Raw genomic sequence first — 284425 nt, 5'->3', positions numbered from 1 at the left:
GCTTGGCAGAAATAAGTAGTGAGTAAATATTGTCAGAAGAGAAAGGGGAAAAAAAAACTTTGATGCAATACCAGCCTTACTATATCACAACATTGACAAAGCAAAACATTCCGATGCACTCACCAAACAAACTTGGATGCCAGACCATTTGAGGAGATCTTACTGCAGATGGCCAAAAATGTGGCGAAGGAGGGAGTGTCTTTAAGGAGGCAAGAATGGGTAGAAAGGCAGAGGAGAGTAAGAAAAGAAGTTCCTAGAACCATTCAGGGATGAAGGCACAGCGAACACGGGCCAGGATTGGAAAAACATCGAGTTTTCAGAGGTTTCTAGGGCCAGAGAGATTTTAGAGCAAGCAAACAGCATCCATCAAGAAATATGTAAATACAGATGAATATTTTGAACATAATTTTTTTTAAATCAGTTTCCACCCTTCTCTCACTTTCACCTCTCCCTCACTCATCATCTCGATCTCATTTCAGAGGGAGAAAACAAGAGCACAAGCAATTAGAAGCAGCACTCATCCACTTAGACCCACAAGCTGGACCCATCATTTAATATGATCATGGCAGATCTATCTTGGAGCTCTTCATCGCTGTACATCTTCCTGTGTAATTGCTGGAGATGCAACATTGATCCTAATGCCTTCTTGCCATCCGGTGCCTCAAAACCAGTGGGGTTTTACAAGTACTGATTTACAAATACTGCTGAAAGTTAACGGACCTTTAGACCCTGCTCACAATACACTCTGGTCTACAGAAGTAGATTTTGTGAAAGCTTTGTGGAATGCACCCATTTAATCCAAAAGCATGACCTTGACTTCCAATTGTAACTGTTTATTTCCCTCCATAGAACTAAAAAACCAGAAAGCATTACAGCATTGAAAGCAGGCCCTTCAGCCCTTCTAGATTGCACCAAACTATTATTTTGCCTAGTCCCACTGACTTCCACCCATTCCATATCCTTCCATACCCCTGTATTTTCTGCGCCTGTCCAATTTTTCCTTAGATGTTAAAATGAAGCCACAACTCCATCAGGCAGCTCATTCATACTCCCACCTCTCTAGTGTGAGGAAATTCCTGCTATTGTTTCTCTTAAACCTTTTCCCCTTTCACCTTTATGGTAAACCATTGTTGTATGTATTTGTCTGATTGGGAACACCCATTGGCCAGTTGTACCTGTGCCAGCCCCTCCCCCCCACAGGCTCCTGTATAAAGGTGATTCTTCCACAGCCCCCTCTTCAGGGCAGGACAGTCGAGCAGTATGGATGTGCCTTTGTTCTTTAGTGAATAAAAGCCTATTGGTTTCTCAACCTCAGTCTTTAAGTAATTGATGGTGCATCAACCCTTAACCCATGTCCTCTGGTTTGTATCTCACTTACCCTCAGTTGGAAAAGCCTACTTGCATTTATTTCATCTAAACCCATAATTTTGTATCGCATTTTCCATTCTCCCCTCATTCTTCTATGCTCCAGGGAATAGAGCACTAACTTATTTATCTATCCCTCTAATTCAGTTCCTCAAGTCCCAACAACATCCTTGTAATTTTTCTCTGCAATCTTTCAATTTTATTGATATCTTTCCTGTAGTTAGGTTACTAAATCTGCACCCAATACTCCAAATTTTTCCTATATAAATCATGCTACATAAGAGTTATAATTTGCAGCAGAGCTTGTTTGCAGACATGTACAAGTTATATAAAGTCCTAGAGGAAATATCTTTAAGAAATGTGTGCACACTGGGGCTTTGTGGCAAGTTTTGGATCTTGAGTGTTGCAATGGTGCCCTGAAGATCACTGGGATATTATTCAGGATGAACATTTTCCTTGCTTTTTCAAGCTAAGCAGTTTAACCTCTTGAAGAATAATGGGCCTGTAGAACACTACAGCACAGAAACAGGCCCTTCAGCCTATCTAGTCAGTGCCAAACTATTATTCTGCCTCATCCCGATGACTCCACCCTGATCATAGCCCTCCATTCTTCTTCTATCCATATACCTATCTAAAATGTTCTTAAATGTCAAAATTGAGCCCAGTGGTAGCTCGTTTCACACTCTCTCCACTCTCCCTAATGTTCCAATTAAACATTTCCCCTCTCACCCTTAACCCATATCTACTTCTTATTTTACCTAACCTCAGTGGAAAAAGCCTGCTTGCATTCACTCCATTTATACCCCTCATAATTTTGCATACCTCTATCAAATCTCCCTTCATTCATCTGCAGTCCAGGGAATAAAGATATAATTTGTTTAACTTTTCCCTGTAACCTAATTCCTCAAGTCCCAGCAAAATCCTGGTAAATCTTCTCTGCACTCTTTCAATTTTATTGATATTCAAAACTCCACACAATACTCCAAATTTAGCCTTACCAATCTCATATACAAATTTACCATTACATCCCAACTCCTGTACCCAATACTTTGATTTATGAAGGCCAAAATGCCAAAAGCTCTCAGATGCACCATCAATCACTCAGAAGACTATTGTGGAGAAACCAATAGGCTTTCATTCACTTCAGAACATAGCATACCTCTATTGTTCGGTTGTCCTGCACTGAGTTGCAGGGGCCTGTGGAACATTCACCTTTGTACAGGAGCCTGTCGGGAGGGGCCACAGGTACAACTGGCCAATAGGTATGCTTGACCAGATTTAGCTCATGCAGAGCTCAAGAAACACTGCTTACCAGAGAAGAGTCAATTACCAACTGTTTTTTATTTTAAACAATTGTGCACCTCATAATGGGGAGTGATGTCAACACGCTTCATAAAGGGGAATGAAGTTAGCGCGCTGCAGAGTCATTGTCTCTCTGGCAACCTGCCAGCACGGAAGCAACACGCTCAGTCAACCCACAGCGGTCTGCCAATGTGGGCTTCTCCTGGGCAAAGAAGGGGAGCCTGCACCATTCTGTGCTGACCACTCAGTGCGGCGATTCTGCCTGTCTAGCTGTGGGTCGCTCAGTCAGCCACACAGATAATTATACATTACAGTGGTCTTCTTTCTTTGGCTTGGCTTCGCGGACGAAGATTTATGGAGGGGGTAAATGTCCACGTCAGCTGCAGGCTCGTTTGTGGCTGACAAGTCCGATGCGGGACAGGCAGACACGGTTGCAGTGGTTGCAGGGGAAAATTGGTTGGTTGGGGTTGGGTGTTGGGTTTTTCCTCCTTTGTCTTTTGTCAGTGAGGTGGGCTCTGCGGTCTTCTTCAAAGGAGGTTGCTGCCCGCCGAACTGTGAGGCGCCAAGATGTATGGTTTGAGTCTACCACACTGTTTACAACCCTTTCTAACTGTGATGCCATTTTCAGGGAATTATGTGTCTGCATTTCCAGATCTCTGTTCTACCACACTCTTCAGTGCCCTACCATTTACTGTGTACGTCCTACCTTGGTTTGTACTTCCAAAATCCAACACCTCCCACTTATCTGTATTAAATTCCATCTGCCATTTTCAGTCCATTTTTCGAGCTGGTCCAGATCCCTCTGCAAGCCTTGAAAGCCTTCCTCGCTGTTCACTCCACCTCCAATCTCTGTGTCATCTACAAATTTGCTGATCCAATTTACTACATGATTATGTAGATCATTGATATAGATGACAACAATGGACTCAGCACCAATCCTTGAGGTACACCACTAGTCACAAGGCTTCAGTCAGAGAGGTGATCATCCACTATCACTCTCTGGCTTCTCCTATAAAGCCAAAGTAGAATCCAGTTTATTACATTACCATGAATACTGAGTGACTGAACCTTTCTGACTAATCTCCCAGGTGGGAACTTGTCAAAGGCCTTACTTTTTTTTTTAATTTTTATTTTTCACACCATAAACCACATTAACCATGATACATACTTTTTCCTTTTCAAATATATACAGTGCCATTTTCTCCCCCCCACTCCCCCCTCCCATCCCACCCTCCCTACCTCCCCCCTCCCATCCATTTAAAGTACAAAATCTAGGATACATTAAACCAGTCAAACAATGTTGTCATTCAATAAAAATAAACAAGAAATTCCACTGAGTCAATTCTTCTCATTTCCTTCTCCTTTCGTTAATTTAGGTAGTGAATGTCCCCGGTAGGTTTTTGCTATTGTGTTTCATGTAAGGCTCCCATATTTGTTCAAATATTTCAATATTATTTCTTAAACTATATGTTATTTTTTCTAATGGAATACATTTATTCATTTCTATATACCATTGTTGTATTTTCAAATTATCTTCCGATTTCCAGGTTGACATAATACATTTTTTTGCTACGGCTAGAGCTATCTTAACAAATCTTTTTTGTGCATCCTCCAAATCAATTCCAAATTCTTTGTTTTTTATGTTACTTAGGAGGAAGATCTCTGGATTCTTTGGTATATTGTTTTCTGTAATTTTATTTAATATTTGGTTTAGATCTTCCCAAAATTTTTCTACTTTCTCACATGTCCAGATTGCATGAATTGTTGTTCCCCTTTCTTTTTTACATCGAAAACATCTATCAGATACTGTTGGGTCCCATTTATTTAACTTTTGAGGTGTAATGTATAGCCTGTGTATCCAGTTATATTGTATCATACGTAACCTCGTATTTATTGTATTTCTCATCGTTCCAGAACATAACTTCTCCCATGTTTCCTTTTTTATCTTTATATATAAATCTTGTTCCCATTTTTGTTTAGTTTTACCATTTGTTTCCTCATTCTCTTTTTCTTGCAGTTTAATATACATATTTGTTATAAATCTTTTGATTATCATTGTATCTGTAATCACATATTCAAAGTTACTTCCCTCTGGTAAACTCAGACTGCTTCCTAATTTGTCCTTCAAGTAGGATCTCAATTGGTAATATGCCAGCACTGTATCTTGAGTTATATTGTATTTATCTTTCATTTGTTCAAAGGATAATAATCTATTTCCTGAAAAACAATTTTCTATTCTTTTGATCCCTTTTTTCTCCCATTCTCTAAAGGAAAGGTTATCTATTGTAAAAGGGAGTAACTTATTTTGTGTCAATATTAGTTTTGGTAATTGATAATTTGTTTTATTTCTTTCTACATGAATCTTCATCCAAATATTGAGTAGATGATGTAATACTGGAGAACTTCTATGTTGTACCAATATTTCATCCCATTTATATAATATGTGTTCAGGTATCTTTTCCCCTATTTTATCTAATTCTAATCTAGTCCAATCTGGCTTTTCCCTTGTTTGATAAAAATCTGATAGGTATCTTAATTGTGCGGCTCAATAATAATTTTTAAAGTTTGGCAGTTGTAAGCCTGCTTGTTTATACCATTCTGTTAATTTATCGAGTGCTATCCTCGGTTTCCCCCCTTTCCATAAAAATTTCCTTATTATTTTCTTTAACTCCTTGAAGAATTTCTCTGACAGGTGTATTGGCAATGCCTGAAATAGGTATAATATCCTTGGAAAAATGTTCATTTTAATACAGTTTATCCTTCCTATTAGTGTTAGTGGTAAATCTTTCCAATGCTCTAAATCGTCCTGTAATTTTTTCATTAGTGGATAATAATTGAGTTTATATAGTTGGCCGAGATTTTTATTTATTTGTATACCTAGGTATCTTATTGCTTGCATTTGCCGTCTGAATGGTGATTCTTTCTTAAATTTTGAGAAATCCGCATTATTCATAGGCATTGCTTCACTTTTATTTACGTTAATCTTGTAACCCGACACTTCTCCATATTCCTTCAATTTCTTATATAATTCTTTTATTGATAGTTCTGGTTCTGTTAAGTATACTATAACATCATCCGCAAATAAACTGATTTTATATTCCTTGTCTTTTATTTTTATCCCTTTTATATTATTTTCTGTTCTTATCAATTCTGCTAGTGGTTCTATAGCTAACGCGAACAATAAAAGTGATAGTGGGCATCCCTGCCGTGTTGACCTGCTTAAGTTAAATTGCTTTGATATATATCCATTTACTGTCACTTTCGCCAATGGTCCCTTATATAATGCTTTAATCCAATTAATATACTTCTCTGGTAAACTAAATTTTTGCAATACTTTGAATAAATAATTCCATTCTACTCTGTCAAAGGCCTTCTCTGCGTCTAAAGCAACTGCTACTGTTGGCGCTTTACTCCCTTCTACTGCATGAATTAAGTTAATAAATTTACAAATATTGTCTGTTTTGCGTCTTTTTTTAATAAATCCAGTTTGGTCTAGATTTACCATTTTCGGTACATACTCTGCTAATCTGTTTGCTAATAGTTTAGCTATTAGTAAAGATATTGGTCTATATGACGCTGGTGCGATTGGATCTTTCCCTTGCTTTAGTATTACTGTAATTATTGCTGTTTTACATGAATCTGGTAAGCTTTGTGTTTTATCAGTCTGGTTGATTACTTCCAGGAGGGGTGGAATTAATAAATCTTTAAATGTTTTATAGAATTCTATTGGGAATCCATCCTCTCCTGGTGTCTTATTATTTGGTAATTTTTTTATTATCTCTTGTATTTCTACTATTCCAAATGGTTCTGTTAATTTTATTTTGTTCCTCTATTTGTAGTTTTGGTAGTTTGATTTTAGTTAGAAATTCATCTATTTTCCCTTCTTTCCCTTCGTTTTCAGTTTGGTATAATTGTTCATAGAATTCTCTAAAGTTTTCCTTGATCTCCTTTGGATTATATGTTTTGTTTGTCTTGTTTCCTTGATGCCAATACCATTTTCTTAGCTTGTTCTGTCTTAAGCTGCCATGCAAGAATTTTGTGCGTTTTTTCCCCTAGTTCATAATATTTCTGTTTTGTCTTCATTATATTCTTCTCCACCTTATATGTTTGTAGTGTTTCATATTTTATTTTTTTATCTGCCAATTCTCTTCTTTTAATTGTATCTTCCTTCATTGCTAATTCTTTTTCTATATTTACTATTTCCCTTTCCAACTGCTCTGTTTCCTGATTATAGTCCTTCTTCATCTTGGTTACATAACTTATTATTTGCCCTCTAATGAACGCTTTCATTGCATCCCATAGTATAAACTTATCTTTCACTGATTCCGTGTTTATTTCAAAATACATTTTAATTTGTCTTTCAATGAATTCTCTAAAATCCTGCCTTTTGAGTAACATGGAGTTTAATCTCCATCTATACATTCTTGGAGGGATGTCCTCTAACTTTACTGTCAATATTAAGGGTGAATGGTCCGATAGTATTCTAGCTTTATATTCTGTTTTTCTTACTCTATCCTGCATACTAGCTGATAACAAGAATAGGTCTATTCTTGAGTATGTTTTATGTCTAGCCGAGTAATATGAATATTCCTTTTCCTTTGGGTGTTGTTTCCTCCATATATCCAAAAGTTGCATTTCTTCCATCGATTTAATTATAAATTTGGTTACTTTGTTCTTTCTGTTAATTTTTTTCCCAGTTTTGTCCATATTCGAATCCAAATTCAGGTTGAAATCCCCTCCTATTAATATGTTCCCTTGCGTATCTGCTATCTTCAAAAAAATATCTTGCATAAACTTTTGATCTTCTTCATTAGGTGAATATACATTGAGTAGATTCCAAAACTCCGAATATATCTGACATTTTATCATTACATATCTCCCTGCTGGATCTATTATTTCCTCTTCTATTTTAATTGGCACATTTTTACTAATTAATATAGCTACTCCTCTTGCTTTTGAATTATACGATGCTGCTGTTACGTGTCCTACCCAATCTCTCTTTAATTTCTTGTGCTCCAATTCAGTTAAATGTGTTTCTTGCACAAATGCTATATCAATTTTTTCTTTTTTCAGTAAATTTAGCAGTTTCTTCCTTTTAATTTGGTTATGTATTCCGTTAATATTTAAAGTCATATAGTTCAGCGTAGCCATTTTATACTTTGTTTATCTTCCCTTTCCGTTTCTCCATCATTACCTTTCCTTCTTATCCATTTCTGCTTTCTTGTTTTGAACACTTTATAAGACAACATTTCTAAAACATCAAACATTTTTCCTATTCTCCTATTTAAAACTTCTTTAACCCCATTCTCCCCTCCCCCTCCTGAGTTGTCCTTTATCCCTTGTCAGACAACCACATCTCCCCTCTCCATTTGGATTTGCGAATTCACTCGCAAACGTCAGCTGATTTTGCAGTGACCGTAACTCCTCCCCATCCAGCCCCCCGCAGAAAAGATTTCAATTTTCATATGTAACAAAGGTCACTCTTTTAATTCCCTCCTTATTCCCTCTATTCCATTTCCCTCCCTTATTAATTCTTGTCTATACTCTATATATTTTCCTCTAAATACGGATACATTCATGTATGCACACTATATATATATATATATATATACACATATACCCCTTTACACACATACATATAGATCGTGGTCATTTTTACTCTTATTACATGTCTTCATCTCTCTGCTTGTTTTGTAGTTGTTCTGCAAATTTCCTTGCTTCCTCTGGATCCGAGAATAGTCTGTTTTGTTGCCCTGGAATAATTATTTTAAGTACCGCTGGGTACCTTAACATAAATTTATATCCTTTTTTTCCATAAGATCGTTTTCGCTGTATTGAACTCCTTCTTCTTCTTTAGGAGTTCAAAACTTATGTCTGGATAGAAAAAAAATTTTTGACCTTTATATTCTGGTGGCTTTTTCTCCTCTCTTACTTTCTTCATTGCTTTCTCCAATATATTTTCTCTTGTTGTATATCTTAAGAATTTTACTAAAATGGATCTTGGTTTTTGCTGCGGTTGTGGTTTCGGGGCTAAAGTTCTATGTGCCCTCTCTATTTCCATTTCTTCCTGTAATTCTGGTCTTCCCAGGACCCTGGGGATCCAATCTTTTATAAATTCTCTCATATTCTTGCCTTCTTCATCTTCCTTAAGGCCCACTATATTTATATTATTTCTTCTATTATAGTTTTCTATTATATCTATCTTCTGAGCTAATAGCTCCTGTGCTTCTTTAGCTTTTTTATTAGATTCTTCTAATTTCTCTTTTAAGTCTTTTACTTCCATATCTACAAATGTTTCTCGTTTTTCCATATTTTCCACTCTTTTTGCCAATTCTGATATGGCCACTTCCATTTTATTCATTCTTTCTTCTGCATTCTTAATTCTTCTTTTTATCTCATCAAATTCTTGTAATTGCCATTCTTTCACTGATTCCATATATTCTTTAAAAAAAGATACATCCATTGTCTTGCTTTTCTCTTCTTCTTCCACTTCTTTCTGTTCTGCTTCTTCTTCCTCTGGGTTGACCATCTGTTGTTTCCTTGTTTTCTTTTTACCCTCTCCTTTCTTGTTGTCGTTATTGTCTGTGTTCTGCACCTGCTGCTGTGCTGCAGGTGTCTCTCTCAGCTGTGGAGATCGACTCCGCAGCTGTTCCCCCCTCCCGTCAGTGTGTTTTTTTTTCATGCGCAGTTGTGCACTTTTACTCGGCTCTGCGAGCCAGTTTTGTAGTCCCAAGCCCGGGACCTCCACTGACCTGTGGGAGCGGGCCTCTCTCTCCGCGGCGGGCCTCTTCGGACAGGTAAGGCCTTCACCTTCTTCTTCCGACATCTTTCCTTCTTCTTTTCTTCCCGTTGTTTTTGGTTTTTCTTTCTTCGCTGCCATTTTCTTCACACTTTTACTTTCACTTTGCTTTGGTTTTTAAGTTTGTGCCTTTGCTTTTTCTCTATCTTTTTTTAACTTTTCTGGAGAGGGCTGGAGTTCCCCTACCGGCCACTACTCCATCACGTGACTCCTCCCCTCAAAGGCCTTACTAAAGTCCATGTAGACAACATTCACAGCCTATCCATCATCAACTTCCTGGTAACCTCCTCAAAAAGCTCTATAAATTTTGTTAAACACGACCTCCATTGTACATTGCCATGTTGACTATACCTAATCAGTTCATGACTATCTAAATACTTGTATATATGTTCTCTTAGAACACATTCCAATAACTTACCTGCTGCACTTGTCAGCCTCACAGTGCTCTAATTTCCTGAAATATTTCAGAGCCATCTGGTAGAAGATACCGTAGAACTTGGGTCCTTACGTCCAGATTGGGGAACAGTTTTTTCCTCACAAGCCATCAGGCTCCTGAATTCCTAGAACATATGTGGATAGTATACCATAGACGTTTACTGTATACGTTTTAATACTTTAATATTTCAATGTGTTTAACTTCTATTCTAACTTATATTTATGTAAATATGCTCCATGGTCCTGGAGAAACGCCATCTCGTCTTTTACGTGCAAGCATGGTATGAACAATAAATAAAGGTGACGGCTTAAACAATAAAACATTATGAGCTAGCCTCCAATCTTCATGAACCACACATTTTAAATATATCTGCCAGGGCCCCTACTATTTTTGCCCCAACTTCCCTCAAGGTCCAAGGAGATTTGATAGAGATATTTAAAATTATTTCTAATTCAGGTTTATTCGCTTTAAGACTGCAAGCACCTCCTAGAACTATAGAACATTACAGCATAGAAAAGACCCTTTAGTCCTGTTATGCTACCTAGTCCCACTGACCTGCACCCTGATCATAACAATCCATACCTCCCCCATCCATGTACCTGTCCAAATTCTTCTTAAACATTAAAATTGAGCCCCCATTCACCACTTCAGCTGACAACTCGCTCCACACTCCCACCACTCTCTGTTTGAAAAAGTTCCCCCTCATATTCCCCCTAAACTTTCCCCCTTTCACCCTTAACCCATGTCCTCTGGTTTGTATTCTCACCTACCCTCAGTTGTAAAAGCTGACATACATTTACTCTGTCTATCCCCCTCATAATTTTAAATACCTCCATCAAATCTCCCCTCATTCTTCTATGCCGCAGGGAATAAAGTCATAACCTATTTTACCTTTCCCTATAACCAATTTCCTGAAGACCGGGCAACATCCTAGTAAATCTTCTTTGCACTCTTTCTATCTTATTGATATCTTTCCTGTTGTTAGATGACCAAAATTGCACACAATACTCCAAACTTGGCCTCATCAACATCTTATTCAACTTTAACGTAACATCCTAACTCCTGAACTCATTACTTTCATTTATGAAGGCCTATATGCCAAAAGTTCTCTTTACAACCCTATCCACCTGTGTTGCCAATTTCAGGGAATTATGTATCTGTATTCCCAGATCCCTCTGTTCTACCTCACTCCTCAGTGCCCTACCATTTACCATATATGTCCTACCTTGATTATTCCTCTAAAGTGCAACACCTCACACTTGTCTGCATTAAATTTCATCTGCCATTTTTCAGCCCATTTTTCAGCTGGTCCAGATCCTTCTGAAGCTTTGAAAGCATTCCAGTTTACCACATTATCATCCATATCATTGATATAGATAACAAACAACAGTGGTCCCAGCTCCAATCCCTGAGGCACACCAATAGTCACAGGCCTCCAGTCTGAGAAGCAATCATCCATCACTACACTCTGGCTTCTCCCATGTAGCCAATATCGAATCCAGTTGACTACCTCCCCATGAATGCCGAGCGTCTGAACCTTTCTGACTGATCTCCCATGTGGGACCTTGTCAAAGGCCTTACTAAAGTCCATATAGACAACATCCACAGCTTTTCCTTCCTCAACTTTCTTGGTAACCTCCTTGAAAAACTAAAAGATTGGTTAAATATGACCTACCATGCACAAAGCCATGTTGACTACCTTTAATCATACCCTAGTTATCCAAATACTTGTATACGCGATCCCTAAGAACACCTTCTAATAACTTACCTACCACTGACATCAGACTCTCCATGGTTACCTTTGGAGCCTTTTTTAAACAATAGAACAACATGAGGTATCCTCGAATCCAGCGCCTCACCTGTGAATAAAGACATTTGAAATATTCCAGCCAGAGCCCCTACAATTTCAGCACCAGCTTCCCTCAAGGTTCAAGGAATATCTTGTTCTGGGGATTTATCCACCCTTATTTGCTTTAAGGCAGCAAACACTTCTTCCTCTTTAATTTGTATAGGTTCCATGACCTCCCTGCTTGTTTTCCTTACTTCCTTTGTGTTACGAACCCAGAGGACCCCAAAACCCAGCAGCAATAGATATTCACCAAGACAAATGGTTACTTAAACAAAAGATGCTTTTAATTATCTTTAAACATTAAAACAGGGTCACACTTTAACTTATCACTATTGACTTAACTAACCTAACTTAACCCCCTTCTAATTCTAAGTGCACATGTATGTAATGTTTGTGTGTAAGTTCAGCAAAGTTCTTTGATTCACAGTCCAATCTCACTTCTCATTCCTCCAAGTTCACTGGTTGCAGGCAATTCTTATACTGTGGACAGAATTTAACATTTATAAAGTTCACCAGGCTTTTGTGCTTGAAAGGTAAATGGTTACCACCAGGAAGGTTCTTGTTAGAGAGATATTTGTTGCTTGTTGGACACCCACAACTGATTCCTTTTTAATCAGCCACTTCAGTGTCTTGATGAAGAAACTTATCCCCTCAGGGTTCTCCAGATGATAACCTCTTTCTTCAGGTCACCGCTGAGTTCCTTTTTTTTCTCTTATTTCAAGTGAAATATGAGACAGCCAGTCCTCTCCTCTTGCATGAACCACAAGGGCTTTGACCAGGCTGAACTAAGCACTCACAACCCATCTTCCAAAATGGGGGTTTCCACAAGCTTGCCAGATTGTCCTGTTCCAGACCCAGCTGGTGCTGACTGTAAAACTGCAGAACTGATCTGTTTGTCTCTCTCTCTCTGTCTCTCTCTGTCTCTGTCTCTGTCTCTGTCTCTCTCTCTCTCTCTCTGTGTGTGTGTGTGTGTGTGTGTGTGTGTGTGTGTGTGTGTGTGTGTGTGTGTGTGTGTGTGTGTGTGTGTGTGTGTGTGTGTGAGAGAGAAAGCCTGTTTGCAAAACAACATGACCCCCTTAGAACAGCAAGATCCACTCCAGACAGTCTGTGGCTCCGACAAATTCTTTCTTCTGTTGCCTTTTTGTAAACAACAATCCATTCCATTAGTGAAGTCTCTTGGACACTCACCAAATCTTTTGCAAAGGCTCTGAGGCCGACATGTCTAGCATGAGCAGAGCTCCAGTATTTTAAATAAGATCAGTTTTAAAGTGTTTGTATGTGACCTACACTAAAATACCTGCCCCAATTTATTTCCCAAAAACATATCTATATACAATACAAACACAACATAATCTGAGTGAATACTGATGGAAAAAAGACATTTTAGATTTTAGATCTCCCCCGTCTCTTCTGGCTACATACAAAGCTGACCACTCCCTAGGAACCCTTAGGATTTTCCTTCACATTGTCTACCAAAGCAACCTCATGTCTCCTTTTAGCCTTCCTCATTTCTTTCTTGAGATGTTTCTTGGATTTTTTAATATTGCGTAAGTACCTAATTTGCTTCGTGTTGCCTATACCTGTTGTACACTTCTCTCTCTTCTTCTTAACCAAATCCTAAATATCCTTTGAAAACCAAGGTATCTTTTAACTTTGCCTTTAATCCTTAAATGAACAAACAAACTCTGTACTTTCAAAAGTTGAACTTTGAAGGGCTTCCACTTACTGAGTACGTCTTTGGCAGAAAACAACACAGCCTAGTTCATGTTTTCTAGATCCTTTCTCATTTCCTCAAAATTGGCCTTTCTCCAATTTAAAATCTCAACCCAAGGACCAGACCTATCCCTCTCCATAATTATCTTGAAGCTAAAGACATTATGATCACTTGACCCAAAGTATTCCCCTACAAATACTTCTGTCACTTGCCTTGCCTCATTCCCTAATTAGAGATCCAGTATTGCACTCTCACTAGTTGGTACCTCTATAGATTGATTTTGAAAGCCTCCCTGAACACATTTGACAAACTCTAAGACATCCAGCCCTATTACAGTATGGGAGTTCCAGTAATATATTAAAAGTTAAAATCATCTACTCACACAATTTTATGTTCCCTGCAGCTGCCTGCTATCTCCCTACAGGTTTGCTCCTCCTAATTCTCACTGGCCATTGAGCGATCTATAATACAACACCATGAATGTGATCATACCTTTCCTGTTCTTCAGCTCCACCCTTATAGCCTCAGTAGACGAGCCCTTTGGTCTATCCTGCCTGGCACAGCTGTAACAATTTCCCTGACGAGCAATGCTACTCCTCCCCATTTTATTCCTCTGGTCCATCACGTCTGAAACTATGGAACCTTGGAACATTGAGCTCCCAGTCCTGCCCCTCCTGCAACCAAGTTTTACTGATGATCAAAATGCCTTTCTACAATACTCCTTGCATAGAAATAAATGCACCTGAGAACATTATTTGTACCACGCACAATCCTTTAATTTCTGTTTCTATATACAATCGTAACATTATCTTTTTCCTCCTCACTCCACTATCTGCTCTGGCACCATGGTTCCTATTCCCTTGCAAATCTAGTTTAAACCTCTGGAGCACCACTAGCAAACCTTCCCACAAGAATATTAGTCCCCTCCAGTTCAGATGCAAAGAGATTGCTGGAACAGGTCCCACCTTCCCTGAAAGAGAGCCCAGCAATCCAGAAATCTGAAGCCCTCCCTCCTGTACCATCTCATTAGCCACATATGAAGCTGCATTATCCTCCTATTTTAACCTCACTAGCACGTGGCACGGGTAGCAATCCTGAGATCACAACCCTGGAGGTCCTGTCCTTCAACTTCAGAACTAACTCCCTGAACTCTCTTTGCATAACCCTTCCTACCCACGTAATTGGTCCCTACATGGACCACGACATCCGGCTGCTTGCCCTAACTCTTGTGAATACCGTAAACTCAATCTGAGATATCCCGAACCCTAGCACTAGGGAGGGAACATACTATTCAGGATTCTCAATCTCTTCCACAGAACCTGTTGTCGGACTCTGACTTTACCCTACCCTCAATTTAGTCTATGTGTCGTCTGAGTCCAGCGTGCTCGTTGAATGAAGTGATAGGAGAAGGTATTCGGTTCAACAATCAGTTTATTACACAGCACAAGAATAAAGCTTAACAGAGCTCTGGTTCAGTCGTTAGTTCATAGGTCACCTGCACAGTGAGCTATTCCCCAAGACTGAACCCTATTGTCCAGTCTGCTCAGTTTATATAGATCCAAATTACCATACAGAACAAAAGTTGGTTTCCTTTGCTAGATTTTTTACATAAAGTATATCACCAGCAATTTCCTATTCTACAGTTTATCTCGGGTGTAGACCTCTTATCTTAAATCCTCAAGATCAGACCATCCTATTGTTTTGAACAGAAATCAATTCCTACCCCAGATATTTCCAATTATCGTTCTGTTCCTGTCTGGCCAATTTCTTCTGTTCTCCTTAACACCTCCTCATGCCTTAATCTTCTTCCTAGACTGGCTTTCCATTCCCTTTGTTTCTTACAGGATGTTCTTTGTTCTGGTCTGCCCTGTGTCTCCTGTGCTACTCAACACCTCCTTCAGTTTGAGCATTCCTCCTAAATCGTTTCATACATTTCCTCTCCCTTGTATTTTGGCCAACTTTGCTCCATGCTGTGATTGCCACTTAATTACATTACTCTTTTCCCTTATCCATGAAGTAAATATAAAATTGTTACATAGTCATATATTCTGTGATATTTTAACCCCTATATTCCACCAGTAAACATGAAGTAAATATAATATTGTTACATAGTCATATATATTGTAAACATGAAGTAAAAATAAGATTGTTAAATAGTCATATATTGCATGATGATTTAACCCCTAGATTCCAACAGTCCCCCTTTTGGTCTCATGAAAATGAGACCAACCACCTGTTACCTTATTAGACCGAGACCTCAGGAGTTATTGCAAGGAGCGGCGTCTCCGACCCCTTGGTGTGATTATACTCTTGGGAGGGCAGTAGGGACAAATATATGCCTTGGGATCTGGGGATGGCTCTCTTGTTGAACCAGGCACTGGAGGCAGGGAAGGATGCACGGGATCAAGATCAAAGCCAACACCACCACTCCAGCAACTAGCACTGCAGTCTGTATCCATCCCCAGCCTCCAGAAAACAAATTTCCTAGCCATGCGCTGCCCAAGGGTCGCCAGGTCTGAACCGGGAATTTTGCGAATGCCTGAAGAAATATCCTTTACTGCTTGCCCATTGTCATCGATTTTTAAACAACAATTAGTGAGATTCAATTTCCCACACACTCCCCCCTCCGTGGCTAACAAATAGTCTAATGCTAAGCGGTTTTGAAACACCGTGGCCCTAATCTGTTGCTGCTCTTCTGCCAACAGATCAAGGCCCGTGGCTGTGTTATTGGTGATAATTTCCAAAATAGCTTGTAAACGAATCAGACGGTTTAACATGTAAATTGGGGTTCAATACCCCCAGGACCCATCCTGGGCCCAGGTGGCAGGTCCATAATAAGAAATAATGCGCTCTGGAGGCCAGTCCTCTCCCCACTCACCAATCTTTAAATCCCTCTTCTGACAGAGCCCCTGATATACACGTTCAGCTAACTGATGGGAGTCGTTCTGGGGTAAAAGCACAAATTGTGGTTGAATGATACCTATACAACATGTTCCCCTCCAGTCTGGCTCCAAAAAAGTGTATGCCATATTCCCACAAATCCAATATAGTCCCTCTGGAGCAAATTCGTGTGGAGAGGAATGAGCCCACAATTGTCTGAGTGAGGGAACCCCCTTATATGGATTATCCCCCGTGCAATTCCATACTACTTTACCACGGGAGTTATCTGTTATAGGTCTGCAATCTGCTTCATTCTGTGGGTCCAGGAACCACCGTGGTTGCTGAGGATGCCATTGAGGGAACTTCCCCAAGATTTTAACCCTTGTGCACCTCGAATCCCCTTTATACTGATTGCCTTGCTCCTTCCTGATACATTCCTCCCCTAATGGGTGATTTTCTAAGTGCCATGTCTGGTGGGGGCGCATCTCATCTGCCGATCCGTGAAAACCCATCAACTCCCACACCTCCAGGGGCTCCCCACTCCATGGCCATGACCCATCTCTTGTGGGTCCCCCACATACCCAACAGTTTTTTACCCCCAAGAGTTCTGCCGTAGTTTGGCTAAGGTCTACCCATCTATTGTTGCCTACTCTGTGAGTTGCTACCTGGCGTTTAGCGTTGGCATAGATATCCCCCTTTTCGCTGTCCCATACGTATGGTTGTTTTCCATTTTGCCACGAGTTCCCACTGTGTCCTCTGAATTGGTATTGAGCCCCCTTTCTCCTTATCTCTGTCTCCCTCCGGGGAACAAAACCATGTTATTCCTTGTGGACAGCGGTCTCGATTTGGCGTGAACTGTAACGATCCCCTATTGAACTTAACATCATACATTTGTCCATTATGAACACACTAACGTCCCATGTGAGTCCCCACACAGTGTTCAGGAAAGTCAGTCCAATCAGCAAAGTACTGTTCTTTTTCGTTATGCGACCCCCAGGCTGAATGCAAACACTTCATACAGTGATTTTCTTCCCCAGATCCTTCAAGGGCTCAGAACACCAGCACCCATAATCCCCACATAGTATTCATCCCAGCTCCCTTAATTGTTTTGACGTCAATATATTGATTATAACGTCAAACACTGATATACAGTCACCATAGTCCAATAGTCTCTTTAAAAAGGGACACATTAAATATTCTTAGTCCGTAGTTTCTTCACAGAGTCCCAGTCACTTCTGTTCGAATCTGTTCTAGTGTCCGTGTCGGTGGGTCCGTTGCTGTTCACTGACTCCATGATACCACGTCTCGCCTTTTCCCTGTAGTCGAACCGCGTGGGACATTCTCTCCACCACTCTGTAGGGTCCTGTCCACCTGGGCTCCGACCCCTTTCTCTTGATCACCTTTAGCAGAACCCACTCCGCGACTGATGGTATTGGTGTTTCCCCTTTTCTGTCGGTACTTGTGACCTGTTGTGAAAAATCTGACACCAGAGCCGTTAGTTTATCATAATAAAGCTTGCATCTCATTGAACTTACCTCATTCTTCATGGTCTGAATTCCGGCTCCAGGTCCCGGAAACTGGTGCCCCGTTTGTAGTTCATACGGAGTAAATCCTGTCACAGAACTTACCGAACTCCTTATTGACATTAACACCAGGGGCAACGCATCCACCCAATTTAGTTTGGTCCGTGCCTGTACTTTCCCGATCTTACCTTTTATTGTTTGATTCATCCTCTCCACTTTCCCTTGGGATTGTGGATGGTACACCGTTCTAAAGGCATGTTTCAACCCCAACATCGCTTCTACCTCCTGTAGATCTTTATTCCTAAAATGACTTCCATTATCTGACCTAATTTTTCTAGGGAATCCATGTCTTGGAATATACTGGTTGATCAGGAACGTACTTACCATCCTTGCCTCTTCTCTTTTGGCAGGGATTGCCTCTGGCCACCCTGTGAACACATCTACTGCTACTAAGAGGTATCGATAGCCACTTGCCCTCTCAATCATGTCCGTGTAATCAATTACAATTTCCTGCCCTGGTAACTTAGGCAACGGAAACTGTCCTTCATGCAGCTTCACAGTCGCCTTGACATTGAAAGTTATACATATCGCACACTCTCTGATATAGTTCTCCACCATCGCCGGCAGGAAGGGGTGCCACCAATGTATCAAATACCTTATCATCTGCTTCTTTCCACAGTGTGTTAACCCATGCGCCTCCTCTAGGAGGGGTTTCATGAGTCCAGATGGTAAAACTGGCCTACCGTCTATCGATCTCCACAGTCCTTGATCCTCGGTTGCCCCCCTTTCCTCCCACACCATCCTTTCCTGAGGTGATGCCTTTGCTTGTTCCTGAATTATTACTTCTACCTCACATGGTGGCAATAAGTCATGTGCCATTCTGTCTGCCTGTGTCATAATAAACTGAGGGCCGTATCCTGCTGCCCTTTTTGCGGCCATGTCCGCTTCCTGATTTCCCCGAGCTACTATCGTATCTGTTCTATCATGTCCTTTACATTTAATAACTGCTAATGCCCTTGGTTTCAGGAGGGCCTCAGCCAATTTCCTAACATCCTTCTCGTGTTTAATTGGGGTCCTTGCTGCTGTTAAAAACCCACTTCTAATCCATTGACTAAGCTCAACCTGTATTGTCCCTACCACATATGCCGAATCTGTATATATATTGACCTCCTTTCCTTCTGCCCATTCTAATGCTGCTATCATTCCCTGTAGTTCTGCCACTTGTGCTGACTCCTTTCCTCTCACTGCCCCTGTAATGATTTCTTCAAATCCTCCTGTAGTTTTTCGTACCACCGCATAGGCGGCTTTCAATCCATCCGTGGGGTGTCTGTAACAACAACCATCTGTAAGACCTGTAAGTCAGGTCTTATTTTAATATCCTTTACTACCCTCTTTTCACAACAGTGTGGCTCTCCCTCTCCCATATTGTCTGCCATGTTAATGCCTTCATGGGTAAACGTAACATTTGGAGCATTCAGGATCTTTTCTAGTCTCGTCTGCCTTAGCGAAGTCATTGTAAATGCTGTCGAGCTCACAAATGCTACAATACTATGTGTTGTTAATACCGTCAGGCCATGTCCCATCACTAAGTGTGCCACCTTTTGTAGAATCTTTGCTACCCCCGCTGCATGTCTCGTACATGGTGGGTGTCTGTCTTCCGTCGGATCCAGTGTGATACTCACATACATGAGCACACATCTTCCACCCACTTTTTTCTGAAAAAAGAACACCATTAATTGTGTGTGCTTTTTCAAAAACATCCAAAAAGAAAGGTTGTTTATAATTTGGAATCGCCAAATCTATAGCTGTTGTAAGAGCTTGCTTCAGTAGAATAAAACTCATCTCAGCCTGTGCAGTCCAATCAAGTGTAGCTCCCAGATTCCTCATCCCCTGCTCATTCACTAAAGTTCGCAGTGGATGTGTCAACTCACCATACGATGGGATAAACTGCCTACTATAACCTGACAAACCCAAAAACGAAAGCATTTCCTTAACTGTCTTTGGTTTTGGATGATGTAGTATCGCCGTTCGATGTTCAGGGGAAATCCCTGTACCTTTCGCTGAGACCATTCTACCTAAAAAGGAGACCACCTGTCTGCAGCATTGCAGCTTTGAGCGAGAGACTTTAAAGCCTGCCTTGAACAGCTGCATCAGCAGGAGACGTGTGGCCTCCAAACAGGAAGCATGATCAGGTGCTGCCAATAGGATGTCATCTACGTACTGGATCAGAACTACCCCACCTGGCAGTACTAAACTCCCCAGCTGTTCCTTCAAAACCTGATTGAAAATCCCTGGAGATAAGATAAAGCCCTGCGGAAGTCTAGTATAGCATAACTTTCCACCTCTATACGTGAAAGAAAACACATCTCTTAATTGTTCTGGCAGCGGCAAACAAAAAAAGCATTCGCTAAATCTATGCAAGAGAACCACTTGTGGTCAGGGGTTAAAGCAGTCATGGCAGTATATGGGTTCGGTACTGGAACTGTGGGTGTTTGCACAATACAATTGATGCGTCTTAAATCATGGGCCATCCGATATTTGCCCGTCTCCTGTTTCGGAACAGGTAAGATGGGTGTATTCCAACTTGAGCACGAATGCTCCAACACCCCTCCATTAAGCCCTCAATGGCATTTGCCAGATCCACCTCAGCTTCAGGTTTGTGGGGATACTGTGTCTGCCAAATTGGAATATAATCTGACAGTTCGAAGGTTATGGGATCAGCCTGCTGACAAAAACCCACATCTGCTGATCCCACTGACCACAGGTTCTCAGGGAGAGAATCTAGCATAGGGGCCGAGTCGGGATGATCCATCTTCTCTCTACCATGAAAGCGTTCAATCTGTCTATGCTCAAGGAGGACTCGATCATTTGTCGGGTACAAAATCCTGTACGCCTGACCAGATGAGGAGAACTGCACTGTCGGTATTTGGGTATCGGACCAATCCCTTAAGGACATCAAGTTCCGACACATCGGTCCCAAATCTTTTGCCTGGTGAGTAGTGCCAATTGCAAGGGTGACATGCGGAATGGCCTCACCTGCCATCACATACCACTCCAGCTGTTCAGATGTCAGTGCTACCGTAGCGGCCACTCCCTCCTTTCCTACCACTATGTAGACCGAATTAATCTCTCATTGCATGCCCTCTACCTCTTCATAAAAGGCATGCTGATAAATTTCATCCCCATCCCTATCGTAAAAGAAGATCACATGGAGGGTGTCCGAGGGAGGGGTATACGGGTGTAACGTCTGGATCCACGGCTTCCATTGATTATAAAGCTTTAGCAGCCCTCCCTTCTGTGGGTCCTCCGGTTCCAACAGCCCCCAGTAAATGTCAGCCCATAGTCTGCCCTTCTCTGTTCCTTCACTTCTTTCTGCAGTTTAAGCCTTCTTCTATTCCATATAGATCCTTGTCCCTTTGCCTCATGTTCCTGTACCTCCTTTGCTGCTTCCCTCTCGGCTTCTCCTAAGTACATTACCAGCCGGATTTTTTCAAACCCTCGCGGTACCTTCCCCTGACTCTGCAGCTCTTTCCATATCTGTTCGTACCGTGCCATAGCCTGTACCTCCTCTCGCTTCGGTAATCCTCCCAGTAATTGATTCCTTGTTCTTTCTCACTGTCTTCCCCGAACTTTTGCCCTACATCCCTAATTACTCCTTCCATCTTATGCTCCGATTTTTAACCCTTTAGACTTCGTACTTCACTGGGTCTCTCCCCTGGTAGGATTTTGCCACCCTGCAATCTACTTCGACCCTTCACACGTTATTATAAACACCAGCGGCACACTGTACACAATACTTAAACAAATAACTATTACCCAAGATATACAATCCTTAAACAAATACTTTTTATACACTACTATGATACACGATCCTTAAACAAATACTTATTACACACTACTAAAACAAATAACTATAACACAATGTACCTTATTCTATTTGGCCAAGTGTCTAAACTTATATCTCGAGATCTCTACTAGGGGCCTCTAACCCTATTCTTCCAGGGGGCCTCTAACCCCCGTTTTCTACAGGGGACTCTAACCTCCGTCCCTTACAGGGGACTCTAACCCCCGTTACCTACAGGGGCCTCTAAGCCCTGAAGCTTTATTCCTTGGCTTCTACTAGGACTTTTGCAGAGTAGTGACAACACACAATTTTATCCTGGCCACTAGCAGAACTTCGTTCACACAGGCGTCTGCTTACCTCTTTTTGTTGAGTGGCCACTTGTTGTTACCACCACACCACAATCGACCGTTGTGTCGTCTTTTTCTCTTCTGTCACTTCTCCATCTTCATGATGTCGTGGTCACCAAATTGTCAGACTCTGGCTTTACCCTACCCTCAATTTAGTCTATGTGTCGTCTGAGTCCAGCGTGCTGGTTGAATGAAGTGATAGGAGAAGGTATTTGGTTCAACAATCAGTTTATTACACAGCACAAGAATAAAGCTTAACAGAGCTCTGATTCAGTCGTTAGTTCATAGGTCACCTGCACAGTGAGCTATTCCCCAAGACTGAACCCTATTGTCCAGTCTGCTCAGTTTATATAGATCCAAATTACCATACAGAACAAAAGTTGGCTTCCTTTTTACATAAAGTATATCACCAGCAATTTCCTATTCTACAGTTTATCTCGGGTGTAGACCTCTTATCTTAAATCCTCAAGATCAGACCATCCTATTGTTTTGAACAATTCCTACCCCAGATATTTCCAATCATCGTTCTGTTCCTGTCTGGCCAATTTCTGCTGTTCTCTTTAACACCTCCTCATGCCTTAATCTTCCTCCTAGACTGGTTTTCCATTCCCTTTGTTTCTTGCAGGACATTCTTTGTTCTGGTCTGACCTCCTTCAGTTTGAGCATTCCTCCTAACTAAATCGTTTCATACATTTCCTCTCCATTGTATTTTGGGACAATTCTACCCCTACTGTACTCAGCCAACTTTGATCCATGCTGTGATTGCCACTTAATTACATTACTCTTTTCCCTTATCCATGAAGTAAATATAAAATTGTTACATAGTCATATATTCCGTGATATTTTAACCCCTAGATTCCACCAGTAAACATGAAGTAAATATAATATTGTTACATAGTCATATATATTGTAAACATGAAGTAAATATAAGATTGTAACATAGTCATATATATTGTAAACATGAAGTAAATATAAGATTGTTAAATAGTCATATATTCCATGATGTTTTAACCCCTAGATTCCAACACTGTTTACTTGTTCCCCTTATTATTGAATCCCCTGTCACTGCAGCTCACCTCTTTTTCTTTCACCCTATCGTAGTCACAGGGCCAGACTCTGTGCCAGAGACCTGATTGCTTGACCCTGTTAGGACAAAGAGGTATTCCAATCTCTTTGCCTCCAATACTGTTCAAACAAAATATAACACAAGCTGCTTGAGGAATTCAGCAGGTCAAATAGCATTAATGGGAGAAAAAAAATGATCGACGTTTCAGGCTAAAACCCACCATCAAGGTATTTAGCTTCAGACTCCCACATCTGCAATCTCCTGTGTGTCTGAAGTACAATGTAAGATCAAAGAACAGCACCTTGACTACTTAATGAATGTATTACATTGCCCAGACATCAAGTTCAATCATTTTAAAATTAGGCATACAACACAGTAACAGGCCCTTTTGTCCCAAGAGCCCATGCCGCCCTATTACACCCAATTGACCTACACTCCCACTATGTCTTGAATAGTGGGAGGAATCCAGAGCACCCAGAGGAAACCCACCAGACACCAGGGAGAATGTACAAACTCCTTACAGGCAGCACTGGATTTGAACTCCGGTCCCTGGCACAGTAACAGTCTTGTGCTGACCTCTATGCTAACTGTGCCACCCACAGATTTTAGAAAATCTCTTTTTTAATTTCAGTCTTCTGGCATTTACTCCATCTTGGCCTCGCCTTCCCTGTCCCTTTCTGGCAACATAATACTGAATGTTGATCGACTTTTCCAATGGAAGCAACAACTTCTTTTTGTCTTAACACAGATACTGCCCAACCTGCTGAGTATTTCCAGCCTTTTCTGTGTATTTTTAATAAAAGCCCTGTTGTAGGAAGTGAAGGATATATGGGTGAAAAGGACTTTTAGGAACAGTTCAATCAGTGGAATAGGAATCAAGATCGAAAGGAATGAAATGCTTGTATTCACAACAGTCTGGGAGAGTTCAAAGCTTTAATAACTATCGAAACATGTAACAGCAAGCTGCCTGTACAGATGAAAGAAAGATTGTGTTTAACCATTGGAGTGAGATTATTGTGAGGTGGGGGGGGGGGGGGTAGAGATTAATGAAGGAATTTATTAAATATAGTTTAAATTGCTGCTCAAGAGACCAATAATTATTTACAAAACTTGTTAGAAAATGGTTTAAAAAGAAGTAGATAGAAATGAGAAGGTAGGGTCTCTGAGTGTCTTTCAAACTGGGGAAGCTTGGTCCTGAACCTGCTGTTGATTTCTTTTCATGGGCCCTTTTCATTTGCCCATGGCATAGGTCATTAGTTCAGGTTTGTACAGCCTGCAAATTTGCTTAGAACACAAAAATTCTAAAATATAACCTATATTTGACTTTTGGATTATTTGGTGTCATGAAAAATAATTCCAAGAGTAAAATCTGTTCTTTTCTAATTTAAAGACTTTACAACCATTAAGTTAAGACAACAACAGGAAATGTTCTGGCATAAGGCAGGACAGTCAGCATGATAAGAATTTGGGTCCAACCTCAAAGTTGAATTAGCCTGATCATCTAAATTGCGGGTCATTTTTTTAGGTTCCACATGCATTCTTAGTCTGATCAATAGTGTATCTAAACTTGTGGTTTTAACTTCATATTTCCATTAACATGGGGTCTTTTCTCCCACTTTTATGTATAGCCTATTAAAAAGAGGTCATTGAGTGACATGACCTTACAGTCTGGATATTGTAACCCAGAAGAGAAGCCACGTGCGTGCGCACACACAAACACTTCATTTAAATTCTTCAAACCATTGTCTGAGAATGAGCCAGTTAAGCTGAAAAGACACCATAAACTAGTGATGCTTCCAGTAGTGGGAGAGTCTGGGGCCAGAGGGCACAGCGTCAGAATAAAAGGACGACACTTTAGGACAGAGACAAGGAGAAATTATTTCAGTCAGTTGGTGGTGAATCTGTGGAGGCCAAGTCATTGGTATGTCATATTTAAGGCAGAGGTTCATAGGTTTCTTGATTAGTGTCAAAGGTTACGGAAAGAAGGAAGAGAATGGGGCTGAGGGGAAATATACATCAGCCTTGATTCAAATGGCAGAGCAGACTCAATGAGCTGAATGGCCTAATTCTGATCCTAAGTCTTATGGGCTTATAAACATCATCTGACTGCTGGGCTTTGCAGCCACAAGTTTGAGATCTTCTCTCCAATTCACAAACCAACAAAATCCTCAGCAATGAGGGAATATTTCAACAGGATGCTGAAATTGCCATCATTCACTCATCTGCTGTCCTCTTTTAAATGATGTGCAATTACTCATGATTGATGGCAACTAAAGGTCACACAGCTGCCTTTTCAGTACCAATTTATAAAGAGCTGAGATGTCTGTAAACCTTAAGTTTTACTGGAGACCTGGTCCTTAATAGTGCAGCTTGGAGACAAATGTCTGGCCCCTTTATTAACAAACACAAGATCTCAGTCACAGTGCAGCAGTTAAACTAGATCAAAGTTAATAAATGCTTGCTTCGTATTATTCAAAGTGATTTTTTTTAAAAAATGCACAACGACCCAGTGATGTGTTTTGTAAATATTTGACTGCCTTGAAATGCTCCGCTGCTGTCTCTAAGATTCTGGTTTTGGTGTCAGCTGCCCCATGGGAGCTTGCAATTAGCCATTCTGTGCCCATCCTGAGAGTGTCTGTCTCTATTTATCTTACACACAAAAAAGTATTTCCTTCCTTCCTTCACGCTCTCCAGGGGGTTCCTGTGATATGCTGGCTACCAGTGCCGATTTCTTGCCAGGATAGAAGAGATAAGCTGTAATTGAGTGGGGTTTTAGACAGGAGAAAGATTTAGTAGCTCAAATGCAGTCCTGAAGAACACTGGTGCTCATTGTTGAAAGACTAGAGGACGGTTGTTTGTCTAAAGGAGCTTAGCAAAGAATAAATTGAAGTGAAAGATTCGCATTTCAATATGAGAGGAACCTACACTGATGGGGCCACAACATAAAAGGTTCGCACTTGGATACCTGGCTGCATGCTGGTTATTTGCTATGGTGGGTCATATTTTCTAAAGAAAGCTGCAGTAAATGTGGAAACTGGCAAAATGACCATTCAGTATTTCAACTATTTCAAACACTTCACATCTGATCTCTCTGAAGTGTAACGTGCTAGTCTTGTCAACGTCGTTCAACAGTTGGCAACCTTAAGCTTAGTACAGTGGTTCTCAACCATTTTCTTTCCACTCACATACCACTTTAAGTAATCCCTACACCATCGGTGCTCTGTGATTAGAAAGGGATTGCTTAAGGTGGGATGTGACTGGGAAGGGAAGGTTGAGAATCACTGCTCTAGACCCAATTGTTACTGAAATATTTTGCTTGAGAAAAATTGTCATTGGCCCATTTCCTTTGGAGTTAGGAAACCCTGCACATAACGAGTCAATGAGGTACAATTAAAACAGTGGTTTTCAAACTTTTTCTTTCCACCCACATCCCATCTTAAGCAATGTGAGTGGAAAGAAACAGGTTGAGAACCATTGGTTAATATTTGTTTCCATGCTTGTTCTGATTTCTCCTATTTCTGCATCATTTTATTTTATTCATTTAAGGGACATAGGCTGCATTGAGTTATTCATCTCTAATAGCCTGTGAAGAGGTTGTGGTGAGCTGCTTCATAAACTGTTGCAGTGCTTGAGGTGTGGCTACACCTTCAATATTGTTGGGGTTAGAGTTCTGGGGTTTTGACCCAGCAATGGAGAAGGAATGGCAATATATTTCCAAGTCAGGATGGCGGGTGACTTGGAGGGCAACTTCCTTACGTTTTTGCTGATCATGTCCTTCTAACTGTGTGGAAGATGCTACCTAAGATGTATGGTAAAAACAAGCTGAGTACCAAGCAGACAGTGGTGAAGATGACCAAATTACTAAAGAAGGAACAGAGAAATTACATTCTCTCTATACGTCCTCAACTCCCCCAGTGTCCATTACTTACCGACACGCTAGGGCAATTTACAGTGGCCAATTAACCTCCTAACCACCATGTCTTGTGATGTGAGAGAAACCCCACTCTATCACAGAGAGGACATGCAAACTTCACATAGGCAGTACTGGAGATTAGCATCAAACCCAGGTCTCCAGAACTGTGACGTTGCAGCTCAATTAGCTGCATTTCTTAGGAGTCGACCTTGACATCTGTAAAGTCTCATGTGCTCAAATCTCCCAAGTGGATTAGAATCCAAAAGCATCAAAGGTCTCGAAGAAATTCAGCTAGCGACTAACCCATGGCTAATTCAACAAGAGAGGGGTTGGAAGGGTTGGCCGGAGGACTCGAGAGACAAATGACTGCAGATGCTAGCATCTTGAGCAAACCTTGGGGGGCACTCAGCAAATCAGACAGCATTCTTGGAGAGAAATAAGCATGCTTGCAGATAAAGGGTTTCCGACAGAAACAGTGACTTCCCATTCCTCTCCCTGGGTGCTGCCTGATTTGCTGAGTCTGTGATAGTAAGAGGACATTGGGATGAATACTGTAATGGATTTAGAGAAAGACAGGGAAATACAAGGAGAAAGAAATAGAGGATTGTACAAATTTACAAAACCTTCGGCGGTCAATCGTCCCATTTTGTACATGGAACACAAATGCCTTTTAAATTCATTCCACTTCCTAGCTTTTGCTTCCTAGCTTTAAAAGTTATCATCTTCAAATAATCATCTAGCTGATTTTGAGATGGCAGGGTTTTTTTCCTTCACTTCAGGCAATGATTTTCAGATCCCTTCATTTACTGGGAGAGAATTGAAGTCATCAGCTCCCCTCTTCATACTATTCACCTTGTCAGGGAAATCAAAACTTCCAGTTCACCTTGCCAAGGCCTTTTAAGGTTTAAAGCAGGCAGAAGGTAATTTTATGCAATATGGCAACAAATAAATCTTGATTTTATACAGCTCAAGAAAACAATCCCAGCCTGGAAAATCTTCCCCATCACCAGAATTTCCCAGTCCTGCTGCACCCACGTTCATCACCATTGGTCTCTCCAATGTTGTTCCTGACCTGAACAGTCTGCACTCCTCCTGCTGTGATCTCTTTGGTGTTTTATCCAATCCTCGGATGCGTCTGCGATCATGTGTTCTAAATCTCTTAAAGAGACCTTTCTCATTGCCTCAAAGTGCATAACCAAAACATAGGAAGAGGCTTTGCAGAGATCATGGCGGATTTGTGCTTTAGTTTGTTTCTCACAGAGATCAGCAAATCTGTGGAACCCTTTGTCCAATGAAGCATTAGAGGCACTTTCATTAAATCTACTTAAGACACAGTAGATGAATTTGGAGTTATGGAGAACAGCCAGGTCAATAGAGCTGAGTTGCCGGTCATATTAGCCATGATCTTATGAAATGATGGGCCAGATGGCTAATTCCTGCTTCTCATGTTCTTTATGCTTTTTTTAAACGATGACTCCATTTTGCTGTGTAGCAAAAGCTTATTTCTCTTCAATGTTAAGCAATTAACTGAACAAGCCATTACGAGAAAGAGGGCAGCAAACTGCTTGTGAAGAAGTGCTTACGAATTCGCATCACAAAATGGTCTTACTTAGGTTGAATTACCCTTATCCTAAATTTTCCCCACCCTGGGAAAAGTTTCCTCTTCACTCATTTCATCCTCTTAAATCCATCAAATCCTCAAACAAATTGCCTCTTAACCTCTTCTGTGTGATCTAACAGATGGAGTTCCAAGGAGCAGGAAGTTGCAGGTTTAATCTCATGCATATACTGAATAGATATGATATATCACAGCACAGCAGAGACAGAGAAGGGAGACACCAATGTATTCATCCACCTGGAGACACACAGGAGACGGCAACTGCTGGAATCTGAAGCTAGACGAACACCACTGGAGGAACTCAACAGATCAAGCAGCATCAGTGGGAGAAAAAGAACGATCAACGTTTCAGGCAGAAACGAAGGACTTGTGCCCAAAATGAGTGTAGTAAAAACACAGAAATGCTGGAGGAACTTAGCAGTTCTCGTAGCGTCCATAGGAGGTGAAGATAAATAACTGATGTTTCAGGCCTAAGCCCCTCTTCATGGTATGAGTAACAAGGCAGGCACCTGAATTAAAAGGCTGAGGAGAAGGGAAGAATGGACAGGGGAGGAGCACAGACAAAACATGTTAATCGGGATATATGTAGATAGGAGGACGAGAGAGAGAGAGGAAAGGTGAGAATTGATTTGGGGAGGCGATTTGGCTTTTTGAATGCAGAGCTGTGGTAAAGGAGAAGCAGGGAAAAGGGAAGAGAGAGGGAGCAAGAGTGAGACAGAGCACAATTACTGTAGCGGTTAGCGTAATGCTGTTATGGCGCCAGTGATCAGGACCAGGATTCGAATATTGGCTGTATGTATGTTCTTCATGTGTCTGCAAGGGTTTTCCCTGGGGGCTTCTGTTTCCTCCCGGTGTAGCCCCACGCATACAGCAGAATTGCGCACAGCCACAACAGTTAAGCAAGCGCATTACCAGAGCGCATCGCCTCCAATGACATCCCAGTCCTCCAGCTGCAGGTCAGGCACCAGCAATTAGGAAAAGTGCGCGAATAAGAACCCGTGCTTTTTATGGCACCCGACACCCAAGGCTGGAAAGTAACGTCACTACCGCATCCCAGAAGGCTTAGCGTAAAACATGCAGTGGGAACTATAAAAGCTGTGGTTAAGCACAATAAAGTTACTGATTCCTGACTCCAGTGTCATTTATTGCCATTTGCATAAGGTAGTGTCGTCAGATAGGCCACTACATATTTTGGTGATCCCGATGGGCCTCAGCTTCACTGAGTCCCACCTCACTGACATGAACAAGCAACCGACGACTTCAAAGGTGGAGGTCGACGCAGCCTCACTGGCGGCAGCACCAGTGGTGGTTAATGCAGTAGCAGTTCACCTGCCTCCATTCTTGTTGGATCAGCCACGTAGCTGGCCAAAGTGCAATTTGTGCTTCGGAACATTACATCTGAGGACACAAGATATTGGCACGTTGTAAGTGCATTAGATACTATGACCGCAGCAAGGGTGAGTTCGTTCATCAATAACCCGCCAGTGGACCAGAAGTACACTAGATTCTGGGACTTTCTGTTGAAAATGTTTGAGCTCTCTCGTCATGAACAGGCTATAAGAATTTTGAATACGCAAGAACTGGGGGACCGTAGTCCATCCCAGTTAATGCAAGAGCTGGTATCACTAGCCGCAGGCCATACAGATTTTTTTCTTTTCGAGGCACTGTTTTTATCGAATTTACCAGTGCATGAGGCGGGTGTGGCGCACATGAGTTTTGCAGAGCCGCATTTGGTAGCAACAGAGGCTGATCGACTTTATAGCCTTCCACAGGCCTACAGATTGCAGATACAACCCATCTGTGCGGCTGAATTGTCCGAGCCCCCTGAAATGCCAAGACCACTGGCATGTGCTGCAGTACAGCGACCATGTCTTGATCAAGGAAACAAAAGTTCCAGATACTGTTTTTATCATTGCCGAAGGGATCGCTCTGCCTATAGATGTAAGAGTCCTTGCACTTACCCAGTTCCACCACCACGTCCGGGAAACGAGACTTCTGTGGAAGTAAATTACACCACACAGCCGCCTATCATCCTCAATTAAATGGACTTGTGGAACGGTTCCATAGGCATTTAAAGTTGGCTCTTAAGGCAAGGCTGCAGGGGCCAAACTGGATGGACAAATTACCAGGGGTGTTATTAGGAATACCTATGGCACCAAAGGAAGGAATGCCTGTTTCATCTGCTGAAATGATCTCTGGAACTCCACTATCCACTCCAGGTGACATACATTTCAATAGTGACATCAATCAGCCAAATGACTTGGATATTTTACATCTTGTGAGAGATAACAATGGGGCAAAACAACCCTATCCCACGCTTTTTCATGGGAGTTACAAACATCAGGTGCTGCACGACCTACTGACTGTGGAATTCGTGATGGTTAGGAAAGGTCAGAAATGATCAGCATTTCAATGCCCATATGAGGGGCCCTTTAGGGTAATCAGGAGAGAAGTAGTATTTACATTGGACATAGGGGGCCAAGGGTATATGTTCACAATTGAACAACTGAAATCGGCACACACTGACCTTTCAAGACTGATCACGACATCTCTAAAAACATCCCAAAGGACGCCCCAGCCACGATTCTGGGGGGGGGGGGGGGGGGTGGAGGTATAGTGGGAGCCCCACGCAAACAGCAGAATTGCGCACAGCCACAACAGTTAAGCAAGCGCATTACCATAGCACATAGCCTCCAACGACGTCCCAGTCCTCCAGCTGCAGGTCAGGCACCAACAATTAGGAAAAGCACGTGAATAAGAGCCCATGCTTTTTATGGCACCCAACACACGATAAATGAGGTTGGAAAGTGACGTCACTACAGCATCCCAGAAGTGTGAAATGTGCAATGGGAACTATAAAAGCAGTGGTTAAGCTCAATAAAGTTACTGATTCCTGACTCTACTGATTCCAGTGTCATTTATTGCCACTTGCGTAAGTGTTGTCAGATAGGCCACTACACCACTGTTCAAAACATATAAAGGGATATTGTCCTCACCTACCACGCCACCAGCCTCTGCACCCAACATATCATCCTCCGTCATTTCCAAGCACATCTTCTCTGCTCCTCCCCTTTCCACCTTCCATAGAGACAGCTTCTTCCTTGACTCTCTTGTCCACTCCTCCTTTCCCACCAATTGTCCTCTTGGCACCTACCTCTATGACTGCAGGAGGTGCTCCACTTGCACCCATACCTCCTCCCTCACCACCTCCAAGTGAAGCAATATTTCACTTGTGAATCCGCAGGGATGATTTACTGCATCGGGTGTCCCGTTTTGGCCTCATCTACATCAGAGAGACTGGACGCAGCCTGGGAGATCATTTTGTTGAGATCTCCCACTGGCCACCCATTTCAATTCCCCACCCCATTCCCTTACTAATATGTCTGTCCATGGTCTCTTGCACTGTCAGACTGAGACCACTTTTAGATTAGAGGAACAACAACTCATCTTCCATCTGCACACCCTCCAATGTCAACGTCCATGATTCCCATTAGCCCCTCCTCATCCATCCCTCTGTGTCCTTTCCCCCAGCTCTCTCCTGGCTTCCTCTCCATATCTTTTGTCTGTTACTGTGTGATCCTCCCCCTGCCCTTTATTTTAATTCAGACACCTGGCTGGTTTTTTTTATAAACTCATACCTTGAAGAAGAGCTCAGACTCAAAATGTTGGTCTGTACCTTTACCTCCTCTGGTCACTGTGAGACCTGCTAAGTTCCTCCAGCATTTCTATGTTTTTTGCCGCAATCACAATGTTAGCTATCTATCCACCTTGTGTTTTATCTTCCTTGACCTACCTTGCCTATCCCCCACCCCACCTGGTTCCATCTGGCCATCATCCCCCACCTCACCTGATTCCTCCTGTCACCTACCAGTCCATCTCATCCCATCCTCTCTGTCTGAACTGGCTAACTCCCCTCCATATTCTCACTCCTGATGCAGGCTCTCAACCTGAAATGTCAACCATCATTTTGTATTTCTTGTATGTCATTACTATCCCTCGAGGTTGAAGATGATGGCCTTCTCCCCATTGATCCACAGAGTGAAGACGCCCTTGCGTGTATTTGTATAACGTGTACTTGATGTCGCTCTCCAAGAAACACACGATACTTCACAAATGAGCCAACTAATTCCAATGGCATGGAAACCACGGCGATTGGAGCTGATGGAGTTGTTGCAGCCTTCATCCGCCTTCTCAGCCATTGAGTTCAGAGTAACATCATCCGCCTGTTCCACCATGGAGGACTTGGTTGGATTGATCTTCGTCAGGGACCTCACCCTTGACCTTACCTCCATGGGTGGTCCTACCAGGAGCATAGCTCCAGACAGCATTGCTCTCGGGATCTCAGGGCCACACAAGTTTCTCCACCACAATGAGGTGACAATCTATGGAGAAGATCCACCTTGCATGTACTTTTGAATGAATGAAGTTTATTTTTGAAATAAATCAATTCTTTTGCCTCCACAGACGCAGCCTGGCCCGTTGAGTTCGGAATCAGTGTTTCCTCTAGATTCCAGCACATTCGCTTTCTTGTGTCTCAGGAAACATAGAACACAAAGCAGAGGACTCATGCAGGAATATAATGTATTGAATTGGGAGGGCGAATGAAGGCCAACCTTGCCTGAACCTGAATGTACACCAGATCTGTTCCAGCCTGACACATATTGTTGGGTCCCATTGGCTCAGGTCAGGTATCAGGCTCTCTGTGTCAGTTGTCCTTCATCTGAAATATTAATTCTATTCCTGTTCGGCATCACTGATAGATGCTGCCCGACCTGCTGAGGACTCAATATCTACTGTTTCTACTGCTTTTACTCTTCAACCCCAACAGCAACGTCTCATTTTTTTTTCTTGCTTTGCAAGGGTACATTTTCCTTCCTTCTGATTATTTATTTTCCCTAACTCTCCAGTCATTGATAAATTAATCCATTTATTACAAAGACTGTCTCAAAGCATCCTTCAAAGGCCTGGGTGTCAACATTAACACTTGGGAGACCCTTGCCCTCGAGCGTCCACTGGAGCCTGTGCAGCTGAAGTCAGGCACATCATCGAGGCGCAACAAAAGCGCAAGGCTCGAGCAGCATCCACTGCCATGACAGCACCCACCCACTTGTATCCCACATGTGGGCGAGCCTTCAGGACCCGGATTGGCCTCACCAGTCACTTTCAGAACCTCAGCCATCAATCTTCCATTTGACTTTGAAGCCATGGTCATCTTCAACTACAAAGGACAAACAACAACAATCCATTTATTAACTTGGAGTGATAAGCTATTCTTGCACTTGAACTGTAAGAAGGGGTCCAGAACTCTGATCCCAATATGTTACTCCCTTGTGGAATAGGAACACTTTGAAACACACACTGAAGGCCTGAGGAGGTAAGCCTCCCTAATCAGGTAGAAAGGCCCCAAACCAACTCAGCCACAGCCAAACCCAATCTGAACCAAGTTCAAGTACTTTGAATTTATTGCACACTGACTTGGCCCAACCTCACCCAACCAGAAAGTCTGCAGAGAATCTGCTGTGGTCGAGTGCAATAAACAAACATGCATGACTGGAGACAAAGACCCCAGGCCTGAAATGTTGGCTACACTTTTACTACTTCCTATGCATCCTGCACGACCTGCTGAGTTTCTTCAGCTCATTTGTGCATTGTACTAACCCAACCATCAGCGCCCTAAAAGACTCAAACATCCTGTTGATCTGTTTGAGGACAAAACATCAAGCCCTGTACAACGACAGAAGACCCATGCAGTAATAATCCGTAAATAATGCTAATCTTGCAAAAAGTCCAGAACAGCATGATCTGATCTGCATCCAAATGTTCGACTTAAATGTACATCCGATCTGATACCTGTGGTCAGGACTGGGGGAGACACAAAGTAAATGAAAGAGCAGATGTTGGAAATCTGAATTAAAAACAGAAGATGCAAGGATAACTCAACCAATCAGGACCAGCAATAGAAAGAGTTACTGTTTCAATGCAGTAGAAACAGCAGATGTCCACAGAAATAAGTAAACTCTGACCCAAGAGGTGCATGCCCATTTCTGAATTTTATTTTTATTTACAATACGATAGGAGCCGATTCTAGCCATTTAAAACCGTGCCACCCAATTATCCTGCAAATCTCCAGTAGGTTCTGAAGGCTGGGAGGAAACTGGAGCACCTGGAGGAAAAGCACACAGTCAGGGGGAGAACATACAAACTCCTTGCAGGCAACACCGGATACAAGTCAAGTTTCAAATCCCGCTGTAGAGCGTGTCAAAAGAACCAAAGACTTGTTGATCCAAACCAAGGCTTTTATTAACCAAAAGACTGGAGCATATCACAAGTAGGTCGACCAGTCCAGAATGACCTGGTCTGGCTAGGAGCAATCCTTTAAGATCTGCCAGTAGGTGTGGCTACGCTCTCAGCCAATCACAGTCATCCTACACTACAATACTTGCATATACACATTGGTGATAGAATCTGTACTATGACATTCACCCATTCTTTGAGAACTGACTCCGGGGTGGATGGAGGTTAGGGGCTGTACCGGTCAGGGGGCCTGACCATCCGGCGTGACCGTCATGGTGCCATGATTGGGGTCGCCAGGTCCGTAGGTTGCGGCCACTGCTTCGCTCAATTCCCCATTAGCGTTGTCAAAAGTCTGGCCTGAGCTGGTGGAGTTGTGCTGGTCCCTCCGTTCAAGCACATGACCTGGGGGAGAAGGAATAGGGGAAGGTTGGGTTAAAGATCCGGCTTGGGCTAGGTCCCTTACCGAGACTGTGTCCTCCCGCCCGTCCGGGTACTCAACGTAGGCATAATGCGGGTTCGCATGGAGCAGAGTCACTCGGTCAACCAAGGGGTCGTTCTTTGAGTACCGGACGTGGTGTCGTAAGAGGACCGGACTGGGAACTGTGAGCCATGCCAGTATGGTCGTTCCCGATTCAGATTTCCTTGGGAAAGAGAACATCCTTTCATGAGGGGTGGCATTGGTCGCGGTGCATAGGAGGAAGCGAATGGAGTGTAGGGCACTAGTGAGCACATCCTGCCAGCGAGAGGTGGGGAGACCTTTGGACTGGAGGGCAAGTGTAACCACTTTCCAAACGATGGCATTCACTCTTTCGACTTGCCCATTACCACGTGGGTTATAGCTGGTGGTCCTGCTTGAAGCAATACCAGCTCCAGAAGGTACTGCCGCAAATCTGCGCTCATAAACAAAGACCCCCTGTCACTGTGGATGTAACTGGGATACCCGAAGATGGCAAAGATGCTGTGCAGGGCCTCTATGACTGAGGAGGCAGTCATGTCCAAGCAGGGCACAGCGAATGAGAAACAGGAGTATTCGTCGATGGCTGTAAGGATGTAGGTGTTACGGTTGGTCGAAGGTCGGGGCGCCTTGAAGTCTACGCTGAGATGCTCAAAGGGGCAAGTGGCTTTGATGACATGGGTGTTCTCCGGACGGAAGAAGTGGGGCTTGCACTCAGCACATACCGGGCAGGCTCGGGTCATGGAGCAAATCTCCTCAACCGTGTAGGGCAGGTTGCGAGGCTTAACAAAGTGCGCGAACCTAATGACCCCTGGATGACAGAGCTCCTCGTGGAGTCTCTGCAGCCTGTCCAGTTGAATGTTGGCGCAAGTCCCCCGGAGAGCACTTCTGGCAGGTCGTTGAGTTTACCAGGCCGATACAGTATGTCATAATTAAAGGTGGAGAGCTTGATTCTCCACCTGGCAATTTTGTCATTCTTGATCTTACCTCGCTGGGTATTGCTAAACATGAAGGAAACCGCGCGTTGATCGGTCAACAGTGTAAAGCACCTGCCAGTGAGGTAGTGTCTCCAACGACGTACTCCTTCGACTATGGCCTGGGCCTCCTTCTCGACAGAGGAGTGTCAGCTCTCAAGACCCTGGAGGGTTCTGGAGAAAGCGGCTACCGGCTGGCTGGCCTGGTTTAAAGTGGCTGCCAGTGAAAACTCGGACACATCGCTTTCGACTTGAATCGGAATGGACTCGTCGATGGCGTGCAGCATTGCAGCAGCAATGTCCGATTTGATGCAGTTGAAGGCCACTCTGGCTTCAGTTGACAGGGGGAAGGAGGTGGTCTTGATGAGTGGCCGTGCCTTGTCGGTATAGTGTGGAACCCATTGGTCGTAGTAAGAGTAAAATCCCAGGCAGCGTCTGAGTGCCTTCTGGGTGTGGGGGGATGGGGTGGGTGCAAGTCCATGAGGGGACGCATGCGGTCAGGGTCCGGCATGACTACCCCGTTCTCCACCACACAACCCAGAATTGAGAGCCAAGTGGTCCGGAAGACACACTTGTCGAAATTGTAGGTCAAGTGCAGTCGAGTTGCAGTCTGAAAAAATTTCTCAAGGTTAGCATCATGATCCTCCGTGTCATGGCCACAGATGGTGACATTGTCCAGATAAGGGAAAGTAGCAGTCAGCCTGTTCTGGTCCACTATCCGCTCCATTTCCCGCTGGAAGACCGCGACGCCATTTCTGACCCCAAAGGGTACCCTGAGGAATTGATACAGCTGCCCATTTGCTTTGAAGGCCGTAAAAGGTCGGTCTTCTCGGCAGATCGGGAGCTGATGATAGGCTGAACATAAGTCAATGGTGGAAAATACATGGTATTGGGTGATCTGATTCACGACATCCGTGATCCGTGGAAGGGGGTATGCATCCAGAAGCGTGAAGCGGTTGATTGTCTGGCTGTAGTCAACCACCATCTGCAGCTTCTCCCTGCTTTTAACAACCACCACCTGGGCCCTCCAGGGACTCGAGCTAGGTTCGATAATGCCATCGTCAAGCAGTCTGCGCACCTCGCTTGTGATAAATTTCCTGTGTTCAGAACTATATTGCCAGCTTTTGATGGCCACAGGCTTCCAGCCAGGGGTGAGGTTTGCAAAAAGCAGTGGCGGAGCAACTCGGAGGGTGGAGAGACTACAGGTGAGGCCCTGGGGCGTGGGGGCGGGTGGCTTGGGCTGCCGCTGGCAGGAGGCTTCCAGGGTGGAGTGGTTACAGACAGAGAGTGGAGTGTGAGGCCCCACAAAGTGCAGGGAAATGGTTTGAAACTGGGACTGAAAATCCAGTCCCAGCAGTGCAGGGGCGCACAATTGGGGAAGGACTAATAGTTTGAAGTCTGTGAACGTGATGCCCTGGACTTTCAGGATCACCACACAGTACCCCTTTACCCCAATTGAGTGTGATCTGGTCACCAATGAAATTCTCTGTGCAGTGGGGAAAATAGCTAGTCCGCAACAGTGGGCCAGCCCTGGGCAGATAAAACTGTCAGTTGACCCCGAGTCAAATAATCAATTGGTATAGTGTCCATGCACTTTAATCAGTTCCATTGCTTTTGAGAGGGGTTGGGGGGAAGTCCTGGTCGAGGGTTATTGAAGCAGAGACTTGTAATGGGGACAGTGGAGTCCTGTGTGACGACATCACGCAAACAGTTGGGCCTGAAGAGACAGCGTCGAGGAGTTGGTGTTGCTGTGTGGTTTGGATCATTTCGACACACTCTACAATTTTATTAACTAAAAGACTGGAGCATATCACAAGTAGGTCGACCAGTCCAGAATGACCTGGTCTGGCTAGAAGCAATCCTAGAAGCAAGACCTTTTACGGCCTTCAAAGCAAATGGGCAGCTGTATCAATTCCTCAGGGTACCCTTTGGGGTCAAAAATGGTGTCGCGGTCTAGAAGCACACCTACCTGCCAGTAGGTGTGGCTACACTTTCAGCCAATCACAGTCGTCCTACAGTAAAATCTGTACATATACACATTGGTGATAGAATCTGTACTATCACACCCACGCTGTCTGTAAAGTGCTTGTACATTCTCCCCGTGTCTGTGTGGGCTTTCCCTGGGGGCTCCAGTTTCCTCCCACCATTCGAAACGTTCACAGCGTGTCCGTCAATTGGGTGTAAATTTTGAGGCATGGACTCTTGAGCCAAAATGGCCTGTATGTCTATAAATTTTTTAAAAATCAAGTTTATTGTTATTTGATTGTACAAGTACAACCCAACGAAACAGTTCTGGTCTTCATATGAGGAAGGACAGGACATACTGGCCTTGGAGACAGACAAGGTTGACCCTGGAGATGAGGGGGTTGACCTACAAGGAGAGACTAAAATGTCTGGGATTATACTCACTCAAATTCAGAAGAATAAGAGGAGATCTTAGAAACATATAAAATTAAGATAGAGGCAGAAAAATTGTTTTCACTGGTAGGCGAGACTAGAACTAGGGGACACAGCCTCAAGATTCAAGGGAGTAGATTCAAGACGGAGATGAGGAAAAGCTGTTTTTCCCAGAGAGTAGTGAATCTGTGGAATTCTTTACCCAGGGAAGCGGACAAGGCTACTTCATTAAACATATTTAAGGTTCAGTCAGATTTTTACCTAAAAAAGGAATTAAGGGATATGGGGAAAAGGCAGGAAGGTCAATGATCAGATCAGCCATGATCTTATTGAATGATGGAGAAGGCTCATCAGGCTCTTATTCTCTGGTCCTCGGTGCAAAACATACAGACACACAACCAGACATAATGCACATACAGAGAAATAATACAAAGGCAGGTCAAGTATTTTATCCATAAAAATAAACAAATAAATAAATATTGCTTTGTGCAAATGAGAGTCTTGGATGGATATGTGAGCAGTTTCTTCGATCATTCAGCATTCTCACTGCCCGTGGGAAGAAGCTGTTCCTCAGCCTGGTGGCGCCTACTCTGATATTCCTGTATCTCTTCCCCAATGACTACAATCAGGCCTGTCTCATGCAGCCACGATGTGCTTGTCAACTTCATCCACTTTGTAGCCAACTTTCACCCTAATCTCAAACTCACCTGGTCTATCTCTGACAACACTCTCCCCTTCCTGGATTTCTCGGTCTCCATCTCAGGAAACAAGCTTTCCACCAACATACATTACAAACCCACCAACTCCCACAGCTACATGGACTACACTTCCTCACACCCTGTCCCCTACAAGGATTCCATCCTCTTCTCTCAATTTCTCCATCCCCGCCACATCTTTTCCCAAGTTGAGGACTTCCAGTCCAGATCTTCTGAATTGTCTGTCTTCTTCCACAAACGTGGCTTCCCCTCCACCACTATCAACTCAGCCCTCACCTGCACCCCTCCCTTCCCTCTCTATTCACCCAGCCATCCCTCTTTCCCCAATTGCTGCTGTCCCCTCTCTCCCTCTCCACCTATCACCTCCTCCCCCCACTCTCTTGTTCGGATGTCTACCGACGTTATAACAACTTTGATGAAAGGCTCAAGCCCAAAACGTCAGTTATATATTTTTACCTTTGCTATATAAAGGACACTCTTTGACCTGCTGAGTTTCTCCAGCTTTGTGTTTTTACTTCAACCACGGTGTCTGCAGATTTTCATGTTTTACTAGCAGCTGAAAGATGCTGAGTGCATACATACCTGGGGCACTGGCACTGTTTTAGCATCAATGAGTGATTTCATCTGATTTTTTTTGCAAATTATGTATAAATAATTAGAAATATCTGGGCTGTGTCTGCAGTGCATCCCTGAGAACTGGGCCCAGCTCACTCTGGTTGTATTTAATTATTCAGGCCTCAGTAAGGATTCTAGAACCACAGCAGGGATGAGAAAGAGGTAAAAAGCAGCCATGCTTCCTCTGTGGCGATATCTTTACTCTGATGTGGACAGTTCAATACTGACTGTCCATGTTGGCACACACAGAATATCTCAGACACTGTCTGAACCAGGTTCCATTATACGTCACAATAATCAGCTGGAAACAAGATATTGAATTTAAATTGTGAAAATAAAAATCCATCAGGTGGAGACATATGCTGCAGCACAGGAAATAGGAGCTGCAGTAGTCTCGTCTCAGAGCACCGAACAGATCCTCCAGTCCAACCTATCCACCGAACAGATCCTCCAGTCCAACCTATCCACTGAACAGATCCTCCAGTCCAACCTATCCACTGAACAGATCCTCCAGTCCAACCCGTCCACTGAACAGATCCTCCAGTCCAACCTATCCACTGAACAGATCCTCCAGTCCAACCTATCCACCGATCAGATCCTCCAGTCCAACCTATCCACCGAACAGATCCACCAATCTAACCTATCCACCGAACAGATCCACCAGTCCAATCTATCACTGAACAGATCCTCCAGACCAACCTATCCACCAAACAGATCCTCCAGTCCAACCTAACCATGTTGACAAATTGCAGTCTATCTTGTCCCATCCACCTACATTTGGTCCATATTTATCTAACCCAGTGGTTCTCAACCATTTTTCCCCACTCGCATATCACCTTAAGTAATCCTTTACTAACCACAGAGCACATAGAACCATAAGAACATTACAGCACAAAAACAGGCCCCTTTAGCCCTCTAGTCTGCCCCAAACCATTTTTCTGCCAAGTCCCAATGACCTGCACCCAGTCCACAGCCCTCCATATCTCTCTCATCCATGTATCTGTCCAAATTCTTCTTAAATTTTAAAATTGAGTCCACATTCACCACTTCAGCTGGCAGCTTGTTCCACATCCCCACCACTCTCTATGTAAAGATGTACCCCCTCATGTTCCTCTTAAACATTTCCCCTTTCACTCTTAACCGATGTCCTCTGGTTTGTATCTCACCTACCCTCAGTGGAAAAAAGCCTATCTACATTTACTCTGTCTATCCCCCTCATAAATTTAAATACCTCCATCAAATCTCCCCTCATTCTTCTGCATCCCAGGAAATAAGATCATAACCTGTTCAACCTTTCCCTGTAACTCAGTTCCTGAAGTCTGGGCAACATCCTAGTAAATCTTCTCTGCACTCTTTCTATCTTTTGATATCTTTCATGTAGTTAGGTGACCAAAACTGCACGTGATACTCCAAATTTGGCCTCACCGATGCTGTGCCATAGGTCCTCTTTGGTTAGTAAGGGATTACTTAAGTGGAATATGAGTGGAAATAAAAGGTTGAAAATCACTGTTCTAGCCCCTTTCTATCCATATACTTGTCCAAATGTCTTCTGAAATTTGTCATTGTGCCCATTTCTACAGCTTTCTCTGGCAGCTCATTCCAGATACTGACCACCGTCTGAAAGAAAATATTGCCCCTCCGGTCCCTCTTGAATCTCTCCCCTCACAACCTGAACCTGTGCCCTCTGGTTCTGAAAATACGTACCCCAGGAAGCAAACAGTAAAGCAGGTCAGCAGACGCTTTGAGCCCATGGCTGAAACTTGGAACCAACTTATTTTCCATATTCTATCCCTGCCTCCCTTGATTCGCCATTACAAAACTCCACTGTCAGGCCTGACCATAATCAACAATGGAACATTCTTTTCTCAATCCTAAGAGGCAAACCCCAATAGGTGAGGTGATGTCTTCTACATTGCTTTGGTTCCTTGTTCCTGGACTATCCAGACAGAGAAACAGTTTGTGAGCTTCCTCTGTATCAACGCCCCTAAGGTATTGCTACTGAGTGCTAACTTGAAGAGGTGATGAGGGAGAGGCAGGATCAGGCATCAGTCTCAGAGCGATCCTGTTTGACAGCAGTCAAGTGAAGACTGTTGGAATACAGGAGAAATATTAACTGTCACAATATTATTCTTGCCCCAAAATCAGTTACGAGCAACATTAAAAATGTACACAGCAGCAAGCATTGCATCCTCCAGCAGATGCCAATAGGAAGGATTAAAAACATCTCAGTTTGCTTTTCATAAGCAATTGCTGGAAAGTGCAACAGGGTAAACATAACTGCCTTGTGTGATGGGCCCAGAGGACCCCAAAACCCAGCAGCAATAGAAATTCACCAAGACAAATGGTTACTTAAAAAAAGTTACTTTTAATGATCTTTAAACATAAAAACAGGATCAAACTTTAACTTATTACTATTAACTTAACCCCCTCCTAATTCTAAGTGCATGTGTATGTAATGTGTGTACAAGTTCAGAAAAGTTCTTTGATTCACAGTTCAATCTCATTTCTCACTCCTCCAAGTTCACCAGTATCAGGCAATTCTTATACAGTGCACAGAATTTAACATTTATGAATCTTCAATGGGCTTTGGTGCTTGAGGTGAATGGTTAACCCTTAGGAAGGCTCTTGTCAGTTTTCAGAGAGAGATTTGTTGCTTGTTGGACACCCTCAACTGATTCCTTTAGATCAGCCACTTCAGTGTCTTGCTAAAGAAACTTTCCCCATCAGAGTTCTCCAGATGATAACCTCTTTCTTCAGGTCACCACAGAATTCCTTTTTGTTTTTCTTATTTCTAGTGAAATATTCTGCAGCCAGCCCTCTCCTCTTGTATGGACCACAAGGGCTTTGAACAGGGTGAACTCAGAACCCATAACCCATCTTCAAAATGGGGTTTCAAACAAGCTTCCAAAGGTCACTGCAGAAAACCAGCAGTATCTCTCTCTCTATCACACGTAGAGAAAAACCTGTTTGACTCTCCCTGCTGGCAAAACCACATGACCATCCTAAAACAGCACACTCCACCAAAACAGCTTGCTGACTCCCAAAATAAATAGATGAGAGATCTTATCAGTTTCCTGAGATGGGCCCTTTCATTTGCACTTTGTTCTGAAAAGATCCAGCACAGGAGTCTATTGTCTTTGCAGACTTGTAGGCACCACCTTATGCATAGCTCTTGCATTTTAAAGTGAGATCTGTTTTGAAGTGTATCTGTTTGTGACCTAACCAAAACCCCACAATCTATCTTCCAAAAACATATCTATACATAACATAAAATATAACATAATCTGTCACACTTATATCACTGGAAACTTGGGATCAAGCTGAAAGCAGCCTAGTGTAAGGGAAAACTGCTCCATCACTTTCAGCTGCTCATGGAGCTAGTGCAGTGGCTCTCAACTATTTCCCGTCTAAAATCAACCTGACTTCTGGTCTAATGTGTGAGACTAATGTCAATGACTAAGCTGTATTTTAAAGTCAAAGGCAGCTATAAGAAACACATCTTTATCAAACTTAATATTTTAAAAGAACAAAAAAATTGCAAGCTTACACTTAATATAAAGACTCCCAACCAAAACTAAACCTCAAGCCACTTTAATGAGACTCCTGTTCCTGAAGCTTCACTTGTTTCTACATCCTTGGGATTGTTGTAGATAATGCACACTGGAGATCTGCCTCCACTTCAATGCCATTTTGTGCCTTTGTCTTCAACTGCAGCAACAGTGAAAAGCCTGATTCACAAAGATCAGTGGTCGTGAAGGACAGGATCTTCTGAAGACACTCCTTTGCAATGTTGGGGTAACTACCAATTATTTTTGGCCAAATCTCGGAGATAGGGAGAGTCTCAAACACATCTCTGCATCCAGAATCAATTTGAATATCACTGAGTTCATCTTGCAGATCATTGGGGACTTTGGTGCAGTCCTTCTTGGCTGATTTCTGCAAAGTAGTGCAGGATTTCTTCTCCAAGGCAGCTGAGATGTGAGTCTCCTTCCTTTGCAACATCAGCATCCATTCCATTAACAGCTATTGCCGAAAGAGATTCAAAATGGCAAAGCTCCCTGCCTCAGCCTTGTGTTTTCAGTTTTCAAGTTTTTGTTTAAATGCAATGAGAACATCACTAAACTGAATGATCGTTTCGTCCTTGCCTCACAGCCGAAGATTCAATTTGTTCAATTGATTAAAAATACCCACAAGGTAGTCAAGGGGAAATAACCACAGCTTTTCATTGAAGCAGGTTTCCCATTCATACTTTTTATTGCATCTTCAAGAACAATTGCAACTCTTCTCATAGTTCAAACATTTGCGCCACAACATTTCCTGTTGATAGCCAGGAATTGGTGAGAATTGGCATCCAGAATGAACCATCACTCCCAAGCAGATATAGGGTCATTAGTGCACACATGTGCTTTGTACAGTCAGTGTTATTTTTTAATGTCAACATCCCCTCCATGAATGATAAAACTACCATCATAATCATTTACAACTACAGACACACACGAGCACGCACATATGCTCACACAATCATATACACACACGTACTGTGACAGATTACGTTATATTTTATATTGTATATAGACGTGTTTTAAAGGAGATAAATTGTGGGGTTTTTTTTAGTTAGGTCCTCTGGATGGCTTTGCAAAAACTTTGAAGAATGCCTATAAGGACTTCACAAGTAGGTGTTAATTGGACATGCTGTAGAGTAATGAATTATTGTTTTGGAAAGCAACAGATGAACAGACTCAGATTGGGTCCAGTTCAGCAGCTGGGACTGGAAGATGACAAACTGGCAAACTTGTGGAAAAACCCCATTTTGAAGACAGGTTGTGAGTTCTTAGTTCAGCCTGGTCAAAACCCTTGAGGTCCATACAAGAGGAGATGGATGGCTGCAGAATGTTTCACGTGAAATAAGGGAAACAAAAAGGAACTCTGTGATGACCTGGAGGAAAGAGGTTATCATCTGAAAAACCCTGATGGGGCAAGTTTCTTCACCAAGACACTGAAGTAGCTGATCAGAAGGAATCAGTTTGTGTCCAACGAGCAACAAATCTCTCTCTGAAACCAACAAGACCCTTCCAGAGCAGTAACTATTTACCTTTCAAGCACCAAAGCCTGGTGAAGATTCATAAATGTTAAATTCTGTGCACAATGTAAGAATTTCCTGATACCAGTGAACTTGGAGGAGTGAGAAGAGAGATTGAACTATGAATCAAATAACTTTTCTGAACTTACACACACATTACATACAAGTGCGCTTAAAATTAAAAAGGGGTTAAGTTAGGTTAAGTTAAGAGTAATAAGTTAAAGTTTGATCATAAAGTTTTTATGTTTAAAGAAAATAAGAAGTAACTTTTGTTTAAGTAACCATTTGTCTTTGTGAATTTCTATTGCTGCTGGGTTTTGGGATCCTCTAGGCCCATCACATTACGCACACATGCACACACAAATAAACAGTTCCATTTCGTAGAAGGATAAAGCAGCGTCCATTACTGTGTTGTTAGGTAGACACTTGCTACATTAAAGAATTTGTCATTTTGCAGTTATTTGTTTATTCAAAATTGTGAACAGTCTTTATGAAGAGAGGTGGCAAAGGTGCATAAAGTTACAGCTGCTGTCTGATGTAGGACCAAGATTAGACTTTTTTCCCCAAAGCCTTCCAAAATTTGGAATTAAAAAAAAATTCTATAAAGCTCCAACTACTCAGAATATGGTCAAAAATGAGACTGACAAATTACAGGACAACAAGGGAAGGTGAGGCTGCAGTCAGAATTGCATTGGACAGAAAGACAGAAAGGACAAAGAAATAAACAGTAAACTATTTTCTAAATGGGGAGAAAATTCCCAGATGCAAAGGGATCTGGAAGTCTTCATGCAGGATACCCTGAAGGCAAATCTAATGCTGGCATTTATTTCAAGAGGAATACAATATAAGAGCAGGGATGTGATGCTGAGGCTTTATAAGGAGTATTGTGAGCAGTTTTGGGCTCCTCATTTAAGAAAGGATGAACTGACATTGGAGAGGATTCAGAGGATGATTCTGAGAATGAAAGGGTTATCATATGAGGAGCATTTGTCAGCTCTTGTCCTGTACTTGTTTGAATTTAAGAGAATGAGGGGGTATCTCATTAAGACATCTCCAATGTTGAAAGGCATGGATAGAGAAGATGTAGAAAGGTTGTTTCCCATGATGAGAGAGGACAGTGGTTCTCAAACTTTTTGTTTCACACACATACCACCTTAAGTAATCCCTTACTAACTACAGAGCATCTATGGCATAGGTGCTCTGTGATTAGTAAGGGATTATTTTTTAAGGTGGTATGTGAGTGGATGAAAAAGATTGAGAACTAATGGTCTATAACAAGAAGGCGCAACTTCAGGATTGAAGTCCAATTAGAACAAAAATGTGGAAGAATTTATTTAGTCAGAGGTTGGTTGTCACAGGATGTTGTGGAGGCCAAGTCATTGAGGGTACTTAAGGCAGAGATTGATAGGTTCTTGATTAGCCAGGGCATCAAAGGTTACGAGGAGAAGGCCAGTCAGTAGCGCTGAGTGGGAAAATGGATCAGCTCATAACTGGCAGGGGGAGACTCAATGGGCTGAGTACTGCATTTCTGCTGAAATGCAGGGAGCAACATGCCCTTTTCCTGCTCATTCCCACTTCTAGAGTTCATATCATTCACCTTCAATTTGCTAATGCCTTGTTTAAGTAAACTATGTGAAGGTGCAAAGAAAGCTTTGCCTGGTGTGAAGCTGTCAGTCCAGCTGATAAACACACTGTTCACGTTCATTTCACTCATACAAGGCAACAACGTGCTCCAGTTTTAGAGCCTGGCTTTAGGTGCTTCTGAACCTCTAGGGTCCAATACTAGCCTTCCCATATTCCCCTCAAAGGGAATTATGATTCATGATCCGATCTCTGTAGAGTGCAGGTGTGAATCACACATGCGAGGACAAGATAAATTGCAAATTGGTACCCACTGTCAAAGGCACACACAGAAATGTTCCAGTAGAAAGGGCAGGGCTCTAGCACAGGGCAGAGGGATTGGAAAGGAGATGGGAGGAAAATTTTCCTCAACTTTCTTTGGATTAGACCAGTCGTTCTCAACCTCCCCCCCACCCCCCACTCACATACAACCTTAAGTAATCCCTTCCATTGGTGCTCTGTGATCATTAAGGGATTACTTAAGGTGGAATCTGAGTGGGAAAAATGGTTGAGAACCACAAGATTAGATCAAGTTAAGCATTCATTTGAGTTAGAGTGAGAAAACATTTAACCTGATCATGGCTGCTTCCTGGAAGGCCTTGCCAACAGGCAGGGATGTGGCATTGGGAAAGGGAGGAGAACGAAAGGTGGCAATTCGTGCTGGGTCTTTGAGGATCAGAATTAACAATAACATAGAAAACTACAAAGCCTAGCCACTATCTGCTGCCCTGGCAAAGAATGTTCAATCAAAGTTCAATAGATCCACTCTTTACAACAAATTTGTAATTTGGAGTCAGTGGGCCAGTCTTACTGTAATGTTCTGTATTAGTGCAATGACCTCAGTCAAGGGTTTTAATTGTTGGATTTTGGAAGGACATGAGAGCACACCCTTAACATTATGGGACAGTGACATATTCAGATGATTATTGCTGCTACTTGAATTCTCCAAGCCAACACCCCAGTTTCAATTTAAAATACCTTCATCCCTTAGGAAGAAATTCTCGTAGATATCCCTGATATACAAGAAACAAAAGCTTATACTATCCATAGTTACAGAAGGACATGACATATTTGCTGCAGCACTTTAAATAATGATAAATAAAATGATAATATACTGTCATTTCCATTCTATAATATACAGGAGCACCAAAATTCTTACTTGCTGCAGCTGAACAGGTACTTTATATATGAAAAAAACCAAAACAACTACAATAATGAAGGTAGAATTTAAAAGACACATTAAAAATAGAAAAAACTTGATAATAAATATTCACCTTAGTCCAAGTACGGAGTGAAATTCAAAAGTCTGCAGATGTTGTGACTGTAGTAAAAATACTAAAATTCTCAGCTGGTCTCGCAGTGTCCATAAGAGACAAAGATATTTAATCAAAGTTTTGGGCCTGAGCCCTTCTTCAAGGTACGAGTGAAAAGCAGGCATGCGCCCAAATTAAAAGGGAAGAATGGACAGGGGAGGAGCACAGACCAACAAACAAAAATTGATCATTGGACAGTTAAAAGAACAGGAGAGGAAAGGTGATAATTGATTGGGGAATGGCATAGCTGTGTGAATCCCTTGGAAGGATTGTTTGAGGCCTGGAATGGTAATGAGGGAGGGGGTGTCAGCAAAAGTGTAGCACTTCCTGTGGTCACAGGGGTAGGTGCCAAAGGGGCAATTGGTGGGAAAGGAGGAGTGGACAGGGGAGTCACACTTGCAGAAACTGGGAGATTACTTCATTATGCACATCCGCTCTGATGATTTCTCAGTGAAAGGTCATTTCAATTTCCAGCCCCATGCTGACATGTCCTGTGTACTGCCAAATTGAGACCCCCCACAATATTCCCTATGGGTACCCTCCAACCAGATGGCATTAACTGCTCTAGTTTCTGTCACACCACCCCATCTCTCCCCTTCCACTATCCCTATTTCTCCTTTCCTCTAGCTCTCTCTCTCTCTTTTTCCTACATCTTCTTCCCTCCAGCTTTGCATAACAGAGCCACTCAACCCCTGATCAATTCTCACAGATCAACACTCAGAGCAACATGGTTGGCATCGCAGTTAATGCAATGCCTTTACAGCGCCAGTGATCGGAACTGGGGTTTGAACCCCACACTGTCTGTGAGGAATCTGTACCTTCTCCCCGTGTCTATGTGAGTTTTCCTCAGGGGCTCTGGTTTCCTCCCACCATTCAAAACATATCGGGGTGTAGGTTAATTGGGTATAAATTGGGCGGCATGGACTCATGGGCTTAAATGGCCTGTTACAATGCTGTACGTCTAAATTTAAATTTTAAAAAATTAGATTTCTTTTCCTGTCCTCCTATCCATGCCCAATTATCTCCATTTTCCTGTTGGCCCATGCTCCTCCCCCTGCCCTTTCTTCCCTTCTCCGCCAGCCTTCTTATTCAGACGCCTTCCTGCCTTTTGCCCCAGTGTTGAAGAAGGGCTCAGGCTCCAAACATCTTCACCGCCTAAAGATGCTGAGACCTAGCGAGTTCCTCCATCACTTTTGTGTTTTAACTCATCGAAATATAAGTGACTTTATTCTTTTTTTTTCCAAACCAAGGCTTTTATTAACTAGAAGACTGGAGCGTATCACATGTAGGTCAACCAGTCCAGAATCATCTGGTCTGGCTAGGAACAATCCTTTAAGACCTGCCACTAGGCATGGCTAGACTCTCAGCCAATCACAATCATCCTACACTACAATATATACATATACACATTGGTGATAGAATCTGTACTATCACATAGGGTCATGACCTTTAATCATAAAAGCTGAAAGCTGGCCCAGAGCAAGTTTACCAGAGTGATTCCAGGAATGAAAGGGCTAACATATGAGGAACACTTGGACTCTATTCATTAGAATATAGAAGAATGAGAGGGTATCTCATAGAAACATTTCCAATAATGAATGGATTGGACAGAGTGGATGTAAATGAGACGTTTCCCCTGTTGGGTGAGTCCAGGACAAGAGGGCACAGTTATAGTATTAAAAAGTACCAATTTACATCAGAGATGAGGAGAAATTTCTTTAGCCAGAGGGTCGTGGATTTGTGAAATTGGTTGCCACGTGCAGCTGTGGAGGCCAGATCGTTGGGGGAGTTTAAAGAGGAAATTGACAGGTATCCAATTAGTCAGGGTATCAAGGGATATAGGGACAATGACAGAACTTGGAACTAGATGCGAGAACAGTTTAGCTCCAGGAGGTTTCATGGAGCAGACCCAATGGGCCAAATGGCCTGCTTCTGTTCCTTGTGATCTTGTGATTTTTAAAAAAATTTTTATTGAGTTTAACATATAAATCCTATAATACAAAGTCTTAAATAAAACAAATAACAGGTCATATGAAAATAAGTAAAACTACATTAGACCATCCCTTCATCTTGTTCTGCCTAATTTAATATAGTCTATGACAACCATATTAAACCCATATTTAACGTTAATCTAAAATAAAGAATGAAAAGAAAAAAAAAGCCCCTAAAATGTGATCTGAATATATCATTTTCAGATGAAGATTGCTACTCTGCTCTTAGTTTGATTATGATTCTTCATTTTGTGCAAGGCATTGTTTATCACAATTCAAGGTGGTACATAGAACTGATATGTCCAAACTTAAATTATCTCGATTTTATGCAGGTGTTGATCCACTATGTGAGAAGTGTGACATTTTTGAAGTTTCATAGATTCATAGGTTTTTGGGAGTGCCCCAGTTTAGAAAGATTTGGGGGAAAATATTTTCCAAACTTCATCAACAATTTTTAAGATCAAAACAGAACCGTGCCCTTTAATTGCCTTGTTTGGCTTTTCTCGTGAACCGGATATTCCTCTGTCTGCAACCCACAGAATGCTACAGCACAGAAAGCAGGCCGTTCATCCCCTCTAGTCTGTGGCGACCCAGGAGAAAGTTTAGCTTTTACCATGTTGATAGCCAGGCGAGCAATTTTAATGAAATGGGAAGAGGGCTCTTCACCTACCCGTTCACAGGGGTTACATGATGTTATATCCTATTTAAGCTTGGAGAAAATTAGATACAACATTATAGATAGAAAGTTTCAAGTTGAAAAGATGTGGGGCCCATTCATAGAATACTCTCATGAGAAGTCTGGATGCCCGGTGATTCTCGGTCTAGTGTCTGAAGGTCACTATTCGATCCATATCTTTACATCTTTTTCTACAAGGTAACCTTGATTAGAGGGAGAGGATAAATTAAAGCTGGTGATCCTAAGTGCATAAAACACTGGACTCTCTGCATACAAATATTTCAAGAATCTCTCCCTGAGATGGTTTGCTGCCTTCCTTGGTTAAATCCAACATACATTGAAAAGCCCATTTATTAGATTTCACTTCTATTGATAAGTACAATTGTTTGCGCCTGAAGTAAAAGGGACGCATGCATGAAAAATTTGTTGGTGTTGACATAAAAGGACTGTGGCCACTCTGTTTGGGACAAGCGACTGCCATTTTAACCCACGCAGACATGGGGAGAGCATACCAACTCCTTACAGATGGCGCAGGATCCGAAAGCCAGTCCCAATGGCTGGCACTGTAACAGCTTTTGCCCTAACTGCTACGCAAACCGTGCCGCTCAAAGAGCCTCCATTTTTTTATTATTTTTTATTTTTAACACTATAGATCACATTATTCAAGATATACACATTTCTCCTTTCAAATATATTCAGGGTCGTTTTCTTCCCCCCTCCCTCCTCCCCTCCCCCCCCACCTCCCCCTCCATCCATTCAAAATTCTGAGTCCAAAATACATCAAACCCATCAAACAATGTTGTCACTCAACATTAACGAACAAAAACTTCCACTGAGTCAATTCTTTCCATTCTCTTTTCCTTTTGTCATTTTAGGTGATAGATGTCCCGGTAGGTTTTCTCTATTATATTCCATGTACGGCTCCCATATTTGTTCAAATAATGTTATATTATTTCTTAAACTATATGTTATTTTTTCTAATGGAATACATTTATTCATTTCTATATACCATTGCTGTATTTTCAAATGATCTTCTAATTTCCAGTTTGACATAATACATTTTTTTGCTACAGCTAGGGCTATCTTAACAAATCTTTTTTGTACACCCTCCAAATCAAGTCCAAATTCTTTATTTTTTATGTTACTTAGGAGGAAGATCTCTGGGTTTTTTGGTATATTGCTTTCTGTAATTTTATTTAATATCTGGTTTAGATCTTCCCAAAATTTTTTCACCTTTTCACAAGTCCAGATTGCATGAATTGTTGTTCCTATTTCTTTTTTACAATGAAAACATCTGTCAGATACTGTTGGATCCCATTTATTTAACTTTTGAGGAGTGATATATAACCTATGTATCCAATTATATTGTATCATACGTAATCTCGTATTTATTGTATTTCTCATAGTTCCTAAACATAACCTCTCCCATGTTTCCTTTTTTATCTTTATGTTTAGATCTTGTTCCCACTTTTGTTTAGTTTTATCATTTTTTTCCTCATTCTCCTTTTCTTGTAATTTGATATACATGTTTGTTATAAATTTTGTAATTACCATTGTGTCTGTAATCAGATATTCAAAATTGCTTCCTTCTGGTAACTTCAGACTACTTCCCAATTTATCCTTTAAATAGGATTTCAATTGGTAATATGCCAGCACTGTATCTTGAGTTATATTATATTTATCCTTCATTTGTTCAAAGGATAATAATTTATTCCCTGAAAAACAATTTTCTATTCTTTTAATCCCTTTTTTCTCCCATTCTCTAAAAGACAGGTTATCTACCGTAAAAGGGATTAGCTGATTTTGCGTCAGTATTAGTTTTGATAATTGGTAGTTTGTTTTATTTCTTTCTACATGAATCTTCTTCCAAATATTAAGCAAATGGTGCAATACTGGAGAATTCCTATGTTTTACCAATTTTTCATCCCATTTATATAATATATGTTCAGGTATCCTCTCCCCTATTTTGTCTAGCTCTAATCTAGTCCAATCTGGCTTTTCTTTTGTTTGGTAAAAATCTGATAGATATCTTAATTGTGCGGCTCTATAATAATTTTTAAAATTTGGCAGTTGTAAGCCTCCTTGACTATACCATTCTGTTAATTTATCTAGTGCTATCCTCGGTTTCCCCCCTTTCCATAAAAATTTCCTTATTATTTTCTTTAACTCCTTAAAGAATTTTTCTGTCAAGTGTATTGGCAGTGCCTGAAATAGGTATTGTATCCTTGGAAAAATGTTCATTTTAATACAGTTTATCCTTCCTATTAGTGTTAATGGTAAGTCTTTCCAATGCTCTAAATCTTCCTGTATTTTTTTCATTAGTGGATAATAATTAAGTTTATATAAATGGCTGAGGTTTTTATTTATTTGTATACCTAGGTATCGTATTGTTTGCATTTGCCATCTAAACGGTGATTCTTTCTTGAATTTTGAGAAATCCGCATTATTCATTAGCATTGCTTCACTTTTATTTGCATTAATCTTGTATCCCGACACTTCTCCATACTCCTTCAATTTCTTATGTAATTCTTTTATTGATGTTTATGGTTCCGTTAGGTATACTATAACATCATCTGCAAATAAACTGATTTTGTATTCCTTGCCTTTTATTTTTATCCCTTTTATTTTATTTTCTGTTCTTATCAGTTCTGCAAGTGGTTCTATGGCTAACGCGAACAATAAGGGCGATAATGGGCATCCCTGTCTTGTTGATCTGCTTAAGTTAAAATGTTTTGATACATATCCATTTACTGTCACTCTTGCCAATGGCCCCTTATATAATGCTTTAATCCAATTAATATATTTCTCTGGTAAACTAAATTTTTGTAGTACCTTGAATAAATAATTCCATTCTACTCTGTCGAAGGCCTTCTCTGCATCTAAAGCAACCGCTACTGTTGGAGTTTTATTTCCTTCTACTGCATGAATTAAGTTAATAAACTTACAAATATTATCTGTTGTTCGTCTTTTTTTAATGAATCCAGTTTGGTCTAGACTAACTATTCTTGGTACATAATCAGCTAATCTGTTTGCTAATAATTTAGCTATTATCTTGTAATCTGTGATATTGGTCGATATGATGCTGGTGCAAGTGGATCTTTTCCTGCCTTTGGTATTACTGTAATTATTGCTGTTTTGCACGAATCTGGTAAGCTTTGTGTTTTATCAATCTGGTTGATTACTTCCAGGAGGGGAGGAATTAATAAATCTTTAAATGTTTTATAGAATTCTATTGGGAGACCATCCTCTCCTGGTGTTTTATTATTCGGCAGATTTTTTATTGTCTCTTGTATTTCTACTATTTCAAATGGTTCTATTAATTTTTTTTGTTCCTCTGTTTGTAATTTCGGTAGTTCAATTTTAGTTAAGAATTCATCTATTTTGCCTTCTTTCCCTTCGTTTTCAGTTTGGTATAATTGTTCGTAGAATTCTCTGAAATTTTCATTAATTTCCGTTGGATTATATGTGATCTGTTTGTCTTTTTTCCTTGATGCCAATACCATTCTTTTAGTTTGTTCTGTCTTAAGCTGCCACGCTAGAATTTTGTGCGTTTTTTCTCCTACTTCGTAATATTTCTGCTTTGTCTTCATTATATTTTTCTCCACCTTATATGTTTGAAATGTTTCATATTTTATTTTTTTTATCTACCAATTCCCTTCTTTTAGTAGTGTCTTCCTTCCTTGCTAATTCTTTCTCTATATCTGCTATTTCCTTTTCCAACTGTTCTGTTTCCTGATTGTAATCCTTCTTCATCTAAGTTACATAACTTATTATTTGCCCTCTGATGAACGCTTTCATTGCGTCCCATAATATAAACTTATCCTTCACTCATTCCGTATTTATTTCAAAATACATTTTAATTTGTCTTTCTATGAATTCTCTAAAATCCTGTCTTTTAAGTAGCATGGGGTTTAATCTCCATCTATACATTTTTGAAGGGATATCCTCTAACTATTGTCAATATCAAGGGTGAATGGTCCGATAATATTCTAGCTTTATATTCTGTTTTCCTAACTCTATCTTGTATACAAGCTGATAACAGGAATAAATCTATTCTTGAATATGTTTTATGTCTATCCGAATAATATGAATATTCCTTTTCCTTTGGGTGTTGTTTCCTCCATATATCCAAAAGTTGCATTTCTTGCATCGATTTAATTATAAATTTGGTTACTTTATTCTTTCTGTTAATTTTTTTCCTGGTTTTATCTATGTTTGAATCCAAATTGAGATTGAAATCCCCTCCTATTAATATATTCCCTTGCGTATCTGCTATCTTCAGAAAAATATCCTGCATAAATTTTTGATCTTCTTCATTATGCGAATATATATTAAGTAAATTCCAAAACTCCAAATATATCTGACATTTTATCATCACATATCTTCCTGCTGGATCTATTATTTCCTCTTCTATTTTAATTGGTACATTTTTACTGATTAATATAGCCACTCCTCTAGCTTTTGAGTTATATGACGCTGCCGTTACATGTCCTATCCAATCTCTCTTTAATTTCTTGTGCTCCACTTCATTTAAGTGTGTTTCTTGCACAAATGCAATATCAATTTTTTCTTTTCTCAGTAAATTTAGCAGTTTCTTCCTTTTGATTTGGTTATGTATTCCATTAATATTTAAAGTCATATAGTTTAATGTAGCCATTTTATACTTTGTTTATCTTTCCCTTCCGTTTCCTCATCATCACCTTTCCTTCTCATCTATTTCTGCTTTCTTTCTTTGAACAGTTTATAAGACAACATTTTTAAACACATCAAACATTCCCCTTATTCTCCTACCTAATATTTCTTTAATCCCATTGTCCCCTCCCCTTCCTGAGTTGCCCATTATCCCTTGTCGGGCAACCACATCTCCCCTCTCCATTTGGATTTGCGAATTCACTCGCAAGCATCAACTGATTTTGCAGTGACCGTAATTTCTCCCTACCCAGCCCCCCCAGAAAAGATTTCAATTTTTATATACAACAAAGGTCATTCTCTAAATTCCCTCTTTACTCCTCTCTTCCCCTTTTTTCCTTCATTAATTCTTCTCTATACGCTATATATTTTCTTTTAAATGCACATACACTTATGTAATATATGTATTATATATGTATATAGTCCTATACACACGTCTTTTTAGTTCGCAGTCTTTTGTACTCTCGTTACACGTCTTCATCTCTCAGTCTATTTTGTAATTGTTCTGCAAATTTTCGTGCTTCCTCTGGATCCGAGAATAGTCTGTTTTGCTGTCCTGGAATAAATATTTTCAATACCGCTGGATGCTTTAGTATAAATTTATACCCTTTCTTCCATAAAATCGCCTTTGCTGTATTGAACTCCTTTCTCTTCTTCAAGAGTTCAAAACTTATATCTGGATAAATAATTTTTTTTGCCCTTTGTACTCCAGTGGCTTGTTGTCCTCTCTTACTTTCTCCATTGTTTTCTCCAGTACCTTTTGTCTTGTAGTATATCTTAGGAATTTTACTAAAATGGATCTTGGCTTTTGTTGTGGTTGTGGTTTAAAGGCTAATGCTCTATGTGCCCTTTCTATTTCCATTTCTTGCTGTAGTTCTGGACATCCTAAGATCCTGGGGATCCAATCTTTTATAAACTCTCTTATATTCTTGCCTTTTTCATCTTCCTTAAGGCCCACTATCTTTATATTATTTCTTCTGTTATAATTTTCCATTATATCTATTTTCTGAGCTAACAGCTCTTGTGTCTCTTTAACTTTTTTATTAGATTCCTCTAATTTCTTTTTTAAGTCCTCTACCTCCATTTCTACTGCTGCTTCTCGTTCTTCCACCTTGTCCATTCTTTTTCCTATTTCTGATATAGTCATATCTATTTTATTCACTTTCTCTTCTGTACTGTTTATTCTTCTTCTTAAATCACTAAATTCTTGTGCTTGCCATTCTTTAAATGAATCCATGTATTCTTTAATAAGAGAAAATATATCCATTGTCTTGCCTTTCCCTTCTTCTTCCATTTCAATGTACTCTTCCTCTTCTTCTTCCTCTAGGTTGGCCATCTGTTGTTTCTTTGTTTTCTTTTTCTTCTCTTCTTTCTTGTTTTCGTTGTCTTCTATGTTCTCCTCTTGCTGCTGCTGTTCTGTAGCTGTCATTGCCGGCTGTGGAGATCGACTCCCCAGCTGGTCGCCCCTCCCGTCGGTGAGGAGTCGCACATGCGCGGTTGCGCACTTTTACTCGGCTCAGTGAGCCATTCTTGTAGTCCGCTTTCTACCGACCTAAGGGAGCGGGCTTCTCTCTCCACCGCGGGCCTCTTCGAACAGGTAAGGCCTTCTCCTTCTTCTTCCGTTGTCATCTCTTCCTCTCTTCTTACCGTTGGTTTCGACTTTTCTTTTTTCGTTGCCATCTTCTTTCCACCTTTATATTCACTTTACTTTAATTTTTATTTTTGTGCCTTTGTGCTTTCCTTTATTTTTTTCCAACTTTTCTGGAGAGGGCTGGAGTTCACCGTCCGGCCACTACTCCATCACGTGACTTCTCCCAAGTGACTTTATTCTTCAAGTAACTTGATTCCTGTTCAGTCTTCGGTGCAGTTTGGGCATACAATGAATTGGCCATAAGCAAGCCCACACAAAAATGTATTTGAAGTGATTAGTATTTAACCCACATCATAAAGAAAAATGAGACACAAGAGGACATTGTGAACAAGTTAAAGATACTGAAAAAAAGGTATGTTCATGACAAATTCTGATATACATTTGTCTCTGCATATCATTGATAAATTAACTCAACACCAATAAATAACAACAAGTTGTTCACCATAAACAAATGTATTCCTTATTAACTTCCAACAAACATCGCTTGATGTGGTCATAAAAGATACTTTACAAGTGGTTTCCTTGAAAATTAAAAGTTGTCCCCAAGTTGGAGTCATAGCTTCTGTGAAATCATCTGCTCAGGATTGAACAAAATGCTGTTTAACAGTGACCTGAAATATATACATTCAAGGGGACTGGAGTTTGGGGAGAAAGTGGAAATGTCAAATACTAGAGGGCATGGATTTAAGTTTGAAGGTGATTTGCAAGATGAGTTTTTATTTTGATACCCAGCAAGTGCCAGGTATCTAGAATGCACTGCCAGGGAAGGTGGCAGAAGCAGATTGCTCTGGTATGCTTTGGATCTTGGGCAGATTCTTTACAGCTTCCACACTTTGCTCTTGCCATCACTCTGATGCAGGTCTCATCTATCCTCCTTTTTCCAGAATTAAATTTAGACATACAGCATGTTGACAGGCCATTTCAGCCTATGAGCCCAATTACACCTAACTGACCTACAATACTGGTACATTTCGTATGGTGGGAGGAAACCCAGTCACGGGGAGAATGTACAAACTCCTTTCAAACTTTGCTGGCACTGTAACAGTGTTGGGCTAACTGCTACACTAAATTCTGCAGGCTCTTTTAAATACTTCTTGGCAAACTCTAATCTGGCCATCCTGCTTGTGAGGCAAACTAGTAATTTGCATCTTGCCATGTAGCCTCTGTATTTGTGTTCATGAAGTCTTCATTAGACAGTAGTTATGACATATCCACACCTGCCTCCTGAAGAGTGTTTTAAATCTGTTGGACATACAATTGGGAATTTTTCTTCATTATGATGAGAATTCTGTAATCAGCAGTGGAGGTCTTCATTGGAAGACCAGTCCCTTTGCAATTATTCAGCTCACCAGTACGCTCTTTTTCTAAATGATGTTCCAAACGGTTGATGTTGGTAATCCTAAAGTTTGGGTGATGCCTCTTGATGTTTTATTCTTTATTTTTCAGCCTCATTATGGCATCTTTAACTTTCATTGGGCACAACTCTGGTCCTCATGCTGATAAATGGCAACTACAGGCTCTAAAGGTGATAAAAGCCTAGAAGCATGCCTCGCTCTCTTAAAGCAATTAAACATACCTGAGTACTCACAAACACCCGTGGAGCCAAATATCCCAAGCATTATGGTGCTCTCAAATGAGGCAATTATGTATAAAAAGTGTTGTATTTCTACATGGTCAAACCAAAATATATACAAAAAAACAATGAATAAAATCTGGAATGTGCCCTTTAATTTGATGTGAATTTTTGATTACAAATTTAAAACTGGAGTACAGGGGCAAATAAAGGATAAAAGTGTCTTTGTCCCATACATTATGGAGGACACTGTATGTGTCATCATCCATCACTCAGCTTGTCCCAGTATGGTAGGCCCACACAGGCCAGTGATTCCCTTCAGGGAACCATTACACCGACTGGGTTCTGTCCTCAAGATGACATTTCTAATAATAACAGATCTTTAAATATAACTAAAAAAAAACAATCTAAAAATGTCCAGGACAATTTATTCTTGACTGCTAATATCTACATTCTTTTAATTCTTTGAATTGTTATTTGCTAAAAATAAAGAATTATAAGAATCTTTCACGTTTATTTTCACACCAAGCTCTGTGTAAGTTAAGCCCAAGATTAACTTTAGTTCTGAATACTAGGACATTCAACATTGACCTTCTTCATAAGCTAACTGCATGCTGAAATACTTTTTATAAACTTCAATCCGTTTCTGCCTCAAAAGAGAATCCATCACACCCTGATGCTAAGGGTCAATTCTGCTGCAATTCCCAACCATCTAGCACTCATTAATCATTTTGGGGAACAAGTGTTGCTTTTGACTAGTTTGAAGGGATGGGATTCTGAAAGAATGTTTAGTTTTGCATGGATCCTACAAAAATGACCAAATCTACCAATTGAAGATTTTGGTAATGAGTGACCAAAGATTCAAAGAGTAATACTGGTGAATGGTACAAAATTATTACAATTGTTGCTGTAATTGGCTAGTCCATACATAGCTCTGGGTGGCCAGCAAAAGGTAGGATGTCATTTCGCTGGAAAGAGTGCAGAAAAGATTCACAAGGATATTGCGGGAACAGGGGGATGCGAGTTATGAGTGACTAGATTGGCTGGGACATCTTTTTCCTGGAATGTGCAGAGGCTGAGGGATGGCCTCATTAAGGTATACAAAATCATGAGGGGTGTAGATAAGGTGAAAGGCCACATTCTTTTCCCCAGGATAAGACAGTCTAAAGCTAGATGAAATAGGTTTAAGGTGAGAGAGGATTTAAAAAAAAACACACCTGAGGAGCAACTTTTTCCACACAGAGTGGGGATGGGAATAAGGAACATGCTACCAAAGGAAATGGTAGATTCAGGACCAATTACAATGTTTTAACAGACAGCTTCATGAAATGGATAGGTTAAGAGGGATATGTGTGAAGCACGGGCAAATGGGACCTCTGGCACGGAGAAGATAGGCCAAAGGGCCTGTTTTCGTGTGTATGTTGTTATGACTCCAGTAAAAAGGGTTGACTAGCCATTTTTTTTTTAAATGCACAAGATTTTCTACTTCAAGGGTTGTTCTCACATCATTTCCTGGTAAATCCATGTTTTCATCTTTTGAAAATGTTAGTGTGAACAGTTTCAGTAACCACCTGGAGTACCTTTAAGCGAGTTTAACTGGTTAAGTTTGATAGAGAAAGCAGCGTAATATCTGAGTCTCAACATCAAAGGCAATTTATGACTGGTATGTGTGAGCAAGCAGTACTTCTACTACAGACACAATGTTTATCCAATTCAATATGGGGGGAAAAAAGAGAGAGGGAAATTAGGCCTGTTCATAAAGAACATTATTAGTTGTAAAGAAGAACGCCCAAGACTAATTGTATCTTGAAGTCATACAGACTGATATTCAAAATGCAGTGATGGCCAGATTTCAATTAAAACTGGTTTGGCCCTCATTAAACGCAAAGAATTGCCAGGTGATGTGAGCAGGTAATGACCTTGCTGCAAGGAGGAAGGAAAAACAGCATGGACATGCATTTATCATCACAAGACCTCTTCTGCACCATTCATTAACAAAGCCAAGGTGGTATTTAAAGAGTGTCTTCAGGATGAAGGGACAAGACAAAGGTTTAAAGGAGGGAATTGTCAGAGGGCAACACACCTGAAGATGGCCCTTGCAATGGTGAAAATACACAAGGATGGACAAAGGGAAAGATTGTGTGGGACAGCAGGAAAGATGCTGTAACAATGAAGATGAGGGAGAAGCAGCCAATTAGCACATCAACAGAAGTCCTTGAAGTTTAGGAGTACAAGGACTTAATCAGATTGATCAAGTGGGTTCAAACAATGATACAGGGGAGGCATTGCTTGGGATGAAAAGTATCCAAAATCATTCAGATTGCAAGATCATTGAGTCAGTCAACAAAGTCGCACTGATGTAGGTTTTGCATCCCACGCTGATTTTCTTTGCAAATCCAATGGAAATAGATTTTAAAAACATTAACTTTTCTATTCAAACAACATGGAAACCCCATTGGGCAACCCAGTTCACATCAACTTTCAAGCAGCCACTGACATTAATTTTACCCCAATTCTTTTATTCTCCCTAGCCCCATTCCACCTTTCCCATCCTCCTTCCCTTCGATTCCACTAGTCACCTACACACAAGGGGACACTTACAATGGCCAATTAACCTGTCAAACTGGACATCTTTGGGTAATGGGAGGGAACCAGTCGCTGGGGAAACAAATACCCACAGGGAGAGCATGCAAATTCCAAATGTTAAGAGGAAGAGATTGAACTGGGGTCAATGGAGTCATAACCCAGCAACTATGTTCTGCAGCCCTATTTCGGGAAAATAGAACTCCATCCCAGTAAAATGAATGTAGTGTGCAGATGGGGACAAATGAGCAGGTGCATTTGTCAAGTGTATGGCTTTGTTCCATTGCAGACTGAACACTATCGAGCTGGAGCTGATGCATAGTCCCAGTTGCCATTCATGTATGTTGATTTTGCTTTTGGAAGCAGGATTGTGGCTTGACCAACCTTGATATTACAGTGTAAATAAGGCATTCACCATGTAAATAATGTGCTGGTTTTCACTTGAGGATTAGATAATCTTTTCGTAATACAATACAGCATTGTTACTGTGCCTGAAACAGATGAAAAAAACCCACTAGCAGACATTCCTACACTGCCCTCTTCCAAGCAAAGGCAAAGAGGGAATGAAAGAAGCTCTTGTGCCTACATTTGTACTGCAAAGCCACACTGGAAAGTTGTGCGAGTGTTTGCAGTCTCCTGCTAGTGAAACAGCCTCTTTTTATGCACCAAAGTGAATCTATCCATTGGGAAACGAGAAATAATGTCAAAAATAAAATTCAGCCTCTCTATTTCGGCTGTTACGCCTGTTCTCTCCCATTGTTCAACACGAAGATTCAACTTCTTGTGTTCGATGTAGAAAAGTTTTTAAAAACTGCACTCAATGTTGTTCTCTGCAGTTAATATAAATTACAGAAGCGTCCTCATACACGAGCACGACAGCTGAATGCTAAAAAGCTTTCAATATATGCCTTAATAATACAGGCTGTGCTGTACATTCAAGCCAAGGATCTGGTTTTACTGGTTCAGCAAGTCCAGGGGAAATACTTTTGTGAAATATTTCATTGATACATAAGAATGGAGTTTATTTTCTCCACATTCAAGATCATGGGTCTTCTCAAACAAGTTGTTCCAAACTTCAGCAGCACGTTGCATTGTAAAAATGCAGAGGTTTAATTGCCCATTTAAACATTTTCCAGCCTGCAAGAAATACACTATAGTTACTTCAACAAACAGCCCAACAAAATGATTAAAATGCCCTGGAAATAACAGTTGTAATCATTGCTAAAATAGGTTAATATGAACTTCTAGTGCCTTACACCACTGTAACAGGGGAAATGATGGCCAATTTGTACCCAACCACCTTTACCAACCAACAACATAATACAAATTAGGGAAACATTTGTTAAATAAATCACATTATTTTTTTCAATTTTCATGATTAAGACATCCAAGGCAAAGCCAACACATGTTGCCCATTGCAAAGCAATCTTAAGGTGTTGGTGAGGTGTCTCCATGAGCAATTGAGTCCTTCAAGTGAAGGTATCTATCCCGCCCCCCCCATTGTCCAGCTGAGGTGTGAGCTCAATTCAGCAAGACATGCAATAACGTAATCTAAAGTAACCTAATAAATTGAATGCCCATGTTTGCCATGGATAGCTCAGTAATGACTGAAATGTGAAAGTCTACCGATGCTATGATTATAGTAACACACAGAAATGCTGGAGGAACTCGGGTCTCGCAGCATCTATAGGAGGTAAAGATACATTACTGACGTTTTGGGCCTGAACCTTTCTACAATGTATGAAGAAGTTTTGCAGATCTACAGTGCCCTCCATAATATTGGGGACAAAGACATTTTTTCTTTCATTTACCCCTGTACTCCATCCAGTTTTAACTTTGTAAACAATTCACATGATTAAAATGCACATTCCAGATTTTATTCAAGGTTATTTGTAGACATTTTGGCTTGACCATGTAGAAATTACAGCACTTTTTAAACATAGACCCCCCCCCCCCCTTTCAGGGCACCATAATGTTTGGGACATTTGGCTTCACAGGTATGTTTAATTGCTTCATTGGTCCAGGTATAAAAGACTTCTAAGCTTTTGAGTCTACAGTTGCCATTTTTTTTAAAAATAGAAGGACCAGAGTTGTGCCATTGAAAGTCAAAGAAGCCATTATAAGGCTGCAAAACAAGAATAAAAGAGCGAGAGACATCACCCAAACCTTAGGATTACCAACACCAACTGTTTGAAACATCATTAAGAAAAAAGAGCATACTGGTAAGCTGAGTAATCACAAAGGGACTGGTATTCCAAGGAAAACCTCCATTCCTGATGACAGAAGAATTCTCAACATATAAAGAAAAATCCCAAACTCCCAAATACTTCAGGAGGCCGTGTCAATTATGACTGTTCACAGAAGACTTCATGAACAGAAATAGAGGCTACTGTGCAAGATGCAAACTAGCTAGCCATAGAAACAGGATGGCTAGATTACAGTTTCCCAAGAAGCATTTAAAAGAGCCTGCAGAAATCTGAAAAAAAGTCTTGTGGACAGATGAGACCAAGATTAACCTGTGATAGCAAGAGCAAAGTGTAGAGACACAAAGGAACTGGCCAAGATTTAAAGCATATCACCTCATTTGTGAAACATTTGAGGGGAGAGGGGGTGTTATGGCTTGGGTGTGTATGGCTGCCATAGGAATTGGCACACTTACCTTCATTGATGACGAAACTGCTGAAGGCAGTAGAAAAATGAATTCTGAAGTGTAGAGAAACATATCTGCTTAAGTTCGAAAATGTCTCCCAACTCATTGGATGGTGCTTCACCCTACAGCAAGACAATGATCCTAAACATAGTGCTAAAGCAACAAAGGAGGTAGCCTGAAAAAAAGAGGTTATCATCTGGAGAACCCTGATGGGGCAAGTTTCATCAGCAAGACATTGAGGTGAGGTGACTAATGGTAGTACCTCAGTTGTGGACATCCTGGAACAACACATCTGACTGCAAACCTACAAAGAACTTTCTTGAGTGGTAAACATTTACCTTTCGAGCACCAAAGCCTGGTGATCTTAATACATGTTAAATTCTGTGCACAGTATAAGAATTGCCTACAACCAGTGAACTTGGAAGAATGAGAAGTGAGATTGAACTGTGAACCAAAGAACTTTTCTTTAATTTACACACACATGCACTTAGAATTAGAAGGGGGTTAAGTTGGGTTAGTTAATAGAGAAGTTAAAGATTGATTCTGTTTTCATGTTTAAAGATAATTAAAAACAACTTTTGCTTAAGTAACTAGTTGTCACGGTGAATATCTATTGCTGCTGGGTTTTGGGGTCCTTTGGGCTCATAACAATGGTCAAACCAAAATGTATGCAAATACCCTTTAATAAAATCAGGAATGTGGTCTTTAATTTAAAAATGTGGAGCACAGGAGCAAATAAAGTCTTTCTCCTAAACATTATGGAGGGTACTGAAGTTTCAGGATACTCGATATTTGGGTGGACCAAATTTTTGTACTTAACTGAATTTCCTCCAAAATTTACACAGGTGAGCAGCCTTGATTTAAAGCAGTTAGAAGAATATATCCAACAGAAAGAACCAAGTTTAGTGAGAAACCCAAGAAGTGCCTTAGAGACTATTACAGAAACTGATTGCATTTGTCAAGGAATCACTCTTTTTCTGGATGCTTCTAGTGGAACAGGAAATCTTCCCTTATTCAGTTACTTTTGTCTAACGCTTGAAGACAAAACATGATTGCCTAGCATCATCAGGCATTGCTTCGCTTTTCTTTTTTGGGGGAGGGGGTGATGTGTGAAGCCACACCTTCAGCTTTTAAACTCCCTTAATTTGACAGAGATTCTAACATGCAACATTGGCAAGGGGAACAGTAAAGGCAAAAAAAAATTCAAGAAGATTGTAAGCTTAATGGATGGGTTGAATGTGTAATGCCTCACAAGGCAGCCACTGAAGCATTAGGTTGAATGTTGCAAGATCTTTGACAATTTTTTTTTGACAATAATAGAAGGGGGTGTGACTTGAATGCGAGCTGGAGAGTTTAATCAAATGCTGAAAGCAATACCACAAGGTATAAAGCAGATGATTTGAAAATCTGGAGTGAACCATCAGATTATTGGGAAAATGTTAAACAACTACACTTGAAAGCTAATATGCATTTGACAGGCAATTCATTAAAAAGTTTGCTTAAATTTACACCAATTAGTAAATGGGAAAATTAAACAAATACCCAAGATAATGATTTTAATGAAAAATATGGAGTGAATTTTCACATTGCTTCATCTGCCCGATGCATTGCCTTCTTTCCCAAGGCAACAGGACCTGGAGCTCTAATACTTGGTAAAGGTTCTGGGTTCATGCGATACTGATGGGAGAAATCAAGCCAAGTACAGTCAGGACGCTGGAGCCAAAATCAAGAGCTTAAAGCAGGGGTGGTCACACTTTTTTTGTGGTGACCCGCATACAGAAAAATATAGGGAGCCACAAGTCAAACAAAATGAAGGGTGGCTCCTTTAACAGGACTCTTAAAGCCCATAGAGAAGGACTGGACTGTTCGACCCCGCATGGGAAATGCTGAGACTTCGCTCCCCGCTCTCAGCAGGTCCACACCAGCAGCAGCGATGTCAGTACAGCAGCGCCACCATTTAGTTCTTCTCATGGGTCACTTTAAAAATGGATAACCGGCCACAGGGGCCATAGTTTGGCCACCCCTGTCTTAAAGGAAAGTATCTGGAGATTTAAGTCAAGAAAGTTGTATTGCTTTAGTCCTTGACATTATGGAAATTTTAAAATACTGCCTTCACTGAAGTGAACATTTCCTGAAGCAAATAATTCAAAGTGTGTTAATTTCCAGCCTATTTGCTTCAGATTATAGTGATTGATTACAGGTGGCAAGGTTGCATTACAGGAGGTGGGGAGGCTATTGCCTTGACAAAGTACCCCTGTCCTGTAAAGAGCTCAAAGAACACAAATCTAAGATGCACTTGAGATTCCCACAAGAATATATCCAACAGAAAGAACCAACTGATTATCTGGAGCTCACACCTCAACACCACTGTGGGAATACTGAGACAATTCTGAGGCACACACTCATATCTTTATAGATAAAAAAAAGTTAGTTCATTATACAGGAGGCAGGAAAAACCAACATTGTCAATTACCCTTGAAAATGTGGCAATGAACTGCTTTCTTTAACTGCTTTTGTCCTTAAAGTTAGGAAATGCTGGCAAGAATTTCTAGAATCCTGACTCAGTGAAGCAGTAACACAATTCGAAGTCAGGATGGTGTGGAATTTGCTGGTAGTGGCTGTCCAATGTACCTTACTGCCCTTGTCATTCTGGGGATTAAGGCTTGCATGTCTGAGACTTCGAGCTGAAGCAGCTTAGCAAGTTGACACAGGGTGCTAGTATGATGTAAAATATGAAAGTCTACAGACATCGTGACTGAAGTAAAAACAATGTTGGAGAAACTCAGCAGGTCAAACAGTGTACTTTATGTAGCAAAGATAAAGATACAGAACCAACATTTCAGGCTTGAACCCTTCATCAAGGTATGAATAAGATGTGGGCAGGTGCCACCATTTGAGCTGGGTAAAGGTGCCAATCAAGTAGACTGTTGTCATGCATGGATCAAACTTCTTGAATGCTCCAACAGAACTGCACCCATCCAGTTAAGTGGAAAAAAATCAGTTGCAAGTCAGCATGGTGATTAATCAAAGCCTTTTGCACTGTATAACGTCCAGTCTCCACTGCTTTCTGAACTGGCATTTGTATAGCTGGTTAAATTAAGCTTCTTATGGTTCATTGTTGTTGTTGGTGTGAGATGTGACATCGAATATCAAGGAGAATGAGTTGGCATTGGTGGTCAATATCTGGCACTACTTATCTCTCTATCAGGCCACAGTTGATGACCACATAGAAACCATTTCATATTGGGAAAAGTGCATGTACCTGATGCATCCCTGTCGAGTAACTTCATTGAATATTTAAGTGTTACTTATTAGAAAATTTGATTTGTTTTATTTCAACTAAAACCAATTTTGGATTTTTAAATGTCCTGACAATCCCCTTTAATCTGATTTATGAAACTTCAAATATATGTGCTCATGAGTTAGTGGTCACAATTTCTGTAAACATTAACAGATACAGCCCCCAACAGCTAAGTAAAAATAAAGTGATCAAAAATCTTTGGTCCTGCATGCATCTTGTGCAGTAAGTCATACAGCACAGTCTAGACCTTTCAGCCCAACTCATCCTGCTAACCCATTTGGCATGCTGGGCTAGTCCACTTGGCCTAAACATTGGAATTGTATCCACTTCTATATCTACTGACAGCATGTTTCAGATACCATTTGGATCAAAAAGTTGCCTCTTGGGAGGGGGTCACTTGATACTGAGAGGCTGAAAAGTCATGCCCAGAAAGCTCCCATCTAAAAGCCTCTAAAGCAAGGAAAATATTGTTTATAAAAAGAAATAACACTTACCCACACTGAAACAAGATGGGTAGGAAGAGCACAAAGCAGGCGACAGATTGGATTCAGCTGGAAGCAGCTCAAACAATAGAGTGATAACTCACTCGATGCTGGCGACCTGCAGGCTCCTGCACTACCAGCTGGGCCTAGTCCAGAAGGCACGAGAACGAACCCTGCGATGTCCGACTCTCCCAACCAAGGTGTTCTGGCAGCTGTGCAGTTGATGGTGACGCAGATCGGAAGTCTGGAACAACTGGACGCCAGACTAAAAGAGGTCTCAGAGAACCTGCTTAACCTGTAAACTTCAATTGGGACTCTGACAAATTGTGTCAGAGCTCGTGAAGACAAGATGGAGGACATTCAGGACAGAGAAGAAAGAATGGAAAATACAGCCAACGAATAGGTCGTCGAAAAAGAAAAACAGCTGATAACTGGAAAATTACAATCGACATAAAAATATTGGAATACTGGGCCTGAAAGAGGGGGAGGAAGGGAAGGACTCGGTGGAGTTCTTTGAACATTGGATCCCCAAAGTGTTGGGAAGGGAGCGGTTCCGAGGACGTTGAGACATAGAAAGGGCCCATCAGACACTCGGCCCCACCACCAAAACAACGACCGAAGGCAATTCTGATCCGGTTTATTAGTAGCCAGGTCCGGGAAACAGTGCTAAGGGCAGCAATGACCCAATCAAGGGAGACAGGGAGTTGGTGGAATTCTGGGGGTGGGAGAAAGATTGATGTTCTTCCCCAACCCAAGTCCTGCACTGCTAATACAAATAAAAAAATTTGACCAGGTCAAGAAAATACTGATGCTGTACCTGGCCACCCTAAAAAAATCACCCTACCTCAAGGGGAGAGGAAACATTTGAAGGAACCTCGGAATGTTATGTACCCAGGAGCTATGAGAAAGTATGTAAGCTTGGAAAAACAGGTTGAATCGAACCCCCTGAAAGAGCCATGGATGGAATGCCTGAGAAACTATGAGACACAAAGGGGGAGTCATTATAGTCCTACAATTATTGACTCACAAAAAGTGATTCAGGATATTGTTGGACAAAATAGCCAGGGTTTTGACAAAGTTTTACAATGCTTGGAGGGAATGGAGGGTTATATAGTTTTCCTTGTTTTTTTTTCTTAAAAAAAAAATGTATAAATGGGGAAAATAATGGGAGCTCAAGGAAAGGCTCCAGTGCAGACTGGGTGTGAGAGATGGTACACAAGGAGTGTGTAGGAGGGGAAATGGTGCAGAAACAAATTAGATAGGTGCCACAACAGAAAGTTTTGCTTGTTAACTTTGACATATTGGGGTTTTTTTTTTAAGGTTTACTTTATTTTATCTTGGCTTGTTTATGGGAGGGGGGGAATTTCATTTTTCTCATGTTTATCTTTATTCTTTTTTCTCTGTGGCTTGTGTGGAGATTGGCATGGAGAGACCATAAATGATGGTAAGGCGTGATGAAGGCAAAAAGATATAGAAACAAATAAATTTAAGAATATCAAATTTATTAGTATTAATGTAAATGGCTTAAACAGCCTCATAAAAAGGAGGCGAGTCCTGGCTCACCTTATAAAACTGAAAGCAGATATAATATTCCTACAGGAAATGCACTTGATGAAAAGGGAACATGATAAACTCAAAAGGGACTGATGTAGCAGGTATTCTCCACGTCCTTCAGTTCCAAGGCTAGGGGGGGTAGCCACTTTAATACACTAAAGGGTCCTGGTGATGGTGAGTGGTGAAGCTAGGTGCACTGCCAAATATATTCAGAACCATAGACACTACTAAACCTCTATGCACCTAACTTTGATGACAAGCAGTTCATGCAAAATACTTTCCAAAGGGCTCCAGAGGGAAGAGAGAACATATTAATTGGAGGAGATCTAAACTTCTGCCTGGACCCTATTCTAGATAAGACAACATTGGCAAGGTCCAAGGTGGTGAAAACAACTCTGGCCTTTATGAAAGAATTAAATTTGATAGACATATGAAAACAAAGGAACCTGCAGGCAAGGGACTACTCCTTTTACTTGTAACCCCATGACTCCCACACCAGAATTAATTATATTTTGATGTCTGCCCGATGGAAAGCAGAGTGCTTGCGTCAGAATATTTAGCAAGGCCAGTATCAGATCCACTCATCGCTGACCTTGCCGATAACAATGCCTGAAAAACAGGAAAATGCACTTAGGTGGCACGTTAATGCTACGCTGTTGAGAAACCCAGACTTCTTTTTAAGGGGTCAAATTGCTCTGTTTTGTGAAATAAATTGTCCCTCAATAATAAATTCTTAATCTGGGACACACTAAAGGCCTACCTAAGGGTGCAAATAATTTCATACACCAGAAGTGTTTAAAAAAAAACACCCGAGATGGAGACATTGAAACAGGAGATCAAAAAATTGGAAAAATAATATCAAAATCTGGGATCGAATGAGAAATATCAGGAATTGGAAAACAAGAAACTCAAATACAATACTCTGTAAACATAGAGTGGGGAAAAAAAAACGCTCTTGCAATCCAAGCAAAGATATTATAAACTAGGTGAAAAAACACAAAATACTGGCATGGCAAATTGAGAGCAGTAGAAATTTTAAGGACAATTAATGCAGTTCATTCTGGGCTGGACTTAACACACAATCCAAGAGAAATTAATTATACCTTATTAAAACTTATTAAAACTTATGAGAAATTGTATAAATCCAAGGTGCAAAGAGACATTAATAAAATTGAAGAGTTCTTGGCGGGGATTGAGCTGCCTTGATTGGCCCAGGAGGATCAGACTGAATTAGATGCTCCACTTTCTAATGAGGAAATCAAATGGGTCTTGGGAACCTTGCAAACAAATAAGTATCTGGGAGAGGATGGCTCCTGCCCTCACCTCTCACCCCTCCCCCCACCCCCCCGCCGAGTTCTATAAGGAATTCAAAACCCTATTGATAACGTTAATAGTGAACCAGGTGGCGGAGATGCAGATTCTCCCAGAATCCTTTGGAACAGCCATCATTGTGGTGATACCTAAAAAGAACAGGGATGCAATGAAGCCATCCCCGTATAGATCTATTAAACACAGATTATAATAATAGCCAAAGCATTGGCCAACAGGCTAGGTCGATACCTTCCCAAACCAAGTGGGCTTCATCAGAAAGAGGCACTCTGCCAACAACTTGACCAGACTATTTAATATTATATATTTGGCACAGGCAAAGCATGATCCAAGTATAATAGTCTTGCTAGATGCAGAAAAGGCCTTTGATCGGCTAGAATGGCCTTCCTCTTGAAAGTTCTGGAAAAATTTGTAATGGGACAAACGTTTGTTAACTGAATAAAAAACACTGTGACAAACCATGGGCAAAAGTCAGTGCAAACATCACCAATTTTCCCCTTTAGAAGGTCCAGCAGGCAGGGCCTGTCTCCAGGGCTGTTTATCTTAGCAACTGAACCATTGGCAGAGGCTATCAGGAAAGATTCTTGATAAAGGGATTCAAAGTGGGTCAATGTGAGCACATGATAAATCTAATGGCAGATGATGGGTACCTAACAGACCCAGCTGGGTCTTTGCCAAAGTTGCTCACCACACTGGATGACTATGGCACATTATCGGGCTACAATGCCAACATAGAAAAAAGTCACTGAATAAATCTGACCACGAAGAATACCAAAGAAACAGCAATTTCAATTGGCAGGCAGGAGCTATAAAATACATCGGAATCAAGATTGATAGTATCCTGGAAAACTTATACAAACTCAACTACCCTGCTATGCTTGAGAAAATTGAAGGTGACTAAATGGGATCTACCTTAATGGGAAGGGTTAACTTCATAAAGATTAAAGTGATGCAGGGACTCCAATACCTCTTTCAATCTTTGCCAATTCCATTGCCACAATTTTTTTTTATATAAAGGCATTGAATGACAATATAAGAACATTTATTTGGAATAGGAAAATAGCCTTGAAAAAAATTGACATGGGACTACAGATTGGGGGGTGGGGGGGGGGGGGAATCTAAAGTCGCCTGATTTTAAGAAATATTATCTAGCAGCTCAGTTGAGATTCCTTCCATCCTTCTTTGAGGAAGGGGAACCACTCACTTGGTTGCAAATGGGATTGTATACAATGGTGGAAGAGGACGCCAAATTAGTAACAAAAAAAATTGATAACCCCATACTGAAACATCTGATTAAAATCAGGCACAAGACTAATGAATGAATTGGACAGGAAGTGGAAATATTGCCTAAGGCACCACTGATTCAAAATGAATTGATGCCCATGAACAAGGGCAATAAAATCTTGAAGATTTAGCACTGGCAGGGGATCCGACATATTGAGGACTGCTAAGGGACAGGTGGGCTCCTACAATGACTTCACATACACCTAGTGAGGTTGAAGGGTTACTTCAACGAGGAAACGCACCCAAATTTGTATCAAGAATGTACTCTGTACTCCAAGGTGAAAGCCACATACAGGGCTACACAGGTCAAGAGATATGGGAGTCAGACCTGGGCATCACAATTGATGAAAGATGTTGGTCAGACTGGTGCAAAGACAGTGTTACTACAGTTATCAACTCTAGATACAGACTGGCCCAATACAACTTTCTGCACCAGCTCTACCTCACACCACAAAAAATCTACAAGGAAAAACCATAGGTGCCAGAAACATGCTTTAGGTATTGAGTGGAGCAGGGAACATTTGTTCATACAACCTGGTCCTGCGCAATGTAGCCCCATTTTGGCAGGATTTGGCCGACATACTAACTAGAATAATGAAAGGAATCTTCCTGCCAGAACCAACATTGTATCTACGAGGGAACCTCATGAATATAAGCTGCAAATAAACCGAATTCAATTCATATTTATATCTTTGAGCATAGCAAAAAAAGTGACCTGGAAGTCGGACTCCCATCTTCATATCAGCAAATGGATTGCCGAGATGCATAGCTGTTTTCCCATGGAAAAAATTATGTATGATCTTAGAAACCAACACAACACCTTTGTTAAAATATGGCAGCCATATCTGAAGTACACGGGAGCACCACTGTAGCTACTGTGATATAGAGAATTTAGGTTAAAAAGACTTAAGTTAAAATGTGATGATTAATCATAAACAGGGAAGCCAGAACGGACAGAGAGTTTACTAGCAGTCAAGGACAGAAGGAGCTGCTGAATATGTTTTTTTAAACCTATCTTTTCATGGTCATAGTGAGAGACATGCAGGAGACAAAGGATTGATAAGTGTGAGAAACAGAATTCAGTGAATGTAGAGTTCACAGCGTACGTAACGAACGTGATAATTAATAATGCAGTTATACTTAGAATGTTTTTGTAATACTAACCAATTAAAACAGTATTAATAAGAAGGGGAAGGGCAAATAATAAAGGTATAAAAATCAATGCACTGTATGTATCGGGGCTTAACTGGTGAGAAACCAGTTGAGTCCAACTCTGCAGACTTGTAAATAAAGCTTGTCGTGTCATCAGTTTTAAAGAGACTCATGTGTGAGAAGTTTTATTTCTGACAAATGGGGGCTCGTCCGGGATCTACACTCCGGCCGTGAGGGGAGGCGAGAAGAGGGACATCGGAGGCGGTGCACCCCGCTGAGTTCAGCGGCTCCTAGTCCCTTGCTCGTCGCTTCGGGCGGCTTGAGCGAGTGGTATCCGGACAGGGTGACACGACAAGACGGAGAGGAGAAGGGTGACGGTTCAATCCCCGGGAAGACACCGGTAAGTGACGACTTACGATTGTGGTGTGGGGATTGGGTAACAGGTGTAACGGGATACACCTGTTTGGATAAAAACCTAACGGAATAGATTAAGTATAGATCTTTTGTCGTTGTGTGAGAACCCTGTCGCGGGACTCTAGGATAGACCCCAGGGAAACCTCGGCGGTAACCGAAGGAGGGACAGCACCTCCGACGAAGTGCCGAGAAGAGAGGGGTCAACCCCAGGAAAACCTCAGCGGTAACCGAAGGAGGGACAGCACCTCCGACGAGGCGTCTGAGAGGAAGGGAGTAGGGTCCAGAGCGAGAGGGTCCTCAGCAACGATAAACAGATCTAGGTGGGAAAATGGGAGGATCAAAATCTAAGGGCTCGTCTGAAAATTCAGGACAATTCCTGGGAGTACCCCTTGACAGCCCTTTGGGGAGAATGTTTGAAAATTGGGATAGTAAAAGATATCGGGACAAAAACAAGAAAAAGATGGTCCAATATTGTCTCCTTTGGTCAAAACAACCTATTAAAGGTTCCTCGGTCTGGTGGCCGAAATTTGGATCTGATGAGGATTGGGTTAGACAAGCATTAAACATATATGTAAATTCGAGACCAAAGGTGAATCAAGAAGAGTCAGCATATGCATTTTGTTGGGTTCCCTGGCCAGGATCCTTAACAGAATGTTTTAAATTGAGAGTGGCAGGAGAAAAGAAATGGGAACCTCTGGACAACCTTCCCCCTCCTTATATTCCCCCGGTGCCTACTGCGCCCGAGGAAAGCTTATTACCGGAGGGGAAAGGTGATGAATCTGATTGCCCCGAAGGGGGCCGGGATAAAAAGGATGAATTAAGGGAGTCGGACCCTAAACTTCCACCGGTAAACCGACCCTGGACAAGATCCCAGACTGGTCCAGGACCATCAAAGTTTTCAATAAACCTAAATCCCCTGAGAGAAGTTCCTATGGGAGGACCGGGAGGGGGAACGGGATATGTGAATGTTCCCCTAACTAGTACAGAGGTGCGGGGATTTAAGAAAGAAATGAAAAAGTTATTGGAAGATCCTATAGGACTGGCTGAACAGCTTGACCAATTCTTGGGACCAAACACATATACGTGGGAAGAGATGCAGGCAATAATGGGAACATTATTTTCACCCCAGGAGAGGCAGATGATTCGACGGGCTGCCCTCCTCATGTGGGAATATGAACAACCTGGGGACCCTAGACCCCATGAACAAAAATATCCCCTAAATGAACCCAGGTGGGACAAACGAACACCCGAGGGATTGGCAAGTATGAGACAATATAGAGAGTGGACAATTAAAGGGATACGGGAGGCTGTGCCAAAGGGTCACAATTTTACCAAGGCATTTGGGAACCACCAGGGGAAAGACGAGTCCCCTACTGATTTTTTGGAGAGGGTGAGAAAGAATGTCCAACAGTATGCTGGTGTGGACCCTAGTACACCAATGGGTGAACAGCTTATTCGAATTGAATTTGTTTCCAAATCATGGCAAGACATTAGAAAGAAACTAGAAAAGGAGGAGGACTGGAGTGAAAAACCCCTAAGTGAACTGTTAAAAAAGGCACAAAAAGTATATGTGCAGAGAGAAGAAGAAGATCAAAAGAAGGCGACAAAGGTTATGGTACAGACTATCCAACAGATGAATGCTGAATCCAGAGGGGAAAGAAAACAAAACCTTCCTCTAAACAATCCAAAATATCCAAGAGAGGGAAGACCCCGGAGATTCGTTAAGTGCTATTACTGCAATGAGGAAGGACACTTTAAGAGGGAATGCCCCCGATACAAGAGGGAATTGCGTGCCCTCGAACTTATGGAAGAAGATTAGGGGTGTCAGGGGTTCCAAATGTTAGGGACCAAATATAAGAGGGAACCCCTGGTAAAACTAAAAATTGGTCCCAAGGGAGAAGAGGTGGTGTTTATGGTGGACACAGGAGCAGAACGAAGTAGTGTAATAACTGTGCCAATCGGAACTGAGCCTATAAAAAGTAATTTGACAATTTCTGGGATAGAAGGAGCTCCCAGAATGGTATCAATAATTCCCCAAGTAACAGTGAAACTGGAAGAAAGAGAAGGGGTACAAGACCTCTTGTTATTACCTTCGGCTGGATTTAACCTCCTAGGAAGGGACTTACAGGCTCTCCTAGGTTTGGGTGCTCTCCCTGTGGACGGAGAAGTGCGAGTCCACCTCTGCGCTTTAAAGGAAGAGGATGAACGGCAGATTGACGAGAGAGTCTGGTATAAGGAGGGAAATCGAGGAGGTCTGGACATCCCACCTTTACATGTCACATTAATACCAGGTCATCAGCCGGTAAGGAAACGTCAGTATCCTATTTCTTTGGAAGGGAGAAAAGGGCTACAGCCGGTAATTGAGACTTTAATACGAGACGGACTATTAGAAGAATGCATGTCACCTTATAACACCCCTATACTCCCAGTAAAAAAGTCAGATGGATCCTATCGCCTAGTTCAGGATCTAAGAAGTTTGAATGCTATTGTTCAGACCCGCCACCCAGTGGTGCCTAATCCCTATACTATTATGAGTCGGATTCCCCCAGACCATGAGTGGTTTAGTGTTATCGACTTGAAGGATGCCTTCTGGACTTGTCCGTTAGAAGAGGAAAGTAGAGATATGTTTGCGTTTGAATGGGAAAATCCATGGACAGGTAGACGGAGACAGTTTCGGTGGACTGTATTGCCCCAAGGGTTCACTGAATCTCCAAACCTGTTTGGACAAATGCTAGAACAAATCCTGATGGACTATCCACAATCTGATGATTCCCAACTAATGCAGTATGTGGATGATTTACTATTATCAGGACCCAAGGAACAAGAAATGAGGAGAGAGACCATTAGACTCTTGAATTATCTGGGGAAAAAGGGTCTACGAGTGTCCAGAAACAAGTTACAGTTTGTTGAGAAAACTGTGATATATCTGGGACACCAGATAAGTAAAGGACAGAAACGAATTACCCCTGAACGAATTGCGGGAATCACTAGAATGCCTTTACCCCGTAATAAGAAGGAAATAAGACAATTCCTGGGACTCTTAGGATACTGTAGGTTATGGATAGAGGACTACTCAGCTTTGGTGAAGTTTATGTATGATAAACTGACAAATGAAAATGACTATCCATTGAAATGGACCCAGGAGGAGGAGGGATGGTTCGAGGACTTGAAACATCGCCTAACACGAGCCCCAGTGCTCACTCTGCCCTCTTTAAAACAGCCCTTCCAGCTATTTGTCACTCATAACCAAGGAACAGCTGTGGGAGTTTTAACACAGGAAAAAGGTGGTCAGCGACACCCAGTGGCTTTCCTTTCCAAAATGATGGACCCAGTGTCTCGCGGATGGCCGACGTGTATCCAGGGAGTAGCGGCTGCTGCTCTGTTGGTAGAGGAAGCACGTAAACTTACTTTTGGAGGAAAGATGACTGTGTACACCTCCCATTCTGTGAGTGTTTTATTAACACAAACTGCCCATCGATGGCTGACTGATTCTCGTATATTAAAGTATGAAACCATTTTAATGGTTGGAGAAGATTTACAGTTTGCAAAAATTAATAGCTGCAACCCAGCTCAGTTTTTATACGGCAGTGAAACAGAGAAAGAGGTGGAGCATGACTGTGTCGAGTTGACAGATCTTCAGACCAAGACCCGAGAAGACCTTTGCGATACTCCGCTGGGAGAAGGATATGAATTCTACATTGATGGCTCCGCCAGATGTGTTGACGGAATGAGAAGAAATGGGTATGCTATAATAGAAGGAAATACTTGGAAAGTAGTAGAATCCACGAGACTACCCGGAAGCTGGTCAGCACAATCCTGTGAACTATATGCCTTGCAGAGAGCCCTCAAAATACTGGCAAAGAAAATTGGAACGATTTACACAGATTCCAAATACGCATACGGAGTAGTGCATACCTTTGGTAAGATCTGGAAGGAGCGTGGTCTAATTACATCAAGAGGAAAGGAATTGGCACACGAACAGATGATTACTCTGACTCTAGAAGCCTTAACATTACCCCAAGAAATAGCAGTGGTCTACATACCAAGCCATCAAAGGGGAGATAACCCGACAGCAATTGGAAACAGACTGGCTGATGAAGGAGCCAAAAGAGCAGCCATGCAACAAGAAGTCCGTTTGCTGACTTTAATCCCAATAAGGCAAGGCATAAAGACAGCTCCCATTTTCACTGCTAAGGAAGAAAAGAACATGGATCAGCTGGGTGCAAGCCAATTACCTGATGGAACATGGAAAACACCAGATGGAAGAACTGTTCTAAATAAAGAAATAACTCGCAACATTTTAAAACACCTGCATCAACAGAGCCACTGGGGCACTCAAGCCTTATGTGACACAGTGCTTCGAGAATATGTGTGTAAGGGAATCTACACCTTGGCCCAACAAGAGGTGCAAAATTGTTACCTATGCACAAAAATTAATAAGAAGATAATGAGGACAGGGACCATGGGAGGTCAACCATTAGCCATACGCCCTTTTGAACGTATCCAGATCGACTTCACAGAGTTACCTCAAGTTCAAAGATGGAAATATCTGTTGGTGATAATAGATCACTTTACCCGATGGGTAGAAGCCTTCCCAACAATAAATACTACAGCCTCTACAGTAGCTCGCCTCCTCCTAGAGCAGATAATCCCCAGATATGGTATAATGGATTCTATAGACTCAGACAGGGGTCCACATTTTTCTTCAAAAATCCAGCAATTGATTTGTGATGCATTACAGGTCTCTTGGAAATTACATACCCCTTGGCATCCACAAAGCTCAGGGAAGGTCGAGCGTATGAATGGAACACTAAAAATCCAATTGACAAAGTTAATGGTGGAAACTAAAATGCCTTGGATAAAGTGTCTGCCCCTAGCCTTATTGAGAATTCGTACTGCCCCACGAAAAGATGTAGGGCTGTCCCCTTATGAAATGATGTTTGGGCTTCCCTTCTGGAGTACAGTTGAGGGGTGTCCCACCTTGGGGGAAGGGGATATATTTGTTAGGAACTATTTACAGGCACTGTCACGCTCTCTTACAGATTTACGAAAGAGAGGACTATTGGCACAAACACCGCCTCTAGACTTTTCTTTACACAAAGTGGAACCAGGAGACTGGATTCTTATCAAGACCTGGAAGACTGAAAAACTCCAGCCCCAGTGGGAAGGTCCATACCAAGTTCTCTTAACTACAGAAGCTGCAGCACGAACAAGAGAGAAGGGGTGGACACACGCATCCAGATTTAAGGGACCTGTAGAGGCGCCACAGGACCCTGATACGAACTCAGATTGGACTTGTATTCCTGGAGAAAAACCTCTTACCTTACGATTTCGCAAAAAATTCACAATGTTATTGTTATGTTCTTTGATTTTTCTTAGTTTGCCTATGTCTTTATCAGGTGTGAAATGTAAGAAATGCAGAGATACAGTGGTCCTGTTTCAGGACCACATTTGGGGAAGAAAGGAAGGTAATTTCATTTCCCATACCTCAGTTCCTGAGAAATGTTGGGCAGAAAATACCACCCAACATCCATATACCCCTTGTGTGGAAAAAGAAGGAAATAATATGGGTCATTATATACAGATTCCTAATACCACTCCTTTCCCTCTTAATGGTTGGAAAGGTGACTCAAGCCCACCATGCCCTGATGGACTCTGGTTTTGCATACACCAACGTACTGTTCCAATGAAAAGTTACACTCCACACTTGAAATTGCCTGTCCCTTTAAGACAGCCGGACTTAGTTCGAGTCCATCCAAATAACCATGTAAGTTTCGGTAATGCAATTGGGGGAGATAACCTTTTTGTAGATCTGGCAACTAAAATTGCAGGAACTTTTAATGTAACTAATTGTTGGGTCTGCGGGGGTCCACGGATGTCAGAACAATGGCCTTGGTGGGGAGAACCTCTCAATTCATTGACCATGATTTCCCGCATTTGGACAACTAACCGAACGAGATCAAGAGAAACCTGGTCTCTCTCTAACGTCCCCTCTGGTTTTTATTGTCTCTCACGAGCTGGCAAATACCCAGTAGGAGAAAGTCCCTGCAAGGCTGTATGGATTCGCATTTCACCTGGTGTTTTCACTTGGTTTCCTAAACCTCAGACTTGGTTCTTATCCACTGTTTTTAAAACTAATTGCCTACCCCTATCTAATAGCAGTATTCAGTTTTGGAATTGTACCACTTCCACCATCACAGGACCATACCAATCAAATCCTGTTCTTAAAAGAGTTTGGGAAAGGGGGTATGGAGTATCCCCAAATGGATTATTCTGGGTATGTGGTAATAAAGCTTATACTCGTCTTCCCTCACAGTGGAGTGGAACTTGTTTCCTAGGAATAATCCGCCCAGAATTTTTCCTTCTACCCCACGATCACGGTCATAAATTAGGCGTGAAGGTCTTTGATACATTACATCGTGAACCCCGCTCTACCACGGTACATTTGGGAGAATAGAGAGATGATTGGCCTCCAGAGCGCATAATTCAATATTATGGTCCCGCTACATGGGCTCAAGATGGATCTTGGGGTTATCGTACTCCTATATATATGTTAAATCGCATAATTCGCTTACAAGCAGTGCTTGAAATTGTTACAAATCAAACAGCTATAGCCCTGCAATTACTTGCATCCCAGCAAGGTCAAATGCGCTCTGCTATATATCAGAACCGTCTAGCCCTAGACTATCTCCTAGCCACGGAAGGAGGTGTATGTGGCAAACTTAATTTGACTAACTGCTGCTTACAGATTGATGATAATGGAAAAGCCATTCGTAAAATCGCTGATAATATTCGTACATTGTCCCATGTACCGGTTCAAACCTGGCATCCTTTCCCACAATTTAATTGGATGGACAAATGGTTTGGAGGAACCTGGTGGCGTACCTTCTTGTGGGTCATCGGAGGTATTTTATTCCTCCTACTTATTTTGCCCTGTATTATTCCCTGTCTACGCAGCCTGGTGATTTCCATGGTCGAACAAGCTATGCAACCAGGGGGGATGGGAGACCCTGTAAGACTTTTATTTCAGCGTGAGATTAATGTATCATAAAACATTTCTCTTCCCTAGCTTAGAATCCCCATTCATATCTATACATATATTCAACACATTTTAAAGAGAGAAAGGGGTGGATTGTGATATAGAGAATTTAGGTTAAAAAGACTTAAGTTAAAATGTGATGATTAATCATAAACAGGGAAGCCAGAATGGACAGAGAGTTTACTAGCAGTCAAGGACAGAAGGAGCTGCTGAATATGTTTTTTTAAACCTATCTTTTCATGGTCATAGTGAGAGACATGCAGGAGACAAAGGATTGATAAGAAGTGTGAGAAACAGAATTCAGTGAATGTAGAGTTCACAGCGTACGTAACGAACGTGATAATTAATAATGCAGTTATACTTAGAATGTTTTTGTAATACTAACCAATTAAAACAGTAATAATAAGAAGGGGAAGGGCAAATAATAAAGGTATAAAAATCAATGCACTGTATGTATCGGGGCTTAACTGGTGAGAAACCAGTTGAGTCCAACTCTGCAGACTTGTAAATAAAGCTTGTCGTGTCATCAGTTTTAAAGAGACTCATGTGTGAGAAGTTTTATTTCTGACAGCTACACCCCGACAAAAAAAACGTAGAGATTCACCAATAGATGGGATCAAGAAAAGTAGCTGTACAAAGGGGTGGCTCCACAGCTTCTAAGGATAAGTATTGGAAGCGCAGACACCACACCCAGCCTCTCTTTCCTTTGTTTTCCTTTTCTTCTCTCATTATCTCTACTTTGCTCTCGGTAGGGGGTGGGGTGTTGGAATGGGAGGGGAGAAACATCATATGTATGTAGATTGGTGGAAGATATTGATATGCTCTGTAACAGTCAATGATGTGTTCTCCTGGTTTAATAATGGAAAATCAAAAATAAAATATATATTTTTTTAAAAAGTTGCCTCTTGGGTCATTCTTAAATCTTACCCCTCTCACCTTAAACCTATGACCTCTAGTTCGAGAATCATTTTCCCTACGAAATAGATTGAGCATTCACTTTATCCATGCCCCTCATTTTATAAACCTCAACAAGATCATCTCTTCCTTGCTCTCTCCCTAGATCTCATGCTCCAGTTCCAGCAACATCCTGGTGAATCTTCCCTGCACCCCTTCCTCTATCTGGGTGCCCAGAACTGCACACCATACTCCAAGTGTGTCTAACCAAAGATAAGTGCCACTATATCATGAGCTTTTAATGAAAGTGAACATGCCAATCATCTTCACCATCCTGTCCACCCGAGTCAATACTTTCACACCCATGTCTTACATTCTCCAGGGCCTTCCCATTTACTATGCAAGTCCCATCCTGTGATGACTTTACAAAAGTACAGTATCTCAAACTTCAAGAAGTAAATTCCATTTGAAACTCCTTAGCCCACTTAACCAAATGATTCTCCTTCCTCCCTGTCAACACTAACAATTTTGATGTCAGATACAAATGTACTAAGTGTGTTAACTACATTTACATCCAAAATCATTAACATGGAGTATCATGTGCAAATTTCACGTGTTAAACCAATACAAAATAAATAGAGTTCCAGTGTCACCTAGTTATTTATAATAAAAGAAATGCACAAGCATCAAACATCTATTAACCCCAGTCATGGCATTAGATATACTGGAAAGCTTCACAGAACCATCAGCCCAGAAAATAGGGCAAGTCAGAGGCGCAGGGTCAAATTTATCCTACACAGGGAAAAAAATTCAATTCAACTGAGAAACAAGAATACACAAACAGATTTACTGAATATCTACTTGGATAGTTAATATAGTAATTACAGGTAGGTCATTAAAGAAAGTTTCTCCAAGATGTTGCAGGAGTACATTTCATTTGATACTTGGTTCAAACCTTATTACTAAATATTCAGAAGTAACCTCATGCACAAAAACATATTTATGATCAACTTTACATTTTAATAGAAATGATCTACACAAGTTGTCTGCACAATATTGCTTTAAAAGTTTCAGAATACAGCTTTTAAAAAAACCCCAGAGCAACCATTTAAAAGGTTTATACTTCCACCAGTTTTGCTCATTCTTAAACACAATGCTGATTCAAGCAGAGGATAATAAAGGCAACCCATCATTAAATTCCATTAAAGATCAAAGACAACTGAAGAATGTTATGCAGGTACTGGACCTTGTTAGTTCAGATATTTTGTACTGCCAGGTCAGATAACATCTCTGAAATAAACTGAAGGAGACTGAACTCACAAATCAAATAGCCTGAATGCTATTTATCCACATTTGTTAAAGCGACAATGCTTATCAAAGATAAAACTTTTGAATCTAGTTTAAGTTTGACTAAATTTGGCAGAATCAGATCAAGTTAATAACTCAATCTTCAGATAATTCTTTTGATATGGCAGATGTATGATGATTTTTCTCCCAAACCCTATCCCACAAACAATGTTGATAGAAGATGGAATGCATTTCAGCTAGTTAGTCAAGCCAATTCAATTGCATTTAAGCAGTTGGATAAGAAAAGCAAACTGAAGGATTGCAAGTAAAGTGCAATGGTTAGTTTAAGTTAGCAAGCTGGCACCAGAGGTGCGATGGGTTGTGTGGCCTGTAGCTGCACACAATTCTATGACCGTTCTAAAATATTAAACAACTCCTTCACACTTGTCCCTTCCCCCCCCCCCTCCCCCAATAGACCACAATACCAACTTCAACGTGAATGCACAATTATCTATAAATCATGGCTTTATTTTTGCTTTATGGAGTTTATGATATGAAATGAGATCCAGTTGTCACTCTTCAGGCATTGGGTAATCACACATGCTGCAATCATTTTTAATATTTGGCGATTTCCCACATGACACTTAAATATCAGATGTATCATGAGCTAATTCTAGCTTTTCATATTTAATATATATATTTATATAATATAGGTTTCATTTCAGTTAACATAGCTACAAACTTAATTTATAAACATCAGAGAACCCAGTCCCTTTTGATTAGTTTTTTTTCTGCTGTAGCTTTGTGCCATATGAAGAGTATTCTGTACATACAGACAATCTCTTTACATCATCGAATGTGCATTACTGCATTCCACTATTTCAAGAGGAAACACTGGACAGAACAAGTTAGTTAACTTTTACCATTTAAATACCCCACCAAGAATCTGAGCTGAGTTAATAATTCACTTGATGATGCTTCAGATTTTTTTTTTTAAAAGTGACACTGGCACAACTTATTCTGGCCCCATTCCTAAAAATGCATCTACATTAAAATCCATTTGTCAACAGTGATAAACCACTGCAATAGTATGAATTAAAGCTGTTTCTTTATAATAATTGAAAGTGGTGGTTGCTTATTAGCAGAACAAACCACCAGTTTGTCTCCAGTCACAGCCAGCAGTACACTACGGATGTAAATAAAGAAGCTTAGGAGTTATCCAAGCGCCTAGAGGGCAGTAATAATGCAGCAGACAGACCCTTTTGCCTTGACTTTTATTTGCTGGGAAATGGTCAAATTAAATGGTTTTAAATTTAGAGAAGTTGACAAACATTAAACAAAGCTCTCCCAGGAAACCAGTAGAAACAGTGAATACAACTTGACCCCAGGAGTCAAAGGGCAGATGCGTATCCATGTCAGGTATCCAAATGATTAAAAGATGAGCGAGGGGGAAAAAAAAAGCAGCAAGAACCAATGTTGGTTTATCGAACAGTCACTCCAAGTTTCTCTAGCACACGCACACCCTTTTCTTCATACTCCTGCCTGGTCATCCAGAAGTTATCCTTGTCCTTCATGATGTCTGCTAGCACAGCACCACCCAGAAACACCATATGTTTACGTCGTGGTGGATCTTCTATGCGAATCTTGAATTTCTACATGGGGATAAACATTGAGCACCAAGTCAAAAATTTAATCCTGCATATTCTCCTTCAGCTTTATTTTTTTTTAAACTTTCATTTTGACAGCTTCTTTAAACACAAGTACAGATGGCCCACACAGTTTCATCAACAATTGTGTCTTTTCTCCAAAACCAGCACATATTACCAGTGGCAATATTAGTGTATGGTAGTAGTGTCATTTATTTTCCAGACATTTAACACCAGCCTCATTTTATCAAGCTCCAGTACACCCCACTGTCATTCTGCTCAGCATTTCTATATGTTAACTTGCCCCAAAATCATGTAAAAAGTTGACCCCCTTAGTTTTGGTCCCGATTGCCCACCCAGGACCCTTATCCCAGGCCCCCTGACTACGAACCCTTGTCCTTGCCCCTGCCCTCCCATCCCCCCCCCCCCCCCCCACTGGAGCTCCTGATGTCCCGGCCACCCACCCACCAAAGCTCCTGAAACCCCGGCCACTGACTCCCTCCTAGGTCCCAGCTGCCCACCCATCTGCGCTGTCGACACCCTGAACGCAGGCCATCAATGTCTTGAACGACACAGGTACTTACCACGGTCTAAAATAGTATCTGTGTAAAAGTCAACCTCCCCCCAAATTTGACCCAAAAAATTGGTCCCCAAAAACATGACTACTACACGAGTAAATACAGTACTGAACCATGCAGCTTAGGATGAGAGAGGAGCATACTCCCAGCTTCAGTCTGCTGAAACAGTCAGTAGAACTCACTTACAATGTTCCCCTTTGGAAGTGCATAATCATGTTAGATAGGAGAGAGTCAGGGTTAGCCACAAACAGCTCAACACTCATCGTCAAGGGTCACTGATTTAACAGGCAAAGTACATCGCAAAGTAGATGACCAACAAGGTTGGTTGGGGGATGGGGGGGGGGGATGTAAGAGATAGAAAAAAGAGTGATGATGGTCAATGGAGAAATGCTCTCCAGGTGGTGGGAAGAGATGGATCATTTGGCTCCACCTACAGTTTTCTTGGCAATGCTTTATGTTCAGACTCCAGTAACACAGATCAATACCATCCAGAGAGCATCTTTGCACAATCAGCAGATGCTGATAAAGACTTACAAATGTTTAAACAAGGATCTGAAGGTGTGTAGAGTCGCAATTTTTCTTTCTGTTAACCCTCATGGAGGCAAGTAATTTTAACATTCTCATTTCGGAGCGTTGAAAATGATTGACATAATAATGCAATCAGGGGCAATCCCAGATAAGATAGGCAATGGATTGCCCGAATGTTAGTGAAACAAATATGTTTTAATAAAATCCAAATTACCATCAGGCGAATTCATTTAAAAATAAATAAAATTCACTGACATTTAAGGACAGAGCAGGGAAAAATGAAAAGGAAGAGAGAAAAGACGAAAATGGAGGGGTTGAAGCAAGAGGGAAAACAAAAGGGAGAGAAGAAAAGGGACATTAGAAGGATAAGAAAAATAGGGAATGACAAACCAGTTAGCCTGACTTCAGTTGCATAGAAAACCCGAGAACCAATAAATAAAATGGTAATTAGGACACTTAGAAAACAAGATCAGTAAAATCATTGTGGATTTATGAAACAGAAATCATGTTTGATAAATTTTGTAAAACTGGAGGTTGTAGCTTAAAGATGAGAGAACAAGAGGATATATAGGGACTTAATCCTATATGCTATAATGTAGTTTATAAATCTTGAGCTTTGATTAAGAGTAAGATTGGCACGTACTGGTGATATGGGACTAGACAAAAAACATGGGGAATAAAATTTTGGGATGTTGGAAAACTGACTTAAGGTGAAAAGCTGAATACATCTTAGAGAGCATGAGATAAAAAAATGTGGCTGTTCGGAGGGATCTAGATGTTTTTGTGCATAAATGAAAGTTAACATTTAGGCACAGCAAGTAGTTTAAAAGAGAAACAATATGTTGAACTTTCTTTCAAGAGAATTTGTGTACACGAATAAAAATGTCTTACTGAAGTTATACAGAACCCTTGTAAGATCACCTTTGGAATATGCTGATGTCTGGATTCCCCACCCAAACTTTGATAGACAAACTATTTACATTTGGATAGATTCAGTGCACAGCACCCACAATCACCATCGACAAGTTCCCTCTCATCAATCCTGCAGGTCACAACCTTAATTCTCAAATGATTTCCTTTTCGATAATCCACATCAACTCCATTCAATCCTGCAATCTAGGTACTCCAGACTAATCTCAAAGGAATGTCCTGGAAATCAAGCAGACTGTGCCTAAAAAGTGATGAGATTGGAAGATTGAACAGGTGACCCTACTGAAATTTCTGATAGGGTAGATGCAGAGCCAATGTTTCCATGAGAACAAGGTGCCAGTTTCTAAATGAGTCAGGCATTCAAAATTGAGTTTTTTTTTCTTTTTAAAAACTTTATTCATTCGTTCAAAAGACAAAAAATATGACATATACATCAATTAAACATGAATATGAACATTTTATTTTTATATATATATTAAAAAAAGAAAAAAGAGAGAAAACACCCCCCACCCTTTCAGCCAACTCTAAGGAGAGCCATAAAAAAAGAAAAAAGGATATTAAAAATTGAGTTGAGAAGAAACTTCACTCAATGGACAGTCCTTGCAATTCTCTACCAATGTGACAAGAGTATTTTCAAAGAAATAAATTTTTAGTTATTGAAATGGAATACGTCTCAGAAAGTGCCATCCTCACACATGACGTTATCGAATGGCAGATCAGACAAAGTCAAATGGATTTTTTCTCCTTTGACTTTTACAATTTCAGTCTTGCAATTGTGATATTCACCTAACTATGGCACAAAATGCACCACTGGATACAGAAAATTAATGTATCAATCTGACTTAATATTTCCTCCACTTCACAACTCTCACGATTTTTCTTCAGTGTGTTCCAGTTAGCACAATGCCTTTACAGCACCAGCGATGGGGACCAGGGTTCGAATCCTGTGCTAACTGTAAAGAGTTTGTACATTCTCCCTATCTGTGTGGGTTTTCCCTCACCGTTCAAAAATACTGGGGGTGCACATTAATTGAGTGTAAAAGTTGGGCAGCATGAAATCGTGGGCCAAAATGGCCTGTTACCATGCTATTTGCCTAAATTTAAATTTTAAAAATTTAAATCTAAAAATCACATTCCACAAAGCTGTGGTGGGAAGACCTAGCGCCCTCTGCTGTCAAGAGTTTTTTGTAGAATGAAATCCATAGCAAAATATGAAAACGAAGGCAGTAAGGGCACGAGGGATGATTTGAGCCTTTCCATTACTCTGACAAATTAATGTTTGTAGACATATCAAATATAGATTCAGTGCACAGGACATCACTTTCAAGTTGCATTTTAGTACAAAAGCACAGTGTTTTGCTTTGGAGCCACTTCTGTATTTGTCCTTTGACCTGAGTTACATTTTTAGTCACATCTATAAATTACTTCTGCATGGTATGTTACAATAGACAAGGCAGTACACGTCAGCAAATGTGGGAGAAAAAAGGGTAGTTTGAAGGAGAAAATAAAAGGTAGGGTCAAAAGGAGAGTATTGAGAATGCACATGAAAATGAGGAATGAGGTGCAAAATGAAGGTTTTGCAGGGAATGCAGAAGCCAGAGCCTCGGTCATAAGAAAGGAAGCAGAGTGGGGGACAGAAAAGCACTAGAGCAAAATGATAGTGCATCCTACATGCAGCAAAGTGCCGCATGGAAACCTGGGCCAAATATGGGAATAAATCATAAGTTCAATCAAAGATTTTGATTAAAATGGGAGAATCCCTGGGCTGAAGGTATGAATGAAGAAGTCATTAAATTAAGGATTATTACAACTTTGCCTGCAGGGCAGAGGGGGCCTTTTCTGGAGAATCAAAGGTACACAGTAGACTATACAAATGGGGAAAATTGGACACGAACAGTTCTCCAACTTAAATTCAAAGACTGAGGAATATTGGGAGGAGTCACGTGATGGAGTAGTGGCCGGTAGGGGAAAACAAAGTTCAGGAAATACAAAATATAACAAATAAAAGATAAAGTTGTAGAGAAAAGAAAGAAAATGGCACCCAAGAAGGAAAAAGTAAAAACAGGGGAAAAAAAGAAGACGCCAGAAGAGAAAGGAGAAGGCCTTACCTGCATGAAGAAACAGGGAGCCATCGTGGAGAAGAGAGCCCGTTCTCCAAGGTTGGTGATGACCCCACAGAGTCGCAACCCCCCAACCGCTGGACTACAAAAATGGCACTCTGAGCCAACAAAAGTGCGCAGTGCGCTTACTAAGGAGAAGGAGAACACCAATGGGAGAGGGGCTCAGCAGAGGAGCGGGCAAACACAATGCGACCAGCTGAGAGATGCCTGACACCAGGGCTCTCAGCTGGAAGAGGAAAGTGACAGGAAAGGAAGTGAAAGGAAAGATGAGGCAGCCCAGCAGATGAGGCAGCCCAGCAGATGAGGCAGCCCAGCAGATGAGGCAGCCCAGCAGATGAGGCAGCCCAGCAGATGAGGCAGCCCAGCAGATGAGGCAGCCCAGCAGATGAGGCAGCCCAGCAGATGAGGCAGCCCAGCAGATGAGGCAGCCCAGCAGATGAGGCAGCCCAGCAGATGAGGCAGCCCAGCAGATGAGGCAGCCCAGCAGATGAGGCAGCCCAGCAGGAGGCAGCCCAGCAAGAGGCAGCCCAGCAAGAGGCAGCCCAGCAAGAGGCAGCCCAGCAAGAGGCAGCCCAGCAAGAGGCAGCCCAGCAAGAGGCAGCCCAGCAAGAGGCAGCCCAGCAAGAGGCAGCCCAGCAAAGTGAGACAAGCAACTCATCAGGAAAGTCGGAAGAGACACAGATACAAGGAAGAGAAGACGACACAAACACAGGTAAAGACACAGAAGAAGAAGACGACAACCAAGATCTGCACAGAGAAATAGAAGGTAAAACAGATGGACAGAAAATAGATAGTTTTTTTTCAAGAACAAATGAGAGCATTAAAATAGTTGATATTAGAATTTAGTGAAATGAAAAGAAAAATGAAAAGTACAAAAGAAAAAGTGAATAGAATAGAGCTGGTCCTGACAGAAATAGGGAAAAGATCAAAAAATGTGGAAGAACGAGAAATGCCTGTAGAAATGGAAGTGAATGACTTAAGAAGAAAACTGGAAGAAAGTGATAAAAAAAGTTAAAGAGACACAAGAGTTGTTAGCTCAGAAAACTGATACGTTGGAAAATTATAGTGGGCGAAACAACATAAAAATAGTGGGCCTAAAGGAAGATGAAGAAGGGACAGATATGAAGGAATTTATAAAAGAATGGATCCCAAAGGTCCTGGGTATGACAGAAATACAGGAAGGAATGGAAATAGAAAGGGCACACAGAACACTAGCTCCGAAATCACAGACACAGCAAAATCATAGACCCATTTTAGTAAAATTTTTGAGATATACAACAAGAGAAAATATTCTGAAGCAGGCAAGGAATAAAATTAGAGAAGACAGTAAACCATTGGAATACAAGGGTCAAAAAATATTTTTTTACCCAGACATAAGTTTTGAACTCTTAAAGAAGAGGAAGGAGTTTAATACAGCAAAATCGATCCTATGGAAAAAAGGTTATAAATTTATGTTAAGACATCCAGCTGTGCTTAAAATATTTATCCCTGGGGAGCAAAGCAGACTGTTCTCGGATATAGAGGAAGCACAAGAATTTGCAGAATGCCTGCAGGACAGAAGGAGAGATGAAGAGATGTAACAAGAATGAAGAATGGCGATAAAATATATATAAAGATGTAAAAATAATGTATATGTAAGAACTAAAGAAGGGAAAGAGAAGGGAAGAAAGGAAGTAAGGGAAAAAAAGGGTGAACTTTGTTATATGTGTAAAAAAAGTCTTCTGGGGGAGTTGGGTGGGAGACAATAACTGTCACTGCGAAATCAGTTGACGCTTGCGAGCGGGTTCGCAATCCAAAAGGAGAGGGATAAGGGGCAACTCAGAGGGGGGGGAAGGGACATTTGGAGCCAAGGGAATATTGGATGTGGGAGTTGTTGAAGTATTTTATGTTTTAAATGTGTTATCATACATTGAGTTTAAAAAGGGAAAACAGATGAAAATGGGGAAAAGGGTGGTGAGGAAGTGGAAATGAGGTGTAAACAGGATATGAGATGGCCATGTTGAATTATATGACTATGAATATTAATGGAATACACAACCAAATTAAACAGAAGAGGTTATTAAATTTACTGAAAAAAGAAAAAACAGACATAGCATTTGTGCAGGAAGCACATCTAACTGAAATGGAACATAATAAATTAAAGAGAGACTGGGTAGGGCACGTAACAGCAGCATCATATTATTCAAAAGCTAGAGGTGTAGCTATATTAATTAATAAAAATGTACCAATCAAAATAGAGGAGGAAATAATAAATCCAGCAGGGAGGTATGTAATGATAAAGTGTCAGATATATTCAGAATTTTGGAATTTGTTCAATATATATGCACCCAATAAAGAGGATCAAAAGTTTAGGCAAGATATTTTTTTTGAAGATTGTAGATACGCAAGGAAATATATCGGTAGGAGGGGATTTTAAGCTTAATTTGGATCCAATGTTGGATGAAACTGGACAAAAGACTAGCAAAAAGAATAAAGTGGCCAAATTTATGGTTAAATCAATGCAGGAAATGAAACTTATGGATATATGGAGGAGGCAGCGCCCAAGAGAAGGAATACTCATTCGAGTAGGCATAAAACATACTCAAGGATTGATATGTTTTTGTTGTTGGCCCATATTCAAGGGAGAGTTAGGAAAACTGAATATAAAGCTAGATTGCTACCTGATCATTCACCCCTGTTATTAGCAATAGAACTGGAGGACATACCACCAAGAACATATAGATAGAGGTTAAACTCCATGCTACTTAAAAGGGAGGAATTTAGAGAGTTTATTGAATGTCAAATTAAAACATATTTTGTAATAGACACAGGATCAGTGAAAGACAAATTTATACTATGGGACACAATGAATGCCTTCATTAGAGGGCAGATAATAAGTTATGTAACTAAGATGAAAAAGGACTACAATCAGGAAATAGAACAGTTGGAAAGGGAGATAGTAAGTACAGAAAAGGAACTAGCAAAAAGGGATGATATAACAAAAAGAGAATTGGCGGACAAAAAAATAAAATACGAAACATTACAAACATACAAGGTGGAGAAGAACATAATGAAAATAAAGCAAAAGTATTATGAACTAGGAGAAAAAACACAAAATATTAGCCTGGCAACTTAAAACAGAACAAGCTAAAAGAACTGTATTGGCATCAAGGAAAAAGGACAAACAAATTACATATAATCCAATGGAGATTAATGAGAACTTTAAGGAATTTTATGAACAATTATACCAAACTGAGAAAGAAGGGGAAAGATGATAAAATAGAAGAGTTTTTAGCTAAAATTGAACTGCCGAAATTGCAAGAAGAGGAACAGAACAAACTGATAAAACCATTTGAAATAGAGGAAGTACAGGATATATTAAAAAAGCTGCAGAACAATAAAACGCCTGGAGAGGATGGATTCCCAATAGAATTCTATAAAACATTTAAAGAGTTATTAATTCCTCCTCTCCTGGAAGTAATGAACCAAATAGAAGAAACACAAAACTTTCCAGATTCATGCAAGACAGCAATAACTACAGTGATACCAAAGACGGGGAAGGATCCACTAACACCAGCATCATATAGACCAATATCTCTATTTAATTCAGATTATAAGATAATAGCAAAATTATTAGCAAACAGATTGGCCGATTGTGTACCAAAAATAGTAAAACAAGATCAAACTGGATTTATTAAGACGAACAGCAGATAATGTCTGTAAATTTAATTTAATTCATGCGGTTCAAGGAAATAAGATGCCAACAGTGGCTGTTGCTTTAGACGCAGAAAAAGCCTTTGACAGGGTAGAAAGGAATTATTTATTCAAAGTATTACAGAGGCTCAATCTACCAGAAAAATATATTAATTGGATTAAAGCATTATATAATAGACCATTGGCGAAGGTATCAGTAAATGGATATGTATCGAACCAATTTAAATTAAGGAGATCAACTAGGCAGGGATATCCATTATCTCCCTCACTGTTCGCTTTAGCAATAGAACCATTGGCAGAACTGATAAGAACAGAAAATAAAATAAAAGGGATAAAAATAAAGGAGAAGGCGTATAAAATCAGTTTATTTGCAAATGACATCATAGTATACTTAAAAGAACCAGAAATATCAATAAAAGAACTACATAAGAAATTGGAGTATGGAGAAATATCAGGGTACAAGATCAACGCAAATAAAAGTGAAGTGATCCCAATGAGTAATGCAGATTATACAGAATTTTAAAAAGTATCACCATTTAAATGGCAAACACAAGCAATCCGATACCTAGCTATTAGGTTAGATAATAATTTAAGCCACTTGTACAAATTAAATTATCAGCCACTAATAAAGAAATTGCAGGAAGACTTAGAACAATGGAAAGAATTACCACTAACGTTGATAGGGAGGGTAAATTGTATTAAAATAAATGTCTTCCCAAGGATACAATACTTATTTCAATGTTTACCAATTCCCTTAACAGAGAAATTCTTTAATGAACTAAAAATAAGGAAATTTTTGTGGAAAGGGGGGAAACCGCAGATAGCGTTAGATAAATTAACAAAGAGATAAAACCAAGATGGTTTGCAGTTACCAAACTTTAAAAATTATTATAAAGCAACACAATTAAGGCATTTATCAGATTTTTATCAGACAAGGGAAAAAACAGATTGGACTAAGAGCTTGAGGGGAGAAGGTACCGGAACATATACTTTATAAGTGGGATGAAAAGCTGGTACAATATAAAAGCTCACCAGTATTGCATCATTTACTCAATATATGGAAGAAGATTCACTTAAGAAAGGATAAAACAAATTACCAAATACCAAAATTATTATTGACGCAATGAAGAGGATCAAAAGTTTATGCAAGATACTTTTATCAGCTAATCCCTTTTACAATAGATAACCTTTCCTTTAGAGAATGGGAGAGAAAAGGAATTAAAAGAATAGAAAATTGTTTTTTGGGAAATAATTTATTAACATTTGAAGAAATGAAGTACAAATATGGAATAACTCATGGGGTACAGTGTTTGCATATCATCAACTGAAAGCTTACTTAAAGGATAAAATGGGAAACAGACTGAGATTACCAGAAGGAAGCAGCTTTGAATGTGATTACAGACACAATGATAATTAAAAGATTTATAACGAACATATACATCAAGCTGCAAGATAAGGAAAATGATGAAATAAGCTATAAACCCAAACAAAAGTGGGAAAAGGATTTAAACATAAAGATAAAAAATGAAACATGGGAAAAGTTATGTTTTGGAACTATGAAGAATAAACACAAGGATATGCATGATACAGTATAATTGGTTACACAGGTTATATATCACACTCCAAAAGTTTAAGAAAATGGGATCCAACATCATCAGATAGATATTTTCGCTGTAAGAAGGAAATGGGAACAGTACATGCAATTTGGGCATGTGAGAAAGTGAAAAAGTTTTGGGAAGATCTAAATCAGATATTAAATAAAATCACAAAAAAAATAACAAAAAATCCAGAGATCTTTCTTCTAAGTCAGTGGCTCCCAACCTTTTTCTTTCAACTCACATACCATTTTAAGTATTCTCTATGTCATTGGTGCTCTGTGATTAGTAAAGGATTGCTTAAGGTGGTATGTGAGTGGGAAGGGAAGGTTGAGAATCACTGCTCAAGACCCAATTGTTACTGAAATATTTTGCCTGGGAAAAATTGTCATTGGCCCATTTTCTTTGGAATTATGAAACCGTGCACATAACAAGTCAATTATGCACGATTAAAATAGTGGTTTTCAAATTTATTTCTTTCCACCACATCCCACCTTATGCAATCCCTTACTAGTCACAAAGCACCTATGGCATAGGGAATACTTAAAGTGGTATGTGAGTTGGAAGAAAAAGGTTGGGAACCACTGTTCTAAGTAATACAAGTAGTAAGGAATTAGGCCTCAAATTGGAGGAAGTGCAAAAAAGATTTATTATGATAGCCTTAGCTGTAGCAGAAAAATGTATAATGTCAACTTGGAAATCAGAAGAGAGCCTGAGAATACAGCAATGGTACATGGAAATGAATAAATGTATTCCATTGGAAAAAATAACATATAATTTAAAAAATAAAGTCACATTATTTGAACAAATTTGGGAACTGCACATGGAACAGAGAGGGCTTGCCTCGGACCTCCATCCCCTAAAATGAAAAGACAAAATGGGAGGGAAGGGAGGGGGGAGGGAAGGGAGGGGGGAGGGAAGGGAGGGGGGAAAAAAAGGGGAGAAAATGCCATTGTGTATATTTAAGAGGGAAATGTTTGTATGTATTTTGATTGATATGGTTCACAGTGTGAAAAATAAAAAAAATACTAAAAAAGACAGGAATATTAAAGGACATCAAGGCATCCTCCTTCTCTAAACTTAGTGAAATTTGTAGCAGTTAGAAACTTACAGAAAGCTTCTCAACGTCTCCTTTCAATACACGCTCAAGGTAGAGTTGTTTCAGCTCACGTTCCAGGCGAGAAGGTAAACCAGGGTACATGGTGGATCCACCTGAGAGGACAATGTGCTTATAGAATTCTGATCTGGGAAAGAATTGCACAGGCCAATGAATTAGAACTGGGAATATTTTCTTGCTCTGAACCAATAGCTTTGGTAGCTAGAGTTATAATATTACACAAAATATATAGCAGATAGCAGGTGCAACATAATGTACTCAAGAGAAAATACAGGGCACTAACAGATGCATGTATCTGGAAATTAATAATTGTGACACAGATTCAATGGACCTAAATGCACCTTGCCCACATACCTGGTATCAATATCTGCAGCCTGGATGGTATTGAAAAGCAACTCAGCAACACCAACACCCTCCACATTTATGAGGTGAGGCTGAAATAGGGCCTCTGCTGCTTCAAAACGCTCCCCTCCGACTTTTATAACTCTGCCATCTGGAAGCTGAAGAATTGTTGCTTTAAAATTTTAAATCCAGCAATAGAGTACACACAGACATCTAAAAAGATGAACCAACTACTCTTCAGATACAGCCGGATACAAGATCTGAGTATTATCACATTTCAATAGATCAAAAACTCGTGCTGAATAGGTCAAGTAGGGAGTTTCCCTTTACCCATACAAGTTCAGAACCCAAATGGCAAGGTAACAGGATAGTAAAAATTGAAGGTACTGGTAGAAAACAGGTTGAATCAGGCCTAGGCACATTGCCACCCACCCCAAGTTTGCACAAGGTGCTTTACAGTCTCCATATCAATGAGCTCTTTACTTGGGTAACAACTGGATCACCTACTCATCCATATCCTCATCCAAATCAATGCTTACAAGAGTGGGGATGGAGTTAGAAAACTGTGGGCATCTCTACTCAAAGGTAGCAAACACCGTCAACCAAATTAGATCAAAGAACTCTCGATCTGTACAACAAAGTAACTACCGTGCAAGAAATCAAACAATTTATTGAAAAAAAGTTAGTATGGTGGTTTGTTAACTTGGCAATGCCACAGGACAAAGTCCTGCTCCTGTCTTCAAATTAAATTGATGAACTATACTGGCTTTGCTGCCTTTAATAATCCAGAGGGATGTGATACCACACAGGAGGGACAGGATATGCAAATAATATATCCGTGGGCACAAAAAAGATATTTGCTACATCGCAGTGAGCAGCTTAGCTCCTGCCTCTGGTTCATTCTGAACTGGACATGAAAAACATAAGATCTATTAAAAAAAAAAGATGATCTGTAGAAATAAAGAAAGTCAAATGTGGACAAAAAATTCCAGAGTGGAGAAAGAGCAAGGTGAAATAGAAGGAGAAATATTAAATACAAAATGTAGGAAAAAGGAGCTTTTGGATAAATATCCCAGGTGAAAGAAGAGTCTGATGTGGATGGATGGGTTAAGTATTCAGTCACAGGTGTCACAGTCATCAACTATGGTACAGACTCTCGGAGACAGATACATTATATAGAAATTCCATAGCTGAAGCAAGTGGACTACACACCGTGTAAGATTCCACTAAAACAGTGGTTTCCAGTGCTAGTTTCTGTTCCTGCTCAATGTTGTATCCCACATAACACAGCTTTTCCTTCATCATGCGGACAGTTTCAAAGTCAGCCGAGTGGTTGAAGGCATATCCCCGCAGCAGGAGTAACTGAAAAATTACAAATACATTAATGGAGACACAAGACTGATGATCAAATGTAGCAACTCCAAAACCAAGTTATAACGGACTCACCAAACAAGAGATCCTACACTCAACATGAAGGAACTGTAATCAAATACTAACCATACTTTACATTTAGAATGGGATTAAGATGGTAAACAAAAGTGTCCATCAGGAAGACCAACAAAACTGGAAACCTGGCCCCATTTCAATTTCCAATTTTGAGAAAATTTCACAATTCAGTAAAATCCACATTATCTGGAAATTTAGCCAAGTGGCAAAAAAAATTGTAGAAAATAGTAGGTTAAAAAAAGTACAGAAGTTTACAAATGGTGCCCCCTCGATGCCACTTCACCGATCAGGGAATATGCAATCTCAAGCAAATGGAAAATTAATTTATCCAACGTCTACCAATCCCCATAGGTGCCAGATACCACAGGGTTTTACTGTTATTAATAGCACAAGGTGAATTGTAATGAAATTAGGATAGCTATCAACCAAAATTTTCCCAATGAAAGGAGTGCCTTTGCTCAACCATTTACAATACCATTCAATGATTTTAATACTGATTATTTGAGATTTATTAATCTCAAGTGAACGCGGGATGAGTGTGCCATTCTTGTTTGTGATGGAGATGACCAAGGGGGCAAACATTGATCAAAAATAATAGAAAACACCTTCTGTTCTTCTTCCAAAAAGCAAAATTGCCTTTGAACCAAGGGATTTAAGCATTTACTTCATATCAAGATAACCTTTTCCAATTCCAACATTAGGCTTGAATCCATAATCTCAGACGTCAAAAATAGTCAGGCGACTATAAAGTGGTTGAACACAGTCACACCTATTACTAACATAAGGAATATATCCTGAAGTATTCTAATGCCCATTCTTTTCTTAAATCAATTCCTTTTCCTTTGTCATTTGTTGCCAAATTCAGCATAAAACAGGCCCTTCAGCCCAAGCATTTGTATCAAACATATCCCAGTCAAACTAAATCTCTGCTGCTTGTACTTGATAGATATCCCTCCATTTCCAATGCTATTATTGTATCTCCTGGCAGACTCTTCCAGTCACCACCATTTCTGTGTAAAATATTTGTTATGCACATTTCCTTTAAACTTCTTTCCCCTCACCTTAAATGTGACACTTTTACCCCAGCAGAATTATTTAATTGTCCACCCTACCAATATCTCATTACCAATATCTCATTAACAATACCATATACACATCTATCAGGCCACTCTTCAGCCTCCTACACTCCAAAGAACACAATTCTGGTTTGTACAATCTCTCTCTATAACTCATACCCTCTAACCCAAGCAACATCCTGTCAAAATTAGGCAACGATTACAATTTATTGTTATGTTGAGATCAGGAACTTAAGCCACAACATGATTTCTGGTACAGCAAAATCCCCAGTATTCGGCACCTACAGGGATTGCAGATGCCGCATGTGAATTTTCCGATTGCCTGAGAGACGCTCACAAAAATCTAACTAATATACCTGTATTAAGAATAGAGTTTAAAAGACAAAATATAGTGCAAAATGTAAAGTAATTTGAAAAAAAATCAGTCCGTATTTATGTAAAGTTCACTTTAATCAGTTATTTCCCATAACTCACAAAATTTAAATTCAAACCCCGGTCGCTCGCACTGTAACAGCACAGCGCTAACCATGCTGCCATCATAATTAACTCCCCCCCCCCCCCCACCCCCTCCAAGTTTACAGATAAAGCTTTACTAATAAATCTAATACAAATATACATAAAGACTCTTACTAGGCAGGGATAGGGAGACACTTTGAGAGAGTTGCCCAAGTGGTGAGCAGCACCAGCTGGGTCTTGATTCTGGTTGCCACCATTTTACTCAAACGAAACTCTTCAAACTTTGTTCAAATGATTGCTGCAGGCGGGGCATGATCAGGGAACTCTACTTGTTTAATGTTTGCATTGATCTTCACCAAGAGATTGTGTGTTGCTTCGGAGAAATTTAAACTTTAATTTTTTTTAAATTCTTATTTTAATTTTATTTATGTCCTCAATTTTTATTGCCAGTTGCATGAATTCTGGATACTGGGGATTTTTTTTTAAACTGTACTTTGATTCAGCCAACAAGAACATTATCCATTTTCGTACTTCGGTTGAACACAGAATGTGGATGAATGGAAAAAGACATAGCAACGGGATCCTCTGCTCTCTGAAGCTCATTTCCCATATTCATCTGAAAGCAGTCTGTGGGTTGATCATTTAATAGAGATAATGCAATTGAGGAACAACTGTGCTAAAATGTCTTTTTTTTTTAAAAAAGGCATTGTTTCCTATTTACTAGTGTCTTTTCAGCTGAGATCTCTTTGTGGATGGTTACAATACATGCTTAAACAGGAAATGGTTTTTGAAGTTTCATTATTACAGCAATGCCACTTGACCAAACCAAACACATTGATCCTAAAATATTACAACAGCTCAGCAATGCTCGACAATTGAAGTTGCATTTGAAGTCAATTACACAGTTGATAGGTTTCCAAGGTCATTGCTTTTAAGTAGTATCAATGCAACAAAATGTAGGGTAGTTAATGATGGCAATAATAACAAGGTTTTTAAAGCAGTTCTTTTTTTCTCCCATACCCTCTGCCAAGGCACTGGTCCCCAGAAAAGCAGAATCTTCAAGAAGTAAATGTGGCATTGCTGCAATCCCATTGGTTGTCACCAGGTGGCGCTGCAGCATCACCTGGTGGTGGAACCTGCAAGTACAGATGCTGCTGCTCAAAGAAACCAATGCCAAACACCAGAATGTAAAGTGGAATTTTAAACATGTGTGACTTTATGCCTAGGTGAAGAAATTACGACAGCAACCAGTTGTTGGGAACTACACTCTACACCAAACTAAAAATGGGCCTAGATCTACTTGCAACCATAACCATCCGGAAATGTTTCAGAGATTTTAGATTAGGAGAGGTTGAAAGCACTGCAAAAGGCAAGAGAAAGTTAAGATTTCCATAGTGGAGCTCACCAACACAGGATATGTATGGCCCAGGTGAGAATCAGCTCAAGGTCTCAGACAAATAACACAAATGTTCATGCTTTCCTTCATTGCTTGGGGCATTGAATTTAAACGTCGGCAACTAATGTTGCTAAGTGAGACTTAATTTAGGTTAGGCTTTAGTTTTGTGGCAACAAACTTGCAAATGTGGTCTGCTCTTTTGCATTTGCAAATCTAAAAAGCTGAATACTTAAATCACCAAGTCATTGTTATCTGGTTACACGGCCTTTACCAGTGCTTATCAGTAAAAAAAAAATGCGGTCCTGGTTGCCACAGTTTAAGAAGGATGTAGAGGCTCTGAAGATGCTCACCAGGATGTTGTCTAGATGGGAAGGTATTAGACAGTAGGAGCAGTTGGACTTTTATGGTTAAATCAGTTTTAAAAGGGAAGGAAAGTAATCTGCAGGGGTTAAGGGAAATTCAGGGAACAACACTGCCTAAACTGGTTGACAAAGATCTGACACAGAATAGTTGGGGCAAATGGTTTTCTTCTATGCAGTGCTTTCCCCAATGTGAAAATGGCTTGGAGAGAGTTTAAAGGGTGGTATTTGATTGTGACAGGGTTATTGCTGCACATTTCATGCACACAACGTCACCCAAGCGGAGAAATCAATTTAACTGTTCGAGAAATCTGCCATTTAGTTTTAACTGACAATTTCCTTGAAGCACCTGGTAAAGGTCCTTCTCATCCAGTGTCAATGATTTGGTGATTTGAGCATCTCACATAAATTTGCAAATGAGCAGACGACATTTCCAAGTTTGTTACAATAAGTACCCAAGATATAAAATGCAGAAGAAACCTTCCATCCTGAAAGCAAGGAATATGGAACTAGTTTCCACAGTCACTTGGGTAGAAACGAGGACAAGCTCAAGAAATATGAAAGAAAGGAGGTAATGTAATAGCGTCAAGTTTATCGTCATCTGATTGTACAAGTTGATGAAACAGCGTTCTCTGACACATGCAGACACAAACAGAAATACACACATACAAACAAATAACAAGTATTATATCTATAAAAATAAATAAGTAAAATGTTTTGTACAAATAAGAGTCTTGGATGGTTAGTGCGAGCAGTTCCTTTGGTCGTTCAGCATTCTCACTGCCCGTGGCAAGAAGCCGTTGCTCAACCTGGTGGTGCTGGATCTTTTCCCTGACGGAAGCAGCTGAAAGATGCTGTGTGCAGTTGGAAGGGGTCCTCAATGATTTTGTGCACTCTCTTCAGACAACAATCCTGGGAGGTCATGTCAATGGGGTGGGGGGGGGGGGGGGGGGTCCACAACCATCTTCATCTTGTACACATTCAGATTCAGGTTCAGGTTTTTACTCACACCATTTTCACCTCTTCTCTGTAGTGCGACTCATTATTGCCGCTAATGAGGTCAATTGATGATAACGTTGCAATGGAGGCTTAAATGGAGTGTGAACATTGTTAAACCAAAAGATTGATTTATCTCTGTTGCCAATTTTATGCAACTTCTAGTGATAAACTCACCATATAAACCAACTCCCAGCTGTTTCATACAAGATTTGAAACTTCATGCAGGCAAAATTGAAAGAGCCTTCAAATGTTTACAGCAACTAAAAAGCAAAACCTCTCACAATTTAACACTTGCATTGAATAGAATGGACTGTTAATTCTCTTAATAAAGAGAGAATGAACATGTCGGCATTACTCATCTCAAACATTTCAGAATCCCCAAGCACCTTTTTCAACTCAGGCATACAAGCTTCATGAAGACATTCTGGCTGTTAGGTTAAATGACCAATAAATCACACTTATCAGATGGATTTGTGGATATCAAAGTGGAGTTCACAGGCATGGAAGAGAGAAGGGGTTACTGAGAAAAAAAGTGAGGCAAGAGGACTGAAGGGACTGCTCAGACAGTCGGCACAAACAAATCTCACTTTTGTTATTTAACCAGAATTATATCAGAAGCATTGGGCTCGGATCATCAACTTCTATTTGAAACCATAATCTTCAGAGATGTGATAGACATTTGATATACATTTAAGACTGAGTGATGGTCAATTTCTTCTGTATTAATCCTAGAGAGCTTGCAAAAAGGACAAATAAGGATAGAATACAAGGCTATTTAACTTTCATCAAACAATGCAACCAAACTCTATTACCTTAATGAGGTATCGGGTGATGTCCCTGCCAGCAATATCAAGTCTTCGCGTTAGATGTGGCAATGAAAATCCTTCATAGACAGGGCAAATATGTGTCACACCATCACCCGAGTCCACAACCACACCAGTTAGCAAACCTGGAAGAAAGAAGGAGCCTGAGAATGACTGAGAAAGACATTACATTAATACAAATAAATGCTTCAGGAAGTGCATGAGTTTATTTAAGAATTTATAAAGAGGGATAAACTCGAGTTGTGAGTTACTAATCAGCCATGATCCCAATTAGACAAATTAGTGGATGAAATGATTTACCATTCTCTTGTTTTTAATCTCTTATTTTGGTATGTTAGGCTAACAATCTGGTAGAAGCTTAAAATTGCCATTGGTACCCACAGAATAGGGTGTGCAGATATGGCTATTGAAAAACATGCCCCATTCATGTGCAAGAGCTTTTGTGCAATTGCTTCTTTGATCAACTAAACATCCTGCAAATGGAACTCCTACCCAAGAATCCAAAGTCGCTCACTCTCCAATAGATTTCACTTGCTTCAGAATTTAAACAACATTGCCATCGGTTTTTTTTAGAAACCAACGACTACAACGCTCTCATCTTCTACTGCATCCCAACCAAACTCAAGCCAGTTGTAGAACATTAATTCACTTTGCACCCAAGCTGCTCCAATTTCACAACTCCAAATAACTTTTGCTTTTGGGGCAGGGCAGATGGCGTACAAGTTAGCACAATGCCTTCACAGCGCCAACAATCGGGACTGGGGTTCGAATCCTGTGCTGTAAGGAGTTGATACATCCTCCCCTTGTCTGCTTGGGTTTTTTCTGGGAGCTCCAGTTTCCTCCCACCATTCGAAATGTACCAGAGGCGTAGGATAATTGGATGTGCATTGGGTGACATGGACTTGAGGGGCAAAATGGTTTGCTACCATGGTGCCTGTACAAATTACTTTTTTAAAATTAATTTTAAATTTAAACCTGATCATTTGAAACAATAATATCCAGTGACCCATCTCCAAGCTGATTAGTCCCCTCGATTAAGATTAATTCGCAGCAAAAGTCTCACCCCACTTTTGCCGCAGCAGGACTATTTACTTGTTAGTAGATTCATACTCTAGTTCTCATTTAAGAGTTGATAAATTTATTCTTTTCCAAATCTTAGATCTTTTTGCTAATGTACTCTTCCTCCACATCACCCTGTAATACGTGCAATTATTACCCAAACCTCTCATCCAGTCTGGTGGCCCCTCCTGATCCAGAGCCCGATTCGCATTTTGCTTCCACATGCCTGTAGCATGAGGAATTTTTACATCATTGAGTTCTTTTATTTGCCAATGTTAAATTTAATTTCATTTCTGTGCAAACTGAAAACCATTCATCCAGTTTATCTTGTAGTCTGTCAGACAGCCAATCATGAAGAGATCAGAAGCAACACAAAAGGCTGCCAACTCAGGGTTCTCGAAAGGGCAATAGAGCCTGATCTCTGTTGGCTCTGTTTTCCTGAAAGTTTCTCATCCTGTCAAACTCAATTGACCACGTCTCAAATATTAGCCATTCTCCACATACTCCGCTAGATTTTGTCAATAATTAAAAATATTTGATTATCCAAGGGAGCCCTTTTCCTTTTATCAAATTCTTGAAAAATAGAAATCTACATTAGAACATTTCTTAACCCCCCCCCCCCCATTCCAAGGACTTAAGTTTTCCAAGCTCAATCCAATGCCATTTTTCAACAATAGTTAGACCTTTATTATACATTAATATGTCCTTCTTTCACACTGTACATGATTCCAAGTTAAACTTAAAGGATGTCACACTCCCACTGTCACATTTACCAAGGAATACCAAAGCAAACCTACAAATCTCCCACAAAAGAAATCCAGAATACAACTTTTCAAATAGCAATTTGATGATATGAGACTAAATTCTGGACAGATAATTCAGAAGTTAGATCTTCTATCATGCTAGTTTTCAATTTACAAATTTAATTTTAGAATTTTAAGCTATAATCAGAGGAGTACATACCTTGCGCATACAATGTCAGCACAGCCTGAATGGCAATGTACACACCATTAAATTGGTACGTTTCAAACATTACCTGAAACAAATATAAAAAATCTATACGTGAGCTTGTTTGATCTTTATATGTTAAACAAAATCATTATTTTATACCCACATGCAGGTAGATCCTTTTATTCTATTTGCTCAATTTTAACTGTCTCAAGTCGTACAGGTTGAATGAATGATAAAGGATTGATTTCAGAGCAAGGTTGGAAAAATGGAAAATTAGTTCCAGACGAGTTACTCCAACTACAGAGATGAAGTGAAAGGTGCAAGATTCAATAAATGGTCAACAATACAAAGATTTCAGAACAAGGCAACAAGAATTCTAAATAAAGAATATCACTAAACTCTTGCGCACGGCCCTCATCTACAAACAGGGTTTTCAACTAAGATGCTTCGCTGCCTTGGACAAAAGCCCTATCACTATTTGGATCATTCAGCAGAGAATCAGTCCATTTGTCTCAAACATGTCCATCAGGCAAGTTCCCTCTCATCCAGCCTTGCAGTCTTCACATCAAGGACAACTTCCATGTTGTACAATTCTATCATCCTACCCAAAGGGACATCCTTAGATGTCCAGTAGTTCAAACATGGGCAGTGATGAGGCTCAGAGTCACAGACTTATCCCATTACAATCTGAACTCATGACCATGCATATCCCTCACTCAAACCATATCCAAAAGTCCTGGGGATTAACCACATTTCAGCAAGGAATGCAAAAGAGCACACAAGGAGTTAACACCTTATAAAAAAAATAAGTTGCCACATGAATCGGACTGTTGAAACACTAGTCTATAAGTAAGATACACAGCAAAAGCAAGGTGCATACAGCCAAGTGATCCCACAACTAATGGCTCAGATCAGTTTTGAGCCTTCCCATATTCGGTTGTGAAAAATTCAATGGTTACTGGAAAAAGGCTTTCAGACCATTTCCTTCCCACAAATTTCCCAAAGGACAAAGCCCAAATAAAACAAATGGATTCACGGCAACCATCTTATTTAAAATCATCTTGATTTTCTCCTGGCATCCCTAACAAAGCCAATTCAATGCATTTCACACAATATCCAAAAACAGGTGCAAACACAGACATAGTTAATTCTGGCCATGACCAACCTCTTGAAGCATTTAATCAAAGCAGATGCAAGTGCTACCGGGCGATTGTCGAGGTACTATCTTGGCTGTGGTCCTGAGGACTGTGATCCAGAATCAATCCTGGCTCAAGCAAATGCACGGTTGGGTCAGAACAGGGAAAGAAATTGCTGCCAACGACTGCATCGTATTAAACCACATTGCCATTAAAATAAACCACCCCATGACGAAGTGAAGCAAGATTAAGTCAAAAGGTTAATAGTTGCCGCACACAAGATCCAACAATAATGTTTCAATATCTATTTATCATGTAGTTCTATCTTTTCTCTCTCTTCTAATTTTAGAAGTTCAACAAATATTCTTCCATTTCATTCTCATCTCCTAGTAATTCTGATTTCTATAATTTCATGCAATAATGTCTAAAGATGTCAATGATTTCCTTTTGATTATACGCTCGAGTCTGTTTTTAAAATCGAGTTTATCATTCTTAATGATTACTCTGCTTTAATTTGCCAAGACTTTATGTGCCCATTCACCTAACTCATATTATTTAGTTTTATTTAGCTTTTTTTCTGTTCTATATGTTTGTATTGTATATCTTAGCTTTTTATTCACTAGTCTATATTCTTCTCATAGTCCTGTTTTTCAATTTTTTTTCTAATTCTATAATATCTTTCTCCAAACTGTTTAGTTCTACCATATATTCTCTCTTAATGTTCTTTATTAGGATATAATTTGTCTGCTCAAATATGCTTTTGTACACTGTGTATATTCAAGAGGGAAATGTTTGTGTGTATTTTGGTCAGTATGGTTCATAGTGTAAAAAATTTAAAAAAATTTTTTTTTTTTTTTTTTAAATATGCTTTTGTAGCAGCTCACTGGAGGCTTAATTGAACCGGCTTGGGAGGTTTGATTAAGGAACGACCTCACGATGTCACAATTCGATGACGTAATTTGGAACACGCGGGGTTATAAAAAGCTTCGTGTGTCTGAGTAACGACTTTTACTGAACTCCAACTCAACCACATCTGATCATTTTCTCATTCTTCATTTCACACTGCGACACAGTGGCTACATTTGTGACTCCAACAGGCCCAAATGGATTTAGGACCCAACATGGACAGCGCAGCGGTTTCACTCAAACTGCCTGTCTTTTGGACCTGAAGTTTGGTTTGGGCAGGCTGAGGCACAGTTCCAAATTCACAAGATAGAAGTGGACACGGCTAGTTGAGTAGTGGATTTCCTTCAGGACCCACCAGCTCTTGGCAAGTACGAAGCCCTAAAAGCCCTCCTTTGCCAGATTTACAGTCTCTCACGACACAAGTGAGCTACATGGCTCCTCCATAATCGATGGCCTAGGGGACCATGCCCCTTCGGAGTTAATGAACTAAATGTTGGCACTGGCAGATGACCATAGGCCTTGTTTGCTCTTTGAGCAGTTGTTCTTAAGAGTATATGCCAGAAAACATCCACCTCACGTTGAGTGAGGAGGATTTTAATAAGCCTTGAACAGTAGCTGCCTATGCAGATATTCTGTAGCACGAAACAGCAAGATGCAAGGCCCACAGAAATTAATGCTGTGTCACACCCAAAGGCTCAGGTTCCACGAGTGCCGGTGATGAGTGCGCACGTTTCCCCAGATAAGCATGATTCTGTAACAACCACCTGGTGTGTTTTTCTTTTAAACCATCAACGCTGTGATTCTGGAGCTCACCGCCGCTGACCCGCTTGCACTTTTCCAGGAAAATGCCATGGCCAGTCATCACTAATGGCTTCGGCAGCTAGCCACAGTAACAGCCTAGTTTACACAATCTGAAGAACTCTCCCAGTGTAAATTTCTGGTCGACAAAGATGTGAAGGTTAGTGTCCTTTCTCCTTTGACACCCATACCAGGAGCAAGGGTATGGCACTCACTGGTTAATAACAGTTTGATTCATACATATGGTATAAGAACTATACCCCTGAAATTCGGTGACAATAAGTTCACATGGAAGTTCATTCTTGCTGCTGTGTCCACCCATTGCTGGGTTTCAACTTCCTCAACAAGGTACCAGTTGGTGAATACCACAACACTCCAGACTTTCTACCTTGGAAAAGCCAAACTATCTGCCCCGCACCTAGATGGTGTGGAGTACTTGAACAATGAATTTGCCAAACTTTTTGCGGAGTTTCCAGATATTGTCATTCCCCAGTTCTTCACTGCCTCACCCAAACATGGTTGTACACCACATCCTCACCAAGGACCTCTTCTACACTCCGGAGGCAGACGCCTGCTGCCTGACAAGTTGCAGCTTGCAAAACAAGAGTTCCACAAAATGAAGGAACTTGGAATCATACACAGGACTGATAGCCCTTGGGCTTCCTCGCTACATATGGTGCCCAACGTCACAGGAGGCTGGAGACCTTGCAGGAATTACAGGCGCCTCAACGATGCTACCACTGCAGACGGCTATACTGTCTCATACGTAGGACTTTACAGCTAATCGTCATGGGGCCAGGGTATTTACTTGTTGCGTGGGTACCACCAAATACCTGTAAACGCAGAGGATGTGCCCATGACTGCCATCATAGCACCATTCGGACTCTCGAAAATTTTGAGAACGCCTTTTGATGGTAAATGATGCACAAATATTCCAGCAACTAATGGACGCAGTGGGACGGAGTTCCTTTTCGTGTACTTGGATGATGTATTCATTACCAGTCACTCCCACAAAGAGCACCTGCAGCATGTGCATTTACTCTGTGTTCGGGCTAAATGTGAACCCTGCCAAATGCCCTCTATCAAGTTCTTGGGACATCAGATCAACAGCCGGGATGTCGTTCCATTGCCTAGCAAGGTGGAAACCATCTTCAAATTCACGAGGTCCAATACCATCAAAAGACTGCAGGAATTTGTGGGGGTGGTCAATTTTTATCATTGCTTTCTATCCTCTGCAGCTCATATTATGAAACCTCTCTTTGACCTCATGTCCAGCGATGCCAAAGAATTCAAGTGGACAGAGGAGACGATGGTAGCATTCCAGCAGACCAAAGATGCTCTAGCGAAGGCAACATTGCTGGTCCATCCACAAATGGATGTACCAACTGTCATGATGATAGATGCGTCCAACATAACAGTAGGTAGGGTCTTGGAACAGTACACCAATGGACAATTAAAACTTCTATCGTTTTTTAGTAGGCACCTCCGCTCTCTGGAAACAAAACAAAATATAGCACATTTGATAGGGAACTGCTGGTGCTATACCTCGCGGTCAGACACTACCACTTTTTTTTTTATATATAAAATGTAAGGCCACAAACCGCTAACGTTTGCCTTCGTGAAGGCATCAGATACCTGGTCAGCCTGCCAGGAATCTTACATATCCAAGTTTTCAACCAGGATTAAACACATCTGTTAAGAGTCTGTGAATGGCTGATGCCCTGTCCTGCTCCTTTGTTCATGCAGTACTTGCCCTCTCTCCAGGTGTAGACTATATGGCACTCGCCAAAGCTCAGCACCAGGATGACAAACTACCAGCTTACAAAACTGCTGTCATGAGCCTGCAACCCAAGGACGAGGCCTTAAGGCTGCAATGTACCACTCTCCTGTGTGACGTTTCCATGGGCCAGCCTTTCCCTATCGTCCCTGCTGTGTGGAAATCTCACATTTTCGATGCCATTCAAGGACTGTCCCACCCTTCCATTCGAGCGATGGTCCGCCTGATAGCCAACAAGTTTGTATGGCACAGATTCAAAACGCAGGTCACGTTCTGGGCAAAGACGAGCACGGACTGCCGATCTGCAGAAGTGCAAAGGCACGTGAAGTTGCTGCTTCAGCCTTTCCAGCCACTGCAGTACAGATTCGACCGCGTGAATGTCAACATTGTCTGCCTGCTTCCGGTGTCACAAGGGTCTAGATACTTGTTAATGGTCATCGACAGATTCACTAGTTGACGGACTCATCGACCAATTCATGCCCAGAGCTTTTATTTCTGCCTGGGTATCTTGGGTCAGCCTACCCACACACGTCACCTCTGACAGAGGCCCATAGTTTACCTCCACACTCCGGGACATTTTGTCGCAACTGCTGGGAATGCAGCTCCACTAAATGACAGCCTACCAACCATAGTTGAATGGCCTGGTGGAGCGATTCCATAGGCACATGAAGGCTGCACTGATGGCCCCCCTCCATGGACCTGATTGGGTGGACGAGATGCCCTGGATCCTCCTGGGAATAAAAACAGCACCCGAGGAAATTCTCAATTCCTCATTAGCCAAGTTGGCTTATAGAGCCCCGCTCATTATGCCTGGGGAATTTATGCCTGCAGCATGTGGAAAGGATGTGTCACCGACTGAAGTCTTAGACTGTGGGAGCGACTTGGAAAATTGGCCCCAGTACTCACGTCAAGGCACGGAACAATGACAACCTTCATCCCAAAGGAAATTTGGGACTGTGAGTTTGTGCATAGAGGCGCACACAAATCACTCTTACAGAGGCATATGAGGGCACCTTCAGAGTGCTACGAAACAATCCAGAGACATTTACGATTGACTGACTAAAGCCTGCTAATTTCGACCTTGATCGGCCCTTGTCACGACCCCTGCTGCGAAGAAACGGATGACCGCCCAAGATCAGTGGACAATAAGAGCACCAGAGGTTTTCCCCCTATCACTGGTTCTTGGGGGGTTGGGGGTGGGCTCATATTCCAGCTCACCAGAGGCTTAAAACGAACTGGCTCAGTAAGTTCCACATGACGTCATGTCACAATGCGATGACATCATATGGAGAAAGTGGAGTTTGAAAAGCTTTTACTGAACTTTGACTCGACTACGTCTGATCATTTTCTCATTCTTCATTTTGCACTGCAACACAGTTGCTACAGTTTGAGCATCCCCATATAAAAAAAACTATTATTAGTAGACAGCCGATTTGCTTCACAAAATATTCCTATTTGTCTCTTTATAAGTCTGTTCTTTTAAGTAGCGTGGTATTATGACACCATCTGTATATATTTTCTTGCTTTCCTATTATTGCAGTAGTTAACGTTAGTGGTGAGTAATCTGATAGAAACCTCACTAAGTACTCTGTTTTTAATCACACTACTTTTTAAACTGGGCAGACATTAAAAATAAATCAATCCTTTTTTGTGAATCATACACCTGCGAATGAAAGGAATAGTCTCATTCTCTGGAATTTAATTGCCTCCATATATTGGTAAGATTTAGGTCCTTCATATACAGATTGTTTTTTTTTCCCCCCCGCTTTTGCCCTCGTTACTATTCTTGCAGATTTATATTGTATTAGGTCCAAGCAAAAATTAAAATCTCCTTCGACCAATATATTTTGTGTTCCCTCTGCTCTTTTTTTAAAGATATCCTTCATGAAGGCTTCATCGTTAGAATTTCGGGCATAAATATTCATAAATGTCCATATTTCTCCATAAATTTTACAATGTGCCATTACATACCTGCAGGCTTGGTTAATCAATGCATCTTATATTAAATATGAGTGTATTTTTATTAATTAGAATTGCTACTCCTCTTGCCTTCGAATAAAAGGAAAATGAAACTTTATGTCCTACTCATCCTCTTTTTAATTTATCATGTTCCAATTTGGTAAGATGCGTTTCCTGCAGAAAGATTATATCCACATTAAAATTTTGTTAGGTATGCCAAGATACTTTTCCCCATCCCATTTAACCTGTAAATATTAAGACCAATAAACTTTAGTGTGTTATCCATACCATTTTTCAAACAAATGTTGTATAACAATAAAATCTTCCCAATTTTTATAATATTGCAACATTTACCTTTCAAGAAACATGCACAATTTCTCTTTAAGAAACAAACACATCCTTAGCTATGATGGTGACAAACAATAGAACCCAGAAGCCCACGGAATCTTCCAAAGAACCACCCGTCCCTTTAGCGCCACCTTTTAAAACCACTCCTCTCCCAGCACCATTTCCCCCCTTAAGTCGGGGTCCCCACCCTGCCACTATCCTCACCACCATCCTTTCTTTCCAGCTCTCCATGTACATTACAATTATTTTTCTTTTATCAGTTAAAACAAAGCTTAGTACTACAAAATAGAAAAAATGCTTCTTTTAGTTAGCCCCATTCCAAAACTGTCTTTTCAATCTTCTTATCTGGCAGCTCAAATTTCTTCACAACTTTCATAAAAATTCTTCCACTTCTTTATTCTTGAAAATTCGCCAATTACCTTCTGGAGCATCAATCCTCAGCATCGCTGGGTAAATCATTGAATATTTTAAATTTTTGGATCACAATTGTCTCTTTTGGCACTTTCAGGTGGCCAATGCCCCAGATGTAAAGCCACATGTTTAGGCAATATGCGGCTGTTTTGAGGCCACCTAATGTGCAGGAGGCGCTCTTGAGGCGAGCTACGTAACCCTCCTCCGAGAGGGATAATCAGCTCAGTGGCTCCCCCAGGCACCTGAATGCAGCTGGCTGAAAGTGGATGTTAAAGGGTCAGGCTGCTGATCACAGCTGACACTGAGCAGGAGCCGGAGTGTGCTCAGAGCTGCATCCTGTGCAGGTGTGTCCTTCAGGTGGCCAGCTTTGCGCTTTAAACGCTGTCACCTGAACGGCAATTTAAAGGGCCACTTCTGCTTCTTCAGGTGCATTCTACGCTAAGAATGCAGCTGAAAAACCCTTTTACCTCCTCAAATTATTTTCTTTGTTTGACCAAGGAAGGGCCAAAGTCCTAAAAAGAACATTACTTTTTCACTGTCCACCACTAATGGGCCATTACTATTTTTTGAATATTTATATGCTGCAACCAAGATTGTAACGCACTCTCAGTCTTATCAAGATTGATTGTGATTTGCCAGTTTTTCTGAGTCCAAGGGTCCAATGAACCCTTTCAATTTGCAGCTTTGCATTTTAACTTGTTTTGTCCCTGCATTTGTGGATCCATGTTTCAAAGAAGCTCATCAGGTCTTTCCCCTCGATTCCTTCGCTCAGTCCAATGATTCATATTGTTGCATCTGCAGAAATTTACCATATGATCGATCTTCTCCATCATTCCTTTTCGGTGTGTCCCATGGTTTTGCTTTTTCTTCTACTCCCAATAACTTCACATAATATCAACTAGCAAGTTGCTCAATTTTGGAAAAAATGTTTTTGAACAATGAAATCTAACATTCAAAATGTAATTTTTAAAATCTTGATTGAATATCTAGAATTTCTAATATTAACATACTCAAAAATGTGTATGTGGACAAAAGCCACACCCTTTCATCTAGCAAAATCTCCAAGATTTAGATTGCCTAGAACACGCTGTAAGTATTTGAAAAAGGAGTGACAATACTTACATTCCCGTTGTTTGTGAAAAACATTGTTGAATTTGCACCAGTGTGTACAATGTGGTCTGAGAACGAAGCACTTGACTGCCCCCCAATCCAAGGAAGGCATTCAACCAAACTATCTACCACTAAAAGCATGTAGAACAGAAGAGGAAAGATAACCAGGCCCACAGGAGTGGGTAAGATGACCTGAGATTTTATACAGGTTTGCTCCAGGAAAATAATGGGCAAATGTTAGTACACATCTATGCAGGATACTGTTAATACAAGAATTTTAAAACTCCATTATCGTTTATAAGCAGTTCTATACTGTAAATTTGCAAACCTAACAGCAGCATGAAATCAAGGCCACTCAAATGTAGATAGATAATAATTGATATGTATACTATCTTGATATGTCATATTCTTCATCTAGCACCAAGTTTGTTCATCCACAAAATTACTAAAGAAAAATATCTTCAAGCTGGCGAGAGATATTGCTGAGAAAGCACATCTGCAGGAGTGGAGCCCAACCATCAGCACAAAAGAATGCTGTACAACACACTGGAACAAGTCACGAGGAAATAGATTTGGCAAAGAATTTACTCAAGCATAATCTAAATGAGCAGCATAAACTTTTCAAGAGTAGAAGGGTTTGGTGAGGGGTGGGGGTGAGAAAGATGAACAAAAAAAAACACTTCACTAACGTGCATATCCATGATTGGCAATGCACTGTGTTAGGTCTGCTTTGTTCATGAATGAGTGAGACAAACACCAGGCTGAGTCGAAATCAGGGTTCTTTGTTCTTTATTACCGGATTGTAACACTTGCGACTAACCATGTTAGTCGGAGAATGCATTCTGCCGTTATCAGCAAAATGGTGATTTTTTATACCCTTGGATACATGCTTAGAACATCATCATATCATTACTTGTCCAATGACTAAAACTGTTGCTATCCTTTCCCTGCTAGCTTCCTGCCTCTCAATCCATCAATGTCTCTCTTATCTTGTAAGTACAAGGATGCATTTACATCTTGTTACAGCCCTGTACATTCCCATCTCATGATGTTTTACCTAACAACTGCCAGAGCTAATATGTGGAAATCCCAAGGCAAAGCAGATTGTCTAACCTGCTGAGTGTTTCAAACACTTTGTTTCTATTAAAGCAACCGTCTATTCAGAGATCTCTGTGCAACACTAATTATGACAATCAGCAGCCCAGACTGCCCAAACACATTGGATTTTCATTGCTTCATTACTGGTAGTTTATGCTTTTCGTTGCCTAGATCCCATGCTCTGGAATTTGAAAGTCTCCGAAACCCTGTACCATTTGTTTTGCTTTCGGATTCTCTCTAAACTTTAAAATCTAAAAGCTTGTTGTCAAATTTTGTTTTATAATCACTTCGATGATATTGTTGGCATTTTACTATCACATATGCCAGAGGTGGCCCAACTTGCTCAATTGAAGAGCCGCATACCATAAACTTCAGATGTTTGAGAGCCGCAAGGCATGAAAGGATATTACAGGTTGAGTACTTATCTGAAAATCCAAAACTTTTTGAGCATAACCCCGCAAGTATAAAAATTTTCAGATGTTCACTTCATTTTGAAAGATGGAACTAAAACTGGGACAAGCACAACTGACCAGACAACAAAATAAATGGAAGTCCAGAAAACAGAAGATGTTATCACACAAGCCAGTAACAAGTGGATCATCCTCCCCTCCCTTTGCAGGTTTCCCTTTGTGTCTCCCCTAGCTCACCCTTCCATTTTCATGAACATTCCCTTTCTAACAAAATCATCCCATGCAATCACAGATTCACTGTATACTTGTACCCTTTTCACCATCCTGACCCAAACAATTTTTTGAGAAAAGGAACAATTCCCTTGGTCTTCCAATCTACTGCACTACACTCTGCAGTCATGCAAAATCCTCTATATTGGAGAAACCAAATGCAGAATGGATGACCATTTTCAGAACATCTGTTCAGTCCACAAAGGCAGCTTCTAGTTGCCCATCCTTTTAATGCTCTATCCACCTTCTCTGCAGGTCCTTTGTACAAATCCAATGAAGCCAAATTCATGCTTGATGAACAGCACATCTTCTGTCAAAGCATATTATAGCCCTCACACCAGCTGTTTGATAATGTCTTCACTAGCTCTTCCTCTCTACACACATGCTATCCAACCTGCTGGGCATCTCTCATCATACTCCTTCAGATGTGCAAAAATTAATGCTTTCCAACCCCAGCATTTTCTGTTTACATACAAATCATTATAGAGAAGATAGGCAACTAGGCTTTAGGAGTCAACATCATGCCATGAAACATTTTATCCACTCTCCAAGACTGACTTTCATGGAACTCAATATCTAACCACAATTGCACTTTTCATCCCCCAGCATGGGAAAAACAAGATGCACACAATGTTCTGCAGGCTTCATGCAACAAAAAGAATCTTTGGCAGGTAACTGAACTAAACAACTCAACATTCCAAATAACATGAATGTAATGCTAAATTCTGATCTTCAACATCATTAAATGATAGAATGTTTGAATAGTTTACAATCAAATACCTGCCACATTTCTTTTCATTAAAGCTTTTTTGATGCACACAAGTTATGAAACAAATCTGACAGGATTTTGACTCAAGTATTGTGATAAATCATGAAAATAATTCAGATATAAAAAGAAATACTGACTACTGATTTGCCACCTGGATTGTGATGGCTTCAAACCAGGAAATGAGTAATGAACTCTAGTGAGAACTGCATCAAAATGACCAAAGTTAGTCATCTTACAGCTGCAGCTAATTCCTGGCAAAAAAATTGCCCTTTTTCCCCCTTATATAAAAATTACCACTCAGGGACAACAAAAAAATTTAATTTTCAAAGAAACATAACAGAACATTTTTTTTTCTTAACACAATATATCCAATTGATCAACCTCTCTCATATACTTTCTTTATTTTAGATGTATAGCTTATTATTTGTCCTCTTACAAAGGCCTTCATAGAATCCCATATAATAAACTTATTTGTTACTTTATCTGCTGTTTCATAAATTCACAAGTCTTTCCTCTTTAAAAGTGCCATATTAAATCTCCATCTGTAACCTATATTTTGTTCTTCTTCCAATGTAATTGACATAACTAAAGGTGAATGGACTGATAATATTCTTGCTTGATATTCAATCTTTTGAACTCTAGCTTGCAATTGTGTGGAGATTATGAACATATCTATATGTGAATACGTCTTGTCTAAAAGAATGAAATGAGTAACTCTATCATTAAAATAAATCTTCCTCCAAATAATTCTCATCTCCTTCATAATAAATGGGATAAATGGCTCGTTTTCTGAGTGGCAGGCGGTGACCAGTGGGGTGACACTAAGCTAGGAGGGGTTGTGTGCACGGAAGAGGGGGTCAGGAAGCTCCAGTGTGATTTGGATAAATTGAGGAACTGGGCAGATACACGGCAAATGCACTACAATGTGGATAAATGTGAGGTTATCCACTTTGGTAATACAAACTGGAGGGCAGATTACTATTTGAATGGCAATAGATTAAGAGATGGGGAAATGCAGAGAGACCTAGGGGTACTTGTACACCAGTCTCTGAAGGCGAGCATGCAGGTACAGCAGGCGGTTAAAAAGGCAAATGGTATGTTGGCCTTCATATCAAGAGGGTTTGAGTAAAGAAACAAGGATACCTTACTCCACCTGGAGTATTGTGTGCAGTTTTGGTCACCTTATCTAAGGAAGGATTTTCTTGCAATGGAGGGAGTGCAGAGGCAATTCACCAGGCTGATACCTGGAATGGCAGGAATGACTTATGAGGAAAGATTGCGCAAATTGGGATTGTACTCGCTGGAGTTTAGAAGATTGAGAGGGGATCTCATAGAGACATATAAAATTCTGGCAGGACTGGACAGAATGGATGCAGATGGGATGTTTCCAATGATGGGAAAATAGGCAAACCATTTAGGACTGAGATGAGGAGGAATTTCTTTACCCAGAGGGTGGTGAATCTGTGGAATTCATTGCCACAGAGGGCAGTAGAGGCAGGTTCATTAAATATATTTAAGAGGGAATTAGATATATTTATTCAGTATAAGGGTATTAAAGGTTACGGAGAGAAGGCGGTGACGGGGTACTGAATTTTAAGATCAGCCATGATCTAATTGAATGGCGGAGCAGGCTCGAAGGGTCGAATGACCTACTCCTGCTCCTATCTTCTATGTTTCTATAAAATTTGTTACAGTTTTAACTACTTTATTTAACAATAGTTCCACCTAATCTATCTAATATGGAGTCAAAAATTAAAATTTCCACAAATTATTATTTTCTCCGGTGCATTTGATAATTGCATAAATTGCTAGTGGCAGCCCCTCACAGCGCCTCACAAAATGAAGGACGAACGTGACGATCCAGCAGGCTGTATGAGGCCCGCAGTGGTGCCCTCCAATTGGCCACAATTAAAGGAGCCTAAATGGAAAGTAGATTGCAAATGTACCAATCAGCACTGGGTGGGGGGGGGGGGGGGCTTTGACCACACCCCTCATCTTGAAAATAAAAGCAGGGCTGTGAGTCCAGTAAAGCTCAGTGTTAACTACACTTAACTGGGGTTCGTGTTGTTCTTTCTGGAACAGCGTGTTCTTAGCTAACCAGCATACAGCTCTAACTCCCCTGCGCTATAGGCTCCGCAGAGCCATAGCTTGTAGCAGCTAGCTACACTGCATAAATTTCCCATCATCTATATTCGGAGCATATATGTTCATTAATGTCCAATATACTGAATAAATTTGACAATTAATCATTATACATCTTCCTGCTTTATCTATTGTCGTATCCAATATTTTAATTGGTAAATTTTTAGCTACTCCTCTGCCCTTAGAATTAAACGAATAAGACAATACCATTCCAACCCAAACTCTTTTTTAACTTCCCATGGTCTATTTCAGTCAAATGAGAAGGTGATGAAGGTCAAAACAAAGTTTTTGCAACTTTTAGTATGCTGGCCTTTATCAATCATTGCATGGAATATAGGAGTTGGGAGGTGATGTTGAGATTGTATAAAACGTTGGTGCGGCCTAATTTGGAGTTCTGTGTGCAGTTCAGTTCGCCTAATTATAGGAAAGATATAAACAGAGTGGAGAGAGTGCAGAGAAGGTTTACCAGAATGTTACCTGGGTTTAAGCATCTAGAGTATAGGGAGAGATTGGACAGATTAGGTCTTTATTCTTTGGAGCTTAGGAGGTTGAGAGGGGATTTGATCGAAGTATTTAAGATTATGAAAGGGATAGACAGAGTGGATGTGGATAGACTATTTCTGTTAAGAGGAGGAAAGATTAAAACAAGAGGAAATGAGTTAAGAATTAAGGGGCAGAGGTTTAGAGGTAACATGAGGGGGAACTTCTTTACTCAGAGAGTGGTAGCCGTGTGGAATGAGCTTCCGGGAGAAATAGTAGTGGCGGAGTCAATTGTATTATTTAAGAAAAGGTTGGACAGGTATTTGGATGAGAAGAAGATGGAGGGTTATGGGCATTGTGCAGGGAGGTGGGACTAGAAAGGGGTGTTTGGTTCGGTGCGGACTCGAAGGGCCTAATGGCATGTTTCCGTGCTGTAATTGTTATGTTAACTTGGAGACCAGAATCTTTAGGACAGGCTGAATTTCAAGGAGACCTGCAGATTGAGAGCCCATCGAGCACCAAGACCAAAGCCACAACCTGATCAAAGGTCTCATCCAATACTTCTTAAATTCCTTCGCTATGAAGATATTGGAATTGGCAGCAAAGCAAGCTAAAGGAAAGACAATCACCTCTGATTTATAATGAAAATAAGATTTTCTTTTATCCAGACACAAGTTTTGAGTTGTTGAGAAAGCGGAAAGAGTTTAATCCAGTTAAAAATGTTTTGTGGAAGAAAGGCTATGCCTTTGTCTTGAGGTATCCAGCTGTATTGAAAGTTTTTGTCCGAAATGGGAGAAATAGATGTTTTACCGAGCCTAATGAGGCAAAGGTGTTTACCGATTCATTGCCTGAAAGAGAAAGACAGGTGGATGCTGATACTTGAATGGTTTATATTACAGAAGATGTCTTGCTGAAAGTGAAACAAAAAATCAACAAATAAGTTTCAAGTTCAAATGGGGAAGAGGGTTAAACCTAGAGGTCATCTATATGTATTTTAAAAGTTCCATGAAAGAATTGAATTGATGATAAGAATATAACAGAGGATATTGAGTGGTATATTGAGTGTTAGTGGGGAACATGAAGCTGACTACTGCAAAGTCACATGCACTAGTGTGATTATAATTATATCCCGTATACATCAGGGGAATAGAGATGGAATATTATCACATGCCTTGGGGGGGTTTATTCCTTTTCTTTCTTAGTTTTTCCTTCTATCTTTTCTTTTTTAAACCTGAATCAATTAAGAATATTGTAACATTAATATCATGGGAGTGAGAGGAGTGGGTCGTAGGATGGACAGAGGATTGAAAATTGAATTTTATTAGTATTAATATTAACGGAATTCAGAATGTAATAAAACAAAAAAAGCATTAAGCTATAGGAAAAAGATAAAAGTAGATATAGCTTTTTTTGCAGGAAACAACAAAACTACTCTTGAAACAATATAAACAGTAATCCTACAATCAGGTTATCTGGTAAATATGTTTTGCAGAGACCTCCTAATGCTCAGACTATCTTGGGTAATTACACTGCAAATATACAACTTTTAGGATAATTCCAAATAATTATCAGTATTTCACTACCTTACCCCCACCGCCCAACAAATTCCAAAATATCAGAACCTAATCAAAACAATTTACAATCCCGATTCTCAAGCATAATTTGGATTACCTCTGCATACAATATCATTCACCATATTTATCATGAAGTTTTAATGAATATATGCACTGCCAATTACTCAAATTTCACTTTGTGAAATAATTATACAATGATATTGACCCATAATTAGAACATTAACTGTTCTAAATAGACATCATAAACAAACCTGTCGTAGATGTTTGAAAATGGCCTTACCATTGGTCTTGGATATTTAACTGTCCCTGAACTAATCGTATTGCATTTCTCAGGTTGAATGTGCAACACACTTGCCCCGCCATAACTCTCCTTGCAAAGCTTCTTTTGACAAAAAAAACCTCATTTTCCCATAGAGTACATAAAAAGTATGCAAACTTCCAAATATAATTTTATGGAGATTCAATCCACTGAAATTGTAAGAAACCTTAGAAATGTGATATGTTTTTTTTTGTCATTCCATTCCCTCCACCATATCACCCCACCCCCACCCCAAGTCCTCATCTACACCAAAACATATTTCTTTGAAATACAAGGAGAGAGCATCTTAGATAGTGTGTAGACAAACATCTTTGGAACAAACCAGGCTGTCCCCATCTCAGAACCTCAGACCACATTTGCATTCTGCTAATCCCTGCATTTCTCACTGGTGAGAAATGTCAAACCAATTTGCTGGGAGATCAGAACTTGACTGGGAGAAGTCACAGCAGAGCTGCAGACAGACTGGAGTAGATTCAAGGAGGTGACCACCTACAACAAACACATCAACATCGATGAGCATACACACAGAGTGAATAACTACATCAGCAAGTGTATAGAGGATGTCACAGTGACCAAATACAACAAACCCAGGGTAGAACCAGAAACCATTGCTAGATGCTGTTTCAGGTTAGGCAATAGGATGGCACTAAGGACAGCAAGGACTGAACTCTCCCAGGGAATCAAGATAGGCAAAGCAGGGTCTAAATACAGAAGATGCATAGATAACTGTGCAACATGAGGCACATATGGCACAGTATTAAAACTAACAGACAAGTCAGCATTGCAGGTTAATGATAATAATGCCTCTCTTCCACAGAATCATAGAACAGTAAAAAGGCCGAACCATTTTTTTCTGCCTAAACCAACTGACCCGCACCTAGTCCATTGCCCTCCATACCTCTCCTATCCATGTCCAAATTCTTCTTAAATGGTAAAATTGAGCCCGCATTCACCATCTCAGTTGGAAGCTTGTTCCACATCCCCACCACTCTGTGTGAAGAGGTTCCACCTAAAGTTCCCCCTAAACTTTTCCCCTGTCACCCTTAACCCATGTCCTCTGAATTGTATCTCACCTACCCTTTTTGGAAAAATGTCTATCTATATTTACTCTGTTTATCCCCCTTATAACTTTAAATATCTCTATCAAATCTCCCCTCATTTTTCTACACTGCAGGAAATAAAGTCCTAACCTGTTTAACCTTTCCCTGTAACTCTGTTCCTGCTATCCGGGCAACATCCTAGCAAATCTTCTTTGAACTCTATTTTATTGATATCTTTCCTGTAGTTAGGTGACCAAAAATGCACACAATACTCCAAATTTGGCCTCACCGATGTCTTAGACAAATTTACCATAAGATCCCAACTGCTATACACAATACTTTAATTTATGAAAGCCAATATGCCAAAAGCTCTCTTTATAGCCCCATCCACCTGTGATGCAACTTTCAGGGAATTGTGCATCTGTATTCTCAGATCCCTCTGTTTTACCGCACTCCTCAGTGCCCTACTATTTACTGTGCATTTCCTTTCTTGGTTGGACCTTCCAAAATGCAACATCTCACACTTGTCTGCATTAAATTCCATCTGCCATTTCTCAGTCCACTTTTCCAACTTACCCAGATCCCTCTGCAAGCTTTGAAAACCCTTTTCACTATCCATAATGCCTCCAATCCTAGTGTCTAGCACTGATCCCTGAGGCGCACCAGTAGACATAGGCCTCCAGTCTAAGAAGCAATCATCCACCACTACTCTCTGGCTTCTCCTATCCTGCCATTGTCAAATCCAGTTCATTACTTTACCATGAATACCTAATGTCTGAACCTTCCTAACTTATCTCCCATGCGGGACCTTGTCAAAGGCCTTACTAAAGTCCATGTAGACAATATCCACAGCCTTTGTCAACTTTCCTGGTAACCTCCTCGAAAAACTCTACAATATTGGTTAAACATGACCTACCATGCACAAAGCCACACTGACTATTCCTAATCAGTCTATCACTATCCAAATAATTGAATATCCGTTCTCTTAGAACACCTTCCAATAATTTAACTGCTACTGACATCAGGCTCACTGGGCTATAATTTCCAGGGTTATTTTTGGAGCCTTTTTAAACAACAGAACAATGTGAGCTACCCACAAATCCTCTGGCTCCTGTGACTAAGTATATTTTAAATATTTCTGCCAGAGCCCCTGCAATTTCTACACTAGCATCCTTCAAGGTCTAAGGGACTATCTTGTCAGGTCTTGGGGATTTGTCAAACCTTGTGTGCTTTAAGACAGCAAGCACCTCCTTGATCTGTATAGGTTCCATGTCCTCACTGCTCATTTTCCTTACTTCCCATGACTGTGCCCTTTTCCTTAGTGAACACTGATGAAAAAAATCATTCAAGATCTCCCTATCTCTTTTGGCTCCATACAAAACTGGCCACTCTGATCTTCAAGGGGAACAATTTTGCCCCTTACTATCCTTTTGCTCTTAATATGCCTGTAGAAGCCCTTAGGATTTACATTGTCTGCCAAAGCAACCTCTTTTTTGAGGTTTTTCTTGCAATTTTTTTTAATATATACTCAAGTACCTCAATTGTTCCATGTTGCCTATACCTGCTATACACCTCTCTTTTCCTCCAAACCAGATCCTTAATATCTCTCGAAAACCAAGGTTTCCTATGCCTGTTAATCTTGCCCTTAATCCTGACAGGAACATACAAAATCTGTACTCTCAAAATTTCACCTTCCTGATAGGCTGAACACTTTCTACACATGGCTTGATTGGGGAAACAACACGGCACCAAATCAAGCCCCATTTCCCGCCCCCCCCCCCACCCCCCCCCCCCCCAACCGCCACGCCGAGGAACAGGAATCTTGTATAGTCGCAGCTGAGGTGAGGAAGTTCCTATCCAGGGTGTAACCACGTAAAGCAGTAAGACCAGATAACACACCTGATGGACTGCGCAGACCAACTTACCAAGTCATAACGTACGTGTTCAATATCTCACTCCAGCAATTCATTATCCCCACAGCAGTCATAGCAGCCATCATCATCGCTGTGCCCAAGAGAGTGACAGTAGCTGAACTAAATGACTACCACCCAGTGGCACAGACGTCCATGATTATGAAGCACTTTGAGCGACTGGTAATGGAGAGCATCAAAGCATAGCTACTAGTGACAATGGACCTTTTCCAGTTTGCCTATCGACCAAACTGATGCAATGGCCCTGACCCTCCGCTCCATCTTGATCCATCTATAGAATGATGATTCATACGCCAGGCTGTTGTTCAGTGACTTCAGCTCGCCATTCAACACAATCATACCTCAAAAGCTAGTGGATAAACTGTCTTTGTTAGGACTCAGTACCTTTTTGCAACTGGATCCTAGACTTCTTGATTAAAAGATCAGTCTGTTCGGTTTGGCAGCAAAACCTCAAGTCCCATCACACGGCTCATTGTCACACTTCAGGGCTAAGAGCTCAGCTTGCTACTGTTCATGATGCTGACTCACAACCTGACAAGTTTAGCTCAAACAGAAACATCAAGTTTGTGGATGACACAATGATCAGTCACAGGATGGTGATAAGCTTGTAGAGTTGTGGAAGAGCAACAACCTGAGCCTTAATGTAGACAAAGGAGACGATTTTGGACTTCAGGAGGACAAAGGAACACTCCTCACTAAATATCAATGGTTCCAGTTTAGAGAAAATGGGAGCATAAAGTTCCTTGGCATCCATTTAAAGGAAGACCTATCCTGGTCCCACTAACACCATCTCATTTGTCAGGTAGGTACAGCAGTGCCTACATTTCCCAAGGAGGCTGAGGAGGGCAAGGCTACTGGCCACCATCCTAACAACATTCTACAGGAGCACATAGCGAATGCTGTGACTGGCTGCATCATAAAGTGGTATGGTAGCTGCAAAGCATCAGATTGGAGGCAAGCATGGAAGGTAATTAAAACTGCTGAGATCACTGGGATCTCCCCTCTATCAATCATATCTACTGAGCGGTGCCACTCCAGAGAATCATTGAGAACCCTTTCTATACAGCCCGCATTATCCTTGAGACAGTACCTTCAAGGAAGTGGTACATAAAAACCAAGACTGTCAGGCTGGGAAACAGCTTCTTCCCACAGGTGGTGAGAATGTTGAAACATCTTAGAAGCCTGTAAATTATTTTTATATATATTTATTTTGGATCACTATGTATATTTTATTTGCGTGTAGGGTCTACTGTGTGGCTGTGGGTATGGACTATGGTCTGGAGATGTGCTGTTTTGTTATGTGCAAGAAGATGACAATGAACTTTCAGTACACGACGAGCATCCCAAGCTGTTCAAAAGTTCTGTCCCACACTAAATTTTGGGGAAACTTACCAAATATTAGCCAGAGGAACATTAAAGGGTTTCTTAAAGAACATTATGAGGCAAGATGGGATTTTCTCTCTAAACCCAAAACTATGCTCAAACAGTCTTACTTCTATTATCTTTTCTCTGTTCTTTGTAGGGTTCATTGGTGGTTCTGTCAGAAGAATCTTGCAATTCCTGGAGTCCACATCTAGCTTCTCTGGACCAAACGTATAATCCCAAAGATGCTTCATGTCATCCCAGTTTCGCACTATGCCATTTTCCATGGGATAGTTAACCTCTAACATAGAACGTAATTCACTGGCTTCATCGCCCACCATGAGATCCTGTGAAAGGAAGCAAAGTCAAAAATAAGACTGCTCTGACATTGTCCAGTTATAAAGATGAATCAGTTCAAATTAAGAATGTTACTGTTAAGTCATAATATTTACTATCTTATTCTAAAGTCAAGGAAACCAAAGAACACTACATTAAGATTACTGAGCCAATGGCTTGCTTGAAGTTTAATTCACAATTTAAAATGAAAGCCAATAAAATCACATTCAAGAACTGAGAGAAAAGAGACTTTGGGTACAAGAGCAGCTTGCAAGTTGCAATATCAAGATAGCAGATTTTTGTGAAAAAAAGTTGATCGGTTTTTGTCTAACAAAAAAAAACATTCAGGCAAATCCATGTACATGCATTTTCAGCAGAAACAGGAGCCCAAAGTGGTAATGGCATCAGAATAGGAAGAAATGGATCAAACTGTTGCAAATACACAACAGGGAGAAAAAAAAAGACAATGGGGAAAATTTGACCATGAAAGGAGGATGCTGAGCAAAGTCTATAATCTCTTAGCACTTGGTTGGGGAGTGCAGGAATCGGGGAGACAGGATAGGTAAGAGACTGTGGTAGAGGGAAAAAATAACAATTAACAGTTTAGCAGTACAATCCAAGATAACAATAGAAAAGTAGGGAGCTTGAGCAAGGCAGACTAGGTGAACTATGATGTGGTCCAGCTAACATTAGCAATAAACGCTCAAAATTGCATGCACATCAGAAATCCCTACAACTTAAAATTAAATATGCAATTCCAGACACTAACCATGATTAGAAAATGTGAAGGAATAATGGGGCCAAAGGAATCAAAAGGTGGATTCGAGGGGACAGCCAAACACACTAAAAGCTTCAGAAATCCTGTGTCAAGTGAGGAATGTCAATGGGATTTAGAAGTGCATGCAAGCAACTTAGCCAACATGAGGAAGAAAATAGAGAACGTGTGGTTATGAATTGCTCCAAAACATTTTTACAAATGGAGATGTAGAAGACAGACAGCAAACCCAAAGGGTTGTAACAGCATTAAAAAATATTAGAAATAAAAATCAAACCTATAATCAAGTGATCAAAATATATCCAGTATATACAAATAACAACCAGATTCTAAAAGCTCAAAACTATTTATCCACCCCTATCTCCTTGCATGCAAGTTATGTTCAGATTCTTTGATTTCTTAAGACAATTAAATGCCCTTTTAGCCACTTCATCCAGGGATCATACCCACAAGAAGCCCTTTTGGATCATGTTCAAAAAAAGTCAGAATTTATGGATACCCTCACTCATCAGAACTATGCAGAAAGTAGATTGCTTGATGGCAACAGATGGGTAAACCAAGCCCACATGTTGTCTTCCCAGTCTAAGAAGTCACAAGATAACTTTAATTCCAAGAATACAAGTGGTCCATAATCCTACACCTCAACAGCCACTGCAATATAAAGTACTACATGCCATTTCCTGTAGATTATTAAACAATTGATTTTGCATTGGACTGGCCAAAAAACGAGCTCAATACTCAAGATCTCTCAACTGAAACATATATGAAAGAAAAATAGAGAGTTACGAATTAGGAAGGGGTTAGTATTTTTTGGTAGGAATATGTGGGTTGGCACAACATCGAGGGCCGAAGGGCCTGTACTGTGCTGTGATGATCTATGTTACATTTGTTCACAATTTATTTGGCCTGTCACAGGAAGCTACTACCAATTTATTTTTCTGTTTCTGTTTTGGAGCACAACTGTTTGGTGTTTGAGGAGGAAGTCAATATTTTCTACTAAAACATTATGATCTTTTGGTGCACTTAATCAGCGGTACTGCCTAACTGGTCTGAAGAAAATCAGACCTATTGTTCAAAAGATCCACATCACAACAGGGCACATCAAACAGACAAAAAAGCAAATAAAAGTGTACAGATGCTGGAAATTTCATATAGACAATTCTATTGAAAATCTTGCATTATAAACAAATTTCTCTTTTCAGCAAATTGTCCAATGGGTGGACAATTTTGTAGATCTAAAATTAAACTGTGCATTTAACCACTTGTAGATACTAAATTGCTGATACAGAGTTGCTCAAGGAAGCTCAAAGGACTTCAGTTTAAAATGTTCTCTGCATGAGAACAAAGCACAGACCAGAAAGCATAATTTAACGATGACTTATCTCACAGTTCACTAGACACGGAGATTGAAATGTTGATTAGTGCGAATTAGAAAGCATATCATGCACAAAAAGCTACAATCAAAAAATTTAACTATTTTTTTAATAAAACTGACAAAGTAAATTCTGTGATTCTGCAAAGTTAATTGTGAAATTATGCATTTAATACACACATTTGGTTTAGGCCAAATTGTACACAAATTCTGCCAATGTGATAGAACTGTTCAAGCAAGAGCATTCAAGTACTTGGTACAAGATACACTGTACATTGTGTACAAGTGCATAGCATAGGTATTGTGTGGAATACACATGAACTTCTTGTGAATGTCCATTTATCTAGGAATGCATCAAGTGATCCACCTGAGCAGCCACATTCCAATGCCACTGAATGAATGGTAGAAGTCATTTCATCTGACAATATGGTATTAATTTCGAGCCCCAATCAAAAACAGTAATATCAGTTCAAATACATGCTTCAAAGCAAAACATTCATGCTGCAACACGAAACACTGAACCTAATAGGGGATTAGAAATTAAAGACAGCAAATATTTTAATTATTCCCATTCTAAAACTGAAAAATTTTTAGAATTCTGGGGTCTAATGTCTTTTTAGCCAGACAAAAGTATCTGTTATAGAAATACTTACTTACCTCCCATCTTCGTTTTTAGCCCTACATCTATGCAATGACAACTATTACATGAATAACTAATATTCTTGTCTTCCCTGTTTGAACAGGTTTCCTGACAAGTACTATCCTGCATTTACCATAAACACATGTGCTGCCTCCAGCTATTAAATTCAAAAATGTTACCTCATCTGCAATTCCTCAACTGACTGCCTCAAGAGATTTCAATAATCCTTTAATTTAATATTTTGATTATACTGCTGCGAGTTTGAAAAAAACTGTTTACAATCCCTGAAAGGATGATAATTTTCTGAATTCCTATCCCTGATCAATAGCAAGACAACATTCCATATTAATGACTAGCCAGTCTCCTTTTTCAGTTCTGATCAATAACCAATGCGAGGATGATGTGAAACAGCAATTGGATAACACAGCCTTATTTTTCTTGCCAGCTTCCAACCTTTACTTCCCACTATCATTATAATTCAATGCACAACTCAACCAACATTCTGCCTAAAAAATGTCTACCAAATTTACACTTTTAAAGTTTAAACAGAATAGGGAACAAAGATCATTGAAATGCTGTCTTATTTTAGAGAAATAATTGCAAATGTTAACTGAAAGTAAATTTCAATGCAAACTCTGGACAAATTGATTGCAACCAAAATAAAATTAAATGAACACACCACACTTCAACTTACTTACCATTTTTTTGTTATTCTACTTCAACAGGTGAAAAGAGAGAGAGAGAAGGTAAAACAGAAAGGTCAGAAAAGATAGAGTGAAAACATCACTCCTGGAACTCTAAAAGATTCAGTGACTTCCAAAATTAAAAAAAAGACAGATCGTCGAGAATCCTTCCTATCCATTGTGCAAAAGAATTTAAAGTACAACAATAAACAACTCATGTTTACAATGCAATAACAAATTAAATAGCAAATTGCAATGGTACAAAATCTACACTAATTGATGAGTTTCTCTATTTCTCTCAAACCACTTTTGTGTGTGTGTGTGTGTGTGTGTGTGTGTTTGTGTGTGTGTGTATTTTGTTTAATTTTTTTAAATGTGCAGGCATTCTAAGCAGGCAAGGTCAGTGTGATTCCCAAATTAATTACAAGAGGTTTTCAAACATGTCCACGTTGAAAATAATAATTGTGGATCAATTCAACTGTTTAGCTCTGGATTTTAAATTTTTTTTAATCCAACTCATGGTATTACAAAAGCTGTGAATGTAAGCATTTTCAAAAACTATGTCACACCCTTTACTTTATTCCTACACCAAATAAATATTCCCTTGTTCATCTCACCTTTTATTGATTCTATCCATGAATAGACTATACTATTTTGATTTATCTCTCAGAATTAAAATATTGCACATTTTTCCTCATATGTTTCTCATGGCCTGGGAAATCTAATAAAATGTTATTTCATTTGCTGTGTTACAAAAGGCCAATTCTCAGCCAGATAAGAAACAGAACACTGAAATTTGCCTAAGCCATAGGATTAAAAATCAATTTTTGATTTGAACTCAGGGCATCAAATTAAATTGAATCCCATATTGCATCAAGTGTCGCTGATTTCTTATATTACATTTACAAGGAGTAAACCATAATCTGGCATTTGCGAAATGAATATTTAAAATTGGCAAAATTTCAACAGTTGTCCCCTCTTCATTGAGCCAATCAGAAATCAGTTCCTTTTGCAAAAATGCTTGCAAAATGTTTTATTGGCATGCACCTTTGATAATATTTTGAAAACTGATTTAATCCACCACAGTATTTGTCACAACACTCCTTCCATTTTACCCCAAAAACTAAGATTTACAAAAGATAGCATAAATAGATGTAACTGAAACATAAACAATGGTTGATAGTATAAATCAAGTATTCCCTCAACGACTTTAATGCATTCCTAACAAATAACTTCAGTGACAAAGATGAGAGAACAGCTGGGTGCTTAAATTTCAAATGAAGTGAGTTCATTACCAAGGACAGGAAACTATCAGGTGATGGGAGCAGAATGAAGGGAGGTGATAAGAACATTTCAGCTTTCTCCCCTCCCAAAAAAAAGTAATTAAATTGAGCTTCTGGTCACTAATCTTTTCACAACACAAATTTTACGATGATAGCTATGAGTCTTCTGTAGTTTGTACATGATAGTTTTTAAATCTGTGAATGCTGGACTTGAACCAAGGAATTTAATTTAAAAATATATACATCTATAAAATATGTAGCAATCTCAAATATTTTAAATATTTTCAATAAGATGTTTTTGAAAATTATTACAATTAAATGAAGGAAAAGTTGCCTTTCAATCTGCTATACAAACAAAAATCTAAATACATGCCAGAAACTATGCAAAGAAAAATATACCCATATTAAATAAGAAAATTAAAAAGTTTCCCTTCACAATACCTTGATCTCAATATTCCCAACTTTGGCAGTGGAACGGATGATGGGACGGCCCACCAGGGCTGGAAAGATGTGCTCTGGAAAGTTGGAGCCAGCATAGCCACACTTCACAAACTGCACCATGCAACAAGAAAAAAAACAATATTTAATAATATCTAGTTAATTTAGTTTGTAGCCAAGCGACACAAACAATTTTTAAAAATTATTGTAATTTCAAAAATTGTGCATCAGTCTACATTTGGATTAATAGTTACAAGTCACCTGATTTTTTTTTTTTAAATTTAAGATCGGGAGTTTTCCTTTTATCAATGTATGGCACAAATCAAAACATTCTCAAATATACATACTTGTACATATATGCCACAAACATCTGACAGGTAAATCCACTTCTTATACATTCAATGATCTGAAATTTCAAAAGCTTTACCAATATAATACAAACCTGGACTTTGCATCCAAGGTTACAGAGGCCAGTGAAAAACAAAGAACAGGACCCTGATAATCAACCAGTGCCACAAGAACTGAAAAACCACATCTTCTGGTTTTCAAATCCATGGAGGACTATGTGCATCTCTGTAACCACTTCCAACTCTCAAACCCTTTGAAAATAACCACTAGTTACCCACTAGTCTCTTCATGGCCTCAGCCCAAGCACTGGAATTCCCCTTCCAAATTTCAATTTTTTTCCTTTAAACTTATATCAAGATCAAAACTTGGTCAAACGTTTCAGTCATCTGTCTAAATATCCACCTATGTGGCCGTGATTTTGTTTTAAATTGCTGCTGTAGCAGAGTTATTATATGACATTATTCATGTGTAGTCTGGATTACTGAAACATCTGAACACTGATACAATCACTCGGCTGAGAATTTCACCATGTATATCTTAGTAATTTTCTTTTAAAACCCACTACTCTAGCTACATTGATATACTTGCAACATATCATTGGTGGGCCAAACTGTGGCCTGTTGCCCATTTTTAAGTGGCCCAGGGTGAATTTTTAAAAATTAAATGGAATATGGCCTATTAGAGCATAGCTTCTAACAATAAATTACGCTACATCTACATTACACTTAATTTCAACACGAGATGTCACTGCCATTTTGAACTACTAGATTGACCACGACGAAAGTACTCAATAAAAATGTTTACCTCAGATGGAAAATAGCAAGGTAGTGCTTAAAATTTCAGAGATAGTGGGAAAATGAATACTTTCTCTAGAGAAGGGGAAGTGTTTGATTTGCAAGAAATCTGTTAATTTAAATAGCCTATCTATAATAAACTATCTACTGATTTACACACTGCATCATAATCAAGGTGAACACTTGGGCCATGAAATGTATTCACTGAGAGTTGTGGAGGAATGTTGGAGACTGTCTTGTCCCTTTCTTGATCTTTTCTCCTGAGCTTATTTTGCACCAAGCTTTTCCAATGAAAGTATTAAAGAGTTTTATTGTATTAATTTAAAATAATCCTGAGCTTATTTTGCACAAGCTTTTCCAATGAAAGTATTAAAGTTTTATTGTATTAATTTAAAATAATCCTGAGCTTATTTTGCACCAAGCTTTTCCAATGAAAGTATTAAAGAGTTTTATTGTATTAATTTAAAATAAATTTGAGCAGCAGATACAGAAATGCCTACTGTAATATGTGAGCACATCAATAAACTTCTGTCATGTCAACATTTAAACTGTTCAGTGGTGTTGTATAGTTATTTTAATAGAAAATGAATTTTTGATGGCACAGGAGTCTTCTGATCTAAAAACATTGTTTTTGATGCAGTGTATTGAAAACTGCCAGGCTTAATATTGCTTGGCCCGTGACTCCTCATATTTTTCTGGATGTGGCCTACAACCAAAAATGTTTGGCCACCCCTGCTCTATGACCTCATATCAAAAATAAAATTATCAGCCTTTAAAATTATTTTCACCCCAAGTGAGTTCAATATTTAAAATTCGATAATTTCAAAAGCCAGATGAATCATAGTTGCTCCTTCAGAACCAATAAGAAATCAGTTGCTTTTGCCCGAAAGAAAAAGGTAATTCCAAAATTACATCTTGTAACTGCCATTCTTCACAATTTGACCAGATTTTTAAAAAACTTGCAAAATGAGTACAAGGTTAATAGTTAAAACTTGCATCAAATTTGAAAGGTAAGGCAAACACAAATGCTATTTTACCAGAACATACCTGCATGGTCAAGTCTGTGTTTGCAAAATACTCATGCTCTGGCATGTACTTACAAATCTTTTCATGCCATTGTAGTGAATTGCCATCAAATGTAGGATTCTCTCAAGTATGCAGGGATGTGTAAAATTAAACTATCTCATGTTAACAGGTTCAGTGTAACATTTCTTAGTCAAACCATTTGGATCAGACTGGTGACATCCTGGTCTTTGGAGCTGAGTAAAACACCAGTGATGTACTCATCCATTTGTGGAGCCTTTCCCCCCCCCCCTCTACCAAGCACTAATCAGTGGAGAGAAATAACATTTCCAGTCAACACCTCCGTCCTTGTAATGTGCATACCTTAGATCATATAGTCTGCTTTATCAGTTCATAACCATGGACAAAAATGCATCCTGAGGCTCACACACCTCCTTCCTGTTAGCTGTTATTTTCCTTAATGGTATCCATTCATGCAGCAAAGAGTTTTTAAAACCTGTAGTAGCTGCACAAACTTGTTCCATTAATTAAATAGGTAGCGTACACATCTATTTGTTACCAGTACATTAGGTAATAAACAACATTCCACTCCAAACAACAGTTTTACAATAATGACTGGAAGTCAGAAACGGGAACCGTTGGTTCTGCACTAGAACCTCCTGAAAGACAAGCCAACCAGGCCACATTGCTATTTATGCTCCATTTGATACAGTGTTTCCTTTTCAGAATCAACTTTCCACTAGTATGCTTGCCCAGCATCATCTTTGTGCATTTATAGTTTGCACTTCAACCACTTCCTGTGCTAGAGTTCCACAGCCTCACCAGTTTGAGTAGCTTTTTCTGAATACCCTATTGCATTTCTTGATGACTACCTTACAACAATGACCTCCAGTTATGCTGCTGGCTTGATGGGCCAATTGGTCTATTCCTACAAGTGGGAACATCATCTCTGGATCCACTCCATTGGAACCCTTTATGATTTTAAAAACTTTTTCGGTCATCCTCAACTATTCTTTTCATGTATCCCCATCCCTTTCAATTTCTCTCAAATCTTTGAACCCACTACTTTGTCCTTTACTAGAAATAGCAAGCAGAACTGGATGAAGCACAAAAATGGTGTAGCATTGCTTAATTAACAAGATACAGATCAAACCCAATTTCAATGCTATCCCATGAGAAATTATAGAATCAGATTTTTTTTAATGGTGTAATGGTACTAAAACATCCACAATCTCTTTACTATACCCCACTTCAACATACACATACCAAATAACGTGTCTTTTCTATTCTTTCAACCAAGATATTGGGACCAGATATCGGAATTTCAAAACATCAACCCTTTACAGAGTATTTTTAAGAGAAAAGTAGCTAAATCACAAATGTTGCTGTTCTCGCAACCATTTTTAGGATACAAACTATCTGTGAAATACCGACTACCACAAATAATTCTACAAAAAGGTCAGTGTATTTTTTTCTCACAAAATAAGTCAAGAGGGCTGTTTTCAATTTTCTTGAGTTGCAGATGGCACAATAGAGATAGACCAGAAACACTCAGCATTTTTTTAAAACGTTCAAGGAGCAGAAAATTTAACTGATGGTGTGGAAAGCAAAAGTAAACGAATTTCTATGATTAACTCTCATTAATGATCTACCCGAAATAACTCTGCTACACTCTCTACAAATAATACCGGACTTTTGACTATAAAGAGCAGTAATTTCACACTAGATGCAATGAGACTAAATACTGGAGCTCTTTCCGAGGAATAGATCATGGATGCGGCCTCACAGACAACGTTTCGGTTATTAAGTTACTTGCTAGAGAGGAAGTCAGAAACGGGTCCACTCAGAAGCTTCAGAAAATGTGGAACTCACGACCACATCCAGCGGCTGAAAAGCGAGAAGAGGAAACTGGAGCAGCGATGCGGTGCCGAGGAGAGATACATTTTGCATCGAACGCAAGCAGCCAGCCTTGAATGGTGTTGCACCAGATCAATGAAGCATCCCAGAGCGCCTCGGCCTCCCACCCTCCACCACTTAAACGATCCGAGTCCGCTATTGGGCATTGTGGGCACCGCACCTCGCTCGGAGCCGCCGACAGAGCGCGCCACGGGCCTTGGCCGCGCTGGGGCAGCCCCTTCACTTCCTTCTTTCAGAACTCTCTACGATAAAAGAAGTTGAAACACCTACCCCAGTCCCATTGTCACAGACCACTACTTTCCTGCCGTGACTGTCCATAATGTAATCGCCTGTCACCGCCCTTCGCTTCTTCCTTTTACTCGCCGCCGGGCTTTGACCCGCCTCCACACGCCGGAAACCACCGCCGACCGTTGGCCCCCCCGTATTGGGCGCCCGGTCACACGTGACATCCTACTTCCGGTCGACGAACCTCCAATCAGATGATTGATTCGCTGGAATGCGTCATTTGATTGATAATGGCTTTTGAACGGATGGAAGGGAGTTGTCATGGCAACGTTGGGTGGAGCTGGAGAAAACTGTAAGGTTGTGCTATTTATTGAAGAATATTTAATATTCGAATTCTGTTGTTCAAAATATTTCATGCAATGCATCATTCAGTTTTTTTGAAGACGTGACCAAGACAGGGTGATGGGTGTTCTCTGCATGGACTGTTGTTGTAAGACCTTTAACAATGTCCTGGATTGGAAAGTCAGAAACAAAGATCCAAAATGAGCCAGCCAATTAATGGTACTGATTGCAGATTTATTGTCATTTCATTTTCCCACAGGGAGGCAGAATTACCACTTATTGGTAGTGCAAAAAAAAAACTGACTCAGCTACCCAAGGAAACAAAAAAAAAACTGCAGTACCAAGAAAGAGAGAAAAATCAATAAAGTGCACAAGAGTCCCTAAATGTGTCCCTGATTGAGTTTGTTGCTGAGGAGTCTGATGGTGGAGGGGTGGCAACTGTTCCTGAACCTGGTGTGTTACGAGCCCAAAGGATTCCAAAACCCAGCAGCAATAGGTGTTCACCAACACAAATGGTTACTTAACAAAATTTGCTTTTAATTATCGTTAAAAAAGAAAATAGAAACAAACTTTAATTTATCACTATTAACTTACTTTACCTAACTTAACCCCACACTTGTATAATGTATATTTAAGTTCAAAAAAGGTCTTTGATTCACAGTCCAAATCGCACTTCTCATTCCTCTAAGTTCACTGGTTGCAGGCAATTCTTATACTGTGCACAGAATTTAACATTTATAAAGTTCACCAGGCTTTCGTGCTTGAAAGGTAAATGGTTACCACTCAGGAAGGTTCTTGTAGGTTTTGAGACAGAGATGTGTTGTTCCAGGACATTTACAACTGAGGTACTTCCCTCAGTCACCTCAGTGTCTTGCTGATGAAACTTGCCTCATCAGGGTTCTCCAGATAATAACCTCTTTCTTTCAGGTCACCACAGAGTTCCTTTCTGTTTCTCTTTTTCCAAGTGAAACATTAGACAGCTAGTCCTCTCCTCTTGTATGAACCACAAGGGCTGACTAGGCCATCTTCCACACTGGAGCTTCTTGTCAGCCTTTCCTATTTCAGTTGGCTGACACTGATCTCTCTCTCTCTCACATACACACACTCAGACTGAGACAGCCTGTTTGACTCTCTCTGCTTGCAAAACCACATGACCCTCTTACAACAGCAAGTCTTCTGAAGACAATAATGCACCAGCCTGCTCTCTCATTTGTTGGTTTTAGGTAAACAAGAACCCATCAGTGACCTTTGAAATCTCTTCAAAACTCATGCAAAAAGGTGTGAGAAGCCACGGTTCCAAATAAGATCTGTTTTAAAATGTTTGCATGTGACTTACTCTAACAAACCTTTCCCAATTTATCTCCTAAAAACATTTCTATATACTCTGTCACAGGTAGTGTAAATTTTGTAGCATCTATACCTCTATCCTGATGGTAGCAGTGAGAAAGAATGTGTGGGGGGGCGTGGCAAGATAGCGTAAAGGGAAGACGTGAAGTTCCACCTTCCCCCAGTTAGACCCGATTTAAAAACTTGTAAAAGTGGTTAAAACACGAAGAAATCAAAAGCTCAATTGCAAAAGAAATTACCTTATAAAAGTCTTGAAGAATTGAGGCCTACCTACCAAGTTGAAGGCATGGAGTCATCGATTGGAGCTCCCAAGCCTCAGAGGACTTCTGCTCAGCTAAGTATTACACCAGCGCTGATCATGCATTTGCAAGATGGCACTGGTTCAGTGACGAGCTCGGCTGGCCCTGACTTGCGCGCCCGTGAACCCGGGCGTGCGGGCGGATCAGCTGAGTGAGGACAGACTCTCGAGCCCAGAGTATTGCCTGGTGGTCCGGGGGCGAGCAAAATAGCGTCAGAAGACGCACCTGCGCAGTCGGTGACTTTGCCAGGCATGTGCGATGCGTCGCGGGTCTGTGAGTTATTGGAAAAGGTGTGGGCTGTGGGGGAACGCGAAAGACAGTGGGCTGATGAGGTCAGCACGCTATTGACGGGTGTCCAGACCCGCAGCCGCACTGGAAGAGGAGCCACTGTGTTAGGGGAGGAAGAGAGCTCAATGTTACTGGAATTTACACAGGAAGAAATGGGGACTGAGACCAGAGAAGGTAGGCCTCAACGGGAATTGATGGAACCTGGACTGGATTCTGTGTTTACAATATTGGAAGGGATTGCTCATCAAATGGAAAACATGTCAATGCAAATGTCTACTCAGATAAACCAAAGATTTATGGAAGTGAAAACTAAAATGAATAATGTGTGAAGAGATGACTTCTATGAAGAAAGATATGACTATAGTTAAAAGTGATGTTAGTAGATGTGTAAAAACAGTAGATACTGTACAAGATAATTTTTTTTTAAATTGAAGAAGCTTTTTTTGAATGTAAGAATCAAGTAGAGCGTAATAGAGAAAAATGGAAAAAGTGGAGGACTCTTTCGTGGACTGGGGGATTCAAAAGAAGGAATTATTGAAGAAGATTGCTTCATTAGAGAATCAAGGTTGAAGAAATAATGTAAAAATAGTAGGTCTTCCAGAAGATATGGAAGGTTCAGATCAGTAAAATTTTTAAAGAAATGGATTCCTGAGGTACTGGGCAAGGAATTTTTTCCGGATGGTCTAGAGTTGAATCGAGCGCATAGAGCATTGAGGAAAAAAGTTTCCAGGTTAACCACCAAGGGCAATTTTGATTAGTTGTTTGAAATATCAAGATAGAGAAATTATATTACGAATTGCGGTGCAGAAGGCATGGCAAAATCAGACTCCCATGATGGTTCAAACTAACAGAGTGTTTTTCTATGCAGATTTGAGTCAAGAAATTATTGGAAGGCACCGAGAATTTAATTCAGCTAAAGAAGTGTTGTGGCGAAAGGGTTACAAGTTTGCCTTTCATTACCTGGCTGTACTTAGTTTTTTTTTAAATGGAAATTTTCAGTCTCAATTTTTTGAAAATTATCATGATGCATTAATTTTTGCTAATTTGTTGCCAGATTTGCAAGAAAATGGTCGGTTGCTATTATCGTGCCTAAAAGGAGGGTAAATGGAAATGGGAATGGAAAGAATGGGAAACATGGAAAGAATGGAAAGAAAGTTGAATTGACACAAAGTCTTTTTGATATTGAAGACTTGGATTTGGGATTGGAATCACTGGGTTGAATATGTCTGAATAATTACTTTGCGAAAGTCTGATTGAGGGGGTGGATGACACTGAGACCTGATAGTCATCTGCCACTAGTGGGTTTTACAACACCCAGATTTTTAGGGAGTTATTACTTTTTAGTAGTTTACTGAGGGGAAGTTTTTTTTTTTGCTTCGTGGTTTTTTTTATATAGGGGAAGGGCTTAGAATATTTAGGGAATTAGAAAAGGGAGTAATATTTTATAGTAGAATTTTTACTGAAATGTCTAATTTGAACTTTGCAACTTTTAATGTCCAGGGATTGAATAATCCTATTAAGCGAAAAAGGGCATTGGCTTATATTAAAAAAATGAAAGTCGATATCGCTTTTTTGCAAGAGACACATTTGACTGAAAAAGAACATATGAAATTGAAGAGAGATTGGGTTGGTCATGTATTTTATTCTTCTTTCAATTCCAAGGCGAGGTGTAGCAATCTTAATTCATAAGAAATTACCATTTGAATTAGAATCTTTTGAAGGTAATGCAGGGAGGGTTTTGAGGTTGAATTGTAAATTTTTTGCTGAATCATAGACTTTGTTAAATAGCTACACACCTAATGTGGATGATGAAAGGTTTATGCCAGAGCCTTTTGTTCTTGTTAAATCAGGCCAAGAAAAATATTTTGGTTGGGGGAGATTTTAACAACATTTTTGATTCTTTGTTGGATAGGTCTCCGAAAAGTATAAGGAAATCAAAGACAGCAATACAAATAGGGGCCTTGATGAAAGATTTGAATTTAATTGATATTTGGAGGTGTGAAAATCCTATAGAGAAAGATTTTTCCTTTTATTCATTTAGACATGATTCATTTTCTAGGATAATTTTTTTTTGGTATCGGCACATTTACAAGGTAGAGTACTTCAAGCCGAATATAATAGCCGGGTCATATCAGATCATTCTATGTTGTTTCTCTCTTGTGCGAGTCCGGAAGTGGTGCAATTGTCTTATAGATGGCGACTTAATATAATGCTATTAAAGAAACCAGAATTTTATACTTTTGTTAAGGAACAGATTGCTTTATTTCTGGCTGAGAATATTAATACAGTAAGTGGTACTTTTGTATTATGGGACGTTTTGAAAGCATATTTGTGTGGGCAAATTATTAGTTATACTACGAAATTTAAAAAACAATATGTGGCAGAAAGCTTAACATTGGAAAAACAAATTGCTAAGTTGGAAAAGGAATTTCAGAAAAAATGTTTCAGAAGATAAAAAGGCAGCTTTAGCGAAGTTGAAACTACGTTTTAATACACTACAAACCTATCAGTATGAGTGTTTAATTAATCGATCTAAGCAATATTATTATGAATTAGGTGAGAGGGCTCATAAGGTATTAGCATAGCAATTAAAAACAGAACAGACATTGCAAATTATTAATACTGTTAAAAATAATTCAATAGTTACCTATAAACCTCGGGAAATTAATGACCAGTTTTACTCATTTTATCAACAATTATATACTTCTGAGGGAAAGCAGGAAGCTGGTTCTATTGATCTAAATCAAATTTACCTGTCTTAGGAGAGGAGGAGGTTAGGGAATTAGAAGCTCCATTTACAGATTTCGAGATTAAAGAAGCTATACAAGAGATGTCAAATGGGAAGTCACTGGGGAATGATGGATTTTCAGCTGAATTTTATAAAGTATTTTATGAAGATTTATCCACAGTATTTGGAGATGTTCTACAGCAAATAACTGAGGATCAGATATTACTGGAATCTTGTTTAAGTGCTATAATTACTGTGATTTTAAAGAAAGATAGGGATCCATTGAAAGTATCTTCATATAGGCCTATTTCTTTACTAAATATAGATTATAAATTTATGGCGACAGTAATAGCGAATAGACTTGCTAAATATTTACCTCAGTTAATACATGTAGATCAAACAGGTTTTATTAAGAATATTTTTTATTTAAATGTAATTTTTATTTTATTCATGTCATAAAATTTTAAATAAAGTTTAAAAAAAATAGAAATACATCTGATAACATTCTTAGATTGATCACATTGGTCAATGCATCTAGACAGCAACCCAACCACTGGATGTGGAAAAAGCTTTTGATAGGGTTGAATGGAATTTTTTATTTAAGGTGTTAGAGAAATTTAATTTTGGCCCTTATTTTATTGGTTGAGTTAAAGCTTTATATAAAAACCCAATTGCTTGGGTGGTAACAAATGGTCAAATTTCTTTACCATTTAAATTAACGCAGTCGACTCGCAAGGTTGTCCATTATCACCAGCCTTGTTTGCATTGGCTATTGAACTGTTAGCTCAGACAATACGACAGAATGATAAGATTAAAGGGATGAGAATTGCAGATGATGAAGATTAATTTATTTGCAGATGATGTGTTGGTCTATTTGACAGAACTGGAGCAGTCTTTGAAATATTTGCAAGATTGCTTGCTGAAATTTGTGGAGTTATCTGGATATAAGGTAAATTGGGATAAGAGTGAAATATTACCAGTTGGGGAAGGAGACTATTCGGAATATAAAAATATTATAAAATTGAAATGGTCAGATAGAATTAAATATTTGGGAGCATTAGTAAAGGCAGATTACCAATCTTTATACAAATTATGTTCCTTTGTTAAAAAGGATTAAAATGGATTTGATTAAATGGAAAAATCTTCCGTTAATATTAATTGGTCAAGTAAATTGTATTAAAATGAATATTTTTCCTCAAATCCAATATTTGTTTCAGTCGATACCTTGTTTCTTTCAGGATTTGAATAGCGCAGTACGGGAATTTTTATGGAAGGGGAAATTAGCACGAGTAGCTTTACATAAACTTAATGGAAATATGCATTGGGTGGTGTTCAATTACCTAATTTTCAAAATTATTATGAAGCAGCTCAGTTGAAATTTGTTAGAAGATTGATGGATATGGACCAATCTCCGAGTTGGGAGAAGGTGGAAATGGCTTGTATTTCTGAAGTTGAGGTACATCAGTTCATATTTAAATGGAATGAATTTATTGCGGAAATGTAATATGCCAGTATTAAAGCACTTGTTAAAGATATGGGGTAAAAGAAATATGGTTTAAAGGTCGAAGGGTAAACTATCAATTCAAACTCTGTTATACCATAATCAACTTATTCCCTTTTCAATGTTTAATAATCATTTAAAGAGACGGAATTCTAAGATTATAAAGATAGTTCAAGATTGCTTTGAAGGAGGACAGTTTCTTTCCTTTAATCAATTGAGGGAGAAATTTGATATATCTGTAAATTCTTTATTTGTGTATTATCAACTCAGAGCTTTGATAAAAGATAATTATGGTAAAGAGATGAATTTACCCAAGTTGATGAAATTTGAATCTTTGATTTCCTCTATATCAAAGAAAGGTTATATTTCGGATATGTATCAATTGTTACAAGATAGTATGGATAAACCGGAATGGGAGAAATCTAGGCTTAAATGGGAAAGTGATTTAACTTATATTTTTCCTGAAGACAAATGGGAGGTTATGTGTCACGACAGTGTAACTAAATTGATGAATGTAAGATATGGAATGGTTAATTATAATTTTTTTACATCAATTATATTTGACTCCAGAGAAATTGAAAAAAATATGGGTTTAGCAATTCTGACTCTTGTTTTCAATGTGGACTATGTACTGGAACTTTTTTTACATGCTGTTTGGTCTTGTATTAAAGTAAAACCATTTTGGGAAGGAATTAGATTGGTCTTGGAAAAATTATTTAAGATTAAATTACCACTAGACCCATCGATTTTTTTGTTAGGCTATATAGTTTCTTTGAAGGGATTGGGGTTGGATAAATTTCAAATTGCATTTGTACGTTTAGCATTATCTGTAGCACGAAAATGTGTAGCTAGTACTTGGAAAGATAGTGTGGAGATTAACATAGTACGATAGCATAATGAATTAAGAGCTTGTATTCCGTTGGAAAAAATTACATGCAACTTGCATGATAATTATTCCTTTTTTGTTAATATGTGGACTTCTTATTTGGAATGTATGAATTTGAAAACACTTTGAAATATTCTATATATTCTGTTTTGTATTTGGCTCCCCTTAAGGGAGCTGGCTGAAGGGCTAGGAGGGCGGGGAGGGTTTTTCTTCATGTATCTAAAAATTTCTTGCTGTTATTTGATTGTATTTTGTTTACAAAAAATCTTTTAAATAAAATTTGAAAAAAAAAGAGAAAGAATGTGTGCTTGGTGGTACGGATCCTTGACTGAAGTGTTCCCTGCAGATGTTCTTGGTAGTAGAGAGGGTTTTACCTGTGATATCCTGGGCTGTGTTCACTATCTTTTCCAGGGCTTTATGCTCAGGGGTATTGGTGTCTCTATGCCAGACTTTAATGCAGCTGGTCAACACACATCTACAGAAATTTTCCAGGGTTTCCAATGTCATACCAAACTTCCACAAAATCCAGAGGAAGTAGAGGCACTAATGTGCTTTCTTCACAATGCCATTGTGTATTGGGCCAGGAAAGATCCTCAAACTCACAAGAATTTAAATTTGTTCACACTCTCCACCTCTGAGAACTGTTGTGACCAGAGGTGTGCCATCTGAATTGGTGCTGGGTTCAACTTGGATTACAATATAGTTAGTGGGGTTTCTAAGTTTGAGCACGACACCGCACTTGGTAATGTAGAAGTCAGTCAAGATCGTTATCTCACCTCACAACAGATGAGGTTAAATGCATTTTGAGAAGTTAAGTCAAAGCAGTGTTGTAGAATAAAGAGACAGATTGCAGCTACCTGGTTCCTTGAAAGCTGCAACAGAGGTAGACAGGTACTGAAAAAGATATTCAGCACACTTGGACTTCATTGGTCAAGGCACTGAGTACACAAATTGGGACATGTTACAACTGTTCACTAGCAAGACCGTACTTGGGGTATTGTGTGCATTTCTGGTCATGGAGAGATATTAAGAAGCTGGAAAGGGATTAGAAATGGTTTTAATGAGAAATTTACCAGAACTGGCAGGATCGAGTTACAAGGTGGACAGGTTGGCATTTTTCTCCTTAGAGCATAGAAGACTGGGGGGTGGGTGGGTAATATAGAACATAAGAAATCTACTGTGTTACTTTGGCACAGTGTTGTGCCAACCTAATTACCTTCATCCTCTGTTATTCCAAGCAGAAAATACCAAGTTCACTCAACGTACTCTTAAAACATGCTCTCCAACCCAGGCAACATCCTTGTAAATCACCTCAGTATCCTCTTTTTTTTTTAAAGAGTTCACATCTTAACTGTAATGACAAGAATGGAACATGATATTCCAAGTGGGGTCTAATTTGTCTCACTGTAACATTAGCTCACAGCTCTAGAACTCAATCCCACAGTTAATGAAGGTCTTTGTGTCTGATGGATATGGATCCCAAGATCTCTCTGTTCATCCATACTGCTCAGTCTTCTCATGAACATTGCATTCTACCTTCAAATTTCACCTTCTGAAATGAACCACCTCGCACTTTTCTGGGTTAAACTCCAACTGCCATTTCTTAGCCCAGCTCTGCATCCTATTAATGTTCCTTTGTAACCTCAACCAACCCTCCAGACTATCCACAACACCAACAACTTCCATGTCATCCGTACTAACTCATGCTTCCACTTCCACATCCAGGTCATTTATAAAAATCACAAAGAGAAGTCCTAGAACAGATATTTGCAGAACACCACTGGTCACCAACCTCCATACCCAACAGAGGATGTTGGAGATGTGAGGGAGACCACCAGAAGTGCTATACGAGAAGGCAGAAGTGAGGCAAGTGAACTGACCCACTCTCCCAATGATCTTACAAAAAATATATGATTGCTAGTGAAGAAAATGGATTAACCAAGGCTGCATCTGAAACAAAAAAAAGTAGGATTGCTGTGATGATTACAGAAATGGCTCCAGGACTTAATTCCAGACTCAGTATCCAGCTCGATGGCCTTATCACCTTCGGGGCAGACAGAGATGTTACTGCTTATGGCTAGACTCAAGGAGGGGGTCTGTGCATTTACATTTGTGAGAACTGGTGCACAAATGTCTCTGTTGTGAAGACCTTCTGCTCAGCAGAGATAGAGTACCTACTGGTGAAATGCAGACCATCCTACCTCAGCCTTGCTGATTGCCTCAGTTTATGTCCCGCCTTTGGCTAATGAGGGTGAAACCATGAAGGAGCTTTACAGTGACATCTGCGGTCCAGCTGTCCCACCTGATGGTGCAATGATTGTAGCTGGTGACCAACCACGCCAACCTGAAAAAAATCTTAAGATTTCAACAGCACGTTAACTTCACCACCAGAGGAGAGAACACTTGGATCGGGTATACAGCAAGGTCCCTGGTGCTTACAAGGCTGCCCCTTGCTCCCTCCTTGGATACTCAGATCACATATTCATCCTGCTCCAACCCCGACATGCAGACTGCTGGTAAAATTAACTAAGCCAATTCATAGGGAGATTAGGATGTAGCTGAAAGGGTGGAGGGGTGGGGAGACACAGCAATGCTACAAAACTGCTTTGAGACCATAGAGTACACAAGCTCGGGGATGTCACGTAAAGCCATTGAATCAGGAAGAACAAACCCAACCTTCCTGGAAAATTGATTAAAAAGAGTTATTTAAACAAAGTTATAAAACTCAACTGTGAAGAAAAACTACATTTAAACTACATTCCAGCCTGGGGCTGGAGTTCAATCAGCACCCCGCATGAGTGGTCCGTCCACTCCACCATTGGGATGGGGGGAGGGGGTTGGGGAGTCAAAGAAAACTGACCATGTATGTGCAGAAAGATGCGAAATAGATGAGCCCTCAATGGCAGATGGCACAGCTAGTGCTTTTGCTAGCATTGGGAGATTCCAGCTGTTACAACAGGACTCTGATGAGAAGACATAACAGACACACAAGATAGTGATGAAGAGGATCAAGTTATGCAGAAGAAAGTTTTAAGTGTTAAAGGTAAAAAGCCAAAAGAATCAAAAAAAAGAGAAGTGTGCCCATGAAGATTTATTGAAGGAATTGAAGAATACAAGTAAACAAATTAAAAAATATTTTACCATTGTGAATAATTTGCAAGTTGCTAAGGGCAACTTGGATAAAAGAGTTAAGACTGTAGAAGATGGAGTGAAAGATATAAACGAAAGAGTGGGAAAAGTAGAGATTGACACAGATGCATTGGCTGTTAAGAGGGACAAAATGTGGGAAAAATTGGATACACTGGAAAACGGCAGAAGAAGAAACACCGGAAATGGTCGTCAAACGTGGTAACTGGCAAGACCTCGCACATGCTAAGATGTCTGTTTCAATAGGCCACCAGTGGAATGGTGAAACTGGCCAATCACCACCGGCAGATCCCAGGGGGCCCCCAATTGGGACCCAGATGGTGGAACCGACCAATCGATGGCCAGCCCACTCAAGCCACACCCCAGTGTTGACACAGCTGAACTCACTATAAAAGGCAGAGCTTACCGTGAATAAACTCGAATGGACTCTACTGGCTTGCATGTCTTCTTTCCTCTGCAAGTTTCGAGCTACAGCGCAGGAGCTACAACTGTGAGCTATATCCTGGCTGTAACAGTAGTGACCCCGCTACAGTAGTGACCTCAGCTGGTCCAAACGGCATTTTGGACCCGACGATGGAGCAGCAACCCAAGATCAATGCTATAGCATTGAAACTGCCCTGCTTCTGGACTGCCCAACAACAGGTGTGGTTCCAGCAAGCTGAGGCGCAGTTCACCATTCGAAGGATCTCCGACAACGACATGTGCCACTACTACATGGTCAGTGCCTTCGACCAGGACACCGCAGCCCAGATTATTGATTTTCTCTAGCTGCCCCAGAACAAGGTATGTAGGTGGCTATCGAAGAGCTACTAACCTGCACTTTCAGGCTCTCAAAGCATGATCACGCTGAACGTCTAATGCATATCAACAGTTTGGGGGACAGGGCCCATCCACCCTAATGAGCGACATGCTCGCTTTCTGCGATGGCCACACCTCTTGTCCACTGTTCCAGCAAATATTCCTGGAGAGACTGTCCGATGACATCCAGCTGCTCATTGCTGAGGAGGATTTTGATGACCCCAGAAAGGTGGCCACTTGAGCAGATGTGCCATGGGTGGTGAAAAGGGACGCCTCTACTTTGATTAACCAGGTGATGACACCACATCAACAACGCCTGGCCACGAGGAACATCAACCGGCCATATGACTAACTGTCTGTCTGACCAAGCGAACAAGACACCCCACTGGTGAGCTGTACTTTTATTATCATCAATGGTGGGGCTCTGATGCCCAGGGATGCTGCTCCCCTGCGCATTCCAGGTAAATACCCAAGCCAGCCGTCATTAAAGGCTGGAATGACTGGCAAACTGCAAAGCCTCCTACATATCCAGGACTCGCTGTTGGGCCAATGCTTCTTAGTGGACACTGGGGCACAATACAGCATCAACACCCCCAACAGCTTCGAGGCTTGCTGTGGCAAAATGGGCCGAGAACTTCGAGCAGCAAATGCCCCTCCACTTCGGGGACCGCCAGTTCACCTGGAAGTTCACTGTTGCAGCCATGCAGCAACCACTTTTAGGTGCCCACTCCCTCCTGGCGGACATCAAGGAGCATCAACTGCTACTGGTACACACCCAGATATTCTAATTACTCTCTCTCAACAGCATCAAGCTCACCAACCCCCACCTGCACTCAGAGTTCATCAAGATCCTGATGGATTTCCCCATCATCACCATGCCTAACTTCCATTTAAAAACATGGAGAGAGGCACCAGATCATGACTGAGGGCTCTCCCCTCCACACCAGGGCCCGCCACCTCCCCCCTGAAAAACTTAACTTGGCCAAGGATGAATTAAAAAAGATGGAGGAACTGGGCATCATCCAGCGCTCTGATAGCCCCTGGGCCTCACCCCTCCACATGGTCCCTAAGTTAGCAGGTGGCTGGAGGCCGTGCAGTGACTACTGCCACATCAACGAGGCCACTATTCCAGATTAATATCCCGCATCCCATATTCAAGACTTTACTACGAACTTACAGTGGGCATGGATATTTTCAAAGGTGGACCTCATCAGGGGCTATCACCAGATCCCAGTTCACCCAGATAACATCCCAAAGACCGCCATCATGACCCCCTTTGGATTGTTTGAATCCCTCCACATGCCCTTTGGTTAAAAAAAAACACAGCTATGACTTTCCTGAGGTTGATGGACGCGGTGGGCCAAGATCTGCTCTTTGCATTCTTCTACCTCAACGGCATTCCAATTGCCAGCTACACCACACTGAGCACGCCACCCACTCCAGTCTGAGCGATTTTGTCCTCACCATCAACCCATCCAAGTGCCATTTGGCCAAGAGGCTATTGACTTCCTGGGCCATCAAATCAATAGTCACAGAGCCAGACCGTTGCCAGCAAAGGTGGAGGCTAGCCACTCTTTCCCCATGTCTTTGATGGTGAAAGGGCTACAGGAGTTTGCAGGTATGGTCAATTCTATCACCGGTTCTACCTGCCACGGCACACATCATGAGCCCACTCTTTCCCCTTATGGCAGGACCCAATACAAACTTACAATGGACACAAGAGGCCACCAAGGTCTTCCAGGCCACAAAGAACACCCTAGCCAACGCAGCCCTCCTCATGCACCCCAGGACATCGCAGATATCTCCAGCACAGCAGTCGGGCTTGTACTTGAGCAGCTGGCCAACAACTGGCCTTTTTCAGTAAGCACCTTAGGCCACCCAGAGCTCAAGTGCAGTTGCTTTGACAGAGAACTGTTAGCTTTATACCTGGCAATTTGGCACTTTTGATACTTCCTGGAGGACAGGAAGTTAAAAATTTACACAGCCACAAACTCCTTTCATTCACCTTTTGTAAGGTGTCTGACCTGTGGTAGCCAGGCAACAGCATCACCTGTCTTACATCTCTGAATTTACTATGGACATTGAGCAAAAAGTCGGTAAATCCAACATAGTAGCTGACACCCTATCCCGGCCGGCTATCTCGGAGGTGCATGACTCTAACATTGACTATACGGCCCTGGCAGAGGTGCCGCAAGCAGACCCTGACATTTCAACGTAACAGACAGAACTCACCAGCTTAAACCTGGAGGACGTCCAGATCACCCCCAACAATCACATGCTGCTCTGTGACACCTTAACTGGTAAACCTCGCCCTGTTGTTCCAGCCACATGGAGGAGGTGAGTGTTCGACTCAGTCCATAACTTGGCTCACCCCACCATCAGGACTACTGTTAAGATGCTGGTGAGCAAGTACGTCTGGCATGGCCTCCACAAGGAGGTTGTGCTATGTGCCAGGACTTGCACTCATTGCTAGTCGTCCAAAATTCAGACCCACACAAAAGACACCCCTACAGACATTTGAGCCCACACGTTGCCAGTTCAACCACGTACACGTTGACATTGTGGGGCCCCTACCTGTATCCAGAGGTGCACGCTACCTCCTCATATTGGTTGATTGGGTGACCAGATGTCCCGAGGCGGTGCCACTATTGGAGGCGTCTTGGGTAGCATCTTTCAGGGTCCCCGAACACCTCACTTTAGACAAGGGGGGCCCTGATCACTTCTTCGCCCATGCCCTGTGGACCCAACTCCACCACACCCCAGTGCATCACCTGCAGGCCAACGGGTTGTGGAGAGGTTCCACAGACACCTCAAGGCCACTTTAATGGCAAGGCTGACTGGACCTAACTGGACTGACAAACTTCCCTGTGTCCTGTTGGGAATTCGAGCTACAACCAAGGAGGACCTCGAGGCATCCTCCACTGAGTTATTTTACGGCGCACCCCTGGTCATATTGGGTGAATTCGTAATGACCCCTGAGGACTTGGGGGAGCCCCCAGCAACCACACTGTCCCAGCTTCGCAAGTGCCTAGGAACCCTGGCCACCACCAAGCTCAGCCCCACATGTACATCCCCAAGGACTTGGCTGATTGCAAATACATATTTGTTTGAGGTGGGACACACCGACCACCTCTTACAAGGGGCCATACCATCTCATAAGAAAGAACAGCTCGAGGAGTCACGTGATGGAGTAGTGGCCGGACGGTGAACTCCAGCCCTCTCCAGAAAAGTCGGGAAAAACAAGAGAAAATACAAAGGCACAGAAATACAAGTTAAAGAAAAGTGAGTATAAAGGTGGAAAGAAGATGGAGACAAAAGAAGAAAAATCAAAATCAATGGTAAGAAGAGAGGAAGAGAAGACAACGGAGGAAAAAGGTGAAGGCCTTAACTGTCCGAAGAGGCCCGCTGTGGAGAGAGGAGCCCACTACCTCAGGTCGGTAGAAAAAGAACTACAACAATGGCTCACAGAGCCGAGTAAAAGTGCGCAACCACGCATGCAAAAAAACACACCGACGGGAGGGGGGACCAGCTGGGGAGTCGATCTCCACAGCCGACAACGACAGCTGCAGAACACCTGCAGCAAGAAGAGACCACAGAAGACAATAGAAACAAGAAAGAAGAGGAGGAAAGGGCACCAAAGAAACAACAGATGGCCAACCCAGAGGAAGAAGAAGAGGAAGAATACAGTGAAATAGATAAAGGGAAAGGCAAGGTAAAGGATATACTTGCTCTTGTTAGAGGATACATGGAGTCATTTAAAGAATGGCAAACACAGGAATTCAATGATTTAAGAAGAAGAATAAACAACACAGAAGAGAAAGTGAATAAAATAGATATGACCTTAACAGAAATGGGGAAAAAAATGGACAAGATGGAAGAACGGGCAGTAGCAGCAGACATGGAGGTAGAAGACTTAAAAAAGAAATTGGAGGAATCTAATAAAAAAACTAAAGAAACACAAGAACTACTAGCTCAAAAAATAGATATAATGGAAAATTATAACAGAAGAAATAACATAAAGATAGTGGGCCTTAGGGAAGATGAAGAAGGCAAGAATATGAGGGAGTTTATAAAAGAGTGGATCCCTAAGACCCTAGGATGTCCAGAACTACAGCAAGAAATGGAAATAGAAAGGGCACATAGAGCATTGGCCTCTAAACCACAACCACAACAAAAACCAAGATCTATTGTAGTAAAATTTCTAAGATATACTACAAGAGAAAAGGTACTGGAGAAGACAATGGAAAAAGTAAGAGAGGGCAACAAACCACTGGAATATAAAGGGCAAAAAATCTTCATTTATCCAGATATAAGTTTTGAACTCCTAAAGAAGAGAAAAGAGTTCAATACAGCAAAGGCGATTTTATGGAAGAAAGGGTATAAATTTACACTGAAGCATCCTGCGGTATTGAAAATATTTATTCCAGGACAACAAAACAGACTGTTCTCGGATCCAGAAGAAGCACGAAAATTTGCAGAACAATTACAAAAATAGACTGAGGGATGAAGACGGGTAATGAGAGTAAAAATGATCACGATTGATATGTATGTGGGTAAAGACAAAAATAGACTGAGGGATGAAGACGGGTAATGAGGGTAAAAATGACCACGATTGATATGTATGCGGGTAAAGAGGTATGAGAGTGAATAGAGACAATGGGCATACGTGAAAGTATCTGTAATTAGAGGAAAACATAGATAGTATAGACAAGAATTAATAAGGGAAGGTAATGGAATAGAGAGAATAAGGAGGGAATTAAAAGAGTGACCTTTGTGACATATGAAAAGTGAAATCTTTTCTGGGGGGGGCTGGGTGGGGGAAAAGAGCGGTCACTGCAAAATCAGTTGACGCTTGCGAGTGGATTCGCAAATCCAAATGGAGAGGGGAGATGTGGTTGTCCGACAAGGGATAAAGGACAACTCAGGAGGGGAAGGGGAGATTGGGGATAAAGAAGACAGAAATAGGAGAATAAGGAAAATGTTGGATGTTGTAGGAATGTTGTCTGGTAAAGAGTTGAAAATAAGAAAACAGATATAGAAAAGGAGGAAAGGTAATGATGGAAAAACGGAAAGAGAAGATAAACAAAATATAAAATGGCTACGCTGAACTATATGACTTTAAATATTAATGGAATACATAACCAAATTAAAAGGAAGAAACTACTAAATTTACTGAAAAAGGAAAAAATAGATATAGCATTTGTCCAAGAAACACACTTAACTGAATTGGAGCACAAGAAATTAAAGAGAGATTGGGTAGGACATGTAACAGCAGCATCGTATAATTCAAAAGCAAGAGGAGTGGCTATATTAATTAGCAAAAATGTGCCATTTAAAATAGAAGAGGAAATAATAGATCCAGCAGGGAGATATGTTATGATAAAATGTCAGATATATTCGGAGCTTTGGAATCTACTTAATATATATTCACCTAACGAAGAAGATCAAAAGTTTATGCAAGATATCTTTTTGAAGGTAGCTAATACGCAAGGGAACATACTAATAGGAGGGGATTTCAATCTGAATTTGGATCCAAATATGGATAAAACGGGGAAAAAAATTAACAGGAAGAACAAAGTAACCAAATTTATAATTAAATCAATGCAAGAAATGAAACTTGTGGACATATGGAGGAAACAAAACCCAAAAGAAAAGGAATACTCATACTACTCGACTAGACATAAAACATACTCAAGAATAGACCTATTTTTGTTATCAGCTAGTATGCAGGATAGAGTAAGAAAAACAGAATATAAAGCGAGAATGCTATCGGACCATTCACCCTTAATACTGACAGTAAAGCTAGAGGACATCCCTCCAAGAATGTATAGATGGAGATTAAACCCCATGCTACTTAAAAGACAGGATTTTAGAGAATTTATTGAAAAACAATTAAAAATGTACTTTGAAGTAAATACGGAATCAGTGGAAGATAAGTTTATACTATGGGACGCAATGAAAACATTCATTAGAGGACAAATAATAAGTTATGCAACCAAGATGAAGAAGGACTATAATCAGGAAACAGAGCAGTTGGAAAGGGAAATAGTAAACATAGAAAAAAAATTAGCAATAAAGGAAGATACAACCAAAAGAAGAGAATTGGCGAATAAAAAAATAAAATATGAAACATTACAAACATATAAGGTGGAGAAGAATATAATGAAGACAAAACAGAAATATTATGAACTAGGTGAAAAAACACACAAAATCTTAGCATGGCAGCTTAAGACAGAGCAAACTAAGAAAATGGTATTGGCAACAAGGAAAAAAGACAAACAAATTACATATAATCCTAAAGAAATTAAGGAAAACTTCAGAGAATTCTATGAACAATTATACCGAACTGAAAACGAAGGGAAAGAAGGGAAAATAGATGAATTTTTGACTAAAATTGAACTACCAAAACTACAAATAGAGGAACAAAATAAATTAACAGAACCATTTGGAACAGTAGAAATACAAGAGATAATAAAAAAATTACCAAATAATAAGACACCAGGAGAGGATGGACTCCCAATAGAATTCTACAAAACATTTAAAGATCTATTAATACCGCCCCTCCTGGATGTAATCAACCAGATTGATGAGACACAAAACTTACCAGATTCATGTAAAACAGCAATAATTACACTGATACTAAAACAAGGGAAAGATCCACTCTCACCAGCGTCATATAGACCAATATCTCTGCTAAACACAGATTATAAGATAATAGCTAAACTATTAGCAAACAGATTAGCAGAACAGGTACCGAAAATGGTAAATTTAGACCAAACTGGATTTATCAAAAAAAGACGCACAACAGACAATATTTGTAAATTTATTAACTTAATTCATGCAGTAGACGGAAATAAAGCACCTGCAGTAGCAGTTGCTTTAGACACAGAGAAGGCCTTCGACAGAGTAGAATGGAATTACTTGTTCAAAGTATTGCAAAAATTCAGTTTACCGGAGAAGTATATTAATTGGATTAAAGCATTATATAAGGGACCGTTAGCGAAAGTGACAGTAAATTGACATGTATCAAAGCAATTTAACTTAAGCAGGTCAACGCGGCAGGGATGCCCACTATTACCATTATTGTTTGCGCTAGCTATAGAACCACTAGCAGAATCGATAAGAATAGATAATAATATAAAAGGAATAAAAATAAAAGACAGGGAATATAAAATCAGTCTATTTGTGGATGATGTGATAGTGTACTTAACAGAACCAGAACTATCAATAAAAGAACTATATAAGAAATTGAAGGAATATGGAGAAGTGTCGGGATACAAGATAAACGTAAATAAAAGTGAAGCAATGCCTATGAATAACGTGGATTTCTCAAAATTTAAGAAGGAATCCCCATTCAGATGGCAAATGCAGGCAATAAGATACCTAGGAGTACAAATAAACAAAAATCTAGGCCAATTATATAAACTCAATTACAATCCACTAATGAAAAAATTACAGGACGATTTAGAGCATTGGAAAGAACTACCACTAACACTGATAGGAAGGATAAACTGTATTAAAATGAACATTTTTCCAAGGATACTATACTTATTTCAGGCATTGCCAATACAACTGACAGAAAAATTCTTCAAAGAGTTAAAGAAAATAATAAGGAAATTTTTATGGAGAGGGGGGAAACCGAGGATAGCACTAGATAAATTAACAGAATGGTATAAACAAGGAGGCTTACAATTGCCAAACTTCAAAAATTATTATAGAGCCGCACAATTAAGGTACCTATCAGATTTTTATCAAACAAGGGAAAAACCAGACTGGACGAGATTAGAATTAGATAAAATAGGGGAAAAGATACCTGAACACATATTATATAAATGGGACGAAAAATTGGTACAACATAGAACTTCTCCAGTATTACACCATCTCCTCAATATATGGAAGAAGATTCATGTCGAAAGAAATAAAACAAATTATCAATTACCCAAACTAATATTGACGCAAAATAAGCTACTCCCTTTTACAATAGACAACCTTTCCTTTAGAAAATGGGAAAAAAAAGGGATTAAAAGAATAGAAAATTGTTTTTCAGGAAGTAGATTCTTATCCTTTGAACAAATGAGAGATAAGTACAATATAACTGGAGATACAGCGCTGGCATATTACCAACTGAGATCCTACTTGAAAGATAAATTAGGAAGCAATTTGAGTTTACCAGAGGGAAGTAACCTTGAATATGTGATTACAGATACAATGTTAATCAAAAGATTTATAACAAATATGTATATTAAACTGCAAGAAAAGGAGAATGAGGAAACAAATGGTAAAACTAAACAAAAATGGGAACAAGATTTAAATATAAAGATAAAAAAGGAAACAAGGGAGAAATTATGTTCTGGAACGATGAGAAATACAATAAATACGAGGCTGCGTATGATACAATATAATTGGTTACACAGACTATACATTACACCGCAAAAGTTAAATAAATGGGACCCAACAGTATCTGATAGATGTTTTCGATGTAAAAAAGAAAGGGGAACAACAATTCATGCAATCTGAAAAATTTTGGGATGATCTCAATCAGATATTAAATAAAATAACAGAAAACAATATACCAAAGAATCCAGAGATCTTTCTCCTAAGTAACATAAAAAATAAAGATTTTGGAATTGACTTGGAAGATGCACAAAAAAGATTTGTTAAGATAGCCCTAGCCGTAGCAAAAAAATGTATTATGTCAACCTGGAAATTGGAAGATAATTTGAAAATACAACAATGGTATATAGAAATGAATAAATGTATTCCATTAGAAAAAATAACATATAGTTTAAGAAATAATATTGAAATATTCGAACAAGTATGGGAGCCTTACATTAAATACAATAGCGAAAACCTACCGGGTACAAACATTACCTAAGTTGATGGAAGGAGAAGGAAAGAAAAGAATGAACTCTGTAGAATATCTGGTGTATTTTTGTTGAATGACAACATTGTCTGACTGAATTAATGCAACCTAGATTGTATACCTAAAATGGATGAGAGGGGGGGGGTGGCTTGGGAGGAGGGAGGGGGGGGAGAAAAAGTCACTGTAAATGTGTGAAAAAGAAAAAGTGTATATCATGGCTATTGTGATTTATGGTGTGAAAAATAAAAAATTTAAAAAAAAGAAACAGCTCCACCTGTGTTCCGGACATCAGTGGCAGAGAGGAGATCTTGATCATCAACCAGTTGAAAGCAGCCTATTTAGACTCTGACCAGCCTATCACTCATCTGACCCACAGCGCAGGGGTCAGCCTGCTAAGAACTCTGCCCCGATCACCGGTTCTGGGGGGATCGTGTAGCGGCTCACGGCCTGCGCCTCAGCTCAACACCAGAAATGGCTGTTGAATGTGGCAACTGGCAAGACCTCACATGGGCTGAGATACCCATTTCCATATGCCACTGGTGAAACTGGCTAATCATTGCCTGTGGATCCCAGGGGCCCACTCGGGGCCCAGGTGCTGGAACCGATCAATCGGTGGCCGGCCCGCTCAAGCCACGCCCCAGTGGTGGCATGGCAGAGCTCCCCCCTAAATAAGCTCAGGATTGAATACACTCTACTGGCGTGCATGTCTTCTTTCCTCTGCAAGTTTCAAGCTACAACCATGAGCTTTAACCTGGCTGTTGCAGTAGCAACCCTGCTACAAAACAATATTAAAATAGTTGGACTTAAGGAAGGTACTGAAGGCCAAGATCCTATATGTTTTTTCCAAGATTGGATATATAAAGTTCTGGGAGTGGAGAAGGTTGGACAAAATATTGAAATGGAAAGGGCACTTTGAGCCCTTATACCGAGAACAACGTTAAATCAAAAACCATGTTTTATATTGTTTAATTGTCTAAGACATCAGGACAGGGAAAAGATACTGATTGCAGCAATGGAAGGCACAAGAGAAAGTGGTGGCCTGCTTGATTTTGAAGGAAGCAGAGTACTGTTTTATACGGATATACGTGTGGCTTTATTGAAGCGAAGACGAGAATTTAATCCTCCCTTTGGTAGAAAGGATACCAATTTGTGTTGCAACTTTGAAGATTATTCTGCCAAGTGATGAAAAAAAATTCTCTGCAGAGTTTGTGGAAACATTGCTGAGTATTAGACCAGAAGAGTGATTAATTTAAGATAATGTGTGTTTTTTTTTAAATTCAGATACAACTCTTGTATATAAAGAATGATATGGTGAATATTCCAGGGGGTTGAGGATAATCAGAGCCTGATTTCTATCATACCATGAGTACTTTTTGGTAATTGCCACAACTCATATAATGGAGGGGGTTAGTGTTGTATATTATATTAACAATGTTAGACATTGAGGGAGGGGGGTGTTTACTACTAAATTTGATGTATATCACATATGCTATGTTATATATATTCTACCTATCTCTTTTCTTTCCTTTCTGTTTAGACTGCTGGAGGGTATGTGCCCCATCACAGAGGACAAAGAATGAGTAACTTATTGGAGAAGACATGTGGGGAGAGGAAAAGGGGGAACATGTAGATATTGTGATGAACTTCTGTAGAGATGAATAACACAGAGAAAGACATGTCAATAGGCTAAATGGGATGGTGAAAAGAAAGAGAGTATTGTCACATGTTAAGAAAATGGGAGCTGACCTGGTCTTCCTACAAAAAACTCTCTTAATTGACAAAGAACATAAAAAATTAAAAAGGGACTGGGTAGGGCAGGTCTTTGCTTCTTCATTTAATTTGAAAGCAAAAGGAGTGGCAATCTTGATACACAAGAATTTTCCAGTTCAAGTACAGGATATGGTAAAAGACCCTGCAGGTAGGAATGTTATAGTGCACTGTCAAATATAGTAAGACCCTTGGACTCTTATAAATCTATATGTGCCAAATGTTGATGAGAAATTCATTTCAGAAACATTTCTTAATTTAGCAGATGCTTCTGTTTGGACCCAGTTTTAGTTAAATCAATGAGGGCAGTAAAAAGGACAAAAGTGGCAAACACCTCTTTGACATTAATGAGAGAGCTGAACTTAGTGGACAGTTGGAGAAGAATTCATCCAAGAGAAAGATTATTCTTTTTATTCAAATGATACATTTATTTTTAGTATCGGCTTAATTACAGGCAGGATTATGGATGCCAAATATAAAGTGAGAATTTTAATCAAATCATTCACCTTTGATGTTGAGATTAGACTTTCGTGATTTTATTGGAAGACAAATTCCAATATTTTGTGAGACCAACTGCAATTCAACTTCCAATAAATTTATCATGATGACGCTTTGAAAGCATATTTGAGAGGACAAATTCTAAGTTATACTTCTAAGATTAAAAAGGAATATACAAGAGAAGTGGAACAATTGGAAAAAGAGATAATTAACTTGGAAAAAGACCTCCAAATGAGGGCTCTGAAGAAAAGCATAGAAAACTTGTTAATAAAAAAACTTGAATATAATACATTACAAATATATAGAATGGAAAAAGCAATAAGAACTAAAAAGGGGTATTATGAGTTGGGTGAAAGGGCTCATAAGGTACTTTCTTGGCAGTTGAAAACAGAACAGGTCTCAAGAATGATTAATGTGATAAAATCAGTTACGAATATGACTAGCTATAAACTCAAGAAATTAATGAGGTTTTCAAGACAAATTTATATCAATCAGAATCTCAAGGAGATGTAAATAAAATAGAAGAATCTTTAGCACAAATAAGGCTTCCAAGGTTAGATTTGGAAGAACAGGTGGAACTGAATGCCCCCTTTACTCAGGAGGTGAGGGAAGCATTGAGCTCATTGCAAAGTAATAAATCTCTGGAGGAAGATGGTATCCCTCCCGAATTTTATTAAGAATTTAAAGATTTATTGATCCCTCTGTATATGAAGGTGTTGGATCACACATCAGAAGCACATATTCTCCTAGATCATTCGCAATGGCAATTATTAGTGATATCAAAAAGACAGGGATCCGGTAAAACTGACATTTTATGGACCTATTCCATTATTAAATTCAGATTATAAAATTATTGCTAAAATCTTGGCAAATAGACTGGCGAAAGTTTTGCTGAAATTGATAAACATAGATCAAACTTTCCACTTTAAGTATTCCCTATGCCATAGGTGCTCTGTGATTAGTAGGGGATTGCTTAAGGTGGTATGCGGGTGGAAAGAAAATGTTTGAAAACCACTGTTTTAATTATATCTAATTGACTCATTATGTGGACCGTTTCATAACTCCAGAGGAAATGGGCCAATAACAATTTTTCTCAAGCAAATATTTCAGTAACAATTGGGTCTAGAGCAGTGATTCTCAACCTTGCTTTTCCACTGACATACCACCTTAAGCAATCCCTTACTAAATACAGAGCACCGATGGCATAGGGATTATTTAAAGTGATATGTGAATGGAAAGAAAAAGGTTGAGAACCACTGTGCTAACCGCTACACTAACCATAGCTATATGTTGGCAATTTTGAAGTACAAGTGTAGGGAAATTAACTGCAACCCCATATGAGTATTGTGAGGAGTAAAGGAAGATGAGAAAATGGTGAACACAAGCTGAGGAAGCATGCTCCTGGTTTGGCTGTGAATCTTGGGAGGTTCACAGATCGGGCTTACAGACTCTGTGGAAGCAGCAGACCAGTGTAGGACACCAGAAACATGGAGAACAGAGGTCAGGTGAGGCGGGGAGAGTCGCAGGTGGAATCCTAGAGCTCCCAGGATTGTTAAGAATAAATAGAGTTAAAACCTCAACTGATTTGCCAAAATACCAAAAAAGGATGTGGGAAGAAGCCTATAACAAAAATGACTAAGAAGAGTAAATTTGCAAATAAGAGCACGAAAGAATCTCCATCGAAGCGAGAGACCCAGCCAGAGATGCCTCGTGGCGAGGAAAACGATGGGGCTGCCCCAAGGCCCGAGGAGTAAGCTACAGCTTCAACTGAACAACCACACAGCAAGGAGGATGAGACTCGGACGAAGACAGTGCTGCCGCCCGGCAAGTGCACAAAGAAAGCCCCTCCGAAGTCCCTGGAGATGGGGAGAAGCTTGGGGCCCTCCTCCTGCAACGAGAATGCCAGGTCGGGCACCCTCGCGGTACGTGCGGGGCCTGTGATGAAGTCAGTGCCCGTGGCGGTCACAGGGCAGTGACCCAGAAGAGCGTGGAGAGTGGGCCAGCCCAAACATAGAAGAAGCCACGAAGAACCGGCGTTGACTCCTGTATCAAGAGGGAGGTTGAGACTCACCTCAGCTCCAGCAACGGGTCTGGGGCCAAGCCGCACGGTGTGGCTGGTGACACAGTAGCGAGCGGCGTCAGGTCGAGCATGGCAACCAGTGGGTCCAGCGATTGTTGGGAAGAGACAGCGAACACCAGCAGCAGCAGAGATGGGTCCAGGAGCTCTGAAGGGGATGAAGACAGCAGTGGAGGAAAGCTCCCTGTCAAAACAAAACAAGCAGGGAGGCTAAGACCTCTCCCTGCGTGATGTTATGGAGGCACCGGGCCAAATGGAAGACAGGCTCTTCCAACTGTCGAGACAAGTGCCCAAGATATGGGAGGGAAGTTGAACAAGGTCCAGGGTACCCTATCTGGGCTGATAGGTAGGGTAGCTGAAGTGGAGGAAAGGGTAGAGACAAAAGAGGAAAGGCAAAACTGAAGACACCATACATAGTATGGGTAATAAATTAGAGATGCTGCTGAATGAGAGGGAGAATATCTGGAGAAAATTAAATGCCCTCAAGAACTATAGAAAGCAAATTAACATTAAAATAGTGGGGCTAAGAGAAGGGATCGACCTTCCCTTACTTTTCAGACCTGGATCCCTGAAGTGCTGGGCAAGGGTATATTGGGAGAAAAGATTGAGATAGAAAGGGCTCATAGATTCCCTTCTCCCAAAACCAAGTCCCAGGCTGAGACTACATTCTGTCCTAATAAGATTGTTGTATTATCAGGACAGGGAGAGAATATTAGGAGCGGCAGCAATGTGTGCAAAGAAGAGGGTCCCCCTTAGAGGTAGAGGGAAATAAAGTCTTCTTCTAACCAGACACAGCGCAGCACTTTTGAAGGCCAGGAAGGCGTTTGAGCCAGCCAAAAGGCTCATCAGCAAAAGGGATACAAATGTGTACGGAGACATCTGGCCACCCTGAAGGTGATATTATTGGAAGGAGAAAGGAAATTTATTGCAGATTCAGAGATGGCATGGGAATTCGCCGAAGGTCTGCCCACATTGGGGAGCACAATAAAGTTAAACCCAACTGGGGATTAACCTATAATGGTTTTTATTACTGTTACGGAGTCCAGAGGACCAAAAACCAGCAGCAATAGATATGCAACACAACAGGGTTACTTAAACAAAAGTAGTTTTTAAATTATATTTGAACAAGAAAACAAAATTAAACTTTAACTTATTACTTAACCTACTTAATCCCCCCTCTAATACTAAGCGCAGGTATGTGTAATGTATATTTAAGATTAGGAAAGTTATTTGGATCGCAGTCCAATCTCATTGGTTGCAGGCAATTCTTGTACTGTGCACAGAAGTTACCATTAAAGAAGTTCACCAGTCTTTGGTGCTTAATTGACCACTCAGGAGGGTTCTTGCTGGTTTTCAGAGAGAGAATCCTTTTGTTCCAGAACATCCACACCTGATTCCTTTCCGATCAGTCTTGCTGACGAAACTTGCCCCCTTTAGGGTTCTCCAGATGATCCTCTTTCTTTTGGGTCACCTCAGACAGCTAATCTTCTCCTTTGACCAGACAGCCTTCCAAAGGTTTGCCAGCTTTGTCCTTCTGGAACTGATTTCTGTGTCCTTCCTCTCTGTTTCACTCCCTCCCTCTCTGAGAGCAAAACTGTTCTGTCTTCCTGCAAAAATCACATGCTTTCCCAGGCCAGCTGTATTCTGCACCTTGGTTGCTCTTTCTGCAAAGAGCACTCTGCAAAAGTTGTGTTTTGAGATGTGTGTGTGCAAGCTGCTCTAGCAATTCCTCCCAAACCACCTCAAAATACTCTGTCATATTACATTATGAATTTCACCCACAGGGATGCACAGATATATTATGGACTGCAAGATATGTTGGCATTTGAATTGAAAAAAGGTCCATAAAGAGGATATGTCAAGTGAACAAGAAGTTATAATTAGTTTTTCTTAGGGAGCATAGGAAACGGAGAGAGGAGTACATGGGTTCCGGTGACACAGCCTGTTATGGGGGGTGGGGGGGGTTTGACAACTGAGGGAGGTTGGCAACAGAGTAGGGGGGGAGGGTGAATGTAACATGGGGCAAAGGTTACATTGCGAGGGTAATAGGGGGTTAAGGGAAGGTATGGCTGTGAACGGTCCTTGAGTCTTTTATTCTTTTTTGATTAGTCATTTGGGTTTTTGTCTTTGTCCTTGTTCCCACCCTCGTTCCTTACCTAGTTGTTTTAGTTTTTGCTCCTTAGGGTCTGGCATGGTGCATGCAGATGGGAGCCAATGGCTGATGGTGAGAGGCTGGCTGAGGAGGGAGCCTTTGAGCCACTGAGGTACAAAGACAATTTGGTCATGACAACCCCTGGAGTAATGAATAAGAGTGCAAGGTTTACAAGCATTAATGTTAATGGTCTGAATGGAACGATTAAGAGAAAGAGTCTTGGCACACATTAAGAAGATAGAAACGAACTTGGCCTTCCTTCAAGAAACTCACTTAATGGAGTTTGAACACCAAAAGCTGAGGAGCAGGTGGGTGGGCCAGGTATTGGCCTCCTCATTTGGTTTGAAAGCAAGGGGGGGGGGGAGGGAGTTGTAATTTTGATCAGGAAGAGTGTAAGAGTGTTCCAGTAAGAGTAGAGTGTGACGACGGATAAATCCAGTAGATTCATAATGGTGCACTGTCAAATGTATTCAGAATCCTGGACTCTAATCAATTTGTATCCCCCAATATAGATGAAGAAAAATTCATTCAAGATATTTTCCTTAGATTGGCAGAAGTGAAAGAGAATTTTCTAATTGGGGGAGATTTCAATTTTTGTCTGAATCCTGTTTTGGACAAGTCAACAAAAAGAATAGCGAGAACAAAGGTGGCACATGCTGCTAGTGATGGTATGAAAGAGCTGAATTTGATAGATGTATGGAGACAGAAGCATCTGAGAGACAGGGACAACTCCTACTCAACACAACATGACTCCTACTCTGGAATAGATTTTTTTTCTGGCTTCAGCCCATTTAGAGGGTAGGATCATGGAAACTGAGGATATGGCAAGGCTATTTTCAGATCATCCACCTTTAGTAGTCAAGATTGAAATGCTGAATAAGCATTGCTGTTAAGAAGCCGGAGTTTTGTAACTTTTTAAGAGGACAGATAGATATTGTTCTGTGAGACTAACTGCGCCTCCACTCCAGATAAATTTCTTTTATGGGACACCCTCAAAGCATATTTGAGGGGTCAAATAAGTGGATATACTAAAACAATAAAGAAAGAATATGAGAGGGAGATCGGCAAATTGGAATAAGAAATCTCTCGTTTTGAATAGGACTTTCAAAAATTAGTCTCAGAAGATCAATATAGGGTCCTAACAAATAAGATGAAGTATAATACACTTCAAAAGGATAGTATTGAAATGGCCATACCACAGCCTAGGCAAAAATATTATGAATTGGGGGAGAGGGCCAATAAGGTCCTGGCATGGCAGTTGAGAAAAAAAACAAGCCTCAAAAACGATCAACGCAATACAAAGGGGGGGGGGGGGGGGGGCATGGCAGGATCTCTTACAAACCAAAGGAAATCAATTACATCTTCCAGGAATTTTATGAAGGTTTATATAAATCAGAATTGGAAGGGAGGCTTTGCCAAACTTTGATCCAGAAAGACAAGGCGACTTAGACTGTCCCTTCAAAGAAGAAGAAATAGTGAGTGCACTGAACTCATTGCAAGTCGATAAGTCATTAGGGGAGGATGGGTTTCCTCCATAGTTCTACAGGGAATTTAAAGATTTATTTTAATACCTATTTATATGGAGGTGATAGACCAAGCAATGGAGACTCAGACTCCCAGAATCTTTCTCGATGGCAATCATTACGATGATTTTGAAAAAAGATAAGGACCCATTAAAGCCGTCCTCTTATAGACCTATTTCACTATTAAACACAGACAACAAGATAATTGCCAAAGCCCTGGGAAATAGATTTATGAAATATCTGCTAGAACTAATTAACAAAGATCAAGTGGGTTTTGTGCCAAAAAGATAGGCTGCGGACAACGCGGGCAGATTGCTAACCATAAAGCACTGGGTGCAAACTAGAAATAAGAAGGGTCTCGCTGTGACTCTAGATGCAGAAAAGGCCTTTGATAGATTAGACTGGGACTTTTTAATTTAAGGTCCTGGAGAAAATTGGGCTTGGGCCAACTTTTATAAATTGGATAAGGGCACTATATCATGTGCCCAAGGCAAAAGTTGTGATGAACAGGCAGATTTCTTCCACCTTCCCACTCACTAGATCAAGCAGACAGGGATTCCCACCATCTCTAGCTCTGTTCGTACTGGCAATGGAACAGTTGGCTGAGGCCATTCATCAGGATCCAGACATTAAAGGATTTCAAGTTTGCCAGGAGGAACACAAGATCAGTTTATTTGCTGATGACGTACTGGTATATTTGACAGACCCAGTAAGTTTGTTGCCCAGGCTGTGATCTACTCTGGAGGATTATGGGGAGATCTCCAAGTACAAAATAAATTGGGATAAAAGTGAGATTATGCCATTTAATGGAGGGGATTATAGCCAATTCAAAAAAAGTTATCTAATGTGGCCCCAAAATAGGATTAAGTACCTAGTAGTCAAAATTGATAATGACTTATTAAACTATACTCCCTTGCTGAGAAAGATTGAGGAGGACTTAAGTAGATGGACATCCCTGACTATAACGCTGGTGGGCAAGGTCAACTGCATAAAAGTGAATGTGTTGCCAAGATTTCAGTATCTCTTTCAGACCTTGCCTGTGGCATTGCCCAGGGGCATTTTTTTCAAGCCTTGCTCTCGCAATTAAGAACATTCCTATGGAATGGGAAGGTAGCCAGGGATCTCTATGGAAAAATTAACCTGGGACTATAGTCTGGGCAGATTACAGTTGCCAGACTTTAAAAAAATACTATTGGGCAACCCAGTGGAGGTACATCTCCTCACTCTTTGAGGGGGGAAAAAGAGGTACTGTCCTGGGTACAAATTGGACTGCACTTGGTAGGCGAGAGGGTAGCAGAGGACCACTTATAAATGGGATACCAAATTACTATCTGGAAAAACAGACAGCCCCATTTTAAGACAAATTATTCACATTTGGAGTGATATTAATCGATATTTAGGAATAAAATTTGGGCTGTCTCCAAAAAACACTCCTGACTCCAAACTGTTTAATACCTTTGAATGTCATTCAAGCAGCTTAGACAGAAATATAATTTGTCAAATAAAACATTCCACTGCTACCTTCAGATAAGATCTTTTCTCCAGGACAAACCAAGTCCAACCATGGCCCTGCCAAAGTGCAGTGACACAGACACCAGGATTCAAAGAGGAAACACACAAAAATTCATTTCAGCAATGTATTTCCTGCTCCAAGTGGAAGGACCTAAGCGATGTCTTCATAAAGCGAGACAGAGGTGGGAGACAGAACTGGGAACAATGATCGATGAGCGGTGCTGGTCTGACTTGTGTCGGTTCAGCATGACCACAGTAATCAATGCAAGATACAGGCTGGTGCAATACAACTTCTTGCACCAGATGTATCTAAAACCACAAAGGATTAACAGGTCCAAGCTGGAACTGTTGGACTAGTATTTCAGATGCGACATTAAGACAGGAACCTTTGTGCACATGACTTGGGCATGTACCAAGGTGAGGCCCTTGTGGGCAAAGCTAGGTGAAGTCCTAGGGAAAATCATAGGTAAAGAATTCCCACAGGATCCTGAGTTGTTCCTGCTGGGTAACATGATCGACATAAGACTTGCAATGAAGCTGTCCAAATTCAATTTGTAATGATTGCATTGGGAGTGGCCAGGAAGTGCATAGCAGTTACCTGGAAATCTGACCTTTACCTGAGCATTGCGCAATGGAGCAAGGAGATGCAAGCCTGTGTTTCCCTGGAGAAACTTGCCCATAACCCGAGGGGAAGGTATGGCCCCTTTCAAAAATTAGGAGCGCAGCTGTGAAAAGTACAGCCTTGCCTTGGGCCCGTCTCACCCTAAACAAGGGGCCTGCCATAGCCCAGCCAGGAAAAGTCGGGGAACAAAGGGAAATCAGCCTAGTTCCTCCCTGCTGCACCTGACCAATAATTCCCCAATATGATTTATCCCTTTGTTTTGGATGTTTCGATGCTTAAATGTCTCGTTTGGTTACCCACTCGTCCATGTGTTGAGTGTTTGAGGTTTAGGGAATGGAGTTTTGGGGGGGGGGGATGTGAGAGGATAAGGGGTATTAGGCTTGGACTTTATTGTAAATTTGTATAGATATGACATAGATGTGGTAATTGATGTCAACTTGTAATGACGATTGCTGCCAAACTGTAAATTACTGTGCCTAAACATGAAAAACTATAAAATATTAAAAAACAGGGAGAACCTCCCATTTGAGTAGGAGAAGCAGAGGCAAGGACCCAAAGGGATGGTGACTATGCCAGAAGATAAGTGTGAGCCTCAGAGTCTGAGGGACTCACAAAAGGCCGTGGGTAACTTGCAGTCTGCTAGCCACTGACTGATGGGAACCAGGTATTGCAATATATTGAAAACTGAGATGGAAAGTTTTGGGGGGAGTAAAGGAATTGAGTAGGACAAGAATGTGAGGTTGAGGCCTAAGAGAGGCCTTGTTTCTATTTCTTGCATTCACCTGCCAAAATGAACACAAGTTTGAAATTAACAACAGACAGCATTCCTTTAACTATGCGTTCTAGAGTGACCATGTTACCTTCTGTACGCCTTTATTCTGTTCATTGAGCAAATAAAATAATGCAGGTACCAGCTTTCAGATTTGTGTTTGTGGACCGAAAAGGAATGATCTCCAATCACGCAACCTATTATTGCTTCTATGGGTGCTTCTGCGAGTGGTGGGGTTGGGGGGGGTTGGGTTTCATCTTTCCTTTTTATTCTCTGTCCCTTTCCTGTTTTTAGCCACTTATCATTTCAGTAAAGCTCAATGTAGGTTTGAGGGAAAGCATTTTGCTCTGACATAGCACCCATTCAGTTACAGCCACCAACTTGTTGGTTTTTTTTGTGCAACTGATTTTGTTCCCCAATCCCATGTTTCTTTTCAAAATACACCAAGGATTCTTTGAGACTAAATAGAACAAGTGGATGGTATCTCTATTAATATCTCACCTGAAAGGTGCAAGATATGTAACATTAAGTACAACTAAGATTATGTAGTCAACCCAAAGCTGAAAATCCATCATCTTTTGATTCAGAATACTATTACCAATTACATTATAAAAGCTTGTCTTTTGACCCAATCTACTACCACATAAAATCTGTACTCAAAAGAGATGAGCCTTCAATCAAACATCCATAAACATGATTTGACATGGTGCTCCATAATCTGATAAAGCTGTATAAAAACAAACACCTCCGAGTTTCTGTCCCATATTTCCTGTTTCCAATCTTGTGACTATATTCCCTTGTTCTAGACCAGTTAGCCACAGGAAAATATAAATTCCCTATGACTCTGACTCATTCCTTCAGTTTGAAATATATTTCAAATATATTTGAACTCTCACCTAGATATTGCCATAATTTTTGAAAAATTATTCATAAATATGCAAGAGAATAGTGAACACGTGGCAGCCCACAATTGCAGAGATCAGGCCGGCACATCGCGTGGCAGGACACGTGGAGATTGATCACTAAAGCGACTCCCAGGACAATGAACCAGCGGGAGTAGAAGTTGGGACAGTCCTAAAATGTCATTGGTCAAGCTGCCCAGCTAACTCAGCAGAAACAGGCTGGGGAAGAAGGGCATTCATATGCATGGACATTCCTAGAATAGATGTCTGAAGACATCCAACTGCTCCTGGTGGATGCGGATTTCACCAACCCCCGGAAAGTCGCAGCACGAGCAGACATTCTGTGGAAACAGAAGTGTTCAGCTACCAGGCGGCTCGTAAAGAAGTCCCGCAATCAGACCAGAGCAGTCCCAAGCAAGGAACAGCAGATGAGAGGCAGGAATGAGTCCAGCGACAGATGGTGCTTCTACCACCGGAGATGGGGCACCGAGGCCTACCAATGCCAATACCCCTGCGAGTCCAGGGAAACGACAAGGCTGTTACTTATGGCCACGATGTCTGGCCACCAAGAGAGCCTCCTGTACATCTGGGACCACCTGTCCGGCAGACGCTTCCTGGTGGATACAGGAGCAGAGGTCAGCGCGATACCCCCAACAGGGTTGGAGACTAGGCACAGGCTAGCAGGACCCACGTTGAGGGCTGTTAACAACAGCAGTATACGGACCTATGGCACTTGTAGGGCCGAGCTGCTATTCGAGGGCAGTCACTTCTCATGGGATTTCTGCTGGCCACAGTGAAACAACCACTCCTCAGAGCAGATTTCCTGCGAGCCCACAGACTCCTAGTGGACCTTTGTGTAAGCGACTCATCCACACCGAGACCTACCAGACCATCGCACTGAGGGACGCTAGGTTTCTGGCAATGCACCTGGACTCCATCCACAGTTCGGATGATGAGTCCTTCAAGGTTCTAGCGGGATTCCCGGCCATCCTTTCCCCTCAGTTCACAGCGGAGTTGCCTCAATACAACATCAGATATCACATCCTGACTAAGGGCCCACCTCTCCACGCAAGGGCGAGACAACTTCTCCCAGAGAAGCTCTGATTGGCCAAGGAGGAGTTTCGCAAGCTCGAGGAATTGAGTGTTGTTTGACGGTCAGACAGCCCATGGGCCTCACTGGCCCCAGCAACTGAGGGCTGGAGACCATATGGCAACTATTGCTGGCTCAACGAGGCCACCAACCCAGACCGTTACCCCGTGCCACACATCCAGGATTTTGCGGCAAACCTGCACAGGGAAACAACATTTTTAAAAGTGGACCTCATGCGAGGATATCACCAGATCGCGGTGCATCTTGATGACGTCCCTAAGATGGCCATCATCACTCCATTTTGGCTGTTCGAGTTCCTGAGGATGCCATTCAGGCTCAAAAATGCGGCACTGATATTCCAGCAGCTGATGGACGCAGTTGGCCGAGACCTGGACGGCACTTTCGTCTACCTCGACGATATTCTCATGGCAAGCAGAACCCGACAGGAACACCTTCAGCACCTCCGAAATCTCTGTAGTCATCTGCAGGAGTTTGGCCTCACCATTAACCAGGCCAAATGCTAGTTTAGCCTTTACACCATTGACTTTCTAGGCCACAGGATTACAAAGAAAGGGCTCACACCACTGCCCAACAAGGTAGAGGCCATCCGCACCTTCCCGAAGCCCAGTACAACCAAAGGTCTGCAGGAGTTCATGGGGATGATAAACTTTTATCACAGGTTTATCCCAGCAGCTGCCCAAGTGATGCACCCTCTATTCATCCTTATGTCCGGCAAGGAGAAGGACCTGACCTGGGACAACGAATCCACACGTGCGTTTGTGGAAACCAAAGAAGCCCTAGCCAAAGCTGGACTCCTGACCCACCCCAGAACAGATGCACCCACGGCCCTCACAGTCAATGCCTCAGGAACAGCGATTGGTGGAGGCCTGAAGCAGCAGATAGAAGAAGTTGGAACCCTCTAGCTTTCTTCAGCAAACATCCGCGGCCCCCTGAACTAAAGTACAGTGTTTCCGATAGAGAGCTGCTGGCACTGTACTTAGCTATCCGCCACTTCCGGTACTTTCTTGAGGGAAGGGTTTTCACGGACCACAAACCACTGACTTTTGCCCTGGCTAAAATCTACGATCCCTGGTCAGCCCGCCAACAGAGACACTGGTCTTACATCTCGGAATACACCACTGACGTCAAGCACATCTCGGGCAAAGACAACGTGGTCACGGACGTCTTGTCAAGACACAGCATCCACTCCCTGGTCAACGGTCTGGACTTGGCAGCACTGGCAGAGGCACAGCAGCAGGACGGCGAGATCCCGCAGTACAGGACGGCGAGATCCCGCAGTACAGGACGGCGAGATCCCGCAGTACAGGACGGCGAGATCCCGCAGTACAGGACGGCGAGATCCCGCAGTACAGGACGGCGAGATCCCGCAGTACAGGACGGCGAGATCCCGCAGTACAGGACGGCGAGATCCCGCAGTACAGGACGGCGAGATCCCGCAGTACAGGACGGCGAGATCCCGCAGTACAGGACGGCGAGATCCCGCAGTACAGGACCACTGTCACAGGCCTTCGGCTTCAGGACGTTCCAGTCGGCACAGGTACTACCACCCTCCTGTGCAACGTGGCTACCGGTCAGGTTCGACCTATTATCCCAATGGCATGGAGGTGACAAGTTTTTGACTCCATCCATGGGCTGGCATATCCATCCATCAGGACTACGGTCTGGCTGGTGGCCAGCAAGTACATGTGGAATGGATTGCAGAAACAAGCCCAGGGGTGGGCCAAGGCATGTACACAGCCAAAGTACAGAGACACACCAAGATCCCCCAACAGCCTTTCAAGCCAACAGAACACAGGTTTAATCACATTCATGTGGACATAGTGGGACCCTTGTCAGTCTCTCAGGATTACCACTACCTGTTCATAGTGGTCGACCGCTTCACCCGGTGGCCAGAAGCAATCCCCCTGGCCGACACATCCACCAGGCCCTGTGCCAAATCTCTCCTCTCGTCCTGGTTTGCAAGATTTGGATTGCCACAGCACATCACTTCTGACCGAGGCACCCAGTTTACCTCCAGTTTGTGGACTGACATTGCCAACCTGTGGGGTGCTCAGCTACACCATACAATGGCATACAACCTGCAAGCCAATGGCTTGGTGGAGCGCTTCCACAGGCACCTCAAGACCGCCCTCATGACCAGACTCAAGGGCCCCAAATGGGTGGACGAGCTACCATGGGCACTACTGGGCATCCGAACAGCACTAAAAGACTTCCACGCATCTTCCACTGGGCTAGTCTACGAAGCCCCACTCACGGTACCCAGGGATTTCGTTCCACAAGCCAGAGGACACCAGGAGGAGACAACCACCTTCCTGGACAGGCTGCGTGAAAAGGTCGGTAACCTAGCTCCGATCCAACCCTCCAGACACTGACAAGCCAAGTCCAACATCCCCAAAGAACTCAAGGACTGTAAGTACATATTTATACACAGAGGACCCCACCGTTCACCACTGCAGAAGTCAGAAGATGGTCCCTTTCAAGTCATCCGGAATAATAGAGCCACCTTCGAGCAGGACATCTGTAGTAAACCAAAGGTCTTCACTACAGATAGACTCAACCTGCCCACACAGACCCACCAGAACCTGTAGAGACACCAAGACTTTGGAGACTATACCTATGGACACTATAGATTGTAATGATGGTTCTTGGGGGGGGGGGGTGGGGGTAATGTGGCAGCCCGCAATTGCGGAGATCGGGCTGGCAAATTGCGCAGCAGCATACGCGGACAGAGATTGCTAAAGCGACTCCCAGGATAACGAAGCCCTAAAATGGCATTGGTCAAGCTGCCCAGCTAACGCAGCAGAAACAGTCTGGGGAAAAAGGGCATTCATATGCATGAGTGTTCCCGGCCACTACTGTTATTCATATGGATGACTCAGTCAATCAGCAAAAATGGCAGGAACTTGAACAGTATTAAAGCAGCTTTTCCAGCCCTAATAAAGGAGTGATCTTAACCTGACACACCATGTGTGTGTGTTTCTTTGTAGCAGTCAGCTACACAGCTACAAACATAAATAATCTTTCTGATTAAGTTCAAGGTCCACTTTGAATAGTTTCCTATGAACTTTGAAAATATTTGAGTGAATGTTTTTTTTACTGTTGAGATCCAACTGAGAAACAACAGCACTTTTGTCTGTTTAAAGTTTTATTTCCAAAGTAAGAACAAATGATTGTATTTTCCTTTTGATGCTATTAAGAATTGCAGTTAGACACTCCCATATTTTATTCCAATTACATACATGAGGCCAAACTCTAGCTTTCATTTTATGACAAAATCACCTTTCTGTAATAAGCAGAGTGAAAAATGGCCAAAGTTGTGAAACTTTATTCACAAAACAATTGTAAAATAATCTAAAGATTCTGCAGCCTACAAATTGTAATCAGCAGTGATGCATCCAAAGGGCTTGCAAACTTTGTATTAATAATTTTCTTTTTATGCATTTGCTGCTGTATGCTTATACAAATCCCTGGTAAAATAGCTGTGCAACCAAACACAATGGCAATAAAGCATTTTGCCATATTGATGTATGGGAAGAAACTGAAACACCCAGGAAACCCACATTGAACAACAATCTTGCTCTCAAAGCCACCAAAATGAAGGAGCTGTTTATATATAGATTTTAGGAAGGAGAGGCTGATTGCATTGATGGGAAGAAGGTGGAGAGCCTAAGTTCCTGAGAGCCAATGTTTCAGAAAACCAGCACATGAATGGCACCATGAAGAAGACACACCAACACTTCTACATTCTGAGGAGATTTGGCACATCACTGGATACTATCAAACCTCTACAGTTGCACTGTGGAAAGAATACTGGCTGTTTCCACTATAGCTTGGTTTGGCAATTCAATTGCCCAGAATTACAGAAGGCTGCAGAAAGTTGTAAACAGAGTCAGGTCCATGATAGGCACTGACCTCTCATCCAGTGCAAACAATCAAGGTGCTACATGAAAGTAGCAGCCAACATCAGAATGGACCCCACCACAATGGCCTCACAATCTGTTCTCACTATCTTCAGGCAGAAGGTACAGAAGCTGAAAAACCAGCACTTCCTGGTTCAAGAATAGTTTCCTTCCAACAGCTATCAGACACCCGGATCTCCCCTTGGTACATTGATTATAGACTGCTCTGACCCACAGAAGGACTGTCTGGACCATCGTAAGTCATTTTTTTTGCATTGGGATTACTACGAATATTTATACAAGGTATTTATTGTCTCTTTTAATTTAATTCAATTATTAGGGCAGCATGGTGAGTGCAGCAGTTACTGCACCAGCAAATGGTACCAGAATTTGAATCCCATGCTCTCACCATTCGAAACATACCAGGGGTTGTAGGTTAATTGGGTGTAATTGGATAGCACGGGCTAAAAGGCCTATTACCATGCTCTAGGTCTAAATTTTAAAAATACATTTTTTACTATTATGGTTTTTCTTTACAAGTACCTGTTTGGCTGCAGCAATTATTTTGGTGCATTTGTTCATTGTACAACATGGATAACGAACTCATCATTATTATAGTCAGAGGTCAACTGTGCAAACTCCACACGAATAGCACCAGAGATCAAGATTAAACCCAGGGTTTTGGAACCGTAAGCAGTACTCTAATAGCTGAGTCACCCTGACAGGAAACAGGCAAGGGAATCTGTGGACAATTTATAGTTGAGCAACATTCAAACACTGCTCCCTGGTAATGTTACTGCTGTTTAGGTACTGTAGATGGTGCCCCTGCTTTTCATTGCAAGACACCACCCCATAAAGAAAGCTTACTCAGAAGAACACAGAAAGCTCCCTTCCTTATTAATAATGTCTTGGCATCACAATATTTTCAGCATTACTTAACCCAAAATTGCTTTGAAAAATGTATTCACTGTTTACAGATGTACCAGAAAGCAAAAATGTATGCACTGTTTTTGTACAAGTTGGAGCAGCTTAAGCCCTACTCTGGTTTTATGTGATAGAATGGAACAGGTGGAACTCTCCTCTTACAAACTATCATATTGACTAATAGCATTACACTATTACAAAATTGAGGAACATCACTTGTGCTTTCACAAGTTGTGGGTCAATCAACAAAAGCTAAAGTGGAATGTGCCTGACACGTTGAGCTCCCTATCTGAATCAAAACGTTAGGGAATTAAAAGGAACTTGCTGTTAAACATTTCATACTTTGAGGAGATTTAGTGCACTGTGGAAATTATACAGAATGGCTGCATCACAACCTAATTTGGCAATGCTAGTGCACAGGAGTGACCTTCTCCTATGCAGGTTGCTTAACTGGGCTGAAGAGGCCTGCCTCCCCTTTTAGGTTGAACCATTTCTGGAGATCTATGACCGCTGTCCCCAGTTATGGAGTGGTGCGCCCTGGAATCGGCCTGCGTGCGTTTACTCCTGCCGCGGCCGAGTAAAGGGGATGCAGCTTTGGTTGAGGATCAGAAAGAAAGGTTCTAGTAGAAAATTTTTTTTTAAACTGGAGAGAACTCTGCAATGGAGTTCACAGTTGTTAGTGTTTAGACTATTGGTTTTTGAGGTGTGTATTAAACTCTGAAATACACTAAACAGTTCTCATTGACCGCTCCCGGCCCGGGGCTCGGCTGCCATCAGTCGGGCTGTGCGGGCTGCCGGGGTTTGCCTGGCGACGGCGGCCTGTGTTCGGTGCTCGGGCAGCGGTGCGGGCAGGCCCCATCTCAGCTGGCTGTCTCACCCCGTGATGCGGCCGTTACCTCAGGCAGACTCAGGCAGGACCTCGGGCCCCCCCAGGCGGCAGCAGGTCCTCGGGCCTCAAAGAATGTGATACTACAACAGGAAAAATGGATGGAATAAGACATATTTTATGAGCATTGGGAAGCAAAGAAAAATGGATTGGTTTTCCATCCCTTCCTAAGCGACCCAATGACCCCGACAGGTCCTCCCCGACTTTCGACCGTAATGGAGCCCGAAAGACCAGTCAGATCCCACAATGGTCGCAAGTCGGAGTTTTTCCCCCATGCGAGGAACCCTAAAGTCTTAGAGTAACATGTCCGTGAACTACTCTTTGCAGACGATGCCGCTTTAGTTGCCCATGACGTCCTGTTTTGCGGAAACTACCAAAATGTTTGGCCTGGAAGTCAGCCTGAAGAAAACTGAGGTCCTCCATCAGCCAGCTCCCCACCATGACTACCAGCCCCCCCACATCTCCATTGGGCACACAAAACTCAAAACGGTCAACCAGTTTACCTATCTCGGCTGCACCATTTCATCAGATGCAAGGATAGACAATGAGATAGACAACAGACTCGCCAAGGCAAATAGCGCCTTTGGAAGACTACACAAAAGATTCTGGAAAAACAACCAACTGAAAAACCTCACAAAGATAAGCGTATACAGAGCCGTTGTCATACCCACGTTCCTGTTCGGCTCCAAATCATGGGTCCTCTACCGGCATCACGTACGGCTCCCAGAACGCTTCCATCAGCACTGTCTCCGCTCCACCCTCAACATTCATTGGAATGACTTCATCACCAACATCGAAGCACTCGAGCTGTCCAACTGCGCTGGGCGGGTCATGTCTCCAGAATGGAGGACCATCGCCTTCCCAAGATCGTGTTCTATGGAGAGCTCGCCTCTGGCCACCGAGACAGAGGTGCACCAAAGAAGAGGTACAAGGACTGCTTAAAGAAATCTCTTGGTGCCTGCCACATTGACCACCACCAGTGGGCTGATATTGCCTCCAACCGTGCATCTTGGCGCCTCACAGTTCGGCGGGCAGCAACCTCCTTTGAAGAAGACCGCAGAGCCCACCTCTCACTAACAAAAGACAAAGGAGGACAAACCCAACACCCAACCCCAACCAACCAATTTTCCCTTGCAACTGGGCCTGCCTGTCCCGCATCGGACTTGTCAGTCACCAACAAGCCTGCAGCAGACGTGGACATACCCCTCCATAAATCTTCGTTCGTGAAGCCAAGCCAAAGAAAGAAGTACACAGGAAACCCAGAAAACTCCAAAGATGGCAAACATAGCCAGGTCCATCACAGGCTCTGACCTCCCATCCATTTAAGATATCTATGTGAGGCCCTGTCAACATCAAGAAAGCCAACATCGGGAGTCACGTGATGGAGTAGTGGCCAGTAGGGGAACTCCAGCCCTCTCCAGAAAAGTTAAAAAAAGATAGAGAAAAAGCAAAGGCACAAACTTAAAAACCAAAACAAAGTGAAAGTAAAAGTGTGAAGAAAATGGCAGCGAAGAAAGAAAAACCAAAAACAACGGGAAGAAAAGAAGAAGGAAAGATGTCGGAAGAAGAAGGTGAAGGCCTTACCTGTCCAAAGAGGCCCGCCGCGGAGAGAGAGGCCCGCTCCCACAGGTCAGTGGAGGTCCCGGGCTCGGGACTACAAAAATGGCCCGCAGAGCCGAGTAAAAGTGTGCAACCACACTTGCGCGACTCCTCGCGCATGCGCGATGCGCATGTAAAAAAACACACTGACGGGAGGGGGGAACAGCTGCGGAGTCGATCTCCACAGCTGAGAGAGACACCTGCAGCACAGCAGCAGGTGTAGAACACAGACAATAACGACAACAAGAAAGAGGGTAAAAAGAAAACAAGGAAACAACAGATGGTCAACCCAGAGGAAGAAGAAGAAGAAGAAGAACAGAAAGAAGTGGAAGAAGAAGAGAAAAGCAAGACAATGGATGTATCTTTTTTTAAAGAATATATGGAATCAGTGAAAGAATGGCAATTACAAGAATTTGATGAGATAAAAAGAAGAATTAAGAATGCAGAAGAAAGAATGAATAAAATGGAAGTGGCCATATCAGAATTGGCAAAAAGAGTGGAAAATATGGAAAAACGAGAAACATTTGTAGATATGGAAGTAAAAGACTTAAAAGAGAAATTAGAAGAATCTAATAAAAAAGCTAAAGAAGCACAGGAGCTGTTAGCTCAGAAGATAGATATAATAGAAAACTATAATAGAAGAAATAATATAAAGATAGTGGGCCTTAAGGAAGATGAAGAAGGCAAGAATATGAGAGAATTTATAAAAGATTGGATCCCCAGGGTCCTGGGAAGACCAGAATTACAAGAAGAAATGGAAATCGAGAGGGCACATAGAACTTTAGCCCCGAAACCACAACCGCAGCAAAAACCAAGATCCATTTTAGTAAAATTCTTAAGATATACAACAAGAGAAAATATATTGGAGAAAGCAATGAAGAAAGTAAGAGAGGACAAAAAGCCACTGGAATATAAAGGTCAAAAATTTTTTTTCTATCCAGACATAAGTTTTGAACTCCTGAAGAAGAGAAAGGAGTTCAAAACAGCGAAAACGATCTTATGGAAAAAAGGATATAAATTTATGTTAAGGTACCCAGCGGTACTTAAAATAATTATTCCAGGGCAACAAAACAGACTATTCTCGGATCCAGAGAAAGCAAGGAAATTTTCAGAACAACTACAAAACAAGCAGAGAGATGAAGACATGTAATAAGAGTAAAAATGACCACGATCTACATGTATGTGTGTAAAGGGGTATATGTGTGCATACATGAATGTATCCGTATTTAGAGGAAAATATATAGAGTATAGACAAGAATTAATAAGGGAGGGAAATGGAATAGAGGGAATAAGGAGGGAATTAAAAGAGTGACCTTTGTTACATATGAAAATTGAAATCTTTTCTGGGGGGGCTGGGTGGGGAGGAGTTACGATCACTGCAAAATCAGCTGACGTTTGCGAGTGAATTCGCAAATCCAAATGGAGAGGGGAGATGTGGTTGTCCGACAAGGGATAAAGGACAACTCAGGAGGGGGAGGGGAGAATGGGGTTAAAGAAGTTTTAAATAGGAGAAGAGGGAAAATGTTTGATGTTTTAGAAATGTTGTCTTATAAAGTGTTCAAAACAAGAAAGCAGAAATGGATAAGAAGGAAAGGTAATGATGGAGAAATGGAAAGGGAAGATAAACAAAGTATAAAATGGCTACACTGAACTATATGACTTTAAATATTAACAGAATACATAACCAAATTAAAAGGAAGAAACTGCTAAATTTACTGAAAAAAGAAAAAATTGATATAGCATTTGTGCAAGAAACACATTTAACTGAATTGGAGCACAAGAAATTAAAGAGAGATTGGGTAGGACACGTAACAGCAGCGTCGTATAATTCAAAAGCAAGAGGAGTAGCTATATTAATTAGTAAAAATGTGCCAATTAAAATAGAAGAGGAAATAATAGATCCAGCAGGGAGATATGTAATGATAAAATGTCAGATATATTCGGAGTTTTGGAATCTACTCAATGTATATTCACCTAACGAAGAAGATCAAAAGTTTATGCAAGATATTTTTTTGAAGATAGCAGATACGCAAGGGAACATATTAATAGGAGGGGATTTCAACCTGAATTTGGATTCGAATATGGACAAAACTGGGAAAAAAATTAACAGAAAGAACAAAGTAACCAAATTTATAATTAAATCGATGGAAGAAATGCAACTTTTGGATATATGGAGGAAACAACACCCAAAGGAAAAGGAATATTCATATTACTCGGCTAGACATAAAACATACTCAAGAATAGACCTATTTTTGTTATCAGCTCATATGCAAGATAGAGTAAGAAAAACAGAATATAAAGCTAGAATATTATCGGACCATTCACCCTTAATATTGACAATAAAGTTAGAGGACATCCCTCCAAGAATGTATAGATGGAGATTAAACCCCATGTTACTCAAAAGGCAGGATTTTAGAGAATTCATTGAAAGACAAATTAAAATGTATTTTGAAATAAACACGGAATCAGTGAAAGATAAGTTTATACTATGGGATGCAATGAAAGCATTCATTAGAGGGCAAATAATAGCAAATAATAAGTTACGTAACCAAGATGAAGAAGGACTATAATCAGGAAACAGAGCAGTTGGAAAGGGAAATAGTAAATATAGAAAAAGAATTAGCAATGAAGGAACATACAACTAAAAGAAGAGAATTGGCAGATAAAAAAATAAAATATGAAACATTACAAACATATAAGGTGGAGAATATAATGAAGACAAAACAGAAATATTATGAACTAGGGGAAAAAACGCACAAAATTCTAGCATGGCAGCTTAAGACAGAACAAGCTAAGAAAATGGTATTGGCATCAAGGAAAAAGACAAACAAATCACATATAATCCAAAGGAGATCAAGGAAAACTTTAGAGAATTCTATGAACAATTATACCAAACTGAAAACGAAGGGAAAGAAGGGAAAATAGATGAATTTCTAACTAAAATTGAACTACTAAAACTACAAATAGAGGAACAAAATAAATTAACAGAACCATTTGGAATAGTAGAAATACAAGAGATAATAAAAAAATTACCAAATAATAAAACACCAGGAGAGGATGGATTCCCAATAGAATTCTATAAAACATTTAAAGATTTATTAATTCCTCCCCTCCTGGAAGTAATCAACCAGATTGATAAAACACAAAGCTTACCAGATTAATGTAAAACAGCAATAATTACAGTAATACTAAAGCAAGGGAAAGATCCACTCGCACCAGCGTCATATAGACCAATATCTTTACTTAACACAGATTATAAGATAATAGCTAAACTATTAGCAAACAGATTAGCAGAGTATGTACCGAAAATGGTAAATCTAGACCAAACTGGATTAACAGACAATATTTGTAATTCATGCAGTAGAAGGGAGTAAAGCACCAACAGTAGCAGTTGCTTTAGACGCAGAGAAGGCCTTTGACAGAGTAGAATGGAATTATTTATTCAAAGTATTGCAAAAATTCAGTTTACCAGAGAAGTATATTAATTGGATTAAAGCATTATATAAGGGACCATTGGCGAAAATGACAGTAAATGGATATGTATCAAAGCAATTTAACTTAAGCAGGTCAACACGGCAGGGATGCCCACTATCACCTTTATTGTTCGCGTTAGCTATAGAACCACTAGCAGAATTGATAAGAACAGAAAATAATATAAAAGGGATAAAAATAAAAGACAAGGAATATAAAATCAGTTTATTTGCGGACGATGTTATAGTATACTTAACAGAACCAGAACTATCAATAAAAGAATTATATAAGAAATTGAAGGAATATGGAGAAGTGTCGGGTTACAAGATTAACGTAAATAAAAGTGAAGCAATGCCTATGAATAATGTGGATTTCTCAAAATTTAAGAAGGAATCACCATTCAGATGGCAAATGCAAGCAATAAGATACCTAGGTATACAAATAAATAAAAATCTCGGCCAACTATATAAACTCAATTATTATCCACTAATGAAAAAATTACAGGACGATTTAGAGCATTGGAAAGATTTACCACTAACACTAATAGGAAGGATAAACTGTATTAAAATGAACATTTTTCCAAGGATATTATACCTATTTCAGGCATTGCCAATACGCCTGTCAGAGAAATTCTTCAAGGAGTTAAAGAAAATAATAAGGAAATTTTTATGGAAAGGGGGGAAACCGAGGATAGCACTAGATAAATTAACAGAATGGTATAAACAAGGAGGCTTACAACTGCCAAACTTTAAAAATTATTATAGAGCCGCACAATTAAGATACCTATCAGATTTTTATCAAACAAGGGAAAAGCCAGATTGGACTAGATTAGAATTAGATAAAATAGGGGAAAAGATACCTGAACACATATTATATAAATGGGATGAAAAATTGGTACAACATAGAAGTTCTCCAGTATTACATCATCTACTCAATATTTGGAAGAAGGTTCATGTAGAAAGAAATAAAACAAATTATCAATTACCAACACTAATACTGACGCAAAATCAACTAATCCCTTTTACAATAGATAACCTTTCCTTTAGAGAATGGGAGAAAAAAGGGATCAAAAGAATAGAAAATTGTTTTTCAGGAAATAGATTATTATCCTTTGAACAAATGAAAGATAAATACAATATAACTCAAGATGCAGTGCTGGCATATTACCAATTGAGATCCTACTTGAAGGGCAAATTAGGAAGCAGTCTGAGTTTACCAGAGGGAAGTAACTTTGAATATGTGATTACAGATACAATGATAATCAAAAGATTTATAACAAATATGTATATTAAACTGCAAGAAAAGGAGAATGAGGAAACAAATGGTAAAACTAAACAAAAATGGGAACAAGATTTAAATATAAAGATAAAAAAGGAAACATGGGAGAAGTTATGTTCTGGAACGATGAGAAATACAATAAATACGAGGTTACGTATGATACAATATAACTGGATACACAGGCTATACATTACACCTCAGAAGTTAAATAAATGGGACCCAACAGTATCTGATAGATGTTTTCGATGTAAAAAAGAAATGGGAACAACAATTCATGCAATCTGGACATGTGAGAAAGTAGAAAAATTTTGGGAAGATCTAAACCAAATATTAAATAAAATTACAGAAAACAATATACCAAAGAATCCAGAGATCTTCCTCCTAAGTAACAAAAAACAAAGAATTTGGAATTGATTTGGAGGATGCACAAAAAAGATTTGTTAAGATAGCTCTAGCCGTAGCAAAAAAATGTATTATGTCAACCTGGAAATCGGAAGATAATTTGAAAATACAACAATGGTATATAGAAATGAATAAATGTATTCCATTAGAAAAAATAACATATAGTTTAAGAAATAATATTGAAATATTTGAACAAATATGGGAGCCTTACATGAAACACAATAGCGAAACCCTACCGGGGACATTCACTACCTAAATTAACGAAAGGAGAAGGAAATGAAAAGAAATGACTCAGTGGAATTTCTTGTTTATTTTTATTGAATGACAACATTGTTTGACTGGTTTAATGTATCCTAGATTTTGTACTTTAAATGGACGGGAGGGGGGAGGTAGGGAGGGTGGGATGGGAGGAGGGGGGAGGGGGGGAGAAAATGGCACTGTATATATTTGAAAAGGAAAAAGTATGTATCATGGTTAATGTGGTTTATGGTGTGAAAAATAAAAAATTTTAAAAAAAAGAAAGCCAACATCAATAAAGAACCTCATCACCCTCATCACAACTTCTTCTCACTGCTACCTTTGGGTAGAAAGTACAGAAGCCTGAAGACCAGCACCTCTAGATTCAATAAAAGTTTCTTTGCAATAGCTATCAGTCTTTTGAATTTTCCCTTGTTCCACTAACCAGGGACACATCAAAAGAATTGTCTGCACTATTGCAAAATCATTTTATTTTGCACTCGGATAACTGAATATCAGCTATTGTTTGTATTAATTTTCTCTTTTTAATTCAATTATGTGAACTATTGTAAAAGTACCTGTTCAGCTGTAGCAAATGTACAATGTATATTACAATAAATTCATTATTATTACTGGAGTGACAAGGCTCCATTTTTAAAACTACACCAAGAAGCTGCCCAATGGTTTTTTTTTTAAACCACCAGTTCTCAATTTGCTTGCTGGGGGAAAAAAAAGACAATTTCTATAATTTTGGAATCATGTCCTTTCCACTCCTATATTATTATCGAACTGTTCATATATTCAACACCCCAAATTGGGGCAGCATGGTTAGCATAGCGATTAGCGTAATGCTGCTACAAAACCAGCAATGGGAACTGGGGTTTGAATTCCACACTGACTATAAGGAGTTTGTATGTTCTCCCCATGTCTGCGTGCATTTCCTCTCAGCGTCTGAAACATACCAGGGTTTGTAGGTAAATTGGGTGGCATGAGTTTGTGGGCTGAAATGACCTTTTACCTTGCCATATGTCTAAATTTTAAAATTTAATTTAAAAGCCTTTATATTGAAACTTGGATAACAATGGTTGGTAATGCCAGGGACTGGTGAGATGTCTGCACTAGAAACTCTTTCTTGAATAATATAGGAACAGGAATGAGGAATCTAGTATTGATTACCTGAGCAGTGGAAACATGGTCTTCTTTCATAATCATACGCATTCCTCAGAATCCTTCTGACTGTGCTAGGTATGTTGTGACAAATAAACTCCATTCTCTGTTGTATTTTTCAGTTTGACTGACTTTCTTTAAATTAGTCACCAAAAACATGTACATAACATTTACAAAATCTTAATTCCAACCATCTTTTAATATTGCATTGTTACTTTTCAACCTGTACAAAATCTTCTCCTTTTTGGAGAGTGAAAAGAAGTGATGGATCCCATGGACAAGAGTATCCAGTCCAGATTTTCAAAAATGTCAGCCTTCTTCCACTAATGTTGCTTCCTCTCCACCACCATCATCAACTCAGCCATCACCCTCATCTCCACCATTTCCAGCTCATCTGCCCTGGCGCCCCACTGCCCCCAGATGCAAAAAAATCTCCCTTATCTTCACCTACCATCCCATCAGCCTCCGCATCCAACACATTATCCTCTGGAATTTCTGGCAGTTACAACAGGATCCCACTGCCAGACACATCTTTCCTCTCCGCCTCCCTCTTGCACTCATCCCTCCCCACCAATCCCCACTCCCCCCCACCTTCCCATGGCTACAGAAGGTGCCACACCTCCATCCTCTCCATGGTCTGGGTCACAAACAGGCCTTTCAAGTGAAGCCACATTTCACTTGTGCATCCACAGAATTTATTTACTGCATCTGGTACTCCCTTTGTGGCCTTCTCTACATTAGAGAGACTGGGTACAGATTGGGAGATCATTTTGCTGAGCACCTTGCTCCATCCACACCAGTGACAGAGATCACACAACTCCCATGACTACACTTCCTCACACCCTGTCCCCTGCAAGGATTCTATCCCCTTCTTTGTCTCCACTGCATCAGTTCCCAAGATGAGGTCTTCCAGTCCAGATCTTCCAAAATGTCTGCCTTCTTCCATAAATGTGGCTTCCCCTCCACCACCATCAACATAGCCCTCACCCACATCTCCTTCATTTCCCGCTCATCTTCTCTGGACCATCTCCCCCCAGATGCAACAAATATAGAATCCCCCTCATCCTCACCTACCATTCCACCAGCCTCCACATCCAACACATTTATCTGCCAGAATTTCCAGCACTTACAACAGGAATCCCACCAGTAGGTACATATTTCCTTCTCCTCCCCTCTTCTTGTCCTTCCACAGATATCGATTCCCTCGTGGACCCATCCCTCTCCATCCATCACACCCCCTACATTTTCTCCTGTGCCTGCCGGAGATGCAACACTTGCGTCCACACCTCCTCCCTCACCGTGGTCTGGGACCCCAAATAGGCCTTTCACATGAAGCAACACTTCACTCGTACATCCAGAGGACTTATTTACTGCATCTAGTACACACTTTGTGTGTACATCGGAGAGACCAGTCGCAGATTGGGAGATCATTTTGCTCAGCACCTCCGCTCCGTTCACATCCATAGTGATCTCCCAGAGGCCAATCATTTCAATTCCAAATCACACTCCCAGGCTCACATATCCGTCATTGTATACTATCCCACCCTGACTACCTGCAGATTGGAGGAACACCTTATTTTCCATCTGGGCACTCTCCAGACAGATGGCATTAACAGTGACTTTACTGCTTTCCATTAAACGTGCCTGTTTTTCTCCCCTTTTTCCTGTCTTTCCAGTTCTTCCACCCACCCACCCTCCCTCCTTTCTCCACCTATCATCTCATGCCTTTCCCATGCCCTCTTCCACCCCCCAGCCCCACTTTTGTTCACACACTTGCTGGCATTTTCTCATACTTTGATGAAGGGCTCAAGCCTGAAATGTCAGTTATGTATCTTTACCTTTGCTACATAAAGGAAATTATTTGACCTGCTGAGTTTTTCAAGCATTTTCTGGGTTTCTTTTTTACTTCAACCAGTGTCTACAGCATTTTGTGATTTACTTCCTTTCTCACTCTCACATGTCTGTCCATGGCCTTATGTACAATCCCTCCAAAACCATCCATAAATTGGAGGAACACCACCTGATTTTCCATCTGAGCACTCTCCAGCCAGATGGCATTAACACCGACTTTTCTGGTTTCTGGTAACCTGCTTTCCTTCCCCATCCCCCTATTCACTTAGCCATCCCTCCTCCCATTGCTTGCTGCTATCCCTTCCCTCCCTTCTCCACCTATTACCTCCTGCCTTCATGACCATACCTCCCCCCTACTCTTGTTCAGATGTTTGCTCTACAAACCCACCAACTTCTACAGCTACCTCGATTACACCTCTTTACACCCTGTTCCCTGTAAGGATTCCATTCCATTCTCTCAATTCCTCTGTTTTTACAAACAATAAAACAGGTTGTGTCTATTCTGAGTTCAGATCATCAAATACGATCACATTCAAATGAAAAAAACATGAAAGTCTGTAGATACCATGTTTGAAGTTAAAACAATGCTGGAGAAACTCAGCAGGTCAAATAGTGTACTTTATATAGCAAAGATAAAGACACATAACCAATGTTTCAATCTTGAACCCTTCATCAAGGTATTAATACTGTTGAGATTCTACTTTTTAATTTATCTCCCAGTTTCTCAAATTCACCTGGAAGGCAATATATAATACAAGAGTCCCGTTTGCAGCCATATAAACATCTACCTGTTCCCTTAATCCGATCACCAATTCTTTCCCATTTATGGGTACCATGAACTTGGCTCCTCCTGCCTTCCGCTGATGAGCCATCTCTCCCAATCACATCAAAGCAGTATGGAGTGAAACGTGAAAGTCCACAGCTGTGATTGTAGTTAATATCTACTTTAGAGGGAGATGACCACAGGGGATCCCTACACTACCTTCCTGCAACACTTCTACCCGATGGTCACCCATTCCCTATGTTTCCTTACCCCTTTAGACCGTTGTATGACCAACTCACTAAACGTGTTATCCAAATTTTCGCATAAGTGAATCCATGTACAGCTCCTGTGCCGCTACGTAGTCTGTTTCAGGATGATGTGGCCTATCTATCTTCTCCAACCAGACTCAACCTCCAGTACAAGTTTGTATTTATAAACACGAAACACAGGTGGCAATATTTATCTATGCTTTGATTCTCGGTACGAATGGAGGACTATTACATAGGAATTATATACATGCCCTTTTTAATAACTCAATAGAGAAGTCGCTGAAACTAAATAGTTTACGCAGACAACATCGGTGACCAGATGTTATCGGCCTCATGGGTGTCCCATCATTTGCTATTTTCATTTAAGATTCTTTACAGCATCTTGTTTTATTTCCTACGAAATACTTAACTAAAAACACGCTAGCAGAACTTTGGCTAGCACGCTCGACTTCGATACTTAATCGTACCTCTGGCACCCAGTAATAACTGCCACGTGTTCACCACTGACTCGATCGCAAGTCTGGCGAAACGACCGGAAGGGTTGGTGGCGGCTGAGCAGTAAATGGGAAGGGCGCATGCGCAATAGGGCGAGAGACACGTCACCGCGTCCGTGGAGGGGACCGAAATGCTACCTGGAGAGTCGAGTCCATTTGCGATTGCAACTGCGCTGTGAAGGGGCAAGATGACGTAATTTTCCTCAATCTCCCAGCCCTCCACCGGGCTCCGGCAGCGGCTTGTTATTTCCTGGTTGGAGGGGCCGCCATTTTGGGCTGTGACAGACTTAGGCTCGAATTGACTATCTGTTGTCACCTCGATATTGTTTTCATTATTATTTTGTCGGTTGGATCAAATAACTGTTTGAATAGACGCTGATCCAAAAAAATCTGGTGTTGAAAGTGAGATGTCAACCATGAATCCCGAATAGTAAGTAACAGATTCTTTCTCCTTTCTTTCCTCGATTAAAATCCACACAGGAATGAGATTCGTTGGACAGAACACACCAGAGTCGGTCATTCAAGGCCTGAGAGGGCAATAACAACGCGATCTAACCTTTAATCATAAACTAGACTGCTGCCAGCTGCCAAATGACACTTTACGGGGAGAGCGCAGAACAGAGAACTTGGGCGTTTAGGCTGATGTCAGGAAGAATATCCTCACCGAAATGTGGATCGGAATAAGCAAATACCGTCCAAAAAGCTTTAAAGCCTAAAGTTAGTTGTGGTTGGGAAGAGGGAGGGGTGGTTGCAGGTTGGTATGCAAGTTTCAGAATTGACTTTGATATAATTTTATTTTTCGAAAAGATTCACCGAACCAAAGTGTGGGATGGCGATATCTAAAATTTGAATGAATAAGCTAGAGAAAGTGAAAGATTACTGTACTCCTCACCTCACATTCAATGGATACCATTGCTCCCTTGCTGTTTAATGGAAAGGAAGGGGGCAGTCATCGATCAGGGTCGTGTTCCCCTACATAATTAACTGCGGTTGAGTGCCCCTCCCCCCCTTGTAATGAACTGGGGTTGTGCCCTCTCCCCCCCCCCTTGTAATTAACAGCCGTTGAGTGCCCTCTTGTTAATTGAAAGTTGAGTTGACCCCCCCCCTTGTAAATTACAGGAAATGAGTGCCCCCGTAATTGACTGGAGCTAAGTGCCCCCCTCATAATTGAAAGGGGTTTCCCCCCCCATGATTGGGGTTAAGTGCTGCCACCCCCATAATTGCTTGAGGTTCTGTTGCTTCCCCACACCCCCCCCAATAATCTACTGGGGCCATATAGCCTCTCCCCCCCAAAGTTTGTCTGGGTTAAGTCAGCCCCCCACCACCACACCTCCATTGTCCTGTCTGTCAGGGACTGTGGCCCCTGCTTCCCAGTATTTGACCTGATCGTGGTTAACTGCATTTGCGCCTGCATTCAACTGGGGTGGTATTCCCTGCCCCCCCCCCACTACACATTCTGCTTGAAAAGGGTTGTGGGCCCCACCCTGTCTTGCTTGACAGGTATAGAATGTCCTCTGCCCTCAACCCCCCCATCCTGCTTGACATGGTTGTGACACACCACTCTGGTCCTGCATGATCAGGGATGAGAGTATGCCCCCACTCCACTCCTGCTTGAACAGGACTGAGTGACCCTGATCCCCATTTGACCAGTGCTGTCTCCCTGATAATGCTCTAAGCATATATACTGGAGTTGGATAGTATCTTCTATCCTGCCTGGGGTCATGCTGCAACATTATCTCTGAGCTGCTGTTGTGGTCAGGACTCGGGTGCACTCAGCTTACTTCATGCCTGATGTTGCACAGAAACAGAATTTGAGTTCTTTGGTTCTGGGTTTGTATAAGAAAGCATAATATGGGAAAAAATTAGTAGCTGAAGCACAGAATATTCTGTATTGCAGTGACTGAATGAATGAATGTTGATGAACAACTGAAAATTGAAGTGTGGATTTTCCCGGTAGGGGTGCTTAGTCATGGTTGTTCACATTTTTCAGAGATGTGGAGCAGAGTCTGTCCTGATAAATATGATAATCCATATTGTGTTTGGAAAAATTTGTCCTTTCATGGTTATAAACATTTATTTTAAAAACTTTTCTCATGTTCATTAAGCTCGTCAGATATAGAATCATAAATATATAAATATATTTCTGCTTGACAAGGATTGAATGGCCCCACCCTATCCTGCTTGACTGCACACGAGTGCCCCACTCCATCTTTTGACAGGAGTAGAATGGCCACTAAACCCCCCGCCCCCCCGGCCTTCCTGAATGTTGAATTCCTCATTCCCACTCTTGACTGGAGTGGAGTGAGGACCCCAGACCTGACTGACTGGAATGTGCCTCCCCCACTCTGGTGCCCTCTGACCTTGGATGAGAGTTCCTGCCTCCTCCCCCCCCCCCCCCCCCAAACTCTGGTCCTACATAAACAGGGATGAGAGTATGCCCCCACTCCTGTCCTGCTTGAACCAAGCTGAGTGACCCTGTTCCTTATTTGATCAGTGCTATCTCTCTGATCTTGTTCTAAGCATATGTACTGGAGTTGGATAATATCTTCTGTCATGCCTGGGGTCACACTGTAACACTATCTTTGAGCTGCTGACTTCCTTCTGTTGTCAGTGCTTTGTTGCATCCAGCTTACTTCATGCCTGCTGTTGCACAGAAACAGAATTTGTGTGTCAGCAGAGCCTCAGCTTGCATGAGGAAAATTGATTCCTAAAAATCTGGTATTTGGTACTGGGTTTTGTATAAGCAAGTATAAAAATGAAGAAAATTATTAGCTGAAACACAGATTATTGTGTATTGTGCTTACTTTGAATGAATGTATTGATAAATAACTGAAAATTGAAGTGTGGATTTTCCCAGTAGGGGTGCTTAGTCATGCTTGTTCACATTTTTTCAGTGATGTGGAGCAGAGTCTACCCTGGTAAATATAATAATCCATATTGTGTTTGGGAAATTTGTCCTTTTATGAATATAAACATGAATTGAAAAACTATAAATTTATCAAGTTTTACAGCATGGAAAACAGCCATGCCTACCCAGACTAATTTTTTTTTGTCTGAGTTCAACCCATATCCCTCTAAACCTTTCCTATCCATGTATCTGTTTAAATGTTACAATTGTACCTGTCTCAACACTTCCTTTGGCAGGTTGATCTTTACAGTATATCCACCACCTGCTCTGTAAAGATGAGCCCTCTCGGATCTCTTTTAAATCCTTCCCTTCTCATATTTATGGCCTCTAGTTTTAGATTCCCTTAGCCTGGGAAAAAGACAGGGTATTTACCTTATTTATGCCCTCCATAATTTTATGTACCTCCCCTGCTGTGGTTCAGGGGGAAAAAAAAATACCAACCTTCTCCTTATAACTAAAGTCCACCAGTCCCGGTAACATTCTCAAAAATCTTTTCTGCACCCGTTCCACCTTAATGACATCTATCTCTAGTTAAGCGACCAGAACTGTGCACAATATTCCTAAGTGTGGCCAAACCAACGTTTTGTACAGCTATTTCATGAATTCTAAACTCCTGACTGTTGAAGACAAGCGTGCCGAATGCTACTTGTGTCGACACTTTCAGGGAACCTCGTTCCTGTATCCCTAGGTCTCTCTGTTACATAGCACTCTCCAGAGCCCACCATTCATTGTGTATTTCCTGCCTTGATATAACTTCCCAAAAGACACCATCCTTGTCCAAGTTAAATTCCATCTACCATTGGCCCACTTTCTCATTTAATCTAGATTCTGTTGTAATCTTTTTCACTGCACATTATACCACTAATTTTGGTATAATTGGCAATCTTACTAACCATATTAACTTACATTGTTATCCAAGTCATTAATTTTTAAAAAATTTACAGTACGGTAGAAGCTGAATCCAGCCATTTACACCTGTGCTGCCCAATTACACCCAAATTAACCTACAATATAGATGACAAACATCTGTGGACCCAGCACCAATTTCCATGGCATAGCTCCCTATCTGGATAATGATCCTCCACTAGCACTCTGATTCCTATCATCAAATTAATTCTATATTTAATTGGCCAGCTCACCCTGGATTTCATGCAATCTAATCTTCTGGACCATCTGAGCATGCGGGTCCTGCCATTAGCCTCGCTAAAGGCTACGTAGATAATGTCTACACCCTGCTCTTATTAATCTTATTGGTCACCTCTTCAAAAAATACTGGAGACTTGATTTCCCACAAATCCACGCTGACTATCCCTAAGTAGTTCTTACCTCTTCAAATGCATGTCGATCCTGTCCCCGAGAATCCTTCAGTCCTTCATAACCACGTAGCAGTTCATTTCTACAGTTAATGGGGTATCTATTTTTTCCATATGCACATTATATTCCATGCAATGTTTTTGACTTGTCCTGCCTGGCTCTTTTCAATGTGATCCACACAGGATGTCAGGTGTAAGTCACATGAACATTGCAAAATGCTGAGCAATCAGGCATAAGTAACATTGTGGAATACTAGGCTTTCAGTTGAATTGAACAGGAACACTGTAGCTGAATAGAGAGAAACTAGTTGAACTGTTAATTGTCAGCCAATTTAAATGTGTCACTTTTATTCACTACGTGGTGAATTATGAAGCAAGTCATAGACATTGCAAACTTATGAGCTGGTACTGTGGGAGGTTGGTTCATTTTGGTGCTTCATGTCCAGGCTTGCAAAGAATAATGCTGTCATTCAGCTATTGGAGGACATCTGGTGACAGAGATCAATATCCTGAAAGGATTCATTTGAACCAGTATTTATTAAGGTTTTCCAATCTCAATATTTTATTTTCAAACAGACCTAGGTGTCTTTGCATACAAGTCACTAAAAACTCCTATGCAGGTACAGCAAGCAATATGAAAGGCAATGGTGGTGTTGCTGTAGCTGCTGTAACTGGAAGTAACAGGGGAGCAGAAATGTGTCTCCCAATGCTCTTCGACAGGGTACTACTGTCCTGTCATCACAGAGATGACCACATGCAGGTTTAAACTGCCTGTAGAACATGGCCAGCAGTGGTTCTTTTACATCAAAGACCCATGGAGGTTTGTGCCCAAAAGTGCGGCATCCATGTTCGACGCCCCAGAACCCAAGGGTTTCAGGCTCCGGGGAGCATCAGACTGAGACAGAGCACCATAGTGAGAGGTAACCATTGTGCTGAGGAGGAGAAGTCTGGGAAAAGACCCTACAGGATAGATCACAGAAGTGGACCAGTGAGGGACTTGGCGACTAAAGGATTTTCAGCAGGCTGCTGGAGACTGGCTTGTCAGAACCAGGACTGCGATTGGTGGAGATGTTGATGACAAGCAGGGCTCCTGAAGAGTCTCTGGCAATAGTAGCTTTTTTCTGAATCATATTGGAGGTGTGGAACCAAGATCAGAGGAGAGTAACTTGAATTCCTGGAGGTCACATTTACAGGAAGCCAGGTGGCTATGGAGTTTATGGGAGTGCAGGAAGTAGCTTCATTAGAGGAGATAGCAATATCCATGGATTCTTGATATTTCTGAAGGGACTCCTACTCTTCTTGGTTAGGGTGCAGAACTTATAGCACCTCTTTGAGTGCCCTTATTATCCAACAAAAGTAAACAAATTTTGTCTATTTTTGTAAATGACAATAAAAGACAAGGCAGATTTGCTATACAAGGAGAGACAGATTCTCTAGAGTTTAGAATAATGAAAGGAGATCTCAATGAAACTCAATAAAAAAATTATTGGATAGATTTAGGGAAGATGCTTCTTTCTGAGAAGGAGTCCAGAATCAAGAAGCACAGTTCCAGAATAACATCTTCTTTGGACTGAGTAAGGGTTCATTTCTTCATTTGGAACATGGTAAATACTCTGAAGATTCTGGACTTTGAGTTTATTCAAAACAGAGACTAAGAGAAAGAAATTATCAGAATGTTTTTTAAAATATATTTAAAAAATTTTCCCATACGTGTAGTATTCAAGAATTACTATAATAATAAATGCTTCAAAAGGAAACATTAAAAATAACATATATGATGGTATTTACACTCCCCCAAATTCCCCATCTCAAAGTAACCAGTATGAAAAATACAATAAAGTTATATAAAAGAAAAGAGACAGTCTTTCCAGTTTGCACAGAAGGATGTTGTCTAACACACGTTTAAAGATCTTTAATACTGTTCAAAGGAGATTCTCGCAGGTCCAGAGGCATAAGAAGGATAATTTTACAAATTTAAACGTAATATTTGGATGTGTGGGTGCCAAATTTGCAGAAACATATTTATTTCTCAAACTATGTATTTTTTTCCAAAGAAATACAGCTTTGAATCTCTGCATTCCATCTTGCCATACTCAGATATGTATCTGAGTTCCAATTAAATGCAATACATTTCCTCGCCACCGCCAATGCAACTTTAACAAATTCCAGCTGATATATTGACAGATTTAATTTAGGCCATGTTCCTTCAATATTTCCTAATAGAAAAAAATCTGGATTTTGCAGAAATATAAAAATTTACTAAATCCATCCAAAAAGATCTTACCTTAGGGCAAGACCAAGTTGAATGCAAAAAAAGTTCCTACATCTTCAAAAACATTGATCTGATAAATATGACTTCAATCTATTCAATTTCTGTGATTTAAGATATAATTGATATAGAAAATTATACTGAACTAATCTATACCTTACATTTATAGTATTAGTCATACAATCCTTACATAGATCTACCCACCTTTTTTCATCAATTTCAATGTTCAAATCTATTTCCCACCTCTGCTGGATTTATGAACTCCACTTCCTGCTTGTAGTAAAGACTATATCATAGCTGTAAATTTCTTAACAATCCCTCTTCTAATAAGAAGTTGTACTTCAACAATGTAACAACAAGGTAACTTATCCCTCAAGAATGCTCTTACTTGAAAATAACAAAAAAAGTTTTGATTTATTACTTGTTAATTTCTCAGTTGCTCAAATGACATTAATTGATCCCTTTCATAACAATCTTCAAAATTTATAATCCCCTTATGAAATCATATATCCAAAAATTTATTATCTTGAGAAAATGATATAAGAGAATTTTGAATCAAAGGCATTTTAGGCAATATATGTCCTTTTGCACCAATTTCATCATTTATTTTATTCCAAATATTAATCAAATGCTTCAACAGTGGTGTTTCTTCATCACCATCCATCATTTTTGCATACCATTTATATACAAATTATTCTGCTTTTCTCTCTCCTATTTTAATCAGTTCTATTTTAAACCATGCTAGCTTTTCTTCTCTTTCAAAAATTGAAGTAAGGAATCTCATTTGTGCCGCTCAGTAATAATTTTTGAAATTAGGAAGCTGTAGGCTTCCCAATGCATATTTCCATGTTAACTTCTCCATAGAAACTCTTGACATTTTACCTTTCCAGGGGAATTTCCTTACATATTATTCTATTCTTGAAAATTTTTTTGAAGTATTAAAATAGGTAATATTTGAAAAAGATATTGTAATCTTGGAAATATATTCATCTTAATTCAATTAACACTTCCCACTAAAGTTATAGGTAAATTCATTATTTAAAAAATCCTCCTCAATCTTTTTAATTAATGATAAATAATTCAATTAACATTTTTTTTTCAGATTATGATCTACACGAATGCCTAAAAATTTAATACCCGCTTTTGGTTGTTTAAATTGTGTCTCTTTGAAACTGCTCCGTACTCTTCCAATTTAGCATATAATTTTCATAAAGATGTCTCGAGCTCAGTCAAATATATTAAGACATCATCAGCAAATAAGGTAATTTTATTGTTTTCTTGATCTACCCTAAATTCCTTAATTTCCAAATCTCTCAAAATTGCTTCAGCAAGTCATTCTATAACCAAAATAAACAAAGCTGGAGATGAGGGACATCCTTGTCTATTTGACCTCGTCATCTGAAACAGTGCAGATATTTGTCCATTAGTCATTACTTCAATAACTTTAGGATTATTATACAATGCCCTAATCCAGTTTACAAAAGTCAATCCAAATCCAAATTTTTCCAACACCTTAAACAAAAAATCCCATTCCAGTCTATCAAACGTTTGCTTTGTATCTAGAGCCACTGCAACACTCAAATTATAAGAATGATTGAATAGCTTGTGTAGGGAAGTGGAGCTGATGTTACAATTAATCATAAATTTGATGACTAGCTGATTAGGCTTTAAGAGCCTGATGTTCGGGTGTGTGGCAAGATAGCATAGAGGACAGATGTGCAGTCCTACTCATCCCCAGCCAGTTTTTTTAAACACCCATTTTTAAACTTTAATCTAAGTATATAAATGCTTTATTTCTACTTCTAAGTACATTATTTGTCTATAATGGCAGCTAATATTAAAAAACCTAAGACTCAACTACAGAAAAAACTACTCTTTAAAAATGCTGAAGAACTGAGGCCTACCTGTCCATCTGGAACCACGGAGTTGCCGTCGGACACTTCCAAGCCACAGAGAACTCTGGCTCAGGACAAATGGAGGAGGAGTTTATAGAAGGTGGGTCCCAAGATGTGGCACTGGAATCTGGACTGAACTCTATTTTCACTGTTTTGGAAGGAATTCCCTGCCATATGGATAATATGGCTCACCAAATGACCCAAATGCAAACTACAGTGTTTAATGTGTCTGAAGATATATCCACACTTAAGAGAGATGTTAATAAATGCCTTACTTCAGTGGATGTAGTACAGGAAAATTTTAAAAAACTTGAGACAGCTTTTTCTGAATGTAAAGAGCAAGTCGTACATAATAAGGATAAAATAGAGAAAGTGGAAGATTCATTCGTGGATTGGGGAATTAAGAAGAGAGATTTATTGAAAAACATTGATTCATTGGAAAATCAAAGTTGGAGAAATAATGTAAAAATTGTGGGCCTTCCAGAAGATATTGAAGGAGCAGATCCAATTAAAAAATTTTAAGGACTGGATCCCCGAGATGTTGGGTAAAGAGTTCTTTCCGAGTGGTTTAGTATTGGAGAGGGCGCATAGAGCGCAAAGGAGAAACCGTTACCAGGACAGCCATCACGAGCAGTTTTAATTCGGTGCCTGAATTATCAGGATAGAGAAATGATTCAACGGTTGGCGGAACAGAAGGGAAGACAAAGTCAAGCTCCAATGATGAGTCAGAACAATGGAATTTTCTTCTATGCTGATTTGAGTCAAGAAATTATTAGACGTCGACGGGAGTTCAATTCGGCCAAGGATGTGTTGCGGTGGAATGGATATAAATTTGTTTTCGATACCCTGCTGTGTTGAAGGTTTTTTAAGGCAATTATCAATCTCAATTTTTTGAGAATGATCATGATGCATTGGTTTTTGCTAATTTGTTACCAGATGTACGTGGTCAGGGAAGAGTCTCACCGTCATCGCCGAAAAGAAAGGCCAATGGAAATGGAAAGAGTGGGAAAAATATGAAAGATGGAAAGAAGGAGGCTATGACACACAGTCTTATTGATGCTGAAGATTCGAACCAATCATTGGGACTGGAGTCACTGGGCTGAATATTTCTATGACATTGAATTAAATTATCATATATATATATATTGTATTTCTGGCTGGGGAGAGGTGGATGGCACTGATATCTTTGATAGTCATCTGCCACTGGTGGGGTTTACTATACCCAGTTTTTTAGGGAGTTACTACCTTTGGGTGTTTTTATTTCTTTTTTTGGGGGGAATTAATTGTACTCTTTTTTTATATAAACTTTTTCTATAAGGGCCTGATGTTCTCAATTCTTATAATCTTCAGATAGTTCATCTGTAGTGTAAACTAAAGCCTTTCAATTTTCATATTGAATGGTTCACAGTTAATAGTTAGCTTCTCTGCAAAAGCTCCAGAAGCTGAATAGCCTCCTGTGTCACTTGGAAGTATAAAAAATACTGATGAATCTGACATCCATTTGAATAGAAGTTGTGAAATCTGCCTTGTGAAAAGTTTTGTTTTAATCTTTATCCATAATATTACATATCTGTAACCAAGTCTCAGCAATTTGCTTCAGATAGCTCTTGTTGCTTCCACTTTAAACTTTTCCTGTTTCTTGGCTTCTCAACTCTCACTCCATAATGAGAAATAGTAAAACTTGAGTGATGGAATCTTGCCAATATATTCAAAGAAATTTTCAGTTCCTGCAGGGCTTGGTACACACATGTTTCAAACAGGCACCACCAATGTCCCCATGCCCAAGAAGTCAAAATGATTTTCGACCAGTGGCACTCACATCCACAGAGATGGAGTGTTTTTGAAAAGCTGGTGTTGAATCATGTCAACTCCTGTCTGATCAGCGATATGGATCTGTTCCAATTCACTGATTGTAGCAACAGGTCTGCGGCATATATCATCTGACTGGCTCTACACAAAGCCCTGGAACACCTGTTCCGCAAAGATGCATACATTAGGATGCTCTTTATCAACTACAGTTCAACAGTTAACACCATCATCCCCTCAAAATTGATCAGCAAATTCTCAAGACCTGGGACTCAACACCTCACTCTGTAATTAGATCATGGATTTCCCCACCTCCAGATCATAATCAGTGAGGATTGGTAGTGAGAACATTTCTTCCACAATCTCCAAAAGTACCAGACCACCACAGGGTTGCATTCTTAGCCCCCTGCTCTACTTGCTGTACACCTATGACTGTGTGGCTCAGTACGACAACAACACCATCTACAAGTTCGTTGATAATACAATGGCGTGAAGCAAGGCTGTGTTCTCGCACCAACCCTCTTTTCAATCTTCTTCAGCATGATGCTGAACCAAGCCATGAAAGACCCCAACAATGAAGACGCTGTTTACATCCGGTACCGCACGGATGGCAGTCTCTTCAATCTGAGGCGCCTGCAAGCTCACACCAAGACACAAGAGAAACTTGTCCGTGAACTACTCTTTGCAGACGATGCCGCTTTAGTTGCCCATTCAGAGCCAGCTCTTCAGCGCTTGACGTCCTGCTTTGCGGAAACTGCCAAAATGTTTGGCCTGGAAGTCAGCCTGAAGAAAACTGAGGTCCTCCATCAGCCAGCTCCCCACCATGATTACCAGCCCCCCCACATCTCCATCGGGCACACAAAACTCAAAACGGTCAACCAGTTTACCTATCTCGGCTGCACCATTTCATCAGATGCAAGGATCGACAATGAGATAGACAACAGACTCGCCAAGGCAAATAGCGCCTTTGGAAGACTACACAAAAGAGTCTGGAAAAACAACCAACTGAAAAACCTCACAAAGATAAGCGTATACAGAGCCGTTGTCATACCCACACTCCTGTTCGGCTCCGAATCATAGGTCCTCTACCGGCACCACCTACGTCTCCTAGAACGCTTCCACCAGCGTTGTCTCCGCTCCATCCTCAACATCCATTGGAGCGCTTACATCCCTAACGTCGAAGTACTCGAGATGGCAGAGGTCGACAGCATCGAGTCCACGCTGCTGAAGATCCAGCTGCGCTGGATGGGTCACGTCTCCAGAATGGAGGACCATCGCCTTCCCAAGATCGTGTTATATGGCGAGCTCTCCACTGGCCACCGTGACAGAGGTGCACCAAAGAAAAGGTACAAGGACTGCCTAAAGAAATCTCTTGGTGCCTGCCGCATTGACCACCGCCAGTGGGCTGATAACGCCTCAAACCGTGCATCTTGGCGCCTCACAGTTTGGCGGGCAGCAACCTCCTTTGAAGAAGACCGCAGAGCCCACCTCACTGACAAAAGGCAAAGGAGGAAAAACCCAACACCCAACCCCAACCAACCAATTTTCCCCTGCAACCGCTGCAATCGTGTCTGCCTGTCCCGCATCGGACTTGTCAGCCACAAACGAGCCTGCAGCTGACGTGGACTTTTTACCCCCTCCATAAATCTTCGTCCGCGAAGCCAAGCCAAAGAGCAGGTTGTATAAAAAGGGACATTGAGGCAGAATATAGGAGGGAGACTGATAACTTGGCTGAATGGTGCACCAACATCCTAGCAGTCAATGTCATCAAAACCAAGGAGCTGATTGTTGACTTCAGGAAGGGAAAACCAGTGGTGTACGATCCAGTGATCAGAGGAGGAGAGAGTGAGCAAATTTAAGTTCTTGGGAGTCACTATCTCAGGGGATCTTTCCTGGACCCAACACATTAATGGTATAGTGAAGAAAGCATGTCAGCGCCTCGACTTCCTCTGGAGTTTGCGGTGGTTTGGTATGATATCGGAAACCTTGGTACATTTCTACAGATGTGTGGTAGAAAGTGTGCTGACCAGTAGTATCATGGTCAGGTGTGAGGAAGAGCTTGATTGCCCTGAATAGGTGGAGAGCATTTTGAGATAAAGAAAAGTAAATGTTTCCCTTTAACAGAAGATTGGGAGATCTGAGGATGATTTTTTTTCATCCAAAGGATAGTCAAAATGTGGTGCAAGCTTCATGAATGAGTAGTGGAGGATGGTACTCTTGTGACATTTAAGAGGCATCCAGTTGAGTACTTGATCTGCCAAGGCAAAGAAGGATTAGTGTTAGTGGTAAACAGGATTAGTGTAGATGGGATTAAAATAAAAACAGTAAATACTGTAAATACTCAGCAAGTCAGGGCACACCTGTGGGAAGAGAAACAAAGTCACCTCTTGAGTTAACTCTGTTTCTCATCTCACAAATCGGGCATGACCTACTGAGTAGTTCCACCATTTCATGTTTACTTCAGATTTCCAATGCCTGCGGCTTTGGTTTTATTTTATGTAGAATGTCACCATTGACACAGTGTGGCAAAGGAGTCAAATCTGAAACAAGTGTCAGTATAGTTGTACCTCTTTAATCTGGCAACATTGGGATCTGGCCATTGCTGGACAACAGAAAATGCTGGAAAACAGATTAACCCCTAAGGAAACCTCCTATGTAAACATATCAAAGGTAGAACAACGCCTAAAACAGGAAATAATACTGTGGGGCCGCACGGTTAGCGTAGCAGTTAACGCAACGCCTTTACAGCAGCAGCGATAGGGACTGGGGTTCAAGTCCCGTGCTGTCCGTAAGAAGTTTGTACTAACGGCGCAGATTCAAATGTGCTGGACAACGGGAGTTGCAGAACCACAGAGCGCCAGATAAGAGAGTACAACCTATATAATTTCCCATAGTTACTAACTTTCACTAGGATTCAAAGCCATAAAGCCTTAGGTTTGGTATGCTCTTGCTTGTTTTTAAAACCATCCATGATCTTGCATTTCCACATTACTAACTACCTCCAGCATACCAACTCTCAGAGTTCTGCACTTCAATTTTGGTATTTTATACAGCCTCCAACTTTGCACCAATGTGAGTTTAGTTGTCTGGGCACTAACTCCAGAAAATCCTATCTACATCCTTAAAATGCTTCTGAAAACTTACATTTTGGGGTCTGTGACTACTTGATCAATGTTTTTAACTGCTCGAGATCAATATTTTTTTTGAGAAAATTATGTTACAGTATTTTACAGCATCAAAAGTTTATAGAAGTGCAAAGTTTTGAAGACTCTGGGATCACTAGTTCATGCTTGGTATGTAGATTGCAGACCTTTATATTTTTAAATTTAAGTTTAGACATGCATCAGGGAAACAGGTGCTTCAAACCCCTGAGCCTACACCCTCCAAATACATCAATTAACCTACAACCCTGTATATTTTTTAAGGGTGGGAGAAAACTGGAACACCCAGAGGTAACACACACAGGTACAGAGAAAATGTATAAACTCCTTACAGACAGTGCCAGATTCAAAGCTGGATTGCTGGCACTACCATATCTGCCCACATATTTAAAGAGAAAACAATACAGTTAATGCAATGTTGTACAATTTAATTGGAATAATCTCTGTATTCTCTTTGTAGGAATGTGTATTGAATGTGTTTTCCTGCAGTTGTTCTTGTATGTTGTTTTCAAGAACACTCTTCTTGACCCACAACATCCTTGTGACTTATTGCATTGCATTTATAAGATTTCCTCACCCAGAGAATTAAAATAAATATTTTGAACGTGATACATAGTATCACGTTGAATGATATAGTAATCAGGCTGTACGTAATGTAACTTGAAACCTCTGCTCCCTCGATAGATGTCTTTTCATGATGTTAGGAAAATATTTGTTTGTTTGCTGGATACAGTAAGTAACCTAGATGGAGGTCAATGTACAGTATGTTTCACCTATAATAATCGACTTGCGCCCAAATCCATTTGTGTCCCAACTTCCAGAACATAACCTGGATGCAAGTCGATGCATGGCTGTATTTGGAATATTTTGGGCACTGCATTCTGAATGGCATTCCTGAGGTTTAAAGTGAACAATAAATTTAGGACTTGGTGTGCCATAATGTTTCAGCACACTATTTACTTACATAATCGCATAAATGGAATTTATAAGTACAGTAAAACCCTGGTATCTGGCTCCCATGGTGATTGGTAGATGCCGGATAAGTGAATTTTCCTGTTGCTTGAGATTGCCTGTTGCATGATTGATGAACTAACGGCGAGGCATGCCAATTTTAAACTTCCATATTTTTTACCTATTTATTTTCCGTGATTTTTTTTGCCGGTTGCTTGAGGCTGCCAGTTGCTTGAATTCTGGATAACAGGGGCTTTACTGTATAAAATGGCACCTATCAGAGTGGATAAAAGTAAGTATGAGATTTCAGTTTTTGCACATGGTCAAATTCCTTACATGAACTATTATATAATTAAGAATTGTCAATTGTGAAAGATATGACTAAAAATTAAATTGTTGAGAAGGCAGGGTGATTAATCATGCTGATTATAATTTGTGCTAGGTGATTTATTTTATCAGAAAATTTTATCAGTCTTTATTCATTTCTTCAAGGTTCATAATAAAAAAAATATTGTCACACCAATAATCACTTTGAAACTGGTCATAGCACATTTCTTTATGATGTTGAAATAGAATGTTTTGTTTTGGGATAAGTGAAGAGAGAGTTGGATTGATGTGTGCCTAAAATCCCTAATATATATAGAATTACAAAGTTTTACAGCACAGAAACTTTGTTCCACCATTCCTGGATTGTTGTTACCTAGTTTATTCTTGTCCCTTTCTTAAATAGATCAACAATATTAGCTATCCTCCGATTGTTTGGCACCTTAATTGTGAATAATGAAGATGAAAAAATCTTCATCAGAGCCACAGCTATCTCCTTCTTTGTGTCCCAAGCAATTTGATGCTGGGGATAAGGAAGAAAATCTTCAAAGGAGGCACACCTTGAGAACTTGCAGTGGACAAAACAAAAAAGCCATAGATGCTGGCATCTTGAACAAACAATAGACCACTGAAGGAATTCATCAGGTCAGGGAGCATGCATGGGTAGAAATGGACAGACATCTTTTCGGGGAAGGCTTATTGTTTGTCCAAGATTGTTGATTGCTGAGAATTTGAACATCAAAGAGATGTAGCATACTGTGGGACAGTAGACTCGAGTCACAAACTGCCACATTCAAACTGAATAGTAGTGCAGATGTAAAGGACCCTCTGGCCCACTATTAAGATCTTGTGTTTTTATTTCCCTCCAAATGAATGCTTTACTTTTCCTTTGGTATGTGGAACTTTTGCAGGAAATTGTTGTCATGTTCCACATATCCTATTCAATTAATTAAACTTTGAATTTGATAAGTACAACCAAATCTGCTTTGTCCTTTGAGTCTAATTACATTTGTTGCAAAATCTTTTCAAGAGTTTCATTGGGGTATATTGTAATAGTTACAGTATATTCTTTAGACAAAACAAACTATAATCCTTTCTATGTTCAAATATATTTTCTGATTAACTTTTTTGAATCTTAAAACATGTGTAAGAGGAAAGTATTAGATTAGAAACAAATGGAGAAAGAATAATTATTTTTGTAGAAATACACTGTCTCTCTAGTTTGACCTTATTCAAGGGCATTGTGCAAGTTCTATGTTCTGGAATGTCAGATCATTGGTTTTATTTTGTAAAATTAGTTGTGTCTTGAGAATAAAACTAATTGCTGGAACTTATTATGAATAGTCTGAAGTTAATTACATCTGATCTTAAACATGTATGGTCTTTATATTTTGAGAGGATGGTGGTTTGGGGTTTCAGAGTAAAAATGTAAAATGGGGGCATTTTACCTGAAAAGTACAAACAAAAAGTTCTTATGAAAATTGAAACTACTGCAAGTGGAGTGAAATATGAAAAATTCTGAGTTTTTAATGCAATTGGCTTTTATTGGATTGACTTCTGCAGAAGGTAGTTGGTGGATGTGAACATGTAAAGGACTTTGGATTTAAGCCTAAAATCTTTGTAATTTTGAACATTATAATTCAGAGGAAATTAGGATCAGGTGGGACAATGGCCAGGTAGTTGACTTGCAGATGCAGCAAGATTTTTGAGGCAAATGGCACATTAGTCCTGATTGCAAGAGGATTGGAGTTAAGTAAAACGTTACAATTGGGTGGTTTTGGTGAGAAGCTGTACTCAGAGTACTGTGTACAAGTTTGGTCTCTTTATTTAAGCTGGGATCCAAGGCAATCCAGAAGAGATTCATTAGACTGATTCCTGGGCTGAGAGTGTTTACCTGCCAAAAATGGGTAAAAAAAAAAGTTATATTTCTTATCCTTGAAAGAATGAGGAATGATCGTGTGAAAATGAAAGATCCAATAAAGACATAACATGATAGGTCTGGAGTCTCAAAGGGACATAATTGTAAGGTGCAGGACAGTCATTTAAAAATAAAATGCATAGGAATTTCAGCTCACTAAGAAGATAGAATTTCTTGAAGTCTCCACCCTGGGGGCTGGATCACTGGAGTTATTTAAAGAAAAGATGAATGAATTTTTGAAAGATTGGACGATTATGTGGAAGAGAAAAGTTAAGGCTGGGATGATAAATGATAATGAGTTAATTGTCATAACATTGTACAATGTACAAATGCACCAAAATTCTTGCTTGCTACAGTCGAGCAAGAAATTAAAAAAATATAATAGTATACATTAATTTTTTTTAAAAATCACAGTTACCATAGCGCCAAAAAAAAAGAAGGCATTACAATAGTGCAGATATTTTTGTGGTGTCGTAGTTTATGACCTAGTGTAGTAAAGGGGTGTAAAAGAGCCTGATAGTCATTGGAAAGAAACTGTACTTGAACCCAGAGGTACTGGACACAAGTTTCTGTGCCACCTCCTGAAGATAGCAGCAAGAAATTGTTGTGACAAGGGTGATGAGAATCCTTTATGATGTTGGCTGCCTTCTATATATCTTCAATGGGTAGGAGGTCAGAGCGTATTATGGGCTTGGCTATGTTTGCTTCCTTAAGCTGCGTTCTGCAACCCAAGATACTCACATTGCCAAATCAAGGCATGATGCAGCGAGTCAGTATACTTTCAACATTCCACCAGTAGAGATTGATGGAGTGCCAAATCTCCTCAAACTTTTCAGAAAGTAGAGGCGTTGATGAGCATGGAAACAGCCCCTTGGGCCCAATTTGTTTACATTGGCAAAGCTGTCGGCTGAGCTTGTCCCATTTACCTGCATTTGCCTCCAAACCAGTGGTTTCAAACTGCTCCCATAAACTCACATTCCATTTTAAGTAATCCCTATGCCATAGGTGTACAGGTGCACAATCCATTATCCGGAACCCTTGGGGGAAAGTGTGTTCCGAATTACGGATTTTTCTGGATTTCGGAAAGCCAGATTTTAGCCCACCTGAATTGTGCTGCCGTATCCACCCCCATCCAGTTGCGCTGCCGGTCTCCCCCCCCCCTCCCCCACTCACCCTCTGGACTCGCGCTGTCGGTCACCCCCCTTGCCCGCCCGACTCGCACTATCAGTGTTTCCCCCCCTACCCCACTTCGCCCGCCTGCCCCGGGCTGTCGGACTCTCCTGCCTGCCCGATTCGCGCTGCCGGTCTCTCCCCCTGCCCACCTGACTTGCGCTGCCGTTCTTCGCCCGTCCAACTTGCACTGCCGGTCTCTCCCCCTTGCTCGCCCAACTCGTGCTGCTGGTCTCTCCTCCTCGCTCGCCTGACTCATGCTGCCGGTCTCTCCCCCTCACACGCCAACTTGCGCTGCCGGTCTCTCGCCCTCCTGACTCGCACTGTGGATCTCTCCCTCGCCCACCCGACTCACGCTGCTGGTCTCTCCCTCACCCGCCCGATTCACGCTGCCGTCTCTCTCCCCACTTGCCGGATTTTGGAGCTTTCTGGATTTTAGTTGTCCGGATAAAGGATTGTGCACCTGTTCTGTGATTAGTAAGGGATTGCTTAAGGTGGCATCTGAGTGGAAAGAAAAACTTGAAAATTGTACCTAATTGACTCATTATGTGCATGGTTTCATAACTCAAAAAAAAAATGGGCCAATGACAGTTTTTCTCAAGGAAAATATTTCAGTAACAATTGAGTCTAGAGCATTGGTTTGCAACCTTCCCTTCCCACTTACATACCACCTTAAGCAATCCCTTACCAATCATAGACTACTTATGGCATAGGGATTGCTTAAGGTGGAATATGAGTTTAGGGGGGCAATTTGAAAACCATTGCCGTAACCACGATCAATTCATCTACCTGTCTAAATATCCTGTATGCTGCAGTTGTTGCAGCTTTGTACAGCTTTTACATGAAATCACAACTTATGACCAATGAAGGCAAGTGTGACAAATGCCTTTCTCACCACGCTGTATACCTGTGGAACTGTATACCTGAACCTCCAGGTCTCTCTGTTATAGAATGCACTTCAGTGGTCTTTCATTGGCTGTGCAAACCCTGCCCTGTTTTAACTTCCCAAAATGCAAGACCTTGGATTTATTGGATTGAAATTCAACCTGCTGTTCCCTGCCCCACATTCACATTTAAACAGGATCCTGTTGTGAACTTGGATGAATTACTTCACTATCCACTATACCCGACATTTTGGTGTCATCTGCAATCATCTGCTACATTGTCATCTATATTAATGATATGGATGAAAAACAGCAGTGGACCCACCACCAAATCACGAGGCACAGGCCTCCAATTGAAAAATCAAACCTCCACTACCATCAAGCCAATTTTATATTTTGGTTGGCTAACCCTGGATCCTATGTGATTTACCTTGCTGATCAGCCTTCCTAAGGCCATGTGCACATGCTGCCTTCTTCGATCCTCCTAGTCACCTGCTCTCGAATTCATGAGGTTATTTCCCATGCAGAAAACTATCCTGACTGCCTGTAATTGACTTTCTAAATGTAGGTAGATTTTGTCTCTCAGAATCTTCTCGAATAATTTTCCCATGATTGATGTTAGGCTCACTGGCCTTTAGCCCTTCTTAAATCAAGGCACAACAAGAACCACCCTCCAATCTTCTGCTACCTTACCTTTGGCTAATGGTGATGCCAATACCAATGGTGATTCTCTGTTTGAGCCCCAGCAATTTCTTCCCTAGATTCCCACAATGTCTGAGGATAATATATTCCAGGATATTGAAGGAAATGGTGGAAGTCCCAGCAGATGAACTTCTGATAATTTATCAAAATTCTCTGGACTCTGGGCAGATCTCAGTGGATTAGACAATAGCAAATTAAACTCTCCTATTAATAAAAGAAAGATGGACAAAAGGCAGGCAACCGTACGCCAGTTAGCTGAATGTCCATAATTTGGAAAATGCTTGAAGAAGTAGACATTTTGATAGAACTTGTTCCATCAGGTTGACACAGCTTGATTCAGGAAGGGCAAGTCATATTTAGTGAATTTACTGAAGTCCCTTGAAAATATAGTGAGTGCAACGGATACAGGAGAACAGGTGGATGCTGTATACTTTGATTTCCAGAAAACATTCATTAAGATGCCACACAAAAGGCTTCTGCATAAGATAAGCATGCACAGGGTTGGGGATAAAGTATTGTCATGGGCAGAAAATTGGTGAACCAATAGAAAACAGAGAGTTGGGATAAAGGAGTGTTTCTTTGTTTGCTAATCAGTCGTTAATGGTGTACTGTAGAATTAGTCCTTGGTCCAGATCTATTCACAATGATTAGTAAATGATTTGGAGAAGGGGACAAAGTGTAGCTTATCTAAGTTTGCTGATGACATATTGAATGGAAAAGCAAATTGTGAGGAGGACACAAGAGTCTGCAGAGACAGATAAGGTGAGTGGGCACGAGGCTGACAAATGGAATACGGCAGTAAATATGAGGACATTGACTGTGGAGGGAAAAATAACTAAATTGGACTATTGTGTAAATGGTGAAAAATTGCTTCATGCTGTTGGGCAGAGACTGGGAATGTTTGAGGGATCAAATTTAAGAGCAGAGAACTTCTGCTGCAGCCTCACAGGGTACTGATGGGGCTGCATCTCGAGTCCTGCGTGCATTTCTGATTTCCTTACTTGAGAAAGGATATTCTGGCTTTGGAGGTGGTGCAGAGCATGTTCACCAGGTTGTTTGTGGAATTGACCTTGTGAGGAGAGGTTGGGTAGTCTTGAACTATGCTCATTGGAGTTTAAAAGAATGAGAGGAATCTTATAGAATAATGAAAGAAATAGATAAAAATAGAAGCAGGGGTATTGTTTTCACTGGTAGGTAAGAGTTTTTAAGATGGATATGAAGGAATGGCCTGCTCCCAAAGAATAATGAATCCTTGTAATTTTCTGCCCAAGGAAGCAGTAGATGCTTCCCTATTGTCTCCCTAGTCAGTGTTGAGGAAGTTAAATTCCTATACTATTACAGCCTTATTTTTAGAGCTCTCTGTAATCTCCCAATACACGTATACTTCTAATTCCTGTTGTCTATTCTGTGTGTGTGTTTGGGGGGGGGGGGCAATAGCAGAATCCATTCTAAGAGATCACCCCTTTCTTATTTAATGTTCCACTCATCTAGCCTCACTGGACAATCCCTGGGAATATCCTCTCTAAAAACTGCAGTGCTATTCTCCCTAATATCTTCTCCCATACCCTAGAGGATTGAGCTGCCAGTCCTGCCCTCAACCAGTTTCTGTTGTAACTTGGCAAGACTGTTGAATCCTCCAATGGATGCTGTGAGATTGGCCGAGTTCCTCCAGCATTTCTATGGCGTTGAATGTCAGGGTAAATGGTTTGACTCTTATTGGAGATGGTCATTGACTTACACTTAGCATATCGGTAAGGGCTGCTAGGTCTGGCTACACGCAAGTATAAGTGGCTTCATTCTCTGATGAGATGGGAATGGACTTAAATATTGCATTTCTTAATAAACTTCCTATTTCTGACATTATGACAGAGGGTAGGTCTTGAAGGGGCATTCATTACAATTCTGAGGATCTCCAATAGCTACGTCCTAAGGCTAAGACTTTCAAATCCACAGCCATCTTCCACTATGCAAGATTTGATTCCAGTTGGTGGAATGTTTTCTCTCAGGTTTCTACTCAGCGTCCTTGTGAGTAAGACTATATACAACTTTGGTATCTCATTTGAACTTTATCATAGTTAAATACTCTGCATCTTTCTTGACTGGTGTCCTGACTTCTAGCCATATGGCAAGTTTCAAATACTTATTGTTATCAGTACATCTAATTAGGCATCCAGTGATGCTTAAAGTGAGGGCTATATGCCCTCAAATCTTTGACGCAAGTTCTGCCTCTCAAGTAAAATATAGTCACTTTAAAGAGGTAATTTGGTTTGCTGATGTCCATAGAAACATGTTTTACAGGCGAAGAGAGCAATATGTTTGTGCAAGAACAATTATAGGTGACTTAAAGCAAATGAGATTCAAGTTGTTCAATGTTGTATGTTAGAATTGAATGTTAAGTGCTCAACACAGCCTTTTGATAATGTTTTGTGTATTTCTTTTAGTGACTATTTATTCAAGCTGCTGTTGATTGGAGATTCAGGTGTTGGAAAATCTTGTCTCCTCCTTAGATTTGCAGTAAGTACAGCTTTCATTTTCAGGATATTAACTTTATTGCTAGGTTTTGTATATAAAATAATTAGTTACATGTAGTATTTTACATTCAAGACTAAAGTAATGATTGGTCTCTGGAAGGGCACTTACAGGAATACGTTGCAGTTTAAATTACTCTTTTTCTGAATGCAAGATCAGACAGCAATGTTGTTATTAAAATCACACAATACGAGCATGCTTAATTTTAATATAGTAAAGTATGGGCATATGGAGTTCCAGCAGTGTAAAGTGCATAATTTAAAGTAATATTATAATTTAACCAAATTTGATGAGGATACTCTGAGCAACCGATTAGTAGCCTGTATTTTTGTGATTTTAAATTTGTGACCAGAAAGTGGAAAATTGTGGTGAAAAAGAAATGAGTAACAGTAAAGAATATTTTCTGCAGAAGTTTGTTGGCATTTTTATATTGAACAAGTCTAGTGGCAATATCTTGCTGGATAAATCTTTATTTTCTCACTAGGAGTTGTAATATAACTCCTTCAAGGGATCTTAGCAATATGCATGTAATAAATGAACCGCTACAAGACACATTCTATTCCTGAAAGTCTCTTGTTTGGGTTTGGATAAAAATACGCCCTATTCTTACAAAATGCCGTAAAATTACTATTCCTGTTTGGTGTGGAGAAAATTGACATGTTCAATTCTTACAATACACGAGTTTGAGAATTATATATTTTGATCATTGGGCATAAATTTAAAATACAGTAAAACTCCTGGTATCTGGCACATAAGGGGATGAGTAGCTGCTGGAAAAGTGAGTTTTCCAGTTGCTTGAGACTCACCTTACAATGCCTAAAACATTAGCATTAAATATAAACGGTTTAAAAGACAAAAGATAGAGCAAAATGTAAAGTAATTCGAAAAAAAATCAATATTGTAGCCCTTAATCATGTAAAGTTTATTTTAATCAGATAATTCCCATAACTTACAAAATTTCAATTTAAATTTGAACCTCACTCACTGGTGCTGTAACAGAATTGCGCTAACTGTGCCACCGACCTAATTAAACAACCCCCCACCCCAAAGTTTACAGATAAAGCCTTACTAATATACTAATAAAGATTCTTAAAGCCAGGATAAGGAGACACTTTAAGAGAGGCAAGCCAACAGTAAGCAACATCATCCAACTCGTTATCCTGGGCAGCACCATTTAATTCAAACACAACTTTATTTAAACAGCTGCTGCGAGCAAAGCATGAACGAGGTACTCCGTTGGCTGAATATTTTTTCCCACCTTCACCAAAGGTTTATGTGTAACTTCAGAGAACATTTACTTTTACAATTTTAAATCTTTATTTAAATTTTTATTTATTCTTATTTATCTTAAATTCTATTTACATATTTATTTATTGCCAGCTGCTTGAATTCTGGATAATAGGGGTTTTACTGTATTAGTTTTGATATCTCAGGTAATGGCCGTGTGTGTAAGGGTTATGCATATGATTTCACTCGAAATAGAATTCATTGGAGAACTTGGAACACATTGCTGTTTTGATTTTATCCATTTTTCACTATGGGCATTGCTAATTGTGGTCAAAATTTACTGGCTATCTATAATTATTGTTCATTAGAGTGAGCCACTGTTGTGAACTACCCTTCCAGCTAGGGTTCTCCTTTGGTTCTATGTAGCTTTCTGAGATATTGACTCGATAATAATGAAAGAATAGCAATGTATTTCCAATTAGCAATCGTTTGCACCTTGCGGAACTTGCAGATTAGTTGGTATTGGCTTGCGTGCTTCCTACTTCTTGATGGTAGAGATTAGAGAGTTGGGAGGTGCTGTTGGATTTAGCTTAAGTGAGGTATTGCAGTCTGTTTTATAGTACTATAGAAAACTACAGCACAGAAAATAGGCTATTCGGACATTAAGAGTGAGCCCATATTTGCGAAGTCAAACGGCAACTCATTCCACACTCCCACCACTCTCTGAATGAAGAAGTTCCCCCTAATGTTCCCCCTAAACCTTTCACCTTTCACCCTAAAGCCATGTCCTCTCATATCTATCTGTCCAGAAGAGACACACTGTAGACACAATGTGCCAGTGGTGTAGGAAGTGGATGGTCAGGTTGGCAAATGGGTGTCAAAAAAGCAGGATAATTATTCCTAGATAATTTTGGGCTTTTGGGTATTGTAGAGCTGCACTCACCCAAGCAAATGGAGTTATCCCATGATGCTCCAAACTCATGCATACAGATGCTGGAAAAATATTTAGGATTAAATTAAAACAGAAAATGCATGAAATATGCTCCTGAGTTAGACATAATCTGTGGAAATAGAAACAGAGTTAATATTTCAGGTTGAAGACTTCATCAGAACTGTGAAAAAGAGAAAACAAGTAACAGAGTTTGGGAGGGGGTGATGGGAGAATAGAAGGACAGAAGCTATCACTGATAAGAAATGGGGAAGGTGCAAGATAAATACATACCAAGAAAGAAGAAATATTTCAATTTTTAAAAATGTCAACTGTAGCTCACTAGGGAGGTGAAAGCAACATGAAAGCCAAAGAGAGGGCATACATGGAAGCAAAAATTAGTGGGAAGATAGATTGGGAAGTTTATAAAAAAACTACAGAAGGTAACAAAAAAAACTCATAAAGAGAGAAAATATGATGTATGAATGTAGGCTAGTAAATAATATCAAAGAGGATGCAAAATTCTTCTTCAAGTACATAAAGAACAAAGAGGAGAGAGTAGGTATAGGACCACTAGAAAATGATGCCAGTGAAATAATAATGGGAGACTGACCAGGAAATGGCAGAGGAACTTATAGCAACTTTGATCCAATAGTCGCTTGAAGGCTAAGTGAGACACTTATTAGTGATATGTTTTCAATTACTTTCAGTACACGTCCAGATGTATTTTAGTCTTTTACACATAAACTTGAAATAATCTTCTTTAACGTTGACATGAAATATTCATAAATAACATCCACACTGATGCTCTGTGAATACAGAGTCGCATTAGTGCTAACGGTCAACTAAAGTTATGGTGATCTCTCTCACCCTTTTTCTATGTCACCGCCATGTTCAATATACTATTTAAAAACTCCGATTAGCATTGTGTCCCACTGCGCATGCTCCAACTAGCACTTCCACATCCAAACACACTGCATACCCCTGAAACCATGCATGTGCATAACAACAAAGATGGGCGCGGAAAGTAAAACTAACCCGGGATGTTGAAGATAACCACGCAGGGACCAACAGGATGCCGATCTAACAAGGTAAGTAAATTGTTTACATTTTTTTGCCCTTTTGGTCCCTACAGAACTAAATGAGTAGTTTACTCATTGTGGAAGACCCTAGCGGTGGGCCAGATGTTGAAGGGTATCAAGGAAGAGAAGGGAGTGTAGTTTCTATTTCAAGGAAGAAGTTGCTCAAAAAGCTGCATAGTCTAAGGGTGGATAAATCTCCCGGACCCGATGAATTGCACCCTTGGGTCCTGAAGAAGGTAGCAGTAGAGATTGTGGAGGCATTGGTAATTTTTTTAGGAATCAATAGATTCTGGCATGGTCCAAGAGGCCTGGAAAAATGCAAGTGTCACCCCATTCTTCAAGAATGAGGCAACAGAAAGGAAATGATAGACAGTTGAGTATGATGTCAGTGATTGGGAAGATTTTGAAGTTGATTGTCAAGGATGAGGTTACAGTGTACTTGGAGACACACGACAGGGTAGGCCAAAGCCAGCATGGTTTCCTCAAAGGAACATCTTGCTTGACAAATCTATTGGAATTCTTTGAGGAAGTGACAAGCAGGCTGGATAAGGGAGATGTAGTGGATGTGGTGTATGTAGATTTTCAGAAGGCATTTGGCAAGGTGCTGCACATCAGAATCAGAATTTATTATGAACAGGACATGAAATTTGCTGTTTTGCAGCACCATCAAGCAAACATTCATATTATAACCATCTTACGACATTACTATAAAGAATTAAAAATAATAGTTTACAAAAAGTAAGGCAGTGTCGTTGGTTCATTGATTATTCAGGAATCTGATGGCAGCAGGGAAGAAGCTGTCCTTGTGCCGTTGAGTGCTCATCTTTAGGCTCCTGTACCTTTTTCCTGATGGTAGCAAAGAGGATGTGGCCTGGGTGGTGGGGGTCTTTGAGGACAGAGGCAGTTTTTTTAAGAACACCGCCTTCATCTAGATGTCCTCGATGAAGTGAAGTCTGGTGCCTGTGATGTCACAGGCCGAGTTAATAACCCTCTGGAGTTTATTCTTGTCTTGAGAGTTAGTGCCTCAAAACGGGCAGTGATGCAGCCAACTAGAATGCTCTCCACGGTACACCTGTAGAAGTTTACAAGAGTCTTGGGTGACATACCGAATCTCCTTACACACCTCACAAAGTATAGCCACTGGCAAACCTTCTTTGTGATTGCATCAACGTGGACTTAAGGAGGAAGTCAAAACACGACCCAGTCCTCATTGAGGGCTCAGTAGTGGAGAGGGTCAAGAACATCTCCGAGGATCCGGGTCTGTGTGTGCGCAGTGTTTGATTGTAGTTTTTACAAATGGAATGCTTTGTAATTCATGTTTTTATCATTTTTATTTGGGATTATTGACTGACTTCAACTTGAGCATTAGAACATCTGTACTTTAGTGTTAAGAGGCACTTTGATTGTAACCCCATGGTGGGCTTTAATCTCAGTTCTAGCCTGTAGAAATGGTTTATTTCATTATAGATTTCAGAAAAGATGCAGTACAGCTAAATATGAACATTGTATAAGGAAAGTACAAAATCATTGCTTTCAAAATGAACATGATCAAAATCGAGTTACTAAAAATATATAAAAGTTTGTATCCTATCCAGTATGTTGCTGATGGAACAATTGCTGTGTTTACTCATCTATAATCTGGAAAACTTACTGCAGTTGAATATTCTTTGGTTGGTGGTGGGGGGGGGGGGGGGTGTCCCAGTCCTTGTTGTTACATTTTTAGAGAAATTAAAACTGAAATCTAAAACATTCTTGGTCGAGATGTAACCATTGGATGTAAGAAAATCGATGTAACAGTTTGTGTGCTGGAAATAAACAAAAACTGTGGGTGGGAGAGAGAAGATCACAAAAGAGCTGTGATGGGAGAGGATCACAAAAGAGCTGTGATGGGAGAGGATCACAAAAGAGCTGTGATGGGAGAGGATCACCAAAGAACTGTGATGGGAGAGAGCGGCTGCCAGCTGGATGTGTTGGCCCTTTTCAAATTGCAGCACCTGGGTAGCACTCTGCCGTGGACAAGACCTAGGTAAGTTTAACTAGGTTCCCTGACTACCTCTGAGGTAGGTCAGGGACCCGGTTGGACCTTTTCAAATTGCTGTGTAACTGGGGCGCTAACTGTGCAAATTGCCCAGTTAACCCCATTTTATATGGCAGTTTGAAAGGGTCTATTCATATCTATAAATTGGATGTTTGTAACCTGGGGAGGATCTGCAATGGTAATATGAAAAGTAAATAGTTTCATTCCAGTATTACTGTACTTAAAATTGCTTTATTTGGTGTTGAATATTGTCATTTACAGGATGATACATATACAGAAAGTTATATCAGTACAATTGGTGTGGACTTTAAAATCAGAACAATAGAGTTAGACGGCAAGACCATCAAACTTCAAATCGTAAGTATTTCAACCATCTTTTGTGCTTATTGTTTTCTTATCTTTAAGAAAACCATTTGGAAACTTGCAAACTTTTAGAAATATCGATCCCTAAGTTATAGCTCCCACAGTTCAGTAGCCATGAAATGATGCAAGGTCTGCGGATTAAAACTGGAAGATGAGACCAACACAAGTGGACTCAAAAGTAGACTTGTTCTTGCTATTGACTGATTAGTTAGAAAAAAGGTTTAGTGCAATTTATAGAGTGTATAGGCTGATCTGAAGGGAATCTTTTTTCTCTTGCTTCTAGTGGGACACGGCTGGTCAGGAGCGGTTTCGAACAATCACGTCCAGTTACTACAGAGGGGCACATGGCATCATAGTTGTGTATGATGTTACAGACCAGGTATAGTGTAACTAATGATTGAAAGAATAAAAATAATTAAAATTAGAGATGTAGTTTGAAATTTGTTGGAGTGCAATATATTTGAAGTTACTTCTGACCTGATTTTTGATGAAAATGTAGAAATTGATGTCTACCACCTCTTTCATCATATAATATCCATTATATTAAATTGCCTTATTTATATTGGTACTCAGTTCTTGAATTTTTACAAATGTTCTCAATAAAAGTAATATTTTGAGTCCATTATTATTAACTCTTGGAGCATTTGGATTATTCGAGCGAAGTTGAACTGGGAGTTCTAAAACAATGGGAGCTTGGAGCATTTGCTTGCAAATTGCTAAGTTTCTAAATGTAAACATTTTAATAAAAGTCAGAAAATTTGATGTGGAAAGTATTCTATTAGAGATATTATTGTTTATTGATAATCTGTTAAGAGTAATTATTAGGATTGTATGGTAAATTCTTGATTTTAGTGTGGAGAACAGAAAATAGCCCTGCAAATGAGAGCAAACTTGGAGTCAGATGATAAATTAGCCAATTGTACAAATTAACATGGGCAGAGTTATATTCCAGGTAAATGTAGTTTTAATTGTTCTGATAGGGATCACCAGTAGCGTTAAGAATTAACCTCAATTTCCAGCAGACATTCACTCCCTATTTGAGAACTGCTGCAGGAGTAAACATCAGCTTGGCCTATTTGGTGCATTTCCCACCTGAAAGTGGTGGATTTAATTCTAATTGAGAATCTAGTGTAGTTGAAATTTTAAATACACCTTTGGCTGAGGTAGAACTTTATCAGGTGATGCATTTAACCAAACATGTTTGTTGAGATGGACATTAAAGTTCATGTGATACAACTGAAGGAAAAGCAGGAAGTGCCAAAGCACACTCTTTAACATCCATAATTTTATTTAAAATGGATCTTGTTCGCATTCTGGTACTGCTTGTGTTGATTTGGTACGTGGAAAGTGCAGCACTGTTTTGTTTGAAGCCAACAATTTGATAACTTGACCCATTTTTTGTCATTCCACCTGAAGAAATATTAGTTAGGATTCAGTTAACTCTTCTGCTATTCAGGATCTTTAGTGGTCACCTGACAGAATGCCTTGGTTTATCTTTGTACTCATGAGTGAATACTCAATCATCTTGTTCCTTTTAGGAGTCGTTTAACAATGTAAAACAATGGCTTCAGGAAATAGATCGTTATGCCAGTGAAAATGTTAACAAGTTACTGGTGGGAAACAAATGTGATCTGACAACAAAGAAGGTGGTGGATTATACAACAGCAAAGGTGTGTTGTGTTAAATCAATCTCTGATTTTAAAACCTACATCACTTTGTAATATTCTAATTAATTACTGTATTACCAATATGTTAAATGAATGAATGCTAAAGATAAATGGCAAATAATAAAATGGAGAACTTTTCAAGCTATAAATTCACCTTAAAATTTAAAGAGCTGAAAATATAAACATATTCCACTTAAGATTGGACTTTTTCACTTTGGATGTTGGGATGGAAAACTAAATGCCAACCCATGTATGTTCAAATACGAGATGGGTAACTTGTTTTATTTTTAAAAAGTTGGTGTGAAATGGCAATTTGGATGCAAATCCTGACTTTAAGTGATGTCTGTCCTGTGTTGGTTTCCTCCCTTATCAAAAGGTGTCCTGATTGGTGGGTTAATTGATCCCAATGCAAAATCTTGCTGAGGATAACTGTAGGATTAGTGTAAATGGATCCTGGTCATGAACCAAAGGGCTTGTTTCTGTGCTCGATATCCAGCTGTGCTTTTTTTTCTGTTCTATGTATATGCATGGTGGGAGTGAAGATTCTGTGAATCTTCAGAGAGATGTGCATGCCACAGTATGTAAATTACTATGAATCAAATACCATTTTTTCCATCTAATAACAACCTGCTAAATCCAAATGGTAAAAATACTCATTTTCTGTGAGAAGATTACTCAATGAAACCTTTTTAATGTTTCTGGAATTGGAAAAAGGTTTAATATTTGAAATATGTAACAATAGAAGCATGAGTAATTGTTTCAAAAATATTGAAAATATCCTTTGGAATCTTTTGAAGAGTACGTTTTAAAAAATCTGATTAGAAAAAAATCATTTGATCACTTGAAAAAATCCTTAATTTGATTAAATGACTCTTCTGATTTAGTCCGTCACAAGTTTAATGAGCTAAATCTGTAAAAAGTCTTTGCAATAACTTGAATTCATCCATACCCTTGTCCGTATATTAACTTGTTGATAAAGCCATGTGGTTATCCTACCTCTATATTGTCCCACAGCATATACCTTGGATGTGAAATATTCACACACACCTGCCCCAATCTGTACTTTTCTGGCCTCCACATCGGATTGCATCTGCTCTGCTATTCATACTTGTTTCTTTGGCCCATGTTCTGGCATTCCCTCAAATCCTGCCAGCTCTGTCATTCAGGATATTCATTAAAACTTGCCTTAAACCAATCTTTGTTCAGCTCCTGCTTTATTGTTCTAAATTGGATGTTTGATTGAGTAGAAAGTGCTGTTTTAATGTGTATTTGGATATAGTGGCATTAGGAGGAACCCAACACCCATCCCCAACCAACCAATTTTCCCCTGCAACCGCTGCATTCGTGTCTGCCTGTCCCGCATCGGACTTGTCAGCCACAAACGAGTCTGCAGCTGACGTGGACTTTTTTACCCCTTCCATAAATCTTCGTCCGCGAAGCCAAGCCAAAGACAAGACAAAGTAAGTCGTGTACATCCGTACTCCCCATCAAAACATGTTTATGTAAGCATGGCATGCTTTATGAAATGGCTTAAATGGGGCTATTTTCAGTAGCTCACTGCACAAACCCTGTTATCCACTGAAGTAAATTTGAATTGTTGGGTTTCATGGTTGTAAACAAACAGGTATTTGTTTGAAACGTTAAATTAAAATCTGGCTATTTCGTAAGGATGCCTGCTGACAAAATGCAGTTAAACTGAATAGTTTGATCAAGTATGTGTAGTAGTAAAATGCCCAGGAAGTCAAAAGTAAATTTATGGAGTTCTACTGGATAACATTCCTCTTTCATTGGTTCACAGGAATTTGCAGACTCCCTTGGGATCCCTTTTTTGGAAACAAGTGCAAAGAATGCAACAAATGTAGAACAAGCCTTCATGACTATGGCTGCTGAGATTAAAAAACGAATGGGTCCTGGAGCTACATCTGGTGGTTCTGAAAAGTCAAATGTAAATATCCAAAGCACGCCAGTGAAGTCGTCTGGTGGGGGTTGCTGCTAAGAATTTTCACACTCTCCACATTTGATTTAAAAGGCCCAAAAGTAAGAAATGTTGCCTGAATTGTACTGTAAGTAGCCACACTACTGCAGACTTTCCCCTTTCCCTGCTCCCTTTCAGACACAATCAGGCACTGAGAAGCCAGGATTGGCTGGGATTTCCAACTCAAGTTTAACTTCATTTTCAGAACTGTTTTAAAGTGTGCAGGTCATTAATAATGTGCATAAATCTCATGATAGCAGATTTTCATGCAGTTGGTTTATATTATAAAAAATGATTTTGTTTATAATGGCATGTTTTAAATGTCAGCATTGTATGATCTCTGAAGATGAAGTTTAGCCATTGCTCATCAAGCAGCAGTCTTTTTGTCTTATTGCCATCAATAAAATTTAGAAATGTCAGATCTGATTTTGCTAGTACCTGTAGTTTCTGTAGAGATACAAGAATTACACTTAAAAAAATTACCTTCATATTCTCTGCCTATAATTTATGGTTGCACAATATTGTAATTTGTTGCACATGTATAACATGAAACAACAAATGTTTAATAATATTGTACTTAGACTTAATTTAGAACTAACATGATGGCACAGAATGTCCACAAAGCTTCAAGGCCTCTAAGACAAAACGGACTAAATTGCTGCAGAGCTTTAACTAATTTATTCTGCATATCTCATCTGTTGTAGCTCCTTGTAGAGTTTTGGTTGTGGATGACAGTTTTCAGTATGTAAATCACTGGTTATTATTGTTCCCATTTGTCAAAAAATGGCTCATTGAACTGGTGCTCCAACCATCACACTTTTACAAGTGGATTTCATTTCTATTTCTGGAATTATAGAAACTACATCTGGATATTGGTTGCTGGAAGTTTCTTAACAGTTACCATAGCAGGCATGCTAACCATTTCATTTTAGAGCTAAGCAAGGGACCCATAATTTAAAATATATTAAGCATGGTGAAGGGTGATTTAATTCATTTATTTTTACTCATTAAATAAAATGCTTAATGGCACTTTCTTCCATATTTCTTGATTTATTTTGTAAGTGGACATTATAAACTTTAGCTGTTTATCTGTAATTCCATATATTTTTTAATGATGCAATCAGGAACATTTAAATGAAAATATACACTTGTTTAAAAAGTCTTCCCAGGGCCTTGACGTGGTGAGGATAATCTCCTGCCAAGATCTAACAAGGCACTCAGCTGCCAGTTCCAGCTTTATCCTTGACCCACCTCTTTGCACCAAATGTTTTTAAAAATATTTTTACTGGAGGGAAATAATGTTCCTAGCAATTATTCTCATTAAGTTTGAAATTGCAATAATTTTCACCAGCGTAATAGACCATTTGGTGCTGCTTATGAGGAATATGGGTGTTTTTTACCTCTATCTGTACCAATCCTCCATTTATTCTTTTACTATCTAAATCAAGTTTTATAAAAAATCTTGAATATATTCAGCAACATCTCCCTTTCATAATGTCAAAACTCTATATTATATTGGATCTAAATGTATGAACTTCATCTTGGAAAAACTAATTTTCAGTAACTCTGATCAAGTTCTTCCTTGGATTCTTGTTCCTATAAAATGTAGACATTGATTCATTCACCTTCCCTTCCTTAAATCTATAAAGCAAATGGATTAAAAATAAAACATTTTAATATAAAGCATTACAAATCATTTTAATATTCAACAGCAATTTTGTAAAAGGTTACATCAAACCATAATCTGTAAAAATTCAGATTATAAAAAAACATTTAAATTACTTGCTCAACAGTGGGTTTACAAATTGGATTGTAACAGGAGTTTAACCTGCCAATTTGGCATGTAATCTACCCGTATATAGGTCAATTGTGGGTAGAATTTAAAAAGTGCACGGGTGAGCAAACCACCTTGAAGGTGAATTGTCTACCTATCTGCTGCTGGTCAATTTGAAAGTGATTGATGGCTGCCTGAGTAGAAAATGACATCAGCGCTTGCGTGTAATGGCTACCATCCTTGCCCACAATCCCCCACACCGCCAGAGCGGTTCCAGCAGCATGGGGGATTATGGGTAAGAAGGACAACCATTGATCCTGCCCTATATCCGTTCCCTGACAGCCCACTCTGCTCTCTGCCGGCCTGATAGTATTCTCCCCCAGCCCAGTGTTGTGACACTGCACTCGCCCAAGCCCCAACAGCACCTCCGCCTCCCCAATTCAGTGCCCGACCCAGCCACTTAACTTTTGGAGGCCAACACAGGGAACTCACCGCATCACCGAAGGGGCGGGAGCCCTCTTAAATTGTCTGGCTGCCATTCAACCAGGCAATTTAGGGTCCAATGAGTAAGGGGCCACAGGGGCCTGCTACACAGATAGGATATACGGGTCCTGAGCAACCCCAGTTTGTAAACGCCTACTACAAATTGTGTTGCAACAATTACAAAAAACTGTACAAGAGCAAATATCAAACATTAGCATGTTTAAACTCTTTCACACCTTGCACTTCATGATGAAAGGAGATATTATAGAAACAAAACCAAGTTTTGACCTTCAGATACCAGATTTGTTTCTCATTGGAAGATGAGAGAAGTAGAGTAAAGCAGGAATTGCTTGCTGCTTTCATTCGTCTAACTCAGGATTTTGGAGAACTGGGTTTTAAATTAAAACCTATACAAACCAATTGTTCACTGCGTGACATGTTATTAGTCCATCATACTGAGTACATCATATGGAAATCTCAGGAGCAAGGTGTGATTTTTAGGCTCCCGACCCATCTAGAAATTCACTCCAAATAGTACAGTGTTGGCTATCAATAGGTTATGTGGCTAGCTGAATTTTATTTTTTAATTAAAAAATGTATTTTGGAATAAGCAGAAAATTCTGCAGACACTGGGTAATGCAATGCACAAAACTGTAGTTTCACCAGCACTTTTGTGTGTTGCATTTTAAAAATGTTTATCCTATTTATTTCTGGTCAACATCAATTTGACCAGTCAGAAGTTTAATAGAAATTATAGCATTGGAAGTAAAAAGATAACTACATGGAGCTTTTTTTCTTTAAAAAGTTAGTTGCAGAAAGAATATACCCAAGTTTCTTCCCCCTCCCCCCAAAAAAATACACAAATACAAAACAGTTCTCAAACTTGAATTATGAGGAACTTCAACATCCTACTGCTCAGTATTTTTTAATTTGGCTGATCCAAGGCCATGCGACTTCAGGCATCATCATGTTGCACAAACCGACTTGCAATCATTACATTCTGAAAAACAAAATTATTCCATCACAGAAACTGACTTCAAACTAAGTTGTGCATCTTGTAAACAAATCCTAATGTGAAGACCTCGAAAATCATTTGGGTATTACATTTGTCTATAGAAGGTCAAAGCTTACAACTGTGTTTGATGTGAGGTACATGTCTATAAATACACCAGACACTGCCACTAAGGCCTTAAACATGACAAGCTGATTTATATAATCCAATGAAAACACAAGAGGAAATGTTGGTAAACAGATCTCAACATTTTACTTTCCATTGGCAATAACAACGGTAAAAGGAATGATTTGTACCAATGAAGTGGATTGAGTTCTCTGTTATAGATTTATCTTTCAAACACAGCACACCCAAAGCCAGAATAACCAGTGGACAAAGAACAGTAAGGTTCTTCAGTCCATGATGTAGTGCCAGCCTATATAAACCTATTCCACCAATCTAACCTTTCACAAAAATTCATCCCATAACCTTTTATTTTTCTTACATCCATGTGTCTGTCTAAGGGTCTTTTAAATCTCCCTATTGTACCAGCCTCCACCACCATCCCTGGCAATGCATTTTAGGCCCTCACCACTAAAAAAAAGCTCCGATTTCTACCCTAAACTTCCTTCCACATGTTATCTTAAACAGATGTCCTCTGGTATTAGCCATTGCCACCCTGGGAAAAAGGTGCTGGCTGTCCACCCTATTGCATCTCATAATCTTATATCCCTCTATTAAGTTGCATCTCATCCTCCACTCAAAAAAGAGAAGCCCTAGCTCAGTCAACCTGTTCTCCAATCAAGGCAGTATCCTGGTGAAACTCTGCATTCCACATCCTCTCTCTTGATGAGCCAAATAGAATTTTATAGAAAATAGGTGTAGGAGTAGGCCATTTGGCCCTTCAAGCCAACAGCACCATTCATTATGATCATGGCTGATCAGTACCCGGTTCCTGCCTTCTCCCCATACCCCCTTGGCCACAAGAGCCAAATCTAACCTATACTTAAATATTGACGGAACTGGCCTCAACTACTTCCTGTGGCAAAGAACTCCACACATTTACCATTCTCTGAGAGAAGAAATTTTTCCTCATCTCAGTCCTAAAAAAATTCCCCCTTATCCTTAAACTATGGCCCCTGGTTCTGGTTTTTCACAGCATTGGAAACAACCTTCCTGCATCTAGTTTGTCTAAACCATTAAAAATTTTATGTTTCTATAAGATCCCCTCTCAATCTTCTAAATTCCAGAGAATACAAGCCTAGTCTATCCAACCTTTCTTCATATGGGAGTCCCTCCATCCCCAGTATCAGCCTAGTGAACCTTCTCTGCTCCCCCTCCAAGGCAAGGATATCCTTCCTCAGATAAGGCGACCAAAACTGCACGCAGTACTCCAGGTGTGGTCTCACCAAGGCCCTGTACAGCTGCAGCAGGATCTCCCTGCTCCTGTACTCAAATCCTTTCGCTATGAACGTCAACATACCATTCGCCCTCCTCACCGCCTGCTGCACCCCCCTGCACGCACATTTTCAACGACTGATGCACAGCAACACCCAAGTCTCTCTGCATCTCCCCTTTTCCTAAACAGATACCATTTAAATAATAATCCTCTTTCCTGTTCTTACCTCCAAAGTGGATAACCTCGCATTTATCCACATTATACTGCATCTGCCACGTCCTGGCCCACTCGCCTAACTTGTCCAAATCACCCTACACTCTCCTCGCATCCTCCACACAGCTAACCCTGTCACCCAACTTCGTATTGTCTGCAAATTTCGAGATACTTCTATCCCCACATCTAAGTCGTTGGTATATATTGTAAACAACCGTGGCCCCAGCACTGAGCCCTGTAGTACCCCACTAGTCACTGGCTGCCATTCTGAAAAGAACCCATTTATTACTACTCTCTGCTTCCTGTCCCTCAACCAATTCTCTATCCACCATAATACCATACCTCCTATACCGTGCTCTTTAAGTTTATACGCTAGTCTTCTGTGCGGAACCTTATAAAATGCCTTACCAAAGTCCAGATATACCACATCCACTGGTTCCCCCCATCCACTCTACTGGTTACATCCTCAAAAAACTCGATTAGATTCGTCAGACATGATTTCCCCTTCACAAAACCATGCTGACTCTGTGCAATGACTCAATAGCCTAGTCATTTAAAAATAGTCATTTAAAATTCTGAATCCCTAAATTTATTGGATCACAATTTTAGAAATTTAAATCGCTTTGATTATAGTCTTGTTTTGCTGAGGAATGAGACAACTTGCATCATTTATCAATTCTCAGAATGGAAGCCAATTTACTCACGCTTTTTCAACATCTGAAAACCTGAAAAATCTTCAGGATAAATTTGAAACTCCAATCTTTGCTTTTTAGCAAATTTGACATAGTCAAAGTATTTTGTAAAAATTCTTTCATAACATGGAACTTTCCAGATTTTAAATTAAGATTAAATAAATGTGTAAATTCTTAGACTTCCAATTGGTTGGCTCACTACTCTATGCTGTCCCATCTGGAATTCTTTTGCAAAAAGATGATCTGCATCACTTAAAAAGTTTATTTCTAACCTCAGGAAATTAGCCAGCCCATCTAAAATACATTTTTATTTTGTGGATTTGCTGAGTAGATTAACAGTCATGAAGTTAGCTCAACAGAAGTCTGCCACTTCCTGTTTGGGTAAACAGCACATTCTTCCCTCATCACACAAAAGAACTTCACATGAGTGGAAGGTCATCAAAAGGGCACCAATCACATTAACCTGCATCATTTTAAATATTTCATTCTAACTTCAAATTTTATTAACCACCAGAAGAGTTAACCATAGGTTGTCTTCTGGGAATCTCCCCATATGAGAAGTTGAAGGGGTGGGTGAGAAGAAAGGACCACAGTAAAAACAGGCAGCAAGAAAACTACAAATCAGCTTCGTGGCCATTTCAGTTTAGAGTTAAATATGTGATGCGAGTTACAAAAATGTGATTTTAATACTGTGAAAATATGTAAGTGAAAATCTTATTAGCAGAACATTGAACAAGTTTGAACTTTCCTAATCCCAGGATGTGAAGGGAAAAGACTGAGGAACTATATAAAACATCTCCAAAGACTAATTGGGCTAAGTAACCTTTTCCCATATGTTCAAAATATAAAAATATCAAGCTGCCATTGTGATTCTGGAACTCATCTACTTTAGATTATTGTACTATTGATGTTGTAATGGCTCGTGGCTCGCTCAGCAGGCCGACACAGCTAACGTGCGTTGAACACGTTTGGGTAGACAGCATCTGGGATGAGACTCCGGCTTTCATAGGTCGCAGGAAGAGCGGTCAAATCAACTAATCATCACCAGCGGATCACAGGGGCTCCAATCCCAGCCTGTGCATCGGGAAAGCAAATCAGCAGACGGCCTCACTCGAGCCACGCCCCAGTGGTGACATGGCCAGCTGCCTAGGGAAGGCAGAGCTGCAGCCCAATAAAGCCAGTGTCGATGACACTCCCTTGGTGCGCACGTCTTTCTACCACGAGTTATAATTGTAGCGACCCCGCTACAATATAACAATAAAAAATTTAAATTTAACTCATTTGAAGGTTTTGATTTCTGAAGTAAACAGACAATGTACATCAGGAAAAAAAATCAAGAACCTCAATGCTGGAAAGCAGAAACATGGTTTGGTAGAATCTTTGGAAAGAGAAGCTAAGTTAATAAAAGGTCAAAGATCACTCAAAATAGCTGTTGAAAGGTTTTTGTAAACAATTTTTCTAAACCACAAAGAATTTACAGCATTTTCTGGCTATGAGCAAAGAGATCTCAATGGTCCTTTGGCTCCACTTTATCAAATAATTTAGTGGTGCCCCATGAGAGAAAAAGACAAACATGTCCAAGAGATCAATTGTTTGATTTGTCCGTTTACCATCTTATTTTCACTGAATGTTACAAGCAGCAACATGGATTAACTAGTCTTTCAGGAGAAAATCCATCAGATAAACAACTTCATCAACAGCACAAGAGGAGTAGAAGCAAACCAAACAATTCTTCAATGCTACTTCACTGCAGCAGAAATCGCATCCACTCCTGCAACCCATCCACGTTTTTTGACTTCTAACAATCTGTCTTGAATATACTCTGCAGAGTCATTCGCAAAAGGAACTTCTCCACACAGTGAATACACCATCAGGAAACAAATGCAAATAGAAAATTATCTTTACAGTTCAACCCCAGATAGTCTCCGTCGAACCAAAAGAATTTATGAAATCAAGTTTTTAAAAGATCATTTATACTCAAGCTCTCAACTTTAACATGTTTTCTTTCACCTCCATTCCAAGAATTAAAATTTAAGTAACAAGAGGTCAATCCAAATTTAAAGCTGAAGTGGGACATGGGGCAAATTTTGTGGCTCTGGAAGCAAATAGACAGATTTGCCCACATGGCACAATTTCTGAGACTACAATCAAGGTGCACTTAGTTATTTTGTTACCAGTAATACCTGCTGTTCATGTTGCTTGGTCTCCAGATCATCTTTGACTATATTTATGGCTGTGAGAACAGACGAGTACAGATGTGCAGCATGTTCATTGAATTGCTTTGATTGTCTTGCTATCAATTCGAGTGTCTCCTTAAGAACTAAAAGGATAGAAGAATGTTCAGAAAGTCAGAATTCAAAATTGTTGTCTTTATTGCCATTAAACTTTGTTAAAATTTGGATATTGAAATAGCTCCTGGATTCCAAAGATACTGCATTCTTTTCAGAATTATTTTATTCTGAGGAAAGATTTACAGAATTTACAAGAATGATGAACCGGATTATTAGCTCTTTGATTTTTTACTGAAATACTGCCTACAAAATCAGCATCAGCGTTTCTTATTGAGAAAGTATTTCATTTCAAAAGTATTCCAGTGGCTGCAATCAACTTCTAGATCACATGAGTTGGCAGAATATTTTACCACTTCCTGTGTGTTTCCTTAAAATCTGCTCATTTTGCATCTTTCTCATAACACCATTCTCTCCAAGACCCTTGTCAAAAACATCTGGCCTCAAGCTTCTGGTAACCACGATTCTCGAGTTCACTGGATTTGATTATCCTTGTGACACACAAATGTATTAATACATTACATTGCCTGTTTTGGGAGGAGGGGAAATTCCACTAACTTTTAAGCTTAATCATTTGTTCCCCCACCCCGAGTAAAAGTCTGATCTTCCCCAATTTTATTTTGTTCACTATATTTCCAGAATTCCAAAATCTGTTACATCATTTTCAAACTTCCAGCAAGAACCTCCTGCAGTTGTTCCCACAAAAATAAAGTAGACATTATCTCAATGTTTGCACAAAAACAATGGACTTCTGTAAAGGATCTGCATCTGTGCCAAGTGAATGGAATTACAATATAGATTATTAATCAGGAACAGAAATTGTTCATTTCGCCCATTGACACTGCTCTGCCATTCAGTAAGATGAAGTCTAATCCACATGTTTACACTCTTGCTCACCACGAATCTATCTACCAATCTGGTATGACACCAGAAACCCTGGCAAATAGCTACAGCTGTGTGGTGGGAAGTGTACTGACTGATCTGATATAGGGACACCAATAACCCCGAGGGTAAAGCCATGCAAAAGGTAGTGGACACAACCCAGAACATCACAGGCAAAACCCTGCCCAATATTGGGAACATCTGCAGGGAACGCTGCTGTCAGAGAGCAGCAGCATCAAGGATCCACGCCACCCAGCACACGCTCTGTTCTGTTCTCGCTGCTGCCATCAGGAAAGAGATCTAGGTGCCACAGGACTCGTACCACCAGTTTCATGAACAGCTGCTACCCCTCCACCATCAGACTCCTCAATGACAAACTCAATCAGGGACTCATTTAAGGACTCTTACTTGTGAACTTTATTGATTTTATTTTAAATTCTCACTGCATTGCAGTTTGTTTACATTCATTATCTATTTACAGTTCTTTATTTGTTTAAATGTATATACTGCGCACTACCATTAAGTGGTGATTCTGCCTCACCTGCAGGAAAAAGAATCTCAGGGTTGTATGTGATGTCATGTATGTACTCTTGACAATAAATCGAAAATCTTAAAAAAAATGCTCCGTTTCCATTGCAATCAGGGCTGTTAAGGAGACCGTCCTTCATTATTCAGTGGATTGAGTTCAAGATCCGTGAGGCAACGTTGCAGCTCTAAAACTCTGGTTAGACCACTGCATAGTTCTGGTCGCCTCACTATTGGAAGGATCTAGGTGCTTTAGAAAGGGCACAGAGGAGACTTAACAGTATTGGAGAACATGTCTTATGAAGGAAAGTTGATGGAGCCAAGACTTTTCTCTTTGGAGTGACGAAAGATGAAAGGTGTCTTAAGAGGTATATAATATTATGAGTGGATAGCCAGCACCTTTTTCCCAGGGCAACAACAGCAAATACCAGAGGACATCTGTTTAGGGAAAGTGGAGGAAAGTTTAGAGAGAGGTCAGATAAAAGTTTTTTTTTAAAATGGTGAGCACCTGGAAAGCATTGCCAGTGGTGATATTGGTGGTGAAGGCTGCTACAATAGGGAAATTGAAAAGATTGAGGTAGGGAAGGGTTAGATTGTTGTAGAGCAAGTAAACATTGTAGCCCAAAGATCTGTACTGTTCGAGATTTCTGTGTTCACCTCATGTCCATCTTACATTGGTGACCCCTTACTTTCAAACAGTGAAGCCCAAATTGATTTCAATTAATTTAATTTTAATTTAGAGATGTGGCTCACCAACAGCCACCCAAATGTACCAAATTAGTCTACTAATCCCACAAGTCTTTGGAATGTGAGAAGAAACTAGAGCACCTCGAGGAAATCTACATGAACATGGGGAGAATGTACAAACTCCTTACAGACAGTGCTGAGTTCAAACCCAGTACACTGGCGCTGTAATAGGGTTGCTATGCTAACCATGCCACCTCTAGATTTCCTGACAAGAGGATACATTCCTTCCACATCCATCTAGTCAAGAAGTCCCATCTTTCAAAAGCCCTATAGGCTTGAGAAGCTGAAATTTTCTGCTGTTCCTCCACATGATTTGAACCTGTGAACATCAACAGCAATGGAGAGAGAAAAGTAATTTCCATTGCCCAAGAGAGAAAAGTAAAGCACCAGGTTTTTGACAGAAGCAAAATCCAACTGATTGCTTCATGAACAGGTAATGCAGATAAAGAGGCACCAAATTGTACATTTGTACATGATTGTACCTGGGGTGATATCAATCACTGACTTGAGCAGAATGTCTCCAGATTTCAATACGGATTGGGTCAGCTCTTGGTGTTCGTTGACATCATTCTTAAAAGCCTGCAAGTAGAAAACCCCAAAACTCTCATTCTGACGGCAGAACAGCAGGAAATGAAAAACCAAGACTTTGATTATAAAACAAAAATCAGTAATATGAACTCAATCACCCTGAAATGACCCTACATCTGTTACCTCAGCAATTTTCACCCTCACCTGTCTGAATCTTTGGAAATGCTGGATTAAAAGTGAACTTCTCCAATCACCTACCTGCCCTTTTAACCTATTCCCTCAGTCGTCTGCACCATATCTCTCCATGTGCAGATGGCTAGTAATGCATAACCAACTTTTATACTGACTTGTAACTACAAATTGCAGTGTGTGCCATGATAATACCCCACATTTGGTTCTTTGGCTTTAGACAAGCAAAGCCTATGTATCTGTTTATTTGGTCTCTTCCTAACCAATCAGAGCATTTTAAATTTGAGAGCAGAAATTACTTAAACATACAACTTGGTCATATCAAATCTGCAACAATACTGATAGGGAAGACCACATCTTGAGCTCATTTTCCATGGAGATAAAGAGGCTTATGAGTGACTGGAAAGAGGAATACACAAGAGGAGAGATGGTCAGAATTGATGCAGACATCTAGAATAAAATAGTGGAATCAGATACAAACACCCATGTTAAGGAAAAGTTTAGGCAGGCAATTGAATAGGCAAAGCAGAGAAGGATACAGTCCTAAAGAGGGCAAATGGGATGAGTGATCATCTGCATTTCCCACTGCCTTGGGAAAACAGCCATCATATACCCATCCCATCAAAGTCACACTCTTTTCCCCCCCACCCACCCATCAAGAAAATGAAAACATGCACCACCACATTCAAGGCCAGTTTCTTCCCTGCTATAATGACTACTGATAATTAGTAAATGATACCATCTTTGCACTGTTTTAACTGAACCTTTATTCTTGAACACTACACTCTGCACTTTTGTTTTACCTTATATTGAAGAAGGTAGGGCATTGAGCAATGCGGTAGAACAGAGGGATCTGGGAATACAGATATACAATTCCCTGAAAGTGGCTTCACAGGTGGATAGTTATAAAAAGAGCATTTGGCATATTGGTTTTCATTAATCAAATTATTGCGTATAGAAGTTTGGATGTTATGGTAAAGTTGTCTAAGACATTAATGAAGCTGTTTGGAGTATTGCGTGCAGTTTTGGTCACCTAACTACAGGAAAGATATCAATAAGATAGAATGCAGAGAAGATTTACTAGGACTTCAGGAACCAAGTTACAGGGAAAGATTAAACAGGTTAGGATTTCATTTCCTGGAGTGTAGAAGAATGAGGGGAGATTTGATAAAGGTATTTAAAATTATGAGGGGGATAGACAGAGTAAATGTAGATAGGCTTTTTCCACTGAGGGTAGGGTAGATACAAACCAGAGGACATGGGTTAAGAGTGAAAGGGGAAAAGTTTAAGGGGAACTTCTTCACACAGAGTGGCCGGAGTGTAGAACGTTCTACCAGCTGAAGTGGTGAATGCAGGCTCAATTTTAACATTTAAGAAGAATTTGGACAGGTACATAGATGGGAGGGATATGGAGGGCTATGGACTGGGACTAGGCAAGAAAAAAAAAGATGGTTCACCAGACTAGAAGGGTTGAAGGGGGCCTGTTTCTGTTCTGCTTCTATATCTCCTATTGTTAGGGGTAGTCTTTATGACTCTTTGTTTACCTTATGGCAGACAAATGTTGAAGAACACTTGTATTATTACATTTTCATTAAAAGTAATAGCTAACTTTTATACATAGTACACAAACCAAAGTTTCCCACTGAATCTCAGAACATATGATCATTCATGTGCTGATGAGCAAAGAGGGTCAGCACAGACATGGTGGACCAAAAGGCCCATGCCTGTGCTGTTCAACTCAACACCTCAATGTATAAAATTACCAGGAAAAACAGGAAATAGATTAGGAATAAATTAGTTTCTTCCAGGTGGCAGGAAGTGATTGGAGATGTCCCACAGGGATCAATGCTTGGAATCCAGCTAGTCACAATGTACACAAGTCCTCTTTCAATGAATCTCTGCAAAAAACTATAAATTGCTAGCACACCAGACACAGGAAAGCTTCTTTTTGATGCTAGAATGTACAGATCCAGAGATTATGGCAATTAGAACAGAGACCAGATGGGAATTTGTGGAATTTCTCCTACCAAAGGCAGAGGAGATCAAGGCATTAAACACATGCAAGAAAGTAGACAGATTTATTAATACTGAAATATTCAAGCAACAAGGGGAGAAGGATGATCAACCACAGTGGTGTTGACTTGTGGAGCAGGAACACGGGCTCAATAACTTGCTCCTGCATCCATTTTCTTTGAAAGTAAACTACCTGAAATAAATAAATCCTTGTGGGGTTTTGATTGACTTGTGCACGTCAAAGTAAAATTTCAACTAATAAAATTTAGAAAACTAACGATGAAAGCAAGTCCAAAACACACTTACCATGCATACATCTAGGGACGACTTTATGCTTTCCATCTCAGGCTGAGGTGGGATCCAGTTTTCAGTGGTCTCTGCAACTTGATACAACCACTTCAACAATTCTTCCATTTTGGAGCAAAAATTCTAATGGAACAAACATCAGTCCCATACATTAAAAGCAAAAAAATATAAAATGCTACAAATCTGAAGTAAAAACAAAAATGCTGGATATACTCATCAGGTCAGGCATAACCTTGGAGAGAGAAATAGAGTTGATGTTTCAGGTCATTGATCTTTCATTAAAGCAACACAAGGTCATCATACCAAAATGTCATTTCTGCTCCTTTCACTCTACTTGCACTGCCTGACCTGTGGGAGCATGTCCATTATTTTTTTTGATTTATAACAACTGCATAAAATTGATGCCATTTGTTACAGAACTCCTCCCATTCCAGATCCCTCTTCTCAGCCTTCCAGTTTTTGCGCTCCTTTGGAAAGTAATTAAGTTATTTGCCTCGAAACAGTTGTGATAGCAAGTTCTCTATTCTCTTCTTCGTACTTATTAATATCTCATTGGACTTTATTCTCTCAGTACTTTCTTGAGTGGAAATTTTTCTAAAGGGTTACCTTGATTATTTTTTTAATTTAGAGTTCAGCATGGTACCAGGCCCTTTGAGTCCATGAGCTCGTGCGACCCAAATACAGCAATGATCCTACAAACCATGTACGTTTTTGGAGGATGGGAGGGAATCAGAGCACCCAGAGGAAACCCACATGGTCACGGGAAGGAAGATCAGCGCCAGATTTTAACCTGGGTCACTGGTGCGGTAATTACATTGAACTAATTTTCCAGGAGACCAAGTATTTAACTTCAATTTCCCCATTAACACATTGCTTTATTCACATTGTTTTTTTTCTTTGGCTTGGCTTCGCGGACGAAGATTTATGGAGGGGGTGAATGTCCACGTCAGCTGCAGGCTCGTTTGTGGCTGACAAGTCCGATGCGGGACAGGCAGACACGGTTAGCCAGTGGCAAACATGCTGCTTGCAATTAAAGGGATGGTTGGTGAGAAATGCTTTTCGGGGGCTGACTCGAGTCTTTGGAATTTTAATTCTGCATCACTACAGGAGACCTTAGACACAAAAAAGAGCAGCATGGACTCCAGTTCCATTAAAAAAAAGGACACTTGGGATTTTGGCGAGGAGGTTGTTATAGCCTCGGTACAGGAAGTAGAAGTGCTACTGCTCTGGTACTTCATTCTGCTTCATGAGCAAATCACGGCCTGCAAGGTCACCTCAGATTCCTGGAACGCACATCCCAGATCCTGAGCAACCACAGGTGCAACTACTCAAACTGGTTGAGCTAGAACTCCTAGTTGGCTGATGTCAGTGTTAGCGAACTGCAAGGCAGCTTTTCCTGAATGAGAAACATCACAAAGCAGTCACCTCACAGCTCAAGATAGTGTTGTACAAGCCTAAGGAATAGACCCACAACTGTAACCCACAGTTGCAGATACCTGTCTGATTCATCAGCAATCCAAGCTCCAGGTCCAAACCTGATACAATTAGGAAGTCTTCAGCACCCAAGGCCCTTCGGGAGTCTTCCTTGCCTTCAGCACCCTCTCAAATCCTGGTTCCCATAAGCCAGTGTCCAATAGCCCACAGCCTATGCTGGTCCCCCGACCGCAAGACGCCAACAGCCTGTGTGGGTCCACTGTGGTAACTGTCCTATAGGATAATTTCATCTGCTTCTCCATGAGGGATGTTCCCCCATTTCTGGTGCCCTGTGCTCCCCTAGAGTGTGCATCCCCTCTTGGCTGCTGTCAAGCATAGGCGCTGCCATCTCAGGCGCAGACACCGTGGTTGCAAGACATTAAATAAAAAACATTGCCGGCTCCTTCAAACGGCGTTTAAAGCCTGTACGGAACTGTCGGCATTGGGACTGGGCAGTTGAACTCTGTTGTGTCTCGCACCCCAGTGTCTGGAGACAGGACAAGTTAATATTACAAGATAGGGGATGCTTCTATTTGCCAAGGCATAGATTACAAGAGTCTTAGCCATTTGAATAGCCATTTAAATGAATGAATTATGTCCATTTTCAAATACATTGAGAGATGAAATCAAAAAATTCCTAGAAGAACTCATGAGCAACATCAATGGGAGAAAAAGAAATGCCGACGTGCTGGGTTGAAACTCTTCAAGATTGAGATTAATATGAAAGCAAACTAAGTGTTCTGTATGATTACAAAAGTGGCCAACACTGCAATACGACCACACCAGCAAGACATTTAATTTGCATTCAATCCCTCACCAAGAACATTGTACACCTTTGGTCACCACATTGGACAAAAGATCTGATTACAGTAGGGTATATTTACATGGATGATTCTAGGTGTGGAAAATTAAAGCTCTGAGAAAAGATTGGACAGGATGAGATTGCCTTCTTCAGAACTGAAGATGTTCAAGATTAGCACAAAGTGTATAAAATAATGGGGGGACTTCAATAGAGCAAATGAAAAGGACACCTTTTCCTCAGCAGCTGGGTCAAAAATTCGGTGAACATCACTTTAAACAAACACTGCAAGAAGAAAGGATTAAAAACAAAACAAGAGTAGCATGAGAGGCTCTTGGGAGTCACCATCTCAGAGGATCTTTCCTGGACCCAACACACCAATGGCATCGTGAAGAAAGCACGTCAGCGATTCTACTTCCATAGGAGTTTGCGGAGGTTTTGGTATGACGTCAGGAACCCTGGCAGTTTTCTACAGATGTGTGGTGGAAAGTGTGCCGACCGGCTGCATCACAGTCTATTATGGGAAAACCAACAGCCCAGGACATTACAGGCAAAACCCTTCTTATTATTGAGGACATCGACAGGAAACTCTGCCGTCTGAGAGCAGCAGCAATTATCAAAGACCCTCACCACTGAACACATTGTTCTCGCTGCTCCCTTCAGGAAAGAGGTATAGGTGCCACAAGACTCACACAACCAGGTGCAAAAACAGCTGCTACTCCTCTACCATCAGTCTCCTCAACAACACTCAATCAGGGACTAATTTAAGGACTCTTACTTGTGCGCTTTATTGATTTTCTTTGCTCTCCCTGTATTTCAGTTTGTCTGTATTCAGTATCTGTTTACAGTTCTTTTGATTGTTTACACGCTCACGCTGTGTGCAGTTAATTTTTGCACTACCAATTAGTAGACCACGATGAGGCCTCTTCCAAGTCCTCTGTCATAAACCTATTCTGTCCTTTGATGGAGAGGAATTGTACCGCATGCACCAGAGTGGAATTCCCACAGGTCAAACCATTTCGGCAATAATCGCAAAAATGAAATGTGCTTCCAGATTCTGTATTTAAAGCCATAAACAATTTTGAGGTTACAAAATAACAAAGCAATTTTACACTGCTGGTGAGTGGCTTCAGCTAAAGCACAAAGTTATTGAAGAATCAAGTTTTACCTGTATGTGAATGAGAAGGCAGTCGCTATTTTGCTTCTCCTCAGTGATTCGTGGGAGATGTCGAGTAGTCAACTGTGAACCAGACCACCCTCTGAGTTTTCTTACGAAGTCCGTGGCTTTTCTCAATTCCACGACTGTGTCTTCACTCTCTGGGCAGTGATGTATATTTACAGGCTCACTTTCTTGTTGGCAGTACAACAGAGGGAGGTGAGTGTTGTTGTCAGGGTCAGAGTGAATGTCTTGAATGTCCACATCATGCGTCACAACATTTGCACTGGTTACTCCAGCTGACTCATCCAAGTGAGCAGAGAGACCCTCTAATTGCTGCGCCAAATCCTCTAGCTCATTAATTTTGTATGGCAGGGTCAGGTACTCCTCATCACTCTCCCATTCCTTATTTAAGGGAGGAATCTGTGTCGTGGATATGAAGCTGATATCATCTCCGGATATTAAGTGGTTGGCAAATTCTTCATTTGAATTCTTGGAGATAAAACCCGAATCTGTAATTGAATTGACCAAAGTGCAATCGGATACAATAGTACTGTTAATCAAACTGTCAGAAAGTTGTGCTTTACTGAATCTGGAATGTTCCACAAAAGGCTTGGGAGCGAGTCGAGCTTTAAAGATTGGAGAGGAGGCCAAGTTGGAAGACGGGCTGTGCACATGCAAAGGACTGGAGGAACGCCGCGGAGCAGGAACAGATTCTGCAAGGCTGCTGTGGGCCCAATCTGCATGAGCAGTGTTGGAGCTGCTGTTCTGGTGAGTGGGCAAAGACAATGTACTCTTTGATGTTGGCGTATTGCCAGGGGACAGCAAAGAACCATCATTTAAAATGCCTGAATCTTTAAAACATGAATCTGAGGACAAATCTTCACCATTTGACAAATCATTGGAAGCAAAATCCAGTGGCCTTAAGGGATAAGTGAAATCAAGCAAGGCCTGATATTCCTCATTGGGATCCCAATCTGGCAAACTCCGATCTTTAAATGCCTTAAAATAATCGGGAATTCTATATGCCCAGTATTCTGATAAGCAAGACACCATTTCTTTTCTACGTGGGGGATCAGTTTTAACATCAGTAGAGGTATAGGAGCCATTGGAAAGTTGTCCTAATGATGTGTGTTTGTACAATTTTACATCTTGAATGGTTGACATGGTCTTTCTTTTTGGCAAACTTTGAGAGTAGACAGAGACGTCTCGACAAGTATCGTGTTTTGGAGTGGATAAGCTCTTTTGACTGTTCAGTCGGTCATTCTCATTGCTCTTGGGAGACAGTATGGATGAACTGCTGTGCTTCATCATCTGCGGATCAAACCTACCAGTAGGTTCGTACGTGGGAGAAACAGTAAGTGGTGTGCGAGGCTGGACCGGTTCATTGGGCATGGAGTCAGTCCCTTCAGTATTCAGTCTGTGTAGTAGTGCCACACTTGACAAATTATCAGTGGCTGGGACGAAATACCTTCTGTTCATCTCCTGCATGTCGGCACCCTAAAATGTTAAAGTGGTTACTTAATGAATTTTTGGACAAAATCTTGTGTGCTTCACAAAGGGTTGTGAACCGATGGAAAATACAGGACACACTGGCTAGTTTGGAGGAGGCAGATGTGATAGAAGAGCAATAAAGGCTTTAAAAAAAAAGCATCCGCACTTTTGGATGCTTTCTCTCCAAAAACAAAGCAAAGCATATGAGAAAGAACGTCAGAAAAAGAGGGAAAGAGCAAACAAGTAATACAAGTGGGAGAAAGGTAATCGCAAGAACAGAAAAAGTCAAAGATGAAAGTTAACTTGAAGGGCAAGAATTCCACAAGCACGGTGATTACATACTTCATTACACACTTGATTACTTCATAACATACTTGATTACTTCATTACATACTTGATTACATACTTCAACAAGCATGGTGATTACATACTTCAGATGCTGCAAATTACTTTAAGATGTTCTGAACAGTAAATGGAATACATTTTATGCATAGAAATTTTTTCTTTAAATTTATTTACCAGGGAGGTGGGGGGGAGTGAATCTCTGCACAAATCAATTGTGGAGGCTCTATTCACAACAGAATTTTAAATACAAAAGGAATCAAGGGAAGAAAGCACAGAAAGAAACGCTCAGCTATGATCCAATTGAATGGTGGAGTAGGAATGACTGCCAAAATAATGTACATTTGCTATTTCTATTGTTCAGCTGAAACATGAGCAAATGATAGGAGATAAAATTATAGCCATTAAGAAGTAAGATTCTGGTCCTTAACAAAAACTCAATCTTGTTTTCTGCTCAAATGAATTTGATAAGGAGTTGAATTAATATCATATAATAGAGCTAAATAGGGAAAGTCTGCAGATGCTGGGGTTGTAGGGTAATACACAAAATATCTTATTGCAATTTCATATAATAGTTCAGTTTCTAAAATGTACACCCTTCACTTTTCTCACTGTTTAGATCTAGATGTTAAACAATGGCTCCCAAAATCAATGCTCCGCTGCTGGTGGGCGACAGGTCTTCTTCAATCTTTTACAGATTTTCCACAATATACCAAAGAATCCAGAGATCTTTCTCCTAAGTAACATAAAAAATAAAGAATTTGGAATTGACTTGGAGGATGCACAAAAAAGATTTGTTAAGATAGCCCTAGCTGTAGCAAAAAAATGTATTATGTCAACCTGGAAATTGGAAGATAATTTGAAAATACAACAATGGTATATAGAAATGAATAAATGTATTCCATTAGAAAAAATAACATATAGTTTAAGAAATAATATCGAAATATTCGAACAAGTATGGGAGCCTTACATAAAATACAATAGCGAAAACCTACCGGGAACAAACATTACCTAAGTTGATGGAAGGAGAAGAGAAGAAAAAAATGGACTCAGTAGAATTTCTGGTGTATTTTTGTTGAATGACAACATTGTCTAACTGAATTAATGCAACCTAGATTGTATAACTAAAATGGATGAGAGGGGGGAGGGATGGGGGGGTGGCTTGGGAGGAGGGAGGGGGGAGGGAGAAAAAGTCACTGTAAATGTGTGGAAAAGAAAAAGTGTATATCATGGCTATTGTGATTTATGGTGTGAAAAATAAAAAATTTAAAAAAAAAAAAAAAAAAAAAAAAAAAAAAAAAAAAAAAAAAAAAAAAAAAAAATCTTTTACAGATTTTCCAAAAAGGATTTTTGATTTGCTGGAGCAAAATGCACATTCAACATCTTGGTTTTGGATTTGTTCCAGTACCCCATACAATTGTTGAAGTTGATGAAATTAAAGTTTTCCTTCAAAATGAATCAAAGTTGTTAGAAAAGAGTTACAGAGAGAGGCAACAACAACAAAAAAAGTCATTGCAATCTGTCTTCAACTTTGGACAATTCTATCTACTATTCTTCTTGCAGTTGGCCTGGCTGAAGTGTCAGAAAAATCCGAATCTTCAAGGCCATGAACCAAAATACCAGAACATTTCTGAAAAGTACAAATTTAAAACAGTTTCATTCAATCCACAGCAAAAAACTGAGCCGCTCACCCCACCAGTTTCTGATTCTCCATTCTCAGTGATAGGACTGTTCCAGGGCTGACATTTTCCCTGGTCCTAATATCCAGAACCCAAGCCCTTGTTCAAAATAAAAGGGTGACTATTCAGGATAGAGAGAAGAAATTTATTTACCAGGGAGGTGGGGGGGAGTGAATCTCTGCACAAATCAATTGTGGAGGCTCTATTCACAACAGAATTTTAAATACAAAAGGAATCAAGGGAAGAAAGCACAGAAAGAAACGCTCAGCTATGATCCAATTGAATGGTGGAGTAGGAATGACTGCCAAAATAATGTACATTTGCTATTTCTTATGTTCAGCTGAAACATGAGCAAATTATAGGAGATAAAATTACAGCCATTTAGAAAACCTTGCCAAGCAAGAAAACAACCTTGGAGATGGAAATGCGGCTGACAGCCAGGAAACAAGAATTCACTATTGACAGCAACACATAAAATGGTGGTGGGATTCAACAGGTTAAGCAGCATCCGCAGAAGGCAATAGGCAATCAACGTTTCGGGCCAAAACGCTTCAACAGGATCCAGAAGAAAGAGGGCAGAAGCCTGAATAAAAGGGGGGAGAGGGGAGGAGCACAAGCTGACAGAAGAATACAAGTTGAGGGGGGGGGGGGGGGGGGAAGAGAAAGGAGGAAGAGGCAAAGGTCCAAGGAAGATCCACTCTGACAGGAGAGAATATTAGATCATAGAATGAATGAAGGTGATGGGGAGCTAGATACAGGAAGGTGTGGGTGACAGGCAGGTCAAAAAGATGGGAGAGGGACTAAAGAAAATAATTATATATATTTAGTGTGTGCGCGCATATTATATACATATATTTAGTGTGTGTGTGTGTGCATATTATATGTATATTTATGCCTGTCCCGCATCGGACTTGTCAGCCACAAACGAGCCTGCAGCTGACGTGGACTTTTTACCCCCTCCATAAATCTTCGTCCGCGAAGCCAAGCCAAAGAAAGAAAGATATATATAATTAGTGTGTATGATATATATTTAGTGTGTCTACTATATTTAGTGTGTGTGTAATATATATTTGGTGCCAAACTGCATGAGTTTTTCAAGCTTTGTTGGGACCAAGGAAAACTGCCTCAGGATCTTCGTGATGCCACCATCATCACCCTGTACAAAAACAAAGGCGAGAAATCAGACTGCTCAAACTACAGGGGAATCACGTTGCTCTCCATTGCAGGCAAAATCTTCGCTAGGATTCTACTAAATAGAATAATACCTAGTGTCGCCGAGAATATTCTCCCAGAATCACAGTGCGGCTTTCGCGCAAACAGAGGAACTACTGACATGGTCTTTGCCCTCAGACAGCTCCAAGAAAAGTGCAGAGAACAAAACAAAGGACTCTACATCACCTTTGTTGACCTCACCAAAGCCTTCGACACCGTAAGCAGGAAAGGGCTTTGGCAAATACTAGAGCGCATCGGATGTCCCCCAAAGTTCCTCAACGAGATTATCCAACTGCACGAAAACCAACAAGGTCGGGTCAGATACAGCAATGAGCTCTCTGAACCCTTCTCCATTAACAATGGCGTGAAGCAAGGCTGTGTTCTCGCACCAACCCTCTTTTCAATCTTCTTCAGCATGATGCTGAACCAAGCCATGAAAGACCCCAACAATGAAGACGCTGTTTACATCCGGTACCGCACGGATGGCAGTCTCTTCAATCTGAGGCGCCTGCAAGCTCACACCAAGACACAAGAGAAACTTGTCCGTGAACTACTCTTTGCAGACGATGCCGCTTTAGTTGCCCATTCAGAGCCAGCTCTTCAGCGCTTGACGTCCTGCTTTGCGGAAACTGCCAAAATGTTTGGCCTGGAAGTCAGCCTGAAGAAAACTGAGGTCCTCCATCAGCCAGCTCCCCACCATGACTACCAGCCCCCCCCACATCTCAATCGGGCACACAAAACTCAAAACGGTCAACCAGTTTACCTATCTCAGCTGCACCATTTCATCAGATGCAAGGATCGACAACGAGATAGACAACAGACTCGCCAAGGCAAATAGCGCCTTTGGAAAACTACACAAAAGAGTCTGGAAAAACAACCAAATGAAAAACCTCACAAAGATAAGCGTATACAGAGCCGTTGTCATACCCACAATCCTGTTCGGCTCCGAATCATGGGTCCTCTACCTGCATCACCTACGGCTCCTAGAACGCTTCCACCAGCGTTGTCTCCGCTCCATCCTCAACATTCATTGGGGCGACTTCATCCCTAACATCGAAGTACTCGAGATGGCAGAGGCCGACAGCATCGAGTCCACGCTGCTTAAGATCCAGCTGCGCTGGGTGGGTCACGTCTCCAGAATGGAGGACCATCGCCTTCCAAGATCGTGTTATATGGCGAGCTCTCCACTGGTCACCTTGACAGAGGTGCACCAAAGAAGAGGTACAAGGACTGCCTAAAGAAATCTCTTGGTGCCTGCCATATTGACCACCGCCAGTGGGCTGATATCGCCTCAAACCGTGCATCTTGGCGCCTCACAGTTTGGCGGGCAGCAACCTCCTTTGAAGAAGACCGCAGAGCCCACCTCACTGACAAAAGACAAAGGAGGAAAAACCCAACACCCAACCCCAACCAACAAATTTTCCCCTGCAACCGTGTCTGCCTGTCCCGCATCGGACTTATCAGCCACAAACGAGCCTGCAGCTGACGTGGACATTTACCCCCTCCATAAATCTTCATCCGCAAAGCCAAGCCAAAGAGAAGAAGAATTATATATATTTAGTGCGTGTCTGGTCCATATATTTAGTGCGTGTCTGGTCCATATATTTAGTGCGTGTCTGGTCCATATATTTAGTGCGTGTCTGGTCCATATATTTAGTGTGTGTCTGGTCCATATATTTAGTGCGTGTCTGGTCCATATATTTAGTGCGTGTCTGGTCCATATATTTAGTGCGTGTCTGGTCCATATATTTAGTGCGTGTCTGGTCCATATATTTAGTGCGTGTCTGGTCCATATATTTAGTGCGTGACTGGTCCATATATTTAGTGCGTGTCTGGTCCATATATTTAGTGCGTGTCTGGTCCATATATTTAGTGCGTGTCTGGTCCATATATTTAGTGCGTGTCTGGTCCATATATTTAGTGCGTGTCTGGTCCATATATTTAGTGCGTGTCTGGTCCATATATTTAGTGCGTGACTGGTCCATATATTTAGTGCGTGACTGGTCCATATATTTAGTGCGTGTCTGGTCCATATATTTAGTGCGTGTCTGGTCCATATATTTAGTGCGTGTCTGGTCCATATATTTAGTGCGTGTCTGGTCCATATATTTAGTGCGTGTCTGGTCCATATATTTAGTGCGTGTCTGGTCCATATATTTAGTGCGTGTCTGGTCCATATATTTAGTGCGTGTCTGGTCCATATATTTAGTGCGTGTCTGGTCCATATATTTAGTGCGTTTCTGGTCCATATATTTAGTGCGTGTCTGGTCCATATATTTAGTGCGTGTCTGGTCTATATTTAGTGCGTGTCTGGTCTATATTTAGTGCGTGTCTATATTTAGTGTGTCTAAAATATATTTAGTGTGTGTCTAATATATATTTAGTGTGTCTAATATTATATATATTTAGTGTGTGTCTATAATATTAATATTACACACACTAAATATATATATTAGTGTGTGTGTACATTATATATATTATATCTCTTCCAAGAACCTGCGAGTGCCCTGAACCTAGACAATACAGACTTTGACAATTTGGAACTGTAACTCACTGACACATAGGGAGAGAACAACAAAGCCCAATTACTTGATGAAGTTTGTAAATTCCCAAATTTTGATTACAGCACATGTCCATTCCTCTCCATCTTTCATGCTCAAGGTTCATAGAAATTTTGACTGTTTTTAAAGAGGTGCCGTAGTGTGGATTGTGGGTGGTCATGTGACCTCTCCATCTGGAACCCGGTGGGATTGTGGAGAGCCACGTGACCTCTCCGCCTGGAACCTCGTCAGAAGTCGTATCATCTGCCAATCAAGATTAGACTCTGCCTACCCATTAGTGCACACCTGACTGTTGACCTCTTCAATCACCTAGTGAACCTGGGCTAGACCCTCCAGCTTATTATACTATAAAGTGCACCAGGTGCAGTACCTCTGTTTTCCTCTTCAGCCCCAAGAAGAGCCCTGCTGTCGACAATGCTGGAGGAGTCACTGGTAAGGCCTGCACTACATGGGGATTGGGGCTGTTGTATACAGTTGCAGTTATAGAGAGGATCTGAGCTGTGCCCACGTTAGACAATGAACGGCAGGTAGCGTATTATAGTCCTTGGTTGCAACAAGTCTGTATAAATAGTTGCTAGTATCGGTATCATCAAGTCAAATGTGACTGGGTGGTACTGTGCTTGTGAGAGTGCAAGCAGTTACTGGTATCAGTGGTGTTAAGACCAATGTATGATCGAGAATACTTACATGTGTAATCCCTATTGCGATCCCCTTATATGCAACTGTGTAGTGGGCGCATAGCGTGGTATCGCGAACCTTCGCCGGCCGGTACGGCTCACCAGCGGATGCTTGGAGCCGCGGGCCAGGCCACACCACTATGCACTCACCTGGGCAATGGACCGCGCACACGTGGTACTGCATTCTGAGTAGCAGCACGTTGGGTTGTTGTGCCTCTTTCCAGAGGGTGCAGGGCTCTCATTGTGTTTACTTTAAATACACCAGGCCCGCAGATTGGCGGCAAACATAGTGAACTCACCGCCCCCCCCCCCCCCCCCCCATGGAGCCCGGGACGGGAGGGATATAAAAGGATGGCAATCTCAAATAAAGTCTCATGTTGATTCAGTAGCTCTACCAGAGTAGTCACTACACAAAAAAGATTATTTCTGCATTCACCACATCCAGACCCGCTATTCTTTGAGGCCACCAAACTTTTCCCTTCCCAAACAGCGGAATACCCAATATAGAGGCCCCGAGAGACACAGCACAGAAACGGAGTCCACACCTATCATCAATCATCCACTTGCACTAATCCCACATTAATACCAATTATTCTCCCCATATTCTCAACTCACCATTGATTAAATGCCCTTCATCTTTACTGAAAGGTTGTGCTTAGAATTATCTCGACTGGCACTTAACCAGTGATTCAAAGTTTTAGCATGATCCCGTAGCTTTGTTCCCAAACCTGTAAATCATCTTGCCCAGTGAAAAAATCATACAATTATTGTGTATTTTCTTTCCACATTTGTTCTCCGAGGTCTCACTCTCCACCGCAGCAAAAAGGTGATCTGCATTAAACAGAATACTCCAAAGCACTGGAGAAAAAAAAATGGCAAACTTTGCATTTCCAGGTCATTCTCCACATTTCTTTTAGGCCGTCCTAAAGGACTTGTATTGCCAATGAAATTTTTGAAGTATCGTTACTATTGAGCAGCAAACAAATACCTGGTAACAATACCTTTAAAAACACCGCAGATTAGGAAAAAAAACTTTTCCAACAGTAACTTAAAAAACCCACAACCCCAGAAGATGATGTTGAAGATGATGCTAGTTCTGAATTACAGAACGATACTTCGAGTAAACTATACGCTCAGCCAACACAAAAATCAGGAATGGGATTACCATGGCATTTGAGGTCAAATCACATTGTATGTTACAGTAAACTGGAAAATAGATTCTGCTTAAGTCTCACTCCAAAGACTTGAGCAGAAAACCTAAACTGGCTGAGATGAACAGGGAGAACCTCCATGCTCTTCTTTGAAACAGACATGGAATCTTTCACGTCCACATGAAAGAGTGCAGAGCAATGAAGTAGAAGGTATTGCAGTAAGCTAGCAGTTCAGAAGAATTTCCAGAATACAATAATATTGCTGTTATGTTCCAAGGATTTGAGAGTCTGTATTACTGACTGAGAGGTCAAGGAAGGGTAACCAGGAGTAACACTTTTTTTTCCAATTTGGTATCCTACATTCAAATTCTTTCCTAGCCTACCCCTATCAATCCTCAGACTCCAATTCAAACAATGTTATTAGCAGGAAACTAACAAGAGATCACGTGCCTGCTTTGGGGTGCAATCCTCGGAATGGCTTTGACAGGCCTTCCACTCCAATCTGCATCACCCTGTTCAATTTACACAAATAGACACACTCAGGATGTCAATATCACCAGCAATGTTGCCGTTTATTGTCTATTCCCAATGATCTGAGGAGGCATTAAGAGTCAACTACAATTGTTGATTCAGGGGGTTGAAAGTATGGCTCAACATTGGCGACCGTCTCCACCCTGCGAAGAAACAACAGGTAGACTACTGACTGGACACAGAACTGCTGTTGTGCAGGAGGACTTTGTTGCCAAGCAGCCACTGGTCAGAGCAGTTGCAGCTATTCAGCTTTGGTAGAGGGAATTATCGTGCTCTTAAACCTGTAAAAAAATGTTTTAATGCACAGTGCCACAAAAGATTTTCTGTCCCAAACAACAGCACAATTACTTTTGCTTTGCAGGAATCCTTCTCGAACATGTTGAGACTTGCTCAAGGAGAGGGCGAGCCTTCACAGGATAGTAATATTGGGAACATCAATAGCCAAGAGAGGTCCAAAACTGGGCAGAGTTCGTCAGTTACCTACTTAATCAGTCCAACATTCAAATAACAACTGTAAGATCAAACCAATCAAGTCCTAATCCAAATAAGCATTCAAAGCATCTTTCTCACTTTATTATTTGACATCAGCTCATGTCAAACATGACAAAATAATCATCAAGCAAAGACCAGTCCTAATTTCAAGATAATCCTGCATTTGGCACTGCAATCGATTTTTCTGTTATATTAATTTTACCCAAGAATAGTGAAAATGAAATGGTCACGACTTCTCGTCAAGCTGGTTGTCGTCCAGAAGAACAGCTTGTACCCAATCAATAATCATTTCCCAGTTGTAATCATTTCACAAACAGTCTTGGGCATCATTAGGACCTGAATGTCCAAGGATACACAATGTAACTGAAGGATAGGTAGGGAAGCAGAGGGGGCAGTGTGGCTTTGTTGATAAGTGCATCATTAAATCATTAGAAAGAGGTGACACAGGATCAGAAGAAAAAATCATTATGGTTGAGTTAGGAAATACTAAAGGGAAAAGGACACTGTTGGCAGTTAAATACAGACCACTATCAGTAGTCGGGATGTGGGCAAATTACACCAACAAATAGAAAAGGCACATCAAAAGGGCAGTCATGGTGGATTTTAACATGCAAGTAGATGGGGGGGGGGGGGGGGGAGAACCTGGATGGGTCTGGATCTCAAGAGAGAATTTGAAGGATGCCTAAAAGAATAGCTTGTGGCAGAGTCAACCAGGGAAATGGCAATTCTGGATTGGGTATTGTGAAATGAACCCAGAGTTGATAAGAGATCTGAGGGAACTCTTAGAAGGCAGTTATCATAATATGATGAATTTGTCCTGCAGTTTGACATGGAGAATCAGAGGGTGTCAGTAGAGCAGTAGAACAATTGGAATCAGGATTTATTGTTATGAACAAGTCATGAAACTCGGTGTTTGCAGCAGCGTCATCGTGTAAACATTCACATTATAACCGTCTTATGATAGTACTATTTAAAAAAATTAAATAATAATAATATGACCAATAATAGGGGACAAAAAGTAAGGCAGTGTCTTTGGTTCATTGATAATTCAGGAATCTGATGGCAGTGGGGAAGAAGCTGTCCTTGTGCCGCTGAGTGCTCGTCTTTAGGCTCCTGTACCTTTTCCCTGATGGTAGCAGAGTGAAGAGGTCATGGCCTGGGTGGTGGGGGTCTGAGGATAGAGGCTGCTTTTTTTTTTATATAAAGAGAATGCCTCATGTCGATGTCCCCGATGGAGTGAAGTCTGGTGCCTGTGATGCCACAGGCCGAGTTAACAATCCTCTGGAGTTTCTTCTTGTCCTGAGAGTTGGTGCTTGCATACCAGACAGTGATGCAACCAGCCAGAATGCTCTCCACGGTACACCTGTAGAAGTTTAGAGTCTTCAGTGACACACCAAACCGCCTCAAGCACCTCACAAAGTACAGCTGCTGGCGAGCTCCTTTGTGATTGCATCAACGTGGAGGCTCCAGGACAGATCCTTGGAGATGTTGACACCCAAAAAAAGGGAATTACAGAGGTATGAGGTATGAGAGAGGAAATGGCAGAAGTTACGGAATTGGAAAAGCACTCTAGCAGTGAGGACAGTAGAGCAGCAACAGCTGATCTTTCTGCAAGAAATAAGTGCACGACAGGTATATTCCAAAAAAGATTTAAATGGAAAATGACACAACTATGGCAGACAAGAGAAGTCAAAGCCAAAGAAAAGGCATACAAGGAAGCAAAGGGAGCCCTTAGTGGGAAAATAGAGGACTGGGAGGCTTTTAAATGCTTACAGAAAGCAACTAAGGTGGTCACTAGGAAGGAAAAAAATCAACTTTGAAAGGACATTAGCAAAAAGGATACTAAAATCTTTTTAAAGTATATTAAGAGTTTTTAAAAAAGGCAAAGGTAGATATAGAACCGAGAGAAAATGACAAGGGAGAAATTGTAATGGGAGATAAGGAGATGGCAGAGGAAATGAATGAGTATTTTGCACCAGTCTTCAGTGTGGAAGACATTAGCAGTATACCAGCCTTTCATGGTTGTCAGGAAAGAGAAGCGAGTGCAGTCACAATCACCAGAGAGATGGCGCTTAGGAAGCTAAAAGGTCCAAGTCTCCTGGACCTAATGGAATGCATCCCCAGATTCTGAAAGAAGTAGCTATAGAGATTGTGGTGACACGAACAATGATCTTCCAAAGAAATAAATCAATAGATTCTGGCATGGTTCCAGAGGACTGGAAAATCGCAAACAGAACTCTGCTATTTAAGAGGGAGCAAGGCAGCAGAGTCATTTTAGCCTAACCTCAGTGGTTGGAAAGTTGATTGTTAAAGATGGGGTTATGGAGTACAGGTAGTCCCCAAATTACAATCTATGCAACTTATGACCATCTGTACATATGACTGGAAAAATATGTAAATATAAAAATTACATTATTGGGGCGAAGGTAGGGGCTTATCAATGGAAAATAGCATCTATGGCAGGGTGGCCAACCTGCCGCAAGAGCCTGGCCTTGGATGCTGCCATATTGTGCTTGACGAACAATAGAGAGTGAATTCCTGACATGTCCATTTTGAGATATGACCAGTTAGTCAGAATGGAACACAGTCGTAAGTGGAGGACTACCTGTACCTAGAGCATGACTGCAATGAAATAGGCCCCTTCAGCCCTTCTAGTCTGTCCCAGGCCATTTTTCTGCCTAGTCCCATTGACCTGTATCCAGTCCATAGACCTCCACACCTCTCCCATCCATGTCCAAATTCTTAAAAGTTAAAATTGAGACCACATTCCACACTCCCATCACTCACTGTGTGAAGAAGTTCCCTCTCATGTTCGCCCTAAACTTTTCCCCCCTTCAACCTTAATCCATTTCCTCTGGTTTGCTTTACTCACCTACCCCCAATGGAAAAAGCCTATCTTCATTTACTCTGTCTATCCCCCTCATAATTTTAAATACCCCATCAAATCTCCCCGCATTCTTCTATGCTCCAGGGAATGAAATCCTAACCTGTTTAACCTTTCCCTGCAACTCAGTACCTGAAGTCTAGGCAACATCCAAGGAACATACAATCTCTGTGCTCTCAAAATTTCACCTTTGAAAGATCTTGCACTTACATCGCACATCCTTGGCAGAAAACAACTTATCCCAATCCACATATTCTCGATCCTTTCTTATTTCCTCAAAATTGGCCTTTCTCCAATTTAGAACCTCAACCAGAGGCCCAGACATATCCTTCTTCACAATTAACTTGAAACAAATGGCATTATGACCACTGGACCCAAAATGTTCCCCGAGACATACTTCTGTCACATATCCTGCTCATTTCCTAATAGGAGATCCAGTGTTGCACTCCCTTTAGTTGGTACCTCTATATATTGATTTAGAAAATGTTCCTGAACATGTTTGACAAACTCCAAGCCATCTAGTCCTTTTAATGGGAGTCTCAATTAATATGAGGAAAGTTAAGATTTCCTATGATCACAACCTTGCTTCTTGCAGCTGTCTCTACAGATTTGCTCCTCCAATTTTTGTTGACTATTGGGCAGTCTACAATACAGCCCCATGAGAGTGGTCATACTTTTCCCATTCCTCAGCATCTCAATTGACGAACCATCTGGTCCAACCGTGAGGAGCAATGCCACTCCTCCCCTTTTCATTACCCACCTGTTCTATCATGTCTTGAGGTGTATGGTAAGATGGGCCAAAGTCAGCATGGCTAGTATAAGGGAAAAATCTTGCCTCACAAACCTACTTTTTTTAGAGGAAACCACAAGCAGGCTAGACAAAGGAAAGGCAGTAGATCTTTTTATTTGGACTTTCAAAATGCCCGACAAGGTACACATGAGGCTGCTTCACAAAATGAGAGCCCATGGACCTGTAGGAAAGATACTTGCATGGATAGAGCATTGGCTGATCAGCCGGAAACAGAGTGAAAATAAAGGGATCCTATTCTGGTTGGCTACTGGTTGCCAGTGGTGTTCCGCAGGGCTCAGAGATGGTGCTACTTTTTACGTTGCATGTCAATTATTTGGATTGGGGAATAAGTGGCTTTGTAGCTAAATTTGCAGATGATACAAAGATGGATAAGGGGTGGGTAGTGACGAGGAAACAGATGTTGCAAGAAGGCTTTGGTCAGGAAAATGGGCAACGAAGTGGCAAATGAAATACAATGTTGAAAGTGTACAGTCATACACTTTTGGTAGCAGACTATTACAGTATTTGGATATGGAGAAAATACAAAATTTTGAGGTGCAAAAGGGACTTGGGAGTCCTCATACAGGATACCCTTAAGGTTAACCTCCAAGTTTGGTCAGCGGTGAAGTCGACAAATGCAATGTTGGAATTCATATCTATAGGAATATGATGTTAAGGCTTTACAAGATTCTTGTGAGGTCTCATTTGAAGGACGGGGTACAGTTTTGGCCTCCTTATTTAAGGAAGAATGTGCTGGCATTGGGGACAGTTCAGAGATTTACAAGAATGATTCCAGGATCAGCATATTAGGAACCTATGATGGCTCTTGAACTGTACTCCTTGGAGTTCAGAAAAGTGAGGGGGGACTTCATAGGAATATTTTGAATGCTGAAAGGCCTGAACAGAGTCGATTTGGCAAAGCTGTTTCTTGTGATCGAAGAGTCAAGGACAAGAGAGCACAAATACAGCATTGAAGGGCGCCCTTTAAAACAGAGATGTAGAGGAATTTCTTGAGCCAGAAAGTGGTGAAAGTGTAGGTTAATAGCTCCTTGAGGGAATTGTATTTGCCTTGCTCCAAGGCTGCTGTAGAAGGTCGACGACCCTTGCTGCTGACTCCTGGTCGAGTGAGCTCACCACATAGTAATAACGTGTCATCAGCATTGATCTGCCGAAGGTGGAACTACATTCCAGAAGAGTCTCTTCTGCTCTGGGCAGAGGAGAGAAACAAAGAGAGTATGTTATTCAAGCAAAATTCAGGTATCAAGTGACACAAGGACAAGTGACCAACAGACTTGCCACATGGTTGAAAAAAAACATGGAAACAAGTTCAGGGATTCCAGAGCTTACACCCAAGGTGAAGTCACAGCCATGAGTGTCAGACAAATGAGAATCAAAAAGGCCCAAGTGGGCAATAAACAAAGAACAGCAGATATCCAAGAGTTTGTAGGTCCAGAGGAAACTAGAGGGTCAAGCAGGGGTTTGATAATGATGCATAGGCAAAGATCAATCAACTATGGAGCAATTTAGAAGAAATTTCTAATCTATATGAATACACCAAAACTTTAGTAATCCACTATCTGTAGCGGCTCACCCGCATGACAAGCGTACTGATGCCAGCGGCATTCAAGGAGACGCTCAGCGTGGAGCAAAACCGCAGCCCAGACATGACATCACTTCTACCCCACTGGAGCGCTAAGGACTCTGGGACCGGGAGGCCTCTAAGTGCATGATTTCAAACCAGTAAAGCAGTTACTCCAGAACTCTGCAAGACTCAGCATGTTCCTTAGCTGCCACACATCCATCTATTTGGAAATCCTCAAGTATCTGACTCAGCAGGGCTCCATTTCCCACTGACCAAGTTCTCTTTCCTGTTAAGCCTTTAAATTTAACAAGTCACCCACAACCTGTGCAGTTGTTCAGCCGCTGAGCTGCTCGCTGGTCCACCACTGAGGTCACCATCCTGTCGTCTCCTCAACTGGGGGTGCGGTGGAGTGTATTCCCTCCTTCCGGGCCCTCCACCAGTACGCTGCTCCCAGAGCCTGCGACCCCTCATGGCTGCTGCTGCTGAGCGCAGGCATTGATCCATTTTGGGCAAATATCTCCACGGCTGCAGGATTTTAGCTTGAAAAAAACTGTTGGCTCCTCCAACCAGCTGTTCATCACCTGTACAGAGCCACCAGCATTAGGCTGGGCTGTTGGAACATTTCAGAACAGCACTCCACTCTCCTGGGTCAAAACTAATGTTACAGTAGTTCCAGTAGCACTGTCATTTGTCAGACACAAAGGGTAATGTTATAACAAGTAGTGCAGGGGGCAGAGGATTTTTAAAAAAAATTAATGCAAGGATGTCAACTTAAGAGTCTGAAGCAGAAAAGAAATTGTCCTTGATTCTGGAGGTTCATGTTTTCAAATACATGCATCTGATGTGGGAATGGAAGGGGTTGGGGGGGTAAAAAAAGAGAGCATGACCAGGATGGGATGGGTCCTCTCAGATGTTAGCTGCTTTCTTTGAAAAGCAGCTGAGGTATAGATAGAGTCAATGGAGGAAAGGAATTGGATCCATGCAATCAGAGACCGATTCATTTTAGTTCTAAATGTGATCTAGATTAGTGTATGGGGACCACAAAACCTGATATTAAATGACAAATCAAAATTTATGAGTTTTAGCAAAAAAATTCTAAACATGTCCAGAAAAATAGAGTTTTTCAGCACAGAAACAGGCTAGTAGGCCCAACAATGGAATGCTGTACAGGTATTTCAATTTGGCAGGCAGTTTTACTGCAGCTGTTGGGGAGGGTTTAAACTAGTTTGGCAAGGGGTGGGAACCAGAATTTGAGTGCAGAGAATGGAGGTCAGAGAATGGTCAAAAGTATGATGCAATGCGTTCTGAGTTTGTGAGGAGGTACAGGTAGTGGAGGTGAAGCATAAATGTAGTCAGAGGGTTCAAAATGTATCTATTTCAATGCTGGAACTATTGGGAATAAAGGAGATGCACTTAGAGAATAGTGGAACTATGGCCATTACAACTTGGCTGGAGGAAGGGTAGGATTGGCTGATGCAGGTACTGAGGTTTAGGAGTTTTAAAAGGGATAGGATGAGATGTAAGAAAGGGGTGAGGGGGAGTAGCATTACTGGTCAGGGATAATATCATGGATATTGAAAGGGAGGATTCTGCAGAGGGAGTGTCTGAATCGGTGAACAGAAGTTAGAAATAGGAAGGAAGCTCTCACTGTGCTGGGAGTAGTCTATAGGCCCACAAATGGCCCTCAAAACACCAAGGAGCAGATAAGCAGGCAGATTTTGGAATGGTGCAGGAAATACAGGGTTGTTGTTGTTGTTATGGGTGATTTCAACTTCCCCCAATATTGATTGGCACTTCCTGACTGCAAGAGGGACAGTTTGTAAACTAATTGGCAAGAGGAGAGCCCATACCGAATCCAATGAACCTGGTCAGGTGTCGGACTTCTCGGTGGAGAAGCATTTTGGTGAGAGTGACAACTAGCTATGGAAAAAGACAAAAGCAGACAAAATGGAAAATGTTTAACTGGGATGGGCTAATTATGATGGGATGAGGCACGAACTAGTAAATTTGAAACAGATGTTCAAAGGTGAAAGCACAGAATCAAAGTGAAGGAAGTTTAGGGACCATTTGCACTAGGTTCAGGATAGGTCTACCCCACTGGGACAGGGAAAATATGGTAGGAAAGGGAACAGTGGTTGACAAAACAGGCAAGACAGCTAGTCAACAAAGTAGCATTAATGAGATATAGGATGCAGGATACAGAAAAGCCTGATGGGAGGTATATGATAGCCAGGAAGGAACTTCTTAGGAGAGCTAGAAGGGGCATGAGAGGGCCTCAGCGTGTAGGATTAAGGAGAGCCCCAAGGCATTCTATGCATACGTGAAGGAGGATGATGAGAATGGTGGGGATGCTAAAGGATAAAGGAGGCAACATGTGCCTGGAGGCAGAGGTTGAGGAAGTCCTAAATGACACATAGCTTCAATATTCATGAGAAAAGGGCCTTGATCAGCAGTAGGTCATAAAAGAACAGGCTTGTGCGCTGAACAACGCTGAAATTAAGAAAGAGAAAGTGTTGGATCTTCTTAAAAACATTAAGATTGGTAAGTCCCTGGAGCCAGGTATGATATACCGCAGGTTGCTGTGTGAAATGAGGAAACAGCTGGGGCAATGCCATGAGCCCTCCTTGGCCACAGGGGAGGTGCTGGAGGATTTGAGAATGGCAAATATGATCCCCTTGTTTAAAAAAAATTAATAGGGAGAATCCTGAGAATTATAGACCAGTGAGTCTTACATCAGTGATGTGTAAATTAATGGAGAGGATTCTTAAAGATAGGATCAATGGGGATTTGGAGAATTACTGTCTACTCTAGGATAGTCAGCATTGGGGGGGGGGGTGGGGGGGGGGGGAGAGAGAGAGAGAGAGAGAGAGAGAGAGAGAGAGAGAGAGAGAGAGAGAGAGAGAGAGAGAGAGAGAGAGAGAGAGAGAGAGAGAGAGAGAGAGAGAAGCCCTAGTGGTCCATACAAAAGGGAAGGACTGGCTGCCTAATGTCTCACTTGAAATAAGTTAAACAAAAAGGAACTCTGTGATAACCTGAAAGAAAGAGGTTATCATCTGGAAAACCTCGGAAAGACACTGACGTGGCTGATTAGAACAAATCAGCAACCAACGAATCTCTCTCTGAAAACCTACAAGAACCATCCTGAGCGGTAACCATTTACTTTTCAAGCACCAAAGCCTGGTGAACTTTTTAAATGTTAAATTCTGTCCACAATACAAGAATTGCCTGCAACCAGTGAATTTGGAGGAATGAGAAGTGAGATTGGACTGTGAACCAAATAACTTTTCTGAACTTACACACACATTACATACATGTGCACTTAGAATTAAAAGGGGGTTGTTAGGTTAAGTAAGTTAATAGTAATAAGTTAAAGTTTGATCCTGTTTTCATGTTTAAAGATAATTAAAAGCAACTTTTGTTTAAATAACCATTTAGCTTGGTGAATATTTATTGCTGTTGGGTTTTGGGGTCCTCTGGACTCATAAGACATTTTTTTGACAATCTACAGAAGTATTAACTAATGATGTAAGGTGACATGATGGAAAGATTAATGCAACAAGTTGACACTAGATTTGAAATAGTGGATGGTAAAATTAAAGGGAATGAATTTGAGATTCAAAATCTCAAAAGACCAAATGAAGAAAGTACAAACAGAGGCTGCTGCAAAGCACGATCAGTTAATGCAAAAGATAAGATGTTTTGGAAAACTTTAGTAGATAGAATAATATTATTATTGGGCTTAAAGAAGGGGATGAAGGTCAAGATATGAAAACATTTTTGCAACGGTGGATATCGGAATTTTTGGGTCAGGCCAAATTTCAAGGAGATCTGGAGATTGAATGAGCCCATAGGGCATTGAGACCTAACCATGGGTCCCGTCCAATACTTGTCAAATTCCTTCGATATGAAGAAAGAAGATACTGGAGTTGGCAGCAAAGGAAGCTAAAGAAAGACAATCACCTTTGATTTTCTTTTAAATCCATACACAAGTTTTGAATTGTTGAAGTAGAGAAAAGAGTTTAATCCAATTAAAGATGAGTTATGGAAAAAAGGCAATGCCTTTGTTTTGAGATATCCAATAGTATTGAAGGTAATCATCCCAGGAGGGAGGAATAGATTTTTTTTACTGAGCTTAATGAAGCAAAGGTAATATACCAATTCACTGCCTGCCAAAGACTAACAGATGGTTGTTTGACCCTAAATTAATTGCACAATTGAAAGTTTTCTGCTGTAACTAAAAGTATATTGTGTTTCAAGAGAGCTTAAAGGGGGGAGGAATGTATGTGATCAATTACATTTGATAAAATTAATGGAGTATAAGGTCTATTGAAGACTACTGTAAGGGATGGAATAGTATTTTGAGTGAGTTAGTGGGGAACATGATGCTGACCACTTTTATTAGTATTAATATTAACGGAATTCAGAATCTGATAAAGAGAAAAAGGTTATTAAACTATATGAAAAAAACTAAGTAGATGTGGATTTTTTTTTAAACAAAAAACTCATTTAATGTAAATAGAACATGCAAAATTAAAGAGAGATTGGGTAGGAACAGTATTATCTTCTTCATTTAATTCTAAAGCTAAGGAAGTGGTGATATTTCTAAAAAAATTTACCATTTAAAATATTGGATGTTATTATTGATAAAGAGGGAAGATATGCTATGGTAAATATTCTGAATATTGTACTTTGATGAATATATATGCACCGAATATAGATGATGGAAAATTTATACACGATATTTTTATGCAATTAGCCAAAGCAAAGGGGAAAATAATTATGGGAGGAGACTTTAATTTTACTTTTGATTTGAAGTTGGAATTATGGTTAAAAACAAGGAAGTTATAGTTGTGAAGAATTTTATGAATGTTGTTAGTTGGAGGAGAATGTGTCCTGATGTTAGAGATTATTCATTTTATTCCTTTAGACACAAGACATATTCACATATAGATATGTTTTTAATCTCCTCTCAACTGCAAGCTGGAGTTGAAAATATTCAATATCAAACAAGGATGTTGTCTGATCATCCACCTTTGGTTAAGTCAATTTTATTGGAGGAAGAGCAAAATACAAGTTATAGCTGGAGGTTTAATAATGCATTGTTAAAAAGACAAGATTTTTGTGAATTTAAGACAACAGATTTTTTTTTAAAAGACATTAACGAACATTCTGTAACCAATAAGTTCATGGTTTGGGATCCTATGAAGGCTTATTTAAGAGGACAAATAATAAGTTATACGGCTAAGCTTAAAAAAAATACACATCTGAAGTTAACCGTTTGGAAAACGAAATAATAAAGATGGACAAAGAATGATGAGAAATGAAGAATATTGGATTTTTTTTTAATTGAAATGTAATACAATAAAAACATAGAGTGGAGAGAGATACAAGGCGAACCCGACAAAAACATGAGTTGGGTGATACAGCGCATAAAGTTTTGGCATGGCAATTGAAGAATGAATAATTATCAAGAACAATTACAGCCTGAATCTTAACGTAATGATTGGGGATATTTAAATGTGGTATTGGAGCTTTTATTGGATAACTATTCAAGAGTAAAATGGAAAAATGGTGGAAGAGTACTAAAATTGAATTGTACAATGCTTAATGAGGTTTGAATTTTGTTTTAAGATGGTGGTTTATGTGACTAATATGATGATAGATGTGAAGTTAGTTGATATTTGGTGAAGGTTTATCTCTTTCTTTCTTTTTCAATCTTTTTATTATTATTATAATTTATAAACACATACAGTTCAAAGAGATATAAAAAAAATACATAGTAAGTAATGAATTAATACAGAGATATTAAACAATAATATTACAGAATAAAAATATATCATAAAAAAAAATTTTGATCAGTTTAGGGTGTGAACTATCTCTAAAAAAAGATATAATTAATAACAATATGAAAAAAGAGAGAAGAAAAAAAACCCCAAAAAAGAAGAAAAAACAAATCTGAATTAAAAAAAACTTTAAAAAAAACCTACAGATATAGCTAAACCACGCCGATCACTCCGATCTCATCTTACAGCCCAATTATCATACATAATCATAGAAAGAAAACAGAGCCAGATCAACTCACCACAAATGAAAATATTGAATAAATGGTCGCCAGGTTAACTCAAACTTAGAAGGGGATTCATAGACAGAGTTTCTAATTTTCTCTACATTTAAACATAGTATAGTTTGGGTAAACCATTGGAAAACAGTGGGAGGATTTACCTCTTTCCAATTTAATAGTATAGATCTTCTAGCCATTAGTGTAAGAAAAGCAATGATACGATCCGCAGGAAGAGATAAATAAGTCAAATCTATCATAGGTAATCCAAAAATTGCAGTAATGGGATGTGGTTGTAAATCAATATTCAGAACAGTAGATATAATGGAAAAAATTTCCTTCCAATAATTCTGTAAAGAGGGACAGGACCAAAACATATGTGTAAGGGAAGCTATTTCCAATTGACATTTATCACATATAGGATCGATATGAGAATAAAAGCGATGGAGTTTATCTTTAGACATATGAGCTCTATGAACAACTTTAAACTGTATTAGTGAATGTTTTGCACATAAAGAAGAGTTTACCAGTCGCAGAATTTTATTCCAATTTTCATTAGAAAATTATCTCTATAGAGAAAGTTTTTTTTCATCCTTTTTTTTCATGCTACAATTTTTTTTAAGAATTGATTATTGTTTAAGAATTTTTGATAATGTTACTAACTTTACTAATTTTTTTATATTAAGTTTGAGTTAAATATATGTTTCATCTTAACTCCGTTTGTTAAATATATGCATTTAAGTTTGATTTAAATATGTTTTTTAAGTCTGATATCTTAGTATTAATTACTTTTCTTTTTGTTAGTTAATCGGTTATGTTTTTGTTTTTTTTGTAAGTAGGTTTTTTTTCTCACATATATTATTAACTTTATTAATTCTTCACTCTTTATTTTGGGGGGAAAGGGGGGGTTGGACTAATTTGAGTTGGGTTATTAATGTGTAATAATTATTGGGGAGGGTATAGTTTATTGTAATTTATTGTTTACTGTATTGTAATTTTATTATTTTATTCTTAATTTTTTTTAATGTAATCCTATATGTTATTCATGTTATAAAATCTTAAATAAAGTTTAAAAAAAAAGAACAATTACAGCTATAAAATAAAGATTTGGGTCATCTTACTTATAAAACACAGGGCATTAATGGTGTTTTTATGAAATCTTATAAGAAATTATACCAATCGGAATCTTTGAAGGATGGATATAAAATAGATGAATATTTGTCACAAATTACTTTGCCACAATTAAATAAAGAGAAGGCTGAATTAACAAATCCTTTTACAGTTACAGAAATACAGTATATGGTATAGTGGTGCATTTACCAAATAATAAGGCTCCAGGAGAAGATGGCTTTTCTCCAGTGTTTTATAAAGAATTTAAAAAGATATCGATTCCTATATTTATGGGATTGTTATACCAAATGGAAGAACTTTGATTTACCAGAGTCATTTAAAACTGTATTAATAACAGTTATTCCAAAAAAGGGGAATGACCCTTTGCTTCCATCTTCATAGTCCAATTATTAAATACAGATTATAAAATTTTATCTAAACTAATAGCTAACAGATTAGTTATAAGTTTACCTAAATTGATTAACATGGACCAAACAGGTTTTAATAAGAATAGAAGACCAGCTGACAAAATTGTTCTTTTTTTAAGTTTGTTAAATATGGCACAGAAAAGAAAAATACCATCAGTCCCTTTGGCTTTCGATGCAGAAGAAGTGTTTGATAGATTAGAATGGAATCTAAAGTATTGAAGGTTTTTCGAATTCCAAAAAAATTTAAAATTGGATAAGAGCATTATAATAATTGCCAAAGGCTAAAGAAATTACAAATAGACAAATATCTTTTTTTTAATTGGAAAGATCATCTAGACAAGGTTGTCCACTATCTCCTTTTTTATTTCCGTTGGTCATAGAACCTTTAGCAGTGATTAGACGAGATAATGAGATTGAAGGTTTTAAGATAAATAATAAACAAAAATTTAGCCTTTTTGCAGATGATGCAATATTATTTCTTACAAACCCTGAAAGTTCATTCAAAATAAAGTAAATGTTCAATTGGTGGAGCATGGGTTAATATCAGGTTATAAAGTAAATATTGATAAAAGTGATGTAATGCCAGAGACAGATTACACTCAAGTTAAGAAAATGACAAAATTTAAATGGCAGGAGACGGCCAAGTATCTATGAATTAATATGGATAAGAATTTAAATCATTTATTTAAATTAAATTACATTCCTCTATTGATGGAAGGACTTGCCAATTTCTTTAATAGGAAGCATAAATTGTGTGAAGATTAATATTTTTCCTAGAATACAATATCTATTTCATTCATTACCAATTTTTGTATCAACAATGTTTTTTCAAGATTTAAATAAAAGTGTAAGAATGTTTATTTCATGAGACAAAATGCCCAGGATGGCACTGGAAAAATTAACATGGAAATATGATCAGGGGACTGCAAATGCCTAATTTAAAAAATTATTACAGGTACACAATCCTTTATCCAGAACCTTTGGGGGAGAGTGTTCCAGATTTCGGAAAGCCCACCCGAAATGTGCTGCCGTATCCACCCCCACCCACTTCCAGTCGCGCTGTCGCCTTCCCCACCACCCCGCCCATCCAACTCGCCAGATTTTGGAGCTTTCCAGATTTTAGATGTCTGGATAAAGGTTTGTGTACCTGTATAAAGCAGCTCAACTTAGATTTTTTGTCCTCCTATTATCAGATTGATGAAAAGACAGCGTGGGTGCAGATTGAAATGAGTAAAATAGGAGAAAGTAATTCTGAGCATACTTTGTATAAATGGCACGAAAGACTGTTGAGAGGACAATTAGAAACATAAATTTTGAAACATTTAAAATATGGAATGCAGAACTGTACATGTAGAAAGGGGAATGAAGAATTATCAGTTGGCTAGAATGCTATTAAAACAAAAACCTTTGATTCCTTTTATGGTTAATAATGTTTATTTTGACATCTGATATAATTGCAGAATAAAAAGGATAAAGAATTTTTTTTTAGATTTTTCACTTTTTACCAATTGAAAGTACAATATACCAAATAACACAATTTTTTCTTATTTTCAGCTTAAATCATATTAAAAAGGTTAGGGATGAATTTTAAAATTCTGATCAAAGCCAATTTGAATATTTAATAATTGGCACATTTATCAAAAGATTTGTACTAATACATATATAAAATTGCAAGAGACTATACAGAAAAAGGATTTATTTCAATGTAAATTGAGATGGGAAAGAGATTTAAATATAGATTCAAGAAATATGGTCAAAATTATGTCATGAAAGTGTAACTAATACAATTAATGTTAAATACAAAATGGTACAATTTAATTTTTTACATCAATTATATTATATTCCATATAAATTACATGGAATTAATTCAAATTGTTCTGATCAATGTTTTAGATGTAATAAAGAAGTAGGAACCTTTCTCCATGAAGTTTTGCAATGTAAAAAAAGTAGGAAATTTTTGGGAAGATACAAGTATTTTATTGGGGCAAGTTATGAAGATGCAAGTTTTGAAAGATTCCAAATTATTTTTATTAGGAGAGGTTTTTGATTTGAAGTTAGATACTTATCAAAAGTTTTTAAGTGTAGCAATAGCAAAGAAATGAATGTATAGCTGTAACATGGAGTTTAATAAATGGCAAACGGAACTATTAAATTGTATACCATTAGAGAAAATAATGTCTAATTTATGGAATCAACCAGAAAAATTTGATAAGGTTTGGAAACTTTGTATGGATTTTATTGCTATGACTTCATCTAAGTTTCTGCTCTGTAAATGGTTATATGGTTACTGCGTCTGCCATTCCCACTCCAACTCACCTTAGTTAATTTAAGGTTCAAGATCATTATATAAATTTGAAATGTAATTAAATCAAGAGGTTATATGATTATCAGCCAAGATTTTTTTTCTCCTATCTTTCCTACTTTTTTTGGAAAGGGAGTGGGAAGAAAATATGAAATTATATTTTTTGCATGTTTAAAAAAATATTATGATATTCATAAATACTGTACTTGTATTGATGCAAATGCAAAATAAAATTTACAAAAAAGATAGTCAGCATGGCTTTGTGAAGGGAAGGTCATGCCTCACGAATCTAATTGAGAGTTTTGAGGAGGTAACAAAATAAATTGATGAGTGTAGGGCAGTAGATGTAGTCTATATGAATTTTAGTAAGGTGTTTGACAAGGTCCCCATGAAAGACTAGTACAGAGAGTCATGAGGCATTGGATCCATGGAACCTTGGCTGTGTGGATAAAAAAAATGGCTTGCATGAAGAAAGCAGAGAGTAGTAGTGGAAGGAAAAATATTCTGCCTGGAGGTCAGTAGCTAGTGGAGGACCGCAGGGATCCGTTCTGGGATCCCTGTTCTTTGCGATTTTTATAAATGACCTAGATGAAGAGGCAGATGGATGGGTCAGTAAGTTTGCAGATGAAACAAAGGTTGGAGGGGTTGTGGATGGAGCTGAAGGTTGTGTAGGTTACAAAAGGATATAGACAGGATGGAGAGTTGGGCAGAAAAGCAGCAGATGGATTTCAATATGGATGTGTGAGGAGATGTATTTTGGAAGAACAAACCAAAACATTGAATACAGGCTTAATGGTCAGTTAGTTTAGAGTGTGGAGGAACAGAGCAACTTTGGGATCCAAATCCATTCATCTCTCAAGGTCACTGCACAGGTTGTTAGGTTAATTAAGAAAGCCAATGGGATGCTGAGCTTCATTAAAAAGGGAATGAAGTTCAAGAGTCAAGAGGTTATGTTGCAACTCTACAAACATCTGGTGAGACCACACTTAAGAGTATTGTGTTCAGATCTGGTCGCCTCATTATAGAAAAGATGTGGAAGTTATAGAGAGTTTCGATGGAGATTTACCAGGATATTGCCTGGATTGGAAAATAAATCTTCTGAGGTAAGGTTAGCAGAGCTGGGACTTTTCTCTTTGGAGTACAGAAGAATGAGAGGAGATTTAATAGAAGTCTTCAAGATTATGAGAGGCATAGACAGGGTGGACCGTCAGCACCTTTTTCCCCCAGGATCAGAAAAGCAAACACCAGAGGGCACATGTATAAAGTGAAGGGAGGGAAGTTATATGTGAATTGTCGAGGAACAAGTGTCCTCCCTGTCTGTCTGGAATCTTGTGGATTGCAGATGGTCATGTGGCCTCCCTGTCTGAAACTTATTCAGAAGTCACATCATCTGCCAATCAACTTTGGACTCTGGCCACCCATTAGTGCACACTTTGCTGTTGGCTCGTTTAAATTACTCAAGGTCATCATTGACTAGATTCCCAGCTCAGAACTGTATAAACATCAATGCATAGCATATTTCTTTCTTTCTGCTTCGTGGTTCAAGCCCTGGACATCACTCTACGCCAGGTCACTACTGTGGATACTGCTGGAAGAATCATGGTTAAGGAGTGCACTACACTCAAGTGGAGCCATAGATCAGTGCTTTCAAAGAGCCGCATCCTGATTGGTACAGGGAGCATAGAGTGTATTTGGAAGTCTTTGTCTTTAGAGTGTGTATACGTGCATGAGCATGGAGAAGATAGGCGGTCACTGGTATTGGAGACCAACCTGGGTCTATGTGAATATCTATATAGTTTAGTAGCAGAGTAATCATTTGTCATTCTCCCCTGTTTGTTCAATAACACTTGTGTCTAGACTCATCTCTCTGAACCTAATACTCTTCCAAACACAAAAGTAGTTTAGGGAAGACATCAGGGGCAAGCATTTTTTAAAAAAAATGTATAGAGAGTTGTGGGTGCCTGGAACCTCTTGCCAGGGATTGTGGTGGGGCTTTTAAGCCTCTTAGACAGTCACACAGATGGAATAAAATTCGAGGGATATGAGGTAGGGAGGATTTAGAACTTTTTTTTTTAAAAAAAATGGATCGGCACAACATCATGGGCTGAAGGGCTTGTAACTGTGCTGTGGCGTTCTTGAGTATTCTCACAAATCTTTTTGTATATTACATTTTTTTTTGCTTTCAAATCATTCCTTCACAAGACAGGGTTGTTGCAAAAGATCTGCGAGAAACAAAAGGCAATGTGAGAGCTGCAGTGCTGCCACTGATGCAGACCTGCAGAGAGCGAGGAGCAGAGACAGCGCTCCCCCACGGAGTCCAACCGTTCAGTCCGACTGCCATCAACTCCGTACAGGCTTTAAACGGCCAGTTACAGGAAATGGCAGTGGTTCATTTTAAAATCCCTATGACCACAGGGTCGAAGCCCAAAATAATAATGCCTGCATTAGGCAGTGGCCACGAAGGGTTGCAGAGTCTGGAAAAGCAGAGGGCTGGTGTAGGACATCAAAAAACAGGGAGGGGATCCGACCCACAAGACAGTGACCACAGCAGTGCATCAGCAAGGGGCTCAGAGGCTGTTGGTGACTGCGATCAAAAGACTTGCACCAGGTTGTGGACTGCTGGGGACTGGCTTGAAGCTGGCTGAGGGGGTACCAGGTAATGGAACCAGGACACGAGAGGGTGCTGGAGGCTTCCTGATCAAGTCAGATTTTGATTTGGAGCTCAGGTTGCAGATGGTTTGGACTGAAGGCTGTGTCACTACAGGAGCACTGGAGGCAAATTTATGATCACTCAGTGTCTCAAGTGGGGTGGGGGGGGGGGGGGGTGGTGGTGGCCAGACATCTAGATTTAGGCCGATCAGTCCTGTTTGTAAGGACTCTGTCCTCCGTCTGGAACCTCCTCAAGCCAGATGTTGATTTATCCTCCATTTTGAGATGGAGGACAATTTAAAGGGCAGATTCCACAAAAAGGGGAAGAAGGGAGGTGGCAGGGGTACACACTTGCCTGTTAATTTGCAGCATCCCAGGGACCAAAGGCTGTGTTCAGCCATGTTTCTAGAGCATCAGGGCTGGCACATGCACGGTGGGCCCGCATGCAGACGGGGGGTGGGAGGGATTCGGGTCGGAGCTCAAATGTTTAGGACAGGGTGCAGACATGTACTTCTGGCGCGAATGATCTTCAGCTGCGCATTACTTCAGTGACGTTGAGTGGACTGTGGAGTAGTGGTGAGTGGCAGGCTTTGATCTTTGAAGGAGATGAGTAACTCAGTTTCTAGTCAATTTTTTTTAAATGTTTTCACATTTTCTGACAAGTTTTTCTCTTTAAGCATTTCAAAACTTTTGAAGTGCTTAAAGAGAAACACTTATTAGAAAAAACATGCCTTATTGGTATTTGCAGACACGAATTATGTTACTAGGAGAATTCAAATTGTAACCAAGGCAAGTGCATGTTTGATAGAACTTTTTTTTTTTAAGAACCATATAATTCAGATAATGGTTGTAAAAATCATTTAAAATGTATATAAAGATCTGTCAAATCTTAAAACATGCATTGAAAATGTCTAAAATTTGTTAGCCAAATAAATATAGTTTACATCTGGGGAAAAAAAAATCTTAAAACATACTCTATTTAAAAATGGAAAAAGGAGGGAGGGAAGAATGGACAATAATATGGAGACATCAATGGAAGTGACCAGTTTACAGAAATGGAGGGAGTATGGGTGGAAAAACATAAGATACTTTATTTCACCCTCTCAGAAATGCCATTATGACAGTAACTTCCCTATTTACTGGAGAAATCAAAATGCAAGCCATTAACATTTTTTGGACTGCCTGGAAATCATAGATTATTAGAATGGGATACACAATGCCCAACAAAATACTTTAAAATGTGAAATAACAAGTCCATATATTTTGGGAATATGCTTCAAGAATAGTTGAAAAAAAGAGAAATATTTAATGAATATCCTGTTGGTGGCTGGTAAAAAGACTCAACAGGAAATAGTTATCACAGGAGAGCCCAACTTTAAACACATGGACATTTATAAAATGGAGAAGAAAACAGCATCTGTTTCATTATAAATTGGAACAATGTGATTCATACTGGGGAAATGGTTTAACTACATAATACCTGACCTCAATACATAATGCCTAGGCCTGACCTTATTCTTACAAAGAATTGATTATGTTGTTTAAAAAAAAATCACTCCCTAGTTGTATATAGTTTTCTTCTTTCTCTTGTTTAGTCTTTCTTCATCTCTCTACAAGTCTATACATCAGATAAATGTGGAAAATTGTGGCAAATATGAAAATATGATACAAGTGTAATAGCTGAGATACATCTTATGGAAAGGTTTAAACAAAAATAAATTTTATAAACTTGCATCATATTACTACAATGGTGGTGTGGAGAGTGGCAGACAGTGAGCGGTTGACTTATTTGTTCTTTTGAGTTTTCGGACAGTGATCCCTCCAAGTTGTGCATTCATGCTTACAGAGTGATGTCCTTCATGTTGGGCATCTGGAAAAGGCCACCCTTAGGGTGGAAAAAGACTTGTTTGTCTTTCTCTGACGAAGTGGCACTGGGCAATTTCTGCTGATGGCAAATCTGTGCTTGCCTGATAGCAGACCAAAGGAAAAGTTGTGTATTATCAGAGTTTGTTTTATTACATGACAATAAAAGAATAGAGTAATACCAATTCCAGGGGGTATGGGCCTGGAAAATCTAGATATCTAACAATTTGAATGACTAAAGTTAGTGTTAATGATACTTGAAATTTACAAAGAAAATATTAACTGCGGTTTACAAAAACAGACTTGAAACAAGAAAGCTACAGGGACAAAACAATCGCAAAGAATCCATTTTATTACTGTTTTTACTACTATCTTGTTGCAATGTACCTACATTAAACTCTCCCCACCCCTTCTTTAACGACACTTGTTGAAGTCTCTTCTGGCCTTCTCCTGCATAGCCCAATTACACCAACCCCGTACATTTTGCAGGTAGTTACACCTTGCAAAAGTAATTGAATAAGCGCATCTTTCCTTAGGAACTGTTCAAAGCCAAGCTGATGTCTATAACTGATCGCCCCTGGTGAATATCAAAACCAAAACCCATTGAAATTAACCCAATCGTCTTCAATTCCCCTCCCGCTCCCGCCTGGACGTCGTGGTCCATTAACGAGCAGTGCATCAAATTAAATAATGCAAAAAAACCACACTAGACCGTTCATTCCTCAGAAAGCAGGAACAACCCAAGGAACGTGGTTACTGCGTTGGTGGTGGCATTCAAAACAAAAAAAATCCCAACTCATTATGTTAATTGCAGGAGGTCAATAAAACGCGAAAGGGTTGCGATCCTCGGCTCATGCCCACAATGTGAAGAGGCGAAAACTGGGGCAGTGGCCGATGAGACGCGGACAGAATCACGATCTTCCACGAAACGGCAGCGAGAACCAGATTGCATGAACGCAAAAGTAGAAAGAGAAAACTGCCTTCGTTCGCTGCCATTTCAGCCACTGAATTGGTTCCAAATGACCCACGTTGCTCTGCAAACGCTCGCAGTCGGGACTCACCCGCACAGACGCCACCGTCCCTGGCTTATTCACGACACTGGTGCGGCCGCGGGCGCCGTCTACCCGCCGGTGCACGATCTTACGGTCCCGGGGTGGGAATAAGTCGACAGGTCCCCATCCTCACTCCGCTTCCGGGCCAGCCCCATACGCTCAAGGAAAATGTAACAAAGAGAGGGGCTGGGCCGAGGGCGAGCCTCCGCCAATTGGAGCGCGGCAAGACGAATAACGGCTCCTCCGCCGTGGCCAATCAGAGCACTTGCTCCATTCAAGCTCGTTTTGGTCGGCAGGACTTTCCCGGCGAGGGGCTTGTTGGCGCATGCTCATTGCCACCAGCGGGTCGTGCGTGTGCGGAAAGGAATTTCTGGCGGCCGCAGTTGCATGTTCCCTGTCTGCATGCATTTGCGAAGATGCCACTTATTTGAAGTCATTAAAGTTCATGCCTGCGAAAGAAAAAGAGCAGAATAGACAGAAGATTAGCGGGAAACAGAGGGAAAGATATTTTGGACTGCAGAATCCCCCCCAGGTGTCTGCACTCAAAAGTTCTCTTCATGTAGATTGAGGGGTACAGGACCCGAATTTGAAGATGATGTACAACCTGGAGGTGTAATTAATAATCTTTGTGGTCATAAATGTAATTATAATGTATACAATTCTTACCTGCTGCAGCCAAACGAGTACTTTTGTAAAAAGAAAAGAGCTACAGTTCAAATCAATTTAATTGGTTCTGAACCCATGGACTCATAACAGCACAAAAAACCTGTCCTTTGATGACATCCATGCTCACTTGTAATAAGCATCTATCGACACTAATCTTGTGTTATTCTCCAACATGTCAATAAACCCGAGGTTATTTCCTGCACTGAACACACAAATGGGATCATGAACAAAGCATTTCACCTCAGGAGTTTGCAAGGGTTTGGTATGACACCAGAAACCCTGGTGAATTTCTACAGATGTGTGGTGGAAAGTCTGCTAACCAGCTGCATCACAGTGTGGCATGGGGACACTGATGCGCCTGAGCGTAAAGCCCTCCAAAAGGTGGATACAGCCATCGGCATCACAACCAAAACCTCCCCACTAGTGAGAATATCTACAGCAGAGGAGGCCAACCTTAAATATTCCATGCGTTAATTTTTTCACACACGGGTTCTGATGCACCATTAACCTCTTGTACTCCCATTCAATTCTTGTAAAAATATGTTAATATAGACATATTCATCATTTTACATGTGTGGTGTGCTGTGGTGCAGCAAGCAGACACAAAAACACAGACTTTAATTCATTAAAAGTCTGTACACCTGTCTCAGTCCCAATGGCTCAATGAGTTGATTGACAGCCAGCCAAGTGGAGTCAGCCTGTTAGGTGCTCTTCCTGCAGTAGGCTGGTGGTCATATCACCACATTCATTCCCTTCTTAAAATAAGTCCGGGGGGGCGGGGTGGTGTAGAATGGTGCCAGGTGGTATTTACAAGTTCAGTTGGTCTGGCAGCTCTCTGAGTCTCTGAAACCATTGCAGGGTTGTCTCCTGGTCAACAGTCAGCGAGGGCAGGGTTGCATGAGGGTTGGCTGGGTCCAGGGTGGCCAGGGCAGACGGTGGTGTGGGCAGGGTGGTGTCTGTTGTGGTATATCTGACAACAGGGGGGTTGGGAGGTGGCCGGGTGGGTTTGATTCACCAGAAGTGGGGCCCTCTGGAGAGTTGGAGGGAGGAAGTCAACTCCTGAATCCTGAGTGGGCCAAGGGTACCCGTGGTGGAGAGGTTGAGCTGGGTACTCGTGATATTGGTGGGGTGGGGACCCTGCTGGTGCCAGATCGCTGGGTGAGATGGTGTCCTCACAGCCATTTGGGAACCTGATGTAGACATAATTCTGGTTGGAATGGAGGAGGAGCACCTGCTCGACCAGCAGGTTGGACTTGTGGGCCTGCACGTGCTTGCAGAGGAGCACTGGTGCTGGAGATGTGAGCCAAGCTGGGAGGGAGACACCAGTCACCAATTTCCTGAGGAACGAGGGGGGTCTGATTTAGTAGCCATGCACAAAAGTGATCGTATGGCATGAAGTGCCAGAAGTCAACGGACCAGCCTTCGGACCTCAGGACCAGGAGGACTGCCTTCCAGGTCACCCAGTTTATGTGCTCCACCTGCCCATTGCTCCTCGGGTTGTAGCTAGTTGTGCAACTAGCTGCAATGCCTCATGCTATCAGGTACTGGCGCAGCTCCTCACTTATGAAGCTGAACCCCCCCATTCACTGTGGATGAATGCCAGGTATCCGAACATGGCAAAGATCTGTTTCAGTGCCTTGATAACGGTGGCTGTGGAGGTGTCAGGGCAAGGGATGGCAAAGGGAAAATGGGAGTGTTCATCTACGGCTGCGAGGAAGTAGACATTCTTATTTGTGGAAGGCAGGGGCCCCTTGAAGTCAATACTTAGCTGCTCGAAGGACCATTGGCCCTGACAACGTGGGCTTGTGGTGGACAGAAGAAGCATGGTTTGCACTTTGCACAGACCGTGCATGATTCAGTCATGGTCCAGACTTCTTGGACAGTGAAGGGGAGGTTCCGGGACTTAATGAAGTGATACAGACACGTGACACTCAGGTGGCAAAGGGTGTCATGCAGTGTCTGCAATTGGTCAGACTGCACGCTGGAGCAGGTCTGGGATAGGGCATTGGGGGAGTCGTTGAACTTCCCTGGTTTGTACGGGATGGCGTAGCTGAACTTGGCCAGCTCGACTCTCCAGTGCAAGATCTTGTTCTTGATCTTGCCTTTGTGGGTAGTGCTGAACATGAATGTCACTAAGTGTTGGTCAATGAGGAGGGTGAACCTCCTGCCCGCCAGGTAGTGGCACCAGTGGCAGACCACTTCCATGATAGCCTGGGCCTCCTTTTCCATGGTGGAGTGCCTGAGTTCTGAACTGTGGAGGGTCCTGGGGAAGAAGGCAACGGGTCACTCCCCTTGATTGAGGGTGGCCACAAGGGCAACATCAGAGGCATCGCACTCAACCTGGAGTGGGATGTCCTCGTCCATGGCATGCATCGTGGCATCGGCAATGTCCTGCCTGATGTGAGTGCAAGCTGCCTGCGCCTTGGGGAGGAGGGTAAAGGTGGTGGCTTGGGCCAGTGGGCGGACCTTGTCTGATAAAACAGGGGACCCACTGGGACTAGTAGGAGAAGAGCCTTAGGCACCTGTGGAGTGCCTTGAGCATCTGGAGACAGGCAGTTCCATTAGTGGATGCATGTGTTCGGTGTTGAGAATGGTGCTGAACACACACTTCTCTTTGTTGTGTGAGGTTCAGCTCCTTGGCCATCTGGAGAAATCTCTCCAGGTTGTCATCATGGTCCTGCTGGTTGTGGCCGCAGATGGTGACAGTTTCCAAGTACGGGAAGGTCGCTCTTAGGTTGTGCCAGTCTACTATGCAGTCCATCTCCTGCTGGAAAACAGATACCCCGTTAGTGACCCCAAACAGGACCTGGCAGAACTGGTAGAGGCGTCCGTTTGCCTCGAAGGCGATATACGGTTTGTCCCAGCATGGATAGGGAGCTGGTGGTTGGCTGACTTCAGGTCAATTATTGAGAATACTTTATAGAAGGCTATCTCATTGACCATGTCGGCTATTCTAGGTAGGGGAAAGGCATCCAACTGGGTGTACCAATTAATGGTCTGACTATAGTTGATGAACATCCTTGATTTGCTACCCCATTTTAACACCAGGACATGGGCTCTTCAGGGACTGGTGCTGAGCTCTAAGATACCCTCCACCAGAAGCCACCTCACTTCTACCTTAATGAAGGCCCTGTTGGCCACGCAATAGTGCCTGCTCTTGGCAGCTATGGGCTTGCAGTCTGGCTTCAGGTAGTTGAAGAGGGATGGATGGGGTACTCATGGTGTGGAGAGACCGCAGGTGGACTGGGGCGGTCGCTGGGCTGTGTGCTGAGGAGTGTGAGCAGGGTGAGGGGGCTGCCAAAGGCAGGGGTGAGGCTTTGAAGGTGGCGCTGCAAGTCCAACCCTAAGATGACTGGAGCACAGAGCTGGAGCATGACCAGAAGCCTGAACCCTCAGTATGTTTCCCCACCACTGTTAGGTCTACTGAGAAGCACCCGAATGCCATGATGGAGTGGTCCTGGGAAGTGAAGGCAATGGAAAAGATCGTGGGGTAGATTTTTAATTTTAGCATCTGGCCCACGTTCGGGTGCACAAAGCTCTCAGTACTACCGCTATCAAACAGTGTTTTATTACCTTCCCATTGACAGCAATGTCCATTATTGAGTGCTAGAGCCCATGGGGAATGTACCTTTTTAAGGTGGTGGACACTAGGACCATCTCAGGGTCCGAGTCGCTGCTCCCCGATGGATGTGGCGAATAACAGCCAGCAGCATCCTTGTGAGACAGAGTGCGTCGGTGGGCGATTGGGTATAGGCTCATATTGACCACGTCAACCTGTCTCTGTGGTGCGCACGTTGCGGCAGTCGGGGGCCAGCAAAGTGGCCTTTCTTACCGCAAGTTCCTTGCCAAACAGCCCTTTCGGGAGTGCCTGTCTGACCCACACAAGGACCCATAGTACTTACAGCAGAGGGCTGATCAGACACTGCATGGATTATGAACCTGCGATGGTCATTCTGGAGAGCATGTACAGGCCCCTGACAAACATGGTCTACACTCAGCATAAAGATGCAGCAACCAGGACATCTTGCAAATATTTGGAGACAAAGCTTAACAGTTTCTTCTCCATCAGAGAAATACTTCCTTTTTTTGGCCAATGCTAAAGCAATTTTGTAGGATGTTTCTGTCATCACCAAACTTTCATAACTTATTTTAACAAATATATTTTGTTTTCTTTTGATTTCTTCCTTTTTCTTAATCACATATTCTTTCTATAACTCAGACCCAAGCACTAGCTTCAATTTTCCTTCTTTTTCAGTCTGATGTTGTGTTTTATAGTGATGGATAACTGAATGTAAAAACGAAGCTTAATTTTTGAAAAAGTACAAAACTGCAGATGTCCAAAGGACGAACAAACCACAACTCCGTGGCACACAAGTGTCAATTGTAGACTGTGCAGCCGCTGGCATCTCAAGATCAAATAAGTATCAAACATGTATTGAACAGCTATGCAATGACTGCAGAACAAAAGTCCTTCTTTCCTAGTATGACTCTTTGAACATTTTTTAAAATTGAAAACAGGAGTGGGGGGGGAACGTCACATGATGTGTGAGGAGCACCACGCAACCTACTGACTCCTGTGCGATTAACTGAAAATAGTACAAAGTTAATTTTATAAAAACTACTTTAAATTTATTTTAAAGTGATCAATAGAAGAAAAAAATACATTGTTAAAAAAGAAAAAGCTACAAAAGATATACCAACGGAAAAATTGGAAGAGAAGAAGAGAAGAGAATTCAGGCCCACCTTGTCGTTGAAGCAGGCCACTGAAGTTGGATCCGCCAGCAAGGACCCAGTGGAAGGACCATCCTCCAGCGCTCTCTTTGCAACATCCCACAAAGATAGCACTGCTGGAAACACTAAGACTGCACCACGCATGCGTGAGAAGTCGGGCATACACGCTGCAGAGGGAAAAAATTTTGAAAAAAACTTCAAGTCTTTAAAGGACTACTCTGGCGTCTCCACTTCTGAATAGAAGGGTGACATTTCTCCGGTGGAAGAGGACTCAGAGGATTATGGAAGTGAATAAGAAATGGCAAGCTCGGAAGAATAAAAATCCAAAGGCAAGAAAAAGACTTAAAAAAAATGAATAAAATTGAAGTTAAAGTTGATAGACTTTCTGATGCATTGGAGAGTAATTTTAAACTTTTAACTGTAGAGCGGATATGACTAAATTGATAAATAATGTTTCACAAAGAGTTGATAAAGTGGAAGAAATTTTTTTAACATCTATTGTATATTACACCTTAGAAACAGTAATTGGAGATCGGATTTATCGGATCAATGTTTTAGATGTGGAAAAGAAGTTGGAACTTTATCTACATGGTCTTGTTCAAAGATTAATCTTTTTTGGGTTTCAGTTAGTAAATTTCTACAGTGAATTACTGGTGTTGTTTTTCCGTTAAATCCTGAATTATTATTGATGGGAAATTTTGAGAATATAACTCCTTTTTTTTCTCAAACTTTATTTATTAAAAATTATTGGTAAACATACAAAATACACTTCACAACAAAATTTATATATATATAAAATGAAAAATAAAAAAAAGAGAAATAAAACCCCACCCCCTCCCACCCCTTCAGCCAGCTCTCTTAAGGAGAGCCAAAAAAATATATGAAAAAAAAATCAAAGTACCTCTAAATGCATATATTCCAAATATAATGACCACTTATTAACAAAAAAAGAATAATTATCATGCAGAACATAGGTAATTTTATCCATAACAATACAAGCTTTCATCTCATGATGCCATCACATTATACTAATCACTATATTATCCTTCCATGTACTTGCTATACATTTTCGAGCTATGGACAATGCTAAATATACAAATGCAATTTGGAATTTATCCAACCCCAATCCCCTTGAAGGAATCACATTTCCCAGTAAAAAAAAACAGATGGATCTAATGGTAACTTAATCTTATACAATTTTTCCAAAATTGACTTAATTTCTTCCTAAAATGGTTGTACATACAAACAAGACCAAACAACATGTAAAAAAATTTCCAACATATATATCACATCTAAAACAGGAATCTGAATTACTAAAGCCATATTTTTTCAATTTCTCAGGAGTTAAAGATAACTGATGCAAAAAATTATAATTAACCATTTCGTATCTTGCATTTGTCAATCTAGTAACACTGTCATTACACATATCCATCCAGTAATCTTCAGGAAAAACAAAAGTTAAATCATTTTCCTATTTAAACTGAGATTTTTTCCATTCTGACTTATCCATATTATCTTGTAATACTTGATACATAACAGAAATATAACTCTTTTTAGGCATAGAAGAAATCAAACACTCAAACTCTGACAATACAGGTAAAATCATCTTTTTACCATACATTTTTTTTAACCAATGATCAAAGTTTATAATAAACAAATAAAGAATTTTCGGCAATATCAAAACATTCTTTCAATTGAGTAAAAGAAAGAAATTGACCTTCTACAAAACAATCCTGCAATATTTTTATACCCTTAAAATTCCAATTCTTTAAATGACTGTTAAACAATGAAAAAGGAATAAGCTGATTATTATATAATGGCATTAAAATAGATAATTTACCTTTTGATCCTATAATCTTATTCTTTTTTGTCCATAACATCAACAGATGTTTTAATATCAGCACATTATACTCCTGTCATAGATCTATGTTCCACCGAAATATAAATTGATGTACTGCAGTTTCAGAAATACATGCCATCTCAACTTTAGCCTAACTTGGACATTGATCTAAATCCATCAAACCACTAATAAATTTAAGTTCTGCTGCCTCATAATAATTCTTAAAATGAGGTAATTGCAATCCACTTAATGCGTACTTCCAAGTAAGCTTATTTAATGCTACCCTTGGTCATTTACCTTTCCATAAAAATTTCCTGGTTGCTTTATTTAAATCCTGAAAAACGTTCCTTGTAAGAAAACATGGTATTGATTGAAACAAATATTGAATACGTGGAAAAATATTCATTTTAATACAATTAACCCAGCCAATTAAAGTTAACGGAAGGTCTTTCCACTTAATTAAGTCTGCTTTTATCTTTTTCAACAATGGAACATCATTCAATTTATATAAACATTGATACTCAGTATTCACAATTATTCCTAAATATTTAATTTTATCTATCCATTTCAAATTAATAACCTTATTATAAACTGAATAATCTCCTTCACCTACCAGTAAAATTTCACTTTTATCCCAATTAACTTTATACCCAGATAGTGATCCATACTGTAATAAACATTCCTCTAAATGCGGCAAAGATTGTACTGGATTTGTTAAGTATATCAAAACATCATCTGCAAATATATTAATCTTGTACTCCTCATCCAAAACTCTCATCCCTTGTATCTGCTTTTGCCATACTAATTGAGCTAACGGTTCAATAACCAACACAAATAGGGCTGGTGACAATGGACAACACGTTGAGTAGAACGTGTTAATTTAAATAACGATAAAATCTGTCCATTTGTCATCACCCTAGCAGATAGGTTGGTATATAAAGCTTTAACCCAAGCCAATTAAAAAAGGGCCAAATTTAAACTTTTCCAAGACCTTAAATAAAAAATTCCATTCAACCCTATCAAAAGCTTTTTCCGCATCAAGAGCAAGCACCATTGGATGGTTGGGCTGCCGTTGGTATGCATTGGTCAAACTAATTAGTTGAAGAATATTATCTGAAGCTTATCTATTTTTAATAAAACTTGTTTGATCTACATATATCAATTTAGGTAAATATTTAGCAAGCCAATTTACTAACAATTTAGCTATTATTTTATAGTCCACATTCAATAAAGAAATAGGTCTATACGAAGACACCTTTAATGGATCTCTATCTTTCTTTGGAATTACAGTAATTAAAGCACCAGAACAAGATTCTGGTAACTCATAATGTTCAATCACTTGTTGTAATACTTCCCCAAATACTGAAGATAAATCTTTATAAAAAACTTTATAAAATTCCACCAAAAACCCGTCATCTCCTGGTGACTTACCATTAGGCTTTTCCATCATAACGGTCTTAATTTCTAAATCTGTGAATGGAGCTTCCAAATCTATAATATCCTCTTCATCTAATGCTGGTAACTTTAATGTAGCTAAAAAAAGAATCAATAGATCCATTACCCTGTTTCCCCTCAGAAGTATATAAATTTTTATAAAATGAATAAAACTGTTCATTGATTTCCTGAGGTTTATAGGTAACTATTGAATCTTTTTTTAACAGCATTAATAACCCTTGAAGTTTGCTCCTTCTTTAACTGCCATGCAAGTACTTTATGCGCCTTCTCACCCCATTCATAATATCGTTGTTTGATTCTATTAAGTAAACATTCAAATTGATAAGTCTGTAACGTATTATATCGCAATTTCAATCTAGTCAAAACTATCTTCTGATCTTCTGTTACTCCCTTCTGAAATTCCTTCTCCAATTCATCAATTTGCTTTTATAATTTAATACTTTCAGCCATATACCCTTTCTTAACTTTAGTAGCATAACTAATTATTTGTCCTCTTAAATAAGCCTTTAACGCATCCCATACTACAAATCTACTTTGAACAGAGTTAACATTTTCTGTTAAGAAAAAATCAATGTTTCTTAACAAAAGCTCTGAACTTTCATAAGAAAAAAATAATAAAGAATGATCAGATATTACTCTACTTTTATAATATGCCTGAAATACCTTTCCCTGTAAATGTGCCGATATTTTTAAAATAATCTATTCTGGAAAAGGAATCATACCTAGAAGAATAAAAAGAAAACTCTTTCTCTATAGGATTAATCCTTCTCCAAATATCTACCAAATTTAAGTCTTTAATTAAAGCCCCTATTTGTATTGCCATCTTTGATTTTCTAACACATTTTGGGGATTTATCCATTAATGGATCCAAAACACAATTAAAATCTCCCCCAACTAGAATATTTTCATTAGCTTGACAATAACAAAAAAGCATCTGAAATAAAACATTTATCATCCACATTAGGTGCATAAATATCAAGTAAAGTCCAAAGTTCATTAAAAATTTTACAATCCATTTAAAAAACCCTCCCAGCATTCCCCTCTACAGTCTCAAAAAATAAATTCTTATGAACTAAAATCATTACACCTTTTGCCTTAGAGTTATATGAAGAAAAAAACATGACCAACCCAATCTCTTTTCAATTTCAAATGTTCTTTTTCAGTCAAACGTGTTTCTTGTAAAAAAGCAATATCAATTTTCATTTTAATATAAGATAAAACTCGCTTTCGCTTAATTGGATTATTTAATCCCTGAACATTAAAAGTTGCAAATTTCAAACGAGACATTTTAGTAAACTATTAATATAAACACGTAGTATAAAAAATGCTCTCCTGTTAATAAACAAAATCTACTCTCCCTCCCCTAATATTATAAAAATGTTAATATGAAAAGGAATACAATTAATTCTCCCCCCCCCGAAAAAGAAAAAAAAGAGAAAAAAAACCACTCAAAGGTAGTAATCCCCTAAAAAGCTGGGTGTGGAACACCCCACCAGTGGCAGATGACTATCAAAGATATCAGTGCCATCCACCTCCCCCCCAGCCAGAGATACAATATATATAATAATGTAATTCAACATCATTAATATATTCAGCCCTGGGACTCCAGTCCCAGAGATTAATTCGAATCTTCAACATCATTAGGACTGTGTGTCAAAGCCTCCTTCTTCCCATCTTTCCCATTCTTCCCATTCTGTCCATTTCCATGTCCATTTGCCCTTCTTTTAGGCGACGACGGCGAGATTCTTCTCTGACCACGTAGATCTGGTAACGAACTAGTGAAAACCAATGCATCATGATCATTCTCAAAAAACTGAGACTGATAATTGCCATAAAAAACCTTCAACACTGCAGGATATCAAAAAGCAAATTTATATCCTTTCCGCCACAACACATCCTTGGCCGAATTAAACTCACGTCGACATCTAATAATTTCTTGACTCAAATAAGCATAGAAAAAACTCTATTATTCTGACTCATCATTGGAGCTTGACTTTGTCTTGCCTTCTGTACCTCCAACCGCAAAATCATTTCTCTATCCTGATAATTCAAGCACCAAATTAACACTGCTTGTGATGGTTGGCCCGATAACGGTTTCTTCCTCAACGCTCTATGTGCCCTTTCCAATACCAAACCACCCGGAAAGAACTCTTTACGTAACATCTCAGTGATCCAATCCTTAAATTTTTTTATTGAATCTGCACCTTCAATATCTTCCAGAAGACCCACAATTTTTACATTATTTCTCCGACTTTGATTTTCCAATGAATCAATTTTTTTCAATAAATCTCTCTTCTGAATTCCCCAATCCTCAAACGAATCTTCCACTTTCTCTATTTTATCTTTATTACGTACAACCTGCTCTTCACATTCAGAGAAAGCTGTCTAAAGCTTTTTAAAATTTTACATGGCCTTCTACGCCATCTTGCCACGCCCCCCGAGAATATAACTCCTAAATTATCTTTGTCAGATTCTCAATTGAAATTTATTCAGTTCGTTTTGGTAATAGCAAGGAAATGTATCGCTGTTACGTGGAAATCCGATGTTTCATTAACATTAGAAAGATGGCATACAGAGATACAAAGTTGTATTCCTTTAGAAAAAAAATACTTATTATTTAAGGGGTAAATATTCTGCATTTTTACAAATTTGGAGCCTGTATGCTAGAATAATGAGATTAAAATTATATTTTTTTCTTTGTCGTGAATTCTCCAAACCAGTGATGTCTTCCCTAAATGAGTAATAATTTTTGGAAAAATGTTCTTTTGGGATCCTTGAGCATCATCTGAAGCATCCAAATTAATATAATACATGTTACCATGTATTTTATATTAGATTTTAGTTATTGGGATTAGTTTAGGTTGGGGCTAGTTGGTTTTTAGGGTTTTTTAGTTTTAGTAGTTTCCTTTTAGTGCACTATTTTTTTCTTTATTTTTTTATATATTATCAACATATATTTGTAAACACTGTAAATTGTTATAATTATCATATATGTGTTGATTTAAATAAGATATTCAAAAAAATTGAAAACAGATTAATGTGAAAGAAGGTAACATTTGCCAAAAGATGTGCACAAAATAATAAAATTGTAAAAAATAATTGCTAAGTTTTAGATTTATTCTGAGTAAAACCCATTTCTAGCTCTAAATTCCTGTTATAGATTTTCTTTCCATAAATTGGTTTTGGGTTAATACTTTGTGCATAAGTAAGCTTAGTTTTTTATTATTATCACTGGAGTGCAATGCGCCACTTCTAATCATCCAATATGCCACTTTTGGCACATATGCCATAGGTTGGCCATCTCTGATCTACAGGGAACGCTGCCGTCGGAGAGCAGCAGCAATCATCAAGGATCTGCACCACCCAGCACATGATCTGTTCTCGCTGCTGCCATCAGGAAAGAGGTAATAGGTGCCACAACACCTGCACCACCAGGTTCAGGAACAGCTGCTCTCCCTCCACCATCAGACTCCTCAACAACAAACTCAACAGGGACTTATTTAAGGACTCTTCCTTGTGCACCTTATTGAATTTTTTTATTCTCTCTGTATTTTACAGTCAATGTGTTTACATCTGTTATCTGTTTACAGTTCTTTAATTGTTTACATTTATACACTGTACAGTTTTTTTGCACCACCAGTAAGTGGTGGTTCTGCCTCGCCTGCAGAAAAAGAATCTCAAGGTGGTATGTGCTGTCATGCATGTACTCCGACAAAAAATTTGAAATCTGAATTTGAACTCCCCCTCAGTTTCTACCATTTAACTATACATTAGGGCAATGACACACAGCTAGTTAAAACATTAACCATGATCCTGATTTATAGCAGTAAATCTTGATAAAAGGAATCTTGAACTAACACATCTATGGCAAATGGGAAGAAACTGGAGCAATCAGAGAAAACCCACACCATCAGAGAGAGGAAGTGCATGGTCCGTGTGGACAGCACTAGAGGTCAGGATTGAAGCCATATCCCGGTACTGTGCCATATCCCGGTACTGTGCCATATTCCGGTACTGTGCCATATCCTAGTACTGTGCCATATCCCAGTACTGTGCCATATCCCAGTACTGTGCCATATCCCGGTACTGTGCCATATCCCGGTACTGTGCCATATCTCGGTACTGTGCCATATCCCGGTACTGTGCCATATCCAGATACTGTGAGGCAGCAACCCTGCTAACTACACTATTGTGCCGACCAAAGTATCACACAAGTTTTTTTTAATACTTTATTTATAATGTTTAAACCACAATAATAGTTACATTACATTCAATTCTAGAAATTATTTCAAAAAATTATACATGTGGTATATATCATCCCACCCCACCAACCCACTCTCTCACCTCCCATCCCCCCACCCCTAAAAAAGAAAAGAAGAAAGAAAAACCAGAGGATGCCAATAAGATAAAAATATTTATACAATAAAATCTATTGGAAGTTACCAAGAAGTGACGTCTTCAAAGAGTCTATCAAACATACAAACCAAAATTTTGTAAATATGGGCTCCATATTTTCCAAAAAACATGATATTTATCTTGCAGATTATGTAATTTTATCTAATGGAATATAACTACAGAGTTCTGCATGCCATCTTTCCATACCTAAATCTATTTTTGATTTCCATGATATTGCTATACATTTCCTGGAAACCGCTAAAGCGATTAACACAAATTCAATTTGATGCATATTTAATTTTAATTTTGGCTTCATAGCTTTAATATTACACAAGTATTTCATGTTTTGCTTTCTCTGTTCATGACATTAACAAAGAGCACCATCATTTTAGATGTTAATTAAATGTATGACAATGCCTTTAAATAAAATCATACAATATTGATACAAAAACAAAATGCAGGAAATCTGATCTTATATCTGCTTTTTCAAAGATATAAGCAATGAGCCATTGGAGCATCTACTGCAGAGAAAGTGACCCCAAACACCCAAAGCTCCCATGAAGTTCTGACAAATGGAGGGGGCGTGGCAAGATGGCATAGGGAGCGGACGTGCATTCCCGGTCTCCCCCAGGCAGTTATATAAATATCCGTTTTAAGAATATTTCTTTTCTGTTAAAAGTCTTTGTTTTGTTTATCAATTGTTTTTAGTTTAAAATGGCAACAAAGATTAAGGAAAATAGAGTTCAAATACAGAACAAAACTACACTCTCCAACTTTGGAAGAAACTCGGCCTACTTGCCCAGACAGAACCACGGAGTCAAGGCTGGAATTTTCTTAAGAACGGAGCTCATTAATTGGACTGTCGGATAAGCTGGCCTTGGACACCCCTCTGAAAGATGGTGATGAATATTGATTTGAAATGTTTTATGAAGATAAATTCCAGTAATTGGCATTGGTTGCCCGTGAGTTTTAAAAATCCAGATAACATTAAAGTTTATTAGTGATTTTTTTTGGATGGAATATCGGAAGGATGAATTTAGTATCTATAAATACAGAACAAAATTACATTCTTTGACTTTGGAAGAAATTTGACCTATTTGCCCAGACAGAGCCGGAGTTGGTGCTGGAATTTTCTCAAGAACAGAACTTATTAAAGTTGATTTTGGATCAGTTTAATATTGAGAAAATTGGAAAAAACAGAAACTTTATTATTAAATTTGGAAATTCAGTAGAAAGAAACTATGAACAAGATTGATGATTTATAAAATTAAAGTCGAAGGAGCAATGTCCAAGAAGAGTTAAAAATTTTGAATAAGTTTTTCTTGAAAATAAACAATAATTTCAACTTAACATTGAGAAGATTGACAAAGTGGAAAATTTGGTATTAAATTGGGAAACACAGAAGAAAGAACTTATGAATAACATTGATGCTTTAGAAGATCAAGACCGAAGGAATTATGTTCAAGAAAATTTTAAAAGATTTGAAAAAAAACTTTTTTTGAAAGTAAGCTACAAATTCAACTTGAGACTGAGAAGAATGGAAGATTCGGTGTTGAACTGGGATGTTCAGAGGTGTTTTAATTCAGTGGATGAAATTTAGGAAGACTTGAAAAAAAACCTTTTAAAAAAAACTTTTATTGATTGTAAACAATGTTTAACTCAGTGTTGGGAGGGTGGAAAGGGTGCAAAATTTAATATTAAGTTTGGATTTTCAAAAAAAAGAGTTTATGAATAAGATTGGTTAAATTGATGGACCGGGGTTTTATGGATATAAGAAATGATGATTTTTCGGTTTATACGTGTATTTTGTCTGCCTGGGGGGGGGGGGGGAGGGAGTGGTACTTCTGCTCCCGAAAGTCATATGCCACTTGTGGTTTATACCACACCCATTTGGGTTTTTGGGAATTAACCACCACAAGGTGGTTTCCTAAGGGGTTAGGGGAGGTGGGGGGGGGTGAAAATTTGAAAATTATTTAGTATCTATTATGTAATATTGTAATATTATACTAAGTCAATTTGAAATGAATGTATGGAGATACTATAAATAAATTTCAAAAAAAAGTTCTGACAAATGTGGGTCAGTTAGGGTTGCGAACCTTTATCAAGGCTTTTGGTAGGTCTTTGGATGATAGATGCTCTGGAAGCAGAGGGAATACTGAATGATGAATGCTCGGACCAGAGGTAGTGGGAGAAGGGCATGAGCTGGTAAGTGGTTGCTGGAGGATGGGGAATCAGGTACTGTGTAGTGATGCTCCATTTACAATAGTTGCAGGACAAGTGAAGGTTCATTTAGTGGTGGTGAGACAATAAATACTGATGTAATAGATTGGTAGCATTGTGGGTGTAGAGTGATGGTGTGCAGTGAGTGCCAGGGCAGGGAAGGGGTGAGGGAAATAAATGTTGGAGTCCTGAATGCTGTCTCAGTAGGTTCTGGGATTCTAGGATGGTAAGGGATGCAGTGAACTGAGATTCACTGGTGATGGGTTGTGCAGATGGTTGGCTCCTCCCCCAGGCTCTGCCCCCATCAACCAAATATAACCCAAGTTTCCTGGGGAGAGCGCTACTGAAGACCTTTGTAAGACTTTACCCTTTGCTATTCACATTACAATTTTATTAGCTTATTAACAAGAAGATGAAGACGCTGCTCAAGCTGAGTATGCTCCTGATCGACCCTCTGTCCCCCGATGCTGTGGAGTTTGCTTACTGGCTGGACTGGTTCCAGGCCTACCTGAATATGGCCAGGGCGTGTTCAGCAGGAATGAACTCAAAAGGTCGGCCCTCATTTCCAAGGTAGGGACTAAGTCATTCGGGATGGTGCATCTTATGATGCTGCCATTGAGGCTTAGAAGGCTCGGTACTTGAAGTCACAAAACGAGGTCCTAGCATCGACTCGCTCTACGTCGGCAGCAGCCTGGAGAGAGCATCAACCATGACCTGCTTGACCTGTGGACTCTTGCCAAGAAGTGCCGGTATGAAACAGCTACCAGCCGTGTTCATGAGGAAGAACAGGGGTCCACTCAAGATACGTGAGGCAGCAACTACTTGAGTCAGGTAAGAAAGACTTGGCCAGCCACGTTGAACTGGCCAAATCCCTTGAACAGACCCAGCTCATGACTGATGTCCTCAAAGCCAACGACGACGTTCTCCCCAGCGAGGCCTTCCCAGGCCTGGCAGCCCCCACTATCCCTGCCCTAACGGCAACCGCCTCCCATGCTAGAGAGCACTCCCAACTAAGGAGTGCTTCTTCTGTGGTAGAAGCCAGCATCCTCGTGCTTGATGTCCAGCTAAGGACTCTGTCTATTCCAGCTGCAGTAAGAGGGGACACTGGGCAAGAGTCTGCGGCACAAAGGGAATACTGGGGAAATCCACAGCCTGCACAGCTCCTGGTTCTGACTCCAGCCCCAAGCCATCACCCTCAGCCCCAAACTCGCCAGAGCCTACCTGCTACACTACTAGCCGAAGGAGGGTGGCAGTGGGAAAATGGTGCGAAAAGCCTCAGCGTCCATCTTGCTGTGATTCGAATTTGAATTTAGTGCCATCATCAGAGGAGGACGAAGAAGGTCGGCCATCTTACTGCACCACGAGACGATTCCATCTTGCCTGCCAGTGCATCAGGAAGGAGGGAGCTGCTCGAGCGAGGAGGACTACGGAGTCTCCATGGTTCTAGCATCGATGGTTCTGAACCAAGACAAATCACATCAACTCAACAACTCTTGTAGATAGGAAAAAGCAATTCTTCACTTGCGTTCACCCGGTGTTTGGTATATATTTCAAAGGGCATAAAGGAAAATCATCTTCCCAGTCTCGCCAGTCCCATTAATTATCCTAAGATGAAGAATTACGAATTCTGTTGCACAGAATATTGATTCTGGATTGTAGAACATCGTGCAAAGACAAATCACATTCTCATGTTGCATCTCTGAGGTGTGGGAGCAATTCCAGTTTAATAAAGTGCTATAGACAAAAAAAAAACTCAGCAACTCTTAATAGGCACTGGCTCTACAGAAAGTTTCATAGATTCTCAGACTTTTCAGGAATACAAACTTAAACGGTATCCTTCTAATTACCGTATATTTCTAGCATCTCATTCACACTCTACTCATATCCAAGCATATTGTACTGTACATTTGTCTTTTGAAGGGGGGGAATTTTGTAAACTTCGGTTGTATGTATTTAATGATTTGTGTGCTCCGGTACTGTTGGGTCTTGACTTCTTGTGTCACCTTAAAAGCTTGACCTTGAAGTATTCAGGTCCCCTCCCTCCCATAACAGTTCAGAATGGAGGGCCATTAAAATCGGAACCCACATGCAGCCTCTCCACTCTTAATATCGATCCCCCCCACCCCTCTTCCCAAACCTGTCTCCGGATTACAGCCCAATTGCTACAAAGGGCAGGCGGTGCCATCATCAGGAGCTCTTAAAATCAGAGACTCAATGCTTTCTCCATGAGAAAATCATTAAACCTAGCACTACCCCGTAGAGAGCACAAGTGGTGGTTGTAAAAGGGGAAAATAAGTCCAGGCTAGTAATTGACTATAGCCAAACAAGTAATCATTTCACACTCTTGGACGCATACCCCCTTCCTCGAATTTCAGACACGATGAATGACATTGCATAGTAATGGGTCTATTCGACCATTACTATGATCCATTTCAATCCGAGGACTGTCCCTACATTGCTTTTGAGGCAAATGGCCATCTCTATCAATTCTGGAGGGTCCCTTTCGGTATTACCAATGGGGTTTCTATCTTCCAGAGGCAGATGGACAGGATGGTGGATGAGTATAGGTTGAAGGCTACCTTCCCTTACCTCGATAATGTCACCATCTGTGGCTATATCTTGGAGGATCATAATGCCAACCTTCATGTGGTGAAAGCCCTGAACCTTATTTATAACTCCAACAAGTGTGTGTTCAGGACTAAACGACTGGCTATCCTGGGCTACATGGTGGAGAATGGTATTAATGGCCCCGACCCTGATAGTACTCCCTATTCCCAGGACCATGAAAGCTTTGAAGAAATGCCTGGGGTTTTTCTCATATTACACCCAGTGGGTCCCTCAATATGCCGATAAGGTTCTTTTAAAATCCACTACTTTTCCCCTCTCGGCTGAAGCCCAAATGGCTTTTACCTGTCCGAAGCCACATTGTGAAAGCCACCATGCACGTGGTGAACGAGAATGTACCTTTCCAAGTTGAAAGAGATGCTTCGGCCGTAGCCCTGGCCGCTACTACCCTTCACCAGGCAGGCAGGCTGGTGGCATTTTTCTCCCAGACTCTGCAAGGCCATGAGCTACAGAATCCCTCTGTGGAGAAAGAGGCTCAAGCCATTGTGGAGGTCTTCAGGCACTGGAGACACTACCTGGCTGGTAGGAAATTTATCCTCCTCACTGACCAGTGTGCTGTTGCATTTATTTTCAATAAGTCAAGAGGGGCAAAATTAAAAATGACAAAATTTCTAGGTAGAGGATCGAGCTCTCCCCCTACAATGATGACATCGCCTATCAGCCAGGTACCTGTAATGAGCCTCCAGATGTCTTATCCAGAGGAAACTGTGCCTCACCACACACCAGCCAACAGTGGTCTCTGCGTAATGAGCTCTCCCTTCCAGGGGTTACCCGCTTGGCTCACTTTCTCAAGGCGCGCAATCTGCCCTATTCAATGGAAGATATCAGGGAAATGACCAGGGCCTGCGGAGTGCAAGCCTCACTTCTACTCCCCCACAAAGGCGCACCTGATAAAATCATCCCGGCCCTTCGAACGGCTCAGTGTCAATTTTAAGGGACCTCCCCCCTTCATGAACGGGAACACATTCTTTCCCTCCATCATTGATGAGTACTCCCACTTTCCATTCACTATCTCATATCCAGCCACCTCCACCTCTCAGTTAACAAGACCCTAGATTCTATTTTCTCCCTGATTGGGTATTCCAGCTATATCCATAGCGACTGGGGTTCATCATTTATGAGCGAGGAGCTACGTTAGTACCTGCTGACAAGGGGCATTGCATCCAGCAAGACTATTAGCTACAACCCCCGAAAAAGAAAACGCCACGGTTTGGAAAGCCATCAAATTGGCCCTCAAGTCAAGAGGTCTTCCAGACTCAAGCTGACACGATGTCCTGTCCATGGTGCTCCACTACATTCGGTCACTACTCTGTACAGCGTCCAATGAAACTCCTCACAAACTTTTCCTCAATTTTGAATGGAGATCAGCATCACCACACCAGGTCCGGTCCGTGAGGAGAAGCAAAACCAATGCCCTGGTGGAGAGGGTGAGACTACTCCATGTCAGTCTCTATCAGGGACCTGGCACCCACCAGAACAGAGAATCTGTTGCCTCAGGTGACCCATAAGTTCCAGAACCCTTTCTCACCACTACCAAACAGTGCCTCAGGAGATTCAGTTCAGGAGGAAGAGTCATCCCCCTCCATCATAGAACTGGAGACCCTACTACCCACTGTGCCTCCCTTACAAGGGGGCCAGGAGACCCAAGAAGTCCAAAGCCCACTGGTGCTGAGGCGCTCCTCCAGGATTTCCAGACCCCCGGATCATTTAATCTGTAAATAATTGTATATATTTTGATTATTTTTTTGCTGAGTCTGGTTTCTCCATCTTCATCCACACACCCTAATTCTGCAGGAAGGGGTGAATGCAATGAACTGAGATTCACTGGTGATGGGTTGGGCAGATAGCTGGCTCCACCCCCATCTACCCATATATAACCCAGGTTCCCCGTTTAAACTCTGAGCCCTACTGAAGACCCTACCCTTTGTTATAAGCTAATAAAAGCACGTTTTTCCCTCCTGTTGTGAGAGCCTTTGTTCATGCTACAAGAGGATGCTGGGGTAATCAGTGCAGGCGTAGTGGTCAATGGATAGTCAGTGATGGGTTTGTGTTGATGGGGTGGTGGATAGAGCAGTGGGCAAAGGACGTCGGGATTATGTTTCCTGATTCTTCCCTAGCTTGGGTTTGGGGACACCTTAAGTACAGCTTGTAGTGCAGTTTGTTGCAGGACAATTATAGTCAACAAAAAGAGTCGGAAGAGAAAATGCTTCAGGTTAAAATGCTTTAGGAAGGTGCAGTCTTTAGGTATAAATTTTGAGAGAGTCAAATGGATTGAACATTGGCTGAAAGGGAGAGGCCAGAGAGTGGTAGTGGAAAATTGTCTGTCAGGTTGGAGGCCGGTAACCAGTGGTGTGCCTCAGGGATCTGTATTGGGCCCATTGTTGTTCGTTATATACATTAATGATCTAGATGATGGGGTGGTGAATTGGATTAGTAAATATGCAGACGATACGAAGATAGGCGGTATAGTGGATAATGAAGAAGGTTTTCAAGGATTGCAGAGGGATTTGGGCTGCTTAGAAAAGTGGGCTGAAAAATGGCAGATGGAATTTAATGCTGATAAGTGTGAGGTGCTTCATTTTGGTAAGAAGAATCAGAACAGGACATACGTAGTAAATGGGAGAGCATTGATGAATACAGAAGAGCAGAAGGATTTAGGAGTAACGGTACATTGTTCCCTGAAGGTAGAAACTCATGTGAATAGGGTGGTGAAGAAGGCTTTTAGTATGCTGGCCTTTATCAATCATTGCATGGAATATAGGAGTTAGGAAGTGATGTTGAGATTGTATAAGGTGTTGGTGCGGCCTAATTTAGAGTTCTGTGTGCAGTTCTGGTCGCCTAATTATAGGAAGGATATAAACAGTGTGGAGAGAGTGCAGAGAAGATTTACCAGAATGTTACCTGGGTTTAAGCATCTAGAGTACAGGGAGAGATTGGGCAGATTAGGTCTTTATTCTTTGGAGCGTAGAAGGTTGAGAGGGGATTTGATAGAGGTATTTAAGATTATGAAAGGGATAGACAGAGTGGATGTGGATAGACTATTTCCGATAAGAGTAGGAGAGATTGAAACAAGAGGACATGAGTTAAGAGTTAAGGGGCAGAGGTTTAGAGGTAACATGAGGGGGATCTTCTTTACTCAGAGTGGTAGCGGTGTGGAATGAGCTTCCGGGAGAAATAGTGGCGGCAGAGTCAATTTTATTATTTAAGAAAAAGCTGGACAGGTATATGGATGAGAAGAAGGTGGAGGGTTATGGTCATTGTGCAGGTAGGTGGGACTAGAGAGGAGTGTTTGGTTTGGTGCAGACTAGAAGGGCCTAATGGCCTGTTTCTGTGGTGTAATTGTTATGTTATGTTATGTTATGTTATCAAGCTGAACCATTAACTCTGTTTTTTTTCTCTCTCCACAGAAGCTGTCTGACTTGCTAAGTGTTTTTAGGTTTTTCATTCTCACCAATGCTAAGTTAATTGCATGATCAAACATCGTGGTAGTGTTGCTACTGAATTGGATAATGCTAGAGGACTCCCAGACCACGAGCGCCCCTATGGATATATAAAGCGGAGTCGACCAGCTACTGTATCAAGCCTTCCCAGCATGAAGGTTAGAATAGTTAGTTTTATTTCTCTGTCTCATTCACATACTCACTCACCAAGTGATGGAAATGTAAATATAAAATCAGAAAATTTAGTGGTGGTGATACAATCGATACTGGGCTGATGAACAGTGGATGCTAGTATGATGGGTGGTGTGCAGTGAATGCTGGGGCAGGGAAGGGGTGGGGAATGCTGGAAACACTCAGCAGATCATGCAGGAGTAACAAGAGTTAATGTTCCAAATCAATGATCTTTCATCTGACCTTTAAAGGTTGTTTGACTTTAGCTTGCGTTGCTTGGCGTACATCATTAAGATGTGAGGAGGATTCCTGTCAATTCAGGGGAAGCCAAGAATGAACCTACTGCCACAAGATTCAGAAATCTTCTATAGTTGTGGACAGGCAGACAACCAGCAAAATAAACCCAGGAGGGTGGGAGAAGTGTGTTTTTGTACAAGTTTTGATCTGGGATACATTGCCTAAAGGGCAGTGGAAACAACTCTTTAAAAGAGAATTGGAGAAACATTGGAGAAATTGGAGAAAGAATAAAATTGCATGGTTCTGGGGAAAGAGAAAAGTGGGCTGATTAGATACATTTTGCAAAGTATTGCCTCATAATGTCCCAAATAATCTCTTTCAGTGGTGTTTG

The 284425-nt window shown here is 40.4% G+C and overlaps 3 protein-coding genes across 8 annotated transcripts; 1 reads left to right on the top strand and 2 right to left on the bottom strand.

Moving 5' to 3' along the window:
- Nucleotides 1-82380: 82380 nt before the first annotated feature.
- On the bottom strand, nucleotides 82381-183874 carry LOC138760731 (actin-related protein 2). Of its 3 annotated transcripts, none has more exons than XM_069931750.1 (9): nucleotides 183803-183874; nucleotides 129154-129264; nucleotides 123755-123970; nucleotides 103796-103868; nucleotides 101762-101898; nucleotides 96430-96579; nucleotides 95230-95375; nucleotides 94870-95002; nucleotides 82381-84320 (listed from the first exon to the last, which is right to left on the bottom strand). In XM_069931750.1, the coding sequence occupies exons 3-9, from the start codon at nucleotides 123962-123964 to the stop codon at nucleotides 84150-84152; spliced, it is 1020 nt and encodes a 339-aa protein (XP_069787851.1). In that variant the 5' UTR covers nucleotides 123965-123970; nucleotides 129154-129264; nucleotides 183803-183874; the 3' UTR covers nucleotides 82381-84149. The 3 variants fall into 3 exon arrangements, with proteins under 3 accessions (XP_069787851.1, XP_069787850.1, XP_069787849.1); XM_069931749.1 differs by lacking the exon at nucleotides 183803-183874 and adding an exon at nucleotides 133503-133652; XM_069931748.1 differs by lacking the exon at nucleotides 183803-183874 and adding an exon at nucleotides 133188-133280.
- Nucleotides 183875-183958: 84 nt separating this feature from the next.
- Nucleotides 183959-215968, top strand: LOC138760732 (ras-related protein ORAB-1). The gene is made up of 6 exons (XM_069931751.1): nucleotides 183959-184259; nucleotides 205572-205644; nucleotides 211196-211291; nucleotides 211581-211676; nucleotides 212836-212967; nucleotides 214763-215968. The coding sequence occupies exons 1-6, from the start codon at nucleotides 184237-184239 to the stop codon at nucleotides 214958-214960; spliced, it is 618 nt and encodes a 205-aa protein (XP_069787852.1). The 5' UTR covers nucleotides 183959-184236; the 3' UTR covers nucleotides 214961-215968.
- cep68 (centrosomal protein 68) lies at nucleotides 215819-262436 on the bottom strand. 4 transcript variants are annotated; one of them, XR_011355833.1, is made up of 7 exons: nucleotides 262264-262435; nucleotides 231410-232897; nucleotides 227970-228092; nucleotides 225416-225512; nucleotides 222675-222811; nucleotides 218080-218196; nucleotides 215819-216580 (listed from the first exon to the last, which is right to left on the bottom strand). XR_011355833.1 is itself a non-coding variant. In XM_069931746.1 (7 exons), exons 2-6 carry the CDS (start codon nucleotides 232886-232888, stop codon nucleotides 218152-218154), a joined length of 1881 nt encoding a protein of 626 aa, XP_069787847.1. In that variant the 5' UTR covers nucleotides 232889-232897; nucleotides 262264-262435; the 3' UTR covers nucleotides 215819-216580; nucleotides 218109-218151. The 4 variants fall into 4 exon arrangements, 3 of the variants coding, with proteins under 3 accessions (XP_069787847.1, XP_069787846.1, XP_069787845.1); XM_069931746.1 differs by having other exon boundaries at nucleotides 218109-218196; XM_069931745.1 differs by lacking the exon at nucleotides 215819-216580 and adding an exon at nucleotides 233846-233969 and having other exon boundaries at nucleotides 216597-218196; nucleotides 262264-262436.
- Between the last annotated feature and the right edge of the window lie 21989 nt (nucleotides 262437-284425).

Source organism: Narcine bancroftii, chromosome 4 (genome assembly GCF_036971445.1).
Source record: "Narcine bancroftii isolate sNarBan1 chromosome 4, sNarBan1.hap1, whole genome shotgun sequence".
Taxonomy (NCBI): Eukaryota; Metazoa; Chordata; class Chondrichthyes; order Torpediniformes; family Narcinidae; genus Narcine; species Narcine bancroftii.
Note: the sequence above shows the minus strand (reverse complement) of the source record. Positions and strands in the feature narration are given on the sequence as shown.

What these genes read in the sequence shown, in the direction of transcription:
- LOC138760731 (XM_069931748.1), bottom strand. Translation starts at nt 133,265, where the DNA reads ATGCAAAATGTATCTCTCCTCGGCACCGCATCGCTGCTCCAGTTTCCT. An exon ending in TTTTAGTGGAATCTTACACG is followed by an intron (nt 95,376 to 96,429) that starts GTGTGTAGTCCA and finishes ACAATTCTTCAG; the next exon opens with CTTCCAGATGGCAGAGTTAT. An exon ending in GCTGCAGATATTGATACCAG is followed by an intron (nt 95,003 to 95,229) that starts GTATGTGGGCAA and finishes ATTCTTTCCCAG; the next exon opens with ATCAGAATTCTATAAGCACA.
- LOC138760732 (XM_069931751.1), top strand. Translation starts at nt 184,237, where the DNA reads ATGTCAACCATGAATCCCGAATA. An exon ending in TCAACCATGAATCCCGAATA is followed by an intron (nt 184,260 to 205,571) that starts GTAAGTAACAGA and finishes TATTTCTTTTAG; the next exon opens with TGACTATTTATTCAAGCTGC. An exon ending in AGACCATCAAACTTCAAATC is followed by an intron (nt 211,292 to 211,580) that starts GTAAGTATTTCA and finishes TCTTGCTTCTAG; the next exon opens with TGGGACACGGCTGGTCAGGA.
- cep68 (XM_069931745.1), bottom strand. Translation starts at nt 232,888, where the DNA reads ATGCAGGAGATGAACAGAAGGTATTTCGTCCCAGCCACTGATAATTTG. An exon ending in GCCTTCTCATTCACATACAG is followed by an intron (nt 228,093 to 231,409) that starts GTAAAACTTGAT and finishes TTGTTCCATTAG; the next exon opens with AATTTTTGCTCCAAAATGGA. An exon ending in CGTCCCTAGATGTATGCATG is followed by an intron (nt 225,513 to 227,969) that starts GTAAGTGTGTTT and finishes TTCTACTTGCAG; the next exon opens with GCTTTTAAGAATGATGTCAA.